Below are 217,209 nucleotides of genomic sequence, written 5' to 3' on the forward strand. Positions count from 1 at the left end.
GATGACGCGACCAAATGATTTAATGAGGGAATGGCAGTAGACATGACCTTTGATAAGGTTCCACAGGGTAGGCTACTCTGGAAGGGTAAATAGCGCGGAATCTTGGGAGAACAGACTAATTGGATACAAAACTGGTTTGATGATAGAAAGCAGAGTGTATTGATGGAAGGTGGCTTCTCGGACTACAGGCCATAACTAGTGGAGTGCCTCAGTGTTCAGTGCTGGTCCCATTATTGTTCATCATCTATATCAACAATTTGGATGAGAATGTACAGGGCATGGTAAGTAAATTCGCAGATGACACTAAAATAGGTTTTCAAAATTTATAGGGGTATTCTTGATCAGCTGAGTAGGTGGGCCGAAGAATGACAAATGGAGTTTAATTAGGATAAGCGCAAGGTGTTGTATTTTATTAAGTCAAATCCAGGCAGGACTTTCATAGTGAATGACAGGGCAATGGGAAGTGTTGTGGAACAGAGTGATCTTTGAGTGGAAGTGCATGGTTCACTGAAAGTGAAGTCACAAGTAGGGATGTGAAGAAGGCTTTTGGCATGCTGGCCTTCATGAGTCAGAGTATTGAGTACAAAAGTTGGGAGGTATTGGTATGGTTGTACAGGGTACCAGCAAGGTTGTATTTGGAGTACTGTATTCTCTTTTGATTACACTGCTCTAGGAAAGATGGTAGTAAACTGGAAAGAGTACAGAAAAGGTTTATAAGGATGTTACCAGGACTGAGGTCCTGAATTCTAGGAAGAAATTGGACAGGCTAGTGATTTATTCTTTAGAATATAGGACACTACAAATCAACCTGAAAATTAATCTTCAGGAAATCCCACATGAAGACTCCCAAGTCCCTTGGCACCTCATATTTTAGAACTCTCTCTCCATTTAGAAAATAGTCTACCCTTTTACTTCTCCTGCCAGAGTGCATGACCATACACTTCCTGACACCATATTCCATCTGCCACTTCTTTGCCCATTCTCCTAATCCGTCTCAGTCCTTCTACAGCCTCTCTGCTTCCTCAATACTACCTGCCCCTCCACGTATATTTGTATCATCCGCAAACTTGGCCGCAAAGCCATCAATTCTGTCAACTAAGTCATTGAGGTATAACATAAAAAGAACCGGTCTCAAGACAGACTCTTGTAGAACACCATAGTCACCAACTGCTAACCAAAAAAGGCTCCCTTTTTTCCCACTCTTTGCCTCCTGGCAATCAGCCAATAGTCTATCCTTGCTAGTATCTTTCCTGTAATACCATAGACCCTTAACTGGTTAAACAACTTCATGTGTGGCACCTTGACAAAGGCCTTCTAAAAATCCAAGTACACAACATCCACTAGTTCTCCTTTGTCTATCCTGAATTGAATTGACTTTATTACTTACATCCTTCATATACATGAGGAGTAAAAATTGTTATGTTATGTCTCCGTCTAAATGTGCAATATGCAATTTATAGTAATTTGTAATAAATAGTATGTACAACAGGACTGTCAATATAACATAGAAATACAATTGTATCAGCATGAATTAATCAGTCTGATGGCCTGGTGGAAGAAGCTGTCCTGGAGCCTGTTGGTCCTGGCTTTTATACTGTGGTACTGTTTCCCGGATGGTAACAGCTGGAACAGTTTGTGGTTGGGGTGACTCGGGTCCCCAATGATCCTTCGGGCCCTTTTTACACACCTGTCTTTATAAATGTCCTGAATCATGGGAAGCTCACAACTACAGATGAGCTGGGCTGTCTGCACCACTCTCTGCAGAGTCCTGCGATTGAAGGAAGTACAGTTCCCATTCCAGTCAGTGACACAGCCAGTCAGGTTGCATTCAATTGTGCCCCTATAGAATGTTCTTAGGATTTGGAGGCCCATACCAAACTTCTCCAACTGTCTGAGGTGAAAGAGATGCTGTTATCCTTTTTTCACCACGCAGCTGGTATGTACAGACCACATTAGATTCTTGGTGATGTGTATTCTGAGGAGTTTAAAGCTGTTTACCCTCTGAACCCCAGATACACTGATGTCAATAGGGGTGAGCCTGTCTCCATTCCTCCCGTAGTCCACATCCAGCTCCTTTGTTTTTTTTTCAACATTGAGGGAGAGGTTGTTTTCTTGATACCTCTGTGTCAGGATGATGACTTCTTCTCTGTAGGTTACCTTGTTATTGTCTGAGATTAGGCCAATCAATGTTGTATCGTCAGCAAATTTAATTAACAGATTGGAACTGTGGGTGGTGACAAAGTCATGGGTATATAGAGAATAAAGGAGGGGGCTTAGGACACAGCCCTGAGCGGCACCTGTATTGAGGGTCAGAGGGGCGGAGGTGAGAGAGCCCACTCTTACCACCTGCTGGTGATCTGACAGGAAGTCCAGGATCCAGCTACACAAGGCAGGGTGAATGCTGAGGTCTCTGAGCTTCTTGTCGAGCCTGCTTGTCCTGCTTGTTATTTCTTAAAATAATTCCAACAGGTTTGTCAGGCAAGATTTTCCCTTGAGGAAATCATGCTGACTTTGGCCTATTTTATCATGTGCTTCCAAATACCCCAAAACCACATCCCTAACAATCGATTCCAATGTCTTCCCAAACACTGAGGTCAGACTAACTGACCTATAATTTCCTTTCTTCTGCCTCGCTCCCTTCTTGAAGAGTGGAGTGACATTTGCAATTTTCCAGACCTCCAAAACCATGCCAGAATCTATTGATTCTTGAAAGATCATTTCTCATGCCTCCACAATCCCTTCAGCCACCTCTTTCAGAAAACTGGCATGTGGACCATCTGGTCCAGATAATTTATCTACATTCAGACCATTCAATTTCCCAAGCACCTTCTCCTTGGTAATGGCAACTTCACTCACTCTGCCCCCTGATAGTCTTGAAATTCCAGCAAGCTGCTAGTGTCTTCCACAATGGAGAATGATGCAACATACTTATTCAGTTCGTCCGCCATTTCCTTTTGGTATTCTCCTTAATAATATTGGCCAGCTTATCTTTGTATTCCATCTTTTTACGCTTTATAATTCTGTTAATTTTTAAAAGCTTTCCAATACTCTGACTGTCCACTAATTTAAGCTCTATCATATGCCCTCTTTTTGGCTTTTATGTTGGCTTTGACTTCCCTTGTCAACCGCAGTTACGTCATCCTGCCTTCCAAATAGCTCCCAGAAACTCTAGCCATTGCTGCTCTGCTGTCATCCCTGTTAGTGTTCCCTTTCAATCAACTTTGCCAGTTCCTCTCTCATGCCTCCATAATTCCCTTTATTCCACTGTTACCCTGATACATTTGACTTTAGCTTCTCCTTCTCAAATTGCAGGATGAAATCTGATTTATAGTGCAACACCCAATCCAGGACAGCTGATCCCTCAGTAGGCTCAACCCATAGCTGCTCTCAAAAGCCATTTTGTAGGGATTCTACAAATTCTTACTTTTGGGATCCAGATCCAACCTGATTTTCCCTATCTACTTCATATTGAAATCCCCCATAACTATCATAATATTGCCCTTTTGACTAGGCTGAGTTCTGCAAGTCCTTCGTCATAGATCAATCTCGGACTGGGCTCTCTGCAAGCCCTTGGTCATAGGGCAATCTCAGACCTTTTTCTATTTCTATATTCCATTGTAATTTGTAGCCCACATCTTTGTTATTGTTCAGAGGCCTGAATATAACTTCCATCTGCATCCTTTTACCTTGCAGTTTCTTACCTCGACTCACAATGATTCTGCACCTTCCTCTCCAATGTCACCTCTTTCTACTGATTTGATTTCATTTTTTTACACCAGAGCCACCCTACACCTCTGCCTCTTTGTTGTTATTGAATTAATTTAATCCTGAAGGAATCAAACTAATTTCCGAAACGTCAACTGTACCTCTTCCTATAGATGCTACCTGGCCTGCTGCGTTCACTGGCATTTTTATAAATGGTGTGTGTGTGTGTGTGTGTGTGTGTTTGTATATATACACAAATGTAAGAAATTTGTCATCTCTTATGGAGACACTTGGAGACTACAGATGCTGTAATCTAATCTAGAACAAGAGAAGCAAACTGCTGCTGGAACTCAGTGGGTCAGGCACCATCTGTGGAGGCACAAGGATAGCTGGTGTTCTGGTTTGGGGATCCCTTCCCCCATCAGTTCTAAATTGGCAAATTGACAACCTTCATTCATAAACTTGAGAACATCAATCAAAGATTACACCAAGTCTTAATTAGGTACAACATAAAGCTTGAAGATGGATTAATTATTTTAATCTCTATCTTTTGTTGAATCTAGTGAGAGAATAGTGAGGTCAATGTTAATGTATTCTGAACTGGACAATGTAAGACATTTCAGCAAATTAATGACAACTATCATTAGCCACTGAGCAGAGAGCAGCTGGTTAAACTCAAACAGTACTTCCAAAAAGATTAAAATTTAATTGATTCATTCATTTGATCCCTTGGCAAATATTCGAGTCGTGATTTTGATTTTACTGATGTTATACAGGCAAACATGTTATTGAAACAACCCAAGTAATAACTTGACATCAATGTTACACATCAAAAATAATCGATATGTCAGCAAACTGAAATGTTATCTCTAACCTGCTCAGTGTTTCCCACATTTCCTTATTCTATTTCTAGTTAACCAACTGGAAGGCACTTGGATATGGCCAGAGGTCAAAAAGGATGCTATTGTAGCAAAAATTCATCTTTCCTTTTCATTCTAAACAATGTTCCAGGAATGTATTCTGCTCCAGTCCAGGCTTGTTCCAATTCAAAGGGATACATTATAGCACTGCTGTTTTGTTCCAGCTTGTTATGAATTATTTTCTGACTGGTCTGACTTATAATTGTTGTGCGTGTTGTGCGTGGAATATATTGCTGGATACTGGATGTCTAAGTGATGTACAGGAAGTATTGCTGCAGAGAGCATGACTATCTTTATAATTGAATTCAAATTTTAAAGAGATTTTTGAGCATTTATAGAAAACAATAATGACAGTATGCTACTTTAGCACAGATATTGGGAGGTATTTTATAAGATCTATCACTGGTCATAGAAATGGGTGGTTATACAAAATATTATTAAGTGAGTTTCTATATATAGTTGGCATTCAAAAAGATTATGACATGGAAGCCATTTGCTTAAATATTGGCCAGACAATGTTTGTCACTGAGTGAGTGAGCAATGCAAGAGAGTTATCCCTGAAATGCCAGCATTTTACTAATGTGGCACAGATGAAAGCTTTTGTTAACTTTGCTTTAACATTGATCGATAAAACCTTGAAGTTAAAGGGGAGCAGGATGATGAGGATATTTTATTGTCATGTCTTTGATCCAAATGATGAGATGGTCTTTTATCCCTGTAGTTCAGTTTACGCATCAGCATTTACCATTTAAGGTTATTTTTAAAGGATAAGAGAACAAATTCTGAGTTGCAATCTCTCAAGCCTGATCTTTCATTTAGATGCTTTTAAACTGTCCCCAATGCCTGCCTAAATTGTGTATTAGAGACTTGCATACTCATCAGAAATCTGATCCCAGTAGAATAGTTCTGAAACATTGTGTATACACAAATAATCTGGAAACATCAGTTTGTACTGGGTATTCAGTATCCAAACCATCTCACCTTAAAGAGCCACATAAACTGAGCTTGTTTGAAGCCACTCAAGGAATAGCCACAAAGCCTTTTGCAAGTCATATTTCTGTGAAGACAGTTGAGAAAGGGGGCTTGGGGATGGTGCGAAAAATTGGCACTGAACTCCTTTTCTTGAACTCCATGTTTCTCACTCAGCACTGCTGCTAATTTTATTTTTTTGTCAATGTTTATTTGATAAATAACTGACTGATTTTGACCAGCCATAAAGAGGTGCAGTTTCAAATGGTAAAGTATGAGTTGTCAAATCTTCAAATCTTAAAGTACTGAATCCTCTACAAGTCTTTGTTAGAAAGCTGAAGAAGTTGTTCTAGGGCATTAACAAGCATATGAAAACCAAATATAATGGGATTTCAATAATCAGTCAATATACACAGAAAACATGGCAAGCTGCCTTTGTACCTTAAAAACAATACATACAATTTATTTACTGTCAAATCTTTGATTTTTGCTGTTTGCTACATTCCTTTATCACTTAAGATGGGGCGCTGTAGATAAGATGAAGGGATCTAAACAAATGATATAAATCATATCAGAGAATCATACAGATGCCATTTAACAGGATAAGTAACTAAAGCACTTTTTACCTAAGGGGATTTGCTTTTGTTCAAAGGCCCTTTATTCTGCTTGTGAAAATTACTGAAATATTAGCCTCTGAGGAGGAACTCCAAAATTAAGAACACCTGTTTTGCCACAAAATATGATGCATGGGGCATTTCAGGTCAGGCTGTACGCCCAGAATGTTACTGGAGACCTGGGAATTCAAGTTCACCCAAACGGATACGTGAAAAAGCAGGGATCCAATGACCAATGCTGTCATCACTCCCCACTGAAAACTCTGCCCAGCACCCAGAATCTCAGACACAATGAAAGGATGTTGCTCTTTTTCAACAGTGAAAATATGCAGCCTACTGTTCCTTTCAGAGGCTGAGTTTAGAATGCTTAGCCCATTGGTTTTGACCAAGAGAGGATGCAGGTAGGATGTGAGAATTGTACCAGCAGTTTGAGTGGTGGGTGCAAAAACTAGTTTAAAACCCAGAGGAAACAAGATAATTTTTTTCTGATAAATCTCTTGGTGATTCCCTTGTCCATTTATCCCTCCCCACACTTATCTCTACAAGCGGAAGAATTGCTCCACCTGACCATTCACCTCCTCCCTCGCCTCCAATCAGGGCCCCAAAATGTCCTTCAAGGTGAGGCAACATTTCACCTGCGAGTAGGTTGGGGTCAGCTGCTGCATCTGGTGCTCCTGATGCAGCCCCCTCCACATCGGACAGACCCAATGTAAATTGGGGGATCACTTTGTCGAGCACTTTCAATCCATCTGCAACAACCAGGATTTCCTGGTGGGAACCATGTTAATTCCAATCTCCATTCACATTCTGTCACATTGGTCCATGGCCCCCTCCACTGGCATAATGAAGCCACTCTCAGTTTGGAGGAGCAATGCCTCATATTCCATCTGTGTAGCCTCCAACCTGATGGCATGAACATTGATTTCTCTAAGCTTTGATAATTTCCCCTTCCCTCTTCTTCCATTCCCTACTCTTGCTCCCCTCTTTCCTCTTCTCTTCTCCTCGCCAGCCTATCAGCTCCCCCTGGTGCCCATCCTCCTTCCGCTTCTCCCAAGTTCCACTCTCCTTTCCTATCAGATTCCTTGTTCTTTAGCTCTTTACCTTTTCCACCTATCACCTCCCAGCTTTTCACTTCATCAGCCCTCCACCACTCACCTGGCTTCACTTCCTCCTCCCTCACCTTCTTATTCTGACTTCTTCCTCCCTCCTTTCTTGTCTTAATGAAGTTTCTCAGCCCGAAACAGTTGACTGTTTATTCTTTTCCATAGATGCTGCTTGACCTGCTGAGTTCCTCCAGAATTTTGTTTGTGTTGTTCTGATAAAAGTTCCTGGACCTGAAATACAGATACTGCACAACCTACAGTGGGTGGACATATTTTGTTTTTTTTAGATTTTGAGCATGTGCATTTTTAAAAAAAATTCTGAAAATATCCCCTCCAGTTCCTTGAAATGATCAAATCCAATTCATGAGCTCATTGGCTACTAAGTTACATGCTAGCTATTCAACATTCTCCCTATTTTTTTTATAGCTGCACAGACCAACCATTGCTCTGAGCAGGAAGTTTTTACACAGCCTAAAAACTGCACAACACTTTAAATTTTTTTGTAATATGCATACTATGAATATTTAGAATGAAAATTGAAACAATCACATGCTTTTGATTTTATGTATTAATTGACAGGTATAATGAATTACAGTACAATAAAATAAAATATTTTGACTAGATGACATAGGCCTTCAGTGGGCAGGTGGTTTATTGACAAAGAGTTACCAACTTCCATTCCGTGTTTATTGCTACAATTTGTAACAGTGTTATAACTTAAAACACTGACAATGTAAATACGTGAAGCTCTAAAATGTTTCATAGTAAAGATTGTAGTACATTTATTGTTTAGAAAGCTTATGTATTATATTCATTAACACATAATTACTTAGATCATATTTCACAATTATATTAACATAGATTTCAAAGTTATATTAACATTATATCAGAAAAGTTCCACTGTGAGGCAACAAAAGGTCTGTGCACAGAAGTGTTTGAGTTGCAGTGTGGCCATGTACCCGTGCAGATTAGAGGAAACAGTGTGTCCTAGCCAGGAACCATCTAATATAATGAAGATGTGCATAGAAATCAATACATGCCAGACCAGCTGGCATTGCATTCTACAAAAACTCCATTTATTTTAAAAGATTAAATGAATAACATAGAGCAATATCCTACTTTAGCACAGAATCTGCTTGCACTGCATGCAAGATCACAACAGCTTGCTGCATAATTTTTCTCATTATCTTGCCGTGATTCATTTACTAATTACATGATGTGTCCTCTGCTTATTGGACTTTTGCCAATGGAACATATTTGTTCCTGTGTACAATGAGTCAAGACCCTTCGTAATCTGAACACCAGATTACACAATTGGGAGTGAATTCCTGATCAACATGATCTGCAGAGTCAGATACAGTTTGTGGCCTTGTTTGAATAGAATCATTAACTTGCATGCAAAAGGTAAGGTTCTCCCCTTCTTTATTTTAATTAATATTAATGCTTTAAATTAACTTACATCTACTAAATGTTTTAATGAAATATACTAACCTTTAATATTTCGCTTTATAAATAATTTATAACATTATTCAATTATTTACATATACTTGAATTATATTTTTGTTTCTGATTAACAGATATATTTAGAACAATTAAAAAGTTCCCTGACCCTACAAACTGTCAAAATGTCGTCATGGGATTCTGGGGTTGAGCTTCAGGATTCAGTACCTGAAGGCCATTTGCTGCTTATACTTTGCTGTGCTTCGTAGTGTGACTGTTGCATGACTTCAAGGCCATCACTAACCATGGCCACAAAAGATTAAGGTCAGTCATAGGAATTACAAAGAACATCCTCAAGGCTGTTGGATTAGGGTGTGGAATTGTTACTTTCTTTGTATTTTTTCATGTAGTTCGATATTTTCTATGTTTATTGTATTTGTGTATAATCACCTATATATGTGTGTACTTGTAGAGTGTATTTTTCAGTAATTGCAGTACATTTGTTTCTCTGTTTTTTCTAGAAGCTTCTTAGTTTTCTGTAGTAGCTGTCGTGCCACTTGAATTTAACTGTTTTATAGGCTAATTTTTATCAGTGGACTTTTTGTTATCTCTAGCATGAGACAGTCACAACTCTTTTTTTATCTTTGTTTTTGTTTGTTCTGGTAACACTTAATAAAACAGCCGAAAGCAACAAGTTTTTGCCTCATTCCTGACTCTGGATCAAAAACACCAGGATCTGATTGGATCCAGTTGATCCATTCAGTTTTTAAAGATTTTGTTTTGTATTTTTAATGTTACTGCAACGGTATTACATCTCCTAGATACCTATGAATATGTGACAGCTTCTGGCTGAACAAAATGGATGTGTTAAATTCTTTTGTGTTGCTGTCACTGAAATCCATTGGCTCAGAAATTTACATACCCATGAGCAAAATCAGAGACTGACTGAAAAAAAGCCACAAGAAAGATCGCTGAAGCACTTTACTTTTTCGTACTTCAGATATGTTGCCTAAGGGGCTATTGCACATAATATCCCCGCTCTGCACACACAGGTGCAGTTTCGAATGAAATCCCACAACTTACATAAATCTTCAAAAAAAAACTTAATTGACTTATAAGGAAATCAAAGCACAGGTAAAATGTTGGGTGAGTCAATGGCTTAATTACTTTGTTATATAGAACTCTAAGCAAACTCACAGAAACTTAAACTACTTATTCTGAGTTAATACTTACTATATACATGCCAACATTAGTTTTAATATCATTAAAGAGACACTGTTTGATATCATGATCGTGTATATCGTGGTATAAAACATGCATTCTGTTCATGTATAAATTAAATTGCACTGAAATAGAAATTACTGAGCTGAATCCACAGATCAGTAATTATTGGGGTAACTGCTAGGACTTACTGTTCCAATAAAAAAACAGCCAGATTTGGCAGACTCATTAAACCAACCGCCTTCTGATTGCCACTTGCTGAGAACTCCAATAGCCCACTGTACCATTGTGTCACTCCTTTAAAGTGGTGGACAGCACACCCCATTAATGAATCGAGTTCTTACAACACAGCTGGATGGATAAATGGTGTGATCCCAGCCTTTACCAACGTCCTGACTCACTCTGGGATTCCATAGATGATTGAAGTGAATTTGGCGAACTTTGTTCGTATAATCATTAGTGCAAAATTCCAGTTAATATTTTGGGCAACAGATTAAATCAAGGCAGAAGATGGCATTTTTTAAGATGATTAAGATGGAGCCCCTGGTGAACTTTCTCGACTTTTTGTGGGTTGGGAGAGTGATTGTGAGCTCACATCCACCCCAAATAGATACATAGCCAAAGACAACATGAAGGGTTTACCTGTGTAAGAAAGGAAGTGACATCTTTCTGTGATCTTGCCATGTGAAGATGCTGCATTGGTTAGCCTGGGATTTAGCTGGTTCATTATTGGACAAAAATAGTGAATGTTGTGACTACAATTCTTGCAAATTTCTGGCAAACATTCAATTGGATGATAAGTCTATCCAGATTATTTTCTCCTTGAATTGGCCAACATTGGTTTACCATACAATAATGTGCAGGTTACATGTGACTTGAATTGTTTACATGGGCTAGCTATATGTTGGCATGATTTTTGCAAGACAGGGAGCATTTCCATTGTCATTGATGGATAGATTTTATTTGTGCAAAATAAACATACGCCTGCAACTATGTGCCTATTTTTTTCTAATGACTAATTAATGTCAGCAACCAAAACAAGAGCACTTGGGCATCATCACGGATGAGGCAGAAATGCAACAGTGTGTATATGCTGTCAAATTACCTTCATTCAGCATATAGACCATCACCATACCCTCTGCCATCTGGTATCTGAATGGTGTATGAATGCTACCTACCTCACAATCTTTGCTCTCTTTCTGCTATATATTTCTTATTGTAATTTACTGTGTATTTTATGTATTGCACTGTACTGCTGCCGCAAAACAACAAATTTCACAATGTATGCCAGTGATACTAAATCTGATTCTGATTCAGAAACTGGAGTTCAAGCAATCTTTTCTAATAATCAATATTTTAAATAGGCAATATTGGAGAAACGTCTGAAACTAAAAAAGAATTTGGCAGAAATAGGAAAAGCTTCATGCCAGTACATGACCAAATTCAACGGACTTGATTAAAAAATAGGGAAGTGTTTTTAACCTGGAACAACTAAAAGTGACTACTCTTTATAATTAGGATACTGCAAGAGCTTTAAGACAAACATACATTAATTGCTGGTGAATATGGAGCAGTATGGTTAGACCAAATCTGTTTAAACTAGGTTTTAGCATTGTCCATTTTATTTTTTTTTAAAGTCCAGCAGAGGCAAAGTCCCCTTCACCATTGAGCACATCTTCAAGGAGCACTGCCACAAAGCAGCGTCCATCAAGGATCCCCACCATCCAGGCCTTGCTCCTTTCTTGCTGCTGCCATCGAGAAGGAGGTGCAGGAGCCTTAGCGCCCACATACCAGGTTCATGAACAGTTATTACCGTGCAAGTATTAGGCTCCTGAACCATAAAACCATAAGATATAGGAGCAGAATTAGACCATTCAACCCATCGACTCTACTCCATCATTCCACCATGGCCGATCCCTGATCCCACTCAACCTCATATACCTGCTCTCTCACCATATCCTTTGATGTCCTGACTGACCAGGAAATGATCAACTTCCATCTTATATATATACGCAAAGACTTGGCCTCCAGCCCTGCAGTCTTGGTAGAGCATTCCACAGATTTACTACTCTCTGGCTAAAAAAAAACCTGCTTACTTCTGTTCTAAAGGGTCATCCCTCAATTTTGAGACTGTGCCCTCTAGTTCTGGATACCCCTACCATAGGAAGCATCCACTCCACACACCTTATCTAGTCCTTTCAACATTCGGTCCTTTCAACCAGTGTGGATAATTTCACTCACCTCAACTCTGAACTGATTCTACAACCTAGGAACTTACTTTCAAGGGTTCTACAACTCATTTTCTCAGTATTATTTATTTACTTATTTTTTATTTGAACATTGGTTATCAGCCTTTATTTGTGTGTAGTTTTTCATTGATTCTTTTGTATTTCTTTGTTTTCCTGTGAATTCCTGCAAGAAAATGAATCTTGTGATATACATACTTAGATAAAAAATTTACTTTGAAATAAACATTTTTTTCTCTTTACAAGCCTATTGAGTGAAAGGTGGTCATTTAGGGGAAACCTGTTTGTTGCTGCTTTGGGAATGAAGTCCAGGAGTGGGGCAGGTGTACCCAGGAATGGCACTGGAGCATGGCCAGGTGCAGGAGAAGGGGTACAGAGCAAACCACTGTAGGTGCCTGCCAAATGAACACCAGTCATCAGTCATTCCTTTCACCAGGGAAGGAAGGGGGGCAGTTGTTTTAGAGCTAGAGATAAAGAGTTCAGGGAGGAAGGGGAGGGGGTGGGGAAGAGAGGATGTAAATGGCCAGCTGAAAGAAAACAGTGGGATGAGGGGAGAATTAAACATTAAAGATGGGAGGGAGGAGGACAGAGGACAAGGGGGACACTGGAATCCAGGGATGGTGAGGACAGAGGATGAAAAGGGTCAACATAAAGTTGGATGGCAGAGTTGGAGGTGACAAGGATGAGGCAGTAAGCAAGGGCATTGGTGTCTGAGTCTGTGTGCGCTTGTGCTTGTGTGTGTAAGTATGTTGATGATAATCTTGTCTGGTCCCTCTTTGGTCAAGAAAGCACAGCAGCATCTACACTTTCTGAGGAGAGTGAGCAAGTGAACTCCTCCCCCCACCATCTTAATCAATTTTTACAGGAGCACCATTGTAGGTAACCTGACCAGCTGCCACACCCAATGGCATTGAAATCGCAAGTCCCTACAAAGTATTGTGCAGGCTGCTGAGGCGGTTGCATGTAATAAATTTGAACTTGAACTACAGCAGATCCTCATCTCCAGTCATCTTAGACCCCTTGCCTATAGATCAAGGCCTCACTCTGTCAAAGCCATATGGAATTGGAATGCAACATTCACTCCATATTAAATAAGGCAACAAGCAGGCAACATCTTCTCTGCTATATGAACTTCAGGACTCTCACAAATAGTCCAAATATTGATAAATCTGATCATCACTCCAGTGTCATGATCCTGGATTTCTGACACTTTGAAACTGATATCACCTCTCTGAATGAGATACAACCGACAGGAGATGGCAACCTCAACGAAAAAATCCAAACCAGATGAAGATGTTTTTTATATAGTTTGGAATCTCAGTCACTCCCTTTATTGGTTAACTGAACATCACTCTAACATTGAACCAGCACACTATATTCTTCAGTACTAAAGCAGTGGTAAAAGGAGGAGTCTTACATTGACCTTAAAGAAATCTCAGCCTAGATCCCAGAGGAGACAAACTGATTCTCCTGGACATATTCAAATTAAAGCTGGGTAAAGTCACAGTTATAGGGTATGATTGGCAAGAAGGGAGAAGGGAAAGCTAACTAAATTGATTTTTCCTGACATAATTCTTGGAGCCTGTTTGATTTATAACTTCTTGTTCTGGCAGAGAAAGACAAGCAGTACACCTCATCATTACACCCTGATCTGAATACTGGTGCTTGTTGGGTAATATCATCATCTAAGCAAGAGAGCACAAGGATGTTTAGATAACACCCAAGCCATGACAGCTACTGAAGACAGATACCCAGACCTAAAACTAGAATTTTGTAATTACTTTTAAAGTGTCAGTTTGAAATTTAAACTGACCCTCTAAAAGGTGAATCATTGAAAAATGACAAGTGAAACAAAGACATGAGACCTGCTGAACTAAAAAAGATTTTGGGCAAATAATTTTGCTCGTGCAACTTTATAATTGACCTCGAGAAGATTGTTGAGAGTATCTTGAATTAATTCATTGATACTCCTGACAGTGCTTGGCTCCGTGTTTGAATGGTGGCAAGTTTTGTTGAATGTGTCATGGGAATTTCTATTTTTATTTGAGAAATTGCAAATGCAATTGAAGATTGCGCACTCTTGTATACAGAGAAAGGTGATACCCTGGACATCGATGATCGAAGATGCTGTGATGGTAAAGCCATCAAACGTGAAAGAAAAATGGTTTGCTTCTCTCTTGCTAGAAAGTCATGTCTGGGCACATTTCTGCCACTTACCAGCCCAGATCTGAATGTTGCATGGGTCTTGCTGCACATAGACACGAGATACTTTATTTGCTGAGGAACCACAAATAAAATTGATGGTGGAACTCAGCAGTCAGGCAGCATCTACAGAGGAGAATAAGCAGTCAGTGTTTCAGGCTGAGGCCCTTCGTCGGGACTGGAAAGGAAGGCAGAAGAAGCCAGAAGAAGAGGGTGGGGAGAGGGGAAGGAGTACAAGCTGGTAGATGATAGGTGAGACCAGGTGAGAGGGTGGGTGGGTGGGTGGGGAAGGGAGAATGAAGGAAGAAGCTGGGAGGTGATGGGTGGAAGAGATAAAAGGTGAAGAAGAAGGAATCTGATAGAGCATAGTGGACTATGGGAGAAAGGGAAGTGAGGACAGATGGAGATGATGGACAGGTGAGGAGAAGAGAAGGGGTGAAAGGGGAGCCAGAATGAGGTGTGGAAAGCCTTTCTCCCCAGCTGGTTTCACCTAACACCAGCCCGTTTATATTCCTTCCCCTCTCCTCCCCCACCATCTTATTCTAGTTTCTTCTGCCATTTCTGTCCTGATGATGGGGTCTTGGCCTGAAACGTCGACTACTTATTCCCCTCCATAAATGCTGCTTGACCTGCTGGGTTCTTCCAGCATTTTGTGTGTTGCTCTGGATTTCCAGCAGCTGCAGAACTCGTGTTTGGAATTGATTGATGTGTGATCACGTCCCCACTTGACTTTCAGTGAACAAGCAGCTGTAGATGGCTGGGCCAGGGCAATGCCCCATAGAATTCCTGCAGTGAAGTCCCCGCGCTCTGTTGATAGACTTTCTACAAATACAAACATATTCGTTTGCATTATGTACGACTCCAGCCTGTGGGGATTTTCCTTTGATTCTCACCGACTTCAGGTTTACCACCACTCTTTGACCAAATACTGCTTTGTTGTCAAGCGCGGTCATTAACGCGAGGAGAACAGGAATAGCGGATGCATGGGAATATGGTTAAAAATGTATCTTGGGACTAAGTCCTGAAGCCACCAATGCATCACTATTGTAGGAGAATCCGCGTCTGCAATTCATCACCACTTCTCAATGGCATTTATTTCACGGATAGTCCTTTAAAAATAAGTTCAAAGTATCCAGCACAATAATCCTCGACACTGGACTAGACAATACAATGGCTCTCCCAGTACAGGGCACAATTCCTGACAACTAGTTCAAATCCAGATTCAATATTTGACCAATCAACTGTTTCAGGGGCGGGTTTGGGTCTCTCTTTCCTCTCTTTCTCTCTCTCGCTGGTTCGGAACGTGTTGATTTCAGACCCACTGTGGAAACACGTGGCGCTGTTGAGACTGAGGCAGACCTAGCACGTTCTTCTCTTTCTACCTCTGAGTGACTCATTCACGGGTTATTTATAGCCATCGTCGCCGTTTCGGTCCGAGCTTTCAGCAATAGTAGTGAGAATGGAGACGGTGGAGCGCTGGAAAATGTGTTTGTGTCTTTTTGTTGCGGTGATTTTCACTTCTCTCGGTAGGAACAGCCACAATTGTTTATTGGTAGATCGTTTTTAACAAGCTTGTCATTCGAATACTGACGTTGTAAATTGTTTCTTTTACTTAACCTTTTAATTCTAATCAGATGTCGTGTTCAGTTCATTTTCTTTGTATGCAGCCGTTCAAAATGCTTGGGATCAGGAGATTAATGCCAGTGACCCTTTAGCTTTTCCTTTGTAAGTAATAGTTCCGACTGCAACTTTCCAAGAAATGCATTTTTCAATCTGCGGCAGGGCTGGGGCAGTTTTTTTTTCCATCTGTTTCGTGGGTATGACTAGATTGTTTGCTGTATCTTTAACGGTACAACTTAGTATATTTTCAAATCCGTGTCTGTTGTAAGAATTCCAATTGAGCCGTGTAGACATTTTATGATGCCCTCCAGAAATCTTTCTGATCGAATTTTTACACGGGATGTTTTGAAATATGTCTTTGGGAACAGTCTTTGCGTTTGTTGTATTGATTGGGAAGTTGAAGTGATTGCGACCTTCCACTAGCTGAAAGTGAACTCCATAAATAAGCAGTTGTTGCCGTTTTGCTAGTAGAGTGTCAATTCGCATCGCACATATAAACTTCTCCCACTTTCTTTTTGGGAAGGGTGATGGATGTCCTGATCACTGGGCCTATGAGTACCGCAGTTCCGGACACTTTATAAAATGTAAAGCCCCACGTTTGGCTTCATTGGTGTTCCACGGGCCTTTGCTCTTAAGATCAGGAAAAGTTTCATTTTCTACATTAAAATCCGTTTCATCTCAGTGTATCGGACCCTGAGATGGCAAGGGTAAACTGCTTAAAATAGTTTTAAAACCAACATGGGAAAAATGCAACTCGCTTTGCATTCCCGGGAAATTTAGGAGGAGCTTCAGAGACTAACAGCAGCATTTGAGCAAGTATAATATTGCAGCCACGTTCGATATCCATGGCCACTTAATCGACTCAATGTTGCAAAAAATATGGACATCAAAGTTGCTGGAAATCTGAAATTTTAAAAAAACGCAGTTGAAATGATTCAGTGGGTCAGTCAGTATCTGTGGAAAGAGAAACCGGATACTGACAAAGGGTCGTTGACCTGAACCCTTTATCTCTGTTTCCACAGATACTGCCTGACCTGCTAAAAGTTTCCAGCATTTTCTGTTGAAGTCATCTGGTTGGATAGGATTCTGTTAAGACATGAACATATAATTCAGACTGATATTTAATGGTTACTGCCTACAACTGTCTGATCTAGAAGTGAGAAGGTCCCAGTACTGCAGATACTGGATCTTGTAGGAAAAGAGCAGCAAGTATTTTTGGGAATGGTTCCATAAAACATAGGAGCAGAATTAGGCCATTTGGTCTTTCAAACCTGCTCTGCCATTTAATCCTGCCCCCCCCCAGCCCCACTCCCCAGCTTTCTCCCTGTAACTTTGCTACCGTGACCAGTCAAGAACCTATCAAGCTCTGCCTTAAATACACCCAGCAATCTGGCCTCCATGGCTGCATGTGGCAACAAATTCCTCAAATTCACCACCCTTGACTAAAGAAATTTCTCTGAATCTATGTTTTAAATGGATGCCCCTCTATCCTGAGGCTTTGACCTCTTTTCCTAGACTCTCCCACCATGGGAAACATCCTTTCCACATCTACTCTGTCTAGCCCTTCCAATATTCAAAACTTTTCAATGAGATCCCACCCCCCCCCCATCCTTCTGAATTCCAGCAAGTACAGGCCCAGAGCAGTCAAATGTTTCCAAATGATAACCTTTTCATTCCTGGAATCATCTTTGTGAACCTCCTTGAACCCTCTTCAATACCAGCACATCTTTTCTAAGGTAAGGAGCCCAAAACTGTTCACAATACTCCAGGTGAGACCTCTCCAGTACCTTATAAAGCCTCAGCATCTCTTCCTTGCTCTTAATATTCTAGACCTCTTGAAATGAATGCTAACATTGCATTTGCCTTCCTCGCCACCTGCAAGTTAACCTTTAAGGTGTTCTGCACAAGGACTCCCAAGTCACTTTGCATCTCAGATTTTTGGATTTTCTCCCCATTTAGAAAATAGTCTGCACATTTATTTCCACTACCAAAGTGCATGACCATGCACTTTCCTATATTGTATTTCATTTACCACTTTCTTGCCCATTCTCCTAATCTACCCAAGTCCTTCTGCAGCTCTGTTTTCTCAACACTACCTGCCCCTCCACCAATCTTCTTATCATCTGCAAACCTGGCAACAAAGCCATCTACTCCATCATTGATAGCATAAAAAGAAGCCGTCTCAACACTGCAGAACACCACTAGTCATTGCAGCCAAACAGACAAGGGTCCTTTTATTCCCACTCACTGCCTCCTACCAATCAGCCAATGCTCGAACCATGCCAGTAACTTCCCTGTAATACCATATGCTCTTAACTTGGTCAGCAGCCTCATGTGTGGTACCTTGTCAAAGGCCTTTGAAAAGAGTGGACGTGAGAAACAAAAAGGAAGCAATCATTTTGTCAATTTTATGGACTTTGAACTTTGAATTGGCAACCAGAGGTAGAGGAACAGATGTATAGGCAAAACAAAAGTGTAAACATAATAGGGTAGTCATTGTTGGGGATGTATTTACACCAAATTGTCTTAGTGTGACAGGCCTAGAGTGAGTAGAATTTTAAAAATGTGTTTGGGGAAGCTTTTTGAGCCAAGACATGCTTAGACCTGCTGGAGAGGGTTGACGGTAGACCTAACTTCAGCAAGTAGATTGTCAGTGAAACAGCATTTGGGGACATATTGGACAAAACTCTTGAAATGTTACTGTTGTTATGGAGGAGAGCAAGGAAAACCAAAAGTTAAGCTGAATTTGAGGGACACTGACATCAATAAGATAAGATGGGTGCAGTACAAAGTACAGTACTGGAGGAACAGCAGGTCAGGCAGCACCTATGGAGGCGAAATGGAGAGTGGACGGTTTGGGTAGAGACTCTTTAGCTGGACCACAGTAAGTTTACTTGCAGCTTTTTTCACCATGTTCATGATCAGATCGTGTCTAACAAGCCTGATAGAGTTCTTTGAGGAGGTGCCAGGCATATAGATGAGGGTAGTGCAGTGGATGTGATCTATATGGATTTTAGTAAGGCATTTGACAAGGTTCCACATGGTAGGCTTATTCAGAAAGTTATAAGGCATGGGATCCGGGGAAGTTTGGCCAGGTGGATTCAGAATTGGCTTGCCTGCAGAAGGCAGAGGGTGGTGGTGGAGGGAGTACATTCAGATTGGAGGATTGTGACTAGTGGTGTCCTACAAGGATCTGTTCTGGGAACTCTACTTTTCATGATTTTTATTAACGACCTGGATGTGGGGGTAGAAGGGTGGGTTGGCGAGTTTGCAGATGACACAAAGGTTGGTGGTGTTGTAGATAGTGTAGAGGATTGTCAAAGATTGCAGAGAGACATTGATAGGATGCAGAAGTGGGCTGAGAAGTGGCAGATGGAGTTCAACCCGGAGAAGTGTGAGGTGGTACACTTTGGAAGAACAAACTCCAAGGCAGAGTACAAAGTAAATGGCAGGATACTTGGTAGTGTGGAAGAGCAGAGGGATCTCAGGGTACATGTCCACAGATCCCTGAAAGGGTAGGGTAGTTAAGAAAGCTTATGGGGTGTTAGCTTTCAAAAGTCGAGGGATAGAGTTTAAGAGTCGCAATGTAATGATGCAGCTCTATAAAACTCTGGTTAGGCCACATTTGGAGTACTGTGTCCAGTTCTGGTCACCTCACTATAGGAAGGATGTGGAAGCATTGGAAAGGGTACAGAGGAGATTTACCAGGATGCTGCCTGGTTTAGAAAGTATGCATTATGATCAGAGATTAAGGGAGCTAGGGCTTTACTCTTTGGAGAGGAGGATGAGAGGAGACATGTACAAGATAATAAGAGGAATAGATAGTGGATAGCCAGCACCTCTTCCCCATGGCACCACTGCTCAATACAAGAGGACATGGCTTTAAGGTAAGGGGTGGGAAGTTCAAGAGGGATACTAGAGGAAGGTTTTTTACTCAGAGAGTGGTTGGTGCGTGGAATGCACTGCCTGAGTCAGTGGTGGAGGCAGATACACTAGTGAAGCTTAAGAGACTACAAGACAGGTATATGGAGGAATCTTAGGTGGGGGCTTATATGGGAGGCAGGGTTTGAGGGTCGGCACAACATTGTGGGCTGAAGGGCCTGTACTGTGCTGTACTGTTATATGTTCTAAAGATAGGATAATGAGGAAAAAAAACTACATCCAAAGGGTTAATTTGTGGTTAGAGGAGGGTATGTAGGTAAGATTTTAAGTAAATAATTCGCATCTATTTGCTTTTGAAAAGGACATTTATAGTTGGGAAATTCAGAGAAGGGCAGAGTGGTCTTCCAGAATAAATTGCATCAAAAAGGAGGAGTTGCTAGATGTCTTAAGACAGATGAATCACGAAAGCTTAATGAGAGTTATTTCAGTCTGCATGGAAGGCAAGGAAGGAAATTGCTGGGGCCCTGACAGAAATTTTCAGAGTTTCTTTGGCCACAGATGAGGTGCCAAAGACCATCAGACAGCAAGTGTTGTGGTTCCCTACTGCCCCAAGAAAGCCAGCAGGGAAAAGGCAGTTAATTACAGGCCTGTGAGTATAAGAAATTATTGGAAACAAATCTGCGCGACAGGATTAATTTTCACTTGTTCAGGTGGGAATTAATCAAGGATAGCTAGTGCAAGTTTAATCGGAGATCCTGTTTGACCAATTGGATTGAACTTTTGACTAATTGTGTAGGTAAGAATAGAATGGTTGATGTTGTCTATGTCAGACATCCCACCTCTCCCTGAAGTTCCGGGAGTCTCCCGCATATTGATAGTGGCTCCCTGATGCCCGCAAATAATATACAATATCCCAGAAATCAATTTTTTTTTGAGAGAGAGAGCACAATGGCAGAGTGTTCCAAAAAAAGAAAATATAAAACGTACGTCACCCCAGACTACACTAAGGTGTACCCCTGCCTAATAGGGGTCAAAAATAATGACAGTGTTGCTCGCTGCACTGTTTGCAACAGTGACTTTTCTATTGCCCGTGCTGGGTTAAGACTGTAAAAGACTGTTGAGGTGAGTTTAACAGGTGTCATTCGTTCATTAGCATAGCTAACGTTATTTAAACTAGCTGGCTAGCTGCTAACGAGGTACTCTATTGCAGACATCCCACCTCTCCTGGAAGTTCCGGGAGTCTCCCGCAAATTGATGGCGCTACCTCCCTGAAATGAGTTTTTGCAGGGTGGGATGTCTGCTATGGGAACTTCAGTATGACTATCAAAGACGGACAAGAGAAACTGCTCTAAAAAGGCAAGAGCACATGGGATCCAGGGTCAGTTTAGTAGATTAGTTCAAAGGTGGATTGACGGTAAGGGGCAAAGAGTGATGGTAGACTGTTGTTATTGCAGTTGGGACTCATTGACTAGTGTACTATAGGGATTAGTGCTGGGATCCTTGATGGTTGTTTCATATGCTAATGATAAAGTTGATATAAATAAAATTAATAGGGGCATGATGGAATAGATATTGCAAAACTCCTTGTAGCAGAGGTATGGACTATCATTCCGTATTGTAAATACTCAGCAGTTCAGGAATCAACTTTGTGGGGGGGCGGGGAAGAGGTATTTTAAGATTCTCTTTTTTTCTCTCAGTATGCTGAAGTAGCTTTAAGTGGTACAGAGCAACACACACAGATGCTGGAGGAGCACGGCGTAGGAAGACACTGGAATAGAAAGGTGGCGGGGGGGGGTGAAGAAGGATTATCTAGAAAGTGATAGATGAAGCCAGGTGGGTGGGAGAGGTAAAGGGCTGGAAGAGAAGGAATCTGGTAGGAGAGGACAGTGGACTGTGGGAGAAAGGGAAGGAGAGGCACATGGGGGAGGTGAAAGACAGGTGAGGAGAAGAGGTAAGAAAAGGGAAGGGTGGGAGGGAAAAACATTACCAGAAGAAGAAATTAATGTTCATGCCACGAGGTTGGAGGTTATCCAGAAAGAATATGAGGTGTTGCTCCTCCACCCTGAGATTGCACCTCCACTCCATCTGCCAAAAGCAAAATTTCCCAGCAGCCAACCATTATACTTCTTACCTCTGTTCCAACATGTTGGTCAAGGCCTGCTCTTTTGCCTCGATAGGGCCATTCTCAGGTGGAAGAGCAATACTTCGTATTCAGTCTAGGTAGCCTCCAATCTGATGGCATGAACACCGATTTCTTCTTCTGATAATTTTCCCCCTCCCCCTCCCCCACTTCTATTCCCCACTCTGGCCTCGTGCCTCTCCTCACCTGCCTAAACCTCCCCTGGTGCCCCTCCACCTTCACTTTCTCCCATGGTCTGCCCTCCTCTCCTCTGTCCTATCAGATTCCTTCTTCTCCAGCCCTTTACCTGCCCACCCACCTGGCTTCACCTGTCACCTTCCAGCTAATCCTTCTTCCTCTTCCCCCTCCCCCCCCCCGCCTTTTTATTCTGGTGTATTCCCCCTTCCTTTCCAGTCCTGAAAAAGGGTCTGGGCCTGAAATATCAACTGTTTATTCATTTCCATAGACGCTGTTTGATCAGCATTTTGTGTGTATGTTGCTGTGGATTATCTGCATCTGCAGATTATCTTTTGTGTCCAGGTGGTACATTATGAAGATGGCGAGAGACTAGAAAGTGTTGCTGTTTTAAAGGGTTCGGTCACAAATCTCAAAAAGTGCAGGTACTGCAAGCAGTTAAGGAAACAGCTTCTTGGCCTTCATTGTAAGGGGCATAGAGTACACAATTTTTAAAAAAATCATCATGCAATTATATACATGCCTACTGACCAAAGCTGGAATATTGTATGCATGTCTGGTCTCCCTACCTTGAGAACGATGTGGTTACAAACAAGGAAAAGCAGCACAGACTCTTTAGTGGATTTCAGAGTTCAATTGTATTTATTGTCACTGACTTATGGTACGAAACCTATTGTTCTACTTCCTCAAAAAATGCAGACATAAAAATTTATGAAGAAAGTGCAAAAAAAAGAAGTAATATTCACGGACATTTCGGCAATCTGATGGTGGAAGGAAAACTGCTGTTTCTGGACTAGTTATATGAGAGTTATGCAAGGCAGTGCCTTTTGTACTCAGAAAAACCAATGTCAGTCTTATTGAAGCATATGTAATGCTCAGCTATATCAGCTCATATTTATCTAGGGGAAACTCCGTCCGCCGCCTAACCGTGTCTCCCGGTTGTGTCGGTTGCTGTGCAATGCCACCTGGTTCGACCTCAAACATCAAACATCAGACAGCACACAATGTACACTTTACAGATTACACTTTATAAATCTTGCTGGGTCTATGAGATTAATAGAGATACAATTTAAAAGAAAACGGTGCCAGACTTATCAAAGTTCAATTTCTTCGTGCACACAGTTGGAGCTCAAATACCCGGGGTCTTCTCTCATCGTCCAGAGCGCTTCCAGCATGTCCGTCTTACTCCCGGTCTCTCCTCCAAAAGCCCACCAAAAACACCGTTTCCCAGCCATATGAGACAGAATATCACCCCAAAAAAGAATAACATGGACACCCGTTGGTTCATTCCCTCCTTATCATTAGTGATAACCCAAACAAGCTGCTAGAAAAAGAATCACTGTCTCAGTGGTTAACATCACAGAGAAACCATTTTAATTATAACATAACAAAAAAGCCGTTTTGATTAACATATGCAGTAACATACACATACAAAATTCTTAAGGGGCTTGGAAGGGTAGGTACAAGGATGCTGTTTATCCCAGCTGAGGTACCTAGAATGAAGAGTATCTAAAAAAAAAACGCTGTACCGTTCTATAAGTGGTTAGTCAATTTGGTCGAGAATATGGAGAAATGTCTTTCTGCAGTGATTAACAGTTAATTCAATTTTCTGAAGGGTCTTTGGAGGTGGAGTCACGGAGAATATTCTATACTAGTGATTAAAGGTTGAAGTAAGAATTGCAAGTCCAGGTATAATCGTGAATCTTTATAAAACTGCACACTTACAATTGGACTAATTTTGCAATTCATTCTGCAGGACGGATGTTGAAGCAATACTCGGTACAAATCAATAAGAGTGCTAACCTCCAGGAGGAAACAAAAAAATATGATGAAATATTCCAAATGTGGGTTGTTACTGTTGCAACAGAGAAGTTTGAGGTGTTTTGAAGGATGTGTTTAAAGTTTATGCAGAAGTAGCATGGCAAAAAGGAACAGACATTTCCTGTGATTAGGCTGAAGTAAGGGGAGTTGAATCTATGGATTGTACCTCAGCAGTTAGTGAGTAAACTATGTCAGAGCTTTATATAGGTTATTGAAACTAAACAGATAGAGAAACGGTAGAAGCAGAGGAATGAGATTACTACTCATGATAAGGATAAAAACCAGCACTAACAGTTTTTCTATTTTTCATTAGATTTTGCTTGGCAAGTTAAAAGTTGGAGGAATTTCTGGTGGAAATGCTAATTCAATTTTTACGCAGGCATTTCATTGGACACCTAGTACATAAGCAGCAGTTTAATTATGCAGAGGAGAGTCAGTTATAGTATTTATGGAAACGTTGGCACATGCTAGTCCTGGTTTTTGTACACATTGAGTGATGGGCCTAACTAATGATTCCCGAACATCCCTGGAGAAGGCCTGTCCCATCTGACCTTCCCCTTGGGCCTTGCTAGCCGGTTCTTTCAGAACACTAAACCCCAAGCTACGTGCCAGACCCATCCAGCCCCATATTTGATGGTACAATTTCAAATGAGACCAAAATCGAAAAGTAGTTGTGGCTTGGGTAGGTGCTGCTGAAACTGTGCCTTGCTCGTATCTATCTTATTATCCCTAAATCAAACCAGCTCACTGCTGGAAATGATCAAGAGCACTTGTGATCAAAAGCAAAGTATGTGGTGGTGGAAAAAGATGAAATCATTCCATATAGGCTATGTTCCATCAATTCATCCATTGTCAGAGGAGTTCAAAGCAAAAATGTAGCTACTTAACACCACAAAGTTGAGCAGTTTTTCCAAGAAGCCACATAGTACCACAGGTTCTTGGCACAATATTTGCTTTTGAGATTTAAATGCAGTGACCAGGGTGTTTAGAAGTTGAACTACAAAAAAAAGTTGATCATTTTCATGGTCAATCAACAATTAATATTGCTATCGATGGAATAATGGCCAAAAATTGGTCATTTGCTTTAATGAATCCAAATTCTTCTCTCACGTGTGACTGGGGCCTTAGAGCAGGGGTCCCCAACCTTTTTTGCACTGCGGACCGCTTTCATGTTGACAATATTCTTGCGGACCGGCTGACCGGTGGTGGGGGGGGGGAGGAGGAGGAGGGGTTTGGTTGCAAACGGACAAGAGTAGCAGTCAAATACGTTGTGTTTACCAAGAGAAAGACTACAATGACCATGAAGCCTTGCGCGGGCACCAGTGCGCATGTTTGACTTGCACATGCGTGCACGTGCTGATTATTTTTCTACAAATCGATTTTGGCGATTCTGTTCGGGGGATGGGGTTGTTAATCACGACCAGAATATCGGTGATAAGTGGCTAATACACTCAATTTCGTTTCTAAAAGGGTTTATCTAACGAATTTAATATTAAACACACACCGCATATTTTCCTTGCGTGAGTATAGCGATAAGTCAATTATCAGGGGAGGCCAGGGGAGCTTGAAGTAACTGTTGAACGAACTTCCGGTAGAAGTGTCAGAAACAGGTTCAATATTAACATTTAAAGAAAAATTGGATAGGTATATGGACAGGAAAGTAATGGAGGGTTATGGGCTGAGTGCAGGTTGGTGGAACTAGGTGAGAGTAGCGTTCGGCACGGACAAGAAGGGCAGAGATGGCCTGTTTCCGTGCTGTAATTGTTATATGGTTATATAAGTCAATAGCATCATAACATTTTAAGTAACGTTTGGATATTAAACACACAGTGCATATTTTCCTCATAGGAACATATAAAATCATTGCAACGCACCAATATCGCTGAATCAGTGGGAGCCCTGGGCTTGTTTTCCTGCAACAAGACGGTCCTATCGAGGGGTGATGGGAGAAGCGATACTCGAAGGGGGTTCCTTATGTCCAGTCTAATCCGCAATTTAGTTTTTGTTACATTTCATCGCGGAGATATGTTGGAAATGGAAGCAACGTTTTCAGTGCTTTCGTGGGTAACTCAGGATATTTAGCCTTGACTTTGATCCGGAATGCCGGCAGAGATGTTATGTCAAACATACTTCTCAGCCCGCCGTCATTTGCAAGCTGGAGGAGTTGATCTCCTTCCCGCGCTGACATGGATGATGCGCGGGTAATGACCTCACATGCGTAATGGCTCTACAGTGGCCGTGACAGGGAATGAGAAAAGGTGCAGCTGACTTATATCGCCAAATCATATCGTTTCCTTGCAGCCCGGTACCGGTCCGCGGCCCGGTGGTTGGGGACCGCTGCCTTAGAGGGAGGAAAAACACAAGGTGTAGAGAAACCAAAAACTTAGACATTTTGAAGTTTGTCAGGTGTGAGCAGAAGACAACAAAGGCCATAGTTGCAGTGATCATATGGGCTCCTTTTGTGATGTGTTTCTAATGATTTTCTTTGTAACTGAAGCATTGACCATGTCATAGGGAGAAACATGAGCAACCAGTTTAACATGTATTATTCAAAATAATCAATTGATGTGAATTTGCTTGATGGGAACCATGCATATTCGCATCTGAACCATGATGCTTTTTATTTGTTCAAAGCAAGCATTTATTGTTCATCCATAATTGCTCCCTGAACTGGTTTGAGATATGCTATTTCAGTTATATCGATCCTCTATTCAGTTTCACTATTAACTTGTTTGCTCATTAACTAAAACACTTCTTAGTTTTAAAGTAAATCAAAGAGCAACATGACAATTAGGTACATATGAGTTGGCTTATAATTTTATGGACATGAATTTTGATGAAACAGTTCGATATACTTTATAATGTTTTGATTGGTTTTCTATAAATTGGCTATTGGACATGTGTACCTAAATGGAAAATATCAGAGAAAAATGCCTGAGGTGTCATCTGTGCTATTCTGCAAAAGTTAATTGAAATAAATTTTATCCATTCTACATTGGATTTGTTAAGCAGGAAGAATTAAACTAGAATGCAAGGTAGTTATTATGAGTTAATGGCCGCACACTGAAACTTAATGCTGTTGTGTGCTTATAAAGTTAATAGGTGATTTCCTCCTGATAGACTTTTCTTGAAACGAATATAACAAACTTTTCTTGCATTTTAAGTGATTTTTTATAGATGGAAAGAATATCTAAAAATATTTTGAACTGAAATCTCTCCCATCTCTCCATAAGATATCGGAGAAGAATCGGGCCATTTGGCCAATCGAGTGTGCTCTGCATTTTCATCATGGCTGATCCAATGTTCCTCTCAGCCCCAATCTCCTGCCTTCTCCCCATATCTCTTCATGATCTGACCAATCAAGAATCTTATCAACCTGTGCCTTAAATATACATACAGACTTGGCCTCCTTAGCTGTCTTGACGACGAATTCCACAGATTCACCACTCTCTGGCTAAAGAAATTCCTCCTCATCTCCATTCTAAAAGGATGCCCCTCTATTCTGAGGGTGCATCCTCTGGTCTAAAACTGTCCCACCATAGGAAACATCCTCTCCACATCCACTTTATCAAGGTCTTTTACCATTTGAAAGGTATCAATGAGGTCACCCCACAATCTTATGAATTCCAGCGACTATAAACCCAGAGCCATCAAACGCTCTTCATATAACAAGCCATTCAATCTTGAAATCATTTTTGTGAACCTCTTTGAACCATCTCCAGTTTCAGCATATCCATGCTAAGATGACGGGCCCAAACCTGCTCACAATAGTCCAAGTGTGGTCTCACTAGTGCTTTATGAAGTCTCAACATTACATCCTTGCTTTTATATTCTAGTCCTCTTGAAATGAATGCTAACATTGCATTTGCCTTCCTCACCACAGACTCCACCTGCAAATTAACCTTTAGGGAATCCTGCACAAGGACTCCCAAGTCCCTTTGCACCAGTTTTTTTTCGGATTTTTCTCTCCCTTTAAAAAATAGTCAGCTCTTTCATTTCTTCTATCAAAGTGCATGACCATACACTAGCCGACACTGTATTCCATTTGCCATTTCTTTGCCCTTTCTCCTAATCTGTGTCAGTCTTTCTGTAGCATCCCTACTTCCTCAAAACTACCTGCCTCGCCACCTATCTTCATATTGTCTGCAAACTTTGCAACAAAGCTATCAATTCCTTCATCCAAATCATTAACATATAGCATAAAAAGAATTGGTCCCAGAACAGACCCTTGTAGAACACCACTTGTCACCGGCAGCCAATCAGAAAAGGCTCCCTTTATTCCCATTCTTTGCCTCCTGGCAATCAGCCACTGTTTTATCCAAGCTAGAATCTTTCCTGTAATACCATGGGGTCGTAGCTTGTTAAGCAGCCTCATGTGTGGCACCTTGTCAAAGGCCTTCTGAAAATCCAAGTACACAAAATCAACTGAACCTCCTTTGTCTATCCTACTTGTTATTTCGTCCAAGAATTCCAACAGAACAACTTTCCCGTTAAGGTCCCCATTCAGCAAGTGGCAAGGTACAGTGCCTATAAAAAGTATTCATCTCCCTTGGAAGTTTTCATGTTTTACAACATTGAATCACAATGGATTTAATTTGCCTTTTGACACCAATCAACAGAAAAAGATTCTTGCGTATCCGATGAAAATAAATCTCTACAAAGTGATCTAAATTGACTACAAACATAAAACACAAAATAATTGATTGTGGCAGTATTCACCCTGTTTAATATGTCACACCAACTCATCACTAGTGCAACCAGTTGGTTTTAGAAGTCACATAATTAGTTAAATGGAGATCACCTGTGTGCAGTCGAGGTGTTTCAATTGATTGTAGTAAAAATGCATATGTATCTGGAAGGTTCAACTCCTGGTGAATCAGTATCCTGGTTAAAAACTACACCATGAAGACAAAAGAACACTAAACAACTCCATGAAAAGGTTATTGAAAAGCACAAGTCAGGAGATGGATACACTGAATATCTCATGGAGTACAGTTAAGTCAATCATCAAGAAATGGAAAGAATATGGCACAGCTGTAAATCTGCCTAGAGCAGGTCATCCTCAAAAACTGAGTGACCGTTCAAAAAGGGACGAGTGAGGGAGGCCACCAAGAGGCCTATGACAACTCTGGAGGAGTTGTGAGCTTCAGTGGCTGAGATGGGAGAAACTGCACGTACGATAACTGTGACCTGGCTGCTTCACCAGTCGCAACTTTATGGGAGAGTGGTAAAGAGAAAGCCACTGTTTTTGGGGGGGGGGAACGGGACACATAAAATCTCAGCTAGAGTTTGCCAGAAGGTAAGTGGGAGACTCTGAAGTCAGCTGGAAGAAGGTTCTATGGTCTGATGAAACCAAAATTCAGCTTTTTGTCCATCAGACTAAATGCTATGTTTGGCATTAGCCAAACAGCGCACATCATCAAAAATACGCCATCCTTACCGTGAAGCATGGTGGTGATTGCATTATGCTGTAGGGATGCTTCACAGCAGCAGGCCCTGGAAGGCTTGTGAGGGTAGAGAGCAAAATGAATGCAGCAAAATACAGGGAAATTCTGGAGGAAAACCTGATGCAGTCTGCAAGAGAACTCCTACTTGGGAGAAGATTTGTTTTCCAGCAAGGCAATGACCCCAAGCATAAAGCCAAAGAATCAGATGTAGGTGTATTATCACCAACATGTGACGTGAAATTTGTTAACTTAGCAGCAGCAGTTCAATGAAGGAAAAAAATCATAAGTAAATCTTATTCAGTAAACTTTATATGTATATTGAATAGATTAAAATTGTGCAAAACCCCCCCCCCCAGAAATACTATATATTTTTAAAAAAAGTGAGGTAGTGTCCAAAGGTTCAATGTCCATTTAGGAATCGGATGGCAGAGGGGAAGAGGCTGTTCCTGAATCGCTGAGTGTGTGCCTTCAGGCTTCTGTACCTCCTTCCTGATGGTAACTGTGAGAAAAGGGCATGCCCTTGGTGCTGGAGGTCCTTAATAATGGACGCTGCCTTTCTGAGACACCACTCCTTGAAGATGTCCTGGGTACTTTGTAGGCTAGTACCCAAGATGGAACTGACTAAATTTATAACCCTCTGCAGCTTTTTTTGGTCCTGTGCAGTAGTTTCCCCCACCTCCCCGTACCAGACAGTACATCTATAGATGTTTGTGAGTGTATTTGCTGACATACCAAATCTCTTCAAACTCCTAATGAAGTATAGTCGCTGTCTTGCCTTCTTTACGACTACATGGATATGTTGGGACCAGCTTAGATCCTCAGAGATCTTGACACCGAGGAACTTGAAGCTGCTTACTCTCTCCACTTCTGATCCCTCTTGAGGATTGGTATGTGTTCCTTTGTCTTACCCTTTTGGAAGTCCACGATCAGCTTTTTCATCTTACTGACATTGAGTGCCAGGTTGTTGCTGTGGCACCACTCCACCTAGTTGGTAAATCTCACTCCTGTATGCCTTCTTGTACCAATAATGGTTGTATCGTCAGCAAATTTATAGATGGTATTTGAGCTATGCTTAGCCACATAGACATTTGTATATAGAAAGTAGGGCAGTGGAATAAGCACACACCCCTGAGGTGCGCCACTGGTGATTGTCTGTGAGGAGGAGATATTATCACCAGTCCACACAGATTGTGGTCTTCTGGTTAGGAAGTCGAGGATCCAATTGCAGAGGGAAGTACAGAAGCCCAGATTCTGCAACTTCTCAATCAGGATTGTGGGAATTATGGTATTAAATGCTGAGCTATAGTCGATGAACAGCATCCTGACGTAGGTGTTTGTATTGTCTAGGTGGTCTAAAGCCGTGTGGAGAGCCATTGAGATTGTGTCTGCTGTTGACCTATTGTGGCGGTAGGCAAATTGCAATGGGTCCAGGTCCTTGCTGAGGCAGGAGTTCAGTCTAGTCATGACCAACCTCTCAAAGTATTTCATCACTGTAGGTGTGAGTGCTACCAGGCAATCATCATTAAGGCAGCTCAGGTTATTCTTCTTAGGCACTGGTATAATTGTTGCTTTTAAGTACACAGGAATGACTTAAAAACAATACAGTTAATGTTCTGGAGTGGCCAAGTCAGAGTCCAGACCTCAATCCAATTGAGAATTTGTGGCTGGACTTGAAAAGAGCTGTTCACTCATGATTCCCAAGCAATCTGATAGAGTTTGAGTAGCTTTGTAAAGAAGAATGGGGAAATATTGCAGTATCCAGATGTGCAAAGCTGATTGAGACCTATTCTCACCGATTCAAGGCTGTAGTTGCTGCCAAGGATGCAGCTACTAAATATTGACTTGAAGGAGGTGAGTAACTATGCAATCAATTATTTTGCGTTTAATAATTGTACTAAATTTAGACCAATTTGTAGAAATTTGTTTTCACTTTGACATGAAAGAGTCTTTCCTGTTGATCGGTGTCAAAAAAGCCAAATTAAATTTACTGTGATTCAATGTTGTAAAACAATAAAACGTGAAAACATCCAAGGGGGCAGCTTGAATTCTTTTTATGGGCATTGTAGGTAACCATCGGAAGGTCGCGGCCAATGGCATCTGTGAGTAAGGAAATTGGAGAAGAATCCACAATGCTCTTCTTTTAACCATTTCATTTGACAAATATTTGTTGGCCCTGTTCTTTTTAGTTTGAGATCAGGATCACTAGATATTTGCAAGCATATTCTCACAGTTTATCAATCTGCTATAGTCGTGAATTGTATTATCTTAGAGATGTCACAAAATTCTTCACTTCTATCAGACTGAGGTTTTAAGCCCTAATCCAAAAATTGGGTAGATCTAGATCTACGCAACAGATGTAGGCTGGAACTTCACTGAAGGAGTGCTGAAAATACTCTCTCTGAGATGAGACGTTCATTTGAGGTTTCCATCTGCCACCTCGAGTGAACTTCTTTTAAAATAAATAAATCTTGGGCTTGTTTGAGAAAGGACATTGGATTTATCCATAGTATCATAACCAATATTTACCTCTTTAATCAAAAGCAGATTATTTAATTATTAACACATATTCTTCTTAGTGCAACCTGTGTGCAGGTTGCCTGCTGTTTTATCTACATTTCAACCATTGAGTACTTTACAAGTGTTGTAAAGCATTTGGATAACCTGAATTTCTGAAGGGAATATGAATGCCTGTCTTTTATTTTTGAGGGCAGGCACAACCGAGTTAAAGTACTGAATACATGCACTTTATTTTCAGTTATAATCCAAGTAACTAAGGGTCTTTGTGTCTTGCAGTAAAATTGCAGACCCAAATTCAATAGGCAAAACTGAATTTGTTTTTTTTTGGGAAGGAGAAAAATGTCTAGCCCATTTTCTAAGACTATCCTAAAAATCTACTCCGTAAAACACTTCCCTTAAGATCTCAAGTTCACGTTCAAGTTAGTGGCTGTACGTAAATACAACCAAATGAAGCAACATTCCCCCAGACTACCAGACACCCAGAAAACATCTATCACACAGCACATGAAACGAAGTATTACCACAAATAAGTTAATGAAATAAAATTTGTGTGCAGCACAAGTAAACAGTACAGTAAACAGCTTGCTGTCTCAGTGGTGGCAAAGTATTCATTAGTCTCACAGCCTGACGGAAGAAGCTGTTGCCTATTCTGACGGTTCTAGTTCTAATCTCCTGTACCTCCTTCCTGACAATGGTGGGTCAAAGATATTTTCGGATAGGTGGTAGGGCCCCTTTGTAAATGGAGTGAGAGCGAGACCCCTGCTGATTTGCTCAGCGGATTTTTCTATCCTCTGTCTGGTTTTGGAGTCTGATGCTTTACAGCTTCCATACCACACGATGCTGCGGCCAGACAGGGCACTCGATGATGTGCCTGTAGAAAGTCATTAGAATGGGGGCAGAGAGCCTTGCACACCTTAGTCTCCTTAGAAAATGTAGGCTCTGCTATACCTTACTAACTTATGAGGAGCTGTTGTGGGTCCTTGTTGATTGTCAGTTAAGTGTACACCAAGGAACTTTGTGCTGTACACTCTCTCCATGACAGAACCATTGATGTGCAATGGACAGTCATCAACCTGCTTTTTCCTAAGGTCCACGATCATCTCTATTGTCTTGTCCACATTGAGGCAGTGTCAAGATTTGTCTAAATACCCTTCGCTGAAGTGGCTTAAAATGTTCTATTTTGTCAAAGGAACAATATAAATGCAAGTTGAAATAGTTTACAGAATCAATTACTGTCTTTGCAAAATGATTCATGAATCAGTGGCTTATTTAGGAATCTTGCTGAGATTAATATTGATTTAATATACATTGATGTGTTTGAGTTTTCTGACGCTATCCTCTAAGCAGGGGTTCCCAGCCTTTTTAATGTTGTGAACCCTTACCATTAACCAAGATGTCTGTGGACCCTTGCTTTAAGCTGTGAAGTGGAGATTGCTATTTTTATCTGAACGCAGTGTATAATTGACTAAGATTTGAAGTTTGTTTATTCACTAAATCTCTAAAGTATTACACAAGTTGCTGGAAGAACTCTGAATCTAACAGCATCATTGGGAGGAAGGAAGTTGTCAAAGTTTTAGGTTGAAACCCTTTTGGCCTGAAACATCAACAATTTCTCTCCTTTTGATGCTACTGAGTTTCTAACAGCAGATTGTGTTTTACTCCAGATCAAGGATTAATTTTATTCACCACACAGATTTACTTGCATTAGGAATTTGCTGCGGTGTGTTGCAATTTGCAACAAAAAAACAATATTCTACAATTATAAAGAGCTATAAAAATAAAGTTTGAAGCTAAAGTACAGATATGGAATAAATACATAAGTACCAGCATGTATTTATAATGTAAACTGCATTATAAAAAGTAGTTTGAAGTGTCTAAGTGACTGAGGTGATGCAGGAGGGTGGGAGTAAGGCTAACTAAAATAGTCGATGAGATGAACTGCCTGAGGAAGAAATTTTTCAGATGCAGATTCCAGCATTTGCAGCCTCTTGTGTTTTAAAGTTACTACGTTTTACATAATCATCAGCCTCTGAAGTGTAATTTTATTAGAGATGTAGCATGTTAACAGGCCCTTGTGGCCAAACAAGGGCGTGCTGCTCAGTTACACCCATTTGACCAATTAACCAAGTAACTGTTACGTTATTGGAAAGCGGGAGGAAACTGGAGCACGCAGAGGAAACGCACGTGGTTACAAGGAGAATGTAGAAACTCCTTACATACGCCGGCAGAACTGAACCCAGGTTGTTGGCGTTATAATAAGAGTTATGCTAATCACTGCACTACCAGGCTCTCTCGCATCCTATTACAGTGATTTACAAAGATAGCAATGCTGAAGAATAGGCTATTGATATTTCTGCCCATCTGCTCCTGAGGTAACCTGTAAATCATCACCTTACTTTGTCTTCATGGCCGTCCTGGTGAATATCAGCCTTTCTCCTACAAGGTGAGGAGTTGTATTGTACATACTTATCTGGTAATACAGTGTTAATGGACATCAGACTCATTTAGGCCACCAAATTAAATAATCAAATTAGAATAGAATTTTGCTATTCAGCTCCTTGAGGTGTTGGTAGTAGTCCAGGAGACTGGAGACAAAGGCTTGCCCAGACACTAGCTTCTTTTTGGCCCCTATTGAAAAAGAATCCCATCTCCTTAAAATAGTTCATTGAATCAACACCATGTATGCAGGAAGCCTGTCCATTGGTCCACTGTTTATTAGGTAGATCTGTTTGAGTCTAATTTGTCGTAGACTTCTGTGGTCTTGAATAATGCATTAATTAAATTACCTCACTTGAGCACTCTCTAGTCATTATTTTATAAGTCATGATCAAATAAGCCCTTATACTGGTCTCTAATACATAAAAGCCAAGTTCTTTTCACTCAGATGTGGTTTTAAACATGTTTAATCTTCTAGTCCTCCTGAATCTTTTCCAGATCTTCTGATTCCACTTCCTAGATTTTTGTAGGCTTTGGAAAATGGAAGAATAAACATTTTGGTCAGCCTGAAGTTGATCTGCAAACTACACTTAGACATACTGTAACCTTTTCAGGAGCATAAATCCAGTACAACAGGTTTTACGTATTTAAGGAATTTCTAAAATTAAATAATTAAAGCCTGCAGAACCTAGAAATCTAAAAAGAAGCTGAATTTTTGGGGATATACTCAGCAGGTCAGGCAGCATCTGTGGAAAGAGAAACAGTAACATTTCAGGTTTGTTGCTCTCACCTTAGGAGAAATCAAAAAGCAGATTATCTGAATGGAGTTTGCATGAGTTGAATATTGAAATGTTCTGTATGAAATGGAGGATGAGAGGTGACCTGATAGAGGTGTATAAGATGATGAGAGGCATTGACCGTGTGGATAGTCAGAGGCTTTTTCCCAGGGCTGAAATGGTTAACACAAGAGCGTATAGTTTTAAGGTGCTTGCAAGTAGGTACAGAGGAGATGTCAGGGGTAAGTTTTTAAACACCGAGAGTGGTGATTGTGTGGAATAGGCTGCTGGTGGCGGTGGTGGAGGCGGAAACGATAGGGTCTTTTAAGAGACTCCTGGATGGGTATATGGAGCACAGAAAAATAGAGGGCTATGGGTAAGCCTAGGTAGTTCTAAGGTAAGGACATGTTCGGCACAGCTTTGTGGGCCGAAGGGCCTGTATTGTGCTGTTGGTTTTCTATGTTTCTATGAAACAAAAGCATTAGCATGTAGATGCAGCAAGTAAAAGGCAAATGGTATATTGGTCCTCTTCACTTCAGGCTGGAGCTTTAAAATGAGTAAGTATTGTTATAATTGTATAGGCCATTGGTGAGGCTGAATCTGTAGTACAGTGTACAGTTTTTGCTGCTGTTACTTAAAGAATTTAATAGCATTGGAGGCAGTCTGGAAGACATCCATTGGGATAATTCCTGGGATGACACCAAAAACTTAAAAAAAAGATCTGTTGTCTTGGGAGTTTAGAAGAATAAAGGTGATCTGAAACATACAAGGTCCTAAGGGGTCATGAGAGGATAGATGTTGAAATATTTTCAGAAGCAGTGGTCTTAAATTGATCATTTGAATTTCAATATAAGGGAGCAATGATTTAAAACAGAAATGTGCATTATTTTTATTCTCTGAGAATGGTGAATCTGTTTTAATTTTCTATCCAAGGAGTTTGTAGAGACTAGATCACTGGAGGTTTCTGAAGAGAAAATTGATTAAATGAAGTAAGATTGGAGAATTGAGGACCATGTGAAAATGCCCCAAAGGAGGGTTGAGGCTTAGGATAGATGAGACATGATTTTTTAAAATAGTTGGGCAGGTTTCAGGGGCTTGGTGAACAGGTAGTTCCAGAATAGTGATCTGGCAATAATGCATGTAGAGATGGGGTATTGAAGTTCAAATCTAGATTGTATGCAGCTTCCTGGTGGTGGTGGTGGTGTGAGGGTGAGAGCATGCATTTGGGAGGTACTATCAAGAGAAGCCTTGGAAATTAGGTACATTTATCATAAACTTAGTGGGTGCTGCAACTCACGAATGTTTAATGTTTCAAGAAGGATTGTACTGCACTTGGATGGGCTGAAGCTATACACATCGAAGGGAATAGATCAGGATTCTATTTGCTAAGTAATGGAAAAGACTTTGGGAGATTGGAACTGCTCACTTGCCTTATCATGCCCAGTTTCTGACCTGGACTTGGAGCTATAGTATTTATGGCTGGTCCATTTAAGCTTCCCGTTTGTGCTCTTGCTCAGTTAGACCCTTTGCCTTCATTTCTCTGACCAAAATGTACAGATTGGCATTGGCTTACATTTGTCATGCTTTGCTTGTATTCTTATCCAGCTAGCTGTCTTGTAGTTTGGTTATTGCCAACAAACACAGAAAATATCCCCTATGTTGACAGAATGCAGCATTAAATAATCAATGGTAAAATTCACTAGACTTACAGAGCAAGGAAAGTTGTCTGGTTCTAATTCCTTAGTTTTGCTGTGCGTGAGTCAAGCCATCTATGATGGTTAAGTGTATTTTTCTTATAACTGAAAGGTAATTTTATCTTTTTAAAAACCCAAGTGTGTGCAAGACAAACTGCATATTCTTCCCTTGTCATAAATGCCTTTTGGAGGCCAGCATGGAAAATTCTTTTGGGGAGGGGGAAAGAAGCTTTAAAATTGGTGCCGCATTTGTAGCAATTTGATAGTGTTAGTACTCTGTAGACATATTATGAATCATTGCCTGTGCTCCTCATGTGAGAGGATTACAGTAATTTGTTTCAATTAAAGATTTTGTGAATGCTGGGCAATTAAGCCTCATCTCGAGACTTTTTGTTTTGCCACAAACACAAATTGAGTTTCCTCCTGCCTAGATGTAACCAGTATTTAGTCTATTCAGAAAGAACAGGAGAGGCAGCAATTGAGGCCTAAGTTATTTAACAGTGTCCAATATTGAAGATTGTGTGAAAGAGTCTGCTATTTATATTGTGGAAGTGAAGCTAATCCTTTAAAACAGTACTTGTTAGTTACATTTTGTTGAGTGATGCAATCCTAATGAGTGTTGCTTGAGGGCTATTGCTTGGTACACGCTGTACCACTAAACTATTGGACGTAGTCTACTATAGTTGCAATTATCCTGTACGTAATGACCTTCCTTCTGTCATTTATGTCATCTGTGGAGCTATTTGTTGATTATTCCAGTTTGTTTTCCACCACATCCTCCCCCCACCCCCCAATCCTACTTGATAATAAAGCAGGCTATGTATGTAATGATGTGGGCAATATTCACATTGCCCCAGACATCCAGTACTTTATAAGAGAAGATGTGGCAAGATGCAGGGAGTAGGGGCGTAAGCAGGGATTCTCCATTGGCATGTCATTTGTAGACCGATAGATACATTAGTGATTCCAAAGGAAGTTAGTGTCACAGTAGCATTACAAGTCCACAGATGTAGAATATTAGAAGAAAAGCAAGAAAAAAAAAAGTTGCCTCAAACAGCCTAACAGGAGGGGGTCATCATTTCCCCAGCGATAGGTTGACTCATTATAGAGCCTAATGGCCGAGGGGAAGAATAACTTCATATAGCACTCTTTGGAGCAACACAGTTGTCTTAGTCTGTTACTAAAAGTCCTCCTCTGTTGCATGCAGAAGGTAAGAAGCATTGTCCAGAATTGCTAGATTTTCCATTGGGTCCATTGTTCTAACACAGCTGCTGGTGTGTCCAGTTTTGCAATTTTAGTAGTGAAAGCTCGTGTACAACATTACGTGAGCCATAGTGACATGGGAATTGCTGTCTCCTGGACACTTAACAATTGGCAGTCAAATTGTGCTTTTGTGTGTCATATTCTCTTGCGTGGTATGGGAGGTGCTATCCTCCCCTTTAATGAATATTTCTAATAACTGGCAGCAAAAGAAGTAGCAACATGTAGTGATTGTAGGGAGTGAATTAGGCACGATTCTTGCCCCTCCCCCTCACCCCATCATGTGAAAATGCTTTCTCCTTTTAGATGGGCATTGCTTGCTAACAATTACTTATACTTCCACTGGTGGGTTCCGTTCACAGCTTGTGCCATATACAAGTCATGTAAGAGATTTTTATAAGAAGAGTCAATGGTGCAGAACCACAGAAAATCCCTCACTCTTAATGTTGACACTTAGGACATAATGAACAGAATTAAACAAAAATGTTATGAACTCAGTTTGTTTTTATTAAATTACCGGCTTCTTTTGTAACATGTATTCTATATGGTTTGCTAATTAAAAATCAATATGGACAATAATTTAAACCCATCTGCATTATTCAAGTTCACTGCATATGCTGCTATGTGATCAATGGCTCCAATTCTGGATTGTGATTTAAGGAATTGACAGTCAGACAGTAAAACCAAAATCATTGATTTCCACTCCACTTCATAGTAATAAGCCTGAAATATGTTGGTTTACAGAATGGTAGAGTGCAGTGCAGGTCCCCTTTCAGTAGATTCAATGACTTGCAGGACAGTTCAGGAGTTTTATTACTGCTTGATGATTCATCCAATTAAAGCATGTCCCTAAAATAAAATTTAACCTGGAATTTTGTCAAACTGCACGGACTCCCAGATGAGTACAAAACTGGTACGTGCCTGTCAGAATAAAAGGGAAAGGTAACAGGTGCAAGGAACCTGTTTATGAGAAAAAGGAAGTGCTTGGGAAGTATAGGCAAATAGGAACAAATTGGGTGCTTATGGAGTACAAGAAATGCAAGAACACACTTAAGAAAGAAACCAGGAAGGCGAAAAAAAGGCATGAAGTTGCTCAAATAGAAAAGGTGAAGGAGAATCCCAAGGGATTTGACAGGTATGATAGGAGCAAAAGGATTGCTAGGGACCAAACAGGTCTTCTGGAAGATCAGAACGGTAATCCATGTGTGGAGCCAAAACAGATGGGGCAGTTCTTAAATGCATTCTTTGCATCTGTATTTACTCAGGAGGTGGATGCAGAGTCTGCAGAAGTGAGGCCGAGCGTCATCAACTTCATGGACCTTGTACACAATACAGAAGAGAAGGTGTTTGCTTCCCTGAGGCAAATTGGGGTGGATAAATCCCCAAGGCCTGACAGGGTGTTCCCTTGGACCCTATAGGATGTAAGTGCAGAAATTGCTGGGGCCCTAGTAGTGATACCAGTTAATATGGTTAACTGGATCAGCAAGTTTGTGGCTGACGCCAAGATTGGGGGTGTAGTGGACAATGAGGAAGGCTATCGTGGGTTGCAGAGGGATCTGCATCAGCTGGAAAAATGGCAGGTGGAATTTAATGCAGACAAGTGTAAGGTTTTGCATTTTGGTAGGACCAACCAGAGTAGGTCTTACACAATGGTCGATCGGGCACTGAGGAGTGTGATAGAACAAAGGGATTTTGGAATACAGGTACATTATTCGTTGAAAGTGGTGTAACAGGTAGGTGGAGTTGTAAAGAAAGCTTTTGGCACATTGGTCTTCATAAATCAATGTATTGCGTAATGGAGGTGGGACGTTATGTTGAAGTTGTGTAAGTCATTGGTGAAGCTTAATTTGGAGTATCTTGTGCAGTTTTGGTCACCTGTCTACAGGAATGATGTAAATAATGTTGTAATAGTACAGAGAAAACTTACAAGGATATTGTCAGGGCTGGAGGATCTGAGTTACAAGGAAAGGTTGAATAGGTCAGGACTGTATCCTTTAGAATGTAGAGGATTTAGAATGTGGAGGATTAGGAGGAGATTTGATAGATGTATACAAAATTATGAGGGGTATAGATGGGGTACTCTACCCACTCTACCTGCCTTCGCTATGGGTGATGAGAAGCTGTCAGTAGTGCCATCTTTCAAATATCTGGGGAGCATTCTCTCTGAGGATAGCGGCATTGACAACGATATCCAGAGCCACATTAAACAGGCATCAGCTGCCTTTGGGAAACTTTGGCATATAGTCTTTCAGAACAGGAGCCATTGTCCCTCCACAAAGGTCACCATATACCAAGCGGACTGTGTCACCACCCTCCTTTATAGCTGTGAAGCTTGGATAACCTACAGCCCTCACATCAAGTCCTTGGGAATTACCTGGTGTGAGCGAGTGCCTCACACTGAAATACTTGTAAAGACCAACTGCAGAAGTATTGAGGCCATGATCACCCAGCGTTAGCTGCAGTGGCTGGGGCACGTGATAAGGAAGCCCCCATGTTGGCTAGCCCGCAGAGTGTTATACGGCCAGCTACATCATGGTCGATGCTCAGATGGAGGGCCAAACAAGCGCTATAAGGATCAGATGAAGAATGCTTTAAGGAAGTGCAAGATCAGACCTGAGGACCTGGAGGAGGTTGCTGCTGACCATACCACTTGGCGACAGCTATGTAGGGACGGGGTTCATATTCTGGAGATGGAAAGGACAACCAGAAGACAGCAGAAGAGAGCCAGGAGAAATGCAGCCATGGTTGCCACTACTACTACATATACATGTCCCACCTGCAATAGAGCTTGTGGGTCCAGGATAGGACTGCATAGTAATCAAAGATCTCACTGTTAAAGGAGTGGACGTCGTCATTGGATTTCGATGGACAACCGAAAAAGAAGAAGAGATGGGGTAAATGCAAACAAGTTTTTTCCACTGAGGTTGGGTTGGACTGCAACCAGAGGTCATGGGTTAGGGGTGAAAGGTGAGAGGTTTAAGGGGAACATGAAGGGAAACTCCACTCAGAGGGTGGTGAGAGTGTGGAATGAGCTCCCAGCACAAGTGGTGCATGCGAGCTTGATTTTAATGTTTAATAAAGGTTTGACAAAGCACATGGATAGTAGGGATGTGGAGGGCTATGGTTCCCGTGCAGGTAATTGGGAATAAGCAGTTTAAATGGCTTTTGGCATGGACTAGATGGGCCAAAGGGCCTGTTTTCATGCTGTACTTTTCTTTGATACTGCCGATGGCAGTGCTCTCTGCTGTCCTGTTGTTTACAGGTGCTGTCTTGTAGCTGAGTGTCATAAGCCTTTAGAAACAAGCTTTTATTTAATTGTTCTTTATGTTTAGCATATATTTATGTTTAGGTGGAAGAGCAACACCTGGGTAACTTCCAACCTGATGGCATCAGTATTGATTTCTCCTAATGGTAAATAAATTCCACCCCCCCCCCCGCCATTCCCAACTGTGACTTTTTACCTTTTCTCACCTGACTATTATTTCCCCCTATATCCCCTCCTGCTTCCTTTTCTCCCATGCTCCTCTCTTCTCTCCTATCAGATTCCTTCTTCTCCAGTCTTTGACCTTTCCCACCCAACCTGTCTTCACCTATCACCTTCCAGCTGGCCTCCTTCCCTGACCTTTTTATTCTGGCATCTTACCCCCTTCTTTCTCGGTCCTGTTGAAGGGTCTTGACCTGAAATGTTGACTGTTCATTTCCATAGATGCTCTCTGACCTGCTGAGTTCCTCCAGCATTTTGTGTGTGTTGCTTTGAAATCTTTGTTTCTCATTTTGGAGAATTTTATCTTAGTTTTCTTTAAAGGAGCTGTGATGGCCATCTTCCCAGACTCAAATTCTGCCATCAAACACTTATTTGAAATGTTTCTCATCAAATTATTTGCTTACACTTGGATATGTTCCAAGATTTCCAAGGTATTTGATTTTGAAACACCCTCTTTAAAAGAATCTTTGCTCGTTCACCTCATGAATCATTGACTGGCTTCAATGTGTTTTATCTTTGAAAACCCACACCAAAGTCAATACCTTTTCTATTTTTTTTTAAGTTGCAGCAAGGCAATCTTGGGACACGGCCAGGAATTATTTCCTGGTTCCAGTTGTTTCTGATCTCGGTGGCTCAGCAGGCACTTTCAAAGTGCTAAATAGGCCCTTCAGCTCAGTTTGTCCATGCTGATGAGTGCTTTTCTACACAAGTCCCATTTTGCAGTGTTTGACTCGATCCCTCCATTCGTCTCCTGTCCATAGACCTATCCTTTTTTTTAAATGCTGTGTTGTACATACTCTCATCACCACTTCTAGCAACCAGTATGTATTCATCACCTCTGAGTGGAAATCTTGCCTTGCCAATTTCCTTGAAGTGCCTCCTTTCAAAGTGATTACCAGCAGTCTTGGTAACCTGTCTACCCTTGTCAAAACCCCATGTCAAAAGCCTTGGTGTGATATTTGATTCCGCCTTTAAGTTTGACAAGCAAGTTAATGCAGTAGTAAAAGCCAGTTTTTTTTCCAGCTTCATACTATTGCCAAAATCAACTCGTTTCTCTCTTTCAAAGATCTCAAGAAAGTCATCCACGCCCTTCTATCCTCCCGCTTGGACTACTCCAACTCCCTGTATACTGAGATTAGTCAGTATACAGGGAGTTGGAGTAGTCCAGAACGCCGCAGCCAGGCTCCTAACAGGTGCCCGGAAGAGGGACCATATTACTTCTATCCTGGCCTCTCTCCACTGGCTACCAGTACGGTTTAGAATTGATTTTAAGGTTCTCCTGTTCGTTTATAAAGCCCTAAATGGGCTGCCCCCTCCTATATCGCAGATCTTCTAACCCCTTATTCTACTTCCAGGTCCTTCAGGTTGGCTGAGGGAATAAAGGTTGTGGCTATCTGCCCTATCACTGCCTCTAAATTTTATAAACATCTAAGTTGCCCCTCGGCCTCCTGCAATCCATTGAGAATAAACCTATTGTGTGGCATGGATCGGGGTCTGGAGTCACAGAAAGTCACAATGGCAAGTATGGTAGGTTTACTTCACTCTATGGCATTAACACAAGGATGAATTCTGGCAGTTCAGGATCATCATTATTGATGCAGCTGGGTTGGAACATAAAATTCACCAGCCGCCATTATGAGATTTGAACTTGTCTCTGGACCAATTGCACAGGTCCCTGAATGTTAATCCAGGACAGTAGCCAGTGTGTGACTGGATTGCTTCCATGAGGTTATGGAGCAAAAGAGCAACGTGTCCATGGGGAAGAATGAGATACTTCAATCCACTACCAATGTTAGAGGTGTCATACAAAATCCTGCAAACCTTGAAGTCTAAAATAAAAAAAATGTTGGAAACAATCGGGGAAGCAAATTAGTTTCAAACTGCAGTGAGAGTGGGGGGTTATTAATAGGACAAAGGAAGTTTTGTTTGTTCCTCACACACTGGAGTTTAATTAACTTGGACTTGGTCACCCTGTTGTTTTATAAGATAACTGTTTGTATTTTTTTCCTGCTGGGTCTACTTGTCGATATTTATTCTCCAAAGCCAATAGAAATTCTGAACTGCCTGGACATTCCCTTGTGTTGGAATAGGAGGCTGCTCTGACCTAAAGGAAAGGGAGCTGTCTTATGTAAATATTTCAACTTGTTAAGGGAGTCGAGGGAAGGAATATAGGAATTACCTTGGGACAAAACTTCTTGGAGAGAGAATGAAAGAAGAGATGAACTACAGGCATTCTTCCAATCTCATCAAAGGCATTGGCAGGAGCCTTTGTTCCTGAGATCCACTCCTTTTCCAGATGGTGAATAATTCTGTCTGAGGCTGCTTTTCATCCGTAGATGAAAGTATCCAAAGTGAACAAAAACTACTGATGCCAACTGCACCTATAATAGAGTAATTAGCTAGCAGAAGACCCGGCTGTTCATGTAAGCAATGTTCAAGGGGAGAATGGCATCCTGTTTTTCTTCCTTCCTGCTGAGACTGTTGTCTTGAATTTTGCCTGCAGTACTGATGCTTTCTTTTACTCACTTATTTTCCTCCTTCATTTTTATTCCCTTTTCCATTCCTTCCAGTATTTTATTTGTATACACAAGGGTATATATCCATTTCCTCACAGCACTGGAGGTCTGGAGCTGATAGAAAGGACTCGCATGCTATAGATCAGCCTTTGCAATGATACCATAGGACTATAAGGTACTTGTCTTAACTTCTCCTTTGGTGAACTATCGGAAGTGGTTGGCTATTTCAAGTGGTGCCGTGAGTAATTTAGAATTTAGATGTTGATTGGGGGACTAGGATTATCGGTCCAAATTATTGGTAATGTCAAGAGTTAAAGTGTAGTGTATAAACAAGTTCACTTAACTTATTTAACTGATAAAATAACTTTTATATGAAGGAAGGTAAATTTTCTTTGTGTTCACAATATTTGGGTTTACAAAGGGTTCGCAATGTTCCCTTAGCCTTTGTACACATCAATAGCTTCATGGAAAATTTAGTTCCAATGGACAACAAATTGTGGTCAACCCAACATTCAAAAACTTGGCAGTATTGCTGGAAATAGTTAAGGTAACATGATTTACATTTTTACTTTAACCAGTTAGTAAAATGGAATCTACAGGTACAGGCTTGCTGCTTGCTGTCTCTTCTATCTTAGAACAGCTACCTTGTTTTGTCCTGGTACGTGTAATCTTCTTTGATATCACCAAAGCCTCATATTTTTACAGTTCAACCCTTTGCTACTCTCTTCCCAGCCGTTATTTGCAGTACCTATGTGTTTGCTTTCTGTGTTTGAGGGTAGGACACAGAACTCTCTGTAATTCCATGTATAAATAGGTTCTTCATCACTTTTATTTAAATAGTTTTCCCTTAACAAAAAAAGATTAGATTAGCTCTATTTGTCACATGTACATTGCAACATACAGTGAAATATGTTGTTTGTGTAAAATCAGCAAGGATTGTGCCCGCAAGTATCGCCACAGTTTGGGGTGCCAACATAGCATGTCTACATGTCACTAACCGTAACTGTATGTCTTTTTGGAATGTGTGAGGAAACCAGAGCACCCAGAGGAAAACCATAAGATATGGGAGCAGAAGTTGGCCATTCAGCCCATCGAGTCTGCTGCGCGGGGAAAACGTACAGACAGCAGGGATCAAACCCTGACCTAGCAGCTGGTGCTGTACTATGCTGCTGTGCTGCCTCTAGCTGCCATGTGGAGATTTGGTAATGTAGTGGCTAATTTACTGTACTCGTGTCACCGTGTTCAGGATTCGTTGGTTAAAAACAGATACCCCAGAGTGGGTCGGTCCACTCCAAGGTGCTGCAGAATGTTGGATCCCACAAGTGGAATTCCTAAACACATTCGGGCAGAGTGTATGCAAAGCTGGGTGCAGGGATTAAAGGGGAGAAGTGAGAGGAGGTGGCAATTTCTGAATGATTTAACAGAAAAATTGCCCTGTTCCTTATCTTTTGGCAGCTGGAGGGAAGTAATACGACAAAAATAAAACGGATAATGTTTAAAAAAAATTCAAGGCCATTTGGCAACTACTCAGTTCATGCAGGGAGCACAGTCAGATTAAACTAATGAAAGAGGAGGCAATGCAATAAATGGCTCTAATTTGTACAGGAAATGATGGGAAATCAGGTTTAAGATGGCGCTGGTGAAGCACAGTGACGACTTGCTGGCAGCAAAAACAACTATTAAGTACTTTATTAATCGCACTTTTTCTCGACAATGATCACTGCAAACAGTAGCCTGTAACTTCCCTTTTGGTGTCAAGCTTTTGAACCACCTGTATGACCTGGCATTTTTGTGGTGTAAACTGAAGTCTCAAAAGTGTAGGACAATTGTGGCATGTCGTGTACGGGCTGAATCCAGGTGGCAGCACCTGGGCCCAACAGTGAGGAATGAGCCAATGTTTGGGTTCTGGAGCAGACTTGGAGGTGATTTGAAGTGGCAGAACCAAGGCAAGGCAGGGTTGAGGTGGTGGGGCCTGCGACTGAGAGTGAGGAACAAGCTGAGATTTGACTGGTTTAAGCGCCAGGCTTAATCAAGGCAGCAGGTGTTGGGCCCGGTAGCCTATTGAAGTGGCAGGGCCTGCGTCCAAGACGGAGGAATGACCCACTGTGTAGCCGATACAAGTGCTGGGCTAGATTGAAAAGGAGGTGAGGGATGGGCCAGTGTTCAGCTCACTGCTCCATAAGGTTTACTTGTCCCTGCACTGAACTGAGGCTGTGGCCTGCAACTAACAGGCTCCTGGGTCATCTGTAACTCTGCACCCGCTTCTGTGAACTTCAGACCCTGAATGTTATTTGCTGATTTTTATTGTTGCATTATTTGTTTTTTTGCTGTACATTGTGTGTTTGATGGTCTTTTTTTTACCCCAATGGTGTCTATTAGGCTTCTTTGTGGCTGCCTTAATCTCAAGGTTGTGTATAGTATGCATTCTGTGATAATAAATGTACTTTGAAATAATTCAAATTAGGCAAGGTAGAAACCAGCAACTACTTGGAAAACAAAATAAACCCTGGAATAAAGAGTGTGTGTGAGCAGTTAGGGCCACAAAATACTTTATTGTCATTGCTATTGTCTCTAGGCAGAAATCTGTCATTATTTCCTCATGTATGACTCTAGAAGGGCACATAATTGACTGTAAACTCCCCTCTGTAATGGCCAGTAAGTCACTTAGTTCAGGGGGCAAGTCATGATGGGTGTTAAATGCTGCCCTTGTCAGTAATGTTGTGCAATAAACATTTTCCCACATTTTACATCATCTGCTGCCTTACTGTTTGGATCCCTATGCTCCCATTTGTGTAATGTTCCTTTGAAGTACCTCAGGTTATTTTGTATACTGAAAACACTTCAAGGTACAAATTGGTTTATTTTAACCTTAATGAAAGGCACAAATTTCTGTTTTTGGTGTCTTTCATGTTAATGCTAAGTTCCCCTTGAAATGGCTCAGGTTAAATTTGCTTGTTTAAATAGTTATAGATATAACTGAAAATATACAGCTGAATTCTGGTATGTCAAGAATGTCACAGCAGGGTTTGGAATAGGCCGGAGATGGAAAAAAATATTCCTTAGTCTAAGGACAGGATCAATAATGTCTCATTTTTAAAATAAACTTCAAGTTAAAACCAGATTAAAAGCTCAAATGCTAAATAATAACCATATGGAAACTTTTAACTCTTTTTGTAAATGTATTTGCTCTTACTGATTTAGTAGTTGATGCTAATCATATTAGGCAGGAACATAATTTTGTGCATCTGTTTGTTTCTGTTCTTGCTGGTTTCTGCCTTGCCTAATTTAGATTATTTCCCCTCTTTTCATGTGGAGATTAAAGCTATTTGTTGCACTGACCTCGTCTCTTTTTTTTAACTACTTCAATCCCTGCGTGAAACCAGCAGCTGTCAAACTGCTTCAGGTTTTAAAACGTTGGCTGTGCTTATTGTCTTGTTCTTATTCTCCAGCTGCCAATGGGGGAGGGGGATTTTTTTTTAAACATCACTTGAAACTTGCATCCTAGCCTTTGCACCACTTACTTTATCCTGGATAACTTCCCTTTCAACTCTTAATCTTGATGCAGGGTTTTGAACCAGAACATTGATAATTCTTTCCTCTTTCTCTTCCTCTCTCTCTCCCCACCCCCCCACACACAAACAGATTCTGCTCAATCCGTTGAGTTCATTCTGCAGATTGTTTCTTACTCACCACTACCCTCGTTGCCCTCATCTCACCTTCCATGTTCACCCTGCTCATATTTTGACTGCGGTTAAGAATTCCACTTTGGGGTTCTAGCGTTCGATACTTCAATCTGTTCATTAGTCCAATGTAGTATGTGTTTTAAGTAACAAATCCTCAATGGTGACACTTTACATTGCTTTTCTTTATCATTCAATGTTTGACATCCATTCTTCTGGCCAGAGCTTTTTCAGTGTCCTGTGTTGATTATCTGGTTGCGTAGAAGAACTTGCGTTGTTTTCTATTTGGAAGTAGTTTGAGGAGGCAAATGCCAGGAGCTGGTAGAGCAGTGCCAGAGACGGGAATGGAGGGCACAGTGCGAGCCTACAGAGGTTTTACTGGCTGCTTGCTGTGGAGAACCGACTCTCGCCTTGGCATTATGGGGGCTGCAAAGAAAGGAGCCATCCGGACCAGCAGAGGCTGCTGGGCGAGCCTTCAGATGGCTGTGGGTCAAGAGGTCTGACCTGTGGATGAATGCTGCTGGGACACAAGCCAGGCTGGGCCACTTGGGCACCCTCGTCTGATATTGAAAGGCCCACAATACCCAGTTACATCGCTGATGTGTCCCAATGCATCTTAGGATGTATCTCAGCACCAGCTAAAGATGTTTGGCCTTAAATGTTGTTAGATTATAGTGGGAAATCCATTTTAAGAAAAATTTGTGCAAGTTGCGGAGTGATACTGATTTTAATCAAATTGAATGCAGACTGGATGTTCATAAATAGGAAATAACCAGGGATTAGGCTTTTCTAGTTAGCATTTTAAAATCTGCTTGAAGTCATTAATTGAAAGCACATATTCGTCTGTTGGATTATGGCCTAATTTTATATAAATACTTGATAACAGAGTACCGGACGTGGTGGTAAGTTGAACTCCAGAAGAAATGCAAGCTAAGAATTGTCCAAAAATGAAAATCAAAAATCCTGCTGGAAATCTGAAATAAAAGAAAATGCCAGAAGGGCTCAGCAGGTCAGCTAACATCTGTGAAAAGAAAGGAAGCTGATGTGGCAGGTTGGATACTCTTCCCAGAATTATCTAAATGTGTGTATAAAGAGTTCAAAGTAAATTTATTATCAAAGTACGTAAATGTCATCTCGTACTGCTCTGAGATTCATTATCTTGCAGGCATTCACAGCAGAACAATGAAAGACCACACACAAAGACTGATAATCTGTACAAATACAAAAAGAAACAAATAATAAGTAAGTAATACTGAGAACACGGGTTGTAAAGTTGTTGAAAGTGAGTCCATGGCTTTTGTTACAATGATCAGTTCTGTACTCTGGTAAGTGAAGATGTCTACGCTGGTTCAGGAGCCTGATGGTTGAAGGCTAATAACAATTCCTGAGCCTGGTGGTGTGGGAACCAAGGCTGCTGTACCTCTTGAATGATGGTAGCGAGAAGAGAGCATGGCCTGGATGGTGAGGGTTGGAAGGGCTTTTCCTGTGATGAACTGGGCCGTACCCACCACTTTTTGTCGGCTTTCCGTTCTTGGGCCTGTTGTTGTCATAGCAGTCTGTAATGCAACTACGTGGTTGCTGTGCATCTATAGATGTTTGTCAAAGTTTTAGATGTTATGCTGAATCTGTGCAGATTTCTAAGGAAGTAGAGCTGCTACTATGCCTTCTGTAATGGCACTTGTGTGTTGGTCCCAGGATATCATCTGAAATGATAATGAAATGATAAAATTACTGACTCTTCCATCTCCAATTTCCCCCATGAAGCACAAGCTCATGAGCCTCCAATTTCTTCCTCCTGTAGTCAATAATCAGCTCTTTGGTTTTGCAGACATTGGGTGAGAAGTTGTTGGTCTGGTCTATGGTTTCCATTTAGTCTAATAGGATGGGCTGTCTGGTCTTCAGTGGTAATCTTCGTGTTCTAGCTGTTGGTAGGTCAGTGGAAACCTTGTTGTAAACGGAAAGCTATACTACTAATTTATGAAAAGTTGCTTTGTTAGTGTTGTCTGGATTCATGCACAGCCTTCTTTGAAAGTCAGTTTTGACATGTAAATTTTAAATGCTTTACTTCTGCACCTTTTCCTGGCACACAGCAAAATATCATAGGGTTTAGGTGTTCTTCGTGATCTCAGTTGTATTTGCCAATCAGTACGTATTAGCAGGCTGCTCGCTTCTAGAAGCATTGAAGCCACACAGTTATCCTTGTTTAAAATCACTGCTTGCTCATCCAGAAGGAACTTGTGTTTACAAACCTGACAGTTCAGCTCCTGAATTAGCACTGTATATGGCCCACTCTTTGCTACTAATCTGAATTTCAGAGATGTGCTGTGAAGTGGGAAAAAACTGTGATCACTTCACAATTTACATAAGTCTGTTGTGTGATGAAAGTAGATTTTAAACTTGCTATCTAATAATTTAAATGGAGGCGAGAGATAAGGCAGTACAGAACAGTTTAAGGTCGTGAGTTCTTGAAAACAACATAAGGAAACTGCCTTGTATAGTTTCTAATTTGAGAATTATTAGGAAGTTCTCTAGCGAAGTTGACATTCTTGTGCTAAGATGCTTTTGTGATTTATCTCGATACCCATGATTAGGGCAGGGAAGCCTTTCCAAGAACAGGAATAGACAGGTAAGTGGTCAAAGAAGGATGACTTACTGGAAACATGAGAATTAAAAATTCTGCATCACAAACCAATCTTGTAGGCACTTGAGAATTTCAGAGAAAGAGCATGAGAATGGGACTGCAGAGACTCTGGTACTGGAAGTTTTCATAACTTAATAAGCTTGTGTACTGTAGCAGTTCTATGATTTTGTGAATTGTGGGTCAGTCAAGCCACCCGTGGGTGAATAGACAGCGAAAACCTGCTATCAGAGCAGGGAGAAGAATGGTGCTATCTGAACAAGACACTGAAAAGAACCTGAGTTTTGTGCACAAGTGTAATGTGGTTGTTAAAACAAAAGGACCTCTTAAGAGAACAAAATAACTTTTGAAATCAGGAGGCTGAGAATGGGTTTTTTTTTTGGTCATTTGTACTTGGACTGAGGTATCAACAATACCACTCTTGCCCCTCTGAACAAGTCAAAGTGTGTGTTATTAAGCTCTTAATGGTTAGTTTCTTATTGCAATGGGTCTGCTTTTAACAGCAACTCCACAATGGTTGTACCTGCACTCCTGTGATGATAAGTGACTTGTATATATTCCATACAGTAACAGTTTTGTGTATTTAATATTTGAGTTAAATTATAAATATTTGATTAACCATTCTTTGTTTACATAATTCATCAAAGGTTATACATAAAAGTACATGAATGGCATACATTATTATGTCATGAAGTCATAAGTGCGCATGTCACTTTAAAGTAAAAACGAAACTAAGCATACTCATCTCTGTGTTTTCTTTCAATTAGTTTTATGCTTTGGAGTTACAAAACATAACAATTGTGACGAGGTATTTTAAAAACTAACCCAAGACAAGAATCTACCTGTTGAAGCTCAGTGAGACATTCCAATTGCTTTCTTCTCAAGATAAGATGGTTGAGTTTTTTTTTAAAAAGGGGCAGAAAATGGACCAATTCACAGGTTCATGAACAGTGATACTGGGTGGTAATAATCATAAATGTATAAAAAAAAAAGACCAGAAATGGCTGGGGACATCAGAAAGATGAAGATACTTTTGATTGTGTCACTGTGTGTCCGACAGAGTGATCAGCAACACTGGGGCCCCACAGGGGACTGTCTTGTCTCCCTTTCTCTTCACCATTTACACCTCGGACTTCAACTACTGCACAGAGTCTTGTCATCTTCAGAAGTTTTCTGATGACTCTGCCATAGTTAGATGCATCAGCAAGGGAGATGAGGCTGAGTACAGGGCTACGGTAGGGAACTTTGTCACATGGTGTGAGCAGAATTATCTGCAGCTTAATGTGAAAAAGACTAAGGAGCTGGTGGTTGACCTGAGGAGAGCTAAGGCACCGGTGACCCCTGTTTCCATCCGGGGGGTCAGTGTGGACATGGTGGAGGATTACAAATACCTGGGGATACGAATTGACAATAAACTGGACTGGTCAAAGAACACTGAGGCTGTCTACAAGAAGGGTCAGAGCTGTCTCTATTTCCTGAGGAGACTGAGGTCCCTTAACATCTGTCGGACGATGCTGAGGAAGTTCTACGAGTCTGTGGTGGCCAGTGTTAACATGTTTGCTGTTGTGTGCTGGGGCAGCAGGCTGAGGGTAGCAGACACCAACAGAATCAACAAATTCATTCGTAAGGCCAGTGATGTTGTGGGGATGGAACTGGACTCTCTGATGGTGGTGTCTGAAAAGGGGATGCTGTCGAAGTTGCATGCCATCTTGGACAATGTCTCCCATCCACTACATAATGTACTGGTTGGGCACAGGAGTACATTCAGCCAGAGACTCATTCCACCGAGATGCAACACAGAGTGTCACAGGAAGTCATTCCTGCCTGTGGCCATCAAACTTTACAACTCCTCCCTTGGAGGGTCAGACACCTTGAGCCAATAGGCTGGTCCTGGACTTATTTCCTGGCATAATTTACATATTACTATTTATTTATTGTTTTATTACTATTTAATTATTTATGGTGCAACTGTAACGAAAACCAATTTCCCCCGGGATCAATAAAGTATGACTATGACTATGATTGGACAAGAGATAGCTGGTTGATGTATGCTGAGTAAATTGAGCAACATTTTGAAGCAAATGAAATATCCAGTGAAAAGCAAGTGCAGGTTTTGCTGAGTGTAATAGTTGGAAAAGCATAGAGTCTGCTCCAACCAAACCAGCCGGAATGAATTGTGCTGTTATTGTGAAAACAGTGCAGGGACGTTTAGAACCAAAACCATTGTTGATTGCAGAATCAAAAGGAAGGAGTCCATTTTAACATGCATGGCTGAATTAAAGAGATTGTCCGAGCATTGTCAGTTCAGTGATGGGCTTAATAATACACTGAGAGATTGTTTAGTTTTCAGAATCTTACAAGAAACTATTCAAAAATGGTTCCTAACTGAAACACTACATATGTTTAAAAGAGCAGTTGAAATCACAGTATCAATAGAAACACAGACACAATTGAGTTGCATTCAGGAATGAATGTGAGCTTGAACAAAATTGCAGCATGTAGACGCAGGTCCTCCTGGCTCAACAAATTGTGTTACCATTGTGACAAGGACTTGCATACGCCAGGCCAATGCAGGTTTAAAGGTGAAGCTTGCAGAAAATGCAACAAAGTAGGACGCATACAAAAAGCTCATTGAGTAGACAAACCTAAATGGACTGCACAGGGAAGGAAAAAAAAAAGCTTAAAAAAATTGAGCTGCAGTTTCAAAAAGAGCACTGATCTACATGCTGTTGATGAAAAATCTGATAATGATGAGAGTGACACAGGACTGGATAGCACGAGATTTACAATATGAAAACTAACAAGGGACAAGCAATATGACTTGCACTAGAAGTGAATTGCAAATTAATTAAAATGGAATTGGATGCTGGATTGGTTGATGCAGTCAGTCCACAAAGTGAGTTTGAATGGCATTTTAAAATACTGAATTGGAGCCTATAGATATCCAACTAAGAACTTGTACTGGAGAAAAGATGATTGCTGTGGGAATGACATTCATAAGTGAAGTACAACAGTCAACAAGTCACATTGGGCTTGTATGTAGTAAAAACAAGAGGGCCAGCATTGTGGGGATGTGATTGGCTGAAACTTCAACTTGATTGGAGATCTATCTACCATTTTCTTGCCACATCCTCTGTAATAGAGTGAACTAAAAGCTTATTCAGAAAGGTACTGGAGGATGCCATAGAAGTGATCAAGGATGGCATTGGAAAACTCAAACATATCAAGAGTAAGATGGTGTTAAATGCAAATGCTTTACCAAAGTTTTACGAAGCACATCCAGTTTCTTGTACTATCTGTGTTAAAGTAGCTAGTGAGTTAGATTGCATGGAAGCTGAAGGAATTCTTTCCAAAGTTGAGTGGAACCCATGGACTATGCCAGTGGTCCCAGTATTTAAGATGAATGGGCCTGTCAGGATCTGTGGTAATTTTTAAGGTCACCATCAACCCAGTACTGAAAGTAGATCAATACGCTCTGCCCAGGATAGAAGATACCTTTGCAAACCTTTCTGGGGGGAAAACACTTCAGCATAGTGGATTTAGTTGAGGCCTACCTGCAGATGGAAATGGAAGAAGAGTCCAAAGTGTTTCTCACCATAAATGATCACAAAGGGTATTATCTCTATAATAGGCATACTTTAGGTGCGGCATCTGCACTGTGACAGAAGGCTATGGACCAGGTGCTACAAGAATGCCCAGGCGCTCAGTGTTACCTGGATAACAGCATTTTTATCAGTGAGGATGACAAGAAACATCTCCCAAGTCTCAAGACAGTGTTAAAAAGATTAGAAGATTATGGGCTCAGAGCATGACATGGCAAATGTGAATTCTTTGAGTCAAGCATCGCTTACTGTGGTCACACCATTGATGCACAAGATTTACACAAGTGTGCTGAAAAAACTTAAGCAATGGTGGATTCTGCAAGGCCAAAGAATGTATCATAGTTGCAGTTCTTTTTTTGGATTTGTCTGTTATTATAACGGGCAAGTGTGTTCCACAAGCATTGGACAAAGCAGTGTGAGGTGGCTTCCCAAAAGACAAAAGAAAATGGTGATTCAGACACTGTACTCGCACATTATGATCCACATCATCCAGTGAAGCCTGCCTGTGATGCCTCATCTTGTGGTATAGGTGCAGTCATGTCTAATGTTTTGAGTGATGAAAGTGAATGCCCCATAGTCTTTGCATCACATTCCCTTATGGCTGCAGAGAAGAATTATGCTCAGATTGACAGAGAGGCCCTGAGTCTGGTTTGGGGTGTCAAGCTTTTCACCAGTACTTGTATGGGAGAGAGTTTACCCTCATTATAGATCACCAACCACTATTGTCCATTTTCAATGCACAGAAGGGTGTTGCGCTAACAGCAGCAGCAGGAATGCAGAGTTGGGCTCTTGTTTCTTGGAGGACAACATCAAATGCAAAAGTGCACCTAATCATGGAACTGCTGGTGGATTGCCCCTTTACCCTTGGAAAAGGAAATGTTGGAAAATTTACAAAAGAAGACTTTCCTCTTGGCATTTTCTCCCTAGTGCAAATTGGAAGTCTCCCTGTTAAGGTATCTCCTGGCTCTGTGTTTTCTTTCAATTAGTTTTATGTTAAATTAAAATTTCTTATGCCGTGCTGAGCTCAACACTAGTTTTATTAAATAAAGGACGTAGCTGGTAGTGAGTTATGATCCAGTAATTTAGCTGAATAGATTTAAACCAGATGGGCAGTGCTTGGAGAATTTTTAAACCACTATTGAATTGTTCTCTTTTGCCGCATTATCAGCTATTGGTTATTCATAATTGCATATTGGCCTACACGTGCTTGCTGGGTGAAAAGGACAGTAAGACAGTGAAAGAAAACCTGCGCCATATTGCTTCCTGAAATGTTAGAAGCTCGTTTTAACTTGGAGGTTAAAAGCCAGATAAACTGCAGCCCAAATAATAACGAACAGTTTATGACTTCCTAATTTTAAGGCTTGTAAATGATCTCAGAATTTGCAGCAAAGAACTAGAACTTTGTGTTGCAAAAAAATTTTACAGCCTTGAAACTGCTAAATTGTACTTAATTCATGTCTGAAGTTCAGTTTTGCTTGAGGAGGGAGGAGGGTGGGTATTGTTGGTTTCATTTCTACCTTTGTTAGCAGACTCTCGTCAGTTGAGAATCCATCTGTCCCTGCTTGAATTTTCAATTTTCACGTTGTTCTGCATGGTCAGCAGTTTAGTAAACATCGACAAATGGCACTCAGAAATGTATCCATTGTACCTATTTTGTCCAGTGGAGTGGCATGTGTTTTATGCTCCTACCCAGAGCACTTTTCTCATCAACTTTTAATCTTCAACAGCACAATAGAGTAATTAGTTCAAGTCAAGTCAAGTCACTTTTTATTGTCATTTCGACCATAACTGCTGGTACAGAACACAGTTTAAAAACAAGACAACGTTTTTCAGGACCATGGTGCTGCATGAAACAATTCAAAAACTACACTGAACTACGTAAAACAACACAAAAACTACACTAGACTACAGACCTACCCAGGACTGTGTAAAGTGCACAAAACAGTGCAGGCATTACAATAAATAATAAACATGATGATGGGCACAGTAGAGGGCAGTAGGCTGGTGTCAGTCCAGGCTCTGGGTATTGAGGAGTCTGATGGCTTGGGGGAAGAAACTGTTACATAGTCTGGTCGTGAGAGTTTAGAGATCTGTCTAAATACCAGCGGCAAATCCTTCCCTCCCACAGATACTGCACCACTTACTAAGCTCTTCCAGCGGGTTATTTTTTTGTTCCAGATTTGAGCATCTGCAGTCTTTTTTTTGTTAATTATTAAACCACTGGGTATAGTGTCAGGCTGTTTACTAGAGGAGCTTAAGCAGTAAATAGTCTATTGTATAAAGGCATCCGTTAGTCTTGCAAGACCATGGATCTGCGCCTGGAAAGTCTTCACTCTCCAGGGCGCAGGCCTGGGCAAGGTTGTATGGAAGACCAGCAGTTGCCCATGCTGCAAGTCTCCCCTCTCCACGACACCAATGTTGTCCAAGGGAAGGGCATTAGGACCCATACAGCTTGGCTGCCAGTGTCGTCGCAGAGCAATGTGTGATTAAGTGCCTTGCTCAAGGACACAACACGTTGCCTCGGCTGGGGCTCAAACTCACGACCTTCAGGTCACTAGTCCAATGCCTTAACCGCTTGGCCACGTGCCCACACCAGTATAGACAAGAGTTAAATGAAAGAGAACACAGATTGGGGATCAAAGGACGCAGAATCTACAAGAAGCTGCAGTAACTTTTCCAAAAAAGGCAGTCTGTACTGCAGGAAATGCAGTACGTTGAGCATAGTTGGATGCAGAATGTGTGCAGAAAATCATCGTGGTCACTTTAAGGTTATTGTTACCAAAATCGAATTGATGGAGTAAATGTCATTCATCTCCAGTTAGCTCAAGATTAGCTTTGGCAACATGTGCAGCTTTTTATTATTAAAATATCGCCTGGCATTTTGATATCTCCTGCTTTCCCAAAGGTTGTATCTCTTTGGGAATGGGGAGGAGATGGGAAATGTCAAGATAACTTTTATTTTGCTGTGGCTATAGCCCCATTTAATTATGATTGTACATTTTCAGATGCCAAATGATCAAAATATTTATTTTCTTTCTGAGATGCCTGTAGCAGATTTCATGGAAGCATTTCAAAAACAACAAGCTATCAAGTTTTTAGGAGGCCTGTGACTTCAAGTTTACTTCTTACAACTTTAAATAGAAAAGCATCAGACAGTAATGCAAGTAGTTTGATAATTGTCAATCCATATAAATTTCACAGTGATGAAAGAAGCTTATCTGTGAAAATTATTAAAATTTAAGGTGCTGGAAATACTCAGCAGTTAGGCTGCACCTGTGGAAATGGAAACAAGCTAATGTTTCAGGTCAGAGGTTCATAAAGATGCAGCGTGACCAGAATATTTGAAGTATTGTTCTAGCTTTACTTCAGAAACTTGCCAACTGTTCCTGCCTAAAATGAATGCATTACTATGTGTTAGGCATTTCAATGCGATATGAAGTATGTAATTTTGTTGTTTTGCTTTATTGTCAGTAAATTTGAAGCAAGAATAGTTTAGCTGTACCAATAGCTTGAAGGGAGGAGTTATCTGTTCCCTAAACCACCACCTGTTTGTGTTGCAATAATTAACAAAACAGATATAACATTTATCATTTTCTGTTCATTTAGATGGTAATAGGGTCTGTTTTTGAGATACAATTGGGGAGTAATTAAGGTTTAAGTTTCGCTAACAGTTGCAGCCCACATCTCCTGCACCTCCCTACCTGTATCCATCCCTACACACTGTCCTGCCACATACCACCTGCTTCATTCCTTCTTGTGGACTCTCAAAAGAATTCTTGTAAACAACCCATTCTACCCTTTTATTCTCTCCTCGTCTTCAGCCCCATATATCTTGCCTTGCCCTATATGCTCCAAGGTTTTTGCACTAATATTCCATTTCTGTCCATTTCCTTCAAATTCTTTGTTTTGTAAACATTTTACTTGAATATGGCAGATAAAAGACAACATGGACTAGCCCTCTGATGTTGCGCTGTCATGAGAATGAATCCCTAGCTGTGCTTAACTTCTATTTTTTACCTCTCAGTTCTTAGACCTGAGATTTATGGCAGTTATAGAATGCAGACATAAAAAATTTAGCAAAGCAACACACACAAAGTGCTGGAGGAACTCAGCAGGCCTGGCAGCATCTGTGGAAAAGAGTATATTTGACCTCTTTGGCCCAAAACGTCAACGGTTCACACTTTTCTGTAGATGCTGCCAGGCCTGCTGAGTTCTTCTAGTCCGCGTGCGTGCGTGTCTGTGTGTGTTGCTTTGGATTTTCCAGCATCTGCAGATTTTCTCATGTTTATGATAGAATTTTAACAGCTGATTATCTTATTCCCTCCCCGCCACCACTTATGCTGCATACTTCCTATTAAAGGAAACATAATTACCTCTATGCATCTTATGAAATTGGTATTTGTTTTCAAAGCTATTTGAAGAAACTATACTAAACGGTGCTAAAAATGGAGTGTTTGTGTGTATTTTTTAAAGTTATTAAACCAGACAAAATCCAGTTTCACTTCCAAACTATGGGCAAAATTCTCAAGTCTTAGTTCAGTTTCTTTACAGGAAAAGACTGAGCGCTTCATTTTTTCTTTAAGCTAAGGCATCTGTCATTTGTTTCATAAAAGCAGTTTCTGCATTTGGTGACTACCTATTAAATGCTCCCAATGGCGTGTGTCTCAAATAGCCTCTGACAACCAAGTCCAGCTCTTGGCCTTCATGTGTGGTTTAGCTACTAAACCCAGCAGAAATGTTTCTGCCGACAGGAGTAGGGGCAAAGGTGGGTGACTGGCACCTCAAAGCCAGTCGCTTTGGACAGATGGGGCCTGTTAGCACGTTTGGCAGCTCTTCCAGGAGAAGGAAAACTCTGATCTCAACCTCCGCTGCCTTGCTGTTATAGCCACTCAAGAGGTAGGCTTTGGGAGTAAATCCCAAGGGGGGGGGGTGCAGGGGGAAATCTGAAGCTGGAGTCCCTAAGGCAACTCTAGCAATGTTGCTAGTACTAAACTGTATAAGGCTCTGCTGTTCCTTTGGGTTCATCAGATGTGTGGAGAGGGGGAGCTTGCTCTCCATATCGTACTGCCCAGGCTGTGTATCTGGACAGCTAGGATGCAATATCCATGGTCAACTCTGACTGACGGAGGCTTCACTCACCTTGCGGGAAGTTAGGGATGGCTGATAAATCCTCCCTTAGCAGAGTCAGCCTTGTGATTACCTGAATAAAAATGTTCAGTGGATTCTGGTTAATTGGGCCATTGGTTAATCAGGGCAGCAACTTATTTGGGACAGCTCTTGAAGAACAAAAACTATTTGAGAAAATAGCTAGGATTTTTCGTTTATTTGGGGTACTATGCCACTTAGTTGAGGGAGGAGACTGATAGTTGGTGTGAAATAAGCGTAAGACCATTTGCACCTGTTTTGCTCACTGCAATTTCAAGCATTCAGGGTGGAAGATGCAAGACATGGCCGGGAGTGAAAATGAAACTACTTCACTATTTCAACAAGTTAGGAACTATGAAGAATTTGAAAATATCGACAATCATCTTGAATGTTACAATGAAAATGAAAATTTGGAGGACGCAATCTTCAGAAGCATTCCATGAAGATGGTCCATTATCTGCACAGGTGTTTGCACTGAATTTGTTCATTTACAGTCAATCAAAAGAACATTGAATTCATGAATTCCTCTGTCAATAACTATTAGGAACCAATACACAGTTTTATAGTACTGTAGCAGTGCATCTAGATATTTATGTATTTTGATTACCTCTGCTTTAAAATATTATGCTGGACTACGGGTTATTTTACTTTGTAATTTATATCCACTTTGAGCCATGTTGAAACTAGAATCAACATTAGATTTGCTGCTTGTTAATTTTGATTTGTTTAATATTCATTGAAAATGTAAGGAGAGTTCATTTGCTCAGAGCAGTTAGGATTTTGTTGTATGGGATTTGAAACAGATTTAATCAGTTCCTTCAGAAGGGCATGATTTAGGCACTGGGAGAGAAATATGCCACAGTTTGGAGATAGAGCAGAGGTATGGGATTGTGGGTTTACAATACCAGAGGCGGGTATCAACCCCCATCAATATTTGAACAGCCATTTTCTGTGGTGTTGTAACTCTGTTGTAATTGTGTAGGTAGATTGCTATTTTGGAAGAGGATGTCTGAGTGAATACGGGGAGTCTATAGCTAAGTGTACAAGTACATTGTACTTGAGGTAGAATCACCTCTCACCACCACTCTCTATAACACCATTTTTGTTTCTGGTAACATCAATGTTTGCTTGCCCTGCTATTCACCTTATCTTTGCTCTTTCAAGGTTGTTCTGTAATCTCTGATAGTTATGTAGAGTAAAAATTATATCTTCAGAATTTCAAGACAATACCTTGGCTTTGATTTGAGGTTGGAATGATGTACCAAAAGAAATATCTGACGGGTTGATGAGCTTATCTTCATAATGTATGAGAAATAGGACAGGCTAAATGAGTACACTTAGACTTTTGATACTAATGACCAGAACAACGATCTATCTATGCTTCCTATGACTAAATATCTATGACTATTTTCTAATATGTTCTTTTTCAAGTAAATTCTACTGAAGAGCCATTTGATTCAATGGAAAGGACACCCAGCAGTACCACACTTTTGTTTAATCTGCTATCAAGTACAAAGGGATTAGTTAAACCTACAGAACAACCAACCAGTAGTAATATAAGCCATGATACCGATCTGGATGTAACGGGTCATTCTTCTGCACCAAGCCTGAAAAATGGAACTGGTTTTATTGCTCCATTGGAAAATTCAACTGTTCGTGCTTTAACTCACAATGCAGAGATGAGTGAACTCACCCAAAAAAATGAAATGGCTCCTAGTGTTACGGATGGAGCCCCTCTGGCAGGAAATGAAACACAAATCGGAATTAGCAAACCGACTGTAGGTCCTATAGACACCAGTAGTCTCAATACAGATACAGTGAATGTCACTGTAGGTCCTAATGTGACTGAGAGACACAGCCAGACTATGATAGCTGGATCCTCTGTTGAAGTGACAACCATCCCACAGCAAATGGGGACGACCAGGAAAATGGATGCAACTGTTGAAGAATCCAGGTACGAAACAACAATTGAGCCAAAGAAGAATTCTCCTACAACACCTACAGGGCACGAGGGATCGAAAGGTAAGAGCTTGTTCACTTGTAAATGTGCATTGTTAATGTTGTCATCAATGTCACTTGAGTGCTGTGGATTCTTGGAGAAACTAAAACTTTATTTTAAAATTGTAAAAGTGAAAATGCTGTTACTTGCACCATGAAAGCTTTCCTAAAATTAAGTTCAACATTTAATTAGCAGCTATGAAGAGATAGAGCACTGAAAGAATTGGCGCATTGAATAGTGTTCCTTTTAAATATATCAAGTTTAAGTGATGAAGCTTTCAGTTATCTGCCACTCCTGTCGTTATGGAGCAGGAGCAGGCTGTAAGGCCCTTCAGGTTGTTCTTCCATGCCATAAGTTCATGGTTGGTCAGAATTTGACCTTCATTCCTTTTTATTTTGTTATACCTATTCTCCCCATAACATTTGGGGCTCCTTTAATCAAAAAGAAAATTCAGCTCAAACTTTGAACACTATCAGTAATAGTATTCACAATTGTCTAAGGTAGGAGTTTTCAAGGATTTGCAGCTTTTAAAGAGTAAATTTCCCCTCCACTCAACCTTTAGTAATCAGCCCTTGTTCCTCAGATGATTCCTTCTCACTCTGAACCTCCACAGTAAGTGAAATATTGTCAGAACACTTATGCCGATAAGTCTCATTGTTTTGTTAAGATTACATCTTATCCTTCTAAAGCTGCAAAGAGCAGGCCCACTTTGTTTATATAAGATAGCCACTTCATTCCATGAAAATCAAAAAAAAGAACAGTGTGCAAATGTCTTGGGGGTGGGTGTGTGCGTGTATGTAAAATATAGCCAGGATGCCTAAGACGTTTGCACAATACAGTACTTAGCAACTCGGGTGATCTCTGGGAAGTGAAACAGTCAACGTTTTAGGTCGAAGACCCTCATCTACACTTCGAAGGAGACAGAAGCTTGTAAATCTGCAAGGAGGGTGGGGGAAGGGGGTTGTCTCAGGCTGATGGTGGAGATACTATGAGGCTGGTGGGAGTGGTCACACGAGGCCGAGCTGGGCTAGGATCCTTTCCAACTCCCCAAATGGACACCAGAGGGAAGGAAAGACGTCATCTAGTTCAGGAGGAGGTGAGAGCAGTAGTGGAGGAGAAGAGAGTCTGCAAGGCAGTGGGAGTGAAGCAACAGGGAGCTTGGACAAGATGGGAAAATGTAGTTGAGAGGAAAGTGACCTGGGCTGATCTTTGGAAAGCTGAACCACACTGCATCCAATTTCTCATCCTGGCGGTGTACGATGTGCTTCCAAGCCCATCAAACCTGCACAGATGGGGCAAGGCAGAGTCATCTGCGTGCCCACTATGCTCCAAGCGAGGAACCCTGGAGCACATCCTCAGCAGCAGCGCAAGGGCACTTGGCGAGGGACAGTACAGTTGGAAGCATGATCAGGTCCTGAAGACCATCGCAGGAGTTGAGTGGGCGAAGCGGTCCCGACCCTCCAAGCAGACCATTGTCTTTGTCAGAGCTGGGCAGCAGCCAATACCTGCCAAAAGAACATCTGCAGGCATTCTGACCTCTGCAAGGGACTGGCAACTGTTGGTGGACCTCGAAGGGCAGCGGAAGTTCCCCAACCATATCACAGCCACCACCCTGCGACCAGACTTTGTCCTAGTGTCTGAGTCTACTAAGCAAGTGGTGCTGCTGGAGCTGACAGTCCCATGGGAAGATAGCTTGGAGGAGGCCTTTGAAAGGAAGCTCTCCAATTACGCAGGGCTGGTCAGCAAATGTCACCAGGCTGGATGGAGAGCGAGGTGTCTCCCAGTGGAGGTTGGTTGTAGGGGATTTGTAGCTCATTCCTTAGTTAGAGCCTCCAGCATTTTGGGCATCGAGGGAGAGAGGAAGAGGAGAGCCATCTGCAGTACCACCGATGCAGCAGAGAGGGCCTCAAGATGGCTGTGGCTCAAAAGAGGGGAGCCATGGAGTCATAAGTAGCTAGCCATCTGGACACAAGCTGGGGTCTGATCAGCCCCGGCTGGGTCACCTGGAGGAGGTTATATGATGTTGAAAGACCCGAAACACCCGATGATTCCAGGAACATCACTGCAGATGTGTCTAGAAGCATCAATAGATGTATGTACACAGCATAACAAGGTTTTTTGGGCATTGAATGAATAGGAACAGTTAGATATTGGGAATATGGACAAAAGAACCCAGACAGAAGTGGGAGTTGTGAATCGAAGAGTGTGAGGTCAAGCCCATCACATCAGGCTGGGCACATCCTCCACTCTTGGGGGCAGTTGGGTTGGGGGGGTGGAATAGAAGGCTGACTGTAATTAATATTACAGATGGATGACTGATGCACACCCAAGCACCTAATCTGTTTGCTTTATTGTGTAGAAGTGATCAAATAGTGTGTACACAGAATGCAGGACACTAGATACAAGAATTGAAGCTTCACCCGGAAGGACTGTTTTGGATCCTTGTATGGTGGGAAAGGGAGAGGTCATTGCTTCGTGGAACTCCTGGGTTCAGTCTGCAGGGTGATCCTGAGCTTCCTGTCACCTGCCACTTTGATTCCTCTTCTCACTCTCACTCTGACCTGATGGTCTGTGGCACCAAAATGAGCAGCAACACTTCATTTTCATGTTGCAGCCTTCTGTATTGGTCACCCATTTGTAATAGTAGGACAGCTTTTTTCCCTTTTTGTGTATGAGAGTGGAGAATGTGCCCAGCCTGACCTCATGGTATGTCCTCCTGCTCCACATTTCACAACTCCCACATTCTTTTATCTGGATTCTCCTCCAACTACTCCCATCTCGTTCATTATGTGCCTTGTCATGACACCCATGGACTTGCCAGATGAACTTGTTTGCAGGTTATTCCCATGGTCATCCCAGTTTTGCTCTGTTGGTGACATTGCCTTCCCCAGCCCTTTATTGTAGCTTTACAAGTTTCTTTTTGTCTCCTTTTTAGTTCTCAGCATTTTAAACCTGAAACTTTTCCTATTTCTCTTCCCACTGAGTATTTCCAGCTTTTTCTGTTCTTCAGATCTCTGACACCTTCTATTTTTAAATTTCATTTAGTTAAATCTTTTCCTTTATTTTCTTTCAGTTAATCCTGTGTCCAAAGTAATACATTGCCTTCAATCCTAGAATCCATATCTTGCATGCCACACAGCCTCCACTAGCTTCCCTTTATACTGCTAGTACCAACCAAACACTTTTCTTAATTGTTGAGCTCAATTTCTCTTTCATAAAATTGTGTTGGGGTTCAATTGCTGCTGCTCTCTGTAAGTTCTCCCCATGACTGTGAAGGTTTCCTCCTGGTGCTCCGGTTTCCTCCCACGTTCCAAAGACACGAGTTAGGGTTAGTAAGTGTTGGCATGTTACGTTGGTGCCGGAAGCATGGCGACACTGGCTGGCTTCCCGGGCACATGTCGGACTATGTTAATCATTGACACAAGTGGTGCATTCCACTGTGCTTTTTGATGCTTTGATGTCCATATGACATATGAAGCTAATCTTATAATGTGCTTAGACTGGTGTTTTTTCATCAGTACCCTAATATTGGATTCCAGCATTTTTCCAACAACTAACTTGAGGCTAATTGGCCTTGAAGACCCTATTGTTTTTCACTTTTGCACAACAGTGTTAATATTTGTGGCTTTTCAGTCAGTTGGCACATTTCCAGAATCCAGGAAACATTTCAAAGTCACATCCACTAACTCTTCAGCTTCCTCTGTTTAGAATACATTAGCATTATTGGTTTTCACTGTGTTAAATCTACCAATTTTAAACAATGTTTTTAAATGGCATTGGAGGTCGTTAACTTGGTTCTTAGTCCTGGTTGTTTTATGAAACTAGTAGCTTCTAACCTCATAGAGATGTTTCTTATAGTGGATCAGTGTTACCGGTGAGGTTTGTACAAGACCCCCCCTCATTGGCATGACATCTATTTGTCTCACTGGTTTTGGATTAATAGCTTGGTTGTCAACTGCCTCTGTATTGGTATGATTACATAACTGACTCAAGTTAAAGACAAACACAAGAATTTTAGGGGTAAAAATATCAGTGGGAGTGGTGTTAGGTTTCTGGGAGAAACTGAAAATAGGTCAGTCCTTCAGTAAGATGCTTATCAAATTTTAATCTTGGTGAAAGTTTTCTTATAATAATGCAAAACATTTTCAATTATGAATGGAGACTGTGATTGAATGTGAAACTCAGCCAATGATCTGTAGTGTATCTGACTTGTTTTGAGATTATTGTCTCTTTGAACACAATTGTTGCTACCTTTTTCTATCAAGCTGCCACTTGGATAGGAGAGGAGCTACACTTTCTGAATTAAGGGATCCTAAAATAGTTTACATAAATGAGTATTTTTTCCATTTCAGAATTGGCCAATTACACTCTGGCAGAATCTGAAGCTCCACAAGTGCTATCAACTTTGCAGGAATCCAAGACCACGCCAACTACAGTGACATCCAGTACCCCTGCTGGGATTTCCACCACCACAGAAACTAAGCCCACCAGCCATCCCAGCACCACCCAAGCCACAGGAGTTGTCACAAGTCAGACAGTCATCAACAAAGCAACCACGCTATTTTCTACACAGCAGGATGAGGACAGTATGGCCAATGCCAAAAAGATGGTGAATGGTAGGTAATTTAGAAGCCAGTCCATTTCTTGAAGACAGTGAAATGGAGTATAAACAAAGAACAGATTACATGGACTAAATGGCTTACTACTTCGATGGGATTTGAACTCTTAAGCTTCCTGATTACTAATGCAGTTTAGAAAATACTAAAATTGTAGAACATACTTATGGGGCTCTTTTGTGCTTCCTTGTGACAGCTTCTGTGTGCATTTTGATTAAATACATGTACTGTAGTATAATAGTATCCACAGAAATACTTAAGAGAAGCAATCTGCTGGATTATTGAAAAGAATATTCTCTCATCTGCCCCCTATCCACTAAACAGATAATGTATATTTTAGAAAGGAATTTTGGTCACTTGAACTTGTCCTTTGTTATCCTTTTGTTGACATTCTGCTTGTCACAGTTCCGGAGAAGATGTTGGATTGTGCAAAGCAGGGGAAGGATTTCAAAAGAAGTGAGTGGGGACAGTTGGGACATTCTGTGCACCACAGTTCTGAAGGAGATAGAAGAATATCTGCAGCCACTTGGCAAGGGCCAATAAAAGGAAGTTAAAGCAGCCACCGTTAGGGTGAAGAGTTAAGGCTCTGAAACGAGAGGTTTCAGTGAGAGGGGGGTGAAGGCTGTAAATTTGTTTTCATTTAATTTTCTTTCTTATTGCACAGTTAGTAGTGAGAGTGCCAGTCGGGATTGTGAATGCTCCTGTTGTGTGCTGAGGGGAGGCAGGAAGACCTTCAGTGTCCCTGATGACCACACCCGCAAGAAGTGCATCCAGCTGCAGCTGCTTAGAGACAGTGTTACAGAGCTGAAGCTGGAGCAGGATGAACTCTGGATTATTTGGGAGGCTGAGGGGTCGATCAACAGGGGGGACGGGGAGGTAGTTACACCCAAGGTGCAGGATGCATGTAACATGGTGAGCGTCAGGAGGTAAAAAGGGGATAGGCAGCTAGTTCAGAGAATAACCGTGGCTATTCCCCTCAATATTATTATACTGCTTTGAATAATGTCAGGGGGATGACCTAGTGGAGGAAAGTGGTCAAGTCTCTGGCACTGATTCTGGCTCTGTAGCTCATAAGGAAAGGAGGGAGAAGAGGTGAACTGTAGTGAGGGGGGATTCAATGGTTGGGGGAATAGACAAGAGCTTCAGTAGACAAGAGTAAGATTCTCAGATGGTATGTCGACTTTTGGGTGCTTGGGTGAGGGAGATCTCGGATAGCGTCCACAGCATTCCTAAGTGGGAGGATGAGCAGCCAGAGGACGTGGTCTAAGGGTTGGTATCAAGGGTTGGTAGGGTGGGTGACAAGATCCTGCAAAGTGTGTTCAGGGAGTTAGGTGCTAAGTTAAAGCACAGGACCTCCAGGGTTGTGATCTCAAAATTGCTGCTCGTGCCATGTGGTCTCGAAGCCAGAAATGGGAATATATACAGTTTAACATGTGGCTAAGGAGGTGGTGCCAGATGCAGGGCTTTAGATTTTTGGATCACTGGGCTCTCTTTCATGGAAGGCGGGACTTGTACAGATGGACAGTTTGCACTTGAAGTGGAGGGGGGGTTAATACTCTTGTGGGAAGATCTGCTAGTGCTGCACACAGGTGAGTTTAAACTAGGGTTGCGGGGGTGGGGGGTGGATCTAGAGTGCCAGAGCAGATAGCAAAGTGGTTGTAGGGAAAGATGTACCTCAACCTACATGTAAAGTCAGGGATTGTAAGTTTGAGCATGGTGGAATTAATGTTCTGAATTGTGTATATTGCAATGCAACAAATATTCTGGGAAAAGTGGATGAGATTGGGGCATGGATCAGCACGCGGAATTAGACATTGTAACTGTTTGAGACTTGGTTGCAGGAGGGGCAGGGCTGGCAGCTCAGTGTTCCAGGGTTCTGTTATTTTAGACGCGATAGAGCAGGAGGGATTAAAGGGGACCGGTGGCATTACTAGTCAGGGAAAATGTGATAGTAGTGGTCAGACTGGAGAGCTCATCTACTGAAGCTATGTGGGTGGAACTGAGGAATAAGAAAGGGATGACCATATTAGCACACACAACACGTTGGAGGAACTCAGCAGGTTGGGCAGCATCCATGGAAACGAACAGTCAATGTTTCGGGCCGAGACCCTTCATCAGGACTGAAGAGGAAGGGGGCATGGCCCTATAAAGAAGGTGGGGGGAGGGTGGGAAAGAGAAGGCTGGTAGGTTCCAGGTGAAAAACCAGTAAGGGGAAAGATAAAGGGGTGGGGAAGGGGAAGCAGGGAGGGCATAGGCAGGAAAGGTGAAGAAAGAATACGGGAAAACACAATGGGTAGTAGAAGGAGGTGGAACCAAGAGGGAGGTGATAGGCAGCTAGAGGAGGGGGCAGAGTGAAACTGGGATGTGGGGAGGGAATTACCAGAAGTAGGAGAATTCAATGTTCATGCCCAGGGGCTGGAGACTACCCAGATGGTATATGAGGTGTATAAGGATGACCATATTAATTGGATTATATTATAGATCAATCGTAGGTGGGATTTAGAGGAGCAAATTTGTAGAGATCACAGATTGTTGCAAGAAACATAAGGTTGTGATAATAGGTAATTTTAACTGGTAGTATGGGAGTCCCAGTCAATTTATCATGTTGACTGGGCCTCCCATACTGCAAAAGGGCTGGCTGGGATAGTTTGACACTTGTCAAGAAAGTTTCCTTAATCAACACACGGAGGTCTCAATTAGAGTGAGTGCAACACCAGATTTCCTTTTGGGGAATGAGACAGAGAGGGTTACGGAAATTTGTGTGGGAGAAAACTTTGCACCTAGTGATCATAATGCCATTAGTTTCAAGGTAATTACGGAGAAGGATAGATCTGTTCCTCAGTTGAGATTCTAAATTGGAGAAAGGCCAATTTTAATGGTATTAGAAAGGATCTGGCAATTGTGGATTGGAACAGGTAGTTTACAGCCAGAGGTGTGTTTGGTAAGTGGGAAGCCTTCAAAAGTGAAATTTTGAGAGAACACAGTATGCATGTTCCTGTAGAATTAAAGCTAGGGATAACTGGTTTAGGGAGCCTTGGTTTTTGAGGGATGTTAAGGCTATGGTTTAGAAGGAGATGGAGGAGGAGGTGCTTAGCAGGTGTAGGCAGGTAAGAACAAATGAGGCACTTGAGTATAAGAAATGTAAGAAATCTTGTGAAGGAACTCAGGAGGGCTAAAAGAAGGCACGGCGTGGGGGGGTGCTCTAGCAGATAAGGTGAAGGAGAATCCTAAGGGGTACTACAGATATATTAAGAGCAAAATGATAGCAAGGGACAAATTTGGTTCTCTTGAAGACCAGAGTGTTCATCTACACATGGAGCCGAAAGAGATAGGAGAGAGATCTTAAATGGATTTCCTTGCATCTGTATTTCCTTGAGAGATGGATGCAGAGTTTATAAAAGTGAGACAAAACAGCAGTGAAGTCGTGGACCAGATACAGATTATAGGGGGTGGGGGTGGTGTTTGCTGTCTTGAGGCAAATTGAGGTGGATAAATACGCAGGCCCTGGAAAGATGTTCCCTCTGACCTTGTAGAAGGCTAGTGCAGAAGTTGCAGGGGCCTGAGCAGAGATATTTAAAATGTCCTTTGCCATGGGTGAGGTGCCGGAGGATTGCAAATGTTGTTCCATTGTTTAAGAAAACCTCTAAGAATAAGGCAAGAAATTATAATCTGGTGAGCCTAACATCAGTACTGGGCAAATTATTGGAAGGTATTCTTAAGGCACTGGATATATAAGTATTTGGATAGATGGACTGATTAGGGATCATCAGCATGGCTTTTTGTGTGATAGGTTGTGTCCAACCAGTCTCAGTTTTTCGAGGAAGTTACCAGGAAAGTTGATGAAGGCAAGGCAGTAGATGTTTACTACACAGACTTTAGCAAGGCCTTTGACGAGATCCCTCATGGAAGGTTGGTCAAGAAGGTTCTGTCACTTGGCATTCAGGATGAGGTAGTAAATTAGATTAGGCATTGGTTTTGTGGGAGAAGTCAGGGAGTGGTAGTAGATAGTTGCTTCTCTGACTGACAGCCTGTGACTAGTGAATGGTGTGCAGCAAGGATTGGTGCTGGATCTATTGTTGTTTGTCATGTATATCAACAATTTGGATGATAACAGGATCAACAAATTTGCAGTTGACACCCAGACTGAGAACAAAGAGGAATGCTATCAAAGCTTGCAGCGGGGTCTGGACCAGCTAGAAAAATGAATGCAAAGTGGCAGATGGAATTTAATGCGGAAGTGTGTCGGGTGTTGCACATGGGGATGACAAGTCAGCGTTGAACTTACACAGTAGGGCACTGAGGAATTTCGTAGAACGGAGGGATCTGGGAATACAGATCCATAATTTCTTGAATGTGGCATCACAAGTGCATAGGGTCGTAGAGAGAGCTTTTGGCTCATTGACCTTCATAAATCAATGTATTGAGTACAGGAAATGGGATGTTATGTTGAACTTGCATAAGCCATTGGTGAGACCTAATTAAGTTAAGACCATAAGACATAGGAACCGAATTGGGTCCTTTGGCCCATTGTGTCTGCTTTACCATTCCATCATGGCCAATTTATTATCCTTCTCAACCATATTCTCCTGCCATCTCAGTGTAGTCTTTGACGCCCTGACTAATTGAGAACCTATCTACTATTTTAAATGACTTGGCCTCCATAGCTGACTGTTCCAATGAATTCTACAGATTCACTACCTTCTGCCTATAAGAAATTCCTCCTCCTCTGTGTTCTAAATAGACGAACCTCAATGCTGAGGTGATACCCTCTGGTGCTAGTCTTGCTCACTGTTTGTGTTGATTGGAAACATCCTCTCTACATCTACTCTTACCGAGGCATTACATGTTCATTCCTGGAAGCATTTTGTAAGTGCTGGAACCAGGATGGGTTCTCTGAAATGGTAACAACCGAGGAATTTCTGACTCTTGATGAAGGAGAGGGATTAGAGCTGTTTTGTTACATGTAAGCCAATAAATTAGTGTTAACTAGTGCTGTGGAGGAAAACAATTTGCTTAATTTCAAGCTGTTCCAATTTCCATTTTGCAGAGAAGCCAGATTCTAATCTAAGCCAAAACAAAATGGATCCTCTGGTTATAGGAATGATTACAGTTTTCTTCATAATAATTGGAATTGTTTCACTTCTTGGATATCTGAAGTACCGGCAACGAATCAACCAACCAGAATTTAGGCGCCTTCATGAGCTCCCAATGGTAAGGAAGCTAACAGTCCTGGCATTGCAGTTCTTGTTTTCAATGTACTGTGTTAAACTCTCTTTTGTCAAAGTAAAGTGGGCTTCCACCAGTAATTTTGTACGTGTTGAATTTCTTCCAATAATTATTTTGTAATTGTACAGTTGAAATGCTGTGAGTTGGACTAATCATTTGAGCAGAGTTGATCTGCATTTTTTTCTGGAATCAGGAAGTGGTTGAACATCAATTGATGTAGTATTGTTGGAATTGTCTTTGAGCCAGCTAGAACCCTGGTGTAGTTTGCTCAATGAGTTGGAGAGCATCCTGTTTACATGTCTGGAGTACTGAAGTGTCCCGTAAAACTGATTGTTTCACTGCCAGTCTGTCCATGGACTTAAAATGGAGGATGTCCTGTCCTCCACCTTGGACTCAGTTCCCTTTTTGCCCTACAAACAAAGAAGTGACAAGGCTTTTTATAATGCTCTTTTCCAGGGTCCAGGCCCTTGTCTGGTCTTCACTGGACCCATGAGCTGCTCCCTTTACATGCAGTAGCTAGTATGGGAAAGCTAGATCCTGACTAAGGCTCAGCTGCCAAAACTCCCTAAAATGTCTGGTGCTGCTCTCTTGTAAGGAATGGACAGAGATTCAACTTCTTGTAAGGCAATGTAGAAATTGGCAGTAACTGGGGGATGCGTCATCAACAGTTCTGTCATGTTGTTTACTTTCGTTAAGTGTTTTTTTTTGCCTTTTCTCCCATTGCAGCAGAACCTCTGTGGGATTTCCATTTTTCTCTGCATCATGTCGAATTAGCTAAGAGCATCATATTGGCTTTCTGTGATACTTCCTGAGAGCGTAGGAGGCTGAGGGGTGACTTTACGGAGGTCTATAAAATCACAAGGAATACAGATAAAGTGAATGGTCTGCCTTTTTTCCAGGGTATGGGAGTATAATACAAGTTTTAGGCGAGGAGAAAAGATCTTAAAGGGACTTGTTCAATTCTTCCACATACGATGGTGGGTATTTGGAACAGCAGCGGGACATAGTCATCGAGGCTTGTACAGATACAATGTTTAAAAGACATTTTGTCTAGCCACAGGGTTAGAAAGGTTTAAAAGAATGTGAGACAAATGCAGGGAAATGGGACTAGCTCAAATAGCAACTTGGTCAGCATGGATGAGTTGGGCCGAAGGGCCAGTTTCCTTGCTGTGTTACTCTTTGACTTATTGCATTTTGACAGTTCACTCTAAACTAATCCCAAATGGACAGACTTGCATCTGCCCTTCCTGGGCCACACTTCAATTAGAAGTGTGAATGCTATATGAAACAACAAAAAAATATAAACCTGATTGTGTGACTAGACACACTATTCCCATTTGAATTCAGTAATGGCAACTGTTTTGCATCCAAGGAAACCAATCTAAGGATTTTGACATTATTGGCACTTTCTACATTAGTTTGTTAGAATACCAGCAGGACTAAGATATACTGGCATAAAAGACTACCAGTTCCAGAGAGGAGACTATGCTAAAGAAGGTGAATGAAGTGTATGTATTCTTTGTTTTGTCTGAAACACATTTGTTAATTGTGACTGGAGCCTATCCTTAAGTATGTCAGAATCAAAATATTACTGTCAGGCAGATCGTTCATTTGTTATGTGCTGTGTTGATCACATGGGTGATCGTGGTCTTCCAATGACCATGATTATTCTTGGTAAACTTTTCTACAGAAGTGGTTTGCCATTGGCTTCTTCTGGTCAGTGTGTTTACAAGATGGGTGTACCCAGCCATTAACATACTCTTCAGAGATAGTTTGCCTGGAGTCAGTGGTTGCATAATCGGGACCTGTAATATGCACCAACTACTCATACGACCATTTCCCGTGGCTCCATGTAACCCTGATCAAGGTGCTACACCTTGCCCAAGGGTGGCCAGCAGACCAGTGGAGGTAAGGAGCGCCTTGCACCCCCATTTGGTAGAGATGTATCTCCACCCCGCCAGATGCAGATCATTTGATAGATTTTTGTGCTAATAAGACATTCAGATAGAATGTCTCCACTGTGCCATGGGAGAAATGCTGAAGGCAATAGTACAGCTAGTGGTGATGCTACCTCACTGCTCTGGCATCCTGGGTTCAGTCCTTTCTGGTGTGTATGTGTGAAGTTTGTACGTTCTCCTTGGGCATCATAGAACATAAGAACTATCTAGCACAGCACAGGCCTTTTGGCCCATAATGCTGTGTTGACCTTTTAACCTACTCCAAGATCAATCTATCCCTTCTCTCCCACATAGCCTTCCATTTTTCTTTCATCCATATTCTGATATTCTCTCATTATAGAAAATCCAGACAGGTTAATTAGTCGTTGTGTAGGTGAATGGTGCAATGTGGGGTGAGTTTATTTAAATGTGAGGAGATTAGTGTATACTCTGTAGGACCTTGATGGTTAGCATAGGCTCATCTTCTGTGCCGTGGTGATTCTATGGTGAATTAGTTACAGGGTGTGCTGTCTCCAAGTAGCCATTTGGTAACTAGCACAAAGGATGGTGCATGAAGTGAAAGAGTTCCTGAAAGTGAAGTATTTCTTAAATGGGAGGAAGGGTCTTTTTGTTTTCTAATCTAATACTTTCTTGCCTTTCTAGGATGACATGATGGAAGAAGACACACCATTGTCCCTCTACAGCTACTAACAATCTGCTGTCAAAATGAGATCTCATCAACAGTGCAACTATTGTGTTTTGAAGTATTGTTGGCTGGGACATTGAGGACTGTAACATTTTTAGTGTGAGCTAAACTTGCATTCAAACGTATCTTTTTGTTTTCTTTAACTTGTGGCTCAGCTGGGGTTGAACATTGGTCAAAATTGATGTTATCCTGTCCCCAAAGTATTTCATTTGCTATCCATAGAGTTTTAAACATTATCCTATTTATTCAAACACACTTAAAGCAACTGGCAACTTTTTAACTTATTAGTAGACCAAAAAATGAGAACCTTTCTCTCTGCACCAAACACATCTTGTAGAAGGTATTACAGATGTTCAAACATAACCCAAAGGAGCTAGTATCCAACATTCCTCGACAGGTATCACTGTTAGTTTCTGATGTCCTAAGCGTATTTCTTGAACCTATATCGATAGGTTTCAGAACTTGCAGTATTTATGGAATTGGTAAATGGATGTTTTAAGTTCCAGTACTTATGGTTTTTTTCCCCCCGCATGCTGTGGTAGTGTAGCGGTTAACATGATGTTAATGCAGCTCGGTGTCGAAGATTGGAGTTCAATTCTGGCGTTATCTGTAAGAAAGTTTGTACATTTTTCCCACATGCGCATGCATGGGTTTCTTCCGAAGTCTTTCGGTTTCCTCCCACAGTCCAAAGACATACCAGGTAGTAGGTTAATTGGTCATTATAAGTTGCCCCGTGATTAGGATAGGGTTAAATCTGGGCAACATAGCGTGGTGGGCCGAAAGGCCTGTTCCTTGCTGTATCTCTAAAGGAAAATAAAACAAATGCTGGGAATGAGAATTTTCTGAATTTAGCAGAATCCAAGCCTTTTGATTATTAAATTCTAAACTTGCAAATGGGTATCTGACTTCTAGTTTGCCATTACAACTGAGAAACACGGCATTGCTGGTTGCTGATTACAGACAGACCATGGAATTGGCACCACGTGGCCCACACCTTGGCTAAGTTTGCTTCTATCCCATAACCGGTGACCCTGTTGTAGGCTTCCCAGCAGTTTGTGGGGAACTTTTAGGACAACTCCAATTTTAAAAAAAATGTGGCAACTCTGATTTTCAAAACCAGTGCTGTGAGTCTGTAGTATATGAAGAATGTTGTGGAGGTTTTGTTTTCTGATCAACTATGGAACACAACTTCCCCCTTCCGTCCACTCCATATCTAGTTATAGACCCAAATCTATTATACTATTGAAGACAGATCTCGCTGTATATCAGGGTGCAGTACTCATAGGGATAGGTCTGTTACTGCACAACATTAGGGTGGAATGTTGGGGATGGGTTTTTTGTAACAGTACAATATTGGGGATGGTGTAGTTACTGTATAACATGATACAGTGGTAGACAGATCTGTTACAACACTAGGGTACAGTACGAGTGGGCAAGTCTGCTACTGTATAGCAGGATGCAGTGTTGGTATCTATTACAGTATTACATGGTACAGTACTGATGGGCACTGGTTTAATTGTCTAATGGTATAATACTGGTGAGAATTGGTCTGTTACTGTATAACACTAGTGTAGAGTGTTATGTTCAAAGTAAATTTATTATCAAAGTACACGTATGTCACCATATACAGCTTTACAGTTTGTTTTCTTGCGGACGTATACAGTCAATCCAAGAACATAAGATGAGAAGTCCTCGAGAGTGAGTCCATAGGTTCTCCCCTCTGTTTCAAGAACCTGATGGTTGAGAGTAATAACAGTTCCTGAACCTGATGGTTTGAGTCCTGAGGCTCCTGTACCACCTTTCTGATGGCAGCAGCAAGAACAGAGCATTGCCTGGATGGTGGGCGTCTTTGATGGATGCTGCTTTCTTGCAACAGTGCTCAATGGTCGATATCCATTATTTTTGTAGGATATTCATTTTGAGGGTGTGGGTGTTTCCATACCAGGCTGTGATGCAACCAGTCAACATCACACATCTATCAAAGTTTGTTAAAGTTTTAGGTGCCATGCCAGATCTTTGCAAATTTCTAAGGAAGTGGAGGTGCTGCTGTGCTTTCTTAATAATGGCACCTATGTGCTGAGCGCAGGACAGATCCTTTGGAATGATAGCACTGGGGAATTTAAAGTTGCTGACACTTTCCTATGTGAATGGGTTTTTTCCCCCCCCCGTACTAACTGCAGTTTCAAAAAGCTCTCTGCAGTAGCTGGTCCAAACCCATTGGGATGTAAGTTAATCATGAATTATCATTGCTATATTGGCCTCCTTGTTGGATTTTATTGACAGACGTGGCAAGCACAGGAACCTGAAGTTCAATTGTCATTGAGGGTGGACAGGAAAATAAAGTGCCTGCTTCCTGATGCATGGAGGGGAAATGTCTGCTTTCTGACCAAGGTGTGAACAGCTTGCTTTTATGTTAAAAATATTTATGAGTGACTTGGAGAAAGTAAATGGCCGTGAGAAGTGATTAGGATAGTAAACTTTTTCCTCCCTGCAAAAGTAGAGCACTGCATTTCAGTCTCCTTGTAGGGTGGGCCAGTAGTCATGTTCTCAGCTCGAGCCTTGGGGTGGTCACTCTGATGGCTGGAGCCCCGGAACAGGATGGAAGTTTTGGGCTGTTTGGGCATTTTCCCCTCTCCCCCTCCCCCCGATTATTGAAGATGTTTATTTTATGAGCAAATTATTCTGAATTGTACTTTCTGTTAGGATTTTGGAGAGAATTATTTTTTGTTTTAACCCCTGGGCTTTTGATAATATTATCACATGCAGGTTTTGCAACACAATTTACTAAATCACCCTGTTCTTAATAGCAGCTAGTGTGAAATGGGACCAATGGTATAAATTGTATCAGTCAATGTTCCCCTATTTGCTGTAGCTTAAATATTATTAGATTGTGCTTAAGTCATTGTCCAGATTCAGCAAAGTGAACAATTTAATTATACTTGTATTGAGTTATAAAGATTTCTTTCTTCTGTTACTGCTAAAGATATATTGTGAAGAACATTTTCTTAGATTGAAATGCTACATGAACTGTTGATTCAGTGACGACATATAATGCTGCAATTCTGAGTGAGTAGTTTCTATGGTGCAGTTTCTACTTAAGACCTTTGTGTAAGGGAAGTGATTTGAAAGTATATTCTAAATTGTGTTAATTTTGTTAGGCTCAGATGTCTAACTTTTTGTTGAGTTTTTGGAGGGTGGGAAGAACCAAGTGATCATTCTTGTTTAATGTGGAACTGCTCAATGCACATTGAATTTTTCAGGTTCTTTTGAATTGGCCTTGCTTGTGTTACTTTTCCTTCTCAAATAGGAGTATTCGTGTGTGCATCCTTTTAAATATGCAGTGTTAGTTTGCATTTTTTTGTTGCCCTTGCACAGATCAATTGAAATTGAATCTTAATTATTTGGGCACTGGCTACAAAATTAATTTCAGGCAGTTTTTCATTTGTATGTGCAAGGTTAGCTTTAAGGCTGTGATGGTAATAACTTTTGTAGACAAAGTATTTACAAACAGTAGATTTTAAAAGATGCCACTTTTCCTTTGGTAAGTTTATTAGTGAATTGAGTAATAAAACAGTCAAAGGGTTCTGCACTGTTGTTCACATGGAGGTGCTGAGTGTTATCATGGAGATGGTTCAAGTGTTGAATGGTTTGTAAAAGTTGGATTTCTCACTGCAGTGCTTCCAGTCTTTTTTTGATGGAAATACTCCCTGACTTTCATTCGGTATCCTTCTGCTTTACGGTCATCTTGATCTTCAGCTGATGGTGCTTAACACAACTGAGCAAACTCCTGTGAGTCAACAGGTTGAAGGGAACGATACTGATTTCCACAAGCCTGTTGTGCCTTTGAGTAGGATTGTGGTTGACTCATATCCCTAGCTTGCTTTACCTGCTTTCTTTTCAAACTTTTTGGAATTTTGGGGTAATGGCACCAATCTTCAGAAACATCCATGGCTTGATTTTGAAGAGGAGGATGTCATGTTGGACAGGTGTGAGATTGGACATGAAAATGTCTCTTTTTCATGCTGGTATTTGAGTAATTTAAAGCACAAAGGACTCTTCAGTATGGATTCACCCACCAGTAGAAACTTTCTCTACACTTAACACGATTGGATTTGAGTATTCTGCTGTTGAGACAAGCTTTTTAATATTCCATATCCATTGATATAAAGGCCAGTGATGTACTCTGTGAACCTTTGCATTTTTGTCTGTAAGTAAGCATCTAGATGCATTGTTCCACTGTTTTGTCAAGAAGAGGCACTATATTGCCTATTTTGCTGGCTGGTTGCAGTTATCAGCTGCAGGGCTGATTTAGTTTCTGCTTTTGACAACGTCAGCAGTGCTAGCCTTGCTTTCACTGGTCTACAATCTTATATTACTTGTAATGTGAAAGGATGAGGAAGAATTGCATATTACTCCATCAGACATTTCATTTTCAAACAGTATTATATAAAAGCCTGAGCCTTGATTATTGTTTTTAAATTTTAAATCTTAGTGAAATATCATTTTTGAAATCTAAGGAGTTGGTTAAGTACATAAAATGAAGTATGTGGTTGCAAAATAAAATGCTGGCAGAAACAGTCAATATTTCGGGCAGAGACCCTTCATTAGAACTGGGGGGGGGGCTGGAGATAGAATAAGGTGGGAGAGGGGAAGGAGGACAAGTTGGGAGGTGATTGTTGGAAAAGGTGTAAAGGACTGAAGGAGAAATCTGATGGGAGGAGGAGCACTGGAGTGTGTGTGTGGGGGGGGGGGGTGTTGATGGGCAGCTGCGGAGAAGAGGTAAGCGGCCAGAATGGGGAATTGAAGTGGGGGTGGAATTACTCTAAGTTGGAGAGATCTGTGTTCATGCCATCAGGTTGGTGACTACCTAGATGGAAAATGAAGTGTTGTTCCTCCAACCTGAGAGTGGCCTCATTGTGGCAGAAGACGAGGCCATGGACTGACATGTCGGAATGGGGATAGGAATTAAAATGGTTGGCTACTGGGAAATCCTGATTTTTGTGGGTGGAGTGGAGGTGCTCAACGTAGCAGTCCCCCAGTCTACATCAGGGCCACTGGATACAGTAAACAAACCCAACAGATTCCCAGGTGAAGGATTGTTTGGGGCCCTGAAAGGAGATGAGGGACGAAGTGAATGGGCAGGTGTAGCACTTCTGGCACTTGCATGGATAAGTGCCAGAAAGGAGTTTACTGGGGAGAGCTGAATGGACAAAAGGAATCGTGGAGGGAATGATCCCTGCGGAGAGTTGCGGGGTGGGGGTGTTGGTGTGGGGAGAGGTCAAGATGTATTAGGTGGTAGATGCTACCTGACCTGCTGAGGTCTTCTAGCACTTGTTTCTTTGCTCCCAATTCCAAGATTTCTAATTTTCTTTTGTCTACTGTTAATTGCTATGTTCCTTTGATCATAATTCTGAACGTATTGCACAAGTGCCCCCTGGTGGACTTCTGTATTCATAGCAATGGGGAATAGAGAAAGGATGGAAATATTTTCATGCTGTTCTTTTGTTCATTAAGTTGTAAATAAAATCAAATTCACACAAAACTAAATTATTCCTTCTTTAAATATTAACACCTTAAATTGAATGATATATTAGAATTGTTCTGCAGGTTTCAAAGTTAGATATGTATGAGTTGGGTAAAACATTTGTTACTTTTTCAATGTCTCCAATTTTAAATCATTGCCTTGTCTAACCATCAACTGAAACATAATAAAGGTATGAATAATTCTGCTAAAGAGATATTAATTTATCAAAGTAACAATTTCAAGAAGCTAGAAAAATTATCTGTTGGATTCTGAATGGACAGGCTTCTAGCATTTTCCTTGAATTTGCAAGACATGCTTGCAATCTTGGTAATCTCCAGATAATCTTTTAAATTTGAGGTTTTGTAATTAGAGGAAACAACAAAAGTGGGGAAGCTGATGGGAAAACTTAAGAGATGTAGCTGTTCAAGAGACAATACCCTGAAGTAGTATTACCAAGTCTTTTGGGTTCAGAATAATATCTACAGTTTTGAAGGTATTAAATGCTATGCCAGGTCACATCTAGAATTTGACCAGCAAAAAGAGACTATTCAAGTCCATGAACCAATGCAGAACAAGCCTGAAACTACTTGTATGAAAACCATAAAAGTACTGAAACCTTCTAAGTTTTGCAACCTATTAGAGGGAAGAACATTGCTCAAAAATTTCTGTGTTAAAGAAGATGTTCATTAAGATAGAGAAAGTGAACATCTAGCAATATTTACATAATACGTTCTTAAGGCAATGGTTCCCGGGAGCTCACCGACTGGCCGTGGATTTGGGGTAGTAAAACGAAATTTCACACCAGATATTTGGAGTTATTCTTTCATGCTCTGCATTTAGTCATGGAAATGTTTGCTATGAAAGGTTTATGGAGTCATTGTTTTTGTTCTTGTAATAGTTAACATTCCGCATTGACTGATTTCATTACGGAAGAAACTGAATAATTAGCTGCTTTATTCCAAAGTAGTGGCTTATGCAAACATTTAGATGTGTCTGTTTTGGAGAGAACACACTTTTTCCAAACCGAGTGATCATGGGCTTGAGTACTCTGTATCTTAAAGAATGGTAATAACATGTTTTACAAAAAATGTTCATGTTCCATAATATATTAGTTCTTAAAATTGCGGCATTTGTCCTTCTGAAATCTCTCCAGTGGAGAAAAGGCTGCAGTTTTAAAAACTAGTATTTTATGGAACCTTAACATCTTTGGGGGGAAAAAAATTGCTAGCCTCACAGAACTGCTCAAAAGACTAAAATGTTTAAAATAATAAACAGATCAGTGATGTTACAACTGTATTTTTGATTTTACTTATAATTTAGTTCATGTTATAAACTGTTGACCATCTCATGATCTGCTCTCCAGCTACCCTTTGTTACCAATATGTGTTTTTCCATTGACCTTAAGTATTCAACAGATATAACAAGGGCTGAGCAAAAATAACATAATATTAACTATGACAGACCAATCTTGAAATGAAGAGATCTTGCAAAACATGCACATTTCAATATTACATTTTTAACTGGATAATGATGAAAAATGCAGTTTTTAATGAGGAGAAAAAAACATGGTTATTTCTTTTGCCTTGAGCAGACATCCTGTACAATTATTGAAGAAAAATTTCAGTTTGCTACATGTTAGTTGAAATTTAAGTTTTAGGATACTTGTATGTAGTAACATAACAGTACTTTTAAGATAAGAGTATGGCCTAGATATTTGCATTTTAAGTTATATTTGGTTATTAGGTAAAGATTTAGGGCTCCAAGGGAAAATTCCAAAATAGTGCAAGGAATTGTAATGTGCAGAATTGAAGCAGCATGTATCTCATTAGTAGACATTGCACCCCTACTGACAATGTATCAGCCTGTTGATATTGCTAATTTGTCATTTTTTGTGAAATTTTACTTGTTAGCAAGTGAGACTTAGAGAAAGTTGATCATTGACAACCTTCCCTGTGATTTGCATCTGATTGTGTAAAAAGTATACTTCTAAATTTGAGTGGAAACAGTTGCACTATTTGGATTGTCTTCAAATGATCAAAGTTGTGCAGAAAACTGCTGCAAACATTTGTGTAATTTTAGTTTCCTATGGAATGTTTGTTTATGGCAATAAGTAGGAAATGTTCTGAATGTTAATTTTATACGATTGTCTTTTTCTTTTATTAAATTGATTTTCCCTTCAACTTGTGTGAATTCATTCATAAGTTACTTGCTTTGAGGCTGAGGTGTAATGGGTTGGCAAACTGCCCTTCATATGGAATCTGGGAAAGAAATTAAATGATTCCGCCCCCCCCCCATTTGAAAAGGATCTAATCAAGGGAACAGCTCAACTGAGCAGAAGTGGTGCAAGGATCGATAAATCGTATTCACTGAAATTTCATCTTGGTTCATTTAAACAGCTGAAATTCTTGTTTGTCACAGACATGCATGAAAACAAAGCGTGCCCTAAATAATGAGTGACAGTAAAATTGTTAGAACCCCTATTCCCCCCCACACACACACCAGCAGCAAAGCATCGACCTTCCCCCACTTACTTCAGCCAAAAAAGCACCATCCATCCCCAAAGCAAGTAATAGCAAAATCTCTGCAGTACAACAAAAACGAATCGCTCACCCGTTAATTTGACATGCCACAGGTTCTCTCTGTCTCCCTCTCCCCCTCAAAGGGGCAGCGAGGGATCACTCAGCAAGAGGGGAGACAGACAAAAGAACTTGCTGATTTACGGTGTTCAAAGTCTGCTGCGTCACTTTTTCCAAGTTCTCCGACTCGAGAATCGGCAACAAACTCTTCCCACTGAGAGGGGGGCAATCTGAGTACAGAGCCCCCGACAGCTGATCTGATGTTCCATTTTCTCCGCAATGGCATAGGGCTGAAAAGCCTCAAAACCCCAAAGGGCATGCTCGTCTTTGAGGCAGTGCCCTTGGGAACGGGAAGCATTGCTGTAAAGAATGTACTAGGTTCTAGATTTTCTTCTATTACATCATGTTTTTGATGTCCGATAACAATCAGGATCTAAATACCCGCATTTGTTTCTGTTCAGGTGGTTTCACGGAAATATGCTAGTCTGCTGATGGATAATTACAATATAATAAACAAACACGGGCAGGGCTTGGTATTTTTCTGTAAATGAGAGTTGAGAATGGTTTTTATGGGCATAGTACAGGGAGTTGTTTCGTGTTTAACCTTTCAGTAGAGGTCCAAAAATGTTGATTGGTTTCTCAGTTTTGATGCAGCTGCTATTTAAAACTTAAATATTTTTTCAATGTCTAGTTTGTACATACAAATGCTCTGCAGGTTAAATTGTTCTTAAATTAATCAGTTTTCTGATTAGCTTGGTAACTGCTGCATTGTTTTCAATGTCCAAACCTTTTGAAAATAATCCATTCATCAATATACACGCCTTCTGATATGAATGTCAAGATTTCACATTTATTCAGATTTAAAGTAAAACCAGAATTTCTTGTCTTACTTCCCTTTTGATTGTTACCTAATTACATGAAGCTTGTCACCCTATTCCACAGCTTAACAGCCTAGACAAGTGGCACAAAGATGATATTTAATCTGCCTCAGGGAACGCTTTGTCCCGGAAGCTGTCCAAATATATTTAACTTTCTGTGCTTTTGTTCCACTGAAGTATAATTTTATGGCAATTTTAATTCAGTTGCAAGTCAGTGATCTCTGGTTAAACTATTATGGTAAACTGTTCTATACATGAACATCTTTCTTTATTTTCTCATAATAGTTTGAACATGATGGTTCACCACTTCCACCCTAACCTGAGAAAACAGCCCTTCATGATTCACACAATCTCAACCCTCTATTCTTACCACATTTTGTTGTCTTAAATCCATTACCCCTCCCTGGGGCATAGGGTGCTGACAGCAGCTTGCCAATCCTCTGTCCTGGGCAAGTTGTCCCCAGGTGTAACCCATCTTCTATGTAGTTTCTAAGTGAAGATCCTTCCTCTTCCAGGGATGAGATCTTTGGAGCTTCTCAGTGTTTCTGTAGCTCTGGGTTTTTACAAAATGGAGATTTTAGCCACAGGCCCAACTCTCCTCCTTTAGCAACCAGGCTTGGTCCTATTTTAAGCCTAAATTAAAATTAACACCAGCACATCAAATCTTCCTTTCCTGAATTCTTCAGTCCTGGGGTTCTTTATGGCCTTCTGCTTCCATCCATGAGGGCCAAGGGCACGCCCTTCTGTCTTTCAGCTAGTTGAAGGACGGAAATGATCCAATGACCTCTGATAAACTACTACAAAAATGAAGTTCTCAGAAATTAATTCTCCTGGAGGGAGATTAAGAGATGTAAATTATTTATTTTGGTCATGATTTTTAAAAAAATCTGATTTGTAAACTAATATTTAAAATGTACACTATAAAGCACACTTGTTACAATATTCTATATATAGAAGATTGCCTTTAGGAAAAAATAGATCATACTTTCACAATATAAGCACACATGGTACTGTTTCCAAAATTCATAGAGGGACATCCTTTTAAACAATGTTTTATTTTGAATGTACTTAAAACCTAAAGCAAACAATTATTTAACAATTTTTCCAATCTATCTAGCTACCTGTAAGTAATTTTTATGGAAAACCATTTCTTGATTAACAACTTCCATACCCAGTCATAATGCCTGATATTGAAAGGTACAAAATTAACCTGGTCCAGCAGTTGCACCTTTTGCTTCACTAGAAGACTCAAAGGGAGCAGGATGCACCATTGTGGAGTTGGGAACTTGATTTTTGTACCCACTGGATAGGAGTGTTCTGAGCAACAATGCTTTAGCAAATGCTTTATGCCTTATATTTCCTAACATTGTTCTGCATTGACACGCTCTATGAGCTTACCTGTGAATATTTAAGTTTACTTTCCATTTGTCCTGCTGGATGTCATTTCATTTTTCTTTCAATGACTTCACCTCCGAGGGAACAAGAGGTAGAGTTGAATCTGAATGGGGAAGTTTGGAGTGAACAAGTTAATATTCTATGCTGCCTCTTTCATTAAGATGGTGTTGCTGTTCTAGGGTGATAGTCTGGGAAGACTATCGGTATAACTAAGATCTGCAGGATATCAGAACAGCTCGGTTAGTGAACAGTACAGCTTGAGTGGTTACCTTCTAACCTGCAATGACTGTACTGATCTTTCAAAGTATTAAATTGGTTGTGATGCTGGTGTTGCTGGCAGAACTGCAGGTTACAGCCTATGGGACAGGTGGTTTGATGTTACAGATATAATACTGCACAACAGCAGACATCAGCTGGAAATGGATCATATTGCTGCCACAAAACAACAAAATTTGTGACGTGTCTGATAATAAACCCGATTCTGACAAGGTATAAGTCTGGATCCGATGACTGCAGTCTTTTTTTTAAAAAAGGAAACCTATCTCTGCTATTTCCCAATAAAGAGGGTCTGCACCTCCATGAACTTGCTACTTTTTGGTAGACATCTGAATTTGACATATGGTTATTCCCATAGTTTGATAAATTGGCAGCAGACATCTAGGGTAGGTGGATTGTGGTTTTTATACCAAGATGGATAAACGCCATTGTATTTGTAAATTATTTTTAATCAAAGTAATGGTATGAAGCCAAAGCATAGGGAAAAAATACCCTATGCATAAGGTTTATAGACAATGGCTTTATTTTTTCTGGAACCACTGGGTGAAGCCCTTTTAACCATGAAACATATACAAACATTTGGATATTTAGTTTAACAATGTATTTACTTCTGTTTACAAAAACTGTTCTTTTCTCCTCACTGTAAGGTCATAGTTGAACTAATGTTTAACTGATGTTTCTAATTTTGTTTCTACTATTGGGTAAGCAGGATCTTAAAACAAGATTATTTCCAAATAATTACATATAAAACAACCATAGTGCAATTTCATCTCCTTGTAAACAGTTCTTCTGGGTGTTTCCCGTTTTTAGTAACTGCTTTCCGTATCAACCTTGTGCACAACTATTAATTCAGAATCATATCTTTGGTTTACCAGTAGCCCATATGCAAGCACAAATAATTGAGAAATGCAGCTAGAGATTATTTCAATAACTATGATTAATTACCCATTTTCGTCCACCATAGTATGCATTTGGTGGGAGAAAAGTGGGATTAATACTAAAGCAATTTTTGGATAAATCAGTTATTTCACATTTCTGTAAAAGGTGCCACGTCAGCCCCCTTTTAAGTTAACTGACAGATTTTATAATAAATCCAATATTTTGGTTTTAGTTTCACAGAAGGTAAATGTAGCCTGAGAATTTTATTTACTTTATCCAGAGATGCAGCACAGAATAGGCCCTTCCAGCTCTGTGCCACACAGACCAGCACTGCTAGAGAAAGCGTATACATTCTATGGGGAGGACACGCAGAAAACACCAGAATTGAACTCCAAACTCCGATGCCACGAGCCTATTTTATAGCCTCTTATAAGAAGCACACACACTTCAGAGTGAATTGGATGGGGCATCACTGTTAGAGTGCAATACCACTGTCATCTACCAATTTCTTAAATCTAAGTGATTTCAATTTTAATCATGAACAGTAACATTAACCATCAAACTTTAAGTGATCAGAAATGGACTAGGACTTGAAATCCTAATACTAATTATACTTTCAGTAGCATAAATATAAACTCAAAACATTGATTTGTCTGCCTCAAGTATCACAGCATTAAGAATAATAACTCCAGCCTTTGGAACATACACAATTTCCAGCATCTGCAGATTTTCTGGTGTTTGAGCTCCAGCCTTTGAACTGGATTAATTTGATTAAGGGGAAGAAATCTTGAGAGTATGAAAATCCTTTTGAGAGATTTTTGCAGTAATGCCTCCTTGCAGGTTTCCAGTTCCCGGAGACTTCAAATATCAGGATAGATCACTGAGATTTAATTCAGGTGGACTATCAGATAATCCTTCCAAGTTCACACTGACATCGTCATCTGAAGACATTTTTGGTTCTCTTTCATCTTCCCTTATGCCCAAAGGGGAGCTGCATCTGCCATCTACAATGGAAGAAAACGGTGAGTTTATTAACTGCAATCATTAGCTGAACATGTACACTTCCTGAAGTAATTGGTAGCGAAAGTACTGCAGAATCCCACTGACATCTTGACAACAATTTCTTCTGATTTCCATCTATTTGTGAAAAAGAACCATCAAGGTGTTTGATCAGTCTTGTGTTTTCTTACTCTTCTATCCGCTGGCAGAGAAAGCAGACGGGCTAGAATTTTAGCTGTGTGAATAAGTGACTTGCATGGGTATCATGCTACCTTTTCGATGGCAAGTTATACTACATTATTAGGAATGGAAGAAATCAAGGAAGTACCTAATGTTAGATAGTGATGACCATAATTTCAAAATCTTGTTAGTGCTTAGAAACAAATTGACAATGTTGTTTCTAATTATTGTTAAATCCTAGAAGAACGACTGCAGTATACCTCATCATGTGGTCCCTGGGACAAGAAATCTCTGGCTGTCATTTCGATCACAGTGGATGCAGGTTAATTGAGTCATTGGTTAATCAAGGCAGCTGCTTATTTGGGACAACTCTTAGAGTAAAAGCTAATGGAGAAAATATCTAGAGTTCCCTTCATTTATCTGGGATACTATACTGCTTAATTGGAACAGGAGACTGTTGCCAAGTTTCTAACTAGAGTCAATCATGTGCACAGCGTGTGGCCATTAGAACTTGGAGTGAACAGTTTTAAAATGTCACTTGTATGCGTTTGTGTTCAAAAAGCAGTGACTTCTGTCATTGATAGTTGGCACATAATAAGCAGCAAGATAATTCAGAACTGTTTTGCTTAATATGGTTTCAGGCTGAGAGATGCCAGAAATGGCCGGGAGTGAAAATGAACGATTTCACTACTTCAAGTTAGGCAGTACAAAGAATTTGTAGTTATCAACAATCATCGTGAATGTTATGATGAAAAAGAAGATATGGAGGATGCAATCGTCGATAGCATTACAGGAAGGTGTTTCATTATCTACACTGATTTTGTTTGTTTACAATCAAGAGAACAACAGATACTGTGTTAATTCCTGTCAATAACTATTAGGAACTAATAGACAGTTTTATAGCTCTGTAGTAGTTTTGGTAGTGGTCTCATTTGTTCTGTATTTCATTTAATACATAATTTGTTACTTAGGTGATAGTTTACCGTCTTTACCTTTTTAACTATTTCCATGAAGCTTTGTCAAATTGGGGCAACTGCTTAATTGATCCAAAATGCTATGGTTCCAATGTGTCCCAGTTAACCAGAATCCACTGCATTTCATCACAATTTACTCCAAGTATTCTGCCAGGTTTACTGTAACCACAGCAATGAAGTATCATAGAGCCAGTTGTTTAGTGACTAACCTATCTGATAACACTGTACAATTAATGTGTGGTATAGATGCATTCACAGTGAGCCTTATTTGCTTGCCATTTGTATCAACTGCTGCTGCAAACAAAGTTTAATTTAAAGGGGGTTAGAAACCAGGGCCCTACCAAATCTGAAGGGTGCAGGGCAGCCATTACTTAGTGAGCCAGATTTCAAACAGTCAGAGTTTCCAATAGGACACGGAGCAGAGTATTTGAATTATAATCTTTCTTTTGATCTCTCCACCCTTCCTGCCTTTCTCACCTGTTAATTTTTTCTTGTTTTAATGAAATGTTAACACTTCTCCTTCAAATGTTTTATTTCAAAGTTCAGTAGCTGCAGCTGTTTGCTTTTGAAATATGGACGTTGGTGTCCAATACCATGGAACTATCAAAAAGTAAATTTTTATTCATTTGGATTAAAATTCCACTATTCTACAGGTCACTGCTTTTAAAGAAAGTTAAGCCATATTACCTTAGATTTTGTGATCCAGCATCAATCTGATTTTTCCCAATCTTCCTGCATATTGAAATTGTCCCATGACTATCGTAACATTGCCCTTAACACATGCCTTTTCTATCTCCCATTCTAATTTATATCCCACACCCTGGCTACTGTTCAGGTGCCTGTATATAACTTCCATCAGGCTGTTCTTACCCTGGCAGTTTCTGAACTGTACCCAAAAGGATTCTAATCTTCCAATCCTATATCTTCTCTTTCTAAGGATTTGATTTCTTTTTTTTTTAAACTAACAGATTTGTTGAGAATTCTCACTGGAAAATGAATGTCAGGGTTTTAAATGGTGATATACATGTACTTTGAGAATAAAGTTTACTTTGAAACTTCAATCCAAAGATTACTACTTTGGAGGTTCTGCTTTGCAGCCTCTTCCCCAATTCCCTATAATCACTGCGCAGGACCCCTTTTCCCTCATTTCCAACCGTTCTGAGAAATCCTGGACTCTAGCACCTGGAAGGCAACACACCATCCTGGCTTCTATTTCACAGCCACAGAATCTGCTGTCTGTACCCCTAACTATCAAGTCTCCTATCACTATCGCTCTGCCCAACTTCACCCTTCTCTGCTGAATGTGTAGGAGATGGCTGTTTGGAGCAGCTTGTGGTTGAGTCCTCTAGGGGGAAAGCAATTGTGGATTGGATGTTGTGTAATGAACCACATTCGATTAGGGAGCTTGAGGAACCTTATGAAACAGTGATCATAATATGATAGAATTCAACATGCAGCTTGAGAGGGTAAAGATAATGTTAGATGTAAGACCATAAGATATAGGAGCAGAATTAGGCCATTTGGCTCATCAAGTCTGCTTTGCCATTTCATCATGGCTGATCCAATTTTCCTCTCAGCCCCAATTTCCTGCCTTCTCCCCATAACCCTTCATGCACTGACTAATCAAGAACCTATCAACCTTTGCCTTAAATTTACCCATGAGTTGGCCATCTGTGGCAACAAATTTCACACTCACCACTCTCTGGCTAAATAAATTCCTCCATGTTTTAAATGGACATTCCTCTATTCTGAGGTCCCCTATGATAAGAAACAACCTCTCCACACCCACTCTTGAGGCCTTTCACCATAGGTTTCAATGAGATCGTCCCCTCATTCTTCTGAATTCCAGTGAGTACAGACCCAGAGCCATCAAACACTCTTCATATACTAATCCTTTCATTCCCGGAATCATTCTTGTGAACCTCTTCTTTCATGTCAGCAGGCTGTTTCTTAGTTAAGGGAGCCCAAACTACTCTCAATGCTCCAAATGAGGCCTCACCAGTGCCTTTTAAACCCTCAACACTACATCCTTGTTTTTATATTCTAGTCCTCTCAAAATGAATGCAAACATTGCATTTGCCTTCCTCACTACTGATTCAACCTGCAAATTAACTGTTAGGGAATCTGCATGAGGACTTCCAAATCCCTTTGCACCTCAGATTTAAGAATTTTCCCTCCATTTAGAAAATAGTTTACACTTTTATTTCTTCTACCTAAGGAAATAACCATACACTTTCCATTACTGTATTCCATCTGCCACTTCTTTCCCACTTTCCAAATCTGTCCAAGTCCTTCTGCAGCCTCCCTGCTTCCTCAACACTACCTGCTCCTCCACCTGTCTTTGTATCAACATAAACTTGGCCAAAAAGCCATCAATTCTGCCATCCAAATTATTGACACTTATAACGCGATAAGAAATGGTCACCATACCAACTCCTGCAGAACACCACAGGTCACCAACAGCCAACTAGACTAGGCCCCCTTTATTCCCACTTTTTGCCTCCTGCCAGTCAGCCAATCTTCTATCCATGCTAATATCTTTCCTATTAGAGATTAAGGTAGCTAGGGCTTTACTCTCCAGAGAGAATGATAGAGGTATACAAGATATTAAGAGGAATAGATAGAGTGGACAGCCAGCACTTCTTCCCCATGGCACCACTGCTCAGTACAAGAGGACATGGCTTTAAGGGGTGGGAAGTTCAAGGGGGATATTAGAGGAAGGTTTTTTACTCAGAGAGTGGTTGGTGCGTGGAATGCACTGCCCAAGTCAGTGGTGGAGGCAGATACACTAGTGAAATTTGAGAGACTGCTAGACAGGTATATGGAGAATTTAAGGTGGGGGGCAGTATATGGGAGGTAGGGTTTAAGGATCGGCACAACATTGTGGGCCGAAAGGCCTGTACTGTGCTGTACTATTCTATGTTCTATACCACAGGCTCTTATCTTGTTCAGCAGCCTCTGAAAATCCGAATACACAACATCCACCAATTCTCCTCTGTCTATCCTGCTTGTTATTTCTTAAAAGAATTCCAACAGATTTGTCAGGTAAGATTTCCAATTGAGGAAAGCATGCTGACTTCGGCCTATTTTATCATGTGCCTCCAAGTACCCCAAAGCCACAACCTCAACAATTAACTTCAACATCTTCCCAACCACTGAGTCAGACTAACTGGCTTATAATTTCTTTTCTTCTGCCTCACTCTCTTCTTGAAGAGTGGAGTGATATTACAATTCACCAGACCTCCAAAATCATTTCAGAATCTAGTGATTCTTGAAAGATCATTACTAATGCTTCCACAATCTCTTCAGCCACCTCTTTCAGAACCTTGGGGTGCAGACCATCTGAACCAGGTGACTTATCTACCTTCAGACGTTGCACTTTTTCATTGATAATGGCAACTTCAGTCACTTCTGCCTTCTGACACTATTGAATTTCTGGCACATTTCTAGTGTCTTCCAGAGAAGACTGTTGCAAAATACTTATTCAGTTCATTTGCCATTTCTTTGTCCCTCATTAGTACTTCTCCAGCATCATTTTCCAGCAGTCCGATGTCTACTTTCACCTCTGTTTATGCATTGAAGAAACTTTTGGTATCTTCTTTAACATTATTGGCTAGCTTACCTTTGCATGCCATCTTTTCCCTCTGATTTTGGTTGCCTTCTGTTGCTTTTTAAAAGCTTCCCAATCCTCTAACCCTGCTAATTGTGCTCTACTATATGCCCTCTCTTTGTATCAGTATTACAGTGGAGTAAAGGGAATTTGAGGCATGAGAGAGGAGCTGGCCAAGTTGATTGAAAGGAATTCTAGCAGGAATGATGGCAGAGCAGCAAATGCACAGGTTAGATACACCCCAAATATAAAGTATTCTAAATGGAGGATGTGGCAACCATGGCTAACAAGGGAAGTGAAGGCTAGCATAAAAGCAAAACAGAGGGCATAAACTGTAAAATAGAGAAAAGATGAAATATGAGGAAGTTGGCCCATAATACAAAAGAGGATACCAAATGTTTTTTTCCAGATATATAAAGAGTAAAGGAGAAGCGAGACTGGATACTGGACCTCTAGAAAATGACACTGGAGAAATGAGGAGAGGTGCTTGGGAAGCTGAAAGGTCTAAGCCAGTAAGTCACCTGGACCAGAGGGTAGCTGAAAAAATTGTGGAAGCATTAGTAATGATCTTTTAAGAATCACTAGATTATGGAATGGTGCCAGGTGAATGGAAAATTGCAAATATCATTCCACACTTTAAGAAGGGAGAGAGGCAGGCAGAAGAAAGAAAAACATTGGCCAGTTAGCCTGACTTAAATGTTGGGATGATACTTGAGTCCATTATTAAGGATGAGCTTTTGGGGTACTTGGAGGTGCATGATAGGATAGGCCAAATTCAGCACGGTTTCCTTAAGAAGAAGTCTTGCCTGACTAACCTGTTGGAATTATTTGAGGAAATAACAGGCAGGGTAGACAAGGAGAGTCATTGGATGTTGTTTATTTGGATTTTTCAGAAGGCCTCTGACAAGGTCCCACACGTGAGGCTCCTTAACAAGATAGTGGCAGAATGAACATTTGGCCCATCATCTGCTCCACCATTTCATTATGACTGATCCAGATCCCCTCCATTTTCCAGTTCCCAAATATCCTGCCTTTTTCCCCATGTCCCTGCAGGCCTGGAATAATCAAGACTCTAGCAACCCCTGCCTCAAACATATCCAATGTCTTGGCCTCCACAGTTGCCTGTAGAAATGAATTCCACAGATTCACCACTCCCTGGCTAAAGAAGTTTCTCCTCATCTCCATTATAAATGAATGTCCCTCCGTTCTGAAGCTGTGTCCTCTGGTTTTAGACTCTTCCACCATAGGAAACATCCTCTCTATATCGACTCTATCGAGGCCTTTCACACTTTATAGATTTCAACGAGATCATCTCTCATTCTTCTTAGTTCCAGTGAGTACAGGCTCAGAGCCTGCAAATGTTCCTCATATGATAAGCCTTTCAATCCTGGAATCATTTACATCAACCTCCTTTGAACCCTCTCCAATGTCAGCACATCCTTCCTTAGATAAGGGGCCCAAAATTGCTCACAGTACTCCAGGTGAGACATCATCAATATTTTATAAAGCCTCAACATTACATTTTTGCTTTTATATTCTAGTCCTCTCAAAATGAATGCTGATATCATATTTGCCTTCCCCACTCCCGACTCAACCTGCAAATTAACCTTTAAGAGTATCCTGCACGAGAACTCCCAAGATCCTTTGCAGCTCAGATTTTTAAAATTTTCTCACAATTTAGAAAATAGTCTACGCTTTTATTTTTTTTACCAAAGTGCATGGCGATACACTTCCTGACGTATTCCATTTGCCACTTCTTTACCCATTCTCCTAATCTGTCCAATTCCTTCTGTAGCCTCCCTGCTTCCTCAACATTACCTGCCCTTCCACCTATGTTCTTATTGTCCACAAACTTAGCCACAAAGCCATCAATTCTGTCATCCAAATTACAGACATATAATGCAAAAAGCTGCTTGTGGAACACCACCAGTCACCAGCAACCAACAAGAAAAGGCTCCTTTTATTCCCACTCTTAACCTTCTGCCAATCAGCCATTGCTTTACCCATGCTAGAATCTTTCCTGTAATACCATGGGCTCGTAGCTTGTTAGTGCTTCCTTCCAATCAATTTTGGCCATTGAACCATTGCTCCTATTTCTTAAAATCTTAGGTTTTCTTATTCTGCTCCGAGCTTGATCTTAATCATAAAATGGTTGCCATTAGTCTGCTTCTCCCTAGCTGCTATAATGGTCCTTACGATGCTTTACAAGGTTGTCAACTTCACAACGATGAAGTAGGCTATTTGGTCCAAAATTTTAATGTCCACAGCAACCTTCCCTGGCTCCTTTTGTTTAAATCCACTTTTTACCAGTATCTAGGTAAGCTGCCTTAAAAAGTTATTAGTGTCTAGTTCTGGTCTGAAAAGCAAGTGAAAATTCTGCTATCAAATCCTTTCCTAAGCTTAAAAGCTATCTATCAACTTGCCATTTGGCATTTTTATTTAAGGAAAGTAGCCTCTGCCTATTCCCTCCTCCCTATCAAGTATAATAGATTCATGATGGACAATACAATACATTTTAGGTTTGTGCCTAGATTTAATGGGCTGTAACAACACAAATGGATTTTCTAATCAGCATCTGCACTCAAATGATTTCCAGACTTTACCTTTTCTGGCTGGTGTACTTAAAACAAGATTTTGTAGCAGGGAAAAGTCATCATCTGAGCTAATGTCTGCCAAGCTGAGAGTGCTACTCAGGTAGGAGTCAGAATCTTTAAGTGGCGCAGTCTTTGGTTTCTTTTTCATTTGCTGCCGTCTTCTTGCATCTGAAATGACATAACAAATGAAAGTCTATTTATGAACATCTAAGATGTCTCTATGTGTAAAGTCAAGATGATGCTGCAGTGGATTTGGTGAGGGTGGGGTTAGGATATCCCCATTTTAAACATTTTCTGAGCCTATATTCTATTCAGCATCCAGTCTTGCAAAGTAACCCATTGTGAATTTTTGCACTTGTACATACTATTGATTATGCTTCCAAGGGAAAACTACAAGTTTAATTTTTTGCTCTGAATTCTTAAGCTCCATACTAGATACTTCATGTATTATAACATACAATTATTTTATATATTATAAACTTTACATTGTGGCATCTGGCAATTGGATGAGATTTTGTTTTAATCAGCCTCATTGAAAATAAATGATAGCTGCTCTTATTCTGACTATTTGAACTCTTTCTAGATGGTGTTTGGTTCTTTTCATTCTTATATTGGTTCACTTTTCATGCAGGATGAGTCATCAGTATATGGTAGCATTTGGCAACCTTGCCTACTGTGAGCACATCTAAACTCGTAACCAAACTATAACACATCTGCCGCAAGGTTCACTGAATTGTAATCAGAAAGTCATATCCAGGACCCAAGTGGAGTACACCCTGCAAACAGCAACGCCACACCAGTTGAGGAACAAACAACTTTTTTTGCTCGGTTTGACAGGGACACCAAAGAACCAGTGATGAAGGCCTTGACACTGAGGAGGACACAGCGCTGATACAGAGCACAAGAGTTGAGACGTACTCTCCACAATATCAAAACATGAAGAACAGCTGGACCAGACGGCATACCCAGGGGGGTTCTCAGGCACTGCACTGACCAGCAGGCAGAGGGTTTTAATGAAATCTATAACCCCTCTCTGTCCCTTGCTATGGTCCATGCATGCTTCAAAACATCAACTGTCATACCAATTCCAAAGTAGTCAGCGGTAACATGCCTTAACAGCAGACCAGTTGCACTCACCCCCATAGCTGTCAACTGTTTGGAGAGACTGGTTATGTCCCACATTAAGAACACATGTCTTACAATAAGAACGCATCCCTGCTACTCTGGACCAGCACCAGTTTGCCTACAGGGCAAACAGATCAACTGAGGATGCCATTGCTAACACTCTCCACATTGTACTGTAACACCTAGAGCACAAGGCTACCAATGCCAAAATGCTTTTTATTGATAACAGTTTTGCCTTCAGCACCGTACTCCCAACAAGCTGACCACAGAACTACCCAATCTGGGACTTAATGCATCAATTTGCAACCAGATTCTGGACTTTCTTACAAATCGCAGCCAGGCAGCAGACTTGGCAAGTATACTGTTGCAGGTATGTGCACTGAGCCCACTCATTTACACCCTTTTCATGCATTACTGCACCCCTGCCTATGCCAGCAACTCCATCATTAAATCTGCAGACCACAGTGACTGGATTAATTAAAAATAACAACAAAGCAACATAAAGGGAGGAGGTGCAGAAACTGTCTGAGGTGTAATAACCATAACCTTTCCCTCAATATAAAAAAAAGAAAGAAATGATTATTGACTTCGGGAAATCAAGGTATTAACAAGCTCCACTACTCATAAATGCTGAAATAGTGGAAAGGGTCTCCAGTTTTACGTTCTTGGGAGTGAACATCACAGAGGAGCTCTCGTGGACCACCAACACCTCCTTGATAGTATGGAAGGCTCAGCAGCAGCACCTATATTATCTTAGGAGTTTAAAGAGAGCAAATCGGCCCCAAAAGCTGCTGGTAAACCTTTATTGATGTGTAATTGAGAACGTACTGACCTACTGTATGACAGTATGGTACATTAGCTGCAACAAGATTGACCAAAAAGCCCTTTAACAAGTAATCAAGACTGCACAAAACATCAGTGGGACACAACTACCACATATGGAAACCACCTACAACTCACGCTGTTTATGCTGGGCTTGCAACATCGTGATAGACTCAATTTCCACCATCCGGCCGGAGATACAGAAACATCTCTACAGGGACATCCAGATTGAAAACAGCTTTTTCCACAAGGCTGTCACGCAACTGAACAATGCAACCCTCTCACCCTAGTCCACGGGCACTGTGGACAATCTCTAAATGCGATTCGTGGGCATGTGCAATATAAGGGTTTAAATGCAGCAGCTACTTTTTAAAAATCTCAGCTTTAATTCTTGATGCTATTTTCTATTTAATGATTGTATTTTATAACATGGGCATGTGCAATATACGAATGGGGCAGCTACCGTTACTTTCAATTATAAAGTTGTTTTTAATTGACTTACAACTTAGATGTCTCTAAATAACTCAGACATTATTTTAAATTTAGCCAATAGCTCAAATCTGAAATAAAGAAAAATAAAAGTGCTGTAAATGTGCATCAGGTTGGGCCCAGCTCATAAACCCAACATTTTAATGCTGTCTTGCTGTAGTTGCTGACTCACCTGACTATTTCTAACATGTCCTAATATTGTTTTATATATTAAATTTAAACATGTCATTACAAGTACATTACTTCACTACAATTAAAAAAAGGCTTTATGCATGAATAGAGATAACAAAATAAATGAAGAGTAAGTGAAGAAAACCAAATGCATAGACAAACTCAGGTGTGCATGATCATATAGAAATGGAAGAATTAAGAGAAAAGTGTGGAAAAGCAACTGAGGCAAAGAGAGACTTAAAAGTTATTTCAGAACATAAATGCAAACACTAGAGGTACCAAATGAAGTTAAGATTAAATTAGAACCATTAAAGGACAGGGCAGATGGGAGATGGAAGAGAAGAATATTATTACACTTTACAATTTACCAGTGGCATAACATAAATGATGAGGAGTACAGTAAAAATAGAAGGGGACTTGCTAATCAAGCATCAGAACTTCACATGCACATTAGAAAGAAATTAGACGTGAGCCAGTCAAGCACAATGTACATACATGTAGAATTTGTTTGAAAATACTGAGGCCGAGGACTGGCAGATAACACAAGAATGATATTTGAGAAGGGAGAAAAGAATGTGTCAGAGGAATTATAGACCCATCAGTTTAACACTGGACTCCTTATAAGCAGAAGACTTCTCGGAGATTTTAAAAGAATTTTACTTGACCAGCCTTACTGATTTTTATTAAAAGAATTAAACAGGGTAGACAACAGTAATAAAGTTGGCCAATATCTCAATATAAATAGCCCTCAATAAAATAATATATCACATTGAAAGTAATGTCAGTATATAAGCATCAAAATAGGTTACTAGCTGACTATGGCAGAATGCTAAGCATGGTCATAAAAGGCAGCTGTTAAGTGAAGAAGGTGGCTGCTGGCATTTCATAAGGGTTTAAATGCCGGGCTGGATTGTAAAGGTCAGTGCTGGGCCATTGCTGTTGTTCAATTCCAAATATCAATTGACAATTTCAAAATTTATCAATGATACCAAATTTGGGAGTGAGAGAGGAAGGTATAACATACTACAAATTTATACACACCTGGTCTTAAAGGTGTACTGGTCCAGTTGTCAGCTAGCTGAATATTTTTCAGCTGTTCCTTCAAACTACCAACAGTGGATCTAAAAAAAATTTCAACTCAAACCATTAGTAATTAAATTATATAAAACATATAGGTGCAGTGGAACACTGAGCAATAAATATAGCAAATTTAGAGTGACAATTTATTATAGATAGTTTAGAATTATTCCCTTCATAGATCCCTTTACAAATATAGGAAATTAGGAAAAGGAAGCAGTGACTAAAATTAAATTTTGTAATTTCATAACACCCTTCTAGGCTCCTGAAGTCATTTTGATCATATCTGACACAGCAAGATTGTGGTTGTTTTAATTACTTTGGGGGCAGCACTATAAATGTAGAGGGTAGTACCACAACCAGAAAAGTCTTCAAATGCTACATCAATGTATACATTCTAAGACTGGATGTTCACCTGCTTAATGATAATCCCAGTGAGAGATTGTGAAGAAGTCCATACTGACACGCAGTGACTATGGACATCATTCTACAGTGAATTGATAGGTAACAAGTCACAAAATACCTGGGTTAAACTGCTGCCAAAGCAACATATTAAACGGGGCTAACATTACATTAACTTGTATACACTGGAATTTAGAAGGTTGAGAGGGGACCTGATTGAAACATATAAGATTATTAAGGGATTGGACATGCTAGAGGCAGGAAACATGTTCCCGATGTTGGGGGAGTCCAGAACCAGAGGCCACAGTTTAAGAATAAGGGGTAGACCATTTAGAACGGAGTTGAGGAAAAACTTTTTCACCCAGAGAGTTGTGCATCTGTGGAATGCTCTGTCTCAGAAGGCAGTGAAGGCCAATTCTCTGGATTCTTTCAAGAAAGAGTTAGATAGAGCTCTTAAAGATAGCGGAGTCAAGGGATATGGGGAGAAGGCAGGAACGGGGTACTGATAGTGGATGATCAGCCGTGATCACAGTGAATGGCGGTACTGGCTCAAGGGCCGAATGGCCTACTCCTGCACCTATTGTCTATTACCAAATTTTCCACATTAAATGTCCTTACCATCATGATTGACCATGAATTCAAGTGAATTAGCTTTATTAATGTAATAGGTCACAATGGGTATTTTGCAACAGGTTACTCATTTCCCACGTCAAAACCATCTTAACTATACATCATGTCAGGAATGCTTCTGTTTACTAATATAGATACAACTACAAGAGTGCACAAGAACAATATCCAGGAAAATTGTGTTAAACAGCTCACCTACTAGCTTAAGTATCTGGCCCTTCCAAAAAATGGCAAATTTGCCATTTTTGTTGCTGCATCATTTTATATGAAACAAAATGCAGCAGTTTACTGATGCTTCCACAACCTAGAGGGAACATGGGCAGGAAATGTATATGCAGATTGTTGATCTCTGCTTCATATTATCCTGACGCAAACATACAAACCCTCCTTTCATTTTTCACTATTTCTCAACAGCAACAAAGAATGGATCTCCCATGAACTAATTTTAAAAAATCATGAATTAATGTTAAAAAAATCATAAATTAATGACAAAGTTTCATCTTGCACTGGTTGAACCACATCTTGAGTACTGTGTCGAGTTCTGATCACATTGAAAATTGCTGAGAAGACCCGCTAAGCTGAATGCAAGGGAAATTAATCATCCAAGTAATGGCTACATGACATTATTTCCAAGCCACAATCACAATTCTCAGATGATGGATTCAAACTAGGGCTTTGAATAGGAGAATGCAAGGAGAAAATAATGTTTAACAGAGTAAAAGGGGCTGCTGCCCTTTATGTCAATCCTAGCTTGTTGTTATCTGTAATTTTAACATCTATCTGTTGATATTAATTTCTTTTATAAATACTGCAGTACTTAAAACCCTTCAGCAGCTATGATTTTAAAAAAATAAACATAAATAAGGATAGATCAATTATTTTAAGCCATTCACCTGATATTTGTAAGCTCCTGTCCTGAACATTCCCGCTCATGAGCTAACAATTGATACTTATTCATTAGTTCTCTCACCATCTATCAAGAAGGAACAAAGTGTCAATAAGTAAATATACAAGTAACTTCTTAACAATATTAGGCTGACACAAAGTGCTGTATAACACAAGACTTCAGAGAATGTAGACTGTAATGTAGGGAAGTCCCACAAAGAGATAGGATGGCTAAATAATTTTTCATTGAAATTAATGGGAATTAATATTGCCGAGCACTTCAGAAATTTCCTGTTCTCTCTGAACTAAGCTGCAGTAAGATTTTATTCAAAGTTGATTTTGATATGTACCCTTCTAACTCTGGTTTAATGACTCAGTGGAGCACAGTCAGTACTGAGAAGATAATTTAGTTCGTGCATGCCTTGCATCTAAACCATTGAAGCAAGAGGTGGTACAACTTAATAGAATAGTTGCCATTGCAATCAAAATTAAAAGGTTACATGATCTGCTAATAAACACCCAAATAAATAACAATTTATTCAGAACCAGTTCACTTAATACCAGGAATTATGTTTAAGCCTACAAAACAAGGACTTTTTGTTGACTTTGTTGGCTGAGTTTTCTACCTTAAAATGCATTTTTTTTCCTTTTCAAGTTGGATGGGTTCTATCAGTGCCCTTGACCTGCAGCTGCACTCAAACTGCAGTACTTTGCAGCAATGGGACCCGCTCCCAGGGCTCACCGACTGGCCATTTTTCAATATACCATGGGCGCATCTTCGGGATTAGAAACATAGAAAACCTACAGCACAATACAGGCCCTTTGGCCCACAAAGCTGTGCTGACCATGTCTTTACCTTAGAAATTACCTAGGGTTACCCATAGCTCTCTATTTTTCTGAGCTCCATTTACTTGTCCAGGAGTCTCTTAAAAGACCCTATTGTATCTGCCTCCACCACCGTCGCCGGCAGCCCATTCCACGTACTCACCACTCTCTGTGTAAAAAAAAACTTACCCCTGACATCTCCTCTGTACCTACTACTTCCAAACACCTTAAAACTGTGCCCTCCCATGTTAGCCATTTCAGCCCCGGGAAAAAGCCTCTGACTATCCACACGGTGAATGCCTCTCATCATCTTGTACACCTCTATCAGGTCACCTCTCATCCTCCGTCGCTCCAAGGAAAAAAGGCCGAGTTCAATCAACCTATTCTCCTAAGGCATGCTCCCCAATCCAGGCAAAATCCTTGTAAATCTCCTCTGCACCCTTTCTATGGCTTCCACATCTTTCCTATAGTGAGGCAACCAGAACTGAGCACAGTACTCCAAGTGGGGTCTGACCAGGGTCCTATATAGCTGCAACATTACCTCTCAGCTCCTAAACTCAATCCCACGATTGATGAAGGCCAATGCACCGTATGCTTTCTTAACCACAGAGTCAACCTGCGCAGCAGCTTTGAGTGTCCTATGGACTCAGACCCCAAGATCCCTCTGATCCTCCACACTGCCAACAGTCTTGCCATTAATACTATATTCTGTCATTATATTTGACCTACCAAAATGAACCACCTCACACTTATCTGGGTTGGACTCCATCTGCCACTTCTCAGCCCAGCTTTACATCCTATCAATGTCCCACTGTAACCTTTGACAGCCCTCCATGCTATCTACAACATCTCCAGCCTTTGTGTCATCAGCAAATTTACTAATCCATCCCTCCACTTCCTCATCCAGGTCATTTATAAAAATCACGAAGAATAGGGGTCCCAGAACAGATCCCAGAGGCACACCACTGGTGACCGACCTTCATGCAGAATATGACCCGTCTACAACCACTCTTTGCCTTCTGTGGGCAAGCCAGTTCTGGATCCACAAAGCAATGTTCCCCTTGGATCCCATGCCACCTTACTTTCTCAATAAGCCTTGCATGGGGTACCTTGTCAAATGCCTTGCTGAAATCCATATATACGAATCTACTGCTCTACCTTTATCAATATGTTTAGTCACATCCTCAAAAAAATCATTCAGAGTCATAAGGCACGACCTGCCTTTCACAAAGCCGTGCTGACTATTCCTGATCATATTCTGCCTCTTCAAGTGTTCATTAATCCTTCCTCTCAGGATCTTCTCCATCAACTTACCAACCATTGAAATAAGACTCACTGGTCTATAATTTCCTGGGCTATCTCTACTTCCTTTCTTGAATAATGGAACAATATCTGCAACACTCCAAACCTCTGGAACCTCTCCCGTCCCCATTGATGTTGCAAAGATCTTCGTCAGAGGCTCAGCAATCTCTTTTCTCGCCTCCCACAGTAGCCTGGGGTACATCCCGTCTGGTCCCGCTGACTTATCCAACTTGATGCTTTCCAAAAGCTCCAACACATCTTCCCTCTTAATATCTAGATGCTCAAGCTTTTCAGTCCACTGTAAGTTCATCCCTACATTTGCCAAGATCCTTTTCCGTAGTGAATACTGAATCAAAGTACTCATTAAGTACCTCTGCTATCTCCTCCGGTTCCATTCACACTTTTCAACCGTCACACCTGATTGGTCCTATTCTCTCATGTCTTATCCTCTTGCTCTTCACATACTTGTAGAATGCCCAGAGGTTTTCCTTAAACCTGTCTGCCAAGGCCTTCTCATGGTCCCTTCTGGCTCTCCTGATTTCTTTCTTAAGCTCCTTCCTGCTAGCCTTATAATCTTCTAGATCTCTATCATTACCTAATTTTTTGAACCTTTTGTAAACTCTTTTGAGAGTTCTGTGGCTTCGTGGCCTGTGGACGAATGAATACTATGCTGGTGGGGTAGAGTTTGCTGCCGATTCTTGAGTCAGAGAAAGTGATACAGCAGACTTTTACACCATAAATCAGTGAATTTTTTGATTTTGTTGGTCTCCCCTCTCACTGTGTGACACCTCTCTGTCCCTTTATTGGTGAGAGAGAGAGCCAGCTTGTGGCATGTCAAATTGGTCAGATGAACAATTCGTTTTTCTGCACTGCAGATCATGGTCGAGTCGGTGGTGAGGAAGACAAATACGATGCTACCATTATTCTGAGAGGACTGGAATATAAAAGCAAGAATGTAATGTTGAGGCTTCACTTTGAGTTTTGTGAGCAGTTCTGGGCCCCTTATCTAAGCGATGTACTTTTGAACCCTCTCCTCTAACATTGGAGAAGGGTTAAAGTGGTTCATTAATATGATTCCAGGATTAAAAGGCTTATCATATGAGAAACAGTTGATGCCTCTGGGCTTATATTCACCGAAATTCAGAAGAATGAGGGGTAACCTCATTGAAACCTTTTAAATGGTGAAAGGCCTTGTTAGAGTGGAGGTGGAGAGAATGTTTCCTAAGGTAAGGGAGTCCAAGACCAGAGGACACAGCCTCAGAATAGAGTTGAGGAGGAATTTCTTTAGCCAAGGAGTGATGAATCTGGAATATGTTGCCACACACATCTGTGGAGGTCAAGTCATTGGGTATATTTAAGCCAAAGACTGATAGATTATTGTTTAGTCAAGACATGAAAGGATTCAGGGAGAAGGCAGGAAACTGGTGCTAAGAGGGAAGATGGATCAGCCATGATGAAATGGCAGAGCAGTCTCGATGGGCCAAATGGCCTAATTTTGCTACTATATCTTATGGTCATATGGTCTTGTATGTATGACCATATGACCATAAGATGACAATAACCTTGAACTTGGTCAAATTATCAGTTTTCATTGTCATTGCTATGGGAAGCTGACAGTAACTAAACATTTTTGATTTATACATTTAAACATCACAAAAATGCAGACTGTGCTCCAATGTTGAAGTCAACAGGAATTCAAATGAGGGTAAACACTTGGCTAATTCTAATTAATGGGATAACATATTTGTAGATTCTGAAAATATATCTGTAAAGAAATCTGATTTTTTTTGAGTGTTCTCAACAGGAAATGAGTTGAAGATAGGTAAATTAGATAACGTTATAGAGGTGGAAGTGACAGTCTCAGAAATGGTGAAGATGAAGTCAGAACCTCTTGAGTCAAACAAAGTCAAATGCAGCTGCTAAATACTGGAACAAGTGATGGTTTTGGCCTTCCGAGTGTTTAGAGATCACAAAAGAAATTAATGTTATTTCAAATATCCTTGTTAATACAGTAATTTACCTTACTATTTTTATCTTGTGACTGCTTAAGTTCCTTTGTATCAGAAATCTGTTTCGCCAGTTCATCCTCTTGCCTCCCTGAAACAATAGTGCAAGTGCAGTAGATACTGAAAGTAACTTTCAGCATTGAAATAAAATGGAAAATGCTGGAAGATGCAAATAAAATGCTAAGATCACAAATGAAACAGTGTGTATTTGTCAGATACATTGGCTATGACCAGAGGAAAAATGGCTGTAGTCACTTAGCACTTTAGTGCAAATGTTAGATGCTTCAAAAATCATACTTACAAAATTTAGCAAAAATGCTGAAAAGAAAACTGCCAATATTTACAAAAAGATACCAGAAAACACAATAATTGCTCCGTATTTATTCTTGTCCAGTGTGAACTCCTGGCAGCCCTAATCTCCTACTGAAGGTAAACAGCTCCATTTTTTTTCTTTACGCACTAAGACATACCATCTTTAATTACCAGTGAAGTTAACTTCAGACTACACATGAATTAGAATATAATGCACTCCACAATGTAGTTACAATCATATTACAAAATAAACAGTAAAATATAAAATTAAAAGTAAAATATAAAATTAAGTACAGCATACAAACAACATATACAGATTTACACTAGGTATGGTGGGAAAAGCATCATAAAGTTAACCTGAGTGCATTAACTCGGTTTAGGACACATTATGAGAATATAGCAAGGAAGATATTGAAGTGCACACACTCAGCACGACAGCAGAATGACAAGCCAACGTTTGTATTTGTGTGAATGCGCGTGTGTAAGTTCATTTACCGAGTACTCTTTGTCACATTAGCACCATCCTCTTCTACGGCGATGATGCTTAGCAGCTGAAACAGACAGTCTGCAGTAACATTTCCTTTCCCTGCTTTATGGTGGACACAGAATTTGAAGGTTTGGAGCTGCAGGTACCACCTTATCACTCTAGCATTATGATCCTTCACTTCTGAGCATCCCTCCCACTCAGAATTTCAAAAGTTTCCTTTCCTCTGTCTCAATCTCAATAGACGACCCCTTAGTAGTGACCTTTGAAGAATCATTAGATTCTTGAATGGTTCAGGAGGACTGAACAATTGTAAATGTCTCTCTGCTTTTTAAGGGAGGAAGGCAAAAGACAGTAAATTGTAGACCAGTTAGCATGACTTCAGTAGTTGCCACGGTGTTGGAGTCCATTATTAATTGAATTGAATGATCCTTATTGTCATTATACATACGTAAAATGAAACACTGTTTGGCTTCCTCTCAGGCAATTAAATAAAGCAGTAGATAAAAACAAGACAGTAATAGAAAAACAGTATTAAATAGATAAGTAGCAGAAAATAAGTTGCAGCAGCACCAGAATATCACAGTAATGCACAAAGTGTCATTAGTGCAAGTATTTGAGTCCTTGTGTGTTCATGTGTGCGCTCACAGTTTTGGTCATTGTTCTGTGGGAGTGGTGTGATGGGAGGCCACAGCTCTGGGATAGAAGCTGTTCTTCAGTCTATTTGTTCTGGCTTTTAGTGTCCTGAACCTTTTGCTGGACGGCAGCGGGTCAAACAGGGAGTGGCCGGGTTGTGTGGTGTCTCTGGTTATGCTGATTGCTTTCCTCCTGAGTCTGCTGTAATAGATGGTGTCCAGTCCTGGGAGCTCCATCCTGACAATTCACTGGGCTGCCTTCACCAGGCGATGCAGGTCTTGTTGCTCAGCAGCTGTGCAGTTGGCATATCTCACTGTGGCGCTGTTGGTCAGGATGGTTTCAATTGTGCTTCTGTAGAAGTTAAGCAACAGCTTTTGTGGGAGTTTGGCCTGTTTCAGCTTTCTGAGGAAGAAGAGTCTTCGTTGTGCCTTTTTTTTTTACAAGCAGCGAGGTGTTGGTGGTCCATGTCAGCTGTTTTGACAACATAACTCCAAGGAACTTTTAAGTTTTCCGCACTTTCCACTATCTCTCCATGTATATGGGGGGGACCAGGTTATTGTCCTTACACCACTCCATCAGATGATCCACCTCAAGCTTGTAGGCTGTTTCATCCTCGTCTGAGATCAGGCTAACCACAGTGGTATTGTCTGCAAATTTAATTATGGAGTTGGAGGTGTAGATGGGGGGGGGGGCAGTCATATGTGAAGAGTGTGTAGAGCATACGGCTCAGCACACAGCCCTGCGGGGTGCCTATTTTTAAGATGAGGATGGCGGAGGTGTGCATACCAATTCTGACCTGCTGTGGTTGGTCTGTGAGAAAGTCCATGACCCATGAGCACAGGGAGGAACCAAGGCCAAGAGTGTTCAGTTTGCTGACCAGTTTATGGGGGATGACTGTATTAAATGCAGAACTGAAGTCCACAAATAACATCCTCACATAAGGATGAGGTTTCAGGGTACTTGGAGGCACACTGATGAAATAGGCCGAAGTCAGCATGGTTTCCTTCAGAGGAAATCTTGCCTAACAAATCTGTTTGAAAAATCAACAAGCATAGTAGACAAAAGAGTCAGTGGATGTTGTTTACTTGGATTTTCAGAAGAAATTTGACAAGGTGCCGCACATGAAGCTGTTAAATAAGAGCCCATGGTATTACGGGAGAGATACTAGCATGGGCAGAAGATTGGCTGACTGGCAGGAGGCAAAGAGTGGGAATAAAGACAAAGGGGGAACGTTTCCAGTAGAGGAAGAGTCTAGGAGTAGAGGGCACAGCCTCAGAATATAAGGACACCTATTTAGATCAGAGATGAACAGGAATTTCTTTAGCTTGAGGGTGGTGAACCTGTGGAATTCATTGCCACAGATGGCTGAGGAGGCCAAGTCTTTGGGTATATTTAAAGTGGAGGTTTGGAGTCATAGAAAACTGCAACTCACAAATAGGCCTTTTGGCCCATCTAGTCTGCACCAAACCATTTAAACTGCCTAATCCCATTGACTTGCACCTGGACCATAGCTCTCCATACCCTTCCCATCTATGTACCTATCCAAACTCATCTTAAATGTTTTAATCAAAGTTACATCCACCACTTGTGCTGCCAGCTCATTCCACACTCTCTCCACCCTGAGTGAAGTTGTTCCCCTCACATTCCCCTTAAACATTTCACCTTTCACCCTTAACCCCTGCCCTCTAGCTGTAATCTCACCCAGCCTCAGTGGAAAAAAGCTTATTTACTCTATCTATACCCCTCATAATTTTTGTGTACTTCTATCAAATCCTCTACATTCTAGAGAATAAAGTTCTAACCCATTGATTCTTTATAACTCAGGTCCTCCAGTTTTGGCAACATCCTTGTAAATTTTCTCTGTAGTCTTTCAACCTTATTTACACCTTCCCTGTAGGCATGTGACCAAAACTACACACACTACTTCAAATCTTCATCGACATCTTATACAATTTAAACATAGCATCCCAACTCCTTTATACTTCCTTCTACAAAGACCAATGAGCCAAAAGCTTTCTTTACCACCCTATCTACCTGTGATAGACTAGCAATGAATTATGGACCTGTATTCCCAGATCCCTTAATTTTACCGCACTCCTCAGTGCCCTACTGTGTCTTACAATGTAAGACCTGCCCTAGGTGGTCCTACTGAAGTGTAACAGCTCACACTTTTCTGTATTGAATTCCATCTGCCATTTTTCAGCCCATTTTTTCAGCTGATGCAGATCTTCCTGCATGCTTTGATAGTGTTCCTCGCTGTCCATTACACCCCCAGTTTTGGTGTCATCTGCTAATTTGCTGATCTAGTTCGTAGATATAGAGGTAAGCAACACCAATATCTGTGGCACTCCACTAGTCACAGGCCCCAATAATTAAATAGTTCAATTTCACATCAGAGAAATAAATATAATATACATCCTGCAATTCTTGTTCCAGTCAGAGAGAAATCAGGAAGGTTAAGAAGGCACGAGGTTGCTCTAACAGACAAGGTAAAGACTACCACTACCACTATCTACTACCACTCTCTGGCTTCTCCCACAAAGCCAATGTCTAGTTCAACTTACTACCTCATCCTGAATGCCTTCTTGACCAACCTCCCAAGTGGGACCTTCTCAAAGTCCATGTAGACAACATCCACTGCATTGCGTTCTTGAACTTTCCTGGTAACTTCCTCGAAAAACTCTATAAGATTGGTTTGACGCGACCTACTATGCACAAGCTGTGCTGACTAACTCTAAGCAGTCCCTGTCTATCCAAATACTCATACATCCAATCCCTTAGAATACCTTCAAATAACTTTCCCACTACTAACATCAGGCTCACCAGCCTATAATTTCCTGAATTATTCTTAGAACCTTTCTTAAGCAGCAGAACAAGATTAGCTGTCCTCCAATCCTCCAGTACCTCACCTGTCGCAAGGATGATTTAAGTAGCCCTGCTAGGGCCCCTGCCTCCCACAGGGTCCAAAAGAACACCTTATCAGACCCTGGCGATTTGTCCACCATGATTTTCCTCCTCTGTAGACTGCATAGGGTTCATGACATTGTTACTGCTTTGCCTCACTTCTGCAGACTCTGTCTGTCTACCGAGTAAATACAGATGCAAAAAGCCATTTAAGCTCGCCCTTATCTCTTTTGGCTCCACGCACAGGTTACCATTCTGATCCTCTAGAGGACCAGTTTTGTCCCTTGCAGTCCTTTTGTCCTTAACATATCTGTAGAACCCCTTGGGATTTTTCTTTACCTTGTCTGTTAGAGCAACCTCGTGCCTTCTTAACCATCCTGATTTCTTTCTTTAGTGTTCTCTTTCATTTGTTATACTCCATAAGTACCTTATTTGTTCCTCCCTGCCTACACCTGCTATGCACCTTTTTTCCTTAACCAGGGCCTCAATACATCTCAAAAACCAAGGTTCCCTTAACCTGTTATCCTTGCCTCTTATTCTGACAGGCACATACAAGTTTTATACCCTCAGAATTTCACTTCTGAAGGCCTTCCACTTACCATGTACACTTTTGCCAGAAAACTGCGAGTACCAATCCATGCTTGCCAGATCCTTTCTGATACCACCAAAAATGACCTTTCACCAATTTAGAATCTCAACCCGAGGACCAGACCAATCCTTTTTCAAAATTACCTTGAAACTAATGGCTTTATGATCACTGAATGCAAAGTGTTCCCCGGCACTAACTTCTGCCCTGTCTCATTCCCCAATAGGAGATCAAGTATCACATACTCTCTCATTGGGACTTCTATCTACTGAGTAAAGAAACTTCCCTGAACACATTTGACAAACTCCATCCCATCTCGTCCTTTTGTAGCATTGAAGTCTTAGTGAATATGTGGAAAATTAAAATCACCTACGATTACAACCTTATGTGTCTTGATAGTACAAAGTAAGGGCATTAAAGGTTATGTGGAGAAGGTAGGAGAATGGGTTTGGGAGGGAAAATAAGTCAGCCATGATTGAATGGCAGAGCAGATTTGATTGACTGAGTGACCTAATTCTTCTCCTACATCTTATCGTCTTACATAAACGTAACAAGATATCATTGTTTCAAGAAGAACATAAGAAATAGAAGCAAAGTAAGCCTACTCTGTTCTTCATCAAAATCATGTTTTATTTTTGAGCTCAATACCATTTTTGTGTAGTAATCCCATATAACCTGATTCCTTAATCTATCAATCTCTATTTTCACTGAACTCAATAACAGTCTCCAAAGCCCATTGGGGGTAGATTAGTCCAAATATTCACTATCAATTGAGTGAAGAAATTTCTCTCTCAGTCCTGAGCAACCAAATTTTTTATCCTAAGATTGTGACTTTTCATTTAAAATTCCTCAGCCAGAACAAACTCCAATCTGCATCCAGCCTGTCAAATTCTGAAAGAACTTTGCAGGTCCTTTGAGGGTAATAAAATATCCTCCCAGTCTTGTAAACACTGGAGAATACAGGCCCAGTCTGATTTTTTTTTCATACCATAAACTTACCATGCCTGGAAGCAGGCTAGTGAATTTATTTAATTGATTCCTCAATATCTTGATATGGAAAGCTATTTCATACAGTTTCCACAAATTCATCCTCAACCTCATTATTGCTGTCTTGATTAGTTTGTTCTGCATGTAAACTAAAGTCTCTGACAATGATTTTATTACCCCTATTTAAGCACCTCTAACTTTCCAAATAATGCAGTGCTCAATAATACAAATACTATTTAGTGGCCTATCAACACTGTAACTCCTACCAATACTTACTGCCCTTTGCTCTTTCACAGCTCAATTCCATACAAATGTGCTGATCTTTCTTCCCCATCATCCATCCCCTTTTATTAATAACATTATATGACTTTTTCATTTTTGGAAAATAGGTGATATAGTGTTATTAATAAAATTACAAATATCTTTGAACATGCAACTCACAGCTTTGGTCATATGGCAATTAAATCATATTCATTTGGGATGGGTAAAAAATATCGGTCTTGCCACATTCACCGAATTCTAAAATCTCTTATTGGTGCTGTTATAATTTGCCACATACTTATACACTTGACATTTTTTTCCTTTCTTTCAATCCATTGTCTGTTGGCTTTTGTTTCTGGTCTATTTATTTCACTTATTACTGTTCTAATTTCCAATTTCTGTCTCTTCGCTTCCTGAATTATTCTCAAAGTTCCCATCACACTGTCAATCTAACAAACTCTTCCCAGAAGAACTAGCAAATTCCTCCCTAGAGAATATTGGCTCCATAAGACATGAGCAGAATAGGCCATTTGGCCCAGCAAGCCTGCTCTGCCATCCAACCATAACCGTTTTCTTCCATCTCTTTCTCTTGCCTTCTCTGCGTAACGCTTAACCACTACCTATCACAAACCTATCAATCTGTGCTTTAAATATACCATAACCTGGCCTCTACAGTTCTCTGTGGCAATGAGTTCCATATATTTACCACCCTTTAACATAGAACATAGAACATAGAATAGTACAGCACAGTACAGGCCCTTTGGCCCACAATGTTGTGCCGACCCTCAAACCCTGCCTCCCATATAAGCCCCCACCTTAGATTCCTCCATATACCTGTCTAGTAGTCTCTTAAACCTCACTAGTGTATCTGCCTCCACCACTGAATCAGGCAGTGCATTCTATGCACCAACCACTCTCTGAGTAAAAAACCTTCCTCTAATATCCCCCTTGAACTTCCCACCCCTTACCTTAAAGCCATGTCCTCTTGTATTGAGCAGTGGTGCCCTGGGGAAGAGGCGCTGGCTATCCACTCTATCTATTCTGCTTATTATCTTCTACACCTCTATCATGTCTCCTCTCATCCTCCTTCTCTCCAAAGAGTAAAGCCTTTGCTGAAGAAATTCCTCACCTCAGTTTTACAGGGACATCGCTTTTTTGAGGCCTTGGATCCTAGATTCTCCTACTAATGGATACTTAATTTTAACATCCACTCTATCCAGGTCTGGTTAATGGTCTGGTCTGGCTGTGGTGCAATGATTCGTGCAGGCTCTTCTTGCCCCAAAAATGGTCTGAATACCTTAGAAATCTAAATCCTTCTCTGCTGCACCGTATTTCCATCTACAGATTCATTTGCTCTACATTGCAATTTCAGTAACTGAAGGAACATGGAACTGAGAGTAAATTGAGATCACTGGCTTAGAGTTTCCTCTTTTAACATCTTTCCCAGCTCCTAAAATGCTGCCTGCAGACCTTTTGTTTTTTCCTTCTGTTCCGCCTCTCCATTCCACATGCTCTGTTGTTCAGCGACACCCCTGACCTTGGCACCAGACAGGCAATATCCCATCCCAGAGTCACATCTAAGGCTACTGAAACATCTCCCTTCATTCGTAGCTAACTTCATTCACCAATACTTTGAACTGATTCTATGACTTATTTCAGACATTTTCAAAGCCCCTTTATAACTTACATGCCCAGTATTATTTTTATTTCCAGTTTGTCTTTTCAACATTGGTTGTTTATCATTCTTTGTTTATGTATCGTTTTTCGTACAATTCTATTTCATTTCTTTTATCCTGTAAATGCTTGCAAGAAAACGAATCTCAAGATATATGGTAACACATATGTACTTTGATAATAAATTTACTTGGAACTTTCTTCCTCCTTCACCATCACTATTGCCTCTCATTCTTCTTCCCCTCTTGAAGAGTTGAGTCACTCCTTATGGCAGAATTCCAGCTTTGACTGGATTTCCTGAAGGAACTACCAGTCCCCAGCAGTATTCAGAAAGGGAAATTTGTCAGTGGGCAATAGTTTCTCAGGGAACCACTGCACTACCTGCCTGCTTTTCCTGGTCGATCTGACAGTCATCCATTCCCTCTCCGTCCACACATACTTCAGCTGCATTGTGACCACCTAACTCTGCCATCACAATACATCCATGATTCCAACCAAAGCTCCATCTTTGAAATGCAGACTCAAACTGCTGCAACCTACTGGTAGTACCCTGCTTTCCAAATGTACAAATGGGTTAGCTTTCACTGACTGTGCACAAGGCCACTGAAATACTCGCCAGCATCCTCATCTCTCAGGAGATTGCAGGCCTGGCTGAAATATGAAGTGCTGTTACAGAGCTTACTTTATTAATTGACAGTTCAAAAGAGACTCAGCACCAACAGGCAAGAGTGGGAGTGATTTAGAATTAAAGTGATAGGATCCATGTTTGCAGAATGAATAGAAGTGCTCATTAAAGCAGTTACCCAATTTGCATTGGCTATCACCTACAGAATAAAGGGAAGTTTGCAACATACCAAACTGAAAATGGTAGAAGGAAATTGCTATTTCATTTGTAGGAGTGTCTGAAGCTCTGGTGGGGCGGGGGGGAGGGGGTCATATGATCGAAGAGGCTGCATCATCTGCAATTGCATAGCTATATGCTGTGGGCAGAGAAGTGGGCATAAGTGGTGAAGAAATGAGGCTCCTATAGTTCACTAACAACCAATGTTAAGTAAGTGTATTGGCTTCTACTTCCTGCTTTCAATAAAAAAAACTCCACTCTTCCTTCAGTTTCTCAATGTCTGTTACATCTGACAATGCCACTTTCTATGTTGTACCAATACTTCCGATATTTCTCCCTTTTTCACTTAATCAAGAATTCTCCTCCACCAGAAATGAGAGGACCCTTGAACTTCAAATTATTTCTGCATGTATCACAAACCTTCTCTGATCAAGTGTTCTCTTGCCCTCCCCAAAAATTAAAACAATATTTATATTTATTGTCGGCTAATCTATTTATGTTCTGGTAAAAACATAAAGAATTGAAAATCCACTGATTGCACTCGAATACTTACATAGCTTGTGTTTCATGTCATCAATCTCCTTTCTAAGTGATTCATGTTCTTCACAGAGGTCTTTTCTTCTGTTAATAAAATATTTTATTAAAACATATTCAGTGGATTGTTCATCAATCATTAACACTTTTTCAGGAGAATGTCAAGCATTATCAGTAATTTATTACTGATGGACTAGATTCCAGTTCCCAACAAAAACAGTTTAAAGATGGATGCTCAGAGTTCTACATCAGCATTTTGCAAGTCGAAACAAAAAGAAACATCATTGAATTTCTTAAATGACAGAACAAAGACTGCTGCTTTCAGTTTAATCAATATTTGCTTAGTAAATTCAAGGATTACTGGTAGAAAAGTTTATAAAAATTATTCATGCTCATAACCTCCATCACAATCCATAAAACCATGCACTTAAGTCAAAATTTTATTACAGGAGCTTAAGCTACACAAACTATGAAAACAATGAGGATTATTTTAACCATTTCTACCTTTCATGGACTTCTTGCATCAGGCTGGAAAAAGTTAGTTTTCTATAACCAAGCCTGCTATCCATATGACGTAGTTGCTCTCGCAAACTGTACATTTCATTTGAAATCTCTTTGCGCCAATCCTCCATCTTTCTCTCCAACTGGAAATCTAAACTCTTCTCTTCAGATTGCTCTTGTAATCGCCGAATTTCCTCTGCAAAACAAATGGCAATTTGAATTCAAAATACGTTTTTATCAACAAAATGTATTAAAATTTTAATTATTACCTTCTAATGATCGAATACGCTGCCTTTGCTGCTCCTTTTCTGTTTCAACTCTCAGTAAAGCTTGGTGTAAAGATTCAATGGTCTAAAGATACCAAAAAATATTGATCAAAATATTGAAAAAATAGTGCACATTCGATAAGTAAGCAGTCAATTATCTTCAATCTATTCCTTTGAATAGCAGGAAGCAAAAAGTAACCACATGTATAGTATACACTTAAAAAGGAAACAAGCCATCCCTATTAAGATGACAATTTAACAGGTATAATAATAAAAAAACGATTTTACAAATAGGTTCACAGAAAAACTGGCAGCAGAATGTTGCAAAAACAGAAACAAATACACCAGATATCTGGCCACTACACACTTTCAACAAAACCACAAATGCATGACGAAAATGGACATCCTACAGGAGATCATACTGTTCGTAGCAGGTTTTTGGAATAACATGAAGTAAGCATGTAGACCAGGAGTTTACTGGCAAATTGTCCATGTTCTACTGTGTCTCATCATTATATATAGAAGAATCACAACAAAAAACAGGATTTGCCTGTGGATTTTTAACTTTGCACTGTGTTTGAACCGGATATATCAAGAGTATGCCAAATTCTACACTATCATTACTCTCCCAAAATTTAAAAAAACAGGAGGGCTTTTCGAAAAACCAAGCAAACAGGTGTGTACAGAGACACAAATTTATGGAAAGTACACAGTTCTCTTACTTTTAGCGCACTTACTTTTCCTTGGAATTGTAGCTGCCTCGAGATGCTCATTAATTCTTCTTTAGGCAATTTCTGACTATACACATCTGAACAAGATATGTGCTCCACAGAAACCGAGAGAGGTTCATTGAATCGAATGTTTTTCATGTCAACCATGTCACGTGATCCAACTAAGAGAGAGCAAAAACGTTGAAAGTAGAAATAAACCTCTGTAGCCAACACACTTGTAATAAAACAAAATACTTATTACTCAGGTACAATATGTTCTCTCAAATAACATCTTCCTTTGAGGCAAGTTTCCTACCAGAGTTAGAAAATAATCCACATTTGTGGCTTTCTTTGCAAGCTATCATCAACAATTTCTCACAGAAACTTCCAAGCATCAATCATCAGTGGCACAATAGAGAAAACAAAAGGATGATTATTACATTTTACTGTCACACAGGTTCTGTGGAAGCTGCAGCAAGGCAAATAGGAGGAGGAGAAGATGACGGCGCGATGCAGCGTGCGCGACCACTCTGGTGGTGATGTCTGTTATTTGTCAGGTAGGGTACCGTGCACAATTCTGATTTGATGGAGACAGATGTGAGAATATGGAGGAACAACTGGAGAAACTTCTGAAATGCCCGCTTCGCTGCCGCTGCTACTGTGTGGTCCAGAATCTCCGGAGGGAAGGCCCCGAATCCTTGGCTTTGCTTGTTTCGGTGGCCAGGGCGAGGTCGAAGGCGCTTGGCAGAGGATGGTGCTCGGGAAGCTGTATCAGAGGGGCTGGTCGGAGGCTTAAAGTTTTTGGACGGACGGATGGACTCAGTGTCGGCTGTGGTCGGGTGCTTCCAATGCATCGGCAGCTGTCGGTGCCTGGAGGTTTATGGCAGGGAGTTTCACCCTTTGCCACCTGCTATCAGGGACTCGGGAGTCGATCAGGACTTGGAGACTTTTTTTTACAGTGCCCATGGTCTGCTGTTCATCAAATTATGGTATTGTTTTGCACTGCTGTAACTACATGTTATAATTATGTGGTTCTGTCAGTGTTAGTCTTTGGTTTGTCCTGTTTTTCTGTGGTATCACTCTGGAGGAACATTGTATCATTTCTTAATGCATGTATGCATTTCTAAATGACAATAAACAAGGACTGAGTGTTCTCATAATCTAATATTAAAATAATGTGTTGACAGAATAGAGTACAGACAGTCCACAATCTCAAGCTGAACCAAACCTTTGAAAGCTGGATTTTACTTCATAGAGCCTTTTCTGATTGCAGAAGTTCAGTAAAACATGAGTCAAGATGATAAGTTGAGAGGGACAGTGTGCAAACAAAGTGCAGTCAACCAGACTAACATGTCCCTTGAAAGCTTAACTCTCCTTTGTACAGCCTTTCTGTTCAAGCTTTGGAGCCAAGATTACCAATTACCAGACAAGATAAAGATGCAGACAAAGGATTCTAGGGCAGCACCTACTATGGAACAACTATTTTACTAATTTTCAAGTATTTCAAGTATTTTAACACATCAGTTCAATTGGCCATTAATATCTGAAATATTATGTTTGGTACTTGAATATGTAAATGATGTGATTCAGAAATGCACAGTTTCTATTAAATCAATTTCTATATCCAACTAGTTAATTTCTGTATAAAAATGGCATTTCTTTGTTCAAACCAGAACAGTTTGATGACAAAAGACAGGCTATTCTCATCATAAATAAAGTGTGATTGATTGAGACATGAGAACAAGTTGTCAGAGTACCGCTAAATGGCAATGACAGTTCAAATGATCAGATTCAGCAGGCGTTATCAGGTTACTTCTGTTGAGAAATGCATGAAAACAATTATACTACTTAATTTAGTTTTAATTTAAATAAACAGTACCACCTACCTTTTGCATAATACCCTGTGGTGTTCAATCTTTGCTGCAAACAAAAAAAAAGTCACTCCATTAATATCACAACTATACCAAAATATTCAACAGTATTACTATTGGGAATTACAGATGACAAGTTTTATGTGATCTTTTGAAGAGAAATTATAGCTCCAGTCTGATTAGAATCATGTTTATTATCACCTGCAAGTGACATAAAACCAAGCTCTGCAAGGAATCTGCAGAAGACAAGCAACTGCAAAGTCTCTTCCACAGTCAGATTAAAGAATCAATACTGAGGAACACAATTCCTGGCTTAAAGAACTTAAGCTTAAATATTTCGTTCAACATAAAAACAAAATCCAGAGAGGATGGAAGTACAAAATTAGGAGAGATCAGTAATTGCTTTATTTTAATTTTTTTTTGTGTGGGCACGTGGCCAAGTGGTTAACGCATTGGACTAGCTACCTGAAGGTCGCTAGTTCGAGCCCCAGCCAAGGGAACGTGTTGTGTCCTTGAGCAAGGCACTTAATCACACATTGCTCTGTGACGACACCAGTGCCAAGCTGTATGGGTCCTAATGCCCTTCCCTCGGACAACATTGGTGTTGTGGAGAGGGGAGACTTGCAGCATGGGCAACCGCTGGTCTTCCATACAGCCTTGCCCAGGCCCGCGCCCTGGAGAGTGAAGACTTTCCAGGTGCAGATCCATGGTCTCACAAGACAAACGGATGCCTCAGTTAATTACTTTTAATCAAATCTGAAAGACTCTTCACTTATAAAAATAAACATTCAATGCAAGAGGGTCTAATTGGTTGTTATGTTTTTATCATTCCATTAGAAATGGTTCCAAGATACTGCTCATCGCTAGTGGAGTTCGTGACTGTTAGATGCAGACCATTTTATTTACAACGGGAATTCACCACTGTCCTTATAGTCAGTGTGTACATTCCCCCCCCCCCAGCGCTAATGCTAAGGAGGCACTCTGTGAACTGTATGGAGCTATTAGCAAACTGCAGAACGCACACCCTGATGGACTGTTTATTGTCGCCGGAGATTTTAACCACATGAACCTTAAGTCAGTGCTCCCCAAATTCCATCAATATGTGGACTTTGCATCGAGAGGGGAGAACACGTTGGCCCTTGTATACACAAACATTCCCGACGCATACTGGGCGGAGCCCCGCCCCCACCTCAGTTACTCAGACCACATCTCTGTTATGCTAATCCCAACATACAGACCGCTCGTCAGGCGCTCCAGACCAGTTCAGAAGCAGGTGAAAACCTGGCCAGCAGGAGCCATCTCTGCTCTTCAAGACTGCTTTGAGCACACTGACTGGCACATGTTCAGGGAGGCTGCAACCGATGGCGACTCTACCAACTTAGAGGAGTACACAGCCTCAGTGACTAGCTACATCAGCAAGTGCATTGATGACGTCACTGTGGCCAAGACCATCACTACATGCGCTAACCAGAAGCCATATACTTTGAATAAAGTATATTTTGAAATTAAAAAACAGAAGCCATGGATGACCACAGAGGCACGTGCGCTGCTGAGGACCCGTGAGACCGCCTTCAGAGCAGGCAACAAGGCAGCCCTAACAACAGCGAGTGCCAAACTGTCCGGGGCCATCAGAGAGGCAAAGCTTGCACATGCCCAGCGAATCCACAGCTACTTCCAGGACAGCGACGACACATGGCACATGTGAAAGGGCATTCAGGACATCACCAACTACGAGACACCACCACCTGCATGTGCTGGTGATGCCTCCTTCCCAGATTCGTTGAATAACTTCTACGCTCATTTTGAGGCGGAAAATGATATGGCGGCGAGGAAGACCACCCCTCCTCCAAATGACCAGGAGCTGTGTCTTACCGTGGCCGATGTGAGGAGAACCCTGTGCAGGGTCAACCCACGGAAGGCTGCTGGACCAGACAATATTCCTGGCAGAGTGCTTAGAGGATGTGCAGACCAGCTAGCAGAGATTCTCACTGACATCTTCAACATCTCCCTGAGCAGCGCCGTCGTTCCTACTTGCTTCAAGGCCGCCATCGTCCCCATGCCGAAGAAGTCTTTAGTGTCCTGCCTCAACGACTACCATCCCATCGCACTCACATCCATCATCATGAAGTGTTTCAAAAGGCTTGTCATGAGGCACATCAAGGCCCTGCTGCCCCCCTCACTGGACCCCCTGCAGTTCGTGTACCGTCCCAACCGTTCAACAGACGATGCCATTGCCATCACCCTCCAACTGGCCCTAACCCACCTGGACAAAAAAGACACGTACGTTCGAATGCTGTTCATAGACTTCAGTTCAGCATTCAACTCAGAAATTGATTGGAAAGCTGAGCCTACTGGGCCTGAACACCTCCCTCTGCAACTGGATCCTAGACTTCCTGACTGGGAGACCTCAGTCAGTCCGGATTGGAAGCAGCATCTCCAACACCATCACACTGAGCACGGGGGCCCCCCAGGGCTGTGTGCTCAGTCCACTGCTGTTCACTCTGCTGACCCACAACTGTGCCGCAATACACAGCTTGAATCACATCATCAAGTTCGCCAATGACATGACTGTGGTGGGGCTCATCAGCAAGAACGATGAGTCAGCATACAGAGAGGAGGTGCAGCAGCTAAGGGACTGGTGCAGAGCCAACAACCTGTCTGTGAATGTGAACAAAACAAAAGAGATGGTTGTTGATTTCAGGAGGACACGAAACAACCACTCTCTGCTGAAGATCGATGACTCCTCCGTAGAGATCGTTAAGAGCACCAAATTTCTTGGTGCTCACCTGGCAGAGAATCTCACCTGGTCCCTCAACACCAGCTCCATAGCAAAGAAAGCCCAGCAGCGTCTCTACTTTCTGAAGGCTGAGAAAAGTCCATCTCCCACCCCCCAATCCTCACCACATTCTACAAAGGTTGTATTGCGAGCATCCTGAGCAGCTGCATCACTGCCTGGTTCGGAAATTGCACCATCTCGGATTGCAAGACCCTGCAATGGATAGTGAGGTCAGCTGAGAAGATCATCGGGGTCTCTCTTCCCGCCATTACAGATATTTACACCACATGCTGCATCCGTAAAGCAAACAGCATTATGAAGGACCCCACGCACCCCTCATACAAACTCTTCTCCCTCCTGTCATCTGGCAAAAGGCACCGAAGTATTCGGTCTCTCACAACCAGACTATGAAACAGTTTCTACCTGCAAGCCATCAGACGCCTCAATACCCAGAGCCTGGACTGACACCAACCTACTGTCCTCTAAAGCAGGGGTCCCCAACCTTTTTTGCACTGCGGACCGGTTTCATATTGACAATATTCTTGCGGACTGGCTGATCTGGGGGGGGGGGGGGAGGAGGGGAGCATGGGTAGGGTTGCCAATGGACAAGAGTAGCAGTCAAATACGTTGGGTTTACCCCGAGAAAGACTACAATGACCATGAAGCCTTGCGCGGGCACCAGTGCGCATGCGTGCACGTGCCGATTATTTCTGTACAAATCGTTTTTGCCAATTCTGTTCGGGGCGGGGGGGGGGGGTGGTGTTAATCAAGGACCGGAATATCGGTGATAAGTGGCTAATACACTCAATTTCATTTCTAAAAGGGTTTATCTAACGAATTTAATATTAAACACACACCGCATATTTTCCTCGCATGAATATAGCGATAAGTCAATTATCAGGGGAGGACAGGGAAGCTTGAAGTAAGTGTTGAATGAACTTCCAGTAGAAGTGGCAGAAGCAGGTTCGATATTATCATTTAAAGTTAAATTGGATAGGTATATGGACAGGAAAGGAATGGAGGGTTGTGGGCTGAGTGCAGGTCGGTGGGACTAAGTGAGAGTAGCGTTCGGCACGGACTAGAGGGGCCGAGATGGCCTGTTTCCGTGCTGCAATTGTTATATGGTTATATAAGTCAATAGCATCATAACATTTTAAGTAACGTTTGGATATTAACACAGCGCATATTTTCCCCGTATGAACATATAAAATCATTGCAACGCACCAATATCACTGAATCAGTGACTGGGCTCAAGACGGTCCTATCGAGGAGTGATGGGAGACAGTGATACTCTAACGGGGTTCCTTATGTCCAATCTATTCCGCAATTTAGTTTTTGTTACATTCATTGCAGAGATATGTTGGAAATGGAAGCAACTTTTTCGGTGCTTCCGTGGCTATCTCAGGATATTGAGCCTTGACTTTGATCCAGAATGCCGGCAGAGATGCTATGTCAAACATACTTTTCAGCCCGCCGTCACTTGCAAGCTCGAGGAGTTGATCTCCTTCCCGTGCTGACATGGATGACGCACGCGTAATGGCTCAACAGTGGGCGTGACAGGGAATGAGGAAAGGTGCAGCTGACTCATATCGCCAAATCATATCGTTTCCTCGTGGCCCGGTAGCGCATGCTCTGCGGCCCGGTACCGGTCCACAGCCCGGTGGTTGGGGACCGCTGCTCTAATGTGCATATTGTCTTGTTTATTATTTATTGTAATGCCTGCACTGTTTTGTGCACTTTATGCAGTCCTGGGTAGGTCTGTAGTCTAGTGTAGTTTTGTGTTGTTTTACGTAGTTCAGTGTAGTTTTTGTATTGTTCATGTAGCACCATGGTCCTGAAAAACGTTGTCTCGTTTTTACTGTGTACTGTACCAGCAGTTATGGTCAAAATGACAATAAAAGGTGATTTGGCTTGACTTGAAAAGTACACATGAATGAAAAGCCTTCACTTTTTCCCCAAGGTATTGAGTGGGAAGCTGACAGGCAAATGCCACAAGTTCATGCCCTTTTATGTTTCAATCCTCAGTCACCTGTGGAAAGCTTACAGAGAAGAATGGCAAGTTGAATAACAACTTTTTGATTTCTACACTTACCAATATGCACACATTCTAGAATTTGCTATCCAATTTACTCTAGTTTTAGCGGGTGCAAATAGCCCTATTGGTGCTCCTACCTCAAAATTCTGTTGTATTATTGAAATACATAATTAACAGTTATTGGCTTCTCAACCTTGATTTGCCATTTGAACACAGCACAATTATGGTGTACTCTGTGGGATTCAGGCTAGAGGGAAAAGGAAAATTCGGCAACACTTCTCAGTGGCACCATCAGAGGCAGAGTGACATCATTCAATGCTTCTCAGATAGATTGTATTACAAAGCTATTACTGAAATGCCTGAAATCAGGTTATCTTATTTTACTCTCATTATACATTTGTGCTTGAAGACTTCTTGAAGACGACATCCTCACTGACTCCTGGCAATCTTCGGCCCACACTTGTTCAAGATGGAAATGGAGAATTTGGGATAGTAATAAGAGTCTTGAGTCTTTGTACTGAAAGCATACCGAAGTTCCACATAATTTGCAGAAGGGATGAATCACCCTTTCATCCATCTTGTTGGCACCCACCTTCCCCTTTTGTGGAAGAGGCTATTTAATTTTATTCGTTAAAGGGATGTAAGCATCCCTAATTGCTCGAGAAAGTGGTGGTGAGCTGCACTGTCAAATCACTGCAATCCTTGAAGTGTGAGTCACAGAAAGGGAATTAAAGGATTTGTAACTGAGTCGTAGTGAACAAACGGCAACATATTTCCAAGTCAAGATAGTGTGTGATGTGGAGGGCAACTTACAGATGGGAGTACTCCCATGCTTTTACTACCCTTGCCCTTCCAGCTGGTAGAGGTCATAGGTTTGGAAGATGCTGTCCAAGGAGTCTTGGTGAGTTTCAGCAGTACATCCTGTTAATGCTACGACAGTCAGTTCTGCCAGTAACCTACTTAAGTTTCTGTCAGTAGGTTCTCTTCTCTACAGGGACTCTCTGCATACTGCTTCAAAAATCCCTCTTGAATGCACGGAAGAAATCCTGCCCCCTCTAAGCTTCTTGTATGAAGCAAGTTCCAATTAATACTGGGCTAGTTGAAACCCCCTGCTTTTTCTGCAGCTTTCCAAAATCTCATTGTCTTTTATCCGGTTCTAATTAATGGATACGTTACCTCTGTCTCTCTCCAAAGGTGCTGTTCACCCTATATATTTACAGTATTTTCTGTAATGGCAGATGACCGTACACTTTTCTACAATGAAATTCATCAGTCAGTTTTTTTCATTTGCTTGACCAATTTAATGGCTGCCTATCCTTGGGTCATTGTTTTCCAATCTTATCGTCCAAATTATTGATTTCCTGGTCTGCAGGAATATAGACAGATTCTGTATCGCCATATTTAACTAATTAATTAATTTTTAGTACTATACTCTAGCCTTCTGTCATTTTACCCTGATGTACATATATGTCCTGTCCACAATACACAGTCCATTTCACTACATGGACATTAACAATATGTAAACCTAGGCCAAGAAGCACTATCAAATTGCATAATACAGTGTTTTCAGAAAACTTTTCATTATTTATTGTCTATTTCATGAAGTCACCAAAGTATTACTAAATCCTTTGCACATATGTACACCATTTGCAAGGAGATGCCTGGATGTAGCGTTAGACATTATTGTACAATCCCTGTTTGGATGGCAGGTACAGGCGTCCCCCACTTTACGAATGTTCACTTTACGAAACCTCGCTGTTACGAAAGACCTACATTAGTTACTGTTTTCGCTAACAGAAGGTGTTTTCACTGTTACGAAAAAGGCAGCGCACAAAAAAAGGCAGCGTATGAAAAAGACAGTGCGCGCCCCGAGCAGCCAAGCTCCTCCCCCGGAACTGCATTCTAGCCGACATTGCTTAAACACGTGCCTGTGAGCAGCCATTAGCAAGATGAGCTCTAAGGTATCGGAAAAGCCTAAAAGAGCTCGTAAGGGTGTTACACTTAGTGTAAAACAAATGTTTCGATCTTGGTGAACAAAGCAAGGACAAAGTGAGTTTGGCTTGTGGAAGCTGACGAAGATGATGTTGAAGAGGTATTGGCATTCCATGACCAAGAACTGATAGATGAAGAGCTGATGCAATTGGAAGAGAAAAGGGTAACAATCGAAACCTAATGCAGTAGCGAATGGACCGAAAGTGAAGTCGTCCAGGAACTGACCATGAAGCAACTGCATGAGATTTTTGCTACAATGATTGCAGAAAAGTACGACTTTAATTTTGAAAGGGTACGTAGGTTTAGGGCATATTTGCAAGATGGTTTGAGTGCTTACAAAGAACTATATGACAGAAAAATGTGCGAGGCTAAGCAGTCAAGCATACTGTCATTTTTCAAGCCTTCCACATCAGCCACCGCAGACGACGAATCTCGACCTTCGACATCGAGGCAGGCAGACATAGAAGAAGATGACCTGCCTGCCCTGATGGAAACAGACGACGATGAGATGATACCCCAGTGTCTCACCACCCCGATACCCCAGTGTCTCACCACTCCAACCCCCGGGCCGTGGACCGATACATTGCTGTGGAGAATGCAGTGGTAGCCGGGACGCACCCAACATATCTTTAAGAAAAAAGCCACAATAAACAAGCTAATTAATTAGGTGCCACCCGGCACGTAAGTGTTGGTCCAGATCAGAGGTGATTGCTGACTGCGTTGCTTCTGATCTGGGCTGACATTTACGTGCCGGGCAGCACCTAATTAATTAGCTTGTTTATTCCGGCCTTTTTCTTAAAGCCGTGCTGGGTGCATCCCGGCTACCGCTGTACCCCTGCATGCTTCGCCACTTGGTATCGGTCCGCAGCCTGGAGGTTAGGGACCACTGCACCACCCCAACCTCCGACGACTCAGCCTAACACACCATCATCAGTGTGCTCTGCGCTGTCTTCCCGATTCCGGTAAGTGATACTACGCTGTACATACATTATTTCTACTTTATACAGGCTTTATATGTGTTATTTGGTATGATTTGGCAGCTTCATAGCTTAAAGGTTACTGGAGAGAGTGTTTTTGCCTAAAGGGCTTGCGCCGTGTTTCTGCCGAGAGCACTTGTGTGAGATTTTCGCTACAGAGAACAGTGCCGCAATGATTGTAGAAAAGTATTTCTACTTTATATAAGCTGTGTATTTATCATATCATTCCTGCTTTTACTATATGTTACTGCTATTTTAGGTTTTATGTGTTATTTGGCATGATTTGGCAGGTTATTTTTCGGGTCTGCGAACGCTCACAAATTTTTCCCATATAAATAAATGGTAATTGCTTCTTCACTTTATGACATTCCGGCTTACGAACCGTTTCATAGGAACGCTCTACCTTCGGATGGGGGGGGAAACCTGTATTCAAAATTAATCCACATAGGTGTTGCCTGCAAACATTGAATTGGCAATGAACGCAAGGCCTACTTTAGCAAAGCTTAACAGAGCCTACCTAACTCAGTTAAAGTTTTAGGGTCCAGAACTGTAGGAAATTACACTTACATTCTATATTCACCCCACATCATAGTAGTCCGTGAACCAGGACCCCAAATTTGGGCCACCAGTACCACCTGGGGGGGAATAATTCTTATAGAGATTTTTGGCAAGGTATATACCCCTAGTGCTAGAAAATATGTGATAGCATTGCAGTGGTGGTAGCTTTCTTCTCAGGATGGGGATTCCATACCATATGTAATGCCTTAGCCATCTAGGAAAGCGATTTCGGGATGCTGGTTTAAAGGACGTATGCATAGAGGCTGGAATTGTCGCAGAGGGGTCCATCAATAGAGTCCGTGATGGTAAACACTACATTCGTGCTGACAGGGTCCACAAGTACATCTATGAAGCACTGATGAGACTCGCACAGGCAGAGTTCACACCGTGGGTTGAAAACAACGTTCCAGAGAGGAGTGGGATGATCAAATCATTCTTAGACCATGCGAACGATATGGCCAGTGACTTGAACCAACAGAAGTTGAACAATCTACTGCAAAGTCTACTCTTAGCTGAACTGATAACCCTGTGGACAGACTTTCTGGAACACCTCCGCCACAACAATGGAGAGCAATTCGCGTTCTGGATATCATGCATTGACATGGTAGAGAACGTAGTACTCGGGTTTCTGTGCGCCTCTTGTGAGGGGGACTGGGAGTTGCACCTCCATGCTCTAAGAACCATGATCCCATGGTGCTTTGCCTATGGTAAGATGAATTATGCCAGGTTCCTGTCCCCTTACTTTGCTCAGATGATGAACCTCCCAGAGAAGAATCCTTCTGTCTATGAGGCCTTCAAGACAGGCCAACTCTCAGCGCAGCTGTGAAGTAACAGCCCCTTTGGGCAGATCCCTGTGGACCAGGCTATTGAAGCCACAGTGAACAAAGACACACTGACTCCTGGAGGCACATCACGGTTCAGCCTGAATGCTGGAGCTATCAAGCGTTACTACATAACAGCTGAGCACCGCAGTGTATTCCTGGGACAGTTATGGGAGATGGTGCAAGGCAACTAATCAGAGCTTTGCCATGTGGAGCTACAGCGGCATCAACTCCCACCATGCAAGGACTGCTTAATAAAACATCCACAGTGAGCCAACTACCAGGCTGGTATATGGAGAAGATGTTTTGAGAAGGACCCACAAGTGCAAAGCCCTGTTGGCAGAGCATGGGAAATGAAGAGAGAAAAGGAAGCTGTAAAGGCAGTGGTGCACTGGTTAGAAGGCCAGCCAGCACCCGATGCAGTCCTGGATCTACTGGCCTGTAACTGTCCAAACAAATGTTCACTCCCAAGATGTATGTGTCTTGCAAATGGCCTCAGGTGTACTGACATGTGTAAACTGGCAGACTGTGAGAACCAGGCATCCACCTCAGAGAGTGTGGAAAGTTCAGATGAAGATGTGGAAGACGTGGAAGTCTTGGAAATTTATTACTATTAATCATAATTATGAAAATTATTATTATTATTATGATAAGGCTACCACTGGTGCAATGCTATCACATATTTTCTAACTCTAGAGATGTATACCTTGCCAAAAATCACTATGAGCATTATTCCCCTCAGGTGGTACCAGCCAACCCTACTGGCTCATGGACTTTAGGATTCCTTCACATTCATCGCCATTCTCGATCTCAGCCCCAGCTACACTCCACAGCATGACCTCTTAGTGACCTGTCCCACAAACACCCAATCACCGTCCTCAATCCCACTCCCAAAACCAGCTAAATATGACAACCTATTCTCTATAACAGCCTAATCTAATCTTTGAAGTTCTAATACTTCATTCCTATCCCTCCCTCTTTCCATCCTAATCTTCCAGACAATCTACCTATTCCTCCATAATGAAGCAGGAAAGTGCGCAAAGTAAGTGCACAAAATGTACAATACCTATTCTTCTCCACTTGACACCTTAGACAATAGAACCTTGCAGGTAGAGGCCTGTGCACAAACCATTAGCCTTTCAAGGCAGACAGGTTCTAAGCCAGAGAACCCATTCAAATACCGAACTTGAGCATACAGTTGCAAGAAAATGTTTGTGAACCCCTTGCAATTACCTGGTTTTCTGCATTAATTACTCATAAAATGTGGTCTAATCTTCATCTAAATCACAATAGATAAACACAATCTGCCTAAACTAATAACACACAAATAACTGTATGTTTCATGCCTTTATTCAAAATATTTTTTAATCATTCACAGTCCAGACTGGAAAAAGTACATGAACCCTTGAATTTAGAAACGTAGAAAACCTAAAGCACAATACAGGTCCTTTGGCCCACAAAGTTCTGCCAAACATGTCCTTACCTTAGAACTACATAGGCTCACCCATAGCCCTCTATTTTTCTAAGCTCCATGTACCTATCCAGGAGTCTCTTAAAAGACCCTATCGATTCCGCCTCCGCCAGCAGCCCATTCCACGCACTCACCACTCTCTGAGTAAAGAAAATTACCCCTGACATCTCTGTACCTAACTTTGAAGCACCTTAAAACTATGACCTCTCGTGCTAGCCATTTCAGCCCTGGGAAAAAGCCTCTGACTATCCACATTATCAATGCCTTTCATTATCTTGTACACCTCTATCAGCTCACCTCTTATCCTCTGTCGCTCCAAGGAGAAAAGGCCGAGTTCACTCAACCTATTCTCATAGGGCATGCTCCTCAATCCAAGCAACATCTTTGTAAATCTCCTCTGCACCCTTTCTATGGTTTCCACATCCTTCCTGTAGTGAGGCGAACAGAATTGGGCATGGTACTCCAAGTGGGGTCTGACCAGAGTCTTTATAGCTGCAACATTACCTCTCGGCTCTTAAACTCAATCCCATGGTTGATGAAGGCCAATGCACCGTATGCCTTCTTAACCACAGAGTCAACCTGCGCAGCAGCTTCGAGTGTCCTATGGACTTAGACCCCAAGATCCCTCTGATCCTCCACACGGCCAAGAGTCTTACCTTTAATACTATATTCTGCCATCATATTTGACCTACCAGAATGAACCACCTCACACTTATCTGGGTTGAACTTCATCTGCCACTTCTCAGCCCAGTTTTGCATCCTATCAATGCCCATTGTAACTGCTGACAGCCCTCCAAACTATCCACAACACCCCCAACCTTTGTGTAATCAGCAAATTTTCTAACCCATCCCTCCACTTCCTCATCCAGCTCATTTATAAAAATCACGAAGAGTAAGGGTTCCAGAACAGATCCATGAGGCACACCACTGGTCACCGACCTCCATGCAAAATATGAACCATCTACAACCACTCTTTGCCTTCTGTGGGCAAGCCATTTCTGGATCCACAAAGCAATGTCCCCTTCGAACCCATGCCTCCTTACTTTCTCAATAAGCCTTGCATGGGGTACCTTATCAAATGCCTTGCTGAAATCCATATACACTACATCTACCGCTCTACCTTCATCAATGTGTTCAGTCACATCCTCAAAAAATTCAATCAGGCTCGTAAGGCACGACCTGCCTTTCACAAAGCCATGCTGACTATCCCTAATCATATTATGCCTCTCCAAATGTTCATAAATCCTGTCTCTCAGGATCATCTCCATCAACTTACCAACCAATGAGGTAAGACTCACTGGTCTATAATTTCCTAGGCTATCTCTACTCCCTTGCTTGAATAAAGGAACAACATCTGCAACCCTCCAAACCTCCAGAACCTCACCCATCCACATTGATGATGCAAAGATCATCGCCAGAGGCTCAGCAATCTTCTCCCTCGCTTTCCACAGTAGCCTGGGGTACATCCTGTCCTGTCCCGGTGACTTTTCCAACTTTCCAAAAGCTCCAGTATATCCTCTTCCTTAATACCTACATGCTCAAGCTTTTCAGTCCGCTGCAAGTCATCCCTACAATCACCTTTTCCAGAGTGAATACTGAAGCAAGTATTAAGTACCTAACAAGTTAATAACTGGTAGAACTTCCGTCAGCAGCAATAACCTCCACCAGACATTTCCTGTAGCTGTTGATCAGTCTTGCCTAAAGACAAGGAGGAATTTTAAACAAAATTGTTTCAGTTCATCAATATTTCTGGGATACCTTGCATAAACAGCCCTCTTCAGGTCATGCCACAGCATCTCAGTTGGGTTAAGGTCTGGAATCTGACACAATTTTCTTCTTTTTAAACCATTCTGTTGTTGATTTACTTTTGAGTTTCATTTCATTATCTTGTTGCATCATCCAACTTCTATTAAGTTTCAGGTGATGGACTGCAACCTTGACATTCTCCTGTAAAGTGTCTTGATGCAATTTTGAATTCACTGTTCCCTTAATGATTGCAAGCTGTCCAGGCCCTGAGGCAGCAAAGCAGCCTCAAACCATGATGCTCCTTCCACCATGCTTTACTGTTGGAATTCGGTTTTGGTAGTCATGTGCAGTGCCCTTTTTCCTCCAAACATAGCGGTGTGCATTTCTTGTCTGATCTGTCCACAGAACATTGTCCTAGAAGCAACACCCAGAAGGTCTTTTGCAAACTTGAGACGTGTAGCACTTTTTTCTGGAAAACAATGCTTCCCTCTGTGGTATCCTTCCATGAATACCATTCTTGTTCAGTGTTTTTCTTATAGTGGACACATGATCAGAGGCTTTAGCAAGTAGTATTGACTTCTGCAGATCTTCTGCTGTTACTCTTGGGTTCTTTTTCACCTCCTTCAGCATTGCATGTTGTGCTCTTGGTGTGATTCTTGCAGGATGCCCACTCCTAGGGATAGTAGCAACAGTACTGAATTTCCTCCATTTGTAGAGGACTGATGGACACTCAGGTCTTTCAGAAATGCTTCTGTAGCCTTTTCCAGCTTGATGCATCTTTACAACTCTTCTAAGGTCCTCTGAAAGTTGTTTTGATCAAGGCATAGTGGACATAAACAGATCTTTCTTGAGAAGAGCAGGCTCTGTCAGTAACCAGACTGTGTTTTATATATAAAATTGTAGAAGGCATTAACCCAGAGGTTCACATACTTTTTTGAACCTAGACTGTGACTGTTTAAATGGTGTACTCAGTATTGACAAGTAGTAGTACAATTGTTTGTATATTAGTTAAGGCAGATTGTGTTTGTCTTATTGTGACTTAGAATCTAAATCTTAGATGAAGATCAGACCCCATTTTATGAGTAATTAACGCAGAAAACCAGGTAATTGCAAAGGGTTCACAAGTTTTTTCTTGCAACTGTATTATGATTACAACTCAATAAATATACATACACTTTTGTTAAGTTAACCAAGTTTGGTTCATCACCAATTCAAAATGTTTTAAGTCCTTGTATAGAAAATAGTCTGGAAAATCATTCAAAAGCTTTACTGCCCAAAAAAAAACAAGAACTGTTTATCTAAATCTATGTTAAACCTCAAATGCTCTATTTAAAACACACTGCATTTGCAAATGCTTAAATAATTTTGGTGTACTTATCACATTAAAGTTGCAATAATGGAAACCAAATAACAACTATTAGAGTTTTGAATCCCCTTCTATTTCATCTATACCTCCAGGTAAATTGGAGAATTGAGTTCTATGTCCAAATAAAACCACATTCCATGCATTGAAGTGTCAAAAATGCAAAACATTTTGATTTACATTTACTATTAAAAGCTGAAACAAAAAATTAGAAGTATTGTTCAATACAGAAGCATTACAACTTACCTTTATTTTTGCAACATTGCAGTCAGTGTCATTTAGTAGGGAATTTAGCTGAGTGTCCCAGTTCATGTTTCTGTAGTAGGAGTGTAAACATAGGCAATGTCAATAGCAACCTCAAATAAATCACAAGGCTGCATACTTTATTTCTCCTTTTGGCAAGTTCCTGTTGCCATGATGGTGGTAGGCACAATGTTTGGTAAATACTGAACAATAAAAGGATTTGTTTCTGCAACTACATTGTTAAATGTGTTTCCCACATTATTCAAATGTTAATTTCTCAAAATAAAAATTTGCATTTATTGTGGCCATGATGCAGTCCATTGCTGATCCCATCATTCCCACTAAGCCCATGTAAGCATCTTCCATCATTGAAGATAACGACCTGTGATCCAACTCCATTTATGCAGATCCTATATCCCTAGGAATTAATGGAAAGACTGAAAGTAAAAGAGGTAGGGAGAGAAAGTAAAGTTTAGGATGCAAAATCCATCACTCGGGTTTATTTTTTTCTTTTACTGTATTTATTTACTGGCAGTGTCAGCAAGGTTGACATTTATTGCCCAAAGGAACTAGGTAAGAGAAGGGAATGCCACTCCTCTTGGGGTGAAAGGAGTTCTAAAAGGCATGAGAGTCATGAGCTATAGGGTTGGAGAAGGTTAGAGAGACAGGGATGAGAAATTTACATGGACTTTTGGGCAACCAGAACTAAATAGTCAGAAAATATAGAGAATGTGTAATACATATGTGAATACAGGGAGCAGAGTTTTGAAAGGATGGGAGGGGTGCAGATAAGATCACCTGGAACACTTGAATGTGGAACAGCAGCATGGTATTAAATGAAAGCAGCAGTTTGGACAGGTAATATTATGGAGTTACATGTAGGCAACCTTTTTTGGTTAAGAGGATTCAGCACCTATTTGAGTCAAATGCAATGCAATTGTAAAATCTGGTCCGACTCAAATAGTGATCAAGGACAGGGTGGGGGGTGAGCGGTTGGATGAAATTGGTGGCAGGGTGCAGCAATGCTAAAACGGGCTGATGAAATAGATTATGCTCCCCCCCCCCACTGTCGAAAGAGTTGCTCATTCGGCCCTTAATACCTGCTCTGCCATTTACTACGGTCATGGGTAAATTTTCTATGTTTTCTTGTGCAGATTTCCTGGACGACTTCACTTTCGGTCCATTCGCTACTGCATTCGGTTTCGATTGTTACCCTTTCCTCTCCCAATTGCATCAGCTCTTCATCTATCTTTTGTCATGGGATGCCAAAACCCCTTCAACATCATCTTCGTCAACTTCCACAAGCCAAACTCACTTTGTCCTTACTTCGTTCACCACGATTGAAACGCTTAATTATGTCTAGTTTTACGCTAAGTGTAACACCCTTACGAGCTCGTTTAGGCTTTTCCGATACCTTAGAACTTACCTTCCTAACGGATGCTCAAAATAAATCGACATAAAGCACAGATGCTCACAGGCACATGTTTAAGCAATGCCGGCTAGAATGCAGTTCTGGGGGAGGAGATTGGCTGCTCGGGGCACGCGCTGCCTTTTATCGTAACAGTGAAAACACCTTCTGTTAGTGAAAACAGGTAACTAATACAGGTCTTTCATAACAGCGAGGTGTCGTAAAGCGAACGTTCGAAAAGTGGGGGATGCCTGTACTACTTGTGCCTTGATTCCCTTGATATCCAAAAGAGTTTCAGTCTGTCTTGAATATATTTAACAAAATTTAACATTCCTCTTGGGGAGAGCATTTCAAAGATTCACTACCCTCTAAATAAGGAAATTATTTTTTATTTTTCCAATCACAAAAGTCCTAATTCTTATTTTGAGAGAACCAGCCAGAAGAAACATCATCCATGTTACACTCCAAAAAAACTTTATGTCTAAATGAGATCACCTCTCATTCTTCTAAGTTTTAGCAAATATTAAAGATTAAGCAATAAGACAATATCCCCATCCTGGATATCAATCTGGTAAACCTTTATTGCCATCCTCAGTGACAATAACATCCTTCAGATAACCACAGCATCTCCTGATATCGACTGTAGATTAGATGTACATTGCCTAGTGGTAACAATCTAGTACTAGCTAAATGCATCTACTTTTCAAAACTATCCCATGTTGCCAACGTGTCTTTATGCCAGAGCTTAGTCACCATAAAACATTGAAGATTGTGGGGTTAGTTCCTGTCACTAAGCTCCTCCAAATCATCAACTTCTCCTTGGTGAATTATTTTTGGTGGATAAAACCACAAAACTTACGAAAATGATCTGCCAACAGCATATGCCTTCCACAGTCGATAATTTCTAAACTTTACTTTTCTCTCCCTGCCCCTTCAATAAAACTCCATTCCGTGTTTTCATCATTTCCAATTATATTCTTCTAAACTTAAGACAACAGAGACCTAAACTGATGATGGCAGCACAGTAACCATAGTTAACATGGACTTCAGTAGACTGATGAAGGCCAGCATGGTAGATGTGGTATGTGTGAATTTCAGAAAGGATTATGGCTGATCCAGACGGTTAAGGCACAAGGGTGTTAGCAAACTGGATCCAAAACTGATGTACAGAGAAATCTTGTGGTGCAAGACCATAGTTCCCTGAAAGTAATGAACAAGTGGATAAGGTAGTGAAAACGTGTTTGGTATGCTTGATTTCATAAGCCAAAACATTGAGCACAAGGGTTAGAATGTCATGTTACAGTTGCACAAAACTATGGTTAGACTTTTTAGGGTATTATGTATCGTTCTTGTCATCACACTATGGGAAGGCCTTATTAGCAATAAAGTTTGCAGAAAAGATTCATCAGGACATTGCCTGCAATGGAGGGCTGTACTTACAAGGGCAGATTAATTAGACTGGGCTTATTATCACGAGTATATAGGAGGCTGAGGGATGAACTTACAGCGATTTATACAATTATGATTTTATATACTTCCCCACACCCCGCAAGAAATGTAAGTCGAGTTTAGGTGAGATAAGGAATTTCAAGAAGATCTGAGGAGTAAATTTTTCCATACAGAGAATGATAGTTATCTGGAATGAGCAACACACATCAAAGTTGCTGGTGAACGCAGCAGGCCACGCAGCATCTCTAGGAGAGGTACAGTCGATGTTTCAGGCCGAGACCCTTCGTCAGGACTAACTGAAGAAAGAGCTAGTAAGAGATTTAAAAGTGGGAGGGGGAGGGGGAGATCCAAAATGATAGGAGAAGACAGGAGGGGGAGGGATGGAGCCAAGAGCTGGACAGGTGATTGGCAAAAGGGATATGAGAGGATCATGGGGCAGGAGGCCCAGGGAGAAGGAAAAGGGGGAGGGGGGGAACCCAGAGGATGGGCAAGGGGTATAGTCAGAGGGACAGAGGGAGAAAAGGGAGAGAGAGAGAGAGAGAGAGAAAGAATGTGTGTATATAAATAACGGATGGGGTACAAGGGGGGGAGGTGGGGCATTAGCGGAAGTTAGAGAAGTCAATGTTCATGCCATCAGGTTGGAGGCTACCCAGACGGAATATAAGGTGTTGTTCCTCCAACCTGAGTGTGGCTTCGTCTTTACAGTAGAGGAGGCCGTGGATAGACATGTCAGAATGGGAATGGGATGTGGAATTAAAATGTGTGGCCACGGGGAGATCCTGCTTTCTCTGTCGGACAGAACGTAGGTGTTCAGCAAAACGATCTCCCAGTCTGCGTTGGGTCTCGCCAATATATAGAAGGCCACATCGGGAGCACCGGTCACAGTATATCACCCCAGCCGACTCACAGGTGAAGTGTCGCCTCACCTGGAAGGACTGTCTGGGGTCCTGATTGGTGGTAAGGGAGGAAGTGTAAGGGCATGTGTAGCACTTGTTCTGCTTACAAGGATAAGTGCCGGGAGGGAGATCAGTGGGGAGGGATGGGGGGGGACGAGTGGACAAGGGAGTCACGTAGGGAGCGATCCTTGTGGAAAGCAGAGGGGGGGGAGGGAAAGATGTGCTTAGTGGTGGGATCCCATTGGAGGTGGCGGAAGTTACGGAGAATAATATGTTGGACCCGGAGGCTGGTCAGGTGGTAGGTGAGGACCAGGGGAACCTTATTCCTAGTGGGGTGGCGGGAGGATGGAGTGAGAGCAGATGTGTGTGAAATGGGGGAGATGCGTTTGAGAGCAGAGTTGATGGTGGAGGAGAGGAAGCCCCTTTCTTTAAAAAAGGAGGACATCTCCCTCGTCCTGGAATGAAAAGCCTCATCCTGAGAGCAGATGTGGCGGAGACGGAGGAATTGCAAGAAGGGGATGGCATTTTTGCAAGAGACAGGGTGAGAAGAGGAATAATCCAGATAGCTGTGAGAGTCAGTAGGCTTATAGTAGACATCAGTAGATAAGCTGTCTCCAGAGATAGAGACAGAAAGATCTAGAAAAGGGAGGGAGGTGTCAGAATGGACCAGGTGAACTTGAGGGCAGGGTGAAAGTTGGAGGCAAAGTTAATAAAGTCAACGAGCTCAGCATGCAGGCAGGAAGCAGCGCCAATACAGTCGTTGATGTAGTGAAGGAAAAGTGGGGGACTGATACCAGAATAGGTTTGGAATTCCGAACCTATTCTGGTATTTGTCCCCCACTTTTCCTTCGCTACATCGACTGCATTGGCGCTGCTTCCTGCACGCATGCTGAGCTCGTTGACTGAGTTCGGAATTCCGAACCTATTCTGGTATCTGTCCCCCACTTTTCCTACGCTACATCGACTGCATTGGCGTTGCTTTCTGCACGCATGCTGAGCTCGTTGACTTTATTAACTTTGCCTCCAACTTTCACCCTGCCCTCAAGTTTACCTGGTCCATTTCCAACACCTCCCTCCCCTTTCTAGATCTTTCTGTCTCTATCTCTGGAGACAGCTTATCTACTGATGTCTACTATAAGCCTACTGACTCTCACAGCTATCTGGACTATTCCTCTTCTCACCCTGTCTCTTGCAAAAATGCCATCCCCTTCTCGCAATTCCTCCGTCTCCGCCACATCTGCTCTCAGGATGAGGCTTTTCATTCCAGGACGAGGGAGATGTCCTCCCTTTTTAAAGAAAGGGGCTTCCCCTCCTCCACCATCAACTCTGCTCTCAATCGCATCTCCCCCATTTCACGCACATCTGCTTTCACTCCATCCTCCCGCCACTGCACTAGGAATAGGGTTCCCCTGGTCCTCACCTACCACCCCACCAGCCTCCGGGTCCAACATATTATTCTCCGTAACTTCCGCCACCTCCAACAGGATCCCACCACTAAGCACATCTTTCCCTTCCCCCCCCCCCGCTTTCTGCAAGGATCGCTCCCTACGCGACTCCCTTGTCCATTCGTCCCCCTCATCCCTCCCCACCGATCTCCCTTCTGGCACTTATCCTTGTAAGCGGAACAAGCGAAACTTCACCTGTGAGTCGGCTGGGGTGATATACTGTGTCCGGTGCTCCCGATGTGGCCTTCTATTTATTGGCGAGACCCAATGCAGACTGGGAGATCGTTTTGCTGAACACCTATGCTCTGTCCGCCAGAGAAAGCAGGATCTCCCGGTGGCCACACATTTTAATTCCACATCCCATTCCCATTCTGACATGTCTATCCACGGCCTCCCCTACTGTAAAGATGAAGCCACACTCAGGTTGAAGGAACAACACCTTATATTCCATCTGGGTAGCCTCCAACCTGATGGCATGAACATTGAATTCTCTAACTTCTGCTAATGCCCCACCTCCCCCTCGTACCCCATCCGTTATTTATATACACACATTCTTTCTCTCTCTCTCTCCTTTTTCTCCCTCTGACTATACCCCTTGCCCATCCTCTGAGTTTCCCCCCCCCCTTCTCCCTGGGCCTCCTGTCCCTTGATCCTCTCATATCCCTTTTGCCAATCACCTGTCCAGCTCTTGGCTCCATCCCTCCCCCTCCTGTCTTCTCCTATCATTTTGGATCTCCCCCTCCCCCTCCCACTTTTAAATCTCTTACTAGCTCTTTCTTCAGTTAGTCCTGACGAAGGGTCTTGGCCTGAAACATCGACTGTACCTCTTCCTAGAGATGCTGCCTGGCCTGCTGCATTCACCAGCAACTTCAATGTGTGTTGCTTGAATTTCCAGCATCTGCAGAATTCCCCGTGTTTGCGTTAACTGGAATGAGCTGCCAGAGTACATGGTATAGGCAGATACTATCACATTTAAAAGAGAGTTGGCCAGGAAATGCATAGATGGATACAGACCCAAAAAGGATTAACAATGATAGGAAAGAAGAAACACAGTCTGCATGGATGAGGTGGGCTGAAAGGGCCTGTTACTGTGTTGTACAATATCTCTATGCTGTTTTTGATGGCCAATTATCTCTGATCTGTAAGTAACCATTCATTCTACGTTAAGCTTTCTATAGCACTTCTCAAAGCCAGTCTCCCATATCTGGCATCTCTCTCTGCAATCCAAAGCTCTGAATTTAAAGAACAATACTGCAGAGGTACAAGTAAAAAGAAAGTTGAGAGATTTAATGCACAGATTATTATCAAGCATTACTTAAAACTGCAAATTCTCAATACGAATTAGGAAGACTGAAAGGATCAAAAACAATGGATCAGTATTGAAATGGATGAAATTTAGTTCTAATGGTAGATATTTATTAAGTGGTTTGACAGCAATGAGACGATAGATTCTATAGTTACCTCTGTGCTACCGATTTCTATCATTCCCCAAGCAACGAACATATCGTTATACTGCAGGTCCAGTATCAAAGCATAATCGTGAAACTTACTTCAAATTTGCAGACGATGTTACAACAGACTTGGGGGTGGATTGGTAGTGATTAGGGGATAGTGAGGAAGAAAGACAAGAAATCATCATTAGAAACGCAACGGCAGTATTTTAAGTTTTAGGAAAGGGACAATATAACAATAGAATGGGCACCAGTGAAGTCTCTGCAGAAGGATGAAGCACGAAGAGTGAGGAAAATGTAAAGAAGAGTTGGGCCAAGAACTTTCTTTGGGGCAGCAGAGGATAGAAGGGAAGGATATTATAGATGTTAATGAAAAACCTGAACCTCCACTGGCCTCCATGACCCCCATTTTACCGGCTGTACGACGTATTTGACGAGACACAGAGGGGGATTTTGGCAACTCGACCACTCTCCAGCGCCAGAAAGCTCAAAACAACCCCGAAGAGCTGCTGCGAAACCTCCCAACATTGTCTACCTTCTCAAGCGGAAACCATTGGAGGCAACGCTACTTACACTGTTAGAAACGGCCATTGAAATGTTAGGACAGTACTCACCACCACAGATTCACCGAGTTTAAACCTGCGTCGCTCAAATTGACATCGCCGCACGCAACGAAGGGTGTTCTGGGAACTGTAGTTTCATCCTCTCGTTTCCATGTGTACCGGATGTGGCGTCATGGGGGTGTGTGGACATGTCGTCTTCAATACAGCGCCGGTTGGATGAGCTGCTGAGTCCATATGGTTTTCAGTGCAATCCTTTCAGGGTGAATATGTCTTTATAACATGATCTGTTGAAGGGCTGACGTCTTAGGTTCGAGGAAGGCTTGAGTTCTGGGGCTTACACATGAGGTTGTTGCAGGTGGTTGGGTTGTTGGCGTGTGATCTCCTTGGCTGCAGCGTGCTTCAGGTTGAGATGTTCGGTACTTTCCTGCGCTTTCTTTCGTAATTTTTATTCTTCACTGTCCAGAGCAAAATACCTCGTTTTTGCGAAGAGTCTTTGAGACCGTCATTTGCAGTGTTCTCTTTGAACTCTTCTGGTGTGAGAAATTGAAAGATAATTTTCCTTAACGATTCAAAACCGCTTTAGCTGTCGGAAACAAAGGGTGTGTGACCAATGGTATTCTACGAGGATAATGCTGGCACTGCTGATTTTTGTGTGTGTTTTATATATATATATATATATATATAACTTCTATTGCATCATGTGTTGCATTGTGCTGCTGCTAAGTAACAAATGTCAGGCCACAAGCTGGTGATGATAAACCTGATTCTTAGGAGTGTTGATGCATAGAGAGATCTTGGGGTGCTATCTCGCTGAAAGTGGCAATACAAGTCGATAGGGTGGTAAAGGAAATGTATGGTGTACTTGCCTTCATAGTCAGAGTGTTGCACATAAACATTTTTAATCCATATTGTAGTTGTATAAAACTTTGGATAGGCTACATTTAAAGTATTGTGTGCCTCAATACAGGAATAATTTGGTGGTTCCAGAGAGAGTGTACTTTGATATTTCCTGGATTATTTTCTGGGGAGCAATGGAAAAGGTGAAGAGGTGACCTGATCAAATAATGAGAGGCAAGATAGTCAACCTTTTTTTCCTGGAATGGAAGTGTCAAATACTAAAGAACATGGCTTTTAGGTGTGTGTGTGGGGGGAAAGAGTTTAAAGCAGGGGTTCCCAACCTGGTGATCATGGACTCTGTGCTTAATGATATTGGTCCATGGCATAAAGGTTGGGAACCCCTGGTTTAGTGATATTTGAGGATTTTTTTTTACACAGAGAGGAATGTAGATGCTTGGAGCATGCTGAAAGCAGAAATGATAGCAATGTTTAACAGCCATTTAGACCTGCACATGAACAGGGTATTGCAAGGTACATGGGTAGGAAATATTCGGAGGGATATGGCTCAAATATTGGCAAATAGGACAAGCTTAAAGGGGCATCTTGGTTGGCATGGGTGAGTTGGACTAAAGGGCAATGTTCGCTCTCAGGTGTGAGCATGCACTTATCTTTTGCTACTAGCACTCAAAGGAATTTAAACTGCACACCAACTCTACCTCATTGGTGTGTTAAGTGAATTTCATGATCCTACACAATCACATTTCCTTTTCCGGTTTCTGATGTGGACAGTGTTGATAACGTGGAGTTTGTAGTGATTTGTCTGCAGGTTTTATAACTGGCTTAATTATGTTGTTTTTTTTTGTGGGGAAATTATTCAGTGCGCACCTATTGTTGACACTGGGCAAAATTGCACAGCACAAGATTTTTGTGCACACTGGTCATTACAGATTGGAGGGAACATTCCTAAAGAGCCTGCTTCCATGGTGTATAACTACAACTCTTTAATGGACAATGAATTGATAGATATAGATCACATGCAGGCAGATGCACAGTTTAAATCAGCATCATGGTCAGCACTGAGTCGAAGAACACAACCACAGGTTTTAAGAGTCTCAATGTTGGAGATGTTGGCCAGGGTGTGAACACTGATGCTGGGTTGCCAATCCTGTTAATCCACTTAGAAAATTTTGCAAGGTGCTAATATTTCGCCTGGACTTGAGGAGCTGACTGTGTCTCCATGTTTCTGAAACCTGCAGGAGCTTGAAAATCACTTCTGGTCATTCAGCTTAGAGCGGGTGTGGAAGTTTGTTTTTGAGTACAGTATGTCTTTCTTCAGTCTGCAGACTGTTTTAGCTCACTTGATGCTCCCTTTGCTAAAAGGTAGCTTCCAAGATATAGAAAGAAATCCACATTTTCCAGCATCTCATTGTGGATCTTGATTACTTTGAATGGAAGAAGCAGATTTGTGGAGGACTTTGGAACGCTAGCGTAAAGCCCACCTGTTTGTTCAGTTACATAAAGCAATCACTGATGTCTTGAACCTTGGCTACTGTATACATTGGCAAGTATCATCTGCATACTCTATCAGTGACAGAGGTTTGGTGATCTTGGCTCTGGAGCAGAGATATCAAAGCTTGAATAGTTTCATGTTTGTCCCACAGATTAATTCTTTTTCAGCAAGGAGATACCTGCATACCTCTTAAACTTAGATGCTTTTGCATTGCCAAATATAATCGTACCTCCATCAGATGCAAAGGATTTTAGCACTGGAATTCCCTTCCAGTATTTCTCTGCCTCTTCCCTTTTCTCCTTTATAAAATATTTTAAAGCCTTTCTTTCTTAGCCTTTTCTCCTACTGTTATGTGATTTAGAACTAGTTTTTCCTGTGTGTTGATTATTGTTGGCTAAATTGATATATGGGTAAATCTGTTGGGAGAAATGCTAAAGATTGCACATGATTTGCACTGGATTGGAATGGCTTACATTGGTATGGAAGGCACAAACATCTTGACAGTTGTTCACCTGGGATATTGCAACTATAGTCTATAGTAATTCTCCCTGTAAAGCCCCAGGCCTCTCCAATACCCCACCACTGCATTTTGAACCTCCGCCCTACTAGATCTGATGCAGGAGTGGCGACTGCATTCAGTTCAATTTATATAAACAGCAATGAAGGATAAAGATAGGTTGGGAAACTTGTACACTATTTTCTTAATATTGTTTGCTTAATTGAAATGTAATTAATTTGGACACTAAGGTTTTTGACAGTGTGACCGACTGAGTTAGTTTTTCAGTGCTTTGTTTGTTTTGGCAAGGCTTATTCTGTTCTTACTATATGATGGTATTTGTGTTTCAGCCTTTACTAATGAAACTGGAGCCAACTTTAACAAGGGCCTTGCTGTAAACATGAAGTCTACAGAGCAAGGGACCATGTGATTTGTATGTTTCACTGTGGGGAGGGTTTGGGTTGTGCATGCGTGCTGTTAGCAACTAACCAGAAGATCTGAGACTTGTTTTAATATTTTGTAGCAATTCGGATTGGTTCCCCATTACGTTCTGTTGGTTGATTTATGATTGTTTTGTTTTCCTTTAACAGATTCATTGGTATAATGCTGTTGTACAGCCTTGCTTTCACCTACAGTACCCAGGTGACACTTTGGCCTTTATTGTTCTCAGCACGCCCCAGATGTTTGAGAAAGCCTTCAAACCTTTCCTTACAATCAGGCAGTTACAAGGTGTCCGGGATCCTATTGATGAATGTGTTGCTCATTATTTCTCTCTCGTGAGGAAAGTAAAGAAACTCTGCTTTTTTTCTAACTAAACTTGGGATTCTGAACAAACTGATTTATAAATCATTTATAAGGGATACTACCACAAACTATTGATTGCCTGGACTAAAGGAAAATTAAATAATCTAATTTTAATTATGCATTTAATTTAATGATGCCATTCCTATTATTTTGTTTAAATGTAAAATTAACAATTGATATTTTTAACTGTAATGCCTTTCTCTGAGTGTTTTGCTCCATGTAACTGCTTGTCTATAAAATTGCTAATGTGCTGGGGAAATGAGAACGTTGGATGTTTTTCTGAAGGTGGTGTTGGGAGAAGTACGAAAAATTAATTTGGTTAAATAGATTTTATTGAATTTCTTGGGAGAAGAATAAAACTAGCTGTTTTATGGAATCTTAAATTAAGCCAAATAATTTGAAGGGCAAATGACAGGAAATAAACAAAGTTGACTTTTGAATAGGGACTTGCAAAGCAGGATCAAGATTATAGGGGGAGATAACTTTGGAATTGTTTAAGTTCGGGAATTCTAATTTTAAGTCTGTGAAATGGGTTTTTGAGGGTTGAGTTGGGAGAGTGAAGCAGGGGATAAATGAACCAGCATAAGCTCAATCGTCACCTCGTGCAGAACTAAATATGAGCGAGAATTGTACTTAAGCTGAAGTTAATGGAAAAGAAACAGTTAATTGGTGGAATATTTCAGTCTAGATGTGACAAAAATGAATCAAAATTAGGGTTGGATAATATGGAAATGGAAGTACATTGATGATGGAAAGCTGGTTTGATAGAACAAATAATACCAAGTTGAAACTGCAGGTCTTCTCTGGTCCTGATAGGATTCTATTCTACTAAAAATGCCTGGACCAGGTCTACCAGTCTCCCAAATGTTCACTTCAAAGTATTTGGCTGTACATAATTGGATGTTTGTAATATGGGGAGTATCTGTCATCTGATATATGAAAGATATTGGTGTTTATCAGAATTTGGTTTCTGAAAATTGACTTGTGTTTTGATATTAGCAATAACTACTTCAAAAAGTGACTGAAGATCGGATGACAGTTTTTAGAGTAGAAGGTGTAGTCATAATAAAGAAGTGAACCTGACATTGGTGATTAGGAAGAAGGCATGTTTTATCAGGAATTGAAAGAGGGAGATGAGCTGGGGACAAGTTGGCCTTAGGGTATGTAGAGATGGTTAAGATGGTGATGGTTTGATTTCATGGACAATGGCAAAAAGCAGCAGAGTCAACTATGATTAAAGATTGATTAGTGGGGTACAATATAAATTTCCATTGTTTTAAAATATTAAGTACTTAGAGTCATAGAACACAAACAGGCCCTTTCATCCATCTAGACTGTGCCAGCCTGGTTTTTGCTTAGTTCCACCTACCTGCACACAGACCTTAGCCCTCCATACCATTTATCCAAAAGTCTTAGGCACGTATGTGTAGCTGGGGTACTGTACTGTACCTATCCAAGCTTCTCTTAAAATGACTACTTCTCTAGTCAGTTAAGGTGATGGATTTGTTCTATATTAGGTACCCCTTTACCTTTTGTATATTATTGTAATAAATGGCAATTATCTGGCACTAAGAAAATAATAAGTTTTCTTATTTACTTGCTTTAGAATTTTCCTGATCAGAGGATTGTAACTATCCATGACTTTGAACTGCTTCCTAATCGAAGGCCTAAGGTTCTGGTACAGTCAGCTGCACATGTGGCTGGAGCAGCCTATTATTACCAAATGAAGGATGTGCAGCAAAACCCCTGGGGAGCAAAAGTAAGAATGAAATAAACTACTGGCTTCTGCTAATTGAATTTTGAATTGCTACATTTTAAATGTTATCGTAAATACAGTTTTTATAACCTTGGCCTCATGCAATAATTTATCAGTGAACCAAATTCAAATTTCTTGTAATTCTGCATCCCTTTACGACATCTATTCTCACTTCTCCTATGTTCTTCTTTACAACCCCACTCATTGTCATAGAGTACTACAACAGGGGAACAGTCCCTATGGCCCAACTGGTCCAAGCAGACCACAGCACCGCGACTAGTCCCAGTTACCTGTGTTCAGCTCATAACCTCCTAAGCCTTCCCCTCCACGTATCTATCCAAATTCCTCCTAAATGTTGCATTTATTCCAGGTAGTCATGAGGCCCTGGACTCACGGTCTGTGGTCTGTGTTGACCATGGAAGTTGCGTTCCAGCTGTCTACGTGATACACAAGCCAGGGCAGTACAATACGGAGAGCAAGCTATTGCTGTCCTCACAGCTGATGAATCCAAAAGAACAGCACAGACCAATAAAGTGGGGTACCAACAGCCTCACAGGAGTTGCCAGTAAGCATTGAACTCAACGTAGGACTGCCTTAGGGACTCCAGCTCTGGATTATTTCCTTGGGTTTACTCCCAAAGTCTTCCCTGTGAGGGTGGGTATAGCTGCAAGGCATCAGATATTTGAGATCAGAGTTTTCCTTTTCCTAGACAAGTTGCCAACCATGACTGACTAGCCCCATCTACCTGAAACATCTGGTTTTAAGGTGCCAGTAACCTGCCTTTGCCCCTTCTCCTGGCAGTAGAAATACAGTGGCATGCAAAAGTTTGGGCACCCTGGTCAAAATTTCTCTTACTGTGACTAGTTAAGTGAGTAGAAGATGAACTGATCTCCAAAAGTCATAAAGTTAAAGATGAAACATTCTTTTCAACATTTTAAGCAAGATTAGTGTATTATTTTTGTCTTGTACAATTTTAGAGTGAGAAAAAGGAAAGGAGCACCATGCAAAAGTTTGGGCACCCCATAGAGATTTGAGCTCTCAGATAACTTTTACCAAGGTCTCAGACCTTAATTAGCTTGTTAAGGCTATGGTTTTTTTTCACAGTCATTGTTAGGAAAGGCCAGGTGATGCAAATTTCAAAGCTTCATAGATACCCTGTCTCCTCAAATCTTGTCCCGACAATCAGCAGCCATGGGCTCCTCTAAGCAGCTGCCTAGCACTCTGAAAATTAAAATAAAATGATGCCCACAAAGCAGGAGAAGGCTATAAGAAGATAGCAAAGCATTTTCAGGTAGCCGTTTCCTCAGTTCGTAATGTAATTAAGAAATGGCAGTTAACAGGAACGGTGGAGGTCAAGTTGAAGTCTGGAAGACCAAGAAAACTTTCCGAGAGAACTGCTCATAGGATTGCTAGAAAGGCAAATCCAAATCAAAGCCCCCATTTGACTGCAAAAGACCTTCAGGAAGATTTAGCAGACTCTGGAGTGGTGGTGCACTGTTCTACTGTGCAGCGACACCTGCACAAATATGACCTTCAGGGAAGAGTCATCAGAAGAAAACCTTTCCTGCGTCCTCACCACAAAATTCAGCGTCAGAAGTTTGCAAAGGAACATCTAAACAAGCCCGATGTATTTTGGAAACAAGTCATGTGGACTGATGACGTTAAAATAGAACTTTTTGGCCGCAGTGAGAAAAGGTATGTTTGAAGGAAAAAGGGTGCAGAATTTGATGAAAAGAATACCTCTCCAACTGTTAAGCACGGGGATGGATCGATTATGCTTTGGGCTTGTGTTGCAGCCAGTGACACGAGGAACGTTTCACTGCTAGAGGGAAGAATTAATTCAATTAAATACCAGCAAATTCTGGAAGCAAACGTCACACCGTCTGTAAAAAAGCTGAAGATGAAAAGAGGATAGTTTCTACAACAGGATAATGATCCTAAACACACCTCAAAATCCACAATGGACTACCTCAAGAGGCACAAGCTGAAGGTTTTGCCATGGCCCTCGCAGTCCCCTGACCTAAACGTCATCGAGAATCTGTGGATAGACCTCAAAAGAGCAGTGCATGCAAGATGGCCCAAGAATCTCACAGAACTATAAGCCTTTTGCAAGGAAGAATGGGCGAAAATTCCCCAAACAAGAATTGAAAGACTCTTAGCTGGCTACAGAAAGCGTTTACAAGCTGTGATACTTGCCAAATTGGGTGTTACTGACCATGCAAGGTGTCCAAACTTTTGCTTCGGGCCCTTTTCCTTTTTTGTTATTTTGAAACTGTAAAAGATGGAAATAAGAAAGTACTCTTGCTCAAAATATGAAAGAAATGTGTCGCCTTTAACTTCATGCCTTTTGGAAATCAGGTCATCTTTTACTCGCTTAGCTATTCACAGTAACAAATTTTGACCGGGGTGCCCAAACTTTTGCATGCCACTGTAGTTCCGCCGAGCTTAGTAGCTAAGGGACACGTGAAGGTCAGAAGCTGGACTTTGTTGTCAGAGGCCATTTGAGACACCGCCATTGGAGCATTTAATAGGTAATGGGACCTTATCCCACCACCCTCCCTCCCACTATAACAAAGTTAAGATACTCACTACCTTCTGTATGTAAAGAATTTACCTCATAGGTCTTTTAAGTCTCTCCCCTCTCATCTTGTATCTGTGCACTCTAGTTTTGGATTCCGCACCCCTGGATAACAGACTATGACCATCCACCTTATCCTTATCATTTATGATTTTTTAAATTTCTGAGGTCAACTCTCATTCTTCTACATTCCAGGGAATGTCAAAGATCCTGTGTGCCCTACCTAGTCCAGGCAAAATTTGTAATTATCTTCTGCAGCTTGACTATGCCTTTCCTGTAACAGCGACCAATACTGTACATCATAATAATCCAAATATGGTCTCACCAACGAATGATATTCACTGCCCTACTTTCTTCTATCCCCTTTGTTATCTCTTGGAAAAAAAACTCCAAAAGATTAATCAGACATGATTTCCCATGCACAAATCTATGGTATTTCTGATGAGGCTTTGATAATCCCAAATGGTAGATCTTGTGTCTCAGAATTCCCTCCAGTAACTTCATTACAACAGAAGTAAGGCTCACCAGCATGTAGTGCCCTGGATTGTCTTTGCTATCCTTCTTAAACAATGGAATATTAGCCCCCTCCAGGCTTCTGGTACTTCACCAGTGGATAATGGGAAAAAAAGCCACAAATATCTGTACAAGGGCAATTTCTTCCCTGATCTCCCATAAGATCTGGAGGTACATTTGGTCGGGTCTTGGGGATTTGCTCACCTTAATATGCTTCAAGGTTGCAGAAATGTTCGTCCTCATATGTTCCAAGACCTTCACTTCTTTGGCATTCATTATATTCACCTTATTAAACCTCAAGGAGAAATGGACATTAAAAACCTTGGCTCCACACATGGATAGCCTTGATACTCTAAGAGGATCAAGTCTTTCCATAGTCACCCTTTTGCTGTTCATATAACTGAACTACTTTTTGGGATTTTGTGTAACCCTGACTGCCAAATCCAATTCACTGGACCCAAAGTGCTCCCAAACTGCCACTTCAGTTGCTCCTGACTTGTTCCCTAAGAGGAGGTCCAGTATTGCTCCTTTCTGAGTGGGCTGTTCTATATATTGTGTGAGGAAACTCTCTTGGATTCATCACACGAATTTCACCCCAACCAGGCCTTTTACCCTCTGAGTGAACCAGTCCATAATGGGACATTAAATCTGTGAGCAAGCAAATCTCAAGGTTGCATAATTTATATATTCTTTGATAAGCATACTCAAATCATGAAAAATTGAAATTTCTCTCTTGCACAACTCTACTATTATCACAACTGCATGAAATTTCTGGACACATCAATACAAGGAGCATAACTTGAAGGTGTTAGGAGGAAAGTGGGGGGGGGATGTCAGAAGTAGGTTTTTTTTTACATAGTAAGTGTATGGAACGTGCTGTCAGGGGTGGTGATAGAGGCAGATACATTAGGGACATTTAAGAGACTTAAGTAGTGTTACGTACCCCGTAACTGGGTTGCCAAACCAGCAGAAATGGATCACTCAGTTGGAGTCTGGATTACTGGAACTAAGAAAGTTTTATTAAAGAAATAAGCAACACAGTACTCTAATCAAAAGGATAATAAATACAACAGTTCAGCAATGATAAACACACATGTACACAGAACTAGGATAATAGGATCAATCAAGCTCTGTCGTTGTCTAGGTGTAAATGACCAGTTTCAAAGTGACGCAAAGTTCAGTTCAGTTCACAGTAATCACTGCCGTGCTGGTGGATGGGCGGGGGGGGGTGGGGTGGGGGGAGGAGAGAGAGGGTGAAAGCGAATGAATATTCAAAACGGCTTCCGCACAGACTTTCGATATTCCTCACAGTCAGCTTTCAGGCGAGCCCTTTGTAATGTCATCTGAGGTCACCGACTGTGACCCCTCTGTTTCAGATACGATCGTTCCTCAGCGGTGAACCCGGCACCCAGGCAAGGGCGGACACACACCAGGTTCCTGCCGATCGTACCTTTCCACCCTGTGCGTCTCTGGCTTGGTCCCACGACCAGCCCTCCAAAAACTCCCACCGACTTGTGGGAGGCGCACCGCTTCCAGGGTCTCGTTACCTCGTGGTGTTGTGTGTGTCTTGCCTTAGCGAACCTGTCCCTTTTTATCCCCCTGCTGGGATATCGCCTGTCCATCACACTTCAAACAGTTCAGGGTTCAAAAAGGAGCCGATCTTGACAATTACTCAGACCAGTGTCTCCTTCCGTTAAACTCTCTCGTCTCATTAACATTTCCAAATGCTGCTCCATTGTCTTATTTATCTCTCTTTCTCCTGAAGACAGGTGGCAGGTCAGCTGTTGATCCCACTGGTACCAGCACAGGGCAGTTAACATCTTAGTCTATGTGTACTTTCTGTAACCCTCTTTCGTCACAGTAGGCACATGGCTGAAAGAAAGATTGATGGCAATATGGTAGAGAAGGGTTAAACTGACCTCGGAGTAGTTTAAAAGATTGACAGAACATCACAGTCCAAAGGGCCTGTAACTTGCTGTACTATTATATGTTGTATCTGTTCCTCAAGTTTCTGCTAATTATTGTGGGTCCATAAAATAGTCCTTCCACAATGACTATCTCTTTCTTAATTCTAAGTTCTACCCAAATGGCCTCAGATGAATCCTCAAGAGTATCCTAGGCACTGCAACACTTTATCAAAAAGCAACAGTCCCTTCATGCCTACCTGTTCTTGTTCCACACAAAACATCGGTATCCCAGAATTTTGAATTGCCAGTCCTGTCCTTCTCTCAGCCACATTTCGCTTATGGCCGCAATATCCAAATCCCTAGAGGCAATCCATGCCCACAGTTCTTACACTTTCCCTGTTACACTACATGTATTGAAGTAGATGCAGTTTAAAGCAGAAGTCCCATCTGCCCTTTTACTGTAAACATGGCTATCCTAATTTCCAGGCTTGAATGCTGTTTTCTCACTGACTTTGCTCTTGAGTCCCACGCCCCTGCCAGTCTAGTTTAAACCATTCCTGGTAGCAAAAGGAAATTTCTCCACTGGAATATTGGTACTCCTCTAATCCAAATGCAATCTGTCCAAGTATAGGTCACTTCACTTGTGAAGGTAAAAAGCCTGCACATTCTGTGTCAAATGTGACTGAAAGTTTTTGGGTCTTTGTGTTTACAGACATTTTCCCTTTGTATTTAAATGCAGTTTAGTCTTAATTAATGTCTTGTGGAATTGATGAAAAAAATGTGCACATTATTCTAAAGATCTTGCGAAACATTTTAAACAAAACGGTGGAAGGAGAAATACAGGCGAACAATTAATTGTGACTATTTAAATAGGCTTCTAGCTATTTGCCCATTCTTTATCCCTTAAATAACATTAAAACAAAATGTTTGTTACATTTTTTAAAGATTTTTGTTTTGATTGTCTTGTTACATTACAATGGTGACAACATGACTAAATTAGCTGTCAGCTGCAGTGGGACGATGTGAGATCGTAAAATCAAGATTTTCTTCATCATGACAGAGTAACTTGCATAAATATCACAAAAGGTGTCTCATAGTAGTGATATATGTGTCCTAGCCTAACAATTTCTTATGAAATCATAAGATTTAAAATTGTGTTTTGATTACCCGACATAGCCTGTACTTAGTAACAAAAACCTCATCGAACCATGATATGTTCTTTGTGAAACTGCAAAATAGCTTGCTTATGATGTGCAGGGTTTAAAATTAAACTTGTGATGCCTTGTACATGTTAAGTTGCCACTTTTGATCCTAGCAATGAGGGAAACTTTGTTGCTTATCTGCTGAGAATTATGCTTGATATTGCAGAAAAATTTTATAGTTAGCAGGGCAATATCTGGAGAAGCCAACCCTTAAACTGGAAGAGCACTATGGTGGCACAACATGTAAGGTTCAAGATGTAACACAAAGTGGAAGAAAATACATTTGTGCCTACATCTCAGTTATTCCATTTTGTGAAGAAATGCCAATTGTAGACAAGTTATGGCCTAATAAGAAGTAACTAAGTGTAATATTGTTGAAATATTGAACCACTCCAATAAGTTATCTTTCAATGGGCATCAATTAGTTTAGAGGTATAAATCTGATGAGATCAGGACACAAATCAATGCATGTCATCCTTTTAACAAATACAAATCTTTTCCTGATAGAAAATATATGGGGTCTGCATTCATCCACGTTACGGAGGCTGGTTCGCAATACGAGGAGTCCTGATATTTCCAGATGTCCAGGACCCATCCCTGGAGCAAACGTTGCCTGTGGACTGTGTTTCAACAGAAGAAAAAAGGATCGAACTGCTTAATAGGTTTAATTTTCACTGGCAGGACTGGACCTACAGAGATATCATTGATGTAGAGGAAAGGTACTCCGAAGAACAAAGGCAGTACTTTGCTACACGACCTGCTGAAAGATTTAAACTGCTTGAACAGAAAAGTGATCGTTAATGAGTTTTAGAGGAAAGCCAGATAAACAGAAAGCATGTAAATCTTACACAGAGTACAAAGAGAGAACATCTGTGAAAACCTGAAGCAATACTACATACCAAGAATTTGCTTTCACAATTTTAGTTGTACAAATGTGATGTTCAATCAGGATGTCTAGAAGGGTTTGGGTAGAATGAAGCAAATCCATTTATTAAGATTTAATGAGTAAAAATTGTAGCTGGCTGCAGATGGAGAGATGGCCCAAGTCAGAAATTTGACATGTGCTTGAGAATGACTGTCTAGAAAAGATTAAAGGCTGGGTGAGTCTGGTGTTGGAGGAAATTGCATGTACTTTCAATTTAATTCATTGCCAAACTAATGGCTGAGGACAATAGTCCAAGGTGAAGGGAGTCAAAATGTGGCTGTCAGAATTTTTTAAAGTGATAAAAGACATAAAATAAAAACCAGGAGGTGAGTGTTTAGGTAACTAAGACTAACTTAAAAGCTGAAAATCAGGAAAATGGCTGATGAGGGAAATCTAGCATACAAGTGGAAAATGCTAGCAACATGCAAATCAGGTTGTGGCTGCGAGGAGAGGAACAGAACTGACCTCTCAGATTGGAAAAATAGTTCTTTTGAAATATTCTTTGTGAATTATTCTATAAGGGAATAAAGTGGGTTTATTTTTATAGAGGATGTATTATGTATTCATGAGGATGTATTATGTATTCATTCTGTGTTTTAATGTATCAATGTATGCTATAAAATATAATTATTTTAAAATGCTTTTTGTTTTCTTTATGATTATACTATTTAATTTGGACATCTAATTCTCAGTTAAGGAAACAAGTAGAGCTTGCAGGGAAAATATGAAAGCTGATAGTTTGAGTAATTTTTGGTGACTTTGTTAACAAAGAAGTAAAATCTGTTTATATTCTGGATTGCTTTTGAAAGTTGTTCATTCAAAACAGTAATTGGAAGTAATAACACAAAATAAGCCCTGACATAGTAACATGACAGTCAACCTACATAATCTTTGTCAGCTTTTACCATTCCTGACCTTGTATTTATTTATAGGATCTCATTTATGTGCATCTCTGGTGAGATATTTATAATGCATTTCTTTTGCTTTTGAGAAGCCTGTGGTGAACAGCCTTCTTGAACTATAGCAGTCAGTGTCAGTAGACAGTATCACTGGCTCTGAAATCTAATAATGAATTAATTTCAAAGCCAGGATGATGTGATTTAAATTAAATCTGTATGTCTGGTAGAGCTGGCAAGAGTTATTAAGGTAGCCTAGATGAGTAAATGTAGTTTATTTTGTAGGCATGTATGCCACATTCACAGTGCTGATGGTGATGGGATGAGTTTAATACTTACACCTGCTTTACCCTGGACAATATCGGCAGGACGTTGATAGGATGCAAAACTGGGCTGAGAAGTGGCAGATGGAGTTCAACCAGGTAAGTGTGAAGTGGTTTATTTTGGTAGGTCAAATATGATGGCAGAATATAGTATTAATGGTAAGACTCTTGGCAGTGTGGAGGATCAGAGGGAACTTGGGATCCGAGTCCATAGGATGCTCAAAGCAGCTGCACAGGTTGACTCTGTGGTTAAGAAGGCAGACGGTGTTTTGGCCTTCATCAATTGTGGAATTGAATTTAGGAGCCGAGAGATAATGTTGCAGCTTTATAGGACCCTGATCAGACCCCACTTGGAGTACTGTGCTCAGTTCTGGTTGCCTCACTACAGGAAGGATACGGAAACCATAGAAATGGTGCAGAGGAGATTTACAAGGATGTTGCCTGGATTAGGGAGCATGCCTTATGAAAACAGGTTCAGTGAACTCGGCCTTTTCTCCTTGCAGCGACGGAGGATGAGAGGCGACCTGATAGAGGTGTATAAGATGATGAGAGGCATTGATCGTGTGGATAGTCAGAGGCTTTTTCCCAGGGCTGAAATGGCTGCCACAAGAGGACACAGGTTTAAGGTGCTTGGGAGTAGGTACAGAGGAGATGTCAGGGATAAGTTTTTTACGCAGAGAGTGGTGAGTTCATGGAATGGGCTGCCGGCAACGGTGGTGGAGGTGGGTATGATAGGGTCTTTTAAGAGACTTTTGGATAGGTACATGGAGCTTAGAAAAATAGAGGGCTATGAGTAACCCTAGTAATTTCTAAGGTAGGGATGTGTTCGGCACAACTTTGTGGGCTGAAGGGCCTGTATTGTGCTGTAGGTTTTCTATGTTTCTAATATCAACCATGTTGACTGTAGTAGAAAGGACAATCATCCAACGTAGACTGACAGCATTCTTTGAGCACCAAGGGAGGCGACAAAGAAGTGAAAATCTTAACCATTAATCACATGGAATGAACATCACCAATAGCTTGTTCTGGTCTAAACCTGTAAACCACAGCCAAGAAAGCTCACCAACACCTCTATTACCTCAGGAGGCTAAGGAAATTTGGTCCTTATTGTTCCTTACCAATATTTATCGATGCACCACTGAAGACGTTCTTTTCAGATGCATAATGGCTTGGTATGGTAACTGACCCAAAACAGCATCCGCAGTCCATTTCCCTTGATGGGCGCTGCCCGATCCACTGAGTTCCTCCAGCTTTTTGTGCCTTGCTCCAGATCTCTTAGCCTTTTGAGTCTGATCTGTCATTCAATAACTTGATTGTTACTTCATTCTGAATTCTTATGGAATCATTACAAATCCCCTCCTCCTCCCTCCTCTCCCCGCCCCCCCCTCCCCGGCTTATCAAGAATTACCTCAAAGAAGGTTCTGCTGCCTCCAGCCTTTGAAATTGAGAGTTTAAAAGGGACTGAGGGTCACACTAAAACACTAAATCTCAATCTTAAGTGGATGAGCTCTTGACTTAACTCCCTTATTACAATAATAATAACTTTATATAGCATCTTTCATAAAACACCTTGATACAGGCGGCTCAAAGTGCTTCATACTTTTTTTCTAAAGATAAATCAATATAGTCATAAAAATGAGAAAAATTTAAAAATCAAAGACAAACATTGTATAGTATAAAATGTAATCAAATATACCAAATTTCAGCGCCTTGTAAAATTACTCAACGTCAACAGGGATTAAGTAGTCCTATAAGAAGGCCAAATCTAAAAAAAAAACAGGGTTTAGAAGTGTTTTGAAATATTCCACAGTACTAGCCTGGTATGTATTTGTGTCACCTGGAGTTGCTTCACTTGGTGAGTGTTCTGCATTATATATAGACTAATTTTAGACTTGAGTGTTAAAAATAATATTTCAGTTACTTGTATTGATATATTTTCAAATATTTCAGTTCATTGATTGAGATTTACACCTTACCAGAACATGCCAATCCTGAACTCTAACCAGCTGGTCTTTAAGCATCTCCAAAATGCCACATGTAGACTTGTCTGACAGCAGCTGCTCCTAATCAATGCTCCTTAATTCCTGTCTTATCCTGTTGTAATTTGCTCTCTCTCAATTTAGTACAAGATCCAATTTTATCCTTTAATCATAACTGACTTGAAAGATAATGAGTTCCCAAAATGTCCACCCACTATCAGGGTCTGTCGCCTAGTCTGGCTCATTTCCCAAACTTAATTCAAGTACGTTTTCTCCTCGAGTGGACTCTCCACACACTGTTTCAAGATCCCCTCTTGGATGCACAGAATAAATCCTGCCCCATCTAAACGTCTTGTATTAAGGAAGTTAATACTGGCCAAATTAAAGTCTCACTATGATAGCTGTTGTTTTTGCACCTTTCCATATGTGGTCAGATTATCTTCCTCCACCTCATGATAGCTCTCGGGAGACTTCTGTCAGTGTAATTGCATCTTTCTTATTTAGGAGTTCCATCCAAGTTGCTTCTGTGAATGCGCCCTCCATCCAGTGTGCTTCCTCAGAGTACAACTGTGACATTCTCTCTTATCAATAATGCAACCCTCCACTTCTCTATCACATTATCATATAATATGGAGTCCATTCTTGATCCTATATTTGGACATCACTTGAGTTGTCATTGACTCACTACAGATAACCAGCTTTTTACATTAATTATTGCTCCATAGATAATTAAGCAGAAAAACAGGCTTGGTAGAAATGTAGATATCAGGCATCATTTGGGCAGACAAATAATGTTTCAGGTCATTTGCCTTGCATTGTATCTGATAAGAGTAATTGAAGGAGCAGGGGAAAGTGGGTACAATGATAAGGCTAGAAAGAAGGAAACTGAAAGATTAGATTCAAAGGTAAAAATGATTTAAGTATTGAAAGGGAGAATCGTTCCAGGCAAAATTGTGATAATCGTTAAAATAAAACAAAACATGGGTCTAGAGGAGTAGTAAAGTAGTTACTCATTGCTTGCTGTCTGTAAATAAATAATAGCAGTACTCATGACTTGAAATGATTGAACTTAGTTTTGAATCTACAAGACAGTAAAGTGCTCAAACTAAAGATGAGGCTTTGTTTCTTGATCTGAAATGGAACCTTTTAATTCATATTATACCAAGTCATTTATCAGTTGTACTTTAATTTGAGGAGTTTATTTTTAATGTGGCTATTCTCCACAATTTACACCAAGAAGGAAAAGATGGGGTGTATTGTCATCAGCACTTTATATCTAAACTGCTGGGGTAAACATTTGCTCAGAGCATTACTCTAAGCAATGGCTTTTTTTGCAACCTAATCAAGAACCCATTGCTGAAAGTTACATATAAACATTTTAAAACTTTCAAACCCTAACTTCAGTTTGCACTCTTGATTTTCAATAAAGATTGATGTTATAAACATACATGGGAACAGAAAGAATTACAATTTTGCCAGAAGTGCTGGAGAAATAGGTGAGTGGTCCTTGCCCATGTAATCACTGTTACAGACATCAGCCTGCCGTATAGTAGCAGTAAATAGGCTAATTAAATGCCATTCAAATACTACTCACTCTTTTAAGGGCATTGTAAGTTGATCCTTTTTTCTCTCTAAAAACTGAAAGGTTCGGCACTGATGTGATTTCAGTTCTCCAAAAATAAAAGCACACCACAATGTTAGAATCTCAGTATTAGTTTGATGCCATAACTTTTTTATGATATTACTCTTATTGAAATGTATGTTAAGTACAGCAGCAAAGGGTGCAGTTCAAAACCAAAGTGGGTTTTCATGGCAGGGGGACAATTTTTTTTGTATATTTGTATGTATATGTGTGTGTGTTTATATTTATTTATTATTTACTACAATTCGTTGTAGTTAAAAATACACCTGTGTCTGGAAGGTCCAACTGCTTGTGAATCAGTACCCTGGTAAAAACTACACAATGAAGACAAAAGAACACTCCAAGTAACTCTGTGAAAAGGTTATTGAAAGGCACAAGTTAGGATACAAGAAGATTTACCAGGTCACTGAATATCCTTTGGAGTACAGTTAAGTCAATCATCAAGAAATGGAAAGAATATGGCACATCTGTAGAGCCTAGAGCAGGCGGTCCTCAGAAACTGAGTGACCGTGCATGAAGGGGACTAGTGAGAGAGGCCACCAAGACACCTATGACAACTTTGGAGGAGTTGCAAGCTTCAGTGGCTGAGATGGGAGAGAGTGCACATACAACTGTTGCCCGGGTGCTTCACCAGATGCGACTTTATGGGAAGGTGGCAAAGAAAAAGCCACTGTTGGCGGGGGGGGGGGGGAACTTGCATGAAATTTCAGCTAGTGTTTGCCAGAGGGCGTGTGAAAGACTCTGAAGTCAGCTGGAAGAAGGTTGTGTCGAATGATGAAACCAAAATTTGAGCTTTTTGGCCATAAGACTAAACGCTATGTTTGGTGTTTGGCCAAACACCACATATCATCAAAAACACATCATCCCTACCATGAAGCAGGGTGGTGACTGCATCATGCAGTGGGGATGTTTTACTGCAGCAGACCCTGGAAGGCTTGTGAAGGTAGAGGGTAAAATGAGTGCAGCAAAATACAGAGAAATCCTGGAGGAAAATCTGATGCAGTCTGTAAGAGAACTGTAACTTGGGAGATTTGTTTTCCAGCAAGACAATGGCCCTAACATAAAGCCAAAACTACACAGAAATGGCTTAAAAACAACAATGTTAATGTTCTGGAGTGGCCAAATCGGAGTTCAGAACTCAATCCGATTGAGAATTTGTGGCTGGACGAGAAAAGAGCTGTTCACTCACAATCCCCGTGCAATCTGACAGAGCTTGAAGAGTTTTGTAAAGAAGCATGGGGAAAAATTGCAGTGTCCAGATGTGCAAAGCTGATAGAGACCTATTCACCCTGACTCAAGGGTGTAATTGCTGCCAAAATTGCATTTACTAAATACTTACTTAATGGGGGTCAGTCATAATGCTATAATTATTTTGTGTTTAATAAATGTAATAAATTTTGACTAATCTGTAGAAATTTGTTTTCACTTTGACACAAAAGAGTGTTTACTTTTGATCATTATCAAAAATAGCCAATTTAAATCTGCTGTAATTAAATATTGTAAAACAGGAAAACTTCAAAGGGGGGTTATAATGTTGAATCAGGTTTATAGGTTCAACAAGTAAGACAGGAAATGCACTGACTTTGTAAATAAATGATTATTAAACCTATTCAAACAGTAAAAGTTGGACAAAACATTGATGTTTCCCAAGTTACAGACACTGCAAAGGATAAAATTGGTCCCTTAGAGAATCAGAGTGGACAGCTATGTGTGGAGCCAAAAGAGGTGGGAGAGATTTTGAACAATTTCTTTTCTTCGGTATTCACTAAGGAGAAGGGTATTGAATTGTGTAAGGTAAGGGAAACAAGTAGGGAAGTTATGGAAACTATGATGATTAAAGAAGAGGAAGTACTGGCGCTTTTAAGGAATACAGAAGTGAATAAGACTCCGGGTCCTGACAGGATATTACCTAGGACCTTGAGGAAAGTTAGTGTAGAAATAGCAGGGGCTCTGACAGAAATATTTCAAATGTTATTAGAAGCGGGGATAGTGCTGGAGGATTGGTGTATTGCTCATGTTGTTCCATTGTTTAAAAAGGGTTCTAAGAGTAAACCTAGCAATTATCGGCCTGTAAGTTTGACGTCAGTGGCGGATAAATTAATGGAAAGTATTCTTAGAGATGGTATATATAATTATCTGGATAGACAGGGTCTGATTAGGAACAGTCAACATGAATTTGTGCGTGGAAGGTCATGTTTGACAAATCTTACTGAATTTTTTGAGGATGTTACTAGGAAAATTGACGAGGGTAAAGCAGTGGATGTCGTCTATATGGACTTCAGTAAGGCCTTTGACAAGGTTCCACATGGAAGGTTAGTTAGGAAGATTCAATCGTGAGGTATTAATATTGAAGTAGTAAAATGGATTCAGCAGTGGCTGGATGGCAGACGCCAGAGAGTGGTGCTGGATAACTGTTTGTCAGGTTGGAGGCCGGTGTCTAGTGGAGTGCCTCAGGGATCTGTACTGGGTCCAATCTTGTTTGTCGTATACATTAATGATCTGGATGATGGGGTGGTAAATTGGATTAGTAAGAATGCAGATGATACTAAGATAGGTGGTGGTGTGGATAATGAAGCAGGTTTTCAAAGCTTGCAGAGAGATTTCGGCCAGTTAGAAGAGTGGGCTGAAAGACAGCAGATGGAGTTTAATGCTGATAAGTGTGAGGTGCTACATTTTGGTAGGACTAATCAAAATAGGATGTACATGGTAAATGGTAGGACATTGAAGAATGCAGTAGAACAGAGTGATCTAGGAATAATGGTGCATAGTTCCCTGAAGGTGGAATCTCATGTGGATAGGGTGGTGAAAGCTTTTGGTATGCTTGCCTTTATAAATCAGAGCATTGAGTATAGGAGTTGGGATGTAATGTTAAAACTGTACAAGGCATTGGTAAGGCCAAATTTGGAGTATTGTGTACAGTTCTGGTCACCGAATTATAGGAAAGATGTCAACAAAATAGAGAGAGTACAGGGAAGATTTACTAGAATGTTACCTGGGTTTCAGCGCCTGAGTTACAGAGAAAGGTTGAACAAGTTAGGTCTTTATTCTTTGGAGCGTAGAAGGTTGAGGGGGAACTTAATAGAAGTATTTAAAAGTATGAGGGGGATAGATAGAGTTGACGTGGATAGGCTTTTTCCATTGAGAATGGGGGAGGTTCAAACAAGAGAACATGAGTTGAGAGTTAAAGGGTAACACAAGGGGGAACTTTACTCAGAGAGTGGTGGTTGTGTGGAACGAACTTTCAGTAGAAGTGGTAGAGACAGGTTCGATATTGTCATTTAAAGAAAAATTGGATAGGTATATGGACAGGAAAGAAATGGAGGGTTATGGGCTGAGTGCAGGTCGGTGGGACTAGGTGAGAGTAAGCGTTCGGCACGGACTAGAAGAGCTGAGATGGCCTATTTCCGTGCTGTAATTGTTATATGGTTATAAAGCTGAATATTCAACAAACATATGTACATACAAGAAACGTACTTAGTTAGAAGTGCATGCAGAGTGTACCTTCCCAATTGTGACATGCATCCTTGCCTTAAACAAAGGAAGAGGAGATCAAGCCCCTTCCACATGCTATCTTATATACCCAGGATATTTGAAACTGGACACCAGATAGCTATCCAGTGGGAAAACTATCTGCAGTCTCTAAACTAACCAATTACAACAGAAATGAATTTTGACATTCAGAATAAGGCACACCCCAGAGGACAGGGGTGAATATATGTAATGCACACATCCACGCGCTTAAATCATATATATGCTAGAAATCCAGAGCAATGGACCCAAAATGCTTTGGAATTCAATCCTAATGAAGGGCCTTGGCCTGAAACGTTGACTGTTCATTCCCTTCAGGGATGTGCCAGATCTGCTGAGCTCTTCCAGAATTTTGTGCATGTTACATTTGAGTACTTCCAAAGTTTCTCACTCTGGGAAACTGTACGTCACAGCTTTCTTCCTCAGCCCATCATTTAACACAAAAATGGAAAAGGTATGTAAATTTTAAATAAGTGTGTGCAATAAAAACATATTAGTCAAGGCAGGAGAGATGGCTACCCAACACGTAAATATTAGACAGCTTCCATTGTTAACATTTCTAGCCCCATCTAAATTTTTGGTCAGACTAGTTACATACTGCAGCAAAACTTTTCCAATATTTAGGTTACTATCCAGTTTCATGTATATTAAGTATTAACATTGAATTTATGAAAAGAGTTGAACCAAAAATTGCAATGTGCTGGAAATTCACTTGTGAAACCAATCACAATTTCATTATTCTCAAATCTTTGTTCAAGTTAACATCAAGTAAAAAAAGGAATTGAATGGTCAGTGATAGCAATAAATTAATAGAACAATGATTGTCATATCAGATATCTGTTCCAGTTAATTTCATTATATCTGTCAAACAACCATTTTCTTTGCAGATATGCCTGTTAACCTTTGGCACTTTGCATATTTTCTTTTTCTAGGTTACTGTAGGAATTTGGATGGAATTCAATGCCAATAGCTGTCTTTTTTTTAGAATTTTCAAGATGTTTGAGCAGTTCCATCAAACTTTCAATACACTGCACATCTATTAAAGCAAAGTAACAAGTAAATGTGACATCATATGCAGGGATAAAATCTGAAACTGAACAAAAATAATGTCATTACAACCACGTGCAAGGCTGAAAATTGGTCTCTATTAGCACAATTCGATTCTGTCTATTCTCATAGACTACATGTAATATTTGAAATAAATTTGATTTCAGGCTCTTCAATTTCATCCATTGCAATCTGTCATGATTGATCTGGAACAATTTAAATTGCAATAAGAAACGTAGGCTTGATAAAATGCCTTTTTATAGATTTTGCATTACAAGAAGCTATATCCATTTTTTAAATCCTAACACATCTCATGTATCACAATAATACACAGAAACTGTTGCTATAGTTCCTTTTTTATTAACAACACTAGTAAATTTCCATTGGTATTATTCATGGCAAGCTCAAGATTTTGCTCTTTCAGAGCGGCTGATAGAAACCAGGGTGGGAGGGCACTAGTTGTCTCCTGAGCAAATGTGGACAGAGTGAGCAATATACCAGCAAAGTAAATAATTTTAATGATTTCCTGGAAAATTAATGGTTCTTTTCCTTACACAGAGAGCAAAGTAAAGTGAGAAATTTACACACACCACTGTCAAATAAATTATAAATATATTTTGAAACATGCTGTTACAAAAACACAAATCAGATTTGAGCTGGACACTTCATGAAATACTTTATTATGAGAAGTATAGAATTTTTAAGTACTTTTATATAATCTTTTAAAAGATGGAGAAATGTGAAATAATGAGGATTTTATGATAATTCAGTCTGATTTAAATACATCAATTCTTAAATAGCCAAGGAGTTACTCTGGATAAATTCCAAACCACCCATTTCAAACTTGGAAGATATCCATGGACTACACTTAGACTTCACATGTATTTTAATCTAAATTTAGATTGAAATAAGATTATACTGAACTATCTTAACTTAGAAATCAGAATTTATAGCTTATAAAATGAAATTTCATTCTATAAGGAACTACTTTTGCGCTTTCTTTCGGTAATTTTTTTTTTTGTTGCCTTACATGGGAATAAAGTTACCTGCTCCTTGTGTATGTCAGTCATGGCTTTCTATAGAACTAGCACACAATGAGTTAAAACACCTTGTGAATAATTGTGAGCTGTGTCTTAGGTTCGAGTGTGGGAGAGGGTACCAACTGGGTAAAGCAAATGTATTTTCATGTAAGAAGAGACAAACAGAAGATGGAAGGGTTCAGCGGGCAATATAACCAAAACGGTAAAATAATTTAATTGGATTCATGTGTAGTATTCTGGTGAAACATCAAGTGTCTTTTGTGACTGGTGAATGCTAATCAAATTCTATGATGCAATCCTGTATGGCAGTACAGAAAGCAGTAACTATAGAGTGCAGTGTCTCAAGTAACCCGATTCCGTGTTGTTAAACATTATTTATTGTTTGATGTTTAAGGTAAAAAGGCAGGCTGTATCACAAGTTACATTACCATGGTTGCTAGCATCTTGTATACATCTTGCAATTGTACATTCTTCACGTGCATGCCTGAATTACTCAGCGTGTTTCAGCTACAAGGGCATTTATTCTTTAAAATGAGAGGTGTACTGTATTTTCAGTCAGGAAAGACCCAGAAGATACTTTTCTCCCTTAGCCTGCCTTTGCTGAGATCCATTAACTAGGATAGATTGGTCCTGGGACATTCCATCAGAATCATCTTGGTCCTATTGTTCCCCCCCCAACCCCACCCCCACCCCCACCCAGCCATAATTACCAGAAATGAATGCAGAGGTTTGATCTTTGTTGGATAAACATCGTAGACTGCAAAGGCATGAGGGGCAGCTGAACCTTTTGGCAGTGCACTGTAATATCGTTGATGCCTTTAAAAACTTAGGTAGTCTGAGATATTTAAAATTGTTAAAGTTGTAGTAACTAAAATAAACAATCTTGTAGAGTCAGAGTCATACAGCATGGAATCAGACACGTCAGCCCAACTTGTCCATGGTAACCATGTTGCCCAGAGAACTAGTCCCATCTGCCTTTGTCTAGCCTATAGCCATCTAAACCTCTCCTACGCAATTTCAAATTAAGAAAAGCTCATATAATATAATTTAAAAACTTTAAACAAGCCAAAATAGCTTGAAAAACTTACCATCCATCTTGCTGCCTTTGGGCTTCTACCATAGAGAAATCACTGCCTTTTTGTATAGCCAAGCAAATTGGTGAAAAAAAAGCTTCCATGACTTCCAAAAGAGATTAGGATCCAGGCAATCTATCAGTGCATGAAGTAGGTGTTGCCAGTTCCGAACATTGGTGTGCACTTGCCATATTGGCAAGTCTGCAGGCTGCATCTATGGTTCATCCAATATCAGACCTCATAGGCAGCCCGCACTATGGGCGTGTTACATTGTTATGAGGGTTCCAACAGAGGGCAAGGATTCTGGCACCGAGGTTCCCAGTGCAACAATCTTGTGAGTAATGCAGCAGCAGGCTATAATGATTTTGCAGTAAATCCATTTGTGCTGTTCTTATTGGGAACACATTTAAAGCATTAAATGAAGTACCATCATAGATAAATGTTTACTGTTGATAAATTAGTAAGGAATACAAGATACAGCTGCCCTACTTGTTTTGAAGGTAACATGCGGAAATATTTTCATAAATGTGATACATAAACAATGTGTCTCATATTTACTGCTGTGTTATAAGCGGTACAAAGGGCTATCAGGCCCTTGCAAGATTTGTTTGACATTCACTTTTTGCATTTCTTTCTACCTTTGTTTTGTTTTTCTGTTGCACTTCCCTGGATGATAACCATTAGTATTCTGTATCCTGTAATTTTATGTCAACCTCATCAATTGAAGGAGCTCAGGCTTGAAAATATGAATACTATTTCTATTCCCACAGGTATTACATGGCCTGTGTGCTTCCAGAATTATCTGCCTTTTAGTATTTGAAGACATTTTGGCACTGTTTATAATTTTCACCAAGACCTTGATCCCAATCTAGTTTGGGTGTAACTGTTCTGACTCCACTTGCTGATCTAACTCTCTAAGCCTTCCATGAATTTCACACTATTTAAGTGCTCAGTTCATTGAAAGTGCCAGCACACATAGAAAGGGTGATGAAAGAGTTACCTATCATGCTGGCCTTCATAAGTCAGGGCATCAAGATTAGGACTAGGTACATTATGATACAGTTATACAAGTTGCTGGTGAGACCACACATGGAGTATCGTGTGCAGTTTTGGTCACCATGTTATAGGAAATATATTGCCAAGCTAGAGCAGATGCAGAAGAGATTTACAAGGATGCTATCTGGACTAGAAAGCTTGAGTTGTAAGGAAAGGTAGGCTACATTGAATCTTTATTCCTTGGAGTGTAGGAGAACATGGGGTAACCTCAAAGACACTTATAAAATCACGAGGGTTATGTATAAGATGTACAGTCAGAATCTTTTCCCCAGGGTTGGAGTCCGAAACCAGAGGGCACAGATACTGGATAAAAGGGGAAAGTTTTAAGAGACCTGAAATGTAACTCTTCTTTACGCAGAGGGTAGTGAATACCTGCAATGAGCTGTTGGAGGAAATGGTCAAGGCAGGTGCAATTGCAACATGCAAGAGCCACGCATTTGGCTCCCTGATCTAAATAACCTTGGCCAATTTGCACATGTCTCAGCTAACAGTCCAGAGATTATTACCTTTTAGGTTCTGTATTTTAATTTAGTCCCTAGTTGTTCAAATTCCTTCAGCAGAGCCTTTTTCCTTGTTCTGCTTACGTTACTGGACCTACATGGATCACAACAACCGGATCTTTTTCCTCCGGCTCCAAATTCCTCTGCAGGTTGAGTTAGATTCCTGAACCTAGGCATGTGACAGGCAACACAGCCTTCTGGATTCTTGATCCTTGCAACAGGCAATGTGTCTATTCCCCTGACGATACTAACCCCAATTACAACTACATTTTTCTCTTCCCTCTCTGGAATGGTTCCCTGAACAACGTTGCCATGGTTAGGTTGGTCATCCTTCCTACAGCCACATAGGGAGCAAGAATCTTAGACCAGTTGGACAAACTTCATTACTGAGCCTCATTCAGCAACACCTTTTGGATTCCCCAACCTCCTTCACTCTCAGTCACACCCTCGTCCCTGGCCATAGAACAGATTTAAAGCAGTCAATCTACTCTGACTACATCTAGGTAACTCTACCCCTCCCTGATGTGTCACAGTGTCTGAAACTCAGATTCCAGCTTAATCCTGAATTCCTTAAGCAACCAACACTTGCCACAGATGTGGTCACTGGGAACCACAGTGGGATTCATCAACTTCCACATCATGCAGCTGCAACACATCACCTGATCTGCATCTCTCCTTTATTCACTTAGCTGTATTGTACCTCACTAAGGAGGATACAAAAATTTCTGCCAGGTGCCCCTACAATTTCTTCCTTTGCTTCCCACAAATTAATTAGATACAGTTAGGGATTTATCCCCCTTTAATGCCTCAACACCACCAGCACCTCCACTTTCATAAGGTTGATGTGTTTCAGGACATCACTGTGCTCTTCCTTGAACTTTCTCCAATTCAATACTTTCTGGACAGTAAATACAGATGAGAAGTGTTAATTTAAGGCCTCAGCTATGTCCTGTGTCTCATAGATGACCATGCTGATTCTTAAGGGAATCTATTCTCTCTACTCTTATTACTTCTAATATAGAATCTCTTAAGATATTCTCTTACGTATCTGCCAAGGATATCTCATATCACCCTTTTGCCCTCCTGATTTCTTCATCAGGTTTACTGCAACATCTCTTATACTACTCAAAAAAAAATTGCTTGATCCCAAAACATATAACTGACAAGTCTCTTTTTTGCTGTCTACCACCTCAATATCTTCTTCAGCCAGGGTTCAAGGAACATTTATTATTGAAGTATGTATACTGTGTACAATCTTGAAATTTGTACAAGCAGCCACTAAAACAAAGAAACCCAATAGAACCCATTAAAAAGACTGTCAAACACCTAATGTGTGAAAAAGGACAGATCATGCAAACCATAAAAAGTAAACAAACAACATTCAGAACTAAAGTTCATGAAAGTGAGTACAGAGCCACAAAGCCAGTTCATTGCCTCAGCCAGTCCAGAAGATTGTTAATTGCAGGCCACAGCATCAGCTCAGTGCCATTTCTGATTTGAAACTTGGTGCAGCCATGTTAAAGGTTATATGGTTTCATACCATATTAAGAAACTGTAGCCCATATTTAAAAAAAAAACCCTCAGTGTTTGCTTAAGAAACATACACAAAGACAAATTGATGCAAATCTTATTCACAAAATTATATTTTTGAAAAAAACAAACCTTATCCTTACACATCTTGCTGGTCTGAAATAAAATGTGAAATAAAGTAGCTAACTGAGTCCATTTTGAAACCTTGCTTCTTAAGCTAGATAAATTTTCATAAGAGTGTTTATCACAGAGAAAAAATTCTTTAGAAAGCTGGTTTCATGTTATAAGGCACATATAACCAGAAAGTTCTATTTAATTGCAGGTACATACAAAATATGTATATTTTATACTTTTTCAGACATGTACTAACAATATTTACTGATATTATTTTAAATAATGGTAATGTTGTGTAATCAATTCAAAATATTAATTAAATTAGCTTAATAGTCATAAGATTATCAAATATTATCAAATTTATTTAATCCTCAATTTTTTCTCCTTCTCTTTGTAATCTTCTCTTGAAGCATTGCGGACTTACTTGCTGCCTGTTGGGAAACAGAGAGGAATCACAGAATCAATTGGCTCACAAATGAGCCCCCTGTCCCAAGTTGTCCATGCAAACAAGATGTACAGTAAAGCCAGTCAAATTTGCTTGTTTTTGGCTCATCTTTCTAAAGTTGTCCTACACATGTACTTGTCCAATTGCCTTTCAAAAGTTATTATACCTGCCTCAACCACTTCCTTGAGTAGATCATACCACCTATTTAGACCACACTCTGTTTAAAAATAGCTGCCCCACAAGTTCTTGTTAAGGTTTTCCCTTTTCATCTTAAACCCATGCCCACTCTAATTCTTGATTTCCAACCATGGGAAAATGACAGTTCATTGACCCTATGCTTTATGCCCCTTATGCTATTCTATGCCTCTATAAGATTGCCTCTCAGTCTCCTACACTCCCAACAGAAAAAAATCCTAGCCTGTCTAACCTTTCCCTATAACTCAGTCCTTCCAGTCATGGAAACATACTTGTAAATCTTTTCTACACTCATTCTAGTTTAATAATATTTTTCCTAAAGCAGGGTGACCAAAAACTGAACACTATACTTCAAATATTGGAGTATTAAACTACCACCCCACCAGCATCTTGTACAACTGCACAACAGGAAGTGAAGAGCTCAAGGCCTGGTGCCAAGCAAAAAAAACATTTCCTGAATTTCAACAAGACAAAGAAAATTGTTATCGACTACAGGAGACCTCTCACCACTCACGCCCCTCTTTTAATTGCAAACAGTTTCAAACTCCTGGCAGTGCACAAACAACCTCTCATGGTTGCAGAACACATTACACAAACAGAAAAGCTCACCAATGCCTGTGCTTTCTGAAGAGGCTGGAGAGCTAGACTATGCACATCTCTACTCATATCCTTCTACAGATGTGAAGCAGAGAGCATCCCAACAAGCTGCATCACTGTGTGTTACGGAAACTGCACTGCGGTGGACAGGAAGGTTCTATGACGGGTAGCCAAAACTGCCGATGCATCACTGACACCAGCCTACCTGCTATAAAAGACATATGTATAGTATATACAGAAAGGTGCCAAAAAAAAACAGCCTGCAACACCATGAAGGATCCTACCCTCCCTGCTCATGGACTGTTTGTCCCACTTTCATCAGGAAGAAGGATACGTAGCATCCTTACCAGGATCACTAGACTCAAAAACCGTTACTTTCCAAGCAGTATGGTTGATCAACACCTTCATCCACTAATCCACTTCTCCATACCTCACTACTTTATCATTTCCTTTCAGAATCACCTTAAATGCTCCTGTGCCTCATATCATTCTATAGATATACAGGTACAATCAATCTTTGTATATAAACTAAGTATTTATATTTATTGTGTTTTTTTTAAATTGGTGTGTTCTTTATCTTATTGTATTTTTATTTGTGCTGCAACCGATCTGGAGTAATTATTTCATTCTTGTTCATATTTGTGTACTGAAAATGACGTTAAATAACCTTGAATAACCACCCAACTTCAAAACTCAGTATGCCAGTGTGCAAAAAATATTCTTCATCACCAAGACCACCTGCGATTTCACATTCAGGATATCATGTACCTGATCTCCAAGATGCCCCTCTTCTACAACTCTCCCCCGGGCCCTACCATTTACTGTGAAATCTGACTTTGATACGACTTTCCTAAATCCAACACCACACTTATTGGAATTCAACTCCATTTGGCATACCTTGGTCCACTAGCACAGCTGATCAAGATCCTCCTGTAGTTTTTGATAACCTTCACTGCCAGCGATACTGCCTGCAGCACAAGTCAAGTCGCTTTTTAATTGTCATTTCCACCATAAACTGCTGGTACAGTATGCAGTAAGAACGAAAACAACATTCCTCCAGGACCATGGTGCTACATGAAACAACACAAAACTACCCTAGACTACAGACCCACAGAGGACTGCATAAAGTGCACAAAACAGTGCAGTAAATAATAAACAAGACAATAGGCACAGTAGAGGACAAATAACAATATAATAATAAATGATGTCGATGTCAATCTGGACTCTGGGTATTAAGGAGTCTGATGGCTTGGGGGAAGAAACTGTTACATAGTCTGGTCGTGAGAGCCCAAATGCTTCGGTACCTTTTGCCAGATGGCAGGAGGGAAAAGAGTTTGTATGAGGGGTGCGTGGGGTCCTTCACAATGCTGTTGGCTTTATGGGTGCAGCGTGTAGTGTAAATGTCTGTAAAGGCGGGAAGAGAGACCCCAATGATCTTCTCAGATGACCTCACTATCCGCTGCAGGGTCTTGCAATCTGAGACGGTGCAATTCCCGAACCAGGTAGTGATACAGCTGCTCAGGATGCTCTCGATACATCCTCTGTAGAATGTGGTAAGGATGGGGGGTGGGAGGTGGACTTTTCTCAGCCTTCGCAGAAAGTAGAAACGCTGCTGGGCTTTCTTGGCTATGGAGCTGGTGTTGAGGGTACAGGTGAGATTCTCTGCCAGGTGATCACCAAAAAATTTCGTGCTCTTAGCGATCTCAACGGAGAAGCCGTCAATGTTCAGCGGAGAGTGGTCACTCCGCGTCCTCCTGAAGTCAACAACCATCTCTTTTGTTTTGTTCACATTCAGAGACAGGTTGTTGGCTCTGCACCAGTCCGTTAGCCGCTACACCTCCTCTCTGTATGCTGACTCGTCGTTCTTGCTGATGAGACCCACCACGGTTGTGTCATCGGCGAACTTGATGATGTGATTCGAGCTGTGTATTGCTGCACAGTCGTGGGTCAGCAGAATGAACAGCAGTGGACTAAGCACACAGCCCTGGTGGGCTCCCGTGCTCAGTGTGATGGTGTTGGAGATGCAGCTCCCAATCTGGACTGACTGAGGTCTCCCAGTCAGGAAGCCTAGGATCCAGTTGCAGAGGGAGGTGTTCAGGCCCAGCAGTTTCAGCTTTCCAATCAGGTGCTGAGGAATGATTGTGTTGAATGCTGAAGTCTATGAACAGCATTCGAACATACATGTTCTTTTTTGTTCAGGTGGGTGAGGGCGTCGTCTGTTGAGTGGTTGGGACAATACACAAACTGCAGGGAGTCCAGTGAGGGGGGCAGCAGGGTCTTGATGTGCCTCATTTAGTGTCATCTACAAACTTACTTAACCATGCCTTGTCCATTTTCGTCCAAATTATTGATATAGGCGACAAACAAAAATGCATCCAGTACCAACCTCCAAAAGACACAAGTTTCTACCATCATTCTGTGCTTCTCATCATCAAACCAACTGTGTATCGAATTAGTCAGCTCTCCCTGGATTCCATGCAATCTAACTTTACAAAGCAGAGCACAATACTGATTTTGTAATTTCACAATATGTTACATAGAAACACAGAAATTTACAGTACATTAAAGGCTCTTCAGCCCACAATGTTGTGCTAACCATGTAACCTACTCTAGAAACTACCTAGAATTTCCCTGCTGCATAGCCCTCTATTTTTTTAAGCTCCATGTACCTTTCTAAGAATCTCTTAAAAGACCCTATTGTAACCGCCTCTACCACCTTCACTGGCAGTGCATTCCATGCACACACCACTCTGTGTGGAACAACTTACCTCTGACATCACCCTTCTACCTGCTTCCAAGCACCTTATAACTATGCCACCTCGTGTTAGCCGTTTCAGCCCTGGGAAAAAGCCTCAGGCTATTCACACAATCATCTTATACACCTCTGTCAGGTCACTTCTCATCCTCTGTCTCTCCAAGGGGAAAAGGCTAAGTTTACGCAACCTATTCTCATAAGGCATGCTCTTCAATCCAGGCAACATCCTTGCAAATCTCCTCTGCACTCTTTCTATAGTATCCACATCCTTCCTGTAGTGAGGTGACCAGAATTAAACACAGTTCTCCAAGTGGGATCTAACTAAGGTCTTACATAGCTAAAACATTACCTCAGGGCTCTTGAACTCAATCCCACAGTTGATGAAGGCCAACACACCATACGCCTTCTTAACAACACCGTCAACCTGCGCAGCAGCTTTAAGTGTCCTATGGACACAGACCCCAACATCTCGCTGATCCTCCACACTGTCAAGAGTCTTACCATTAATATTATATTCTGTCTTCAAATTTGACCTACCAAAATGAACCACTTCACACTTGTCAAGTCTTAGATTTTCAGCAAAATCTTCCCTCCCACCGCCAACTAAGTATAATTCACACTTTTTCTTGTTACAATATTAAAAGATAGCTACATAAAAGATGATGGTGGCAAATTTGGCTGTAGTATAACAAAGTAGGTTTGAAGTGATGGGCAATTAATGTGTGCCCATTCAGTTGAAAAACACAGCAAACCAAACTGGTAAATCTGCAGATGCTGGAATTTTAAGCAACGCACACAAAAAATGCTGGTGAACGCAGCAGGCCAGGCAGCATCTGTAGGAGGAGGTACAGTTGACGTTTCGGGCCGAGACCCTTCATCATGGCTAACTGAACGTTCAGTCATCACCTTATATTGTGGTGATTGCATGCCATTATCTGGAATTGGCAAGAAACTGAATCTCATGCACAACTTCAGTCAGAATTTCCTTTGACTGTCATGTGAAAAGGCAATAAAACAACCACTGCCTATGAAATGGCAGAAAGAGAAGCTGACAGTTAATCTCACCAGGCCTCTTCAGAGTCAACTGGCCAAAGGCCATAAAAATTTGTTATGCTCTTGATATTCAGAAGTATTCAAAAACTATCAAAATACATTTGAAAAATGTTAACAATATTCTGACAGCAGAACTGAGGGTGTATATTCTGACCTATTTCATTCAATCATAAAAATAATTCACTTACACAGTTTACTTCAGAGATTGTCTTTTTTGCTCGAACCGCTTTTATTGACTGTGTGGTACTCAACTTCTGTGGTTCCACATGCATTTCTCCATTTTGTCGTAAACCATTCCCTTGTACCTAATAGCAAAAGCCAAATAATTTACACTATAAATATTGCTATTATATACAGAAATTAAAATTTTGTAGGGTTAAATTTTCAGGAGAATGTCCTCTTTCAAGTACAGGTTCAAAGAACCAGGTTAGACTGATGTTCTAAAACAAAATCAGCAAGTTTTACTTCCAATTCTAGAAGTTAAAATTGGCCTTTATATCACCAAGATATATTTGAGATCAAGTATTTACTTCCCTGAATTTGAGTAACTTTCATTGCATTTCTCCAAAATAATATGAACAGATATAACTACTCTCTTAAACAAACTGTTAAAATGTAACAGATGTGAAAATGATTTCACATCTTTATTGCGAAGGAGAGGCACTGTAAACTGTTAAAGTTCTGTCTTGTCAGGCATATAAATCCTCTCAATTTCTGTCTTGGAGAATAGAAGAGATGGCATCCAATGGATTCAAGTGTGAAAGACCAGACAAACATTGTGTAACAATAAAAGTTTTTCATTTGATGAACCAACAGAACATCTCACTATGAATGAATTCATGATGCTATAATTTTAAGGCTCTAAACTGGACCACAATGCCGAGAAGTAACATAAAACTTAATATGGAAGAGGGGAAATAGATTTTAAAAAATTAGAAATATAACACACTGACCGGCTCTTTTCCAACTTTTGTCCTTTTGTCTGAAACATCCAGCTCTGCTGCCTTTGCTACCAATTGCTTTATCTAAAAGATAAAGAGATCTTTAAGGCAAATACAAAATTGATATCATTGAATTGAATTTATTACTTATATCCTTCATATACATGAGCAGTAAAAATCTTTATGTTATGCCTCCGTCTAAATGTGCAATTTATAGTAATTTATAATAAATATGTACAACAGGATAGTCAATATAACATAGAAATACAGTTGTGTCAGCATGAATTAAGCAGTCTGATGGCCTGGTGGAAGAAGCTGTCCCAGAGCCTGTTGGTCCTGGCTTTTGTGCTGCAGTACCGTTTCCTGGATGGTAGCAGCTGGAACAGTTTGTGGTTGGGGTGACTGGGTCCCCAATGATCCTTCAGGCCCTTTTTACACACCTGTCTTTGTAAATGTCCTGAATAGTGGGAAGTTCACATCTACAGATGCACTGGGGTGTCTGCACCACTCTCTGCAGAGTCCTGCAATTGAGTGAAGTGCAGTTCCCGTATCAGGCAGTGATGCAGCCAGTCAGGATGTTCTGAATTGTGCCCCTATTGAAAGTTCTTAGTATTTGGGGGCCCATAGCAAACTTCTTCAACCGTCTGAGGTGAAAGAGGTACGTAATGGTCTGGTTTTGTTGTAAGGTATGAAGGAATGGATTTCACTGAACATTTAGAACTACCCTAACTTTTCTGGAGGGATCCGTAAGTAAAGACAACACCATGGTTCTTCAACCAATCAAACAAATACGGTGAGAGGAACACAAATGATAAAACAGACTTTAAAAAAAAAATTAGATATATTTAAGCCATTCTATAGGAAACTGAATAAAGATCAGAATAAATATGGAAATAAAGAAGAGTTAAAGAACTAAGGACAGTATAGTAATGCAGCTGGCAGAGCTACTGCTTCACAGCTTCAGTGACCAAGGTTCAGTTCTGCTCTACTTGTGACTGCATAGGTTCCCCCTTAATGCTCCAGTTTCCTTCCACACCCCAGAGGAGTATGGCTTGATGAATTAACTGACCATAGTTAATTGTTCCTAATGTGTAAACAAGTGGTAGAATCTATGATGCAGTTGATGGCAATGTAGGGTGATTAGTATAAAAATGCGTCTTTGATCGAGCAGATTCATTGAGCTGAAGGGCCTGTTTCTGTGCAATTTTCTATGATTCTAGGATACTTAGAAACATAGAAACATAGAAAATAGGTGCAGGAGTAGGCCATTCGGCCCTTCGAGCCTGCACCGCCATTTATTATGATCATGGCTGATCATCCAACTCAGAACCCAGCCTTCCCTCCATACCCCCTGACCCCTGTAGCCACAAGGGCCATATCTAACTTCCTTTTAAACATAGCTAATGAACTGGCCTCAACAGTTTGCTGTGGCAGAGAATTCCACAGATTCACCACTCTCTGTGTGAAGAAGTTTTTCCTAACCTCGGTCCTAAAAGGCTTCCCCTCTATCCTCAAACTGTGACCCCTCGTTCTAGACCTCCCCAACATCGGGAACAATCTTCCTGCATCTAGCCTGTCCAATCCCTTTAGGATCTTATACGTTTCAATCAGATCCCCCCTCAATCTTCTAAATTCCAACGAGTACAAGCCCAGTTCATCCAGTCTTTCTTCATATGAAAGACCTGCCATCCCAGGAATCAATCTGGTGAACCTTCTTTGTACTCCCTCTATGGCAAAGATGTCTTTCCTCAGATTAGGGGACCAAAACTGCACACAATACTCCAGGTGTGGTCTCACCAAGGCCTTGTACAACTGCAGTAGTACCTCCCTGCTCCTGTACTCGAATCCTCTCGCTATAAATGCCAGCATACCGTTCGCCTTTTTCACCGCCTGCTGTACCTGCATGCCCACTTTCAATGACTGGTGTATAATGACACCCAGGTCTCGTTGCACCTCCCCTTTTCCTAATCGGCCACCATTCAGATAATAATCTGTTTTCCTATTTTTGCCACCAAAGTGGATAACTTCACATTTATCCACATTAAATTGCATCTGCCATGAGTTTGCCCACTCACCCAACCTATCCAAGTCACCCTGCATCCTCTTAGCATCCTCCTCACTGCTAACACTGCCACCCAGCTTCGTGTCATCCGCAAACTTGGAGATGCTGCATTTAATTCCCTCATCCAAGTCATTAATATATATTGTAAACAACTGGGGTCCCAGCACTGAGCCTTGCGGTACCCCACTAGTCACCGCCTGCCATTCTGAAAAGGTCCCGTTTATTCCCACTCTTTGCTTCCTGTCTGCTAACCAATTCTCCACCCACACCAATACCTTACCCCCAATACCGTGTGCTTTAAGTTTGCACACTAATCTCCTATGTGGGACCTTGTCAAAAGCCTTTTGAAAATCCAAATATACCACATCCACTGGTTCTCCCCTATCCACTCTACTAGTTACATCCTCAAAAAATTCTATGAGATTCGTCAGACATGATTTTCCTTTCACAAATCCATGCTGACTTTGTCCGATCATTTCACCGCTTTCCAAATGTGCTGTTATCACATCCTTGATAACTGACTCCAGCAGTTTCCCCACCACCGACGTTAGGCTAACCGGCCTATAATTCCCCGGTTTCTCTCTCCCTCCTTTTTTAAAAAGTGGGGTTACATTAGCCACCCTCCAATCCTCAGGAACTAGTCCAGAATCTAACGAGTTTTGAAAAATTATCACTAATGCATCCACTATTTCTTGGGCCACTTCCTTAAGCACTCTGGGATGCAGACCATCTGGCCCTGGGAATTTATCTGCCTTCAATCCCTTCAATTTACCTAACACCACTTCCCTACTAACATGTATTTCGCTCAGTTCCTCCATCTCACTGGACCCTCTGTCCCTTACTATTTCTGGAAGATTATTTATGTCCTCCTTAGTGAAGACAGAACCAAAGTAATTATTCAATTGGTCTGCCATGTCCTTGCTCCCCATAATCAATTCACCTGTTTCTGTTTGCAGGGGACCTACATTTGTCTTTATCAGTCTTTTCCTTTTTACATATCTATAAAAGCTTTTACAGTCCGTTTTTATGTTCTCTGCCAGTTTTCTCTCATAATCTTTTTTCCCCTTCCTAATTAAGCCCTTTGTCCTCCTCTGCTGAACTCTGAATTTCTCCCAGTCCTCAGGTGAGCCACTTTCTCTGGCTAATTTGTATGCTACTTCTTTGGAATTGATACTATCCCTAATTTCTCTTGTCAGCCACGGGTGCACTACCTTCCTTGATTTATTCTTTTGCCAAACTGGGATGAACAATTGTTGTAGTTCATCCATGCAACCTTTAAATGCCTGCCATTGCATATCCACCGTCAATCCTTGAAGTGTCATTTGCCAGTCTATCTTAGCTAATTCATGTCTCATACCTTCAAAGTTACCCCTCTTTAAGTTCAGAACCTTTGTTTCTGAATTAACTACGTCACTCTCCATGTTAATGAAGAATTCCACCATATTATGGTCACTCTTACCCAAGGGGCCTCTCACGACAAGATCGCTAATTAACCCTTCCTCATTGCTCAAAACCCAGTCCAGAATAGCCTGCTCTCTAGTCGGTTCCTCGACATGTTGGTTCAAAAAACCATCCCGCATACATTCCAAGAAATCCTCTTCCTCAGCACCTTTACCAATTTGGTTCACCCAGTCTACATGTAGATTGAAGTCACCCATTATAACTGCTGTTCCTTTATTGCACACATTTCTAATTTCCTGTTTAATACCATCTCCGACCTCACTACTACTGTTAGGTGGCCTGTACACAACTCCCACCAGCGTCTTCTGCCCCTTAGTGTTACGCAGCTCTACCCATATCGATTCCACATCTTCCCGGCTTATGTCCAGTTAATTCAGAAACAAAGGTTCTGAACTTAAAGAGGGGTAACTTTGAAGGTATGAGACATGAATTAGCTAAGATAGACTGGCAAATGACACTTTGATAATACACAGCATTGATTTTCTTCAGAGGGAATGAGACTATACAAATGTACAATTATATTTTCAGGACTAGTGAGGTTGTTCGGGGAATAATAATTTATTAGTACTCATCTGCATCTGAATGAATTACCCGTAACTTTTTTCAGCTGCTTACTTGCGGAAGTACTGCACAAGTACTACACCTTTGTGTTATTACAGTGATACCACTGCATAACATATTGCTCATCATATTTACCCTACAATTAGTATTATCACAGCAAAATCTGGAACACTAACAAAGACTTAACTATTTACTAATCAAATGAAATGTGACAAGAATGAAATTTCACTCCAAATGAAGTTAAATTTTCTGTCCTATCACAAGTTTGCAGTTTTTATTTTGGAGCATCACCAGGTCACAGATAAAATCTACTAATGACTGTACATAACTGCCAATTTAAGTACAAAATTATTTAGAGGCTCTCAAAGCATACTCCAATAAATTATATTAAAATGTGTCTGTCATTCTTCAAATTAATACAGTAAGTTATCCTATGATAACTATGTGTCGGTGTTTCAGTGGAGTAAAGGAAATTACAGTGGCATGAGAGAGGAACTGGCCAAAGTTGACTGGAAAGAGACACTGGCGGGAAAGACGGCAGAGCAGCAGTGGCTGGAGTTTATGCGAAAAATGAGGAATGTGCAAGACAGGTATATTCCAAAAAAGAAGAAATTTTCGAGTGGAAAAAGGATGCAACCGTGGTTGACAAGAGAAGTCAAAGCCAAAGTTAAAGCAAAGGAGAAGGCATACAAAGAAGCAAAAATTAGTGGGAAGACAGAGGATTGGGAAGTTTTTAAAACCTTACAAAGGGAAACCAAGAAGGTCATTAAGAGAGAAAAGATTAACTATGAAAGGAAACTAGCAAATAATATCAAAGAGGATACTAAAAGCTTTTTCAAGTATATAAAGAGTAAAAGACAGGTGAGAGTAGATATAGGACCGATAGAAAATGATACTGGAGAAATTGTAATGGGAGATGAGGAGATGGCAGAGGAACTGAACAAGTATTTTGCATCAGAATTCACTGAGGAAGACAGCAGGATACTGGACACTCAAGGGTGGCAGGGAAGAGAAGTGTGCGCAGTCACAATTACGACAGAGAAAGTACTCAGGAAGCTGAATAGGCTAAAGGTCGATAAATCTCCTGGACCAGATGGAATGCACCCTTGTGTTCTGAAGGAAGTAGCTGTGGAGATTGCGGAGGCATTAGCGATGATCTTTCAAAAGTCGATAGATTCTGGCATGGTTCCGGAAGACTGGAAGATTGCAAATGTCACTCCGCTATTTAAGAAGGGGGCAAGGAAGCAAAAAGGAAATTATAGACCTGTTAGCTTGACGTCGGTGGTTGGGAAGTTGTTGGAGTCGATTGTCAAGGATGAGGTTACAGAGTACTTGGAGGCATATGACAAGATAGGCAGAACTCAGCATGGATTCCTTAAAGGAAAATCCTGCCTGACAAACCTATTACAATTTTTTGAGGAAATTACCAGTAGGCTAGACAAGGGAGATGCAGTGGATGTTGTATATTTGGATTTTCAGAAGGCCTTTGACAAGGTGCCACACATGAGGCTGCTTAACAAGATAAGAGCCCATGGAATTACAGGAAAGTTACATACGTGGATAGAGCGTTGGCTGATTGGCAGGAAACAGAGAGTGGGAATAAAGGGATCCTATTCTGGTTGGCTGCTGGTTACCAGTGGTGTTCCACAGGGATCAGTGTTGGGGCCGCTTTTTTTTACATTGTACATCAACGATTTGGATTATGGAATAGATGGCTTTGTGGCTAAGTTTGCTGACTATATGAAGATAGGTGGAGGGGCCGGTAGTGCCGAGGAAACGGAGAGTCTGCACAGAGACTTGGATAGATTGGAAGAATGGGCAGAGAAGTGGCAAATGAAGTACAATGCTGGAAAGTGTATGGTTATGCACTTTGGCAGAAAAAATAAACGGGCAGACTATTATTTAAATGGGGAAAGAATTCAAAGTTCTGAGATGCAACGGGACTTGGGAGTCCTCGTACAGGATTCCCTTAAAGTTAACCTCCAGGTTGAGTCGGTAGTGAAGAAGGCGAATGCAATGTTGGCATTCATTTCTAGAGGAATAGAGTATAGGAGCAGGGATGTGATGTTGAGGCTCTATAAGGCGCTGGTGAGAACTCACTTGGAGTACTGTGGGCAGTTTTGGTCTCCTTATTTAAGAAAAGATGTGCTGACGTTGGAGAGGGTACAGAGAAGATTCACTAGAATGATTCCGGGAATGAGAGGGTTAACATATGAGGAACGTTTTTCCGCTCTTGGACTGTATTCCTTGGAGTTTAGAAGAATGAGGGGAGACCTCATAGAAACATTTCGAATGTTAAAAGGCATGGACAGAGTGGATGTGGCAAAGTTGTTTCCCATGATGGGGGAGTCTAGTACGAGAGGGCATGACTTCAGGATTGAAGGGTGCCCTTTCAGAACAGAAATGCGAAAAAATTTTTTTAGTCAGAGGGTGGTGAACCTATGGAATTTGTTGCCACGGGCAGCAGTGGAGGCCAAGTCATTGGGTGTATTTAAGGCAGAGATTGATAGGTATCTGAGTAGCCAGGGCATCAAAGGTTATGGTGAGAAGGCGGGGCAGTGGGACTAAATAGGATAAAATGGATCAGCTCATGATAAAATGGTGGAGCAGACTCGATGGGCCGAATGGCCTACTTCTGCTCCTTTGTCTTATGGTCTTATGATTGTAATGCTTTACAAAGGAACATTAACCATGAGCCTGAAAAATCTCTTCTTTCCCTTGGTGTAACTAATCCAGACACAAGTGATAAAACATTTGAAGGCACTCTGATACCTAGTACAGATATCCCCTTAATGGCCACAAAATGTGGTCACCATGCACATTATATATTTTACAAATAAGCATAAATATGAAACATTCTTTTTGTTGATTTGTCAAAAGAATTAATACCTCTTTCTCTGAAGGACCAAATGATTGCTCACTAGGCGTGTATTTCTGGAGTATCGGCTGAGCTGTCAGTAATGAAATACACCAAACAGGTTGCTTATTTTCCAACTAAATATGTGTCAATATATAAAATATTTCATGTAACCTTTTAATGTTTATGACACTTAACTCAAAATTAGAAATGAAAGCTTTTTGACCCATATTCCAATTCCCAGTTTTATCACAAAATCTAGATTGTCCTTTTGCTCTGGCAAATTAAGTTTTATAATCATTCCTTTTTGCTGACAAATACATAAATCCGCTAATTTGACTTTGCCATAAATTCCTCCATATATTTGCAACATTTCAACATATAGAACACAAAAATTAAGATTTCTTCTGTATGTAAAATTAGAATTATTTCTTAAAAGGTACATTTCTTGCATAGGATGAATATTTTTAATCAAGATCCTGAAGTTCACCATTGATCAAAAAAATAAGTAGACCAGCCACATAAATTAAGTCAGTCAAAGTCTGAGCATTCTCTGGGAAATAATTTATCTCCCAATTCTGGAAAGTTTTCCAACCATCTGCAAAGCACACTAAAAATAGGAAAGCTCCGTTTGCCTGCATGAATGAAGTTCCAAAATGTCCAATAATGGAAGCACTATTGTGGAGAAAGCAATAGACTTAAACGGCATCCCATCGACCACCCAAAATAATTATTTACTTGTATGTGTGGCTATAGTGTACAATACATGCAATAAGTGCATTACAGGTATTTGGAATATGGAAATTCACCTTTATGCAATTAAAAATCACTACAAAAATCTAAGATATGGAATAAATATTCTTTCCTATAGACTTTATATGAAAATTTGAAACTTATCAGAAATGTTCATACCAGTAGTATTTTGGTGGTTTGGAATGCCAGCCATTACAGAGTTTCTGCCCTGTACCAAATGAAATTACAGATGATTAACACACTAATTGCAAAACGAAAATGACAGCATGTACACATGCTTGTGAAATCTTAAACATCCCTGTAAGCCACTAGAAAGTTGCTTCCAATCTCTTATAAGTATTCTTGACAAGCTCTAAATCAACAGCATTTAATGACATTTCTATTCTCATTATATTTGTTTCTCGTAGAGCTTTTTGGTTTACAGATATCAAACATTCCAAAATAAATTACAAGTAGTTAGTAAGCAAAAAGAACTTACACTTTTGATGGACCTGACTTCTTCAAATTCCTGTTGTGAAGTTTCATTTTCCTCATTTAGCATGTTCTCTTTCTTCAGCTGTTCCATTGTCTCTTTCTCTGTGGTGACCCGCACTTTTATCATATGGAATGGAGTGAGCACATCGCCAACTTTAAAATGGACTGGCGTTCCCTCAAACCACATAGCATCACACTCACCTTTTTTAAACCCCGGAGGCTGATAGTCAGGAGGAGTCACTGTTATTTAAAAATACATGAATCAGGGAAACTAATCTGAAATGGATTTATTATTAAACTGCTTGGATGATATTTGGTGAGAACGTAAAAAGAATTAGGGTTAATGAGTGTTCCCTGCTAATCTTTATAAACGAGCTGACAATTAGAGGAATACAGGTATTATTAATAAAGAAATCTGACATAAAACAAACTGCTGAAAATGCACAAGATAAACAATAAAGTGAGGAAACATTATGATGTCTTACTGTAGGCATGTTCATTAAGGAGAACTGAACCACTAATTTGTATCAACTAAACAAGTTAAACAGAAATATTATTATATTATGCTCTGGGGTGTTTTTAGGGATTGAAGTCTCCACTGAGGTGAGCAAAACAACATAATACCTGGCATCAAAATACTTTTACTGCTACTCATTCACTATCATTTACCTCCCTATCCTCTTTTTTTCTCTCAGTGCTCGAGCTCTGAAAGCAACTAAAAGTCCATGCACACATTCTTTATTCAAAACCACTATTTCCTTGTCAACTACTAGTTTTCAGGTACACCCCTTTTAGAAAGAACAATGCATCTTCACCTCTCCTCATCATGATGCATTTTTGTCTTTTTTAAAATGGTTTCCATGATGGCTTGAAGTCTGATGCCATACACAGCTCCTCAGAAATGAAGTTACCCTTGCCTAATGCAGCAACGTTCAGGCATAAGCTAATAAGTTCTGCTGTAGATTATCTATTTGTAATATTAACAATTTTTTTTTCTGTACACTATCATTATCTTATCTGCTAGGCATATCCTACAAATATGATTTGCATTTCACAGCTTTTATATGTTCCTTTGTTTGCAACTGGGTCAAGTTGCCATGTGATGTGTGCAAAAAAACACCCACAAAGTATTATAAATCTCCTTACAGAAACACAGTATGAATATGAAGCTGTCAATATATAGAAAATAAATAGGAATAAAACAACTCTGAAACCAGTAAATTCAACTTACCTTCATCATAATAGAAGAGTTTCATTGTCAAAGACACATCATTAGGAAGTATCTCCAGGCTCTGCATCAAGACAAATAGCTTACGGATGAGCAGTATGGAGGCTTTCTTTGTATCTTGAAAGCTTACTTCTGTTCCAATATGTTTGTTTTGGCTGTATAAATTCAAGAAAATGTGAAGAATTTTCTTGCTACCTATGGCATATTTCCTGTACTAATCCCAGCAATTAACATTTTGTGGCAGAAAAAAAACATTCAGAAACCATTACCTAATATTTCTTGCTATTAATGCAACTATTAAAGATCACTTCCCAAACAATTACATTACACTTTTGGACTTTAATGAAAAATCATGAATCAGGGGGCCGGCTGGTGGCACAATGACATCGGCGCCGGACCTGGGAGAAGAGGTTCCCGGGTTTGAAACCAGTCCGGTCCACTCCCGAGTACGCTTTCCATCCATGCCGGGTTGAGTGTTGAGATCGCAACTCGACCTCGTAAAATAAAGGGAAAAATACTGTGAAAATGTCTGTGTGAGGAGTGGAGCGCCACGCAGTCTCTCTCTCGCTCCACGCCTTGTAAAAGCCACGAAAAAGACATCATCACAAACGCACAAACGTGCACGTATACACACGCAGATGCACAGAGTTGCACGCACACACCAAAAAAAAAATCATGTATCACATCATTTAACCATACAGATCTAGAGCTTAGATCATATTTTTACATAAAGACAGCAACGTCAGAGAACCTTGGATATCAGAATCAGAATCAGGTTTATTTATCACCGGCATGAGACGTGAAATTTGTTAACTGAGCAGCAGCAGTTCAATGCAATACATAATCTAGCAGAGAGAGAAAAGAATAATAATAATAAATGAAAGAAAACATAATAAATAAACAAGTAAATCAATCATGTTTATTGAATAAAAACAATGTTTAAAAACAGAAATACTGTATATTTTAAAAAGTGAGGTAGTGTCCAAAGCTTCAATGTCCATTTAGGAATCGGATGGCAGAGGGGAAGAAGCTGTTCCTGAATCGCTGAGTGTGTGCCTTCAGGCTTCTTTATACTCTATACATTATTGTCGCCAAACAATTGATACTAGAACATACAATCATCACAGCGATATTTCATTCTGCGCTTCCTGCTCCCTGGATTACAAATATCAAGTATTAAAAATATTTAAAATAGTAAAAATTAGTAAATATTAAAAAGTTAAATTATAAATCATAAATAGAAAATAGAAAAATGGAAAGTAAGGTAGTGCAAAAAAACCGACAGGTCTGGATATTTGGAGGGTACGGCCCAGATCTGGGTCCGGATCCGTTCAGCAGTCTTATCACAGTTGGAAAGAAGCTGTTCCCATATCTGGCCATACAAGTCTTCAAGCTCCTGAGCCTTCTCCCGGAGGGAAGAGGGACGAAGTGTGTTGGCTGGGTGGGTCGTGTCCTTGATTATCCTGGCAGCACTGCTCCGACAGCGTGCAGTGTAAAGTGAGTCCAAGGACGGAAGAGTGGTTTGTGTGATGTGCTGCGCCATGTTCACGATCTTCTGCAGCTTCTTTCGGTCTTGGACAGGACAACTTCCATACCAGGTTGTGATGCACCCTAGAAGAATGCTTTCTACAGTGCATCTATAAAAATTAGTGAGGGTTTTAGGGGACAGGCCGAGTTTTCTTTAGTTTTCTCAGGAAGTAAAGGCGCTGGTGGGCCTTCTTGGCAGTGAACCTTCTGTACCTCCTACCTGATGGTAACAATGAGAAAAGGGCATACCCTGGGTGCTGGAGGTCCTTAATAATGGACGCTGCCTTTCTGAGACACCGCTCCCTAAAGATGTCCTGAGTACGTTGTAGGCTAGTGCCCAAGCTGGAGCTGACTAGATTTGCAACCTTCTGTAGTTCCTTTCGGTCCTGTGCAGTAGCCCCTCCATACCACACAATGATGCAGCCTGTCAGAATGCTCTCCTCGGTACAACTATAGAAGTTTTTGAGTGTATTTGTTGACATGCCAAATCTCTTCAAACTCCTAATAAAGTATAGCCATGGTCTTGCCTTCTTTATGACTACATCAATATGTTGGGACCAGGTTAGATCCTCAGAGATCTTGATGCCCAGGAACTGAGGTTGAGTGCCAGGCTGCTGCTGCGGCACCATTCCACTAGTTGGCATATCTCACTCCTGTACGCCCTCTCATCACCACCTGAGATTCTACCAATAATGGTTGTATCGTCAGCAAATTTGTAGATGGTATTTGAGCCATGCCTAGCCACATAGTCATGTGCATACAGAGAGTAGAGCGGTGGGCTAAGCACACACACCTGAAGTGCGCCAGTGTTGATCGTCAGCGAGGAGGATATGTTATCACCAATCCACACAGACTATGGTCTTCCGGTTAGGAAGCTGAGGGTCCAATTGCAAAGGGAGGTACAGAGGCCCAGGTTCTGCAACAATCAGGATTGTGGGAATGATGTCAAAAGAGTTGGTGAATTTAGCCAAGAAGGTAAAAGAAATGTATTTAAGATTTAGGAAGTTAACATTAGAATTCTTGAGCATTATAAAGAAGCCAGAAAAGAACTCAAGGGAATCAGAAAAGCTAGGGCAGTGGTCCCCAACCTCTGGGCCGTGGACCGATACATTGCCGCGAAGAATAAAGTGGTGTGGCGGTAGTCGGAACGCACCCAGCACATCTTTAAGAAAAAAGCCGAAGTAAACAAGCTAACTAATTAGGTGCCGCCTGGCACGTAATTAATTAGCTTGTTTATTTCAGCTTTTTTCTTAAAGATGTGCTGGGTGCGTTCCGACTACCGCCGCACCACTGCATTCTTCGCGGCAATGTATCGGTCCGTGGCCCAGAGGTTGGGGACCACTGAGCTAGGGGGTGGGAGTGTGGCACTTAAAAGCCCTTGGCAAGAAGGATTAAAGAGAATCCCAAGGCAATCAACACATACATCAACAACAAGGAGTTAACTAGGAACAAGTAGGACCATTCAAGGATAAAAGGTGGAAACGTGTGTTTCAAGGTGGAACGTGTGGGTGAGGTCTTGAATGAGTATTTTGCATTCGTACTTCCCAAGGAAAAAGACATGGAGGATAGGGAGATCAGTGTGGAGCATACTAATTTTCCTGAGAATTTTAAAATAAAGTGAAATAGTGTGAGGTATCCTAAAGAGCAAGATCTGATGGGATATAGACCCCAGGTTATTAAGAGAGGCAAGAGATGAAGTTGCTGGGGACTTGTCGTCTCTTCCCATACGAGAGGTCCCGGAAGAATAGCAAGTAGATAATGTTGTTCCATTATTCAAGAAGGGAAGCAGGAATAGTCCTGGAAACTATAGACCAGTAAGTTTCACCTCAGTGGTAGGGTAGTTAGAAGAGAGGGTTTCTAGTAGTAGGACATGAGAAATTGGAAAAAACATGGCCTAATTAGAGCCAGACAGCATACAGTTCTGCAGGGCAAGCCATGTCTTACTAACTTGATTAAGTTTTTTGAGGAGTTGACAAAAGTGGATGTTGTCTACATGAATTTTAGTAAGACGTTTGATAAGATCCCGCATGGGAAGTTCAATAGAAGATTAAAATGCATGGGATACACAGTAAACTGGCCACTCCAATTTAGAATTGGTTTGCATGTAGAAGACAGAGAATAGTGCTCAATAGGATTTATTCTAACAGGATGTTTGTAACTGGTGGTGCTCCACAGGAACTGTACTCAAACCTCTGCTGTTTTTGATATACTGTATATAAATGACCTGGATGAAAATGTGGATGGATGTATGAGTAGGTTTGTAGATGAAAGCTGGTGGAGTTGCGGATAGCATAAAAGACAAGCAAAAGATTAAGCAGGATAAAGATTAGTTGGAAATATAGGCAGTAAATTGGCAGATGAAGTTTAACCTCGCCAAATGTGAAAGGCTGCATCTTGGGAGATGAAATGTACAGAGACATACACTATTAATGGCAAGACCCTTAACAGAGTGATGACCAGAGGGATATTGGGGTCCAAGGTCATAGCTCCCTGAAAAGGGCTACATGAGTTGATAAAGTGGTAAACAAGGCATACTACATGCATTCCTTTTTAAGTAGATGAAATGAGTTCAAGAGTTGGGAAGTTGCAGCTTTATAAAACTATAGGTAGACAGCATCTGGAGTATTGCATTCAGTTCTGGCAGCCTCATTATAGGAAGGATGTCAAGGTTTTGGAAATGGGGTAGAAGTAATTTACCTGGTTGCTATCTGGGTTAGAGAGCATGTGTTATAAGGAGAGGTTGGACAAACCTGGGTTATTTTCTCCGTAGCAGTGGAGGATGAAGGGAGATCTGATAGAAGTTTATAAGATTATGAGAGGTATAGATAGACAGCCAGGATTGAAATGCCTATTCCTAGAGGACTTGCATTTAAGGTGGGGGGGGGGGGTTAAGTTCAAAAGGAGAAGTGTGGGCAGTTTTTTAAAAAACATAGAGTGGAGGGGGCTTGGAATGAACTGCCTTGGGTGGTGGTAAGAGCAAATACAATAGGGCTTTTAGATAGGTACATGAATGTACAGGGAATAAAAGGATATGGGCATTGTGAGGGCAAAAGGGATTAGTTTTGTTGGACCTTTGATTACTAATTTAATTAGTTTAGTATAGCATTGTGGCTGAAGGGCCTATTCCTATGTTATACTATTCTTGCTCTTTATTCTATATTCAAATCTATGCTACAAAATTAGCTCTATTTCAGATTCTCAAATGTGAATGCTGAATTGGGTGGACACAGTTCTGGTGAGAGGGAGAAAAAGGTGTGATTACCACTATTCAATTGGGTAGAAAGTTGTGTTTACCTTGGGCAAGGCATTTGGAAGAATATATATTGGCTATGATGTGGGAATGGTGCATATTCGCCAGAATATCAGAGCTAAGGTTGTAATTTACACAGAAGAGGCTCATGCTCCATCAAGTATTGATGAAGGATTGATCTCATAGAAAGATCATAACAATTAAACAAAGAGCGGGTTACAGGGAGACTATCTCCTCTGATAATGCATAGTTTATTACCTTAAGATATCCAGCTTTGGTCCATCTGCAGTGTACTTGAACTTAAACTGGTAAGACTCTATTATACTCTGTAAGTACATATATGATTAAGTTGAGGTATAGGCAAATTTCATCCATATTTATAAAATTGTATTACATAAATATTTTACCAGGTATAAATCCTTACATTTGGATCCTCCGGATCTCTATGAACCTATAAAAATATCAAATTTACAATATTTATAACATACTCATTTTCATTCAGTATGCAAGCATTTTTTCCCTACTGAACTAGCACAGACTCTCCTATTTTATAATTCACCTCCCTCTCTCCAGAACGTAGTGACATAAGCCAAAGTGTAAATCTCTCTACTCCTTATGCAAATGATCATTCTCCCTGAAAGAGCTCAAATGCTGGTCAACCATTATTGGTAACTCCTGACAATCACACTTATCCACGAGAAATAAGCAAGGATGGAAGTTCCAAGTTTGTTAACTGATTCCAGTTTCATTATTTCCAATGTTCATAGTTTTGTCTTTGACTGCAATGATATTGATCAGCCAATCAATTGGGAAGACAATGGCAAATATAATTTGACTTCAATAAGAATGAGGTGACACATTTTGTGGAATCAAGTATGGTAGATTATATACTATGAAACCATGGTAGGGCACCAGGATATACTGAGGAACAAAGCAACCTTGGTGTACAAGTCCAAAGGATTCCTAAAAGTGACAGCAGAGATAGATAGGGTGATGGATAGGATGCTTGCCTTCATTAGCTTGGGTTTAGAGAATAAAACAGGAATGTCTTGATACAACTTCATAACACAATGGTTAGGCCACAGCTGGAATATTGTGTGTACTTAAGTTGCCGCACTATGTGATGCACTGGAGAGCATGCTGAAAAGATTTGCCAGGAAGTTGTTTGGGATGGTTCAGTTATAAAGAAAAAGTGGCTGGGTTTATTTCCTTCGGAGCAAAGGCTGTTTGTGGAGAACCTGATAGAGATATACAGAATTATGGCAGGCATGGATAGGGTAGGTAGTAAGAAACTTTTTTTTCCTTATTCCTCAAAACATTTAAAAAAAAAACCTGGATGAGTATTTGAATTGTGAAAGCATAGTACGATGTGGACCAAATACTGCCAAGTGAGAGTGCTATAAATTAGCACTAGATATTCAACATATGCATGAGCTACAGGACCTGTTTGTGTTCTGTATAATTCATAACTATTGGAAACTTAATGTGGTGAAATTTCTCATGCAATGGAACCTGCTCATAATTCTTGTGTGCAATTAAGACAAATATTATGTTGATCTTTATTGCAAGAGGATTTGAGTACAGGGGTAGAGACATCTCGCTCCTGAAATTCTGGTGAAATAGATCAAGAATATTTTGTACAGGACTAGACCCCCTATCCAAGGAAAAATATACTTGCAATAGAGGAAGTACAAGGATTCACCAGATTGATTTCTGGGGAAGGGATTTATCACACGAGGACAGGTTAAGTGGACCTGGCCTGTACTGTATTGTCACAAATTAAGGAGAACATCCGATATTCTTGTAGAATCTGAAGGATGGCTGCAAAATTGACATTGCATCAGGATGGAGTGTCAAGAGCCAGGAGTTAATGTTTCAGGACAGAGATGAGTAGAAGTTTCTTCTCCTAGAGTGTAATAAACCTTTGGAAATCACCGAGTATTTTCAGTACTGAGATCAATTGATTTCTAGATATAAAGGAATCAAGAGATATGGAATTGGTGCAAGAAAGGGCATTGAAGTAAAAGTCACAATTTTATTGAATAGTGGAGCAAGGATGAGGGAATTAAATGTCCTACTTCTGCTTCCATTTCTTACATTCTTAAGGTTATATCTGGTGCATGATCAATGAGCCCATTCACTTCATAGTATCTTTACAAATGTTAATAGGAAATATTAAAAAGTCATATGATTTAAATTTAATATTTTTGCAATTATATTTTAATTAAGTATTTTCTGGTAATTTCATTTTTTCTTCTTCAAAGGAACTAACTTTGATTTTCAAAAGTTTCTGAATGTTCCTGAAGTTCAGGGAAATACATATATATTTCATATTTATCACTTTTACAGATAACAAAGCTAGAAGCATGTTTGGTTTTTGCAAAAGGCTTTTTTCAGTGGATTCACATTAAAGCCTTTACTCAATTGCTCAAATGATTTGGTCATAATATCCGTGGTCCTGGTTCCATGCAGGATCTTGCCGATTTGGTCTAGAATATTCTCAGCCAGCCAACTCTGTTTTCTAGATCCATACGAGGTAGATTCTAAACTGTGGAGATTCTGAAAAGAGTGTGGGTGATGGAGCTTATTCAATAAAATCAAATCTGCTAACTCTGACAATACACTCAAAAGAAAGGTGATTTTGGATTTTTCCTGTTGGTGATTTTAATATATTTTCTGCATACTTTCAGTTTTGCCCCACCTAGTACGCAGCAGATGTAAGAACATATACATGGTTGGTTCCTGCCCGCAGACATAATTATCCAATCCCTATGTACTTATTTACTTAATTTTTTCATTTTTTTTATCCCTTTCCCAAATCTTTCCCTTTACTTGTGTTAATTCTCTATTTTCCAAAAAAAAACAACAACAAACATTTAGAGTAGGGGTGCTTACGTTAGCAATATTACTGTGTTGATGAGAAGAGCAATATAAATCAAGCACGAACAAATTGGGATATAAACACCTACAATGGTTGGTATATAGGCTTGTATGCAACATTTTGGACCAGTGGAAATGGTCCAGAAGGGTTGTATGGAAACTATTACCACCATTTTTCTTAACAACTAATTTCATTACTTAGCCTAATAGGTTAGATTTACCACAGTACATAATTATCTATTTAAATGTTTATTTTGCTTTTATATCATCTCAATGTGTACTTAAGAATGTATAAATAATTGTAGTTTTATACATATAAAAAAATGGAAAAGGTTATATGTGTGAAAAAAGTACATGATAATTGTGAACTCCTTATCCAAATAAAAATAAAATTAAAAAAAAAGAAAAGAACATATACATGGTTGGGATGTGTATAGTGGGAACAGGATACGACATGGATGGGAGCACAAGATAATTAAGAGGTACAGTATGGTCTTGAATGTTCCAAGAGTGAGAACTTTGGTCAAGGTATATGGGTGTTGGAAAAGTATGGGAGGAGGAATACAGTAGAGCAATTGGTGGTGACAAGAGTTTGGGGGCAGCAAGAAGAACTGAGGAGATTTACAGGATAGCTTCCTGGGTTGAAGAAACATATTTATTTTTGTGGTCTACAAGTAGTATAAGTTTTTGCCCAAAATGTCCAGAGAAGCCCAACTCTGCAGATTAAGGTTCAAGGAAAGCCTATTTAAAGGGAGGTATGCAGCCACTTGACAAGTTTTCAATTATTATACTATCTCCTCACAACAAATTGAATGGCTGTGAATTTTGAAGTGTGTTAAGCTTAGTTTTGAAATGTTAACATCCCACATAACCGAAACCCTTTTTTTTCTGGTGGTGGTGGGGTGGTAGTTGAGTGAGGAGGTTAAAATTACACCCAGTACTTCATGGATAATCTCTAGTTTAGCTTTGTTTTTGAACAAACAGCTTTCTTATGCAGATCACCATGGTCACAGCCCCACTTGGAAGTTAAAGATCTCATTTGGTGTGAAGTATGATCTTCATGTTGTTCTTGTGTATGCTGCTTATATGATGCTACATGCCAATGATGCTGCTGCAAGTAGGTTTTTCATTCCACCCATATATACAAGTACTTGTACATATGACAATAAACTTGACCTTGAATTGGTACTGAGAAAGGCCTCCATGGTCTTGGTTTACATGGTGTGGGAGATAGGTGTGGTGGGATTATTACCCATGGCTGTCAGTAGGGATTAGTCTCCACTGGAAGTGCTTTCAATAGAAGTGAGAGACCTATTAGCATGCTCAATTTCATTTCACACATTAAGAATGACTACTTGTAGGTAACAAAACAAGAAATCAATATCTTCAAGGGGAAGGTGTATATAGAGAAAGTAAAAAAAAAAGACTTTATACAAAACCTGAAAAACTAATCTAAATTGCAATGGATCACCCTTTCTCAAAAGATGGGAACATGAATATGAAGTTACAATTAGATCGGCCTGATCTTATTAAAAGGTTAAACATGCCAAGTGGCCGAGTCCTAATTCATGTATTAGTGGGTTTATGCAGAGCAGTTTTGAGAGGAAAACATTGGTCATACACAATGCCACAATGGAATAAATATTCTGAAAGTGGACTATTTGTTCTTACATATGGACTATTTGTCTGAAGCAAGTATTTTTTTTGTTTAAAAACCTTCACTCCATTTAAAATTTTGCACTATTGTGAGTAAAAGCCTAACATTTCTGGTTAAAAAATGATAGCTTATCACATTCATAAAGAAATTAAAAGCTTGCATGCATATAAAATTTCTCATTGGTTTCAAAGCACATTATAGCGAATGTTTTTTATTTTTAATTAGCATATTTTTCTTTTGTAGGGAAATGCAGCAGCAAGTTTGAGCATGGGATAATCAGGCACGATCTTACATAAATTAACTGTATATGAGGGAACCAGAATGTACTCAACACCCAATGATTTATCTAAGCTGTAGGTGTTGGCTAAAATAACAGAACTGCACTTTTGAAAAAATATCATTGGAATTTTAAGTCCATTTGAGAGGAGAGATGAGGGTTTTGGTCACCAACTCGGATGAAAGATTTATTAATGTTTTGAAAGTTTAAGCTATCTTTAGTTTTTACAATAATTAGCAATCCTCCTATACATTTTCAACCATTTCGATTCATACTTCATTTACAAAATGTTCATTTTCATGTTTGTGGCCTTTTGAAGAATTACAAGAGTATAATATCTTTATTGTAATCTCAATAATATGTCATGAAATCACACATCTATGAAATCATAAATTCCTGACTTCAAAAATCTTGCATCCAAAAATAAATATGTAAATGTTTAAAAATGTACTTACTCCAAGAATAATTGTTCGTAGCTATTGATATAAAAAGGACATAGTTTGTAAATAATACAAGACAGCATACTTAATGTGCAAGGAATTACAAGGATTTAAAATTATCTTTTATGATCTGAAGTACATATAAAAATGTATATATCTTTATCATAGCTTTATTCTCCAAAACCAAAACATTAATTGGAATACACAAGCTTGTAAAGTATGATTAAGAACATTAGAAGATAATTTTTATTTGACACAAATGGACTTACAAATCTTTTCTCCAAAGCATCAAAACAGCCCAGCATCCTGGAAAATAGAACATTGAAAGATCTGTATACAGCATAGTGGGTGAGGAAATTAATAAGATATGAATATATCAGGTCAATGTTCCACAAATACAGAAAGTTTGCTTGCCGGTTGTTTCAATAAATAGATTTAAATCTTTTTTTAAATTAAAATTACTGAATCTGTTTAAGTGCCCTAAAGTACTCATAATTAATTAAAAACAAAGAAAAATAATCAAACCACTTACTTGCAGTTAACTTTTTAATTAAAAGTTCACTAAACATCTAGCACAAAACTAATTGCCAGATCCAAAGTACATCCACACCTTCAGATCAGGATGTTTATAGAAACCATAGAAAAACTACAGCACAGAAACAGGCCTTTTGGCCCTTCTTGGCTGTGCTGAACCATTTTCTGCCTAGTCCCACTGACCTGCACACGGACCATATCCCTCCATACACCTCCCATCCATGTATCTGTCCAATTTATTCTTAAATGTTAAAAAAGAACCCGCATTTACCACCTCATCTGGCAGCTTATTCCATACTCCCACCACTCTGTGTGAAGAAGCCCCCACTAATGTTTCCTTTAAACCTTTCCCCCCTCACCCTTAACCCACGTCCTCTGGTTTTTTTCTCCCCTTGCCTCAGTGGAAAAAGCCTGCTTGCATTCACTCTATCTACACCCATCATAATTTTATATACTTCTATCAAATCTCCCCTCATTCTTCTACGCTCCAGGGAATAAAGTCCTAACCTATTCAACCTTTCTCTGTAACTGAGCTTCTCAAGTCCCGGCAACATCCTTGTAAACCTTCTCTGTACTCTTTCAACCTTATTAATATCCTTCCTGTAATTTGGTGACCAAAACTGAACACAATACTCCAGATTCGGCCTCACCAATGCCTTATACAACCTCATCATAACATTCCAGCTCTTATACTCAATACTTTGATTAATAAAGGCCAATGTACCAAAAGCTCTCTTTACGACCCTATCTACCTGTGACACCACTTTTAGGGAATTTTGTATCTGTATTCCCAGATCCCTCTGTTCTACTGCACTCCTCAGTGCCTTACCATTAACCCTGTATGTTCTACCTTGGTTTGTCCTTCCAACGTGCAACACCTCACACTTGTCTGTATTAAACTCCATCTGCCATTTTTCAGCCCATTTTTCCAGCTGGTCCAAGTCCCTCTGCAGGCTCTGAAAACCTTCCTCACTGTCTACTACACCTCCAATCTTTGTATCATCAGCAAATTTGCTGATCCAATTTACCACATTATCATCCAGATCATTGATATAGATGACAAATAACAATGGACCCAGCACTGATCCCTGTGGCACACCACTAGTCACAGGCCTCCACTCGGAGAAGCAATTCTCTACTACCACTCTTTGGCTTCTACCATCGAGCCAATGTCTAATCCAATTTACCACTTCTCCATGTATACCAAGCGACTGAATTTTCCTAACTAACCTCCCATGCGGGACCTTGTCAAAGGCCTTACTGAAGTCCATGTAGACAATATCCACTGCCTTCCCTTCATCCACTTTCCTGGTAACCTTGTCGAAAAACTCCAATAGATTGGTCAAACATGACCTACCACGCACAAAGCCATGTTGACTCTCCCTAATAAGTCCCTGTCTATCCAAATGCTTGTAGATTCTGTCTCTTAGTACTCCCTCCAATAACTTACCTACTACCGACGTTAAATTTACCAGCCTATAATTTCCCGGGTTACTTTTCGATCCTTTTTTATGTTACAGTCCTGAACAATGCTGAGACTAATGGTAAAATGGGAAGTTAGGTACTTCCCCTTATTAGGTAGGTACTCAGGCTTATTTCCAACTTCCATATTACAATATGCAGATATGAAAGTAAGAGATGAGCCAAACCATTAGGAGGATGTCATCAGTGTAGCTACTTTGCACTTGAACCACCAACACAAGATAACTACACTTACACCCAGAAACATGATATACATAAGATACTCCACAATGCATTTCCTGTAGATACTATGCTGGTTTAATTTGAAAAACTTGCAGTGAAAGGTTCTGTCCCCTTAACATTTTATATAGACTTTGCTTTATGAACATCATCACTCTGTTTGCAGTACAATTACTCAAAAATGTCATACTTACCATTTTACTACTTTGCTTGCTCCAGGAAACCTACTGTCCTCACGCAATATTTTTACACACATGCCTGAAAAATTATGGTTACATTTATCATCACTTTAAAGTTTAAGAAAATGCTAACAACATTATGAAACAGAAAAATTATGACTTTTTTTAACATGCTGGCATTGGAATAATTTCAAAAATAAATCTCTGTAATTCACATTCACAATAGCCAATTGTTCACAATGTCAAAATAAATTAATTGCAAATCCTAGAAATGTTAAACCTACTAATTCAAAGTATATTTATTAACAAAGTACGTATGCAGTATGCAACCCTGAGATTAATCTTCCCCACCAACATTAAAATTGCAAGCTGGTCACATAAGGATCAAACACTTGAGCTGTGAGGTTCAGCTCAAGTGTTTGATCCTTATGTGACCAGCTTGCAATTTTAATGTTGGTGGGGAAGATTAATCTCAGGGTTGCATACTGCTTGGTAGTTTCAATAGTTTGGCTTTTGTTTCATGCTCTCAGTGACCCACGTTTAGCTCAGCAGCTACAATCCTCACTCGAAGGTTTTAAAAGGCACACTACGTAAGCAGACCTTTCCCAGTCCATAAATATTGCTACTTAGTGAATGGATATTACAATGATGGGTGAAGAGAGAGAAAAGTGTTTAGTGGACCTGGAGAAATTGGTGATCAACAGTCCCTGTAGAGGATTTGTCCTTGTGCACAGAAACCAAGGACTGCAGCCCAACATTTTTGGAAAGAAGCAGCTGTGAAGAATAATACTGCATTTGTTCTGTCAATATCTGCCTGTATTTTGGGGATTCAGCAATGCAGATGAATTCTGTGCGTACTTTGGCTAGTCTGGGAACTGGAGTCTAGATGAGGTATCCTTTGTTGAGTATGAGTTTGAGTGATCTCTCAGTGCACGAGTGAGCAGAAGACTGAGAGATGTGATATAGATCAGCTACCACATCCTGGAATTGAGAGTCACCCAAAGCCATTCAAGGTTGTGCTTTCATTTAAGAAACTGGTAAAACAAAGTTATTAAACAAAATAAAACAAAGAATTTTTTTAAAGTTATCTTTCACACGACTGATATGGAAAACCAGGCTTGGACAAATTTTGAATATTGCAGGTGTATTGACAACATTTGGAGATTTAATCAGATACAAAAATGAAAGGGCCAACAAAAATATCTTCAGAAAGTTAGGGGAAATTTTCCCAATAGTTACTAACACATCCAGAAGTAGCTAGTGTATAGTTGTACTCTAGATTAAGCAGCTAGTCAACTGCATAGCATTGTTATCTTTTGAAGGAATTTTTAGGCTAGATTCTTACGTACAAAAATAACTTGCATCTTCAAAATACTTTAATTCTAATGGCCAAAAGGCATTTCAGAAGTATAACCTGGCAACAATGAATGCCAAGATAAAGAAGGAAGTTTGCCATTGCTTGGATCTATGAACTGAAGCACAACCTAGAATGGCTTTACAACATTTTTAGGTGCAGATACAAGAAAAAAAACAGAGGCAGATCCTTTTCATTGAAAAAACAAATGGTTTTCATTGCAATGCACTTATCTAAACACCATATGGGAACAGGGTAGAGAAATATTGGTGGCAAATTTATTGAAATTGTCTATGGATAAGTATCATAAAACCATAAGACAAAGGAGCAGAAGTCGGCCATTCGGCCTATCGAGTCTGTTCCGCCATTTTATCATGAGCTGATCCATTCTCCCATTTAGTCCCACTCCCCCGCCTTCTCACCATAACCTTTGATGCCCTGGCTACTCAGATACCTATCAATCTCTGCCTTAAATACACCCAATGACTTGGCCTCCACTGCCGCCCGTGGCAACAAATTCCATAGATTCACCAACCTCTGGCTAAAAAAAAATTCTTTGCATCTCTGTTCTGAATGGGCGCCCTTCAATCCTTAAGTCATGCCCTCTCGTACTAGACACCCCATCATGGGAAACAACTTTGCCACATCCACTCTGTCCATGCCTTTCAACATTCAGAATGTTTCTATGAGGTCCCCCCGCCGCCATTCTTCTAAGCTCCAAGGAATACAGTCCAAGAGCGGACAAACGTTCCTCATATGTTAACCCTCTCATTCCTGGAATCATTCTAGTGAATCTTCTCTGTACCCTTTCCAACGTCAGCACATCCTTTCTTAAATAAGGAGACCAAAACTGCCCACGGTACTCCAAGTGAGGTCTCACCAGCACCTTATAGAGCCTCAACATCACATCCATGCTCCTATACTCTATTCCTCTAGAAATGAATGCCAACATTGCATTCGCCTTCTTCACCACTGACTCAACCTGGAGGTTAACCTTAAGGGTATCCTGCACGAGGACTTCCAAGTCCCGTTGCATCTCAGAACTTTGAATTCTCTCCCCATTTAAATAATAGCCTCCCGTTTATTTGTTCTGCCAAAGTGCATAATCATACACTTTCCAGCATTGTATTTCGTTTGCCACTTCTTTGCCTATTCTCCCAATCTATCCAAGTCTCTCTGCAGACTCTGTTTCCTCAGCACTACTGGCCCCTCCACCTATCTTTGTATCATCAGCAAACTTAGCCACAAAGCCATCTATTCCATAGTCCAAATCGTTGATGTACAATGTAAAAAGAAGTGGCCCCAACATGGACCCTGTGGAACACCACTGGTAACCGGCAGCCAGCCAGAATAGGATCCCTTTATTCCCACACTCTGTTTCCTGCCAATTAGCCAATGCCCTATCCACGTATGTAACTTTCCCATAATTTAATGGGCTCTTATCTTGTTAAGCAGCCTCATGTGTGGCACCTTGTCAAAGGCATTCTGAAAATCCAAATATACAACATCCACTGCATCTCCCTTGTCTTTCCTCAAAAAATTGTAATAGGTTTGTCAGGCAGGATTTTCCTTTAAGGAAACCATGCTGAGTTCTGCCCATCTTGTCATATGCCTCCAAGTACTCTGTAATCTCATCCTTGACAATCGACTCCAACAACTTCCCAACCACTGATGTCAAGCTAACAGGTCTATAATTTCCTTTTTGCTTCCTTGCCCCCTTCTTAAATAGTGGAGTGACATTCTGCAATCTTCCAGTCCTCCGGAACCATGCCAGAACCTATCGACTTTTGAAAGTAGTCATAGTCATAGTCATACTTTATTGATCCCGGGGGAAATTGGTTTTTATTACAGTTGCACCATAAATAACTAAATAGTAATATAAGCATAAATAATTAAATAGTAATATGTAAATTATGCCAGGAAATAAGTCCAGGACCGGCCTATTGGCTCAGTGTGTCTGACCCTCCAAGGGAGGAGTTGTAAAGTTTGATGGCCACAGGCAGGAATGACTTCCTATGACGCTCTGTGTTTCATCTCGGTGGAATGAGTCTCTGGCTGAATGTACTCCTGTGCCCAACCAGTATATTATGTAGTGGATGGGAGACATTGTCCAAGATGGCATGCAACTTGGACAGCATCCTCTTTTCACACACCACCATCAGAGAGTCCAGTTCCATCCCCACAACATCACTGGCCTTACGAATGAGTTTGTTGATTCTGTTGATGTCTACTACCCTCAGCTTGCTGCCCCAGCACACAACAGCAAACATGATAGCACTGACCACCACAGACTCGTAGAACATCCTCAGCATCGTCCGGCAGATGTTAAAGGACCTCAGTCTCCTCAGGAAATAGAGACAGCTCTGACCCTTCTTGCAGACAGCCTCAGTGTCCTTTGACCAGTCCAGTTTATTGTCAATTCGTATCCCCAGGTATTTGTAATCCTCCACCATGTCCACACTGACCCCCTGGATGGAAACAGGGGTCACCGGTGCCTTAGCTCTCCCCAGGTCTACCACCAGCTCCTTAGTCTTTTTCACATTAAGCTGCAGATAATTCTGTTCACACCATGTGACAAAGTTTCCTACCGTAGCCCTGTACTCAGCCTCATCGCCCTTGCTGATGCATCCAACTATGGCAGAGTCATCCAAAAACTTCTGAAGATGACAAGACTCTGTTCAGTAGTTGAAGTCCGAGGTGTAAATGGTGTAGAGAAAGGGAGACAAGACAGTCCCCTATGGAGCCCCAGTGCTGCTGATCACTCTGTCGGACACACAGTGTTGCAAGAACACGTACTGTGGTCTGCCAGTCAGGTAATCAAGAATCCATGACACCAGGAAAGCATCCACCTGCATCGCTGTCAGCTTCTCCCCCAGCAGAGCAGGGTGGATGGTGTTGAACGCACTGGAGAAGTCAAAGAACAAGACCCTCACAGTGCTCGCTCATTGCTAACGTCTCCGCAATCTCCACAGCTACTTCCTTCAAAACACGAGGGTGCATTCCATCTGGTCCGGGAGATTTATCTACCCTTAGACTATTCAGTTTCCTGAGTACTTTCTCTGTCGTGATTGTGACTGCACACACTTCTCTTCCCTGACACCCTTGAGTGTCCACTATACTGCTGATGTCTTCCTCAGTGAAGACTGATGCAAAATACTCGTTTAGTTCCTCCGCCATCCCCTTATCTCCCATTACAATTTCTCCAGCATCATTTTCTATCGGTCTTCTATCTACTCTCACCTGTCTTTTACTCTTTATATACTTGAAAAAGCTTTCAGTATCCTCTTTGATATTATTTGCTAGCTTCCTTTCATAGTTCATCTTTTCCCTCTTAATGACCTTCTTAGTTTCCTTTTGTAAGCTTTTAAAAACTTCCCAATCCTCTGTCTTCCCACTAATTTTTGCTTCCTTGTATGCCCTCTCCTTTGCTTTAACTTTGGCTTTGACTTCTCATCAGCCACGGTTGCATCCTTTTTCCATTTGAAAATCTCTTCTTTTTTGGAATATATCTGTCTTGCACCTTCCTCACTTCTCGCATAAACTCCAGCCACCGCTGCTCTGCTGTCCTTCTCGCTAGTGTCCCTTTCCAGTCGGCTTTGGCCAGTTCCTCTCTCATGCCACTGTAATTTCCTTTACTCCACTGAAATACCGACACATCGGATTTTGGCTTCTGTTTCTCAAATTTCACAGTGAACTCAGTCATGTTATGATCACTGCCTCCTAAGGGTTTCTTCACCTCAATCTCTCTAATCACCTCTGGTTCATTACACAGTACCCATCTAGTACAGCCGATCCCCTAGTGGGCTCAACAACAAGCTGTTCTAAAAAGCCATTTTGCAGACATTCTACAAATTCTCTCTCGAGATCCAGTGCCGACCTGATTTTCCCAATCCACTCGCATGTTAAGATCCCCCACAATTATCATAACACTGCCCTTCTGACAAGCCTTTTCTACTTCCTGTTGTAATTTGTAGTCCACATCACTGCAGCTGTTTGGAGGCCTGTATATAACTGCCATCAGGGTCCTTTTACCCCTGCAATTTCTTAGCTCAACCCATAAAGATTCTGCACCTCCAGATCCAATGTCACTTCTTTCTAATGATTTGATATCATTTCTTACCAATAAAGCCACGCCACCCCCTCTGCCTAACTGCCTATTCTTCCGATACACTGTGTATCCTTGGACATTCAGCTCCCAGAGATATGCATCCTTTAGCCACGTCTCAGTGATGGCTACAATATCATATCTGCCAATCTGTAGCTGTACAACAAGATCATCCACCTTATTCCTTATGCTGCGTGCATTTAAGTATAGCACCTTAAGACCAGTATTTGGTACTGTTTGCTTTGATTGCACTGCAACTCATCCCAATGGCTGCAAACTTGCCCCATCACCTGCCTGTCTTTCCTGACATCTTTACAGCTCACTATCTTAAATTTATTTCTGTTTTCCCCTTCCTCCGTTCTATCATTTCGGTTCCCATCCCCCCTGCCAAATTAGTTTAAAACCTCCCTAACAACTCTATTAAACCTTCCTGCCAGGATATTGGTCCCCTTCAGGTTCAAGTGTAACCCGTCCATTTTGAACAGGTCATACTTCGCCCAGAAGAGATCCCAATGATCCAAGAATCTGAAGCCCTGCCCCCTGCACCAGTCTCTCAGCCACGCATTCATCTGCCTGATCCTACTATTCTTGCTCTCGCTAGCACGTGGCACAGGTAGCAATCCCGAGATTACTACCCTGGAGGTCCTGCTTCTCAGCTTCCTTCCTAACTCCCGGAAATCTCTCTTCAGGGCCTCCTCCCTTTTCCTATCTATGTCATTGGTACCAGCATGTACCAAGACAACTGGCTGCTCGCCCTCTCCCTTCAGAATATTCTGGACCCGATCTGAGACATCCCGTACCCTGGCACCTGGGAGGCAACACACCATACGAGTATCTCTATTGGGCTCATAGAATCTCCTATCTGTTCCCCTATGCTGCAAATAAAGTAGGATCCTGATCCAATAACAAACAAGAGAAAATCTGCAGATGCTGGAAATCTGAGCAACACACACAAAATGCTGGAGGAACTCAGCAAGCCAGGCAGTATCTATGGGAAAAAGTATAATCGATGTTTAGGTCCGAAACACTGACTGTACTTTTTCTCCCCCCATAGATGCTGCCTGGCCTGCTGAGTTCATCCAGCATTTTGTTTGTGTTGCAACTGATCCACTAAGGAGAGGAGCGTCTATGGGCAACTTGTGGAATTTGAACAATATATCTTTTCTAAAAAAAATACAGCTGCTGTTAAGTTAAACTAATTTAGTGCTATAGAATTAGTTAGAAAATAAACCTCTGGTTTGCCAGCAAGAAACTATCTAATTTCTTTTTAATGTATAGGTCAGCATGTCCAATATATGTAAATATACTGTAAGTTTAGTTATTTAAAGTAAAATAAAGCATATATGTAAATATACTGTAAGTTTAGTTATTTAAAGTAAAATAAAGCAGTGACTGTATAATCATGTCTAGGTTTTGGTGTGACCTCTCCAAGAAAGCTGTACTACATGTCAAAATAGATTGGTTTACCTTCCAAGTATCGAGTTCTATAGGCATCTTCCGGAAATATCCCACGTAGATATGTGATACATGATACTCCCAAAGCCATCATTCTTTTTGTGAATACAAGGGATTGGTGTTCTGTTGCTACATCATTGGGAAATATTGCCGTCCACTAGCAGTGCAGGAAAGACAATGAGAAAGTAAAGTGAACATTTTGGAATCGTAGCACATGAGAAAGTCTTCACAAACATAAGCTTCACAAATGAAATAAGGCAGGCATTCATTTTCAGCTTTATATTTACTGTAATCCAGAATACATTCTCCTCATGGATATGAGAGTGGAACACCCCAAAATTAAAAGAAAACAGATTAATATCATTTTTACTTCAAAGTAATACTTCTAAATTCCAAAGGATTGGTTGGGGAAAATGGAATACTTCATCATTATTCCAGACTGTTTATCAATATTTTGAAGATTGCCACAAAAATCCTACTAAGTACATTACCATAAGAGATTGTAACACTCTCCACTTGCAGAAAACAAGTGTTTATGATTTACTGAGCTCAAAAATGCTTGGTTGTCATTTGATATTGAATCAATTGTGAAATAATTTTAACAGACCAAAACATATTTTGACCTATTGGTCTGCAGCTTTCCTAGTTTACTATTGGGGTGTACCAATTATTGTTGTAGTAGATAATTCTGTTATGTTGTTAGTTGCAAGGAATTTGCACTTAACTACACAGGGTCATTCTAAAATATCTGCCAACACAAAAAATCTATGCTCCTCTGCTGTTCACCTACATAATAAATGAATGGCAGAACTGACTGAGTTGAGGTATTCATTGAAAATTACTAATTTTTTTTTTTGCTTTAATCTCCACTGTTGGTTCTGTGAGAATGTTACAGGAGAGAATCTGAGAACATGTTAGTAAACTCAAGGCACTATGTCTGCATGAGAAACTGAACAGGCTTTAAGCTGCAGTTACAGAAAGGATATTAGGAATATGGCATAAGTCTAATCTTAATAATGATTTACTGAGGGACAGCAGTAGACCATCAGCCTCTCAATTCCATTTGCTCATTCAATGAGCTCCTATCTAAGATTATTACCTTTCTTGGTTCCATATCTTTTCATTCTTTGCCTTGCCAAAATTTACTGTTCTCCTCATTAAAATTATTCAACAGCATTCACTTTTTTTGAGTATACCTTCCACATGTCCACCATATTTTGTGTGAAGGTGTATTTCAAAACTTCTTCAATGAAAGGCTATACAAGTAAGTTTGAGGTATTCTTACAGCCAAAGCACTTACAAGGCATTGGCCAGAAAGTGACTCGTATAGGCACATTCTGGAGGTATGTTATTGCAATTTCTTTTCAATAGAATTGTGCATTTCCTCATCAAGAACACTGTATATAGTAACATACCCAATATCTTTGCAATAATGATAAAGAAAAAGGTAACCATGTAGCAACTCAGTAGCAAGAATATACAATTAATTGCAAGTAAGAACAAAATCACAATTTACACACGTGACAAGGATAGCCAAATTGAAATGCAGTTGCTGTAAGTTTAATCATTTAGTGCATGTAAGTATCACCCAAATTAACTTTGTTGTTGATATTTTAGTCATAAGGATTTTTCGCAGCACTATTTGAGTTACAGACGTCAAAATCAATTAAATTTATTGTCATCAACAGAAGCACATGCATGCACAGATGCAATCAAAAATTTACCCGCAGCAGCATCAAAGGCACACATCCATAAAAAAAACAAATTAAATATAAGGGTGGGTAGTTCGATCTTGAATCAGTGTGTTCCACTATTCACACTGGGTTTCTGTGCACTTCTGGTGCATGTAAATCAAGTTTTTAATATCACCCAAATGTTCCCCCACTTTCAGCAGTCATGGTCTAGGAATTTTTAGAATTATGACAGTATGCTGCATTTTTGCAATGCTGTTTCGAGCATATCCTTCAATCATTTCCATGTTCCTTAGTAACCCCTTCCTGTGACAGTTGGGAAAATAGTGTCTGCTTCTGGAATCTAGTGTTGAGTATGCAACTAACAATGGAGCAAATTAAATGTTGCTGGATCTTTAATGCTGGAGAAGGAACTTCTCTTGGCAGAGAACATTGACATTGGTTTGCTTACACTTCCAGAGGTTTTATGGAGATGATAGTGGTGCCCTAAGGTGCTTGCTGTCATCAGATGTTCGAAGCATATTGGATAGCAGGGATTACTGCTACCTGTCATGGCATTCTTAAATGGGATAGGAGGCTTGAAGAGCCAAATGGTTAATTCCTGCTTTTATTTCTTGTGTTCTTAGGTAATTTAGTCACAAAGGTAAAAATACATCATGGAAATTCTGTCCTGAGTTCTTCCAACATTTGACCTTGTGTGTGTAATCACTGGATATACCATAAGAAACACAACACTTCTAGAAGGTGACTCTCTATCTTCTCCAAAGCAATCAAGTTGGGCATTATATGCAGGCCTAATCAGCAATGCTTATATCTTGTAAATGAATAAAAGGTTGACAGGGAAGTTGCAGAGGAGAACCAGGATGTGGCAGCAATACTTACAAGTTTGAACCTTTATCACTGGGGTCACAGGAGATTTTGCAGATACTGGACAAAATGCTGGATGAACTCAGGAAGTCAGGCAGCACCTACTGAGGGAAATAAACAGTTGATGTTTTGGGCTGAGATTCTTCAACAAGACTAGAAAGGAGAGGAGCAGAAGCCAGAACGAGAAGGTGGGGGAGGAATACAAGTTGGCATGTGACAGATAGATAAGTCCAGATGAGGGTGAAGGTGTGTAGGTGAGTGGGAGGATGGACAGGAATCATGCGAGAAGCTGGGAGGTGATAGATAGAAGAGGTAAAAGGATGAAGAACAAGGAGTCTGATAGGAGAGGACTATGGAATAAAGGGAAGGAGGTGATGGGGAGGTCATGAGGGCAGGTGAGGAGGATAGAAGGGGTGAGAGAGCCACTAGAATGGGGAAAAAGGTGGTGGGGGTGTGGGAAACAGAAGGGAGTTGTTACCAGAAATTAGAGAAATCAATGTTCATGTGTGGGTTGGATGTGTGGCCAGAGCTAGAGCTGAGATTTGAAAAAAACCCTTACAAGCTTAAACATACAAGATCCTAAGGATACTTGATGCAGGTAGATGCTGAAATGTTTCCTGTAAGGGAGGGGGGAAGTCACAGACAATGGGATATATACACACAAGGGGCTAGTTATTTAAATTGAGGTGCAAATTTTTATCTACTTCATTGACAATGACATTGGTGCTGCTTCCTACTCCCATGCAGAGTTCATCAATGTCATCAACTTTGCCATCAGCTTCCATCCAATGCTTAAATTCACTTGGTTCAATACCAACACCTCACTCCCTTTTCTTGATTCCTTTGCCTCCATCTTTGGAATCAGGTCATTGGTCAACATCTTTTACAAACCTAATGACTCCAACAGTTAACTTGACCACACCTTTCCCACCCTGTTATTGTAAGGATATGCTAATCCCTATTCTCAGTTCTTTTGTCTCCGCCATATCTGTTCTCATGATGAAGCTTTCCAGATGTCCCCTTTTATTCAAAAAATGTGGCTTCACCTCCACTGCTATCATTGCAGCCCCCACTGGCACGTCTCCCCTCACACCATCCTCCCTCTGATACAAGGTTCTATTTGAATCCATCCCATGACCCGTTGCAATTTGTCCCATCTCCAATAGGATCCCACCACTAGGCACATATTCCCCTTCCTTCCCCTGTCCACTTTACGGGCATCACTTTCTCCATGATTCCCTTGTACGCTCATTCTCCCAACCAATACCCGTCGAGTCAGTTAATCATGCCAAGTGTTACACCTGCCTTACGTCTCCTTCCTCACCACCATTCAAACCCTAAACAGTCTTTCCGAGTGAGTTAACACTTTACATGTGAATTCATTGGTGTCATTTATTGCAACCAGAGTGGCCGCCTCTACATTGGAGACACAAGACAGATTGGAGGAATCACTTTGTCAAAGGTGTTTGCTTTATGCACTGTAACAGCGAAAATATCTCATGGTCAGCTATTTTAGTTCCACTTCCAAATCCAACACTGTCTGTTCATGGCTTCCTCTACTGCCTCTACAGAGTGGAGGAACAATAACTCATATATTGCCTTAGCATCAACATCTACATTATTTCTCTAACTTCCAGTAACCACTCCCATGTATCTCATCCCCCCCCCCCCCGCTTTGCTCTCCTGGCCCCTTTACCTCTTCTCTTTACCCTCACCCCCCCCATAACCTGTCTATCACCTACATTTTCCTCCCTTGTTCCCCACTTCCTTTCCTTTATTCCATGAATAATATCCCCCTTATCAGATTCCATCTTGTTCAACGCTTTGCCCCTTCCACTTATCAACTCCCAGCTTCTCATATAATTCTCCACCTATCTAGTCCCACCACCCCCCCTCACCTGGATTCACCCATCACCCATTAGTTTGTGTTCTCCCACCGCCACTCTTTTATTCTGGCTTTTCTTTTTTTCTAGCCCTCATGAAAGGTTTCAGCCCTAAATATTGATTGTTCATTTTCCTCCATAGATGCTGCCTGACCTGCTGAGTTCCACCAGCATTTTGTGTGTGTCGCTTCAGACTTCCAGCATCTCGTGTGTCTCCTATGTGCATTGAAATTTCTTTTCTCAGAGGGTAGTGAGTCTCTAGAATTCTCTGACCCTGCATGTAGTGAAAAATTGAGGAACAGAGTTATGAGGAACTGGAACAGAAGAGGGGCAAATTCTGTAGATTAGCCATAATCATACTGAATGGCAAGGTAGGCTTGAGGGGACAAGTGGCCTACCTCTGCTCCTATTTTCTTGTGTTATTGAAATTCATTGTGTTCATTCATTCATTTTGAATCCCACAATCCCTTTATATTCATTGCTGCTTGGTTTCCTGTTTCCTTTAAATTTATTGGAAAAGTTATTGTACCGTACATAACATGTAAAAGAAAGCAAAATAATTGCATGTTGGAGTAACATTTATTACTCTGGAAAATCTGCTCATTCTCAATAGTAACTGTGTGCAGTTTCTTAGTTTTATAGGGAACATGACCTTTAACATTCACAATTGTTTGGTAGCAATATTAAATGAACTTGCATTGATATCTAAGAAATTATAGAGGTATTCAGGAAAAAAACACTGTGGCAGCTTGCCCACGCGACAAGCGAACTGGCTTCAACAGTCACAGGCGAGTCCGCAGCCAGTGGCAACTGAGACGGCTCTGAGTATGGGGCAGACCTCGGCCCAGAAGCTGACATCACTTCCGCCCTGCAAAGAGCGGGGGATGCTGGGAGCGGGCATTTAAGCGCGCGCGGATTGAAAGCGCGACGACAACACCTTCTTATTGGATTCAACTCAGGAAAAACATGAAAAAAATCAATTTCTTCTATATGGTCTGGGCTCCAAATGCACTATTTTAAGATAACTATATAATACTGTAATTATATTATCTTAAATATAACTATTTTATATATTATGTTGTAATATATACTGTATAAACCCAAATAAGAGTCTATGTCTTCAGAATATACGATTATTTTTCCCATCTGTAAAACATGAGGTCAAACAGGATCAGATAGTAATGTGGAGTCACATATCGGAGACAAACAAACAGTTATGCTTAACAGAGCTACCAAAAGATGTACCACTAATCTTCAAAATAAAAACATGAAAGCTCATTGGCAGGCCCCAGAACAATCAAAATTATTTATGACCAGTTCTGAAGGACATTGTGACAAATCAAAGCACAAAAGGATTGGACAAGCGAACTTTTTTCCTTTTGTTTCTTTTTATTTTGTTTTTGTTTCTCCACCAATTTTAGAGGGACATGATTACAAGTGAGTTATGTAATATAAGGTGTACATTTCTTTAAGAATTGTAGCTTATGACCAATTATTCTGTTTTCTATAATATTGTACATGCTTTTCTAAAAGTTAGGAATAGCCAGAAAGTTTTGCATCCGCGAAACTAAACACAGCAGTAATGCTGCTTGTTTCTCTCAAGTTATTTGGTTTAATGAATTTACACTTCATTATCCTAAAAAATATGGAGACCAAAACAAAATGTCAACCACAGTAGCAGTGTTGTTAATATATATTCATATGATTTACTTTCAATGTCTAATACCCTGCAATTGATGTAGAAAAACTTCATTGCAAAATCTATTCATGCACTGAAAGAAAATATTACCCCAGATATTTGATTTTCAGACACTCGCATTTGTTGTGCCGTTGCCATGGAAACTGGTTGGTTTTGATGGTGTTTCTAATGAATTGTAACCCTATAGCAGATGGATATATACAAGATTCAAAGTCAGAATTCAAAATAAGCAACATTTTCCTTATGGCTATAAAGAAAATCTAGCATGAACAAATAGATACAGTACGTCTGCACTAATTATACTCTTATACTTCCACAATTTACTAGCTGCATTCAAAAATGGCAAAAAATAAAATTACTACATAGAAATTTGGGTGAATTAATGCTTATTGTTCAGATTAGTTGGCATCTGCTGAAGAAACAAAAAATGTTTTCCAATGCTTCATTCCATACATGCTGATGTTTAGTTTCAGATCTGTTTCCACATGTGTAATATTTTTGCATCGCTTTTTCATAATTTAATTTTTTAAAAATCATTCTTAAGTGCTGGTATAGTCTCTAATTCAGCAGCTCATTCAGCAAATGCAAGGCACATCTTCATAACATTGTAATGAAGGATTTATTGCCATCTTAAATACTTCAGAATTAAATTTTATCTAATATTTGGATGAAATATTGCTTACTTTCAAAATTTTTTTTTGTACTTTGTATGCATATATAAAATAGCTGAAATTAATGAGAAATGTTTGATAGTGCAATATTTTAAATTATAGAGATTAACTTAGTTGGTATTTCTTTCTTCTTACTTGCTGACCTTTTCCCTTCTTCTTATTTTCTTATGCTATCCTATTTACATCTATTTTAGTATTGGTATTGGTTTATTATCGACATATGTACCAAGATACAGTGTAAAACTTGTCTTGCATAATATTTATACAAATCAAATCATTACACTATGGATTGAACTAGGACACGGTAAAATAATAACAATACAGAATAAAGTGTAAAAGCTTCCAAAAGGATGCAGTGCAAGTCAACGATAAAGTGCAAGATCATAACAAGGTAAATTGTGAGGCCAAAAGTCTATTTTATCATATAAGAGGTCCCTTCAAGAATCTGAAAAAGGGATAGAAGCTGTCCTTGAGCCTGATGGTACATGCTTTCAGGCTTTTGTGTCTTCTGCCTGATGGGAGAGGGGAGAACAAAGAATGTCTGGGGTAGGTGGGGACTTTGATTATGCTGGCTGCTTTACTGAGGAAGCGAGATGTATAGACAGAATCCACAGAGGGGAGACTGGTTACTGTGATGTATTGAGCTGTGTCCAGAACTCTGCAGTTTCTTGCAGTCATGTGAAGGGCCATTTCGAGCCGAATGCATCCAGCCATAATGCTTTATATGGTGCATCAATAAAATTTGTTCAGTCAACAAGAACACACTAAATTTCTTTAGCCTTTTGAGGATGTCAGGTTTTCCCAGCTTTACAATTTGTACTTTTCAGTCAATTCAAGTTTAATTGTCATTTAACCATATATGAATACAGCCAAACGAAACGGCGTTACTATGGGGTCAAGCTGCAAGGACACATTACCAACAGTCATACACAAGATCACAATCAGGTAATAAGAGTCCTGAGGCCCACCTCCCCCCCTCCACACCACAGCCTGATGCAAACAAGTCAACAAACCAAATAGAATATCAGTGAAAATACAACAACGCAGAATAGACAGAGAGATAGAGAGTCAGTCAGTCCAGGCCACCCCTAGCCCACCGATATCATCTGTCAACTGACCCCCAACACCCGCTAGGCGACACCGTGGCTTTCAGGCCCTGTCCTTGCATATACAAGCACATATAGAATATTAGTAAAAACACAACCGGACATATAAATGTATATAGTCCAGACCCCCTCCGTCTATTTCAAATCTTCATTCGCCATTACTGCTCTATGCCTCCTTCATGGAGCGCAACAGCTCGGATGCCTCTGTGGTGCCAAGCAACCCTGCACTCACGTTTATGGTTTACATCATTCTTTCAATCCTACTGTGGTAAACCATATATATGTTGTAACTGGGTTAACTGTCTGGACACGTCCCTCTGCTGACTGCCCCTGTGTAAAGGTGTTTCGCCTTGCCCCTCCCCCTCAGTCCGGGGGCAGACACTCACCAGGGAGGTCGTATTGTACAGCAAATAAAAGCCTTTCAGTATTTTACCAAACCTCAGTCTTTTGGAATTATTGAAGGTGCTTCACCTACACCTTATCTTTTCACTTTTGTAACACTGCAAAGTTCTTTACTTTGCAGGATTTGCATTGGAGTCTTTCTTAACCTAATCATGAGACAATTTACAATGACCAGTTAGACTACCCGACACAACTTTGGACTGTGGGAGGAAATTGGAGCACTCAGGAAAACCTGTGCATTTCACAGGGAGGAAATACACACTCCTTACAGACCAAAATGAGTTATTGTGTTTAATAGGAAGTGGCAGCATTTAATACAGCATGGCATCAAAGAGCTCTAGTAAAACTGACCAGTGCAGAAATTCCCATCAACATCAGTCATACATTGCAGGATTCCTCTTAACAGTGTCCTATGTTGAATCATTTTCAACGACTTCACCAAAGGCATCCTTTCCATCATTGTTTTTCTTGTGAGCATACTATTAACTTATTCACAGCAATATTATCTAGCACTCACATTACATTAACTGTTCACTGACTCAAATGATTCTCATACAATGATACTCATATAAAGCCAGGTGTTTTGTTTTGAAGAAATGAAGACAATACTATAAACATTCACCATGTTACTCTGTAAAGGTAACAGCAAGATTGGGTTTCAGCGTATCTGCTCGTGCATATGAAAATGTTGATCTGCATTGGCGCTGCTTCCTGCACGCATGCAGAACTCGTTGACTTTATTAACTTTGCCTCCAACTTTCACCCTGCCCTCAAGTTTACCTGGTCCATTTCCGACACCTCCCTCCCCTTTCTAGATCTTTCTGTCTCTGTCTCTCGAGACAGCTTATCTACTGATGTCTACTATAAGCCTACTGACTCTCACAGCTATCTGGACTATTCCTCTTCTCACCCTGTCTCTTGCAAAAACGCCATCCCCTTCTCGCAATTCCTCCGTCTCCGCCGCATCTGCTCTCAGGATGAGGCTTTTCATTCTAGGACGAGAGAGATGTCTTCCTTTTTTAAAGAAAGGGGCTTCCCTTCCTCCACTATCAACTCTGCTCTTAAACGCATCTCCCCCATTTCATGCACATCTGCTCTCACTCCATCCTCCCACCACCCCACTAGGAATAGGGTTCCCCTGGTCCTCACCTACCACCCCACCAGCCTCCGGGTCCAACATATTATTCTCCGTAACTTCCGCCACCTCCAAAGGGATCCCACCACTAAGCACATATTTCCCTCCCCCATCTCTCTGCATTCCGCAGGGATCGCTCCCTACACAACTCCCTTGTCCATTCGTCCCCCCCATCCCTCCCCACTGATCTCCCTCCTGGCACTTATCCGTGTAAGCGGAACAAGTGCTACACATGCCCTTACACTTCCTCCCTTACCACCATTCAGGGCCCCAAACAGTCCTTCCAGGTGAGGCATCACTTCACCTGTGAGTCGACTGGGGTGATATACTGCGTCCGGTGCTCCCGATGTGGCCTTTTATATATTGGTGAGACCCGACGCAGACTGGGAGACCGCTTCGCTGAACATCTACGCTCTGTCCGCCAGAGAAAGCAGGATCTCCCAGTGGCCACGCATTTTAATTCCACATCCCATTCTGATATGTCTATCCACGGCCTCCTCTACTGTAAAGATGAAGCCACACTCAGGTTGGAGGAACAACACCTTATATTCCGTCTGGGTAGCCTCCAACCTGATGGCATGAACATCGACTTCTCTAACTTCCACTAAGGCCCCACCTCCCCCTCGTACCCCATCTGTTATTCATTTTTATGCACACATTCTTTCTCTCACTCTCCTTTTTCTCCCTCTGTCCTTCTGAATATACCTCTTGCCCATCCTCTGGGTCACCCCCCCCTTGTCTTTCTTCCCGGACCTCCTGTCCCATGATCCTCTCGTATCCCCTTTTGCCTATCACCTGTCCAGCTCTCGGCTCTATCCTTCCCCCTCCTGTCTTCTCCTATCATTTTGCATCTCCCCCTCCCCCTCCAGCTTTCAAATCCCTTACTCACTCTTCCTTCAGTTAGTCCTGACGAAGGGTCTCGGCCTGAAACGTCGACTGCACCTCTTCCTATAGATGCTGCTTGGCCTGCTCCGTTCACCAGCAACTTTGATGTATGTTGCTTGAATTTCCAGCATCTGCAGAATTCCTGTTGTTTGAAAATGTTGATGTTGCTTTCATCAATTTGTGGTGCAGTCCAATACTGGAGCTCATGGAGCTCAAGGAGCTCAAAGGGAGATTGAAACTGGGGCTAAATACCTAGCAATTACACTACAAATATATCAGATAATTCTCAATCAGGTTGTGAAAGGATAATTGATGGAAGGATGTGGCTGTATAAGGCCCATCTGTTTGTTAATTTTACAATATTTTAGATATCTATTAATTTTAAATACTCTTAATTGTATTTTCAATTTTCTAATGGCTTGTTAATTCAGATTTTTTGAAGTTTTATGAATGTAAGAGTTTGAGGATTTTTAAGTTATTTTAATTGTTTTATTTTTTAAAAGAAGTTTTTGAAACTTCTTTAATGTCTTAAACAATCAGACGGCTTTAAAATATTAAGCTTTTGACAGTTCTTGGTGCATTTGGGGATGTAGCTCAGACGAAGCTGTATCTTTTTGTAGGATTTGATTTGGCTGCCCCATCTGATGACCCTGTTATTGCCTTAGGCTCATGATCAGCAAGAGCTTGCCATAGTGAATCATCTTAGCACTTTGTAAAAATTTGAATTGGGTTGATGATAACATATGATTTTGTTTTGAACCAAGCCACTATTTCAAAATAGATTACATGAGTGAATGCTAGGTGTAGCTAGAAATGAAGTGCTACGCCAGTGGAGTGGCAACTGAAGAATATACTGTATGTGTTTAAATGGCAAAAATACCATGCAAGAGACCGAACTAAACAATACCATAATCAACCAATCAGATTAGAGCTCTGCCATCCTGCAAAGAGTGAAAAATGAAGGTAAAGATTTCAATAGCTAAACAGATGATGAGACTCCAAGAACACCCGAATTCTCAGGGATAGCATGTGAGTACTAAAGGAAAGTTTGACACATCCACAACCATGTTCAGCCAGAAGTGCAGAGTGGATTATTCTTCTGTGTCGTCCTAAGATTCCCTTTAGAAGAATATAAGAAATAGAAACAGGAGTAAACTGTTTAGCCCCTTATGCCTCCTCCACTCAATATGATCAGCACTAATCTATTAGTCTCTACCTGGCATCACAGCCACCTTGGGCAGAGAATTCCGAAGACAGACAAACCTCTGAGTCAAAAAAATTCTCATCCCTGTCCTGAATATCCTTTTCCTTGTTTAGGGACTATAATTACTGGTTCCAGATACCCCAGCTAGGACAAACAATAACTTTGCAACTATCCTGTCAAGCCACATTAGGATTCTGCATGTTTCAATGAGAGCAGAAACACAGATGACATGTGAAGATAACTTACTTCAATACTGATTTTGTTGGTTCTACAGTGTCCAAGAGGACCAAAATAGGACCCCTTCCACTGATGTGGTACAAGGCGCTTCAGCAATTTGTGAAGGTGTACTCCTTCTGAAGGATTAATACAGGGTTTCAGTATGTATTTGGTGCATGAATTTGAGGTTCATAAAACCATCCTGAATTTTTATTTTCTACTGGGAGGCCATCTCGGGGAATCTCAAATCAGTGATGGTTTTCAATATTATCTCTTCCTAGAGATGCTGCCTGGCCTGCCGCGTTCACCAGAAACTTTGATGTGTGTTGTTTCAAAATTGATGTTTGCTTTCGCTAAAAGATGGCCCTCAAGTAATCCATGTTTTCTAGAGTCTTGCAGGGCCTTATTGTCAGAGACTGGTGCAGAGGAACACAATGCTTGCACAGATGAGTGCAACTACAATAAGATTCACATCATCTAGGACAAAGCAACTCTCTTGATTAGCACCTCATCCACTACTTGCACTCAAAAGATTGCCTCTGAAATTTTGTCATGTGGCCAACTTCTCTTTGGATTGCAATAAGGTTCCAAAGAGGAAATGAGTAAGACTATCTGAATATAGGATTAATTTGAGCTCTGTATGTTTCTCTTAGATTTGTCTGCAGAATAAACAAATGGACTTCATTGCATCTTAGGAATGTAATAATTTTACAGAAGAATTGTGTATAGATTAACAAGATGAACAATTAGACTTATAATGATTTAACAAAAATTTAAGTAAAAAATTGAAAATGCATACCTTATAGTAGCCCAGGAACACATTACAAAATTGAAGTCATGGAGATAAATAGTAGGTGAGAATTTCAGCAATAGACAAATTTAGAAGGGGCCACAGACAGGTAATATAACAAAAATGGAAAAAAGACCGTTTTAGTGATGAGAATCAACTCAGGTAAAATTTCTGACAGTTTCAAACAGATGGCGATGAGGAAGCATACTTGAGGTTGATTGGGTGCTTGAGTGGTATCGCTCCAACAACCTTGACTCAACATCAGTAAGACCAAAGATTTGATTGTGGACTTCAGGAATGGGTGGTCAGGAGAACATGCAGCAGTCCTCATTGAGGGGTCAGTAGTTCTTAGATGCCAACATCTCCAAGGATATATCCTAAGCCTGAGATGTGGATGCAATCATGAAGGGATGCCAGCACATTGTTAGAACTTGCACATTTCTTAAGATATACTGTGGTGAGCATTCTCACTGGTTGTATCATAGCCTGGTATGGAGTCTCCAATACCCAGGATTGCAAGAGGCTGCAATCCTGTCAGCCCAAAAGGCTGTAGACTCACGAGCACTATCCTCCCTGCCATTGAGGACATCTTCTGAAGGCAGTGCCTCAAGATGGCAGCATCCATTATTAAGACCTTTACATCTGGGACATTCCCTGAAGGCAGTGGTATAAGAGCCTGAAGATCCATACTAAATGATTCAGAAACTGCTTCTTCTCTTCCACCATCAGATTTCTAAATGATCCATGAATATTACCTTATTTCCTTTTTGCACAATGTATTTATATTGTAACTTATAGTAATTTTATGTCTTTGCACAGTACTGCTGCCACAAAACAAATTTCATATAGAACAGCAATAATAAACCTGATTCTGAAGTCCTTGACCACAGTGGCAGGTTCGCTATAGCTGTAAAATTTCTGCCTTAAAATGTTGGATTACCTATTACATATACCCAGAATGCTCACAGCACTGCTTTTTCTCTGAATGATTAGCTGCCTTAGTTTATGTTTATTACTTTGTTTTAAATCACATCTTGGGAACCTGGTCATCTAACCTCATTCCAACCCCTCTCATGGACTCAGTTACCTTTTTCCCCAACGTACTATTATTTCCTTCACACCAATCTGTTCACCTACACCATTGTCACTTCTTACATCACCAGCTCCCTTCCGTCTGTTATAACTACTGCACCCAGTATAGTCAGTTCAGTCCATTACCTCTATTCTAGTCTGTCCTTTACTTCTTAAAACTGCTCACTCCTTGTGCATTAGTGCCTATTCACTAATTTCACTAGACAACAAAGATTTTACTTCCTGAATACTTTTGGGTGCATCTTATGGATTTTGGTCTGCTGCTGATAAAAATCACCATGAAATTTCCCTATCACACACCATTAAAAAAAAATTACCTATATTTGTTATTTCAATTCAAAATTCAACTCAGAAAAACTGATGCCAAGATTAAGGAAAACATTTTTGTTGGCCCAGAGATTAAACGGGTCGTCAATGACAGGCAATTCGAAGAAATTCCAGGGGAACCGGAGAAAATCCGATGGAGGGCATTCAAGGATGTTGTGGAAAAATTTCTTGGCAACTACAGAGCACCAAACTATGTGAAGCTGGTTGACATGCTTCAAGCATACAAAATCGTGAAATGCAAAATATCACTTAAGGTTTATTTTCTGCTTCCCAGTTAGATTTATTCCCTGCAAATCTTGGCGCTGTCAGTGACAAGCAGGTCATTGCAGTCATGGAGAAACGGTTATCAGGACAACTGGAATCCATTAATGCTGGCTGATTATTGTAGGACACTTAAGCGAGAAACCTCAGACAATGAGTACAAACGAAAACAATTTTAGCTTAGTTAAACTATTGCAAAGTGTCAGAACTATTATGCAATTCAACGCATTATATTCAATAAAAGTCAACTTCTTGTTTTTCCAAATTCTTACGTGATACAAGTAGCCTGAAATTATGTGTTCAGCTTCAAGCGGTCTATTATAAACAAACAAAAAAAAGCTGAGGAAACAACACTTTCTATAAAAAATTGCCGTCCTGTGTAATTTGCTCAGGGCTCTCTCTGCACGATTGCCCTTATAAGCCCACTCCGCGTTCTCTTCCATAGTTATTCCACAGGAGAGACTCCCTCTCACACGGTTAGTTCTTTCCCCCATTACCTGGGCTCTATCATACAGTCACTCCACGTTACAGACTTTCCTCTCTCCCCCCTCTCATTACCTGTCCTCTTTACTACACGTCTTCTCACGCCCTCACTTTCCCGCGCTCCCTCCACGAACGCGAGAACTCCCTCTTTCACCTGCTGGTGTCTCGCGCCCTTTTAAACGGAACGTCCTTCGCGCGCGCCTTCGTTTGTTCTCGAGGCTCGAGCTCCCTCATGCCTTCGCCCACTCGGCAGCTTTCTTACAGAAACCCGGTAGACACAACACACCGCAGATGCTGGAATCTGAAGCAGATGAGGGGTCTCGAACCAAAGACGTGGACTGTCCATTTCCCTCCCTCCATAAATGTTGCTCGACCCGTTGAGTTGCTCCAGCGTTTGGTGTGATGCTCTTCATCGAAACATCTCGGTGTAAGTTTGGTCGCTGCTTTCAAAAGCAGTTTACACAGACACCATGCGGCATTTTTCAGCATTTAATGACAAATAATCACTCTATTAGCACCTTCCTGCCTTGAAGCTGAAAATTAATCTTAAAAATATTGAGGATACTGGAAACTTGAAATAAAAACAAATCGCTGTAAACACCCAAAGGAACAGGCGGCATCCAGTGGAAAAGAAACAGAGTAGAGGTTTCAGGATCATTCATTTGATGAATGGTCTTAAACTGGAAATATTAACTCTTTTCTGTTTCCACTGACAGGGCCTGAACTGTTAGTTTCCCGGAAAAATTAATTCACACTCAAACTACAAGTCCCATAGGGCCATGCAATTTGTACATGCGCAGAACGACGAAATGCATCTCCCACAATGCAGCTCGGCCGATACCAGTGTTATGCGGAAAGCGCTGTCGGAAGATTAAAAGAGAAAAACTGTGCTAGTTTTGGGGGTGAGTAGTAGAATCGTGTGTTTTTGTGCTTATAATAGGAGAGCATCGTCTTTGTAATTATTCATTGATCATGTTTATTACCATTGCAGATGTTAGAATGAAGTGATCGGGCCTAGGAGTGAAGCCTTGTGTAATGACAGATTCGCGCTAGCTGCCCTGCCTCTGGTATTGATTTGTCCAGCAGGTGGAAGCAGATTTCAATTCCAAACTATTGGCTTATGTTGAGAAATTTATCTTTTTTTCGTTGTAATGTGTGCATAATAAGAAAAACTGCCAACGTAATCAGTGAAAATGTATAGGGTGAAGTGCATGACATTTGAAAACTTACGTGTAATTGAGTTCCACGTGGTTGCTGTTTTGACTATCGCTTTTTGAAACTTTCCCCTATTACAGCCGAATAATTAGAACGTGTGAATTGGAAATGGGCCACTCCGTTCCTCACACCTTATTTCACCATTCAGTATGTCGCACTTAATAGGATAAACAATAGATGTTGTTTATCCCCTGTGGAAAGATGGTTGCAAATATCTGCTTAATTCAAATTTTATTCCTAGCTTTACAATTTTAAATACTCAAACTCAATTTGTATAGCACTAACACTCCGTTAACTTCTTAAAGCATGTCTTGCAACTGTTTCGTGCCAAACCCCTATTTTAAAAAGCCAAACCTTGATAGTGAAGTACTAGCTAATGCCAGCCTATATCAGATCTCTCCCTTCTTGGGCAAGATTCTTGAGAAAGTCATTTTCAACCAACTCAACTTTCTGAATGAGAACAAAATTCTGGAAAAGTTTCTGTCAGGTTTTAGAGCAAACCTCGGCATGGAGTTAGTTCCTTACCAAAATTGTCAGTGACAATTTTAGCTTAGCACTGATGCCAACAGGGTCTCAGTTCTAATTTTCCTAGATCTAAGTCCTTTGACACAATTGACAACAACTGACTAGAACATTCTCCTTGATTGCCTTGAGAACTGGGTTGGCCTTTCTGGTAGTTACCTTGGTTGGGTTCACTCATATCTCAGAGATAACTTTTGTCTGTTTCGGAGACCATTTTTCTAAGCGGTATAATGTTACGTTTGGTGTCGTTCACGGAAACTGTCTTGGTTCTCTACTCTTCTTTTGGAGACATCATTAAAGAGCATAAACTTGATATCCACAGACATGCAGATAGCATACAATTGTATATCTCAGCTGAGCCTGATGATGATAACACCCTATTCACTCTGACTTCTGATAGAGCGGTAAGAAACAAATAGGTGAGCAGTAATTTTCTCAAACTAAATTAAGATGAAACTGTGAAATGCTCTTAGTTGGTCCCAAAGAGGAAAAAAGAGATAAACTATTTGATAAACTTGGAAATGGCTTCCCTTGTAAAATCAGAAGTAACAACCCTGGGTGTTGTCCTTGATTCAGAAATGAGTTTTAAATACCACATAAAGAAGGTAACCAGAGAAGCATTTCTGCTCTTAAGAAATATTGTGAAAGTATATCCTCCGTTACTGTCACGTGATGATGCTGAAAAACCAATTCACGCCTTGAGTCAGATAGACTAGATTATTGCAATACACTCGTTACTGTCCTTCCAAAGTAATCTATTCACAAATTTCAACTCAAGTCAAGTCAATTCATGTCACTTTTTAATTGTCATTTCAACCATAACTGCTAGTAGAGTACACAGTAAAAACAAGACAACGCTTTTCAGGACCATGGTGCTACATGAACAATACAAAAACTACACTGAACTACGTAAAACAACACAAAGCTACACTAGACTACAGACCTACCCAGGACTGCATAAAGTGCACAAAACAGTGCAGGCATTACAATAAATAATAGACAAGACAATAAGCACAGTAGAGGGCAGTAGGTTGGTGTCAGTCCAGGCTCTGGGTATTGAGGAGTCTGATGGCTTGGGGGAAGAAAGTGTTACATAGTCTGGTCGTTAGAGCCCAAATACTTCGGTGCCTTTTGCCAGATGGCAGGAGGGAGAAGAGTTTGTATGAGGGGTGCATGGGGTCCTTCATAATGCTGTTTGCTTTACGGTTGCAGCATGTGGTGTAAATGTCTGTAATGGTGGGAAGAAAGGCCCTGATGATCTTCTCAGCTGTCCTCACCATCCACTGCAGGGTCTTGCGATCCGAGATGGTGCAATTTCCGAACCTGGCAGTGATGCAGCTGCTCAGGATGCTCTCAATACAACCTCTGTAGAATGTGGTGAGGATGGGGGTTGGGAGATGGACTTTTCTCAGCCTTCGCAGAAAGTAGAGGTACTGCTGGGCTTTCTTTGCTATGGAGCTGGTGTTGAGGGACCAGGTGAGATTCTCTGCCAGGTGAACACCAAGAAATTTGGTGCTCTTAACGATCTCTACAGAGGAGTCGTTGATGTTCAGCGGAGAGTGGTTGTTCCGTATCCTCCTGAAGTCAACAACCATCTCTTTTGTTTTGTTCACATTCAGAGACAGGTTGTTGGCTCTGCACCAGTCAGTC

The 217,209-nt window shown here is 40.7% G+C and overlaps 5 protein-coding genes and 1 long non-coding RNA gene across 12 annotated transcripts in view; 4 read left to right on the forward strand and 2 right to left on the reverse strand.

Annotated features, from left to right (window-relative positions):
* The first annotated feature begins 9,055 nt into the window (after nt 1–9,055).
* LOC134354928 (mucin-2-like) lies at nt 9,056–81,471 on the forward strand. Of its 3 annotated transcripts, none has more exons than XM_063064430.1 (5): nt 9,056–9,075; nt 60,684–61,274; nt 65,604–65,867; nt 70,915–71,078; nt 73,694–81,471. In XM_063064430.1, exons 2-5 carry the CDS (start codon nt 60,713–60,715, stop codon nt 73,739–73,741), a joined length of 1,038 nt encoding a protein of 345 aa, XP_062920500.1. In that variant the 5' UTR covers nt 9,056–9,075; nt 60,684–60,712; the 3' UTR covers nt 73,742–81,471. The 3 variants fall into 3 exon arrangements, with proteins under 3 accessions (XP_062920500.1, XP_062920499.1, XP_062920501.1); XM_063064429.1 differs by lacking the exon at nt 9,056–9,075 and adding an exon at nt 15,736–15,946; XM_063064431.1 differs by lacking the exon at nt 9,056–9,075 and adding an exon at nt 44,343–44,362.
* Nucleotides 48,995–137,223, reverse strand: LOC134354929 (trichohyalin). The gene is made up of 13 exons (XM_063064432.1): nt 137,165–137,223; nt 129,905–129,974; nt 115,935–115,968; nt 114,076–114,230; nt 113,342–113,423; nt 113,076–113,268; nt 112,591–112,658; nt 103,367–103,443; nt 99,228–99,307; nt 97,270–97,349; nt 93,631–93,789; nt 81,871–86,268; nt 48,995–49,570 (listed from the first exon to the last, which is right to left on the reverse strand). The coding sequence occupies exons 2-12, from the start codon at nt 129,968–129,970 to the stop codon at nt 86,132–86,134; spliced, it is 1,131 nt and encodes a 376-aa protein (XP_062920502.1). The 5' UTR covers nt 129,971–129,974; nt 137,165–137,223; the 3' UTR covers nt 48,995–49,570; nt 81,871–86,131.
* A 69-nt stretch (nt 137,224–137,292) lies between these two features.
* mmachc (metabolism of cobalamin associated C) lies at nt 137,293–150,244 on the forward strand. Of its 2 annotated transcripts, none has more exons than XM_063064990.1 (4): nt 137,293–137,373; nt 140,547–140,741; nt 142,367–142,519; nt 149,224–150,244. In XM_063064990.1, exons 1-4 carry the CDS (start codon nt 137,302–137,304, stop codon nt 149,515–149,517), a joined length of 714 nt encoding a protein of 237 aa, XP_062921060.1. In that variant the 5' UTR covers nt 137,293–137,301; the 3' UTR covers nt 149,518–150,244. The 2 variants fall into 2 exon arrangements, with proteins under 2 accessions (XP_062921060.1, XP_062921061.1); XM_063064991.1 differs by having other exon boundaries at nt 137,295–137,373; nt 140,627–140,741.
* A 4,032-nt stretch (nt 150,245–154,276) lies between these two features.
* Nucleotides 154,277–164,893, forward strand: LOC134355210 (uncharacterized). Of its 2 annotated transcripts, XR_010019984.1 has the most exons (4): nt 154,307–154,335; nt 156,133–156,206; nt 158,328–158,463; nt 164,780–164,893. It is a non-coding gene; the product is annotated as an uncharacterized LOC134355210 (long non-coding RNA). The 2 variants fall into 2 exon arrangements; XR_010019985.1 differs by lacking the exon at nt 156,133–156,206 and having other exon boundaries at nt 154,277–154,335.
* LOC134355208 (HORMA domain-containing protein 1-like) lies at nt 164,539–214,082 on the reverse strand. Its single transcript, XM_063064989.1, has 15 exons — nt 213,977–214,082; nt 205,341–205,431; nt 199,123–199,267; nt 192,212–192,275; nt 190,052–190,088; nt 189,798–189,818; nt 184,953–184,979; nt 184,787–184,854; nt 179,755–179,906; nt 178,528–178,763; nt 178,209–178,257; nt 177,329–177,390; nt 170,368–170,439; nt 169,603–169,719; nt 164,539–164,800 (listed from the first exon to the last, which is right to left on the reverse strand). The coding sequence occupies exons 2-15, from the start codon at nt 205,386–205,388 to the stop codon at nt 164,741–164,743; spliced, it is 1,158 nt and encodes a 385-aa protein (XP_062921059.1). The 5' UTR covers nt 205,389–205,431; nt 213,977–214,082; the 3' UTR covers nt 164,539–164,740.
* Nucleotides 214,083–214,627: 545 nt separating this feature from the next.
* The window catches only part of dmap1 (DNA methyltransferase 1 associated protein 1), a 121,916-nt gene continuing 119,334 nt past the window's right edge, over nt 214,628–217,209 (forward strand). Inside the window, exon 1 of one of the 3 annotated variants that reach the window (XM_063064434.1) lies at nt 214,628–214,724. The gene's annotated coding sequence lies outside the window, so the exon portion shown is untranslated. The remainder of the gene's footprint in view (nt 214,725–217,209) is intronic. The other 2 variants (XM_063064433.1, XM_063064435.1) reach the window with 2 other exon arrangements.

This window comes from Mobula hypostoma, chromosome 12, assembly GCF_963921235.1.
Source record: "Mobula hypostoma chromosome 12, sMobHyp1.1, whole genome shotgun sequence".
Lineage (NCBI taxonomy): Eukaryota > Metazoa > Chordata > Chondrichthyes > Myliobatiformes > Myliobatidae > Mobula > Mobula hypostoma.

Coding starts and splice junctions, on each gene's coding strand:
- LOC134354928 (XM_063064429.1), top strand. CDS start 15,880: ATGGAGACGGTGGAGCGCTGGAAAATGTGTTTGTGTCTTTTTGTTGCG. Junction 61,275..65,603: donor AGGGCACGAGGGATCGAAAG/GTAAGAGCTTGT, acceptor TTTCCATTTCAG/AATTGGCCAATTACACTCTG. Junction 71,079..73,693: donor GCCTTCATGAGCTCCCAATG/GTAAGGAAGCTA, acceptor TTGCCTTTCTAG/GATGACATGATGGAAGAAGA.
- LOC134354929 (XM_063064432.1), bottom strand. CDS start 129,970: ATGAACTGGGACACTCAGCTAAATTCCCTACTAAATGACACTGACTGC. Junction 113,424..114,075: donor AGCTACAATTCCAAGGAAAA/GTAAGTGCGCTA, acceptor TGGTATCTTTAG/ACCATTGAATCTTTACACCA. Junction 93,790..97,269: donor CAGTACACCTTTAAGACCAG/GTGTGTATAAAT, acceptor ATGTCATTTCAG/ATGCAAGAAGACGGCAGCAA.
- mmachc (XM_063064990.1), top strand. CDS start 137,302: ATGTCGTCTTCAATACAGCGCCGGTTGGATGAGCTGCTGAGTCCATAT. Junction 137,374..140,546: donor TTCAGTGCAATCCTTTCAGG/GTGAATATGTCT, acceptor TTCCTTTAACAG/ATTCATTGGTATAATGCTGT. Junction 140,742..142,366: donor ATTTCTCTCTCGTGAGGAAA/GTAAAGAAACTC, acceptor TACTTGCTTTAG/AATTTTCCTGATCAGAGGAT.
- LOC134355208 (XM_063064989.1), bottom strand. CDS start 205,388: ATGGCAACGGCACAACAAATGCGAGTGTCTGAAAATCAAATATCTGGG. Junction 184,980..189,797: donor TACGAACAATTATTCTTGGA/GTAAGTACATTT, acceptor ATATTTTTATAG/GTTCATAGAGATCCGGAGGA. Junction 178,764..179,754: donor ACTCTTCTATTATGATGAAG/GTAAGTTGAATT, acceptor TTTAAATAACAG/TGACTCCTCCTGACTATCAG.